This window comes from Pyrus communis, chromosome 10, assembly GCF_041283825.1.
Source record: "Pyrus communis isolate YQ-2024b chromosome 10, ASM4128382v1, whole genome shotgun sequence".
Taxonomy (NCBI): Eukaryota; Viridiplantae; Streptophyta; class Magnoliopsida; order Rosales; family Rosaceae; genus Pyrus; species Pyrus communis.
Window position 1 is genome coordinate 18,665,403 of NC_142574.1, and position 275,063 is coordinate 18,940,465.

The 275,063-nt window shown below is 37.5% G+C and overlaps 9 protein-coding genes, 3 long non-coding RNA genes, 1 other non-coding gene and 6 pseudogenes across 40 annotated transcripts; 12 read left to right on the top strand and 7 right to left on the bottom strand.

Annotated features, from left to right (window-relative positions):
- Positions 1-24,721: 24,721 nt before the first annotated feature.
- LOC148693642 (uncharacterized) lies at positions 24,722-26,467 on the top strand. Its single transcript, XR_015952654.1, has 3 exons — positions 24,722-25,092; positions 25,426-25,491; positions 26,192-26,467. It is a non-coding gene; the product is annotated as an uncharacterized LOC148693642 (long non-coding RNA).
- Positions 26,468-27,448: 981 nt separating this feature from the next.
- LOC148693643 (protein HIGH CHLOROPHYLL FLUORESCENCE PHENOTYPE 244, chloroplastic-like) lies at positions 27,449-29,977 on the bottom strand (annotated as a pseudogene).
- A 2,020-nt stretch (positions 29,978-31,997) lies between these two features.
- LOC137729348 (disease resistance-like protein DSC1) lies at positions 31,998-128,642 on the top strand. 9 transcript variants are annotated; one of them, XM_088677923.1, is made up of 10 exons: positions 31,998-32,502; positions 71,276-71,375; positions 71,733-71,787; positions 120,581-120,642; positions 120,835-120,913; positions 122,783-123,416; positions 124,838-125,948; positions 126,152-126,481; positions 126,582-127,592; positions 127,669-128,642. In XM_088677923.1, exons 1-10 carry the CDS (start codon positions 32,369-32,371, stop codon positions 128,287-128,289), a joined length of 4,137 nt encoding a protein of 1,378 aa, XP_088534049.1. In that variant the 5' UTR covers positions 31,998-32,368; the 3' UTR covers positions 128,290-128,642. The 9 variants fall into 9 exon arrangements, with proteins under 9 accessions (XP_088534049.1, XP_088534047.1, XP_088534048.1 ...); XM_088677921.1 differs by having other exon boundaries at positions 71,295-71,375; XM_088677922.1 differs by having other exon boundaries at positions 71,295-71,375; positions 120,835-120,901.
- Positions 44,487-78,646, top strand: LOC137728282 (TMV resistance protein N-like). Its single transcript, XM_088677930.1, has 5 exons — positions 44,487-44,539; positions 74,396-74,982; positions 76,447-77,548; positions 77,751-78,041; positions 78,139-78,646. The coding sequence occupies exons 1-5, from the start codon at positions 44,531-44,533 to the stop codon at positions 78,442-78,444; spliced, it is 2,295 nt and encodes a 764-aa protein (XP_088534056.1). The 5' UTR covers positions 44,487-44,530; the 3' UTR covers positions 78,445-78,646.
- Positions 44,531-48,752, top strand: LOC137727739 (disease resistance protein Roq1-like). Its single transcript, XM_088677931.1, has 4 exons — positions 44,531-45,063; positions 46,600-47,701; positions 47,904-48,194; positions 48,292-48,752. The coding sequence occupies exons 1-2, from the start codon at positions 44,531-44,533 to the stop codon at positions 47,213-47,215; spliced, it is 1,149 nt and encodes a 382-aa protein (XP_088534057.1). The 3' UTR covers positions 47,216-47,701; positions 47,904-48,194; positions 48,292-48,752.
- Positions 54,462-60,859, top strand: LOC137727741 (uncharacterized). The gene is made up of 5 exons (XR_011067847.2): positions 54,462-54,824; positions 54,966-55,033; positions 55,129-55,231; positions 55,614-55,697; positions 60,211-60,859. It is a non-coding gene; the product is annotated as an uncharacterized LOC137727741 (long non-coding RNA).
- On the bottom strand, positions 55,769-57,207 carry LOC137728305 (uncharacterized; annotated as a pseudogene).
- LOC137730380 (small nucleolar RNA R71) lies at positions 60,858-60,965 on the top strand. Its single transcript, XR_011068140.2, has one exon. It is a non-coding gene; the product is annotated as a small nucleolar RNA R71 (small nucleolar RNA).
- On the bottom strand, positions 74,769-76,202 carry LOC148693644 (uncharacterized). The gene is made up of 2 exons (XR_015952371.1): positions 76,015-76,202; positions 74,769-75,671 (listed from the first exon to the last, which is right to left on the bottom strand). It is a non-coding gene; the product is annotated as an uncharacterized LOC148693644 (long non-coding RNA).
- LOC137727698 (protein HIGH CHLOROPHYLL FLUORESCENCE PHENOTYPE 244, chloroplastic-like) lies at positions 80,091-169,397 on the bottom strand. 4 transcript variants are annotated; one of them, XR_015952369.1, is made up of 5 exons: positions 82,994-83,311; positions 82,431-82,630; positions 81,685-81,975; positions 81,393-81,533; positions 80,091-80,352 (listed from the first exon to the last, which is right to left on the bottom strand). XR_015952369.1 is itself a non-coding variant. In XM_088677932.1 (5 exons), exons 2-5 carry the CDS (start codon positions 82,476-82,478, stop codon positions 80,344-80,346), a joined length of 294 nt encoding a protein of 97 aa, XP_088534058.1. In that variant the 5' UTR covers positions 82,479-82,797; positions 90,572-91,338; the 3' UTR covers positions 80,091-80,343. The 4 variants fall into 4 exon arrangements, 1 of the variants encoding a protein (XP_088534058.1); XM_088677932.1 differs by lacking the exon at positions 82,994-83,311 and adding an exon at positions 90,572-91,338 and having other exon boundaries at positions 81,685-81,780; positions 82,431-82,797; XR_015952370.1 differs by lacking the exons at positions 82,431-82,630; positions 82,994-83,311 and adding an exon at positions 169,256-169,397.
- A 1,790-nt stretch (positions 169,398-171,187) lies between these two features.
- Positions 171,188-172,547, bottom strand: LOC148693645 (protein HIGH CHLOROPHYLL FLUORESCENCE PHENOTYPE 244, chloroplastic-like; annotated as a pseudogene). Its single transcript, XR_015952367.1, has 2 exons — positions 172,143-172,547; positions 171,188-171,497 (listed from the first exon to the last, which is right to left on the bottom strand). The product of XR_015952367.1 is annotated as a protein HIGH CHLOROPHYLL FLUORESCENCE PHENOTYPE 244, chloroplastic-like (transcript).
- Positions 172,548-176,219: 3,672 nt separating this feature from the next.
- On the top strand, positions 176,220-182,850 carry LOC137728808 (disease resistance-like protein DSC1). Of its 5 annotated transcripts, none has more exons than XR_015952352.1 (8): positions 176,246-176,342; positions 176,692-177,194; positions 177,290-178,388; positions 178,575-178,880; positions 178,975-181,113; positions 181,715-181,863; positions 181,960-182,484; positions 182,593-182,850. XR_015952352.1 is itself a non-coding variant. In XM_088677905.1 (5 exons), exons 2-5 carry the CDS (start codon positions 176,695-176,697, stop codon positions 180,964-180,966), a joined length of 3,897 nt encoding a protein of 1,298 aa, XP_088534031.1. In that variant the 5' UTR covers positions 176,220-176,342; positions 176,692-176,694; the 3' UTR covers positions 180,967-181,259. The 5 variants fall into 5 exon arrangements, 2 of the variants coding, with proteins under 2 accessions (XP_088534031.1, XP_088534032.1); XR_015952351.1 differs by having other exon boundaries at positions 181,812-181,863; XR_015952353.1 differs by lacking the exon at positions 181,715-181,863.
- On the top strand, positions 181,985-185,676 carry LOC137728278 (disease resistance protein Roq1-like; annotated as a pseudogene). The gene is made up of 4 exons (XR_015952355.1): positions 181,985-182,484; positions 182,593-183,677; positions 183,825-184,105; positions 184,201-185,676. The product of XR_015952355.1 is annotated as a disease resistance protein Roq1-like (transcript).
- A 29,115-nt stretch (positions 185,677-214,791) lies between these two features.
- On the top strand, positions 214,792-219,658 carry LOC137728291 (disease resistance-like protein DSC1). The gene is made up of 5 exons (XM_088678074.1): positions 214,792-215,505; positions 215,634-216,726; positions 216,819-217,127; positions 217,227-218,714; positions 218,835-219,658. Exons 1-5 carry the CDS (start codon positions 214,907-214,909, stop codon positions 219,504-219,506), a joined length of 4,161 nt encoding a protein of 1,386 aa, XP_088534200.1. The 5' UTR covers positions 214,792-214,906; the 3' UTR covers positions 219,507-219,658.
- A 2,228-nt stretch (positions 219,659-221,886) lies between these two features.
- LOC148693646 (protein SUPPRESSOR OF npr1-1, CONSTITUTIVE 1-like) lies at positions 221,887-224,415 on the top strand (annotated as a pseudogene).
- A 572-nt stretch (positions 224,416-224,987) lies between these two features.
- On the bottom strand, positions 224,988-229,347 carry LOC137729404 (protein ROOT HAIR SPECIFIC 17). The gene is made up of 10 exons (XM_068468350.2): positions 228,507-229,347; positions 228,345-228,407; positions 228,157-228,247; positions 227,870-227,946; positions 227,620-227,708; positions 227,345-227,528; positions 227,015-227,196; positions 226,580-226,682; positions 226,134-226,465; positions 224,988-226,041 (listed from the first exon to the last, which is right to left on the bottom strand). Exons 1-10 carry the CDS (start codon positions 228,756-228,758, stop codon positions 225,573-225,575), a joined length of 1,842 nt encoding a protein of 613 aa, XP_068324451.2. The 5' UTR covers positions 228,759-229,347; the 3' UTR covers positions 224,988-225,572.
- Positions 229,348-245,028: 15,681 nt separating this feature from the next.
- On the top strand, positions 245,029-249,876 carry LOC137728904 (glycerol-3-phosphate acyltransferase 9). The gene is made up of 12 exons (XM_068467700.2): positions 245,029-245,305; positions 245,419-245,476; positions 245,800-245,918; positions 246,123-246,222; positions 247,068-247,163; positions 247,416-247,512; positions 248,082-248,169; positions 248,259-248,355; positions 248,469-248,554; positions 248,948-249,067; positions 249,168-249,266; positions 249,468-249,876. The coding sequence occupies exons 1-12, from the start codon at positions 245,184-245,186 to the stop codon at positions 249,514-249,516; spliced, it is 1,131 nt and encodes a 376-aa protein (XP_068323801.1). The 5' UTR covers positions 245,029-245,183; the 3' UTR covers positions 249,517-249,876.
- Positions 249,877-254,303: 4,427 nt separating this feature from the next.
- LOC137728292 (plant UBX domain-containing protein 1 pseudogene) lies at positions 254,304-255,046 on the bottom strand (annotated as a pseudogene).
- A 2,306-nt stretch (positions 255,047-257,352) lies between these two features.
- Positions 257,353-263,031, top strand: LOC137729417 (protein DETOXIFICATION 45, chloroplastic). 11 transcript variants are annotated; one of them, XM_088677978.1, is made up of 16 exons: positions 257,353-257,658; positions 258,049-258,424; positions 259,025-259,143; positions 259,240-259,383; positions 259,521-259,690; positions 259,969-260,104; positions 260,544-260,640; positions 260,731-260,831; positions 261,089-261,252; positions 261,439-261,510; positions 261,613-261,729; positions 261,825-261,920; positions 262,037-262,158; positions 262,437-262,494; positions 262,577-262,613; positions 262,769-263,031. In XM_088677978.1, exons 3-15 carry the CDS (start codon positions 259,062-259,064, stop codon positions 262,607-262,609), a joined length of 1,392 nt encoding a protein of 463 aa, XP_088534104.1. In that variant the 5' UTR covers positions 257,353-257,658; positions 258,049-258,424; positions 259,025-259,061; the 3' UTR covers positions 262,610-262,613; positions 262,769-263,031. The 11 variants fall into 11 exon arrangements, with proteins under 11 accessions (XP_088534104.1, XP_088534101.1, XP_088534105.1 ...); XM_088677975.1 differs by having other exon boundaries at positions 257,385-257,658; positions 262,577-262,632; XM_088677979.1 differs by having other exon boundaries at positions 257,385-257,658; positions 262,577-262,629.
- Positions 263,032-275,063: the final 12,032 nt, after the last annotated feature.

Below are 275,063 nucleotides of genomic sequence, written 5' to 3' on the forward strand. Positions count from 1 at the left end.
AAAGTTTCCACCAGAATGTTATAATTCTTTACTATAAGCGCATATGCATGCTAGGTATATGCCTTAACAAGGAAAATTTTGGTTGTACCTAATTGGAATTGGGAGGTGAGAAGTTAAGGTGATCTAGTTGAGAATATTATAAAAATTAGTATTAATAATTAATTCCATAATTTATCATTCTGATCCTGCATAAAAAAAAAAAAAGTTGTGTCATAGACTCATAGTGACTACTATAAAAGGCAGGACTGTGGAAGCCAAAACCATAATATTTTATGACAAATAAAATATTGAGGATAGTTCTTGTGCATGACACTTTTTTTCCTTCGATCAGGTTAAAAGCCCTGTCAAAGTTTTTATCGAGGCCCACTTATGCACCCTATCCACCTTTTTGTACATATCTTTGTCATCTTAATGAATATCGTACTCTTTAAAAAATAAAGAAAAAACATATTTTTTGTGTATACATGAGATGTATGTATAATTTTTGGAAAAAAAAAAAAAAAAAAAAGAATCGGCTGGTGGTTTCATCATGGCAATCCACCTCTTTGAGGGTTGAGAAGACTTACAGAAGTATTTCAACCTCCCATTACCATCATCGTGTGATCCACATGTGCTAGAATTTGAACCCAAGACATGTCATCATCTTCAATCACTATTCACTAAGCCACCCGGGATGGTTATCATGTATGTATAATATCAAAGAAAAGATGGGCATTTTGGCCAACTCGGTGAGTCTAACTTGAAGACTTTGAACTAATAAGCAAACGGATTTTGGTCTCTCATAATTCTATAGTTTGAAGGATTATTTAGAAAAATAAATGCCAAAGACTTCAAAAGTCACAATCAAGCATTGACCAGCTCCCTTATTCGTTCAATTAAAATAGTGTTCAAACGGACGTGTTTAATTAGGTCCATATATACACTAGACATCCGTCTTGGCTTCTTCTTCTCCCAAAAACCAGAAGCAACCTCATTTTCTCCAAATGGCTTCACTAGAAAGCACCCCCAATCCATCATTTTCTTTGTCATCCCCAACCTATTTTATATGCTTCAATCTTTAACAAGAATCCAAAAACTAACAAATTGTCCTAAGAAAAAGTTATTGTGTTAATTACGTTATCATATTATCAATTTACAATACCAGTAACATAATATATCATATAATTTGGCATCTACATGATTTAAAGCAGTAATTTTAGTCTATGACATAATATATCAGATAGTTTGATGAGCGATCACATTCCATGAAAAAAACACACCAATATTTTTTTCTTTATTTTCAAAATATAGAAAATTAACTAAACAAATATCTTAATTATCTTTTCTTCTCAAATGCCAAAAGCTCTTTGATTTGGAATATTCAAATTCCAACCCACGAGTGCATGCGCGGGGAGAGTTGGTCGTAGAAGCTATAGAATACTAAAAACTATAAAGTATACAAGGGCATGTCATTTGCCTGAAATGCCCATGCTACCATGCACAATAATCCCAATTTAGTAAAGTTACATTGTGATTATGTATAATTTGAGTGTCATACATCATTATTCATCTTGAAATATGATTCCATGTCAGATTAAGATGAAGAAAAGAAAAAGGCGATTCGATTTTGTACTATTTATAGAATTTTTTTTTTTTTTTTAATTCTGACGAGGCACCATCTGGCTTTTTTTGGGGTATAGTGACCTGTCTCTCCCTTTTTATAAATCAATTTTAAAATATAATCTTGATCTACATATTAAAAAATATGTAAAATATGTCATCTTGAATCTTGATCTGGTATTTTTATCCTGTAGTTTAATGAGATATGGATACTTCCTACCAGCGTGCAATGAACAGGTTAAAGTGGCCAACAAGCTGCGATAATGGACGGTTGCTCAAAACCTAGTGGCCTGGAATTTTTGTTATCAAAGTTCATCAACCAAATGCATGATTGCTCAAAATCTAAATGCATTATTGGATGATCGAGTGTGACCCTTTACTAATAATACAGTCTACCTTTTTCAGATTTATAGTCTACCTTGTCACACTCATCCGTGCATTCACGGGTTAATTACACTAACATTCCTTGAAGTTTATCGAGTTTTCATAAAACCCCTTCACGTATGAGATATTACACTAACACGCCCTCACATTTTAATTCATTTTCACATAATCCATTCAGTCAATATTCTGCTAATAAATTGACAATTTTACCCTTATAACTAATTAATTAAATAAAAAGAAATATATTAGAAAAAGAAAATATTAAAAATAAATAAATTAAACATAAAAAAAAAATAAATAAATTTAAAACTTCAAACTAGAGCTGCTGCATGTACCAATAGAGCAAGCCTTTTGCCTTAGATCGCAGCCATGTCTTCCAAGCAAGGTGGAATAGCAAAGCCCTTGGAGGCACCCGAGGCCGAGAATAAGAAGTACGACGAGTCCGATTTGGCCAATCTTCAGAAGAAAAAAGATGAGGAAAAGGCACTGAAAGAGCCGGGGAGGGTTTAGGGATGAAGGTGGCGATGGTGGGACGGCGGGAGGAAAAACCATGGGTCGTGGAGCTGGGGAGGGTTTAGGGTTTTCTCTCTTTCTCTCAATTTTTTAACTTTTTAACTTTTTCTAATGTTGAATTTATTTATTTTTAATATTTTTTTTCTAGGGAAGTGTTATTGACCTCCAAAAATCTCATTCTACACTCCTTACAATTGTATTTTTTTTCTTCCAAATATAGAAAGTTTGGAGTGTAGAATGAGATTTTTAGAGTGTCAATAACAATTTTTTTTTCTAATAGCCTTTTTATTATTTAATTAATTAGCTATAAGGGTAAAGTTGTCAATTTATTAGCACAATGTTGACTAAAAGGGTTATGTGAAAGTGAATTAAAACGTGAAAGGGTTTTGTGAAAACTCGATAAACTTTAGGAGTGTTAGTGTAATTAACCCGTGCATTGACACACATGAGAGTGCATAAGAAAAGCACTACTTTGTTCCACTTAGGCCTCGTTTGGCAGCTCAGACTGTATTGACTATTTCAGTCAAATATGATAATTTGTGTATCGAATAGTACTAACTAAATTAGTTGGATGTTTAGTGCAGTATCGGACTAATAACTGGATTGTTTGAATAAAAAGACCCATTTTTTGTTCTTGCATAAATTGCAGATTTGCCAAACGCCTCTCTCACTCTTATTCACTGTCTTCTTCTCTCTCAATCTTCACATCTTCTCTTCACCATCTCTTACACTCCCAAAAATTAATTTCAATCAAGCCCAAACAAATTAACACCTCGTCCCCCATTCCAAAGCCTGAGTCCTTCCCCACCCATAAACCAAGAATAAATTTTTTTTGGGTATTTTCCAAACACCCTTATTGTGACAGCCCGTCCTGAGAAATTTAAAAACGTACGCGTGAAAAGATGATTTTGCCCCTAGCGTGATTTTTCGTTGTGTAGTTGTTCTCTTTGGCTTGGTGTGGCTGGTTTTGCACCACACACTCACCCTCACTATTTCTCTCCTTTCCCTGCACCTGTCCCGTGTCCCCTCTCCCTTCCCATTTCCTTTGAAACTTACGGACCACACCCAAATCCCATCAAACCTTCACAGATCGTGGAATCCAAGCACACATTCGAGCTCGTGAGGCTTGTAGGAGTCCAACCATACCCATTTCAGGTAAGAACACCTTCGTTTTCACGTCGAATCCGCGATGCCCGATTTCGGGTACTGTTCATGCACACGTGATTTCTCACGTTTTAGAGAATTTCAAGCTTGTAGGAAGCTTGGTGAGGTCCCTAGGAGGCTCGGGGTGGTTCGTTTGAAGGTTTTGGACGTCGGGATCACGAGTTTCGAGGTTGGCCGGAATTGGGGTGATTTTGCAGGTGAGATTTCGTGGTTTTTGGCACTTGAAAGTGGTATGATTGTGTTCCTCTAGTTCTAAGCTTCATTTTGGTACCAATTTTGTGGAATTTGGTTGAAAAACGAAGAAGATATCGAAGTTTGAAATTTTCCCAGTTTTCCGGCGCCGGAGGCTCACCAGAGAAAACGACGGAATATTCCGTCAAGTCTGACGGAATATTCCTGACGCTGTTAACGGAATCTGTTAAAACTGACGGAATATTCCTAACGGCGTCAACTGACGCCGTCAGCGTGCCAAGCACGTGCCTGCGCGTGGCCGGCGCCTGGGGGTGCGTGCGACGGTGAAAAATTATTTTAAAAATATGGGGATGTTCCTGAGGTTGAGTATGTCACGTTGGTATATTCATATACCCCATTTGAGCATTGTATGAGAAGTTATTTCTAAAGGTTGGTTATGTACTTTAAAATTGACCTTTTTATAGTTGTTTCGCATATAGGTGATACCTATCCCGAGGACGAGCGTGGTCACTCGAGGCAGGGTGGCTACGACCCTTCCACATACCAGTGAGTGGGCTTTTGGTTTTCCGTATATACCTATATACTTATATTTTCCCAGAAAATGATTTGAATTGTTATTTCGTTATATGCCATATATTATATTGCCGATGGTTATGCATGGTTACTGCATTTATATATGTGTATGTATTGGTGCTGCGGACGCACAGGTAAGTGCCAGGTAGGCGTAATTCATGTTTACATTCAGTAGTGATTCGAGATGCTTAGAGAGCTCATAACCTGCACCTTCGGTGTTAGTGCTCCCGCCCAGAGTTGGGCACATTCCTTCACGTGATGTTCACCTCCCGCACCACACCATCAGCTTGGATCCAAGTTAGGTGCACAGTCCTGTCGTACAGACCACTTTAGGTGGTTCCGACTCGTAGGTGACCCGCGATTATTCGCCCAGCCTTCACGTGATCGTAGCACTAGAGCGTATATATGTATTACACCCAGGCCTGTCGTACAGACCACTTTAGGTGGTTCTGACTCGTGTGCAGGTCCAGCTAGTGAGATTGAGATTTAAGCTCTAGATGCAGCCGTACAGGTCACGTTAGGTGACTCCGGCTGCCAGATTATATGTTATTGATATGATTTACACCTTAGCACTTGCATTTCATTTTGAGGTTTTGGCATGGCATATTCTTGAGCATGATTGGCATATATATTATACGTATATCTATTTTCTGGGAAGTATACAGGTTTTACGGTGAGGGGTTAGAACGTATTTGTTAAATGGTTTTTGAAAAGCTTTGTTTTTGCCCACTCACGCTTTTGTTTTGCGCCCCTCCAGGTTCTAGTTGAGTACCAGGTTCGGTGGTTTCCCAGAGGGCTTCCCGGCATTTCTGACAGACCCTCACCAGCGTAGGGCCACCTTCGGGTGTACTGATGTCGCATCATTTTTATTTGGACTGCTTTAGGCTTATGCTCTGAACTAGGCATCGCACTTATTATTATTACTTATTGTAAAATCAGTTTTTATTTATTCGTATTACTATTTCCACCATTATTTTATTAGCTTCCGCACTATGCACATGGCTACGTCACTTTCACGTGACGGCCATCACGTCCTGGTCTCGACCGGGGTGTGTCACTTATAACCCAGAAATTATATTTCCGCACAGCCAAGCCAAGGAAGGAGAGAGAAGAGAAAATTTCCCCTTAAAATTTCAGATTCCGTATTTGACGTGAAACCCATTAAACCCAGGGAAGGCAAAAGGGGAGAAAAATGCTTCAGATCGAAGATCGTCGTTTGGGCTGTCTCGCACAGATCAGCACTCAAACGCATTTGAGGAGCATCTAGCTAAAAAGGACGCCACGAAAATGGCGGCCTCGCTAGTTCAGTGTTGAAAGATGAGAGAGGGAGACATATTTTTTATGTGAAATTGAGATGGTTCCTATAGCTTTTTGATGGAAAAGAAAACTGGAGAAAGTTTCAGAAATTTTTCTTATGTGAATTTGAGAGAAAAAAAAAGAGGAAAGAGAGACTGATTTTGAAGTGAACGATGCGATAAAAATCTGGGATTGCCGATGGCAACGGCAGCGAGCTTGCAAAATGATGAGAGAGAGCGAGAGCGAGAGCGATGAAGCGAGACAGATAGACCGGACTAATAATACAAAGATGCGTCTGTTGTACCGAACTGTCTTGGACTGGTCTAACTTCAGGGACTAAGCTGGAATAACTTAGACTAAACTAAGCTGGACTAGCTTAGTGAAACGTTTGGTGCAGTGTCGAACTAAGAAGCTAGACTAACAATAATTTATTATTATTATTATTATTATTATTATATTTTAATTTATTTTCTATTAAAAATATCAAAATGAATATTTGGAAAAATAAAAGGGCATATGCATAGCCCTCTTCTTCTTCAGGAATTGCAGGTGCTTCTGCAACTTGGAGAATTATCAAACCTTCATCAACTCAAATTGATAGCAAATAGAACCAAATTTGCAGTTTAGAAGATGACGAGCCTTGTATAAGATTTCTCGAACATTGGTTTCACCCTCACCCTCACCGACAGTTCCACTCAATTCGTTGAATTTTTGAAAGACTACCATAAGCCTTAATGTAAAAGGTACTAATTAACTGGGTAAGATCATATGCCTGCAGAAATTAATGAGTTAATAACAAAACATATCAGAATTTACATAGAACAACTTTGTATTTCAATTCATAAAAGGAAAAATAGTAGGTAAATTGAAAACAAATGGGTAGCAATCAAAATCCAGAAACCAATCAAATCTGAGAAATCAATCAAACGCACAAATCGATGAAAAACAAAAATATATCAAAACCCAGTAATAATTTCACGAATCTTCAAAACAAAACTGAAGAAAACTAAGAAGAGAAAGTGGCAAAAAAAGCCGTGATTTACGATGAAGAGGCGGTGGCCCTAGGATGGTCCCGCGAGGTTGTCAAACAGGATGAGGAGTCGAGCAGAGTGAGGAGTTGAGTGGGACAACGCAAGAGAAAAGAAGGGTCTTAGCAATTTGATGGTGGTCGGGGGGTCTCGCTAAGACTATCTAGCGAGCCCCATAGTCGAGGCGAGTGAGGTTTAATCCCACTAAAGCTAGTCCCTTCCTCTAACAAACATGGGACTACACTAACACCTAATACAGTCTTGTCCAGTCCCACTTAGTGAGGGCAAACAAACGCCCCCCAAAGGTTTTTGGAAGGATAAATAAACGGCCATACACCGAATAAATATTTGGGCCCAATATAAGTACAGGTACTATTTAGTACATAATTGCACCAAACATCCAGAATCGTATGAACTATCCTAACGTCTCTTATACGAGCTGCCAAACGAGGCTGATGTGATAGTATCCCTTTGCCTCTCCAGGTTTTGTACATCATTTGATGTGATTGTATCCTTTGCAAATTAGACATTACTGAAGAGTTTTGAAAAACGAAGACTTTTAAACAGTTTGGCTAGTTATTTGCCTCTTACTCGGCTCTCGTTGTATTTTTTTACTTTTGCCCTGTTAATAAAAGTTCAATTCACTTTAAAAAAATAATAATAAATAAATAAATAAAAACTCTTTTCTCAATCCTAGCATAAGGTGTTTTTTGAACTTCATAGTGGTTTGAGGTGGTTCAATTTTTTTTTAAACAACATTTTAAAGATTTTGAGTGTTGTGTTTGATAATGGAAAACAAACCTTTTTTTATTTCAAAATCATAGGTCATTTGCAGTGACTCCAACCTTAATTCTTATATAAAATTAAGATGCATGTTTGATAAGCTGGATCACCGACAATTAATTCACGTAAAATAAGAGTTGCAATACTATTAGATTAGGAATATGATTGTATAAATGCGATCATATCTTAAGATATTTGTGGAGCCTAAAATAATCCCAAAAATCCTAGAGGTGACACGTGGATTTTTTCTCTAGAATGACAAGATTGACCTTATTAAATGTGCAGATCGCTCAAATACTCCCACGCGCAACTCAACACCCCTGAAGTAGTTGAATACGACTACTCACTGCTCGTGGCAAGGAAAAGTTAAGGGCATTAAAGATAATGATTAATTACCAAATTCTATCTTTAATACATTTCTAATTGAAGATTGACTGCATCAAGTAATCCTTATTTCAATCAATTAAGGATACTTCCACCATTATCCCAAGATATATTTCATATTTAATATCTTGGGAATATTCTTTCCTCACACCTTGGTCAATAGGATGCTGCAACGTGTAGGGCAAAACCCTAACACTGTAGCCGGCCTTCTCCTCCTATAATAAATAACTCAATCTCTACCAAATTTCGGTGTGCTTTTGCTACCCCTAAAAACTCTAAACACTCACTCTTTTCAGAGAAACTAATTTAGACATTAGAGATCCATCGGCCTAACCCCCCCACCTTGTGAGCACGTGAGGCTTAGGTCTTTGATCAAAGTTGTTGATTGTTTTGTACGTATATTTTCGTCTAGATTGAAGACGGCAGAAATTCGCTACCACAATATTCTTATGGGATTCTACCATATCTCTTAGATAGATATTATTCTATTAGAGTTGTAATCCCACTGGACTAAGGAATTTACTGTCCCTACTACTATAAATAAAAGCACAATAACATGATATAACAGACACCTCATCATCACATGTCTCTTTTCTCTCCTTCTGCATATTCAATTAAATTGGCCTACAACACATTATTAGTACGCTCTTGCCTGAAGCTAAGGAATTGAAGGTTTATGGAGGAGGTTCTTCAACAAATTTGAAGGCCTAATTGTTTTCTACCAATCAGGTTATACTAAAACACATGTTAGATATTTTTAACAATCATGAAACATGAAAACATACTCCATCATTTATGAAACCCCTACATTAATAAATAAGATGTCTTATAATATGAATAGATTGATAATGCCACCGTTACAACTAAAAAAAAAATATTCATAAATAGGATGTGATATATAAGATAACTTGGTTTTTGATTGTCCAAATAAAGGGATATACATCATGGTATAGCTGTTACCCAATCTTCTTGCATAGTTTGATGAAATTATTAACAAATATAACCGTATCATTTGGCGCAGTATATTTTCAAATGATCGTTAAAGTTGAATAAGAGGAAACATGAAATGGACTTGGAGTGCTTCAATCTTGTCAAGGATAACCCATTTGCTCAACCAAGTGAGGAAAACCTTTGGAACCTGGATTCTCTGCCCTCCCACTTCCCATACATTCTCATCCCCTCCTATTTGTACGGTCACGGTTAAGTCACGTCGATATTTTATATTATTATTATTTTTTGTCTCATTATCTTTATAAAAAAATCAATATAAAATGTTAACTTTGATTAATCGTGATCGCACAAAATAGATAGAGATAAGAGTGTATAAGAAGTTGGAAGGCAGAAAAACCAGGTCCAAACCTTTGTGTTCTTCACTATTTCGCAAACATAGGTTGGCCAACTTGTCTCAACTTTACGTCCGCATCAATCCAATCAAATGAGTGATAAAATGATCCAACCTTAGAACCTGTACAATGTACATATTTTCCAAATTCCATCCAATGTGAGGAATCGGCACTGTTAGCTCACATAATATAATAGAATGTTAGGACCTATTTTTCTTAGTTTGCATGATTATATGTTTAATTTTCACCATTTTTTTGTCCATAGTCATGCGCGTAATAGAGATAAGGAGGAAAAATGCAGAAAGGAAGATCCAGTATGTTCAAAAGTTGTTGAACATAAAGAGTTTTGACAATCAGGGCAATTTATTTGAGCTCGCAAGGCTCGTTACGACTTTTATGGTGGTTTATCTACTGCTTCTAGTTTATTCTTTTTCTTCTTCTTCAAGTTTCCAAAATTTAAAAGTACTGCAACCGAATTGAGACAATGCGTAGGGTAGATGGGATTGGGAGTAGAATATGCAAAACATCATCCATCTGCAACTATTGCATTTGCTTATTAATTAGAAATTGGGAAATAAAGTTAGCTATGTATACCCTTAGTAACGGAAGAGGGACCAAGAAAAATGCATCTCACTTTTTCCTTCTTGAATATTACAATCTTTGTATGAATTTTGACAATTTTAGTATACTATATTGTCAGATTATTGACGTAAATTACTTACAAATAAATTGCTATATTTATTTGATAACTAGTTGATTGAGAATAATCAACTCGAAAACCAAATCTAGACAAAAAAAAATATAAAAAATAAAAAATAATAATAATGAAAAGCTTGGCTTTACCACCAAAGTGCCTATGTGGGGACTATGATATGCAACAGTCTTGCTATGATTCGGTGCAGCGCCTAATATTAATGTAATAATCTTGCTGTTAATGGACCACTAAGTACATACAATAGTTTTGTTATTTAAATGTGTTATAGCTAGCTAGCTAGCTAGGCCATGAAGCAGGATGATGACGACAGAAGATTAACTATATTAATACATTTACCATTGAGTAGTTCTTACATCGACGAATTGTCCAGTCATATGTTGGTGCAGAAAACATGCATACATGCATGTGAAGGATTGTCATAGCTGTGTCATTATCAAATGTTCGCTTCTGGACATTGATGTATGTAAAATTCATAATGAATCAACGATTTTAACTAATATAACATCATTTATAAGATAAGTGAGAGGGACTAGTAGAAATTCACCCGAGGTTATTCTTTCTCATACTTAATTCACCATGTCAATTGGTATGTTTTCAAATGTTCCTTTTGGGATTTAATTTCCTTGGCCCCCAATTACCCTAGTGAGTTAGACCCCACCTCGAATACAAAAAAAAAAACAGAGAGGTGTCAAAGACTCGAAGGCTATGATTGCAGATTTGTACGTGCCAACCAAGAATTAACAACGCCACAGCATTGTAGCATTACCATGTCGTTTTCACTTGCGCTATAATACCATGTCGTTTTCGCTTGCTTACGTAATGCTTCAAAGCATTACGTATCTAGGGTTTGCTTTTATTTCCAGTCCAGTCATCCATGTGACGATCCTTAATGAGATCTGACCGTTTGTAACTTGTAAGCTTTGCCCATTTCCATATCTGAACTTCACTTCACCCAACAAAATGTATCACAAAACTCCAAAATCACTTCACCCCGAAACAAAAACCTTGTGATCAGCCATCACACCAAAACCCACAATCCAGTTTCTAACATCTAACCTTTTCACAACGGGAGTATTTCTTTACTGTCATTGAATATAACTCGCTTAATATATCTGATTTTAAGTTATAACGTGTTAGATTATATACGAGAGAGATAGACATATGTACATTTGCATACAACCAATAAAACCAATAACGTGGTGATCTTTTTGTCTTGAGGGTTATCTTTCGGTTATGGGTTTTGCTTATTAGATTTACTCACTCTTGCTTATTAGATTTACTCACTCACCTTCCCTGCCTTATCACCATGATCATCCTATAATTAGGCTGGTTAAAAAAGGGTCTTAATTTCTATATCTATTGGCTAAATTGCAATGTCTCTTTTGCTTGAATGGTAGCACAGAAATAAAGTTAAAGGTAGTACAAATTTCTTCTTCATGCGCAGTAGAAAACACACACACCGAAATAAGTGGTGAACCTTGAATCGCAAGAAAGAGAGCATGATTGGCCCCCTTCAGGCAAATATTTTTTGCTGGAGGCAGCATTCATTACATACCGTCGTTAATTTGGCTATGTACACAGATAGATATTACTTAAGTTGCATTTGCAAAAACATCCTCAAACTTACCTTGAATAACAATGCAACCAGTAAATTGGAGGGATGACTAAGCTGTCATCTTCTTCGTTATGTGGACAAATCTGGATGCACCACTCTAATATTGGGCACTGACTTAGATTTGTGCCCAATATATGAATTTTAAGACACAAATATTTGTCAGTCAATGAAATAATTATATTGTATGCTAATTAATTTTTTTTTTTTGTCAAAACTGTATGCTAGGAGGATTTGGATCCTCTCCTGAGCCCAACGAGAGGATTCTCATGATCAAGGAGTGTAGGCCGTTGGATGAAAATCATTTCATCTAACGGTTATAATTATTATAACTTTAAAAAATTCCCCTGTTTATAGCCTTTAGATTTTCATCCAACGGTCCACACTCCTTGGTCAGGAAGATCCTCTCCTTGGGCTCAGGAGAGGATCCAAATCCCTAATTAATTAGGTACCAACCCATTTTCATATGCTAGATTAGCTATAGGATGGGCATCGTAGTCTAGATTAGCTAGGATGGGCGCCATAGGCCTCCCCGACTAATTAAGAGTTGATTAGGGATGATTTGGGTGATATCCATTAATCTCACGCCATAATCACGTTTCAGTTATAACTAAATTTTTCTTTATGTGTAAACTAGGGAGTGTCTGTAATAGTGGTGGATCCAGGATTTTAATTTCGGGTGGTCCTAATATAAAAAATTGAAGGATTTTGTAAACGAAAATAGTGCAAAAACAAGAGAAAATTTAAATAGAGGATAGGTCCGCTAATAGCTAGAGACGACATTCATGCAAATGATAGTTCATTTGCATGGGAAAAGAAGAAGGAAAGCGAAGGCAAGCACATAGAGAGAGAAAACAAGGATAGCATCGGTGAAACTCTGGTAGCAATGCGGATCTTCGTTCTACCTTTTGGAATCCAGATAGGGGAATTCCCGTAGAACCCTTACACACACACACACACACACATATATATATATTTACAATTCTTATATTTTACATAGCTTCATATATATGATTTAGTGGCATGTATTATTTGGTTTAATTATATGATTACTTGATCAACATGATTCAAATGTTTATGAGTATAGCTTTGATTTCCGAAGAATTATGGACTCATTGGAAAAGTATCAATAGAAACAAACTGTGAATCTATGATCATTGCCTGATCATTTGATGGAGTCACAAATTGGGAAAGTATAAGATATACGGAAACATAAAAATAAAAGTAGTTGAATCCACTCTGGAGGCACCTAGGATCTACGTTCAGCCCAAAGTGCACGAAAAAAGAGAGTGCAGCTCTTTTGGTTAGATTCCTATAAAATGATCAAATAGAGTTGCAGATTTGGGGACTGAAAGTCAGACAAGATGACTAATGAAAAGAGAAATGTGTTTATCAGTTAACTGGGTTAATAGAATATAGAATGAAGAAACATTACATTCATGTATCATTATAGTTTCTGCTGTATTAAATGTTGGATTGTTGTGCCCTAAGGTACCGTTTGGTGCGTGGGACGGGACGGAACAGAGTGGGACGAGGCGTTCCGTCCCATATTTGGTGTGCCTAAAAATGGTGGAACGAGCTGTTCTACGGGACGAGTTTTGGGTGAATTTTCGTTCCACCTCACCCCCCTAGAACAACTCGTTCCACATCTGTGGAACACAAAATTATAACCTCTCCGTCTCCTTCTTCTTCCTCCTTGTTTCCATCCAAGGGCATCTTTGCTCCTGCTCTGTTCCGTTCCGTCCTGTCCCGTCCTGTCCCGTCCCATTCCGTTCCGTCCTGTCCCGTCTGCATACCAAACGATACCAAGCCAATTTTGTAATGGGAGACTTGGAATGTGGTCCTTAGTTATGAATATTCTTTGATTGAAACCTTGTGGTTTTTAATTTTTGATCTAGGTCCCTGAAATTAATGTGATAATTTATTTCTATGTACCTGACTATATTTTTTAAATTAAAAATTAGAAATTTTAGTTGTTTATATAAATGAGATTTTAAATAAAAAAAAACATAATTTGCGGGATTAAAAATATTAAAATATAAATATACTATTGTGTGTGTGTGTGTAAATAAACATGGGTACATTCTTCAAAATCACAAAAAACAAAGATATTAGGCTTAATAACATTAGTAAATTTATTCGATTAAACTTGATATGGATACATTTTAAAATCAAAGAAAAAAGAATGTACCCATATAAGTTTTAAAAAAGGATTAGATTATATATATATATATATATATATATATATATAAAAGGGTACATTTTAAGATTAAAAAGTTTTACATGAATGTGTACATATAATTAGCATGGGTACATTTAACAAAATAAGAAGTACAAATAAAAAGAAATATATGGGTACAAATACAAATAAACTTTAAAAAATATGGGCACAAAATGAAATTAATATATGGGTACAAATTAAAACTTAAAAGAAAATTGGTACAAGTTAAAAAAGAATTACAAATTAAAAATGGGTACAAAGTAAAACTAAAAATATATGATAAAAAATTTAGTCATAAATATAAATATACCAAATGTAACATTTTTAACATTAAATGAATATATTTAGAAATAAAAAAAATATTTTATTATTGAAATAATTAATAATTTATTAATACCCAAGGACTTTGATCAAAAATTGAAAAGGAATAGGATTTTAATCAATGGAGTAGCAAAAGGAAGGATGAGAACCTAATTTCTCCTTTTGTAATATTGGATATCATGTAACAATTCTATTATTGATTAATTCAATTAAATGCAAGTTTATTCATTCACAAGTTTGGCTTTATATTATAGAGATAATGTACTATGAATGAGTCCACAAGATTTAACGTATGGAAGCAATGTCCTAAACAAAGTTAGGGTAGGGGGACTTGTATGCCATAGTCATTTAGTCCCTAAGTACAGCTCCTAGCCGTTTGAAAAGTCAACTAGACATTGAGTATCTGGAAGGGCCAGTATATATCGCATTAAGGCTAGCACAATCTCGTGCTACACGTGTTGGACACGTGGTGGATATACATATCCTTTTCTGTTGAGCAAGCTCACTAAACATTAATCACCCAAGAAGTTTAAACACATGAATTCTTTTGTCGAAGTACTTGTTGACCAAAAACTATGTTTGTAAGAACATCTTCAATATGAGATGCATCATGGTGATCATAGATGACTACATGTGATTTGACATAAATCAATATCACACAAATCTTGATCGGTATGTGGATGCTAGAAGAACTGAATTGCATTGTAACTACAATCAATGTTTGAAAGAGTACCATGATTAGTTCGCGTATACTTCTACTAATTTGGGTAGCCATAGAGTGTTGCTATGTGTCATTCATGGTTTGTGGAATTAAATTAATTTATTAGTTAAATTTCCCTTCCAACTTTTATGATAATCTAAGAGGTCACACACCTATGGCAGTTCTAGCAACGTTAACCAAGATAATTTTTAGATATAATTAATTGTTAATTATATTAGATTAATTATTTAGGCCTATTGGATATGGGACAAAGCCTCTGAACGTCAAGGCATAGGAAGGTGCAGCTAAGGGGTGCGGCAAGGGGTGTATATATATATATATATATATATATATATATATATATATATATATATCCCTTGTGTTTTCTCTCATTGCTAAGTGCAATCAGTTTTGTCCCTCATAAAAAAGAGAGAAAAACCCTAAGCCAAAAAAACCTTGTGTGCATCTCATCCATGTTGATCCAAGTGACAGATATTGCTAGCACATTTGAATTAGTCACTCCATCATCCGTTACTAACTTATCATTGTGGATACTTTTAAAGGCTCAACACTTAAAAGAGCTTCATATGATCAATTATGAAGAGAAAGATCGTGAGCACAAGGAGGATCCAATCAAGAGGCAAGCAATGACGCATGTGACTAAGGATTCAAGTAAGTTAATCTCTTCGCTATCTTTATTTGGGGCATTCGATAACAACCAACTGGATATATAATTGGTATACCATATTGTATGTTATTTATTATTTTTTGTTGCGTGTTTAATTATTCGAAATAATTAACCCCAATAATATGCTTGGAAACCCAACGTTAAATGCATTGTGATTTTCACCCTATTGAGTTAAAGGCTCACCCCTTATTAAATATTTGACAGGTGTTGAACTAGACACCTAAAAAAGTGTTCAACTTTCACGGGAAGTCTAGAGAAACTTGGTAATGTAAATTATAGTGTGTTTGTGTTGTTGTAAAACATATGATGTAAACTACGAGATGTTTATTTTCTTTTTATTTTTATCTTTATTCGGGCACCAAACGTGATATATATATATATATATATATATATATATATATATGTACACACACATATATATATTTTGCTGAAATGAAATGAGATAGGATAGGACTTTCTTCTTGAAATGAAAGGGAATTGTTATTGGCATTTCAAAATTCTCATTCTACATTCCAAACTCTCTAGCTATATTTAGAAAGAAAATTACACTTGTAAGGAGTGTAGAATGAGATTTTTGGAGTACCGATAACAATTCCCAAATGAAAATGTGGTTTTATATATAGTTGGGTACACATATGATATTAGAATAAGAAAAACATAACCAAACCAAAAGCAAACTTAACATAAATCGAACCGAAACAAAATTGAAAAAAATCGAATCAAACCAAACACTAATATTGATTTGATTTTCGGTTTTGACAAAAAAACCAAACCAAATGAAACCAAACCACCCCTATACTTTGACTTTTCTTCCTACCCTGACTTTTTAAACAATAACAAACATTAAATTTCCTAATTAACCAAAAAGGGGAAATAATCAAGCAATTTACCTCATTAAAATGGGAGCAAACCAATTAATTTCTAGTTGACTACATATTCTTGATCTCCTCGTTCCCCTTCTCCATTTCCATTTGAGTGTCATGGATTGGCCACTATTAATGCTAAAGATGCCCAAAGACAATTGAATTTTCCAGCTTCTTTTTATGCAAATTTTCATCCTCTCCCCCAAAATTTCTATCAAGTTTATCCCTTTGTTTATTTACCTCGTTAATAGGAGTCGATTTATGGTTTTCTTTCTTTATTGTAGGTTTGTGTTTTTTATTTGTTTTTTTTTATTGGATTTTGTTAGCCTACCTACCAAAGAGGCAATGAATTTTTGAATTTGCAAGGGTGTTCTTGTCAACATGTGTAGGTGTATAAATTTGGAAGGCAGATTGTATGCCCTCCTGTTTGGGTACCTTTCTCATCTTCTTCTATTTTGTGCGGTCATGGTTAAGCCACGTCAATATTTTATATTAATTTTTTTATAGAGATAATAAGACAAAAAGTAATAGGAATATAAAATGTTGATGTGGCTTAACCGTGACTGCACAAATAGAAGGGGATGGAAAGGGCATCCAAATATGAGGGCAGACAATCTGCCTCCATAAATTTGTTCTTTCCATATAAACTACCGATCTAATAGGTTTTAGTTTTGTGCCAATCTACCTGACAAAGATTATATGGCTTTGATATTTGTTAGTTTTATTATATTGATGTAATGGACATAAAATTTTAATTCAGATCCGTGCATGTTTTCATTATTTTTACGTTGTATCTATCAAGAAGGTAACATAATCTTACATTTATGCACTCATGCATATTTTCATCATGTCTACTTACGTGTTCATCTTTACCTCTTGGTTAGACAGATTATGTGTCATATATTCATTATAATAATTTAAATTTGTTGAGTGTTTTGTTTTGATTTATGGAATGATTTTATTTTGTTATTAGGCCAACTCCGATGGTTGGGTTAAAACTCAAAAGTTGAGTTTTGAATTCCGCCAAAACTTCTCTAATCATTAGGCTAAAAAAAAATTTTGGGTTAAAACTTATTTTGGGTTAAATATAGTCTAGAAAATGAGTCAAGGATAGTGGCTGAGACCCAGCTATTGACGTTGTCTGCCACTCACGAAAAGACCAATAGATATTTTTTTATTCGACAGCTCATGTGGTTGTACCATCTTGAGCCAATATTCCAGAATCAATTTTTTTTTAAATAATCAAATTTGTAAACATATTAAATCGAATGGTTAAGGTCGAATATAAGCAAATTTAACAGTCTGAGTGGACATTCCGAGTCAGGGTGTATCACTTCAGATCCCCAAACCACTCTTCTTCCTTTTTGTCAAAGCTACAAATCTCACCTCCAAGTCTCTTTTTCCTCCATTGAAGTTTCTCGCCTTCGTCTAGCACACACCCATTCTTTCCTCCAACTTTTCCGACGAGTCTAGCCCAAATCTTTCCCAACCTCTATCCGTCGAAGATATCACACCCCACCCACCATTATTCATTTATATTTTAAATTATTGATCTTGTTTTTTTCCAAAATTTTAGTATTAATTTAATAAGGGCTTAAGAGTCTTCTTTTAAAAGGATAAATATGTTGATAACATTTTCATTAAATGGTGGGTGGGGAAATATGACACAAGGGTGAGAATATCCCCCCCTTAGACCATCTCCAATGTCACATTCTGGCCTGAGTCGGATCACTTCCCAAGCCCGCTCCACCACCGTAGCACGATATTGTCCGCTTTGGGCTTAACATTCCCTTACGGTTTTGTTTTTGGGAACTCACGAGCAACTTCCCAGTGGGTCACCCATCATGGGAATGCTCTAGCCCCCTTCTCGCTTAACTTCGGAGTTCCTACGGAACCCGAAGCCAGTGAGCTCCCAAAAGGCCTCGTGCTAGGTAGGGATGAAAATATACATATAAGGATCACTTCCCTGGGCGATGTGGGATGTTACATCCAACCCATGGGATAAAACTTAAAATATAAGCTTTAAAACCCCCCTCAGAACCATCTCCAACTATGGGCTAAAATAAGCCTTGGGGAGAAAATATATCTCTGGGCTAGATTCCTCCTAATATTTAAGCTTGACTTAAATTATTCTGGACCAACCAAACTGTCATATTTCAAATCTTATTTTGTTTTTACTTATAATCTAATGGCTACGATCAAATGAGATCAAATCTAATAGTAAAATAAAGATTTGACGGCCCAAAATTAAATCTAACGTCTAAAATAATTAAGAAAATTATTTAAATCAAATTTAACTTAAAACTTTATAAATACCTATGTATTTGTATGATTTTTAATTACTTATCGGAATTTAAATATTTTTGGACTAAAATGTTCATAAAAATAAATTAAGACAATCTACATCAATTTTATTTAAAAAAAAAAGTTACCGAGAACAAAAAGTAGGCTAAAATTATTATTTAATTATCACGGGCTAAAATTTTAAGCCATAAGAGTTGGAGGAGAAAAGTAGTTTCTGGCTTATGGCTTAAAATTTTCTGGCTTAAATTTTTAAGCTTTATCCCCAAATATTGGAGATAGTCTTAGTGTAGATAATATCATTTAAAAACAAAAATATAAATCAAAAGGGCAAAATAGTGAAACAGAATAATTAATCTAGTTAGCGGATTGCTTAAGTGGATATTTTTAAGGGTTTTCTTAGAATACAACTTGGCTGGTGTAAATTCAGCAACCGGTCCTGCTTACAACCAATCATGGATGAACATGTGTTCAAGTTTTAATTAAAAAATTAAAACTTGAACACATGTCCATCCTGAATTGGTTGTAAGTAGGACCGGTTGTTGAATTCTTCAGCAGCCAGGTTCTTTCCGTTTTATTAGGGGGTTTTCTCAGAGATTTCACCGTTGACTGGCTTTCTTCCTAGCCTTGAGGTTAAGTGCTCCAGCATGTACACCCATGGTTATGGCTTCGAAAGTTGGTACTGGACATACGACGGTGAGGGGATCAAAAGACCCCTTTATGTAATAATGAGGGCTATATAACTTATCTGCAACGAATTACATATGTACTAATATCTATTTTTTTCTCACATAATGTGGCACAAGATCAGTCATTGACAAGAGAATCGAAGATAATTAATCTTATATATAACTCGATAAATGCAAGTTTTGTCATGTAACTAGTCATATCATCGACACAAGATCACTCATTGACGAGAGAATCGAAGATAATTAAGTTTATATATATAACTCGATATATGCAGGTTTTTCTCATGTAACTAGACATATCATTAGACGAAGAAGACATTTGGCAGAAATAAGGCTTGTGATACTATTGCTTAAATCTCATGCATGTTTTGGTTCCAACTTCTAAGAGCATCTCCAAATGAGATGTCAAAAATAATATATCAAAATTATATTTGATGGATGATGTGGCAAACTGAATACAAGTGTTAAATCATCTTCTTTTTGAATGGATGTATCAAATATGTATTTTGTTATTTTATTGGGCCAGGAGTTACATTAACTAATAATCAAAATTAATTTTAATTTTTATTCTATTGGTTGTTAATGGGACCCATGAATAAAAAAATTAAATTAAAAATATTTGACTCTTCTTTGTTTGCTATAAAAGAAAACAACTAAAAAGTAAGGAGTCAAATGACTCAACTACCACATCATATTTGACATATCCATTGGAGAACACTTGAATATCTTTTAATCCTATTTGACATATTTGACATTTCCTTTAAAGATGGTCTAAGCTTCTAACCATAGCCCTCTCTATATCTCTCTTTGAATTATTAGAGAATCATAAGCACAAAAGAATCAAATGTGTTTCCACACCAAGCACATTGGCATTATTATTGACTCATCACACATTTGCATGTGACAAACATATACGTACTTATTAATACTTACATATGCATTTTGTCCTTTATTTTTTATACAAGCTTAGTTACAAAGTAACAAATCTCATGAGTACACAGTTGATAGGTGATAAAAATTTGTTGATGATTTAGACAATAATCACCTGCCATAATTAATTCTCTAACAATCATGACAATATAAGCATCATGAGCTCCAATTGTTATAATGTTATATAAATATATATGGGAGCGAATTTATGACACAACCTTTTTTACAAAACTCTTTTTGTCAATATTCTAAAAGATAAATGATTCGGATCGTTAAAATATATTATGGAGTGGACCACACAAAAAGTATTTAAAAAATAGGTGACTTTGGATGCGGTCCCTAATTATTAACGTTCTTTGACTAAAACATTGCTGGTTTTCAGTTTTTGATTGCAGTTCTTGAAATTAATGCAATAATGCATTTCTATATTTTAAATTAAAATTTGATATTTGTTACTTATATTAATGAGATTTTAAATAAAGTCCATGTTTTGTGGGATTGAAAATATTAAAAGATAAATTATACTTATATAAAAAAGTATAATTTACAAATTATCTTAAATAAAACCCATGATTTGTCATTACTTATATTAATGAGATTTTACATACAAAAAATTGGTACATTTGTATAATAATGTGGGTACATTTTGTGACATCCCACATCGCCCAGGGGAGTGATCCTTAAATGTATATTCCCATCTCTACCTAGCATGAGGCCTTTTGGGAGCTCACTGGCTTCAGGTTCCGTAGGAACTCTGAAGTTAAGCGAGAAGGGGGCTAGAGCAATCCCATGATGGGTGACCCACTAGGAAGTTGCTCGTGAGTTCCCAAAAACAAAACCGTGAGGGAATGGTAAGCCCAAAGCGGACAATATCGTGCTACGGTGGTGGAGCGGGCCCGGGAAGCGATCCGCCCCGGGCCGGGATGTGACACATTTGACATACAAAAAGTTGGTACATTTTACACAAAAAGGTGGTACATTATATATATATATATATATATATATATATATATATATATATATAAATGGGTACATTTTGTATAAAAAAAACAACGGGTACATTTTATATAAAAAGACAACGTACATTTTAGATTAAAAATTTTAAATTAATTTATCTAAATATATATAAAAAAAAAACAACGGGTACATTCTATATAAAAAAACAACGTACAATTTAGATTAACTAATTTAAATTAATTTATCTAAATATATTAAGATAAATGAAATGAAAATTATAATTATAATGAAATAAAATTAATACATTAAAAATTAGGAAGAAAAAGAGAAATAATTAAAAAAATCAAAATATAATTAATAAATGAGGTTATTAGTGTATTAATGTGACATCCCACATCACCCAGGGGAGTGATCCTTAAATGTATATTCCCATCCCTACCTAGCACGAGGCCTTTTGGGAGCTTACTGACTTCGGGTTCCGTAGGAACTCCGAAGTTAAGCGAGAAGGAGGCTAGAGCAATCCCATGATGGGTGACCCACTGGGAAGTTGCTCGTGAGTTCCCAAAAACAAAACCGTGAGGGAATGGTAAGCCCAAAGCGGACAATATCGTGCTACGGTGGTGGAGCGGGCCCGGGAAGTGATCGTGGGAAGTTGCTCGTGAGTTCCCAAAAACAAAACCGTGAGGGAATGGTAAGCTCAAAGCGGACAATATCGTGCTACGGTGGTGGAGCGGGCCCGGGATGTGACAATTAAGGGACTAAAATTAGATTTGATCTTACTCATGATTTTAATCTAAAAGTCATCTTTACCAAGAATTAAAATGAAGTTTTCTAAAAAGAAATTAATATATGGGTACAAACTAAAACTGAAAAGAATATTGGTACAATTAAAAAAAAAAAAGGGTTGCAAATTAAAAATGGATACAAACTAAAAATAAAAGTATATGATACAAAATTTAGCCATTAATATAAATATATCAAATGTAACGTTTCTAACACTAAATGAATATATTTAGAAATAAAATTTAATTATTTTGACATGTAAAATATATTATTATTGAAATAATTAACGACATTCATTAAAACCTAGGAACCTTAATAAAATATTGAAAATGAATAAGGTATTACTCAATGAAATTGAAAACAGAGGTAAGAAAACCTAATTTCTCTTTAAAAATTATGTAAAAAAAATGATATCACAAATCTCTCTATATATAGTTATGGAGTCATACATTTTATATATCGTTTTATTCGAAAAAGGTTCTGTCTCCAATTCGAGTACTCCAAAGATCCACTAAAATTTTGTGGTGTACTAGTTGTACATACCACGTGCCATGAACGTGGAAAAGTTAGTACTAGCAAAGTAAATTAGGGTTAAATACAATAACATCATGCATGCTAACTGAGCTTAACTAAAACATGAAACAGAAGTGCATGTTCACCACAAGTATAGACCATATACATATATGCTTATACGACAGTTTTACAGAGAGAGTGCACTGCCTTCCATCTGGGTTGTAATTTGTAAGCACATGACAAAGTATTATCCTCATGTCTTCTTTCAAGTTAAAATCAAGTGAAAGCTTATTTGAGGAAAAGTGAATCAGCTGAGAGAGAGAGGGAGAGAGAGGGAGAGAGAGTCAACAATTACTTTCACTTTTCTCTCTGAAAACCTCTGTGAACTTTGAAATCCCTCACATTGAAGTTGGGGAGGGAGGCAAACTGCCATGAATTCTTGTTAAAAAATGAATGTTAGGCCAATTGCCGCTTTTAAGGTCTTCTCTTTTCTTTAATCACCATAAATATACAGTTTTTTACCCAAGCTAAAAAGAGAAACTCTTCCAAGAAGTAAGAACCAAGAGGATTGTGCATGTCACAGACTCAATTACTCACATTTGAATTTTTCTTCAATAGCACGTATTATTAGATGGTATTTAAAATGAACTGTTGAGATTGAAAATAGAAGATTTAACAAAATAGCTATGAAATCAAATTAAATAGTTCCTCCCATATATATGGCTTACTACCCAGCCCAGCATTCTTGGAAAACAATCAAATCGAGGGTATCATAGCGTTGAAGCCGGACTTGTCACATTTATAAAAAAATATGTATCTATATGTCAATTTGTATAATCATATGAAAAATACAGAGTATTTCTACATGAAGAAACTATTCCTTGTTACTAAATTCCCATTTGACATGTGTGCCACAATTATTTTTTGGGTTTTGATGAGTTATTGATGCATTTGTTTAGATTATGATTTACAGATAATGAGGATTTAACAGTGTTGATAAGACATATAATAGTGCGACAATTTGGTATAATGTTCTGAACTAGGGATAAGTGATAAAATTAATAATCTTTTAAAAACACAAAGTCTGAAGTCAAATAAAGCATCAAGTGAGAATATACACAATGCCCTACCAATATTTAAAGCCTGGAGTATTGGTAGGAAAGGGATCATTTTCGGATCCCTTCCACCAAATCTATCAAATTCTCAAATTTAAACCCTTAAAATTTGATCAAACGGCTAAAATTATTATAACTTTTAAATAGCCCCCTATTTGTAGCCGTTTGCCCAAATTCTAAAAGAAAATGACCCAACACTTATTGTGACAGCCCGTTCCGGAATTTTCAAACTGTAAGTGTGAAAGGACGATTTTGCCCCTAGTATGAATTTTCGTTGTGTGGTTGTTTTTGAGCTTGGTTTGGGCTGGTTGTGGACCACACACATTTCCCCACACACACACACTCACCCTTTCCCTGCCCTGCACCCTGTCCCGAGCCATTTCCCTCTCCCATTTCCATTCCCATTGTACGGACACACCCCAAATCTCTCCAAATCTTCACAGATCGAGGAAACAAAGTATATATTCTTGCTCGTGACGGTCAGCATGACCTGATCTCGATCGGGGTGTGTCACTTATCATTGATTGTCCTTTGCTTTATATATACCACTTGAGATTTGAGATTTGATAACCATAGGTAAGATAGAAACGGTAAGAAGCAAAAAAAAAAAAAAAAAAAAAAAAATTAAAATAAAGAAGTGTGTAACAAAAAATGAACATTTACCACAAGAAATTTACCACGAACTTTATGCGTCTTTTATAAAAAGTGAACATTTATCACGGGCTCAGTCAGCACATTGTGGATAATAATATTTTACAATAGACAAGTTGCGACTCGTTATAATAAAAGAATTTAATACCACAGATTTAATTAGCACATTGTAAAAATATTAAACCACCACGAATCTTGATCCGTGGAAATATTTTTTTTAACCACATTTAATGTTCGTGAAAAAAAAAATAAAATTCAATGTGGTGAAATTACACGCATTATTAAAAAAAAATTTAGAAAGCGGGATTAAAAAATTTCCCAAAATTTCAAATTCTTTGAAATTTCACTGTACTCCCGCAATTCTCAAAATTTGAGTGAAATCGTTCATTTCCTCTTACTTTACCTCTCTCACACAAACGTTTCTCTCATTTTTTTTGATCTTCTCTCCACTCATCGACTCTCTCCATCCGTGACTCCTCACCTCACCACCACCACCAATTTCTTCCCCTCATGATACGACCCACTCGAAAACCTCCCACTCTCCTCCTACAATAGCATCAGCAACCCAACAAATCAACCCCAACACAACCTCCATGCGCTCTTCTCCTCAGCCTCACTGCAACGGCGGCGACCATCCCTTCAACTCCACCGTGTCGCTCCGGAAACTGAGGCACTTCAACTGGAACAAACAGATTTGTAGTGGAAGCGAATGCAATAATGGTGCTACACTCTTTGGCGAGGTCGTCCACCTATGGTTCAATTGGCCATGACCAGGTCCTCCATTTTCCCAATCTCTCTAATTATTTTTAATTAATTTTAAAATTATGAATCTCACTCTCGCTACTAACCAATTGTTTAATTTCGAAAATCTGAATTTCTTTTGTTCAATCTCTTATTGGAAATTCAAAATCTAGGTTTTGGTATTTATTCTTTGAAAGTGCTATGCACAACCAATATAAGAAATTTGCCTCCTACGGTTACCGAAGATGAGATTGAGGAGGAGTTTAAAAACTTGGGTCAAATTATGCATGATGAGGGCTGGCATGTTGAGTTTGTCTCTAAAACTATGAACTGGATCGGAGCTAAAGTAGATTTTGGTGCATGCAGGAAATTGGAGTCTGCTACGCTTGTGTTGAATATGAAGACATTGTTGGCGTTCACAATGCACTCAAGGTTTGATTTTTTTGTGATAAGTTGTTTAGTTTTTTGCTTTCGTTTCAAAATGTTCATTGGATTCAGGCAAATTTCGTGTTATTTGTTGAAGGTCCTGTCAGTTCTCATATGTAGTTATGCATCTATTGCGGATTCTCAAGGCATATTGCATTTGTCTTTGGGTATTCAATTGTTAAGAGAGTTCCCATACTTGCGCTATTGTCAACATTCATGAACTATCTGCCTTTGTATTTGCTTTATTTTATATATATATATATATATATATATTTTTTTTTTTTGGGCTTGTGCTTGTAATTTGTACTTCTGTACTTAAATATGTGTGGGGTTCGGTGTCGTGGCGTTTTTAAGGTCATTTGGTTGAAGATGAATGCTTGAATATTTCAATGCTAAGTGTTATTTGAGTATTTTGTTGGCTATGGTCAGTTATTAGACAATCTCTATGGGATTCGGTATCGAGAATTAAAGATCATTCCATTCTTTTTCTGTTAATGTGGATTGATGGCCTGTTGTTTCTTCAATCTTCTTTATTCCAAGATATCATTCAGATGTCAAGGTTTTCATGGAATCAAATCATTTCTGTTCATGAGCTTAATAAGTCTATTGGCATAGCCAGAATTTAGAGTGTTATATACCAAATTGTTAAGCATCTGTTTTCTTAGAAGTAATCGTTTGATCAACTTATTTTTCCTTATGTGTTTAGGAGAAATATTCAACCAGGAGGAAGGGGCAGTGGCAGCGGTGGTTATCAAATTACGAATCTTTGTCATACGATTCAAGGAAAAGTGAAGTCTTTTGGGTGACAATTTGTTTGTAAATGGAGACGTATTTCATACTTGATAGATAGTTTCATATTTTTGAGGATAGCTCATTGATTTTAAATGTTGTTTATGTAATTATTATATTGTAGTAAATGTGCAGTCTTGTATATAAATATTATATTATATTTATTAAATAAAAATAAAAATATTTTTTTTAAGTTTTGGAAATTCTTTTATAATGGGCATCGGTTGTGGTCATTTTATAATCCACAATAGCCATAGTGCATGTGGTGTTAGATTTCAGTCTACCATGAGCACAATTTGTGGTTGTATCACATTTGACAATGGGCATAGCTTGTGATAAAAATTGAGATTTTTTATCAAATCCAGATTATTAACGAACACAATGCTCATGGTGGATTGCAAGCAGTAATTGTGATATATGAGCTTTTTTCTTCTAGCGTCCATACTTGTCTTGATATAAAGGAGAGTTAGTAAGAAATGTAAGTGCGGCCACTTAGATTGTGGTATAATGCAATTCTATTTACTTGTAAATAAGAGTTATTAAATTTGAATCTCGTGAATGATGAGTTCGATACAAATATATTCCTTAATTCGTAATATAAATATACCGTTGTAATGGTTGTCCAACTGAAAAAAGGCTCATATTTCTCTTTATTTAGTTCTTTAACCGGTAGATAGGTTGAGATGAAAAACTCAAAAAAAGCTCAAAAGAACACAAGCACGCACGCTCATATGCATGAGTGAGAACTTCAGCTACAAACACATTGGAATGGGATATTCAAAATGCAGTAGAAAAATATCATTGTCTTCCTTTACCTCAAGGGCTTGAAGTCGAATATTATTTTTGTTGTACTATAAAGTGTCGGTCATAAAATTTAAACTCAGAATCTATTTAAACAAAGTAAAAACTGAATGCCACATGCGATATGTTCATTCATTGTCCTTGAAATTGGAATGTTGCGAGTAGATGGGTAGGGGCAACTAGATCGGGGGAAAGTACATTTGAGTAACCAACTTATTCACCACAGGATGTGTGAGTTCCACACAATGGCCTAGTTTCAACTGCTCCAGCTTCAGTTGGAACTTAGAACTATAAAATCTTGGGCCGTTGTGTGAAAATATGCTTATCTGATAGAACGAAATTGGGCCTTCCATTCATCAGCACAAATACATTTTGTACACTTAACTTGCTAAAAGAAAAGTTACATCTTCAATTTCACTGTATTTTTTCACAAGTAAATGTCAGATTGCTTTGCCTGTGCTTTGATATCTTTCAAGTTCTTCAACATGTTGGTGAAGTAGTCCTGCAAATATTTCCCAAGTGTAACTATATCTTTTAGAAGACCATATGTTTCGTTCATTGCAACAGAGAAAACAGTATCGCTTGAAAGAACCTACAAATGCCAAAATGCAGGGCATTAGCCCTCCCAATTAGAAAAAAAAAAGTGTTTTATAAGAAATTCTATTTCTATTCAGATTTCCAATGCTGCAAAACAACAATTACAATGCAAATTACAAAATTTCAAATAGTAACTTGTTTTATGTAAATGACTGTCAAAACCATATTAACTTACCTCTGAAAATGCCAATCTATCGGCAACATCATTTGTCCACTCAAAAAACCTTGTTAGCTGCGGGTTACTCTCAAGACAGAAACTGGGACTCTTGTTATATTTGCCTCTTGCCCATCAAACCTTTCACACAATGTTATTACCTGAAAGCGAAGGGAACTTTCAAAAACCCTGGACCTTGGTAAAGTTCAGTTGCATAGTATAAAAATTAGAAGACGAAAGAACAATGAAGGGCCTATGGAGGTAAATATTCTCATTCACCTCTTGGGTTGTGAGGGTTGTCCGTGCCGAGGGCCAGCAAACGTGAGAAGCTTCCCATCGACTTTCTCATTTCTTAAAGCTATAAAGGTCAGACGAGCTACATCCTAATACCAAAAAAATAAAAAACTGTTCAGATACCATGACAACAGGTACACAAAAAAATGCATTTCTAAAATCAACCAGAGAAACGGTCAATGTCAATGCATGATTAACCTGGGTGTCCACGTATGCAATTCTTGTGGGGGCGTCTGTTCCCCATACTGATTTCTCTTCTAATAGAGGCATTGCATACTGTCCAATAATCCCTGAGAGTAAAACATAAAGATAAGCTTTTTAACTTAGTAGCTAGTACTAAACACAAGAAACTGTTACGACGGAAGGGTTAAAAATAAGAGGTTGTTGAGGCCGTTTGTGGTGAAGAATCGAGATGTTGAGTTCAAGAATGACAAGAAAAGAGGATGTGTCGCTTGGTTTTTAACCTTGGGCTTGGTGTTAGCAAAAGGGTTAAAGTAGAATATAAATGTACACCAAAATTATATTCGGATTTTGGACAATACTTGGGTACTCACTGGGAGTACCCAATTTACTGACTTCATAATGTGGGCCAATGAGAATAGGCCACCTGTCTTATCTAAAATTGCCCTAAACATTGGTTATCTTGGTAACCAAACATCAATCATCTCCCTCACCCTCAAGCCTTGTTTTCTCCGTGCACCCCAACAACAATCCCATAAAAAAGGACTGGAGTGGGATCGATGTCAAAGAGGTGGGACATTGTCAAATAGATAGTTGACGTTGGACTTGCCGGCGAACAGAGAGGTTGTGGTAGTTGAGGTCGTTGGAGGAAAGATGGGTGAAGTTGGGGTTGCTAGGGAAGTAAAGGATTGGGGCAAGCTCGCCGATGAAGAGAGAGTTTGGGGGTGGCCTCGCCTGAGAAGAGAGGGATTGTGGTGGGTTCACCGGAGAACTGAGGGCTTTAGGGTTGGTCTCGCCATAGAAGATAGGTGTTGTTCTCACCGGGGAATAGAGAGGCGAAATCGCCGGAGAATAAAATGGGTTGTCTGCAAGGCAAGAAGGGAGGAATGAGATGGTGCTTGTTTGGTTACGAAGATAGGAAGAGTACGGGGTGAAATTCATTTAACATTTGTTAAATCTGTATTGGGCCATGTAAGGTAATCAGTTTGTTGAGTACTCTCCAGTGAGTACCCAATTATTGTCCTCGGATTTTTAAGTTATATTTTAAAAATAGGTGGCATGTGTTAGGCGAGTTTGTGAGGACTAACTTTTGATACAAGTTCCGCTAGCAAAGCCCAATAATATACGTATAAGGGAGGTGTTATCCACACATTTATTTTTACTCCACATACTTCTCTTAATTTTTGGTTGTCAGATTGAATGAATTGAAGAAGATCAATAGACAAAAATTAACAAGGTATGTGAGAGATAGAAAAAAGTGTGTAAATAATACTATCCATGTATAAAACATTTTCTTACTAGAATATGACCATTGACTTTGATTGTTGCACAATTTATACCGAACAAGACTTGGCTGCTGAAATTTCAGCAGCCACTCCTACTTACACCCAATTCCGTGTGAACACGTGTCCAAGTTTTGATTTTTTTTAATCAAAACTTGGACACAAACACGGGATTGGTTGTAAGTAGGGATGGCTGCTGAACATTTCAGCAGCCAAGTTAATTCCGTTTATACCTATACCAAAACCCAACACAAAGTTACTGTTCATTAACAGTAAATGGACTAAAATGCCCTAAAGTTAGTCTTGAGTCAATGCTTTGTACCTTTTTGTTTAGTAAGTTACCGTTGTAAGTAGGGATGGCTGCTGAAATGTTCAGCAGCCAAGTTAATTCCATTTATACCTATACCAAAACCCAACACAAAATTACCGTTATTTAACAGTAAACGGACTAATATGACCTAAAGTTAGTCTTGAGTCAATGCTTTGTGCCTTTTTGTTTAGTAAGTTACCGCAAATGCCCTTTATATCCACCCATTCTTCATTTTTGGATCCTTTCTTTTAATATAGGAATTAACTTGGCTGCTGAACATTTCAGCAGCCATTCCTACTTACAACCAATCCCGTGTAGACACGTGTCTAAGTTTTAATTAAAAAAATCAAAACTTGGACACATGTTCACATGGAATTGAGTGTAAGTAGGAGTTCTTTAATTTATTCTTGATTTTTTTAAACCCACCTACATCGTTTGTGGCATAGAAAAAAATAAAATAATAATTAAAAAACTGGTGGTAGGACAAGAAAATAGTTAAAAAATGTAAGTTAAACCAGGTTACATGGTTTGTAGCATAGAAAATAATAAAAAATTATAAAGAAATTGGAGCATGGAAAAAGTTGTAAAGTAAGTTTGTCTACTGTGGTTACAAAGTTAAGAAGAGTTGATTACAATGAAAACGCTCAAGGATACAGGGGCAATAGGGAAGCATATGGAGTGCGATTGATGGGACATGGTGCTGAACAGATCCAATGGCCGAAATTGATGCATGGAAAAAGTTGTAAATTAAGTTTGTCTATTATGGTTACAAAGTCATGATTACAATGAAAACGCTCAAGGATACAGGGTAATAGCGAAGCATATTGAAGATGGAGTGCGATTGATGGGACATGGTGCTGAACAGATCCAATGGCAAATTCATCTGGAACAGACAAGCAGGTGGAAAAAAAATTCAAAAGCAACAAGAAATGAACCCAAATTAGACCAATAAACACTCAAAAGTTTTACAATATTTTTAGTTTTAATTAACCCCAAATTTGAAAACAAATTATGGAAACAACACAGGAAGCAAAACCCAATTCATCATCTCTCTACCAGAAGATGCAGAAACAGGTGTATCAAGCAGGAATTTAACTAATGAAAGCAAGCATATTCTATATTCACAAAATACAAACTAGAGCAAACACATATCAAGCTCAAAAAACTGACTTGATCCAATTGAGTTGACCCAAGTCTCCCAAAACATACAAAAATCCACCTAAAAGTTCAAGGCTCTGGGAAATTTTCAAAATACTCACCTGAGCTAAAATTTCAAAGCTCTATGGATTATCTTTCACCTTATATTTTTTACACAATATTTTATAATGTTAACACGAGAATTGACGTTAAACTGTGATGTGATAGAAAATCATTCGAGAGTATCATTTTTTTAAGTATCCTTAGCATTAATCTTGTAAGAGCATAATGAGTAATTTTTCGTTGTCATCACCACTTTGACATGTGCCCTTATTGATCCACTTATCTTATAACATATCTATCTATTTGTTAGTGTATAACGTTTATCTTTTACCATACAAGATTAACGTCCTTATGACAGTGACACTCTTAGTCATAAATTCTAGTAAATCACAATTGTGCTTAAATTCACTAAATATGAAAAAAAAATACTCATGTAAATTTGTTTAACTCATAACTCAATAACATAACATACTCTCGTATGACCGCCACACCGAAAAATCTGTTTCTACAGATTGAAACTTTTTATAGTTTTATAAAAAATAAAAAAAAAAAAGAAAAAAAAAAGAGTTGTTGAACAAAAGACCGAAGCTTTTCGTAGTGGTAACTATTTATAGACCAATAGAAGGAGGCAGATTGTCTCCTCTCCTTTTTGGATGCCCTTCTTATGTCTTTTTATTTGTGCAGTCACAGTTAAGTTTCGTCAATATTTTATATTCCTATTACTTTTTATCTTATTATCTCTATAAAAAAAATTAATCTAAAATATTAACGTAACTTAACCGTGATCGTACAAAATAGAAAAGCATAGAAAAAACATCTAAAGAGGAGGGCAGACAATTTGCCTCCCCAATAGAAACACTCTTTTAACAGTAAAAAAAAATAAAAAAACTTTCCCATTTCGTGGAAAAAGAAACCAAGAAAAAGCTAGTCAAGCACTCTCTCAAGCTCAAGAGTCTATTGAGCCAAAAGCACTAAATTTCAGTCCTCAAGTCGTCGCTAAGTTGGACAAAAATGGCCGGCCTTCTCTCTTTTCTTCTCCAATCCCATCCAAACGTTTTTTTTCTGCAAAAATCCATCTTCATTCACACACCTTTTTACAATTTTCCCAGAAAAAATTATTGGGCAAGTATTTTTATATAAATCGTATGTTGCACTTGTTTTTTTTGTTGACCAGGAAAGTCTTTGTCTTTGTGGAAAAAAATCCATCTCCATTCACACACCTTTTTACAATTCTCCCGGAAAAAATTATTGGGCAAGTATTTTTATATAAATCGTATGTTGCACTTGTTTTTTTTGTTGACCGGGAAAGTCTGTCTTTGTGGAAAAAGAAGGAAGCTTTGTTGTGGATTCAAGAACCCTTCTCTGGGATCTTTGATTCATCTGTGTTTTCTGCAAGGGAATTATCTCAGGTGAGTAGAAATTTTCCCAGAGGTTTGAACTTTAGCTGGATTTTTGTATGTTTAAGGAGACTCGGGTCAATTCATTTGGATCAAGTCAGCTTTTTGAGCTCGATATGTGTTTGTTCTAGTTTGTATTTTGTGAATATTGAATCTGCTTGTTTTCATTAGTTAAATTGCTGCTTGGTACACCTGTTTCTGCATCTTTTGGTAGAGAGATGATGGATTGGGTTTTGCTTCCTGTGTTGTTTCCATAATTTGTTTTCAAATTCGGGGTTAATTAAAGCTAAAATATTGTAAAACTTTTGAGTGTTTATTGGTCTAATTTGGGTTCATTTCTTGTTGCTTTTGAATTTTGTTTCAGGGCTTGGTGTTTACTGATGCTGGGGTTTTGTGGAATTCAGTATTCTTGAGCTCTGGTAATAAAAAATAGCGAATTTAGGCGATTTTGATGGCATTTTCGATGTATATTTATCAGAACTAGTTTTCCTTAGCTAGGGATACATGTAGCCGTGACTATGAATGCTTAAATTGTGGTTACAAAGTCAGGATGATGTAGATAACAGTATAGGCACTCATTGTTGTAAAGCAAGTTTGTCATTATGGTTACAAAGTCAAGGATGATGTAGATAACGTTTTCTCTTTGTTCCTATTTTTTAATTACATCGTTCAGCTACATTCAGATTATAATTTAAGGTGTATATTTGTGTTGGATCAAAAATGGAGTGTGTTTTATGAATGAAATTTCTGTATAAGAATGCCCAGGTATTTACATATATATATGTGTGTATACTTACGTAAATAGTCATTTAGGTAGCTGAGTGAAGTCCTTGTGATGATTACGATTTGGGATTTATATTTAGTTATATTAAAAAAAATTATTTGGTTAAAAGAAGAGGGAGAAATAAAGGGGAAGATAAATTATGTGCCTGGATAGAGATTTCTTAGTTTAAAGTGTGTGAGCTTTGTAAATTTTTTTTAATCTTTCTTAGAAACAGAGCTTAATAATAAAGAGGAAGAAAAATTACGTGCCTAGATAGTGATTTCTCAGTTATTAGTGCTTTGAATGAAAAAAAAAAATTCATTGTAATATTGGTCCTTTGTGTATCTGATTTGTAACTTTATTTTATATTGCAGATCATTGTCAGGGCAATTTATATAGCTACACAGTGCTCTTGTTGAGATTGAGAAAAAAAAAAAGAAAAGAAAAGAAAAAAAGAGTGAGTCCGGCTACTAAGTACCGTTAAGTTTGGAATTTACAAATTTTTATTAATCATTTTGATAAATGTTTATATATATGTGTGTGTGTTGCCATTGCTTTGAATGAAAAAAAAAAATTGTTATAGTGTTATTGTTTTGTACATCTTATTTATGACTTCGTTTTCTATTGCAGATTAGTGCCACAACAATTTATATAAGCTACAAAGTGCCTTTGCTGAAATTGGAAAGAAAAAAAAAAAAAGGGTGAGCTGACAAGTAATGTCAAATTTAGAATTTACAAATTTTTTTTTAATCTCTGCTAATTAATAAAACACTCATTATCAACCAAAACTTTATGAAATTATTAGTTTAACCCTTTAATTAAAACAGAACATGAATAAGAAATATGGGGCAGAAATTTAATTTCACATAATCAAATTTTGATGTTTTTTTTCAAATCCTCACCTACATGTAATCTTAATATATCCCTAATTAAAAAAAAACCATTCCCACTCCCACATTCTCTATCATTATCTTTCCCTCTTCTTCTATTTCAAAAACAAAACTAAAAAATTTTCTCACACTCTTTGTGTGTGCCCATATGCTAGTTATATTGATGATTGTTTATACAATATAAATGTGTCTTGGTATTTGTATCATTCTTTAAAAAAATTTGGTATATCAAATGTCAAAACATCTTTGGTGGTGGTTAACAATTTTGTTACTTCACAGCTTAATAAATTTATTGTTCAATAATATTTATGTTGTTTTTTCATAGGGTTTGAGAATGTGGCATTATTTAACATCAAGTTAGTTTTGTTTGCGTTGCAAGATTCTCTACACAAAAGGAGTCACATTCCGGCCCGGGGCGGATCACTTTCCGGGCCTGCTCCACCACCGTAGCACGATATTGTCCGCTTTGGGCTTACCATTCCTTCACGGTTTTGTTTTTGGGAACTCACGAGCAACTTCCCAGTGGGTCACCCATCATGGGATTGCTCTAGCCCCCTTCTCGCTTAATTTCGGAGTTCCTACGGAACCCGAAGCCAGTGAGCTCCTAAAAGGCCTCGTGCTAGGTAGAGATGGGAATATACATATAAGGATCACTCCCTTGGGCGATGTGGGATGTTACAATCCACCCCCCTTAGGGGTCCGACGTCCTCGTCGGCACATTTCCGGCCAGGGATAGGCTCTGATACCAAACTGACACACCCCGACCGAGATCAGGGTGTGCTGGCCGTCACAAGAAGGTGACGAAGCCATGTGCACGTGCGGAAGCTAGTAAAGTAGTAATATAAAAAGTGCGAATAATTAAAAACTAGCATACAAGGTACTAAAACAAGTGCTAGCGTAAGTGAAAGACAATTTCAGAGCAGGTCTACAGCAGTCCAAAAGAAGAGTTGCGACATAAGTACACCCAAAGGTGACCCTACGCTGGTGAGTATTTGTCAGAAAAGCCGGGAGAATCCTCTGGGAATACCACCGAAACTGCTAATCAACTAGAACCTGGAGGAGCGCAAAACAAAAGCGTGAGTGGGCAAAAACAAATCTCTTTGAAAACCATTTAGCAAAATACATTCTAACCCTTCGCCGTAAAACCTGTATACTTCCTAGAAATAAACATATATACGTATGTATAGATATGCCAAACATGCTCAAGGGTATGCCAATCATACTCAAGACTATGCCATGTCAGAACCTCATAATGAATGCAAGTGCCCAGGTATAAATCACATCAATAGCATAACATCTGGCAGCCGGAGTCACCTAACGTGACCTGTACGGCTGCATATAGAGCTCAAATCTCAAACTCAATAACTGAACCTGCCCACGAGTCGGAACCACCTAAAGTGGTCTGTACGACAGGCCTGGGTGTAATATATATGTACGCTCTAGTGCTACGATCACGTGAAGGCTGTGCGAATAATCGCGGGTCACCTACGAGTCGGAACCACCTAAAGTGGTCTGTACGACAGGACTGTGCACCTAACTTGGATCCAAGCTGAGCGTGTGGTGCGGGAGGTGAACATCACGTGAAGGACTGTGCCCTACTCTGGGCGGGAGCACTAACACCGGGGGTGCAGGTTATGAGCTCTCTAAGCATTTCAAACTACTACTGAATATAAACACGCATACCACTTACCTGGCACTTACCTGTGCGTCCACGGCACCCAATACGCATATATAAATGTATGTCACTACTAATGCATGTGATGATTCATAAACAATAATAATATGGTGCATGGCATAACATAAATAACCCTTTTTAATCAATTTCTGGGAATATAAATGTATATAGGTATATACGGAAAACAAAAGCCCACTCACTGGTATGTGGAAGGGTCGTAGCCCCCCTGCCTCGAGTGCGAACGCTCGTCCTCGGGGTACGTGTCACCTATATGCGAAATAACTATAAAAACGTTAACTTTAAAGCACATAACCAACTTCTCGTAATAACTTCTCATACATTGCTCAAAATGGACAAATGAATATACCAACGTGCTCTACACAACCTCAGGATCACAACCATATTTTTAGAAAAAATTTCCTCCGCCGCACGCGCCGGCCACGCGCAGGCACGTGCGGCGCACACGGACTGCGTCAACTGACGCCGTTAGGAATATTCCGTCAGTTTTGACAGATTCCGTCAACGGCGTCAGGAATATTCCGTCAGATTTGACGGAATATTCCGTCACCTTCTCCGGCGAGCCTCCGGCGACGTCGCCGGCGCCGGAAAACTGGAAAAATTTCAAACTTTGTTTTCTCACTAGTTTCTCAACCATTTTTCATGATTCTTGAACCAAAATGAAGCTTAGGACTTGTAGAATCACGATAGACTACTTTTAAAGGCTAAAAATCACGCGATCATACCTGTCTCAAAACTCAAAACTCGGCCAACTTCGACCACGGTGATCCCGACGTCCAAAATCGTCCAACGAAGCACTCCGAGGTTCCTTGGGACACCACCAAGCTATCTACGACCTTAAAAATCCCAAAAACATGCTAGATTAAGTTTGCATGAATAGTACTTAAATAGGCCATTGTCGAATCGACGTGAAAACGAAGGATTTCTCACCTGAAAATGGTATGGTTGCACTCGCACGAGCTTCACGAGCTCGAATATGGCCTTAGCTTCTTCGATCTGTGATGCTTTGTGTGAGTTATGTGTGTGTCCGTACGTTTTCAGAAGGAAGAGGAAGGAATGGAGCTCGGGGGGAGAGAGAGACAGGGAAAGGGTAGAGAGACAGTGTCTGTGAGTGTGTGTGTGTGGTCCAACACTTGCCACACCACACAAAACAACCAATAACGTGACGAAAACGCACGAGGGGCAAACTTGTAATTTCACACGTACGTTTCGATATTTCCAGGACGGGATGTCACATATCAGAGCCTAGGTTCGGCAGTCCTGTGTCCTTGTGAGTATTCTAATGGTTTTGGTGTCTTCTGTCAGAATTATGCCGCCTCGTCGGGAACCACGTCGTTCTTCTGAGTCTAGCTTCCCCGATGTTGCTCAGTTGGGGGAAGTTATTGCTACAGCCCTTCAGTCAGTGATGCGCCCTCCCCAGAGGACTCATCTGGAGACTATGTACAATCTGAAGTTGGATAAGTTCAAGGGTAGTGAGGGCCACGAGGGCGCAGAGAGGTGGTTGGAACACATTGAGAAGACCTTCCGTGTGTTGCATAATCAGGGGAACCTTCCTATGGAGAGGTGGGTCGAGACGACCTCATGGTTTCTGGATACGGAGTCTGCAGCTTGGTGGGAGCAGGAGCTTCGTAGGTTGACTCCAGATCAGAGGACTGATTGGAATGTTTTTACGGATTTGTTCAAGAGGAGGTATGTGCCCCATGAGTACATTGATAGAAAAAAGCAGGAGTTCACCGAGCTGAAACAGCGGAAGATGACGGCGAATGAATACTACCGCAAGTTTACTGATCTGTCCCGCTACCATCCTGATGTTGCTGGTAACCCAGCAGAGATGCTCCGTCGTTTCCGTTTGGGCACCAGGAAGAGGTGGCGTTCTATGGCGACTACTACACACTGTGAGTCATACCAGGATTTTTATGAGATTTTGTTGAGGATTGAGGACTCTGAGAACATGTCGAGCGACACTGATGAGGAAAAGGACGGCAATCAGAAGAAGGATGACAAGGGTAAAGGTCAAGCATCGCTCGGGCCTCGCCAGACTCAGAACTTCAAGAGGGGTGGTGCTAGCTCGAGTTCTTCGAGTGGTGGCTTCAATGCCACTGGACAGGGTCGTGGAGGTAGATTTTCTGGTGGCGCTAGAGGCCAGAGGCAGACTCGAATGAAAACTGTTGTTGTAGGCAAATTCCATCAAATCTAATCGCTGGTGCCAAACATCACCAAACTGCAACACCGAAGCTCGCAGCATATCCTCCAAAGTCTGAATAGTTCTCTCTGACTGTCCGTCTTTCTGTGGATGATACGCCGTACTGTAAAGTAATCTCGTGCCCAAAGCTTCCTGAAAAGCCACCCAAAACTTCGATGTGAATCGTGGATCACGATCCGAGACAATACTCACTGGGACACCATGATACTTCACAACATTCGAGATAAACAACTCGGCTAAACGGCTCAAAGAATACTTCTCTCTCACTGGAACAAAATGTGCCGATTTAGTGAGTCGATCAACGATCACCCAAATGCCGTCAAAGCCATTATGTGTACGCGGCAACTTGTACACAAAATCCATAGTGATATTCTCCCATTTCCACTCTGGAACAGGAAGCGGCCGCAACAACCCAAACGACTTCTTCCTTTCCGCTTTAACCTGCTGACAAACAGCACACCTGCTCACATACTCGGCTATCTCCCTCTTCATACCCGGCCAATAATAAAATGGTCGAATGGTATGATACATTTTAGTAGCTCCTAGATGCATAGCATAAGCCGAGATATGTGCTTCATCGAGAATTTCTTTCTTCAACTCCACACTATTAGGCAAGAACATTCTATTCTCTAGCATCAACATGCCATCCGAATCACGAACTCTGAGGTCTCGCCTTGATCTCGAGCTTGGATTAGTTCTTGAGTCTTCTGATCAGCTACCTGAGTTTCAAGCACTCGATCAACTAGGATTGGTCTAACTTGGAAATTAGCAAGTAACGCCACTTCTCGATCTTCTGCTTCTAATCTCACTCCCGTAGCACGTAAGTCCACCAAAAGAGGAACACGACTAGCGTACAACGCATTAATACGGCCCTGTGACTTCCTGCTAAGTGCATCAGCCACTACGTTTGCACGACCAGGATGATAATCAATCGTGCAATCGTAATCGCTGAGCAACTCCAACCACCTCCGTTGACGAAGATTAAGTTCCTTCTGAGTAAAAAGGTACTAAAGACTCTTGTGATCTGTGAAGATCCTACACTTCTCTCCGTAAAGATAGTGTCTCCACAACTTCAACGCAAAGATGATAGCAGCCAACTCCAAATCATGTGTAGGGTAATTCAACTCATGAGGTTTCAACTGCCGCGAAGCATAAGCAATCACCCTACCATGCTGCATCAACACACATCCCAGACCATTCAATGAAGCATCGCTATAAACCTCGAAATCACCACTATCGTCTGGGAGTGCCAAAACAGGTGCATGAGTGAGACAATGCTTCAACTGCTGGAAACTCTGCTCACACCTATCATCCCACTCAAATTTAACATCCTTCCTCGTTAACCTCGTCAATGGCAAGGCAATCACCGAAAAATCCTTAACGAATCTCCGATAATACCCTGCCAAGCCAAGGAAACTTCTCACCTCGGTGACGGTTCGCGGTTGCTCCCAACTCTCCACAGCTGCGACCTTCTGAGGGTCCACCAAAATACCCTGAGCAGAAATGATGTGCCCCAAAAACGTAACTTGATCTAACCAGAACTGGCACTTGCTAAACTTAGCATACAATTGGTGTTCCCTCAACCTCTTCAACACCAAAGTAAGATGTCGAACATGCTCCGCCTTCGACTTAGAATACACCAAAATATCATCAATGAAGACAATAACAAATCTATCCAAGTAAGGCTGGAACACCCGATTCATTAAATCCATGAAGGCGGCTGGTGCATTCGTCAACCCAAATGGCATAACCAGAAACTCGTAATGACCATAACGAGTCCTGAACGCCGTCTTAGGGACGTCATCCCTACTGATCTTTAGCTGATAGTAACCAGACCTCAGGTCAATCTTAGAGAACACACAGGCGCCTCGAAGCTGATCAAACAAATCATCGATACGAGGCAATGGATAACGGTTTTTAATCGTCACCCGATTTAATTGCCTGTAGTCGATACACAGCCTCAAAGTTCCATCATTCTTCCTCACAAACAACACCGGAGCGCCCCAAGGTGAAGTACTAGGCTGAATAAATCCCTTATCCACCAACTCCTGCAACTGCACTTTCAATTCCCTTAACTCTGCGGGAGCCATACGATAAGGACTTAAAGAAATAGAATTAGTACCTGGAAGCAACTCAATAGTGAACTCCACGTCTCGATCTGGGGGTAAACCAGGTAAATCCTCGGGGAATACATCAGGGAAGTGTCTGACCACTCTCACATCCTCAACTCTGTTAGGAACAGCCTCATCTAACACCACATGAGCTAGATACCCCTGACAACCCTTAGATAACAACTTTTTCGCTCGCAACGCTGAAATAACGCCATGTCTCACTCCACTCTGCTCACCCACAAAAGTAACCACAGGTAGTCCAGGTCGGTGAGACGTAACTACTTTCCCGTAACAGTCAATGTTGGCACGATAGAAATGCAACCAATCCGTGCCTCTGGCCTCTAGCGCCACCAGAAAATCTACCTCCACGACTCTGTTCAGTGGCACTGAAGCCACCACTCGAAGAACTCGAGCTCGCACCACCCCTCTTGAAGTTCTGAGTCTGGCGAGGCCCGAGCGATGCTTGACCTTTACCCTTGTCATCCTTCTTCTGATTGCCGTCCTTTTCCTCATCAGTGTCGCTCGACATGTTCTCAGAGTCCTCAATCCTCAACAAAATCTCATAAAAATCCTGGTAGGACTCACAGTGTGTAGTAGTCGCCATAGAACGCCACCTCTTCCTGGTGCCCAAACGGAAACGACGGAGCATCTCTGCTGGGTTACCAGCAACATCAGGATGGTAGCGGGACAAATCAGTAAACTTGCGGTAGTATTCATTCGCCGTCATCTTCCGCTGTTTCAGCTCGGTGAACTCCTGCTTCTTTCTATCAATGTACTCAGGGGGCACATACCTCCTCTTGAACAAATCCGTAAAAACATTCCAATCAGTCCTCTGATCTGGAGTCAACCTACGAAGCTCCTGCTCCCACCAAGCTGCAGACTCCGTATCCAGAAACCATGAGGTCGTCTCGACCCACCTCTCCATAGGAAGGTTCCCCTGATTATGCAACACACGGAAGGTCTTCTCAATGTGTTCCAACCACCTCTCTGCGCCCTCGTGACCCTCACTACCCTTGAACTTATCCAACTTCAGATTGTACATAGTCTCCAGATGAGTCCTCTGGGGAGGGCGCATCACTGACTGAAGGGCTGTAGCAATAACTTCCCTCAACTGAGCAACATCGGGGAAGCTAGACTCAGAAGAACGATGTGGTTCCCGACGAGGTGGCATAATTCTGACAGAAGACACCAAAACCATTAGAATACTCACAAGGACACAGGACTGCCAAACCTAGGCTCTGATATGTGACATCCCGTCCCGGAAATATCGAAACGTACGTGTGAAATTACAAGTTTGCCCCTAGTGCGTTTTCGTCACGTTATTGGTTGTTTTGTGTGGTGTGGCAGGTGTTGGACCACACACACACACTCACAGACACTGTCTCTCTGCCCTTTCCCTGTCTCTCTCTCCCCCCGAGCTCCATTCCTTCCTCTTCCTTCTGAAAACGTACGGACACACACATAACTCACACAAAGCATCACAGATCGAAGAAGCTAAGGCCATATTCGAGCTCGTGAAGCTCGTGCGAGTGCAACCATACCATTTTCAGGTGAGAAATCCTTCGTTTTCACGTCGATTCGACAATGGCCTATTTGAGTACTATTCATGCAAACTTAATCTAGCATGTTTTTGGGATTTTTAAGGTTGTAGATAGCTTGGTGGTGTCCCAAGGAACCTCGGAGTGCTTCGTTGGACGATTTTGGACGTCGGGATCACCGTGGTCGAAGTTGGCCGAGTTTTGAGTTTTGAGACAGGTATGATCGCGTGATTTTTAGCCTTTAAAAGTAGTCTATCGTGATTCTACAAGTCCTAAGCTTCATTTTGGTTCAAGAATCATGAAAAATGGTTGAGAAACAAGTGAGAAAACAAAGTTTGAAATTTTTCCAGTTTTCCGGCGCCGGCGACGTCGCCGGAGGCTCGCCGGAGAAGGTGACGGAATATTCCGTCAAATCTAACGGAATATTCCTGACGCCGTTGACGGAATCTGTCAAAACTGACGGAATATTCCTAAAGGCGTCAGTTGACGCCGTCCGTGTGCGCCGCACGTGCCTGCGCGTGGCCGGCGCGTGCGGCGGAGGAAATTTTTTCTAAAAATATGGTTGTGATCCTGAGGTTGTGTAGAGCACGTTGGTATATTCATTTGTCCATTTTGAGCAATGTATGAGAAGTTATTACGAGAAGTTGGTTATGTGCTTTAAAGTTAACGTTTTTATAGTTATTTCGCATATAGGTGACACATACCCCGAGGACGAGCGTTCGCACTCGAGGCAGGGGGGCTACGACCCTTCCACATACCAGTGAGTGGGCTTTTATTTTCCGTATATACCTATATACATTTATATTCCCAGAAATTGATTAAAAAGGGTTATTTATGTTATGTCATGCACCATATTATTATTGTTTATGAATCATCACATGCATTAGTAGTGACATACATTTATATATGCGTATTGGGTGCCGTGGACGCACAGGTAAGTGCCAGGTAAGTGGTATGCGTGTTTATATTCAGTAGTAGTTTGAGATGCTTAGAGAGCTCATAACCTGCACCCCCGGTGTTAGTGCTCCCGCCCAGAGTTGGGCACAGTCCTTCACGTGATGTTCACCTCCCGCACCACACGCTCAGCTTGGATCCAAGTTAGGTGCACAGTCCTGTCGTACAAACCACTTTAGGTGGTTCCGACTCGTAGGTGACCTGCGATTATTCGCACAGCCTTCACGTGATCGTAGCACTAGAGCGTACATATATATTACACCCAGGCCTGTCGTACAGACCACTTTAGGTGGTTCCGACTCGTGGGCAGGTTCAGTTATTGAGTTTGAGATTTGAGCTCTATATGCAGCCGTACAGGTCACGTTAAGTGACTCCGGCTGCCAGATGTTATGCTATTGATGTGATTTATACCTGGGCACTTGCATTCATTATGAGGTTCTGGCATGGCATATTCTTGAGTATGATTGGCATACCCTTGAGCATGTTTGGCATATCTATACATACGTATATATGTTTATTTCTGGGAAGTATACAGGTTTTACGGCGAGGGGTTAGAATGTATTTTGCTAAATGGTTTTCAAAGAGATTTGTTTTTGCCCACTCACGCTTTTGTTTTGCGCCCCTCCAGGTTCTAGTTGATTAGCAGTTTCGGTGGTATTCCCAGAGGATTCTCCCGGCTTTTCTGACAGATACTCACCAGCGTAGGGTCACCTTTGGGTGTACTCATGTCGCAACTCTTCTTTTGGACTGCTGTAGACCTGCTCTGAAATTGTCTTTCACTTACACTAGCACTTGTTTTAGTACCTTGTATGCTAGTTTTTAATTATTCGCACTTTTTATATTACTACTTTACTAGCTTCCGCACGTGCATATGGCTACGTCATCTTCGTGTGACGGCCAGCACACCCTGATCTCGGTCGGGGTGTGTCAAAAGGTAAGTGATTTAAAATTTCTAAAATTATTGAGTTCAAATTTATACCATCTGGTTTTATTTTGTACAATTAGAAGAAAGTTTCATATTCTGTTTAGGTTTTATTATACTCAAATTGAAATTTTAATTTTAGTAGTTTGTTTGCATTTAATGTTATATGTGTTGTTTTAATATGCGTGTTGCATCTTTGTTAATTTTTTTCCTTTTTTCCCAATTTGTTTGCAGTTGTTTGTTTTTCAATTGGTCATAACAATTTGTTTGCAATATGTCTAAAAGATCTATAAATTTAAAGCTTATGGATTATGATGTTGGATTTCAGAGTTGACCCTTTCACGAAAATTATAAAACTTGTCATTATGAGTGAATGAATTTATTTATTTATTTTTCATTTTTGTTTCTTTTAATTAAGCATATTTAAAAGAAAATTTTTAAGCAGTAGCATTATCAAATATTTTTTGGTTGACTAATCCTTGTCTCTTCAAATTTAATTTTTGTCCTCTCTGGAGTGTTTGTAACTTTGTGCACATGCTCAGTAAGAACTATGAAACTTCCTCGCATCAGGAGGAGGAGGAGGTGGGGGTTCATTCTTAACTTTACACCTCTTTCTTTCACTTTTCTTCTGTTTGAATGCACACAATTTCTACGCCGAATGTGCTGATGAGCAATTTCGTCTTTTTATTTTTTATGGTTTCTTTTTGGTCTAATCTTTTTTGATAATTTCCTCGATCGTCTATATTTTATTGAAAGATGCCTTACAGAGTGCTGCGGACAAAATTTTCTTTTAATAGTTGCATTATCAAAAAAAATTTAGGCGACTAATCCTTGTCTATCTAAATTTTGAATTTTTGTCCTCCCTGGCATTTGTAACTTAGTCCACATAATAAAGTACAATTTTTTATTTCGTTGTACTAAAATCTGATCTAGTTTCATTCTCTTATCTTTCTAAGAGATAGAGAGATGGAGGTGATTGGGACTTCTTCTTCTGGTGCTGCTGATTCTGTTACTGCTGTTGATGATGTTACTATCCCCCCTCTTCGAGAAAAGTATGATGTGTTTATTAGTTTCAGAGGTGAGGACACCCGTCTTACTTTTACCAGCCATCTTCATGCTGCCTTGCGTGGCAAGAAAATCGAAACCTACATGGACTACAGGCTGGAGAGAGGAGACGAAATTCGACCCGCCCTACGAGAAGCAATAGAGAAATCAAGGCTTTCGGTGATCATTTTCTCCAAAAACTATGCGTCTTCCACATGGTGCTTGATTGAACTTGTGCATATACTCAAATGCAAAAAGAAAAATGGCCAGATGGTTGTACCCATTTTTTATGACATCAGTCCATCAGAAGTGCGAAAACAAGAGGGGAGTTATGCAGATGCATTTGCTGAACTTGAAAATCGTTTCAAGGACCGTATGGATAAGGTGATCGAGTGGAAAGCTGCTTTGGTGGAAGCAACCAGTTTATCTGGGTTTGATTATTCAAACAAAAAAGGGTAACTAACTTTGTAACTTGCATCAATTTCTACTTGTGATTATTTCTTTTCAAATTTTATTTTTATTGTTTATAGGAAAGGATATTCATTACATAGACTTCAAATTTTTATTAGGTAAATTGAACCTTATTCATAATCAATACAAATATAACACTGAGAAACACAAATTAACCATATTTGACATAAAATTCTAAACCATGACCAATCCACCAAACTTACACAACATGAAATTTACCCTATTTGTTTCCCTCCAATACTTCACTGTACTAACGTGTGTCTACCTTACCGAAAACCCCATCACAAAAACATCATTTTTCGAAAATGAATCACCACATCACCAAGCAAACTGTTATTCAAATGAAAAAACTACTTAATACCATAACCATAAACCACTCAATATAATCATTAACTAAACCAACACCACATTCAACATTCATAAAATAAAAAATAAAATAAAAAACATAAAAAAAGGGGTCAAATTGAACACCTTTAAACCACAAAATCGAAAACAAGTTACAACAAACCATATAATTAGTGAGTGCAGGCTTTCCGGCATTCGGGACACCAATTATGCCAACAGGCAATGCCTTTTGGTCCTCCGCCTTCACCATTTCCTCCTCAGCCCCTGATTGCTCATCATCAGCATGCTCCAATGCCGCCTCTAGAAGCGCCCTTGCGATAACCAAGCTAATAAGCATAAGTTCAAACTTAATCCACTCTTTAAATTCATCCTTACTAAGTAACGTGAACGCTGATAAGTAACGTGAACGTTGATAAACTTTCAGCACATAATAATAATAATAATAATAATAATAATAATAATAATAATAATAATAATAATAATATTAAAATTAATATTATTAATAAGAATAAGAATTAAGGCCATCGTTGCCTTGTATACTTGTATAAACACAATACACAGCTTATCCCAGCTGAAGCAGAACTTGTAATTCATGCGAACTTTCTCGCTAAGCAAACAAATGGGTGTGCGAATTAGCTCAAATCCAGAACAATTAACAGTGAAATGAACAGTGCCAGAAGCTGAAATGAGCAAAGAATGCGTGAAACTTTGAGATTGAGCAGGGTGGAGTGGGGGGTTTTACCTTGTTCGCATACAGAGGGACTAAATCTCTTTCCTTGATGAACAAATCTTGATCTATAGTTGAAAGTTTCACTGCTTGCGCTGCTGCTACTAAATCGGCTTCTACTCTTTCTAATTCCTTATTCTCCTAATCGCAATCTCGGTTTTGAAATTGCCATAGCACGTAAAGAGGAACAATGATGTCCAAGAGAGGAAGCGACACCTGAGGAAAGCAATCTCAGATGACCAACACGTGGGAAAATTTGATAACAGCTGGGCCAAAGGGCATATTAGTAATTCTACTATGCAAAAATAAAAAAACACAAAGGAAATGAACCAGTGCAAGGCAAAAACATCAACACACTGCGTGAACAGTGTCTTTGAACTGGGTTTACTATACTAGTTAAAGCATTACTTACTATATATCGCTTATCATTTGTAATCCTATTTTGCAGGACGGAGGCTGATTTCATTAAGGAAGTTGTGAAAGATATTTCAACGAAATTGAAACGTGAAACCTTATGTGATTTAAAGGGCATGGTTGGAATTGAAAGCCGCATCGAGCAAGTTGAATCGTTATTAAGCACTAATGATTGGCAAGGTGTTTGCACTGTAGGCATTTGGGGTATGGGTGGCATTGGAAAGACCACCCTTGCTAAGGCTGTGTTCAACAGACTCTCTTCTAAGTTCGAAGCTTCTTGTCTTCTTAACAATGTTAGGGAGAAGGCAGAGCAAACAGACGGAGTCGTTCAATTGCAAAAAACACTTCTTAGAGAGATCTTAAAGGAAGAAGATCTCTCCATAGATGAGAAGAATGTTAAAGAAAGGCTCGGCCGTACAAAGGTTCTCATTGTTTTGGATGATGTTAGTGACTGGAGGCAAATAAAAGATCTAGTTGGAGACTACGAAGATGGAAGTAGAATCATCGTAACAAGTAGAGAACGGAGCGTACTCATGAAAGCTGTTAGTGATGAAAAATATATATATGAGGTTCAGAAAATAAAAACTTATGACGTTCTTCGGCTCTTTCAACTTCATGCTTTCAAGGATAACTCTCCTAGAGAAGAATAGACAGAGTTGTCGGAAAGGGTGGTACAATATGCTGGAGGCATTCCACTGGCTCTTGAAGTTTTGGGTTCCTTATTCTTTGAATGTGAGAGCAAAGAAGACTGGGAAGGTGTATTGAGCACACTGAGAAATTATCCCAATGAAGAAATTCAAAATACGTTGAGAGTAAGCTATAATAGTTTACCAAGAAGTGCGCAGGAGGTATTTCTTGATATAGCATGCTTTTACAAAGGGGATAATATTGAAGATGTAAAAAAGATGGTAGACTTTGGCCAATGGCATGGTGGTTCATGTGCGGCAGATGGAATTAGAGTTCTCCGTGATAGGTCTCTCATATCGATTGCTTCGGAATGGGAAACCATAGATATACATGATTTGGTACAAGAAATGGGTTGGTCAATTGTTCGCGAACAATGTATTGAAGAGCCCGGAAGACGCAGTAGGTTGTTCACTAATGAGGATATCTATCATGTATTGAAAAATAATACGGTAAGAGCTGCAAGTGGATTCACAATTTTTTTAAACAATAAAGAAAAGAAATAGATCGATAAAATACTGTGTACTTGCTATGAGAAGACAGCTAGAGAAAACTCATTTACAAAAAATAAGTCATATTCCTACAGATGTAGTTTTGATTAAATTTTGTTGTGTGTTAGTGTGTTCACATTTGTACTTTGCTGTTGGTTGTCAGGGAACTGTAGAGGTTCAAGCCATATTCTTTGACTGGTCAGGGAATGAAGAGAAAAACTTGGATCGTGCAGACTTCAAAAAGATGTGTAATATGAGATTGCTCAGTGTTACTTCTTGGCAGTGGTGGGAGGGCAAAATAAACCTTAAAACTCTCTTTCTTCCCAATTCTCTTCGTTATCTTTTCTGGAGGCAATATCCTTTGAAATCTTTGCCCCCAGAATTTTCTCTCGAAAAACTTGTTGAGCTTCATATGCCCAACAGCGACGTCACGCAACTTTGGGATGGAGGGCAGGTATATGTGCTTGTTATAGTTTTTTTGTGTAAGATGTAGTGTAGAAACTTATGCAGCCTAAGTTGTTAATTCTTACCTTCTCTTTAATTTGTTACAGAATCCTATCAACTTAAAAGTGCTCAATCTTCGTTCCTGCTTATGTCTGACTGCACTTCCAAATCTCTTGGGGAGTCCAAATATCGAGCACATGGATCTTTCTGGATGTGAAAGTTTGGTTGAAATTCTTGAGTCTTAAAAATCTTGACAAACTTACTTATCTTGATCTTTCATGGTGCAAGCGTCTGGACTATCTTCCAGAGATGCCAGACAATATTGAATTCTTAAGATTACAAGGCAGTGGCATAAAGGAGTTGCCATCATCAGTTTGGTCTCATGAAAAAATTTCTTCCTTGGATATGACATCTTGTAGAAAACTTAAGAAACTTCCAAGCAGCAGTTGCAAGCTGAAAGTCTCTGGTGCTTTTAGTCTAGAGTACTGCTCCTCTCTTGAAAAGTTTTGGGAGCTTCCTAGCTAGGGGTATTGGTGAATTAGATTTGTCTCACACAACATTTAAAGTATGGCTTAACCGTGATCATAGAAATACGAGGGGATAGGAAGGGTATGGGATGGGGAGGGCTGACAATTCAAGTCCTTAATATTGTAAGAAACTTGAGTTATTTTCAAAATGTGAAAAGAAAATACATTCCCACGAGAGAATAATCTTTCTTACAGGAAAAGAATAAATCCTATGTTAGAAAGGTACAAAGCTGGAGTATTTGCCAGACAAAATTGTGGGCATTCTTTTTTTATTCTTCTTTTTATTCATAGAAAATTGTTGCTTATTTAATTTATGGAAATTATTTTTAAAGCCGAGTAAAGAAGAATGGGATACAAAACCTATTGAGCGTGAAAATTTTAAGCATTGAAGAAGCAGAAGAGGAAAGATTTAGACTTAAAAAACTCAAAGGGTTGCAAAATGTGGTGTCTTCCTTTCTCCTCTTTTTCTTTTGCTGTTTGGTACTTTTCTAGGTGATGGGTTGGTTTCGAATTTCTGAGTTTAAAGCAGATCAATTTTTATATCTTGGGTCAATATTAATTTTGAATTTGATTTGAGGTTGTATTTTGGGTCAATGTTGATTTTGAATTTCAGTTTGAAGCTCGATTTTTCTTGGGATAATCTGAATAGGAACGATCAGCCTAGAACTGCATTAGTTTCTTTACTGAATGGAACAATAATTTTAAATATCTAGATAATTGATGTCTTGTTTTTTAATAATTTGCAATTGGGGTATGCTATCCACACATCTCATTTTACTTCTCACACATCCCTTGATTATTTTTATCCGTCGATCTTCTTCAATTTTTAGTAGCAGAAGTTTGATTCTTTTGGTCGTTTTGCAGTTGGATAATTACACTACACAACTTGAGTAGATGAAGAATATGAGCCAGCATGAATATGTTGCACATCTGCGATGGTAGCCATTTTGATTTGTTAAAATAATATAGTTCATAGGAGAATTTGGTATATGAATTAACATATGATTTCTTATCGTTGCATATACTCGGTTGCGAGAGTCTGGTCGGTGACTGGCTCAACGAGTCCAAGAATTATAAATTTGAAAATGCAATTATTTATTAATTTTTGAGTATTTAGTTTACTGGCAAAGCAATGGATGTAGGTTTGTGTTTCTATGAGTTAGATTTTTGAGGGTAAGAATTCAAAAGTGGATACTTTTTTAGTTATTTGGTGAATTGAGTTTTTGTAGTTTGAGGAGAATTTGGAGCAGCAGCCACATCTGAAGGAGCTGGTGCAGTGCTACGCAGCAGACTGGGTGAAGGATGACAAGTATGGTCACTACGAGAGTGTTGGACCACCCTCATTCCAGAACCAGATTTATGAGGGTCCTGACGCAATTGAAACCGGTACTTAACCCCCTTCTTTCGGTCTTCCAGTCTTTTGCTTACTCGAGCATGCAGATATGGTGGTGCATTTGGGTTTATGTACCAGAAGGCTCTTAAGTTTGTAAATTAAGCTATGTTCACTTGGTTTCTCTGCTGGATTGCCATGGATGAAGAGTATGACGTCATAGTTCTGGAGACAGTTCTTAAGGAATACATTTCTCAACAATTTCTTATTCATTTTCAATTTCACCTTTCTTTCTTAAAGTCCTCCACTAGGGGTAATTATAATTTTTTCTTCGCTTTTGAATGCACACAAATTCTACGCCGAAAGTGCTTTAGCAATTTCGCCTTTATATTTTTATGTTTTTTTTTTTTCACTTTGATGATTTTCCTGGATCACCTTTTTCAAAGTCCTCCACTAGTGATAAATTATAACCTTCTCTTTCCGTTTGAATGCACGTAGTTTCCGCACCCAAAGTGCTTTAACAATTTCGTCTTCATATTTTTTGTTTTTCTTTTGGGTCTAATCTCTGCTGATCTTCCTTGGATCCTCGTTTGTGCCTATATTTTATTGAAAGATACCTTACAGGAAGTGCTTTGGACAAATTTTCTTTTTAATTTTCACTTTTTGTCCTCCTGGCGTGTTTGTAACTTTTTGCGCAGATTCGATAAGAAGTAGTACAATTTCAATTTTTCTGCACTAAAATCTGATCTAGTCTCAGGTGCAACTATAGTTCAAATTCGCTCTTTGCTCTCTGTAATCAAATATTCGCTTCGATCGCTTCATTCTCTTCTCAGAGAGATAGAGTTGATTGGGTTCATTCAAGTTTTCAACATCGTCGTCATCGCCATCGGGACTCTATTGTACATGTGCTGCAGATCATTGACATTTTCTTCCTCGACTTTTTCTTCTGGTGCTGCTGATGCTGCTGTTGATGATAACGATGATGATGTTGATATCCCCCCTCTTCGAGAAAAGTATGATGTGTTTATTAGTTTCAGAGGTGAGGACACCTGCAAAACTTTTACCAGCCACCTTCTTGCTGCCTTACTTCGCAAGAAATTCGAAACCTACATAGACTACAAGCTGAAGAAAGGAGACGAAATAGGACCTGCCCTACTAGAAGCAATCGAGAAATCAAGGCTTTCGGTGATCATTTTCTCCAAAAACTATGCGTCTTCAACATGGTGTTTGATTGAGCTTGTGCATATACTCAAATGCAAAAAGAAATATGGTCATATGGTTGTACCTGTTTTTTACGACATCAATCCATCAGATGTGCGAAAACAAAAGGGGAGTTATGCAGATGCATTTGCTGAGCTGGAAAAAGGGGACAGTATGGGCAAGGTGCGCAAGTGGAGGAAAGCTTTGAGGACTGCAGCCAATCTTTCTGGGTTTGATAATTTAAACAAAAAAGGGTAACTAACTTTGAACTTGTATCAATTTCTACTTGTGACTATTTCTTTTCAAATTTTTATTTTTAGTTTTTATAAGAATCATTATATAGACTTCAACTGTCTTTTCAAATTTCTACCTGTGACCATCTTCAATTCTTGGATTAAAACTACTTTCAGAATTGCAACCAATCCTTTTGGATTTGATTCTTCAAACAAAAAAGGTTATCAGTTGAATTGCATACTCTCTGCCGTCAAAAATCCGGAAATCCTTGGCCTTTAGAGTCGAAAACACACAACCTCCTGCCGCTGCCTGGCTAGACCTAAAATTCCTGAAATTCCAACCTCTGAATTCCCCAAAATTCTGACCCCGGAAACTCCGTCACTCCTTCCTCCCCTCTTCCTATCAAGATTATTGCACGCCCTTCATGCAGAAGAAAACCCACAGATATTACCCCCAAATTCTTCAGAATTACACCAATATTTCACCCAACTGTTCAGTTTGGCCAGATCCACATCGGATCATGCCTGCATCTGTTCAATTTTACCAAACACCAACTGCTTTGTTTTACCTTTATTTATTCTTACGGCACAACAGAAGCAGTTTTTTAAAAAAGCCTACCAAGCAGTTTTTTAAAAAAGCCTACCAAACTAGCCTTTAAACAATCCTTATAGATAGTGAAGGCATTACTTATTGTTTCCCATTCATACTAATATATTAATATTTTTCAGGACTGATGCCGATTTCATTGAGGAAGTAGTGGAAGATATTTCAACGAAATTGAAACGTGAAACATCATATGATTTAAAGGGCATGTTTGGAATTGAAAGGCGCATCGAGCTTCCTCCTGGTCCAAGGTCTTAGAATAAAACTAGAAAACCTAAAAACTTGAAATAAAATAGGAAACATAATCCTAAATTAACTTGGTAAATTCGCCTAGAAATCTGTACCGCCACGTTTTGCACCCAAATCAACTCCAAAACTGACCCAAAGTAGCTGGATTTAAAGTTTGAACTATTCTGAACACTTCTCCAGAAGGCCACGAACCCATATGAGGTCATCTTGGGCTCCAAAAAACGCAAGTTAAACCCAGAAACGTCACTTTCCAGTAACGCGCACTGTTTCTTTATTTAAACGCCAGAAAATAACCGCTTGGTAGAAAAATCCCAAATTTTGATACGAATAAGACAAGAGACACGAATGTCCTCGAATTTGAATCACTCTAAAATTCGTCCGTTTGACCATGTTTTTCTCTAAAGGAAGTCGAATATCCTATATTGAAAATATAAATCAGCGTATCAAAATTCTACCAAAATATTACCAAATTAATACTAAGAAAAAGGTAAAATATATAATATAATATTGACTCATCAAAATACCCCCAAACTTAGCTTTTTGCTTGTCCTCAAGCAAAACAAAACTAAAAAAAAAACAAAAATAAAAACTAACAAACTAAAAACTTAACTAAAACTAAATGACAAAATTATTCACCTTCAAAGTTGCAATCCATAGAAAACATTAAAAATCAAAACATCTTTTCAAAAGTTCCAACTAATCCCACTACAGAGTCTAAGCCACTTAGAATCAATTAGAAAAGAATTCATGAACTTCCTTTGATGTAAAGTGAACCAACATGGCTAAGGAGACTCGACTAAAACCCTTACTTCTTGTCCTTTTTATTCCACACGTACTAACTTTACATTTTTTTTTTACTTTTTTCGAATTTTCTTCTCTTTCCTTTTTTTTTTTTTTTTTGTTTGTTTGTTTGTAACAGTAGTGGTCGTGCAATGTCAGTTCACTTAAGCTTTCGATCCAACCCATGTAGCGAGCTTTAGGTCAATGACTCCCAACCCACTAGGGCTTTAGGGCACTAGGTGTAGAACACCCCTAAGGACTTATTAACCCGAGCTGAAAAGGTTACAAAACCAACTAACCACCCTGCCCCATGCCAAGACTCTACCGTTTGACGCGAGAATCACTGCTGATTAGGCATGACTGGCCCGGTTACTAGGCAAAGCCTCAAGTGGAACAATTATTACTTTATTCATAACAAGAACTAGCTCTACTTGAAACAAAAATTAAAAATAAACTTAGACTAAAAGTAAGTGTTTCAATCTCACTCCCCACAAACCATGTTGATGTTAATGTGCAAATTTTCAAAGTATAACCCATGAATTAGTGTCTAAGCAACGATAAATAGAAAAGACTCTACTGTGAGATTAATCTTCACCATGTCCATTTGTTCTAACGTTTAAAATCATATATGGATATTAACTTAAAAACGAAAAAAATTTAACATGACTTAAAAAATAAAAATCTAACAATTCTCTTTCCTACCCCCAAACTTAAATCACACATTGTCCTCAAGGTGTGGAAAATAAATGCAACAAAGAAAAAACCTTACAAAGAAAATTAAATATTAAAACGAAATCTAACTAAACCTAACAATAATTAAAAGATAGTAAAGAAAAATAACAACAAAACGAAAAGAAAAGTGACAAAATAAATAATAAAGAACGAAAAGAAAAGAAAAGAATGCACCTGGTTTGAAAAACAGCCCACGCTGGGCATTTGACAAGGGGCCTGATGCAAACTGCGAAGAAACATAGAGCATGACTGGCAGCCCTAGGAACCAAAAGAAACTGGACCCTGAAATGACCCATGCACAGATTTGAAAAAGCAGCCCACATCGTGCACACATGCACCTCACACGCGCACCAAATCCCCAGCACCGGCTTGTGAAAAGCATTGGATTCCCTACGCCTCGAGCCGAGTTCCAAACGGTTCACCCTCTCTTTAATTCAAAACACTCATGTCAGAACAAACATGGGAAACACCAGCCTTGGACACGTGGCAAACATCAGTGCATTGCATCCTTAGAATTCCAAATGAAAGGTCAGATCTCTCTCTCATTTCTGAAACAACCCTATCACACATTATTTCAAAAACCGAAAGAGGCTCTTCATTTCTCTCATCCATTTGTCTCCAATGGAGAACCGTAACTGCGCCTTTATCCCAATTCAACAACAATGTGGTACTGTGCTCTCTCTCAACCTCGCACAACCTAGCCTTCATCCTTGTGCTTCCTTGCCATGTGCTCCAGTGCTCTCGAGTTCGGTCCTGGAAATTATCACCCTCGCAGGATCTTGGCAGCGAAACCCCAAAACCCAAAGGTAAACAGCTCGCCTCTCGGTAATGTCTTCCATGGTGCATATTTGCATGGGAAAACCACATACTAACACATGCATGAGTTTGTTCTTATGAGAATACTCGAATCGACAACAAGAGACGCACCAACACCCAAAAGTTCACAAAACTATGGCTGAGCATCTTGGATTCATCCACTCCATAGGTAACACACATTCATCCCCAAAGTGCAGTTCTGATGTTAATTACCAAGTTGCACGTCCATCATTTATGTTGGAGACCAAAAGACGACGGAATCGAAAATCCATTCAATCTCTGAGTTAAAATGTGTGTAAACTGCTCACAGATCTGTCGCCTGAAAGGTAGAAATCGGGAGTAGATCATCTCAAACCCTCAAATCTGAGCATAAGAAAGGTAAAAACGCATGTCGTGAAATGCTGAGCTCCATATGGCCTAGCATGGTTCAATGTCAATGTGTAACTCAAATGTTTGTCTCTCTATGCATGTAGGTGGTTCGGATCGAGTGGCAATCCGAGACGAAGAATGCTCAAGCTGCAGAGCGACCGAGTCAAAAAGGAAACATTAACTGTCAAGCTCCTAGAACTGGAACAAGTATAAAACGCATCATTCTGTTCTTATTTTGCTCAACATGTATGCCTTCAACGCATTTTTTTTTTCTGTGATATTCTGGGATACGTGTACAACTGATAATGAGAACTTGTAAATGCTAAAAACAATAAAATGTGGATCTGAATGTTGATGATGACACCGGAATGTAGATACCTTCTCCCTGTGATAGAACTTCATGAAAATCTGAGAACCCCGAAACATATGTATGAACCATGTGGACTCGAACTGTGTTGAGGACAAAGAAAGAACTACCCCCAAACTTAAATAATGGCATCCTTGAATGTAAAAGAGAGATCCCAAAGAGTAATGGTTGATATACGGACTATTTCCACTGGAACTCATACGCTGGAGTGTTCTGCTGCAGGAAAATACCCCAGATCGGTAAAGGAAACTGGATGACAAAACTATTGGCATACACTGAAGAATGGCCACTTAACAAAATTGAGAGGTATAACATTTTGTTTCTGCAATGTAAATCACAGATATGGTTGTTGTTGAGGATCTTGTTTACTGTCTTGTTTGCTGTCTGCAAAAACCAAGCATGAAAATCAGAGATAGAATGTAGAAAATACTATCGATAAACGAAAATAAAACAAATAAAAGAATTTATTTATATATATATAGTTTTTTTTTCTGTAAAGAAATGACAACCTAAGAAATTAAATGCATCGAGAAATTGGAAGTAATAAAGATGAAAGAAGATAAAGAAAAAGTTAGAGAATTGGATTGCCTCCCAATAAGCGCTTTATTCAATATCTGTAGCTAGACAAAACAGAAGCCCAGTGATTAAGTTGCTGGATCCTTCAGAGTCATTGACTCACAGACACTGTCAAAGGGTGACTCCAAGTATGGTTTCAGCCTGTGACCATTCACCTTAAATGTGTTACCATTAAGCTCGTTTGTAATATCAACAGCCCCATGAAGATAAACCTTAGTAACTGAATAAGGCCCATTCCAACGAGATTTTAATTTCCCTGGAAATAACTTTAATCGGGAGCTGAATAACAACACTCTCTGCCCTGGTTGGAAATCTTTTCTAAGAATTTTTTTGTCATGAAAGGCTTTTGTTTTGTCTTTGTATATGCGTGCATTGTCATAAGCATCATTACGAATTTCCTCAAGCTTATTGAGCTGCAGCTTACATTTTTCCCCTGCTAAATCGTAAGCAAAATTCAACTCCTTAATAGCCCAAAATGCCTTATGTTCTAGCTCCATAGGTAAATGACAAGCCTTGCCATACACAAGCCGAAGCGAGGACATCCCAATCGGAGTTTTAAAAGCTGTTCTGTAGGCCCAAAGTGCATCATTTAATTTCAAACTCCAGTCTTTGCGAGTGGAGCCAACTGTTTTCTCCAAAATACGTTTTATTTCCTTGTTTGAAACTTCAACCTACCCTGATGTTTGTGAATGATAAGGAGTGGCAACACGATGAGTTATCCCATATTTTGCAAGCAACGCAGCAAATTGTTTATTAATAAAATGCTTTCCCCCATCACTAAGTATAACTCGCGGGATTCCAAACCGTGGAAAAATAACCCCTTGGAGGAATTTTAGAACCATTAATCCTTGATTAGTTGGTGTTGAAATTGCCTCGACCCACTTAGAAACATACTCAACAGCCACTAAAATATACTGATTGCCATGTGATGATGGGAATGGTCCCATAAAATCAATGCCCCCAAACATCAAATAGTTCAACAACCAAAATACCATGTTGTGGCATTTCATTCCTCTTGGATTGATTGTCCACTCGTTGACACTTATCACAAGCCTTGCACCATTTGTTTGCATCGTTGAAAATGGATGGCCAAAACAAACCACTTTGCAATATTTTTTCGGCTGTCCGCTTGGGCCCAAAATGTCCACCACATGCATAGTGATGGGTGAATTTCAATACACTTTCCTGCTCATTTTCAGGAATACAACGCCTTATAATCTGATCTGGACAATATTTGTATAAATAATGCTCATCCCAAAAATAATGTTTAACATCTGCTAAAAACTTCTTTTTCTACTGAAAAGAAAAATTAGGAAGTAACGCTCTTTATGCCAAATAATTCACCAAACCAGCAAACCATGGAGTATTATTGTGAACAGCGTAAAGTTGTTCATCTAGGAAGCTTTCACTCAGTGGGAGTGAATCTTCTTCAGCAGTAGTTGGAAGAACTAATCTGGATAAATGGTCAGCCACCACATTTTCACTACCCTTTTTATCTTTAATCTCCAAATCAAATTCTTGAAGCAAAAGAACCCGACGAAGTAATCTTGGCTTTGGCATCTTTCTTAGACAACAAATATTTAAAGGTAGCATGATCAGTATAAATAATCACCTTAGCTCCAACCAAATAAGACCAAAACTTCTCTAAAGCAAACATAACTGCCAACAATTCCTTCTCTGTGGTTGCACAGTTGAGTTGTGCATCATTAAGAGTACGGCTGGCATAATAGATGATGGGGAAACTTGCCTTTACGCTGCACTAAAACTGCACCAATGGCATAGTTCGAAGCATCACACATCAACTCAAACGGTAAGCTCCAATCCGGGGTTGCAATAATAGAGACTGAAGTTAAGAGTGTCTTCAACTTGTTGAAAGCCTCTAAACACTCCACATCAAAATTAAAAATTACATCCTTAGCCAATAAATTACACAAAGGACGACTAATCTTGGAGAAATCCTTGATGAATCGTCGATAAAAACCTGCATGCCCAAGAAATGATCACACTCTTAACTGTAGTAGGAGGGGGCAGTTTGGCAATAACATCAATCTTGGCCTTATCAACTTCTATTCCCTTCCTGGAAACTAAGTGGCCAAGAACAATACCTTGCTTAACCATAAAGTGGCATTTTTCCCAATTTAATACCAAATTTGTCTCCTCACACCGTTGTAGGACCAAAGACAAATTTTGCAAGTATTGATCAAACGAATCCCCAAATACTGAAAAATCATCCATAAATACTTCCACAATCTGCTCAACTAAACCAAAGAAAATACTCATCATACAACGTTGAAAAGTAGCTGGTGCATTACATAACCCAAACGGCATCCGTCTGTAAGCAAAAGGGCCAAAAGGGCAAGTAAATGTTGTTTTCTCCTGATCCTCCGGTGCAATTGGAATCTGATTGTAACCGGAATAACCATCTAAGAAACAATAAAATGCCCGACCAACCAATCTCTCCAACATTTGATCAATAAAAGGCAAAGGAAAGTGATCTTTTCTGATAGCTGAATTAAGCTTCCTATAATCAACACATATGCGCCAGCCAGTAGTTAAACGTGTAGGAATCAGCTCATTGTTATCATTCTTGACTACTGTAATTCCAGTACGCTTAAGCACAACCTGTGTAGGACTCACCCATTGACTGTCGGAAATTGGGTTAATCATACCGGCGTCAATAAGTTTCATTACTTCAGTTCGAACCACTTCATTCATGATTGGATTAAGGCGCCTTTGTGCATCAACTGTGGGTTTTATGCCTTCTTCCATCAGAATTCTTTGCATACAAATAGCTGGGCTGATTCCCTTGATATCTGCAATAGTCCACCCTAATGTATCCTGATACTTACGCAACACTCTAAGCAATTTCTCATCTTCAGAATGTGTCAAGTCGGCTGTAATAATAACAGGCAGCATCTGGGCAGCCCCTAAATACACATATTTCAAGTGTTCAGGCAAAGGTTTCAGCTCCAATTTTGGCGGCTGTAATTTGGACGGTTTTAATGGCTGTTTGGCTCCCCCAAACTTTCATAAACATGTCTCCATTTAGGCAAAAATTTAGGCACACTGTCTAGAGCTTGGACAAATTCTAGGATGTCTTCATCATGTGTTTCTACATCAAAGATCCCATATAGAACCTGCTGCAATGGATCTTTTATCGACTGAGTCATATAATTTGCATGAACACACCCATCCAAAACATCAACACGCATACAATCAAGCTTTTATGCTGGCTGTTTAGCTGCGTAAAATAAATTAAAAACCACTGATTGATCTTGGACCCTTAGTGTTAAAGTTCCCGCTTCCACATCAATTAATGTTCTTGCTGTTGCCATAAACGGTCTGCCCAAAATAATTGGAGTTTGTAAATCTTCATCCATGTCCAAAACAACGAAATCCACTGGCAAATAGAGATTGTCAACTTTGATGATCAAATCTTCAATGATTCCCCTTGGATTTGCAATTGACCGGTTAGCTAATTGTAGAATAACTGACGTAGGATTTAGCTCTCCTTGACCCAGCCGCTAAAAAACAGAATAGGGCATTAATTTAATACTTGCACCTAAATCAATTGAAGCACGTTTAAAATTAGAATTTCCAATAGTGCAAGAAATAGTGAAACTCCCTGGATCTTTCTTTTTCGGGGGCAGTTTGTGCAGTAAAACTGCACTGCATTGTCCAGTGAGAATCACTTTTTCATAGTCCACGAGCTTTCTCTCGTGTGTGCCTACATCCTTCAAAAATTTGGCATAAGATGGAATCTTCTGAATAGCATCCAACAATGGTAGATTAATCTGAACATTGGCTAATGTTTGCATGAAATCTCTTAATTGCTGATCTTTGAGTTGTGGTTTTAACCTTTCGGGATAGTGAAGAGGAGAATCATAAACACTCTCCGGTTTCTGTACAGGGGTAGGTTCTGGGCTGTTCAAATTCTGTCCAGAAAGGGATTCAGAAATTGTTTCTGCAGTTGCAGAAACTAGGCTGTTAATTTTTACAGCTTTGTCCTTGTCGTCAATTTTTTCTTTATCACAATTGTCGTAACTTTTTCCACTGCGCAAAGCTCTCACTGCATTGCAATCTGATGTACCTCTTGGATTAGGCACTGCTTGACTAGGAAACTTCCTTTTTTTCCCTTTTTGTAATATTACCCGCTAGCTGCCCAAATTGCCTCTCCAAATTAGTTATGGAGGCTTGCATATTCTGCATGTTTTGATTCATTGTCTGTTGTATCTTTTGCAAGTTCTGGTTGCTTTGCTCAATACTGATGCGAGTGGCATCTGCCAACTTGTCAATTGCAATTTCCCAAGAAGCTTTTGCTGGTGCGGCAGGTTGCTGGATTGGTGGTGGAAATGGAGGTTTAAGTTGCTGCTCACTACCCCATTTTAAATTTGGGTGACCTCGCCAACCCGGATTATAAAAATTTGAATAAACATCATTTCTTTTCCTTGGATAATTGTTGAATGCATTAACTTGTTCTGCAACAAAATCTGGATATGCATCTCTCTGTGGACAGCTCATAAAATCATGTGTGGGTTGGCTGCAAATTGCACAACATACTGCTACAGGTTGCTGGACAGCCACTTGCTGAACTGGTGCTGAAATTTTCTGCAATATCATGTCAAATTGTGCATCAAAATTCTCTATTTTTCTCTCAATCTTTTCAATTTGAGTAGATACATATAGAGACCCCATTGATATTTCAAAAACGCTCCTATTTTGTGTTTGATCCCCTGCCCATTGTTGAGATTTAGATGCCATGTTGTCAAACAATTGATAGGCTTCCTGTGCATTTTTAGTTGAATATGAACCTCCTGATGAGGCATGAACATGATTCTTAGTGTTTGAATTTAATCCTCTAAAGAATATCCCCATCCGTGTGTCTCCATCAATGCCTGCATGTGGACATTATCTGAACAGCTCCTTAAAACGCTCCCATGCCTTGTGAAACTCTTCATTAGGCTTTTGGGCAAAAGATAAAATTTGAGTCCTCATATCAAGAGTTTTTTAGGCTGGATAATATTTGTTAAGAAATTTGTCACTCATCTATGCCTAAGAAGTGATACTGGCAGATGGTAGTGTAAGCATCCATGTTCTTGCCTTATCTTTCAATGAATAAGGAAACAAACGAAGTTTGATTGACTTTGCATTAAACCCCTTCACTATAATATTTTTGCACCCCATTAAAAACTCTGTGATATGCATATTTGGATCCTCATGAGCTAATCCATGAAAAGTAGGCAAAATCTCCAACATGTGATGTTTTATCTCGAACACGTTGCCTTCCTCTTCTGGATAAACAATGCAACTAGGTAATTCATTAGGATGGGCTGCTAATGTATCTCTCAAAGGACGCCCGGCAGCTGGTATGGCAAAAGCCATGGAATCTTTGCTATTCAAAACCCCAGAAAACAGATTTTTCAGAAAAGTGTCCTCCAATGAGGGTTCCCACGCCAAAATCTGCTCCCTGTGCCTTTCTCGTAATATGCATTTCGGTTCTGGATTGAATCTTAACTGCTGCTAATTCTAGGATCTGGTGCAAACCATATACAAAATCTGCCCAATTGTGTGATCTGTAGAAAAAAAAAAACGAAAATTAAATTAATTTTTTTTAAATTTTTTTTATTAATAGCAATAATTTACAAAGAATTATGATTAACATAAATTGTTTATAAAAAATCTCCGGCAACGGCGCCAATTTCTTGATAGGAGTTTTACCACCTGCAAAAGTAGGGATAAAAACACTTAAAAATACTTGCAAGAGAACAAGGTTGTTGTTGTAGTATAAATGGCTCAAGTAAGGTCGTTTTCCTCTGGGATTATTTAAAACAACTTATGAAAAACCCTAATCCTAATTAATTATCTGAAAGTCAAAATTGTAAAATGTTGATTTTGAATTTAAAAGTATTAAAAACGAATTTTAATAAAAGTAATTTAAAGAAAGCAACTAATGACCAATTAAAAAGGAAACAAATCAAAGAGAAGATTTTTAGAAACAACTTTGGAAAAGCACTAGGGTTCCGCAGTCACCCTAACGATCCTACTTAGTTCTTCTAATTCTTTATAAATTACACATGCATATTTTGAAGGTTAGGTTTTCCTAAAGTATGCTCTACTTGGAACCCCCAATATAGAACGTATATCTAACATGCAACCCGTCTGTGGCGTCTAGATCGAATGTGAACATGCAAGACTCATTAAGTTTTGTGAAGACATTTTGAAAAACCATATAACTCCTAAGACGTGTCATCCATCCTAAGTAGTTACACATGTTAACCACAAGAAGCCTTAGTCAATTTTAGGGACAGCCCTCCGCCAAAATTGCATCAAATTACTTTTCTAAATATCCTAATGGTCGTGAATTACTAAGACAAATAGATAGTTTAAAGCACAGTGATTAATAATCCAAAACTTGCATGCATAAATTCATAAGAAAATTAAAAAGAGACTACATATTCTTGCTAAGGATCATGGTCTTACCCTAGCAAAAGGGATTAGTTACGCATATTCATAAATAAAATCAACATAATTGTATTAAATTAGAAAAATGATGAAAACACCTAAAGTGTAAGTCTTGAAATCTCTAAAGCTTTAGCCAAACTATTCTCTCAAAAGTTGCATACGTCCAAAACCCAAACTAGGTTTGCCAAAAGGCTTATTTATACAACTCTCCTTCAAATACTTGAAAACTTGAAATAAAATAAGAAACATAATCCTAAATTAACTTGGTAAATTCGTCTAGAAATCTGCACAGCCACGTTTTGGACCCAAATCAACTCCAAAACTGACCCAAAGTAGCTGGATTTAAAGTTTGAACTATTTTGAACACTTCTCCAGAAGGCCACAAACCCATATGAGATCATCTTGGGCTCTAAAAACGTAAGTCAAACCCAGAAACGTCACTTTCCAGCAACATGCACTGATTCTTTATTTAATCGCCATAAAATAACCGCCTAGTAGAAAAATCCAAAATTTTGATACGAATAAGACAAGAGACGCACGAATATTCTCCAATTTGAATCACTCCAAAATTCGTCCGTTTGATCATGTTTTGCTCTAGAGGAAGTCAAATGTCTTATATTGAAAGTATAAAGCAACGTATCAAAATTCTACCAAAATATTACCAAATTAATACTAAGAAAATGGTAAAATATATAATATAATATTGACTCATCAGTAGGTGTTCCTGTTGAAATGAGGAGGAGACGAACCAATGGCGGTGGAGGTGGAAGAAGATGAGAAAGGAAGAAGATGGTCTGGAGTCAGGCACCATGAGAGTAAAGCTTGGAACGACGGCGTTTTGGAGTCATAGTGATGGTGCCTTACGGGTGTTGTCAGTTGGGTAGGAAGCCTTCAACCCATTGCCATTTTCAAGCGTTCTCTCTGTCAGTCACTGACCTTACACTTTTTCATTTCACATAGGGAGATGGAGAGGGAGAGAAAGAGAGAGATGGAACGATGGAGCTCAGTGTTGCCAAATCGTTCTCCAAAGTGGATTAGTGTTTTCTGCCACTTGTCACAGTTCATTTCTGTCTTTCGACCCGACTCGACCCTGGCAACATTCAAGGTCACTTTGGGCCGACATTCAAGGTCCTTTGCATTGTTAATTGTGCCCTTTTTTGTTTTTCTTTTCTTTTTTTGTTTTCTGATAATAATCTATATATGAAGAGAAGATAAAAATGGTGAAACTTTCATCATATCGAAATTATTAAGATAAATTGCGATGGTGCATGGAGGAAGGTAAAAGGTGGTTTTTGGTGGGTGGCAAGGGACTTTGCCAGAATTTTCCGTGCAATTGGTGGGCTTGGAAATTACCCTTGCACATCTAGTTTGATGGAAAAAGCGGATGCAGTCAAGGCGGCCCTTGTAGCTACCATGGAGAAAGGATTTTTGGATGTATAGGTCAACTCTGACTCAAAAATTCTTATGGGGATGATTAATGGTACTTTGCAATCGGAGGTAATGATTGAAGGTATCCTATTTGATATTGGATGATTACAACAATAATTGAGGTCATTAGAATTTATTTTGTTTCCTGTGTTTGTAATAGGACAACGCATCTAGTGGCATCTTTTGTGCCTGAGGAAGGTGACATTCATAGTTGGAATGAGTTTGATCCGGAGTGGTTGTTGAACCGGAGTGGTTGTTCAACACTCTTAACATCTGATGTAATTGTTTCGATTCAAATTTAATCAAAGTTTATATCGTTTTGAAAAACTCATGTAAGGTAGTTAGTAAGTTCATTATTTTTAGGGAATTGCTATTGGCACTCCAAAAATCTCATTCTACACTCCAAACTTTCTATATTTGGAAAAAAAAAAATGTACTTGTGAGGAGTGTAAAATGAGATTTTTGAAGTACCAGTAACACTTCCCTATTTTTAAACTATTTTAATAAAAAATAATAATATCTTAAATATGTAAAATAAAGAAAAAAATAAAACAATAATATGAGTCAATTGTCATACGTGTGAGCATGTAGTAAGAGTCTACTATATGTATAAAATGTTCTCTTGCTAGAATATGACCATTAAAAATGATTATTGCAAATTAAGTATGTTGAATATTTGCTGTTGGAATAACATGAATGTATAACACTTATTGTTGAATTTAACAATTGAATATAGATATGCATTGAAAATTTTGAGATAATTTAACGTGTGTATGTGATCCGCTTTAAAAAAGCGAGGTATAGTTAACATTGTTTTATAGAGTCGAAGTCGTCGTCCACCAGCATTAGGAACTTCCTCGCCTCCGGAGGATTAGCTGGGATTCATTCTTAATTTCACCTTCTCTTTTTTTAAGTCTCCACTAGGCCGAAAGTGATTGAGCAATTTCGCCTTTACATTTTTTTATGTTTTTTTTGTCTGATCTTTGATGATTTTCTTCGATCACCTTTCTTTCTTAAAGTCCTCCACTAGGATATATTATACTTTTTTTTTTTTTTTTTAGAACAAACGATATCATTTACACTAATAATGAAAGGGATAGGCTTAACCTCATAATAAGCTAGCAATAATGCAATTCAAATTCGTCTTTGGTAAGTATCAAAGCTAAGACCTTTTACTGAAAAATGAAGAAAAATACTATTAGACTGTAATTTTAAGTGCCAATATTTTCTTTCCGTTTGAATGCAACGAAAGTGCTTAGTAATTTCACCTTTATATTTTTTTGGTTTTTTTTTGGGTAATTTGTCTGGATCGTCGGTTGTGCACGTACTTTATTAAAAGATGCTTTATAGAAAGTGCTTTGGACAAATTTTTCTTTTAATTTTCACTTTTTATTGAAAGACGCTTTATAGAAAGATGCTTTATTGAGAGATGCTTTATAGAAAGTGCTTTGGACAGATTTTTCTTTTAATTTTCACTTTTGGTTCCGGGAGCGTTTGTAACTTTGCGCACATAGTCAATAAGTAGTAGTACGATTTCAATTTATCTTTAATAAAATCTGATCCAGTCTCAAGTGCAACTATAGTTCAGATTCTATTTCTCAGGTGCTTTGGACAAATTTTTCTTTTAATTTTCATTTTTGGTTTCATTTCATATTTTTTACACAATATTTTATAATGTTGGCACGAGAATTGACGTTAAACTGTGAAGTGACGGAAAGTTCTTAGAAAATATCATTTTTTAGAGTATTCTTAATATTTCTCTTGTAAGAGTCAAATGGGTAATTTTTCGTTGTCATCACCACTTTGCATTGTTAATTGTGCCCCCTTTTTTTTTTTTTTTTTTTTTTTTTGATAATAATCTATATATAAAGAGAAGATAAAAATGGTGAAACTTTCATCATATCGATATTATTAAGATAAATTGTGATGGTGCATGGAGGAAGGTAAAAGGTGGTTTTGGGTGGGTGGCAAGGGACCTTGCCAGAATTTTCCGTGCAACTGGTGGGATTGGAAATTACCCTTGCGCATCTAGTTTGATGGAAAAAGCGGATGCAGTTAGGGCGGCCCTTGTAGCTTCTGTGGATAAAGGAATTTTGGATGTTTAGGTCAAATCTGACTCAAAAAATCTTATGGGGATGATTAATGGTACTTTGCAATTGGAGGTAATGATTGAAGGTATCCTTTTTGATATTAGATGATTACAACAACAATTGAGGTCATTATAATTTTATTTTGCTTTCCGTGTTTGTAATAGAACAACGTATTTAGTGACATCTTTTGTGCTTCAGGAGGGTGACATTCATAGTTGGAATGGATTTGATCTGGAGTGGCTGTTGAATCGGTATGATTGTTCAACACTCTAACATCTGATGTAAATGTTTTGATTCGAATTTAATCAAAGTTTATATCGTTTTGAAAAACTCATGTAAGGTAGTAGTAAGTTCATTATTTTTAAGGAATTGTTATTGGGTTCATTATTTTTAAGGAATTATTATTAGCACTACAAAAATCTCATTTTATACTTCAAACTTTCTATATTTGGAAAAAAAAAATACACTTGTGAGGAGTGTAGAATAAGATTTTTGAAGTACTAATAACACTTCCCTATTTTTAATCTATTTTAATAAAAAAATATCTTAAATAAGTAAAATAAAGAAAAAAGTAAAACAATAATATGAGTCAATTGTCATACGTGTGAGCATGTAGTAAGAGGTTACTATATGTATAAAATGTTTTCTTGCTAGAATATGACCATTAAATTTGATTATTGCAAATTAACTATGTTGAATATTTTCTGTTGGAATAACATGAATGTATAACACTTATTGTTGAATTTAACAATTGAATATGGATGTGCATTGAAAAATTTGAGATAATTTAACGTGTGTACGTGATCTGCTTTAAAAAAGCGATGTATAATTAACTTTGGTGTATAGAGTGGAAGTCGTTGTCCACCAGCACCAGGAACTTCCTCGCCTCCGGAGGCTTGGCAGGGATTCATTCTTAATTTTACCTTTTTTTTTTCTTTTAAGTCTCCACTAGGCTGAAAGTGATTGAGCAATTTCTCCTTTACATTTTTATGGTTTTTTTTGTCTTATCTTTGATGATTATCTTCGATCACCTTTCTTTCTTAAAGTCCTCCACTAGAATATACATAACCTTTTTTTTTTTTTATCTTTTTTTGAACAAACGATATCATTTACATTAAGGAAGAAATGGTGAGCTTAACCTCATAATAGGCTAGCAATAATGCAGTTCAAATTCACCTTTAGCAAGTTTTGAACCTAAGACCTCTCACTTACAAGTAAATAATAATATCACTAGATCGTAGTACTAAGTGACAATATTTTCTTTCCGTTTGAATGCACAGTTTTTCCACCAAAAGTGCTTAGCAATTTCGTCTTTACATTTTTTGGTTTTTTAGGGTAATTTGTCTGGATCGTCTTTTGTGCTCATACTTTATTGAAAGATGCTTTATACTTTATTGAAAGATGCTTTTATAGAAAGTTCTTTGGACAAATTTTTCTTTTAATTTTCACTTTTTATTGAAAGGTGCTTTATTGAAAGATGCTTTTATAGAAAGTGCTTTGGATAGATTTTTCTTTTAATTTTCACTTTTGGTTCATGGAGCGTTTGTAACTTTGTGCACATAGTCAATAAGAACTAGTACGATTTCAATTTTTCTTTAATAAAATCTGATCTAGTCTCAAGTGCAACTATAGTTCAAATTCTATTTCTCAGGTGCTTTGGACAGATTGTTCTTTTAATTTTCATTTTTGGTTCCACTTCATATTTTTGATACAATATTTTATAATGTTAGCACAAGAATTGATGTTAAACAGTGAGATAACGGAAAGTACTTAGAGAGTATCCAAATGAGTAATTTTTCATTGTCATCACCACTTTGACATGTGCCCTTATTGATCCACTCATCTTATAACACCTCTATTTATTTGTTAATGTATAACATTTGTCTTTTACGATACAAAATTAACGTCCGTATGATAATGACACTTTTAGTCATAAATTCTAGTAAACCACAATTGTGCGTAAATTCACTAAATATGAAGAAAAAAAAAATATTCATGTAAATTTGTTTAACTCATAACTCAATAATATAACATACTGTCGAATGACCGTCATACCAAAAAATCTTTCCATACGGACCAAAGCCGTTTATAGTTTTATCATGGAGTGAAAAAAAAAAAAAAAAAAGGAGTGGTTGAACACAAAAGCACAGAAATGACCAAAGCTTTTCGTAGTGGTAACTATTTATAGACCAATAGAAACACACTTTTAACAGTAAAAATAAAATATAAAACTCTCCCATTTCATGGAAAAAGAAACTAAGAAAAAGCCAGTCAAGCACTCTTTCAAGGTCAAGAGTCTATTGAGCCAATAGCACTAAATTGCAGTCCTCAAGTCATCACTAAGGTCATCTTCAACCGAATGGTTCAGAGGGTTAGAGAGTCGAAAATAGCCGAAAAATCGTCTCCAACTGAGGGCTAGGCTAGAGGGCTTGTGGGCCCCATGACATCTGAAAGGGCCAAAGGGCCAAAGGGTTAACCCAATCCAGCCAACCAGCTAGCCCCAAGCTGGCTAGAAATGTCACATTCCGGCTCGGCCCTCCACCATAACCCGAGCCTGCTCCACCACCGTAGCACGATATTGTCCGATTTGGACCCCGACTACGCCCTCACAGTTTTGTTTCTAGGAACTCAGACGAGAACTTCCCAGTGGGTCACCCATCATGGGAGTGCTCTCGCGCGCTACTCGCTTAACTTCGGAGTTCCCATGGAACCCGAAGCCAGTGAGCTCCCAAAAGGCCTTGTGCTAGGTAAGGATGAGAATATATATATAAGGATCACTCCCCTAGGCGATGTGAGATGTCACAAGAAATTTAAGAATTGATGTCAGATATAACCGATAACATTGTTATTAATCATGTCAGTTATATCCGACATGAATTCTTAAACAAAATTTTGAATCCAACGGATTTTCGAATTTTTGTTTTACAGTTTTATTTTTTTTTATTTACAAATTTTTTTTTTCTTATAACTTCTATTTTTAAATTCTATTTTTTTCTATAACTTCCTATAACTTCTATTTTACAAAATTTGTTTCATGTTTTTTTTTTAAAATTTCATTTTTTTTTCCTATAACTTCTATTTTACAAAATTTGTTTCATATTCTTTAGAAATTTTTTTTTTTTTTCCTATAACTTCCTAAGCCATTATACAACATTAAATTAAATTAAGTAACATGAAACAAATTAAACAATATGAAACAATATTAAATAACATTAACAAACATAAAAATTATACAACATAAAAAAAAAACATTTAACAACATTAAATTTAAACAACATTTTTAAAAACATTTAACAACGTAAAATTTAAACGCCTACTTCATGCTTTTTTTGGCCCAAAGATGTGCAACAAGATCCTGTTGTAGGTACTTGTTTGTGGCACAAGAACACATCATTCTATAACGCCTCATGTACTCATTTATAAAGATATTACTAGTTCTTGGATTGAAAGACAAATTAGGCCTATCATATATTTTTGCATGAGCCCTTCTTGACCTATTTGGATCTTCTTGGTCGTCATCGGACTCTCTATCAATATACTCATCTCGCTCATCCTCCACCATCATATTGTGTAACATGATGCAAGACATCATGAGGTAGTCCAAATTTTCTCGACTCCACCCTCTTCTCAATTTGCTGATGATTTTCCACTGTGCTTGTAGAATACCGAAAGCTCTCTCAACATCTTTCCCGTATGCCTCTTGGTGTGAGGTGAACAACTTTTCAGCATCATTCCTAGGATTTGGAATTATTTGGGCAAGTGTCATCCACTTTGGGTAGATGCCATCTACCAAGTAATACCTCATATTATACTGATGGCAGTTGATGTAGTAGTCAAGTTGAGGTGCTTTACCTCCCGTCAGGCGATTGTAGAGGGGTGGATGTCCAAAAACTGTAATGTCATTTTGGGATCTATGGACTCCAAAGAAAACATGTCAGATCCATGTATCTTATGAGACAACCGCCTCTAACACAACAGTTGGCTTTCTCAACCTTCCGCTAAAGCCTCCTTACCATCTGGTGGGACAGTTCTTCCAATCCTAATGCATGCAGTCTAATGACCTTATCATGCATGGAAACCCATGATCTTCAGCTTTGCGAATGAGCTGATTCATATCTTCTTGATGTGGCTCGCGGAGGTACTCGTCTTTGTAAACCTGAACAATTATGTCACAGAATTATTCAAAAGAATCAAGGCATGTAGACTCAGACATACCATGGGTTTCATCCATCGAATCAGCTAGGGAGCCATAAGCCATCATTTGGAGTGCAACAGTAACCTTATGATGAGGTGAGAAACTAGGGTGGCCTGCTCTGTCACGCTTCTGTCGAAAATATAGATTGACCTGCTGGACATCACAAAGTAAATGCTCGAAGACAGGACGTCTCATCCGGTAGTGACGTCTGAAATCCTTTTCTGTGTACATCGAGTTGGGGTTGAAGTAGTTGTTAATCAGATTGGCATGCGTCATCGCTCTGTGTCGTGGTTTGTAAGAGCAACCAGCAACAAAGCCATCCTATTGAGGTTGTTCTTCAGTTAGTTGACACACCATGGCCGCAGTCATGGCTGCTGCTCTGTTTTGTTTGTTGTGCCTTGCTTGAACTTCTTTATCAGATTGCTCATCTTCTCGTCTCATTTGCGCCTATTTTTCTTTCAATTTGGATTTGGATGAGGACCCCCAGTTGGAATCCGAAGAGGATATAAAGTTAAAATTCATTGCAAACTTGAATTGAAAGAGATTGAATTGAAATAGATTGAATTCAAAGTTGTGTAAATTATAGCCCAATATCCATCCTATTTATAGCAAAAATAAAAAATAAAAAATTCAAATCCAATGGCATGACGTCAGCTACCAACAGCTAGCTGACGTCACTTAGCCGTTGGATTTGAATTTAAGTTGTAGTTTTTAAATAATAAATTATGTTTAGACTTATGACCCTTTGGCCCTCGGTTAGAGACAGTTTTTTGTAATAGAGCTAAAACGAGCCTTATGATTCTTTGGCACTCGGTTGGAGATGGAAGCAAATATGACCATGTATTGTTAATTAAAATATTAATTTTTTGGTGGACCAGAGGGCTAAAACGAGCTCTCTGTCCAGCCTTCCGTTGGAGATGACCTAAGTTGGACAATAATGGCCTGCTTTCTTTGACCCGGTGGCCCTCTCTCCTTTCCTCTCTTTTCTTCTCCAATCACATCCAAACGCTTTTTTCTGGAAAAATCCATCTCCATTCACACACCTTTTCACAATTTTCCCAGAAAAAATTATTGGGCAAGTATTTTTCTATAAATCGCATGTTGCACTTGTTTTTTTGTTGACCGGGAAAGTCTTTGTCTTTGTGGAAAAAGAAGGAAGCTTTGCTGTGGATTCAAGAACCCTTCTCCGGGATCTTTGATTCATCCGTGTTTTCTGCAAGGGAATTATCTCAGGTGAGTATTTTGAAATTTTCCCAGAGCTTTGAACTTTTAGGTGGATTTTTGTATGTTTTGGGAGACTTGGGTCAACTCAATTGGATCAGGTCAGTTTTTTGAGCTTGATATGTGTTTGTTCTAGTTTGTATTTTGTGAATATTGAATATGCTTGTTTTCATTAGTTAAATTGTTGCTTGGTACACCTGTTTCTGCATCTTTTGGTAGAGGGATGATGAATTGGGTTTTGCTTCCTGTGTTGTTTCCATAATTTGTTTTCAAATTTGGGGTTAATTGAAGCTAAAATATTGTAAAACTTTTGAGTGTTTATTGGTCTAATTTGGGTTCATTTCTTGTTGCTTTTGAATTTTGTTTCAGGGCTTGGTGTTTACTAATGCTGGGGTTTTGTGGAATTCAGTATTCTTGAGCTCTGGTAATAAAAAATAGCGAATTTAGGCGATTTTGATGGCTTTTTCGATGTATATTTATCAGAACTAATTTTCCTTAGCTAGGGCTATGATGTAGTCATGACTATGGATGCTTAAATTGTGGCACTCATTGTTGTAAAGCAAGTTTGTCATTATGGTTACAAAGTTAAGGATGATGTAGATAACGTTTTCTCTTTGTTCCTATTTTTTAATTCCATCGTTCAGCTACATTCAGATTATAATTTAAGGTGTATATTTGTGTTGGATCAAAAATGGAGTGTGTTTTATGAATGAAAATTCTGTAAAGAATGCCCAGGTATTTACATATCTATGTGTGTATACTTACGTAAATAGTCATTTAGGTAGCTGAGTGAAGTCCTTATGATGATTACGATTTGGGATTTATATTTAGTTATATTAAAAAAATTTATTTGGTTAAAAGAAGAGGGAAAAATAAAGAGGAAGATAAATTATGTGCCTGGATAGAGATTTCTTAGTTTAAAGTGTGTGAGCTTTGTAAATTTTTTTTAATCTTTCTTAGAAACAAAGCTTAAGAATAAAGAGGAAGAAAAATTACGTGCCTAGATAGTGATTTCTCAGTTATTAGTGCTTTGAATGAAAAAAAAAAAAAATCATTGTAATATTGGTCCTTTGTGTATCTGATTTGTAACTGTATTTTCTATTGCAGATCATATCAGGGCAATTTATATAGCTACAGAGTGCTCTTGCTGAGATTGAAAAAAAAAAAAAAAAAAGGTGGGTCCGGCTACTAAGTACCGTTAAGTTTGGAATTTATAAATTTCTATTAATCATTTTGATAAATGTTTATATATATAGGTGTGTGTGTGTGTTGCCATTGCTTTGAATGAAAAAAAATATTGTTATAGTGTTATGTTTTGTACATCTTATTTATGACTACGTTTTCTATTGCAGATTAGTGCCACAACAATTTATATAAGCTACAAAGTGCCTTTGCTGAAATTGGAAAGAAAAAAAAAGGTGAACTGAATTTACAAATTTTTTTTAATCTCTACTAATTAATAAAACACTCATTGTCAACCAAAATTCTATGAAATTACTAGTTTAACCCTCTAATTAAAACAGAACATGAATAAGAAATATAGGGCAGAAATTTAATTTCACACAACCAAATTTTGGTGTTTTTTTTCAAAACCTCACCTACATGTAATCCTAACATATCCCTAATTTAAAAAATAAAAAAAATAAAAAAACCATTTCCACTCCCACATTCTCTATCATTCTCTTCCTCTCTCATTCTATTTCAAAAACAAAAATAAAAAAAAAAATTCACACTTTGTGTGTGCCCATATGCTAGTTATATTGATGATTGTTTATACAATATAAATGTGTCTTGGTATTTGTATCATTCTTTAAAAAATTTTGGTATATCAAATGTCATTCAATGTTAAATTTGTATTTTCATTTATGTCTTTTGTAGTGCGGTTCAGTTTTTTATTTCTTTTCTTTTATAGGGTAAAACATTTTTGGTGGTGGTTAACAATTTTGTTACTTCACAGTTTAATAAATTTATTGTTCAATAATATTTATGTTGTTTTTACATAGGGTTTGAGAACGTGGCATTATTTAACATCAAGTTAGTTTTGTGTGCGTTGCAAGATTCTCTACACAAAAGGTAAGTGATTTAAAACTTCTAAAATTATTGAGTTCAAATTTATACCATCTGGTTTTTATTTTATACAATTAGAAGAAAGTTTCATATTCTGTTTAGGTTTTATTATACTCAAATTGAAATTTTAATTTTAGTGTTTGTTTGCATTTAATGTTATATGTGTTGTTTTAATATGTGTGTTGCATCTTTGTTAATTTTTTCCTTTTTCCCAATTTGTTTGCAGTTGTTTGTTTTTCAATTGGTCATAACAATTTGTTTGCAATATGTCTAAAAGATCTATAAATTTAAAGCTTATGGATTATGATGTTGGATTTCAGAGTTGACCCTTTCACGAAAATTATAAAACTTGTCATTATGAGTGAATGAATTTTTTTTTTTTTCATTTTTTTTTCTTTTAATTAAGCATATTTAAAAGAAAATTTTTAAGCAGTAGCATTATCAAATATTTTTTGGTTGACTAATCCTTGTCTCTTCAAATTTAATTTTTGTCCTCTCTGGAGTGTTTTTAACTTTGTGCACATGCTCAGTAAGAACTAGGAAACTTCCTCGCATCAGGAGGAGGAGGAGGTGGGGGTTCATTCTTAACTTTACACCTCTTTCTTTCACTTTTCTTCTGTTTGAATGCACACAATTTCTACGCCGAATGTGCTGATGAGCAATTTCGTCTTTTTATTTTTTATGGTTTCTTTTTGGTCTAATCTTTTTTGATAATTTCCTCGATCGTCTATATTTTATTGAAAGATGCCTTACAGAGTGCTGCGGACAAAATTTTCTTTTAATAGTTGCATTATCAAAAAAAATTTAGGTGACTAATCCTTGTCTCTCTAAATTTTGAATTTTTGTCCTCCCTGGCAGTTGTAACTTAGTCCACATAATAAAGTACAATTTTTTATTTCGTTGTACTAAAATCTGATCTAGTTTCAGGTGCAACTATTGTTCAGATTCTCTATCTTCTCTCTGTAATCAAATACTTCCTTGGATCGCTTCATTCTCTTATCTTTCTAAGAGATAGAGAGATGGAGGTGATTGGGACTTCTTCTTCTGGTGCTGCTGATTCTGGTACTGCTGTTGATGATGTCAATATCCCCCCTCTTCGAGAAAAGTCTGATGTGTTTATTAGTTTCAGAGGTGAGGACACCCGTCTTACTTTTACCAGCCATCTTTATGATGCCTTACTTCGCAAGAAAATCGAAACCTACATGGACTACAGGCTGGAGAGAGGAGACGAAATTGGACCCGTCCTACTAGAAGCAATAAAGAAATCAAGGCTTTCGGTGATCATTTTCTCCAAAAACTATGCATCTTCCACATGGTGCTTGATTGAACTTGTGCATATACTCAAATGCAAAAAGAAAAATGGCCAGATGGTTGTACCCATTTTTTACGACATCAGTCCATCAGAAGTGCGAAAACAAGAGGGGAGTTATGCAGATGCATTTGCTGAACTTGAAAATCGTTTCAAGGACCGTATGGATAAGGTGATCGAGTGGAAAGCTGCTTTGGTGGAAGCAACCGGTTTATCTGGGTTTGATTATTCAAACAAAAAAGGGTAACTAACTTTGTAACTTGCATCAATTTCTACTTGTGATTATTTCTTTTCAAATTTTTATTTTTATTGTTTATAGGAAAGGATATTCATTACATAGACTTCAAATTTTTATTAGGTAAATTGAACCTTATTCATAATCAATACAAATATAACACTGAGAAACACAAATTAACCATATTTGACATAAAATTCTAAACCATGACCAATTCACCAAACTTACACAACATGAAACTTTACCCTATTTGTTTCCCTCCAATACTTCACTATACTAACGTGTATGTACCTTACCGAAAGCCCCATCACAAAAACAGCTTTTTTCGAAAATGAATCACCACATCACCAAGCAAACTGTTATTCAAATGAAAAAACTACTTAATACCATAACCATAAACCACTCAATATAATCATTAACTAAACCAACACCACATTCAACATTCATAAAATAAAAAATAAAATAAAAAACATAAAAAAAGGGGTCAAATTGAACACCTTTAAACCACAAAATCGAAAACAAGTTACAACAAACCATATAATTAGTGAGTGCAGGCTTTCCGGCATTCGGGACACCAATTATGCCAACAGACAATGCCTTTTGGTCCTCCGCCTTCACCATTTCCTCCTCAGCCCCTGATTGCTCATCATCAGCATGCTCCAATGCCGCCTCTAGAAGCGCCCTTGCGATAACCAAGCTAATAAGCATAAGTTCAAACTTAATCCACTCTTTAAATTCATCCTTACTAAGTAACGTGAACGCTGATAAGTAACGTGAACGTTGATAAACTTTCAGCACATAATAATAATAATAATAATAATAATAATAATAATAATAATATTATTATTATTATTAATAAGAATAAGAATAAAGGCCATCGTTGCCTTGTATACTTGTATAAACACAATACACAGCTTATCCCAGCTGAAGCAGAACTTGTAATTCATGCGAACTTTCTCGCTAAGCAAACAAATGGGTGTGTGAATTAGCTCAAATCCATGAAACTTTGAGATTGAGCAGGGTGGAGTGGTGGGTTTTACCTTGTTCGCATACAGAGGGACTAAATCTCTTTCCTTGATGAACAAATCTTGATCTATAGTTGAAAGTTTCACTGCTTGCGCTGCTGCTACTAAATCGGCTTCTACTCTTTCTAATTCCTTATTCTCCTAATCGCAATCTCGGTTTTGAAATTGCCATAGCACGTAAAGAGGAACAATGATGTCCAAGAGAGGAAGCGACACCTGAGGAAAGCAATCTCAGATGACCAACACGTGGGAAAATTTGATAACAGCTGGGCCAAAGGGCATATTAGTAATTCTACTATGCAAAAATAAAAAATACAAAGGAAATGAACCAGTGCAAGGCAAAAACATCAACACACTGCGTGAACAGTGTCTTTGAACTGGGTTTACTATACTAGTTAAAGCATTACTTACTATATATCGCTTATCATTTGTAATCCTATTTTGCAGGACGGAGGCTGATTTTATTAAGGAAGTTGTGGAAGATATTTTAACGAAATTGAAACGTGAAACCTTATGTGATTTAAAGGGCATGGTTGGAATTGAAAGCCGCATCGAGCAAGTTGAATCGTTATTAAGCACTAATGATTGGAAAGGTGTTTGCACTGTAGGCATTTGGGGTATGGGTGGTATTGGAAAGACCACCCTTGCTAAGGCTGTGTTCAACAGACTCTCTTCTGAGTTCGAAGCTGCTTGTTTTCTTAAAAATGTTAGGGAGAAATCAGAGCAAACAGACGGAGCTGATCAATTGCAAAATACACTTCTTAGAGAGATCTTAAAGGAAGAATATCTCTCCTTAGATAAGAAGAATGTTAAAGAAAGGCTCGGCCGTACAAAGGTTCTCATTGTTTTTGATGATGTTAGTGACTGGAGGCAAATAAAAGATCTAGTTGGAGACTACGAAGATGGAAGTAGAATCATCGTAACAAGTAGAGAACGGAGCGTACTCAAGAAAGCTGTTAGTGATGAAAAATATATATATGAGGTTCAGAAAATAAAAACTGATGACGCTCTTCGGCTCTTTCAACTTCATGCTTTCAAGGATAACTCTCCTAGAGAAGAATATACAGAGTTGTCAGAAAGGGTGGTACAATATGCTGGAGGCATTCCACTGGCTCTTGAAGTTTTGGGTTCCTTATTCTTTGAACGTGAGAGCAAACACGAGTGGGAAGAAGCATGGAGCACACTGAGAAATTATCCCAATGAAGAAATTCAAAATACGTTGAGAGTAAGCTATAATAGATTACCAAGAAGTGCGCAGGAGGTATTTCTTGATATAGCATGCTTTTACAAAGGGCATCATATTGAAGGTGTAAAAAAGATGGTAGACTTTGGCCAATGGCATGGTGGTTCATGTGCGGCAGATGGAATTACAGTTCTCCGTAATAGGTCTCTCATATCGATTGCTTCGGAACGGGGAACCATAGATATGCATGATTTGGTACAAGAAATGGGTTGGTCAATTGTTCGCGAACAATGTATTGAAGAGCCCGGAAGACGCAGTAGGTTGTTCACTACTGAGGATATCTATCATGTATTGAAAAATAACACGGTAAGAGCTGCAAGTGGATTCACAATTTTTTTAAACAATAAAGAAAAGAAATAGATCGATAAAATACTGTGTACTTGCTATGAGAAGACAGCTAGAGAAAACTCATTTACAAAAAATAAGTCATATTCCTACAGATGTAGTTTTGATTAAATTTTGTTGTGTGTTAGTGTGTTCACATTTGTACTTTGTTGTTGGTTGTCAGGGAACTGAAAAGGTTCAAGCCATATTCTTTGACTGGTCAAGGAATGAAGAGAAAAACTTGGATCGTGCAGACTTCAAAAAGATGTGTAATATGAGATTGCTCAGTGTTACTTCTTGGCAGTGGTGGGAGGGCAAAATAAACCTTAAAACTCTCTTTCTTCCCAATTCTCTTCGTTATCTTTCCTGGATGGCATATCCTTTGAAATCTTTGCCCCCAGAATTTTCTCTTGAAAATCTTGTTGAGCTTCATATGCCCAACAGCGACGTCACGCAACTTTGGGATGGAGGGCAGGTATATGTGCTTGTTATAGTTTTTTTGTGTAAGATGTAGTGTAGAAACTTATTCAGACTAAGTTGTTAATTCTTACCTTCTCTTTAATTTGTTACAGAATCCTATCAACTTAAAAGTGATCAATCTTCGTTCCTCCTTATGTCTGACTGCACTTCCAAATCTCTTGGGGAGTCCAAATATCGAGCACATGGATCTTTCTGGATGTGAAAGTTTGGTTGAAATTCCTCAGTCTTTTAAAAATCTTGACAAACTTACTTATCTTGATCTTTCATGGTGCAAGCGTCTCGAGTATCTTCCAGAGATGCCAGACAATATTGAATTCTTAAGATTACAAGGCAGTGGCATAAAGGAGTTGCCGTCATCAGTTTGGTCTCATGAAAATCTGTTTGGTCTCCTGAAATAATTTCTTCCTTGGATATGACATCTTGTAGAAAACTTAAGAAACTTCCAAGCAGCAGTTGCAAGCTGAAAGTCTCTGGTGCTTTTAGTCTGGAGTACTGCTCCTCTCTTGAAAAGTTTTGGGAGCTTCCCAATGATATGACTAGTTACATGACAAAACTTGCATTTATCGAGTTATATATAAGATTAATTATCTTCGATTCTCTTGTCAATGACTGATCTTGTGCCACATTATGCGAGAAAAAAATAGATATTAGTACATATGTAATTCGTTGCAGATAAGTTATATTGCCCTCATTATTACATAAAGGGGTCTTTTGATCCCCTCACCGTCGTATGTCCAGTACCAACTTTCGAAGCCATAACCATGGGTGTACATGCTGGAGCACTTAACCTCAAGGCTAGGAAGAAAGCCAGTCAACGGTGAAATCTCTGAGAAAACCCCCTAATAAAACGGAAAGAACTTGGCTGCTGAAGAATTCAACAACCGGTCCTGCTTACAACCAATTCAGGATGGACATGCCATACATCATCACATTGCTATTATATGAAGTATATTCCTCAGTGGCAAGTAATATACTCTCCTTAGCATGACCTCTCAATCCCCTCCCTTTATCTCCCTAGAATCGTACAACAACCCATAAATACGGTGCCCCTTTAAAATCCAAGCATACATTAAAAATTCAACAATACAGTTACAAAATCTCTATAAATGAACATACCTCAAAAAGCCAACGGCCCAAGTGACACACTGCACACACTGCATGCACTCACATACATTGCATACACATACACTCACACACACTGAAGAATGAACACATTATATTCAGTTAGCACCATTCAACTTTAAAAGCAATGAGACCTTCCAAGGGCACAACCTAACTGGCCTCGGTTCAAATAACCAAATTGAGAACAGTTGAATTTTAGAAAAGCTGTACAGAGGGAAATAAAAAGGAAAAAAGAAAAAGAAAAAAGAGAGACAAAACAATCCTATAACCACACGAAAATGACATAAAACTAACTAAATTCCCAATATATCTGAGAAATACAACTTTTAAAAGTGTGACAATATATGCAGCACCAGGATGTTGCAGAACTCACTGCCCCAATTTAACAAACATACATATGCATTCAGGACACTATTACATAGGAAGCTTAGAGAAATCCTAACCCTTCCTGGGTCACTTCCAAATATTTAAAATTGGGGAGAAGACAACTTAATATAATATATGCACAACACAATTCACAAAGGTACGCAACGATATATAAAGAATCCAATCATTTTTCCCTGTATCAGAATCAAAGAGAACGAAAATATTTGCATAAGAACAATCCTTCAAAAATCCAATTCCAAAGTAGTAGAAAAATAGATATGCTCCTCATGCCAAAAGCAATCAAAAGAGAAAGAGAAAACATTGACTTTCCAATTTATTCCTTTATATTTCTTGTGCATCGAAAATAAACGAAAGTTGTACATAAGTAGAAGGAAATTGAAGATTTTTCAACACCATATCAAACACTATGATTGGAGTGATCATAAGAAATGAAATTGAGAAAGATTAAACTATCCCGCAATCATTATGGTGTGTGTAGGATATATAATAGATATGTATTTGTTCATAAAAAAGGAAAGAAAATAGAAGAAACGAATTAACAAAATTGAAGGAAACTATGTACTGTAGAAAATATATATGAGAAGAAGACATGGTTCTCTTGACTCTGTGGATTACATTAAGTATATGGAATTTAAAATTAAAAAATAGACAAAAAATAAATAACAAATAGGGAGTAAGAGATCAAACAAACAGTGAGTGGTTCAATTAACTTTTTTCTGTGGGCAGCGTCTGTCAATCCTTTAATCTGCAGAATCAGCTTGAGAACTCTTTCCACTAAACTCCTACCATCAACACTCCTGCATCAAAAGGGAAAGCAACAGTAGTTAAATATTTGAATTGCACCAAACAGATTGATTGGTAAAAAATAAACGAACATGACACAACCAATGGAAAAGTAAAAGAAAAGAACGGAGTGGTGGTGAAACATATGATTGGAATGAATTTCACCAAACGGGAAGTAATAAAATATTGGAAACTGAATGAGTTGGAAAAAAAAAACTCAACTGCATTTTCTTATTATCGTACGTTCATGTGGCTTCTTTTGCATCTTTATCTCTTCTAATTTCAAAGAACACAACAATGAAAACAGCTTCTTTTCCTCCCCATTTCTCACCATCCAAAAACAAAGCACTCATCTTAGTAGTACATTACACAAAATCCCATTTAATTCTTCACCAAAAAAAAAAAAACATCACATTTAATTAACAAAATATAAAAAAATCCAAGAAAGTAAGTTCATAACCGACAACCAATCATCAAGAACAAACCCCATCAAGCCCAAACCCAAATACAAACGCCACTAACATAATCACCCAAAAGTCACTACGGTAAACACAAAACCCACCAAAAAATTACCTTCATAAAAAAATGCCACCAAAAACCTATTAAGCCCAGTCAATAAAGAACCTATTTGACTAATTTCAACTCAGCAGATAGTTAGATTATTGCCCATTAAACAGGTAGATCAAAGTAAGAGCATATCCAGTTAATATTATAGAGAAAACAACTAAAATCATTGACAAATAGATACAACAAAGATAAAATTCATTGGAACTCCTGTTGAGTTGAAGAAAATAATAAGCAACATTTATGGAAAAAAAAATTCAACGATATTGAGAAAATTACTTGACCTTCTCTGTCATTGATAACTATATTGACAAATTTTGATATAGAATCAACGACATTGAGAAAAGAAAAATGTGCAAGGCCTTTGAGCTTGCTTCTAATTTCCTCATAAACATACGAACAAAAAGAAAGTTAAAAATGAGAGCAAATAAAACATTCTGAACTACGATTTTCTTTGATCATATTCACATCTTTCATTTTAAGAACTTACCTCTGAAAATGCCAATCTATCAGCAACATCATTTGTGCACTCAAAAAGCCTTGTTAGCTGACGGGTTACTCTCAAGACAGAAACTGGGACTCTTGTTATATTTGCCTCTTGCCCCGCAAACCTTTCACACAATGTTATTCCCTGAAAGCAAGAGGCACTTTTAAAAACCCTAGACCTTGGTTACAATGAGGGTGAGGCACAGTAGGAGCTAGCCTTAAGTTCAGTTGCAGAGTATAAAAATTAGAGGAAGAAAGAACAACGAAGGGCCTCTGGTGGTAAACATTCTCGTCACCTCTTGGGTTGTCCAAGCGCGAGGGCCAGCAAATGTCAGAAGCTTCCCACTGACTTTCTCATTTCTTAAACCTATAAGGGTCAGAGGAGCTACAACCTAACACCAAAAATAAAAAGTGTTCAGATACCATAACAAGAGGTAAACACGTATTTCTAAAATCAACCAGGGAAACAGTCAATGCATGATTAAACCGGGTGTCCATGTATGCAATTCTTGTGGGGGCATCTGTTCCCCACACTGATTTCTCTTCTAATATAGGCACTGCAGTACTGCATACTGTCCAATAATTCCCTGAGAATAAAACGTAAAGATAAGCCTTTTCACTTAGTAGCTAGTACAAACATCAAAATAGATATTCCATCTCACAACGAAACACAAGAAACTGTAATGACAGAAGGATAACTAGCATATATAATTATTGATTGTTTTATGAAATCATGTCCTTGGAAAGATTCCTTTCCGAACATATGATCATTCTCCACGCATATGCATACCTCTTCAGGGAGTGTGTGCTTACATGCATGTCTGTGTTTTGAATGATTTTAATACATACAACTTCTTATAACTCTGTCTGGTTTAATTGTTGTTTCTGATAAAGAAAGTGAATGGGGGTTGGAGGAGTGCTATATGAGAATAAGAATAATAAGAAGATACGGAAATTAATTTGGAACATCAAGCTGACAGTGAAGCACAAATCTGGATGCCAGTAACAAGATAGCAAGAGAGGAAGTTTAAGTGAAACCTACTTGCATGAATCCACATAAACGAATTATGACGTGATTTAATTTGTGCATGAATCCTAGATAAACTTTTCAGTGCAATACTTGATCTCCATAAGTGGAACTTCTGGATGCTTATCACAGTTGTGGATGGAATAGAAAACAAATTTTTGGATTCCTATTGCTTTTGCACATTGTATAAGAGCAACTTTTCCTTCCCAATCTACCTATATGGAGAAAATGGTTAGATAAGACCAAAAACGCACGCAGGACACGTTAGTAAGTCCGGTAATGTTTACTGCAACATATAAAATAACTTCATGATCTTAGATGGATACACGAATCTCTAAATTGAATCGGAGCATTTTTTTAAAAGGTTGAACAATCCATAGACCTTTTCTAATTTATTCTTATTTTTTATTTGAACAAGGAATAACATACAGCCCGAATACTGTAAAGCAAGCAGGAAACTAAAATTAGACAACGTATGCTTTGATCTACGTTTGTAATGGACGAGCTGATCATTTAACGAATGAACTGCTTGTTCTGCTTATCAATGATAGCTTCAACAGTTGGGCATTAAAAATCACCTTTTTTATGGGCTCTTCTGGACGTCCCATGGGGCAATTAAGACTCAAATCAACAAACAGTAGCACTCCAATCTCTTAGAAAATCGGCAGGGGTTGGTCTCGGCCTAACCAAGCACCTAACATACCCCTCATCAACTGCTCTCCTCACAATCTACCTCCCTAGAGTCTCGGTGGCGCCGACAACCAGGAGGGTCTGACAGGTGTCCCCCGAGCAAGATTCACAGCCCCAGCTCCCGCCCTGGCCGCACATTTCATGAAACACCACTTGTTGGTCCCTGCACACACAAATCAAAAATTGAAAATTCAATTCTTTTCAAATTTGAAAACAAATAATGGGTTCTTTTCAAGTTTGTAAACAAAAATATGGGTTTTTTTTTGCGATTTGTGAATAAAAGTAGAAAAATGAAAGCTTTCCTGTCGAAGGGAGGATACGAATGAGAGGCGGTAGAGGTGGAAGAAGATGACGAAGGAAGGAGATGGTCTGGAGCTATAGTCCAGCACCATGAGAGCAAGGCTTGGAACGATGGCGTTTCGGAATCACTATGGTGGAGGTTTCCTGGTGTTGCCAGCAGGGTAGGAAGCCTCCAAGCCATTGCCATTTTCAAAGCTTTCTCTGTCTGTCACCGTATGGACAAACTCTTTTATTTTACAGAGAGAGAGAGGGATGGAACGATTGAGTGTGTTGCCACGTCATTCTCCAAAGTGGACTGAGATTTTCTGCCACTTGTTGTAGCTCATTTTTGTCATACGACTCGACCCGACCCGACCCAACTCGAATGAGTCTTTGCAAGAGTTGAGTTGATTTGATCAAATTTAAATTCCTTGCATTGTGAATGGTTGTCCATCGAGCAAGTTGAATCGTGATTAAGCATTAATAATTGGAAAGGTGTTTGCACGGATGGTATTGGAAAGACCACCATCCACGACCATATATAATCAAATATAAATCGCATATATGTGGGCATAGGTGATATAATGTTTATAGATTTTATTCAATATTGGAATCCCAAAAGTATGAGTTTTTCCCTTCCAATTTGAGCGCGACTGATCATATCCCGTCCTTGCATCGCTGGTTCCACACACAGCCTCTATACCCAACATCCCAAAAAACAAAAAACAAATTAATACATAGTCCATATACAAATCAACCAAATGAACAAAAAAAAAAAAAAAAAAAAAAAAAAAACCATCTTTTTCAATCATTTTCTCATCAACCAAACAGAGCAGAGACTGGGAAATGTTTAAGCACCTGCATGGGGAACAACTTGCTGATACCCTTCATGACCAAAGCCGGCGCAATCTCCGAGTTCCTCATAATTCATTTTTCTTTTACAATTTACTAGATAAATGCAGAATTTGAATGGATTACTATCATTAGATTATCTCCAAAGAAAATATCAAATTACAAGAGTTAAATTACAATTCATGGTTGATGTGGCAATCTAAAGTCTCATATCAAAATTTGTGCTTCTCTAACTAAATTGTAAAATATTATTTTATTATTTAAATAGAGCTTTAAATGGTTGTAATTATTAAAAAAAATGTTCAAACAAAATTTTTATTGGTAGAAAATGTGGAATAAGGGACTTGCAATTAAAATGAACTAAAAATAAATTTAATATTGATGTCAAATTTGACTCCAAATCACAAAGCCTTCAAATTCAGTAAGCAAATAACACTTCGGTTGGAAAGACTTTTGATGTCAAATATGCATAGTGGCATTGACGCAACATAAACAAATGCAAAATTTGGATGTTGTAACTCCAGTGGAAGATCAAGCTACAAATTCAAAATTCAAAACATAAAAACGCAGATTAAACACAAAATTCAAAATTCACAATGCAAAAATCCAAATTAAACACAAAATTAAATTGCTTTCAGAGACATAAGCTTAGGAACACAAAAAACTGAAACTTTTTGAAAGCGCAAAAAGAGAGAGAAAATACAACTTCGAGTAAAGTTCAGAATTTTACCAAAGGGGTTTGGGAGATGGTGGTTTAGTTTTATAAAAATTTTCAAATATATCCAAAATATCACTTAAATAGACACAAATACCCTTAAACTTTAAAACTAAATAAAATAAAAAACCAAAACCCTATTAGATGAAAATTTATGACGGCAAAACCTAAGAAATGGTGGAGAAGTAATGAAGACATCAACTATTGGTAGAGGCTTCTACAGCCCTAAACGAAGGTGGGTGTAGATGGTTGATTTTTTGCATTTTTTCTTGTCTACGTATTCTTTTAGCTTTTGTAGTATTTTGCTTTGATTGAATATTTATTTAAAAACGAATTGTCAATCTTTGTAACATTATTTATCTCAATCCTTGGGATTATATGTGCTCCATATTTAGTTTTTTGCACTTTTGCATTATTAATGGTGTTGTCTGTGTTCGGATTCTGTTTTGAAAGTTATCATTGATCATGGTAGTGAATCAAGAGATCTACTATTCTTAGAAAGTGCAAAAAACATTTTTTTTTTTTTTTTTTTTTTTGCTCAAACGATAATTGACACACCCCGATCGAGATCAGGGCGTGCTGGCCGTCACGTGGAAGTGACGTAGCCATGTGCACAGTGCGGAAGCTAATAAAATAGTAATATAAATAGTACGAATAATAAAAACTAGCATACAAAAGGTAATTGAAACAAGTGCTAGCGTAAGTGAAACACAAGTTCAGAGCATAAGCCTAAAGCAGTCCAAATGAAAATGAGGCGACAACAGTACACCCGAAGGTGGCCTTACGCTGGTGATCGTCTGTCAGAAATGCCGGGAAGCCCTCTGGGAAAACCACCGAACCTGCTACTCAACTAGAACCTGGAGGGGCGCAAAACAAAAGCGTGAGTGGGCAAAAACAAAGCTTTTCGAAAACCATTTAATAAATACGTTCTAACCCCTCACCGTAAAACTTGTATACTTCCCAGAAAATAGATATACGTATATATATATATATATACACACACACCAAACATGCTCAAGAATATGCCATGCCAAAACCTCAAACTGAAATGCAAGTGCTCAGGTGTAAATCATATCGATAACATGTAATCTGGCAGCCGGAGTCACCTAACGTGACCTGTACGGCTGCATCTAGAGCTCAAATCTCAATCTCACTAGCTGGACCTACACACGAGTCGGAACCACCTAAAGTGGTCTGTACGACAGGCCTGGGTGTAATACATATATACGCTCTAGTGCTACGATCACGTGAAGGCTGGGCGAATAATCGCGGGTCACCTACGAGTCGGAACCACCTAAAGTTGTCTGTACAACAGGACTGTGCACCTAACTTGGATCCAAGCTGAGCGTGTGGTGCGGGAGGTGAACATCACGTGAAGGACTGTGCCCAACTCTGGGCGGGAGCACTAACACCGGGGTGCAGGTTATGAGCTCTCTAAGCATCTCGAATCACTACTGAATATAAACATGAATAACACTTACCTGGCACTTACTTGTGCGTCCGCAGCACCAATACACACATATATATAAATGCAGTAACCATGCATAACCAACAACAATATAATATATGGCATATAACGAATAAACAATTCAAATCATTTTCTGGGAAAATATAAGTATATAGGTATATACGGAAAACCAAAAGCCCACTCACTGGTATGTGGAAGGGTCGTAGCCCCCTGCCTCGAGTGACCAAGCTCGTCCTCGGGATAGGTATCACCTATATGCGAAACAACTACAAAAACGTCAATTTTAAAGCACATAACCAAACCTTTAGAAATAACTTCTCATACAATGCTCAAATGGGGTGTATGAATACACCAACGTGATTTACTCAACCTCAGGAACAACCCCATATTTTTAAAATAATTTTTCACCGTCGCACGCGCCCCCACGCGCCGGCCAAGGCACGGCCACAAGCTCCGGCCATGCGCAGGCACGTGCCTGGCACGCTGACGGCGTCAGTTGACGCCGTTAGGAATATTCCGTCAGTTTTAACAGATTTCGTTAACGGCGTCAGGAATATTTCGTCAGACTTGACGGAATATTCCGTCGTCTTCTTCGACGAGCCTCCGGCGCCGGAAAATCGGGAAAATTTCAAACTTCGATATCTTCTTCGTTTTTCATCCAAATTTCACAAAATTGGTACCAAAATGAAGCTTAGAACTAGAGGAACACATTCATACCACTTTCAAGTGCTAAAAACCACGAAATCTCACCTGCAAAATCACCCCAATTCTGGCCAACCTCGAAACTCGTGATCCCGACGTCCAAAACCTTCAAACGAACCACCGCGAGCCTCCTAGGAACCTCACCAAGCTTCCTACAAGCTTGAAATTCTCTAAAACGTGAGAAATCACGTGTGCATGAACAGTACCCGAAATCAAGCATCGTGGATTCGACGTGAAAACGAAGGTGTTCTTACCTGAAAAAGGTATGGTTGGACTCCTACAAGCCTCACGAGCTCGAATATGTGCTTGGATTCCACGATCTGTGAAGGTTTAATGGATTTGGGTGTGGTCCGTACGTTTCCAAGGGAAATGGGAAGGGAAAGGGGACATGGGACAGTGCAGGAAACAGAAGGAAAGGTGGTGAAGTGTGGGAACATGTGTGTGGCCTACAACATGCCAACCAAACTCAAGAACAACCAATAAACGTAAAGAAATCGAATTAGGGACAAAATCGTCTTTTCACGTGTACGTTGTAATATTTCTGGGACGGGATGTCACAATAATTTTGTTAGATTAGCTACTGACGAGGTTTGAACTCACGCCGTCATGCAAGCTCAAAACCATTTCACCACTGTTGTAAATGGCCACTTGCAAAAAGCATAATTTTAAGGTTTACCGAATAAAAATTCTTATTAGAGAAATTAGGTTCCTTTTGTGAATTGAAGATTGACAAATCTAATAGCAATAATTTGCCAATCAGTTAGAGACAAAGCTAATAAAAATTCTTTTAGTGCATATTAGAAAAATTAGGCTTACGAAATAGAAAGTTTTATTTCTTTGGGTTTTTATTCTTCTTATCTTGGTTTGGAAATTGTCAATTAATTGTACTAATTATCTGGGCAAATTAAATTAATTTTTTTCAATGCGTACGTCACTTTTTCTTTTCTTATTGTTATGCTTTTAATTCAGGAAGATGTCTATTTTGACAATTTTAGTGAACTATGGTGGGAGGTGGGCTGGCTCGCACAAAATTGCAAAACAAGAGATTACTTACTTCAGATAAAATTACATTTGTGGAGCTTTAGAAGAAAGTACATGGTATTGTGAGTGTGGACCCAGATGAGTATGAGATAAGTATGAAAGTCATATATAACACAATGGAAAATGCATGGCATGTATATATAGTTGATGACGATGACGTGAGGGCATTTATCTTTGAAAACCTTTCGAGATCTTGAAAGATTCCATTATGTGTTACATTAAAGCAGAAAGTATTTTCTTCCGAAGATTGTAAAAACTAAGAGACCATGTGGTGAGTCCGAAGGAAGCGGAAGTGATACTTTTGGTTCTTATGAGGAAGAAGATGATTCTTCGTCAAAGAATTCAAAGGAAATCAAAACTGGAGGTGCAAGATCAACTTTGTTCATAGAGAAAAAAAACTTGTGGTAACTGAGTTTCTATGTTTTCTAACAAGGGTTTAGGGTTTAGCCAATGCTCTTGATGGCTTGGGGTCTCTCATGTGGTTGTTTTTCTTATTTTATGCCTGCTGCCTCCCATGTACCTGGAGGTGCAAAATCAACCATGTTTACATATAATAGAAAAAATTTTGGATTCCCATTGCTTTTGCACATTGTATAAGAGCAACTTTTCCTTCCCAATCTACCTAGATGGAAAAAATGGTTAGATAAGACCAAAATTGCACGCATGACACATTAGTCAGTCCGGTAATGTTTACACATATAAAATAAGGTTAAACTCTATTTACTACTCTCATATTTCGTGGGTTTCAACATTTAGTATATCAAGTTTTTTTCATTCCAGAATCATACTTAAAATGTAAATTTTGGAACAGTCTCATACATCCGTTAGTCAAACTGTTAATTTTTCCGTTAAGTGATGACGTTGCACCCATATGGACAATGACTGGGCGTCATGTGTCATGAAGGGTCCACGCGGATTTTTCTTCTTCTTCTTCTTTCTCCTCTTTAGAGGGGTTCACATGGATTTTTTTCTGGGCATCCTGCAACACACCCTTCCCGACCCCCTCCTTCCTCCTCCCTCCCTTCTCTTCCCTGCACCCACCTCCCCGCACACCCACCCATCAATCCCGCTCCCTCCCTTTTGCACCCACCCAACCTCTGCACCCATCTATCCTTCCTTTAAAAAAAAAAAAAAAAAATTAAAAATTAAAAACAAATATGTGTTCTTCTGAAACAAATTAGCTAGAAAAAAATAGCTAGGGTTTTGTCTGCAAGTCGCTCCCCCGTTCCCGAGCTCCCGCGTCCACAACTCCTGCTTTGACCATAGTTGCCAGATCCCAAGCACCCCAGCCTCACCGACTTGTGGTGGCCTGGATCGCACACCTTTGCCATCACATACAGTCCGTACAAGCTGAGGACGCTGATGGTCAGAAACGTCATCGAGGCGGTGAAGATGATGGACATCAGACCCTTTGTCACCCAAAAAACAAACCTAGTTCCGTCAGCGGTCGGAGATCTCGGAAAAGTGTAGACTCGCGGGATGAACCACATCACCGCTTAGAGAGATTTGGATTTGGATTTGGATTTGGCGGGCATAAAGTTCATGGGTTTTGGGTTAGTTTAGGGATATTTTTGCAGAGAGGGATTTAGATTTGGATTTGGATTTGGATTTGCTGGGTTCTGTTTCAAGCCATGGTGTGTGGAATTGTTGGAATTGCTGGGTTCTGTTTCAAGCCAAGGAGGGAGGAAAGTGCGTAGAGAGGGAGGGAGCGGGGTAGATGGGTGGGTGCAGAGGAGAGAAGGGAGGGAGCGGGGTAGATGGGTGGGTGTGCGAGGAGGTGGGTGCAGGGAAGAGTAGGGAGGGAGAAAGAGGGAGGGGGTCGGGAAGGGTGGGGCAGCAACACGGGACTCCAAGGCAGAGTCGCAAGTAGCAGCGGGAAGGAGGAAGATTGAAGGAGCAGAGCTTCAATATTTTTTTTTGTATAGATTTCTTGGTGTAAATTCTAATATGGTAGGAGGCCTTTGTGGGTTCTTGCAGAGGAAAGAAGGGAGGGAGAAGAACGGACGGAGCGAGGAAGAAGAGGGTGCGGGGATGAGGGAGGACGGCTGTTTGTTTTTTATGTTTTTTTTTTTTAATTTTTTAATTATTTTTTTAATATTAAAGTTGGCCTATACTGACATATGGCACTCAGTAATTGTCCATGTGGCGCCTATGTGGACAATGATTGGACGCCACAGTCAACAAAAGTTCTAACGGAAAACTTAACGGATGTATGAGACTATCCCAAAATTAACACTTTAGGTGTGACTCTGAGACAAAAAAACTTGATATACTAAATGTTGAAAACCACAAAACATGAAGGTAATAAATAGAATTTAACCCTATAAAATAATTTCTTGATTTTAGATGGATACACGAATCTCTAAATTGAATCAGAGCATTTTTTAAAAGGTTTAACAATCGATGGACCTTTTCTAATTTATTCCTATTTTTTATTTGAACAAGGAATAACATAAAGCCCGAATACTGTAAAGCAAGCAGGAAACTAAAATTAGACAACGATAAGCTTTGATCTACGTTTGTAATGGACGAACTGATCATTTAACGAATGAACTGCTCGTTCTGCTTATCAATGATAGCTTCAACCGTTGGGCATAAAAAATCACCTTTTTTATGGGCTGTTCTGGACGTCCCATGGCAACAGTAGCACGCCAATCTCTTAGAAAATAGGCAGGGGTTGGTCTCGGCCTAACCAAGCACCTAACATATCCCTCATCAACTGCTCTCCTCACAATCTGCCTCCCCAGAGTCTCGGTGGCGCCGACAACCAGTATGCTGGAGGGTCTGACGGTGTCCCCCGAGCAAGATTCACAGCCCCAGCTCCCGCCCTGGCCGTACATTTCATGAAACGCCACGTATTAGTCCCTGAACACACAAATCAAAAATTGAAAATTCAGTTCTTTTCAAATTTGAAAATAAATAATGGGTTCTTTTCAAGTTTGCAAACAAAAATATGGGTTTTTTTGCGCTTTGTGAATAAAAGTGGAAAAATGAAGGCTTTCCTGTTGAAGGGAGGAGACGAATGAGTGGCGGTAGAGGTGGAAGAAGATGACGAAGGAAGGAGATGGTCTGGAGCTAAAGTCCGGCACCATGAGAGGCTTGGAACGATGGCGTTTCGGAGTCATGGTGATGGAGGTTTCCTGGTGTTGCCAACAGGGTAGGAAGCCTCCAAGCCATTGCCATTTCAGAGGTCTCTCTCTGTCTGTGACCGTATGGACAAACTCTTTCATTTTACAGAGAGAGAGAGAGAGGGAACGATTGAGCTCAGTGTTGCCATCCCATTCTCTAAAGTGGACTAATATTTTCTGCCCCTCGTGGCAGCTCATTTATGTCATACGACCCGACCCGACCCTAGCATATTCATGGTCATTTTGGGCTGACTTCCAGACAAAGTCTAATTAATCGTGACAAATGAAGGGGGTGAAACAGTTGAGGAAAACAAGCCTTTTGCAAGAGTTGAGTTGATTTGATCAAATTTAAATTCCTTGCATTGTGAATGGTTGGAATTAAAAGTTCATCGAGCAAGTTGAATCGTTATTCAGTATTAATGATTGAAACGGTGTTTGCATAGGTGGTATTTGAAAGACTACCATCCACGGCCATATATAATCAAACAGAAATAGCATACATGTGGGCATGGGTAGTGTTGTGTTTATGAATCATGTTCGTTTATCGTACATTGTGTGGTTAGTTTTTGTCAAGTATTGTGTTTAATTTTAAATAAAAATATTTAAAATACTTTTTTACTCCACAGTGTATGATGAATAGGCAAGATTAACGGATCTCTGGAATCAGAATCCGATGAGGATCCGGATTCGAACAATGGAGCTCAGTGTTGCCACGTCATTCTCCAAAGTGGATTAGGATTTTCTGCCACTTGTCACAGCTCATTTCTGTTATCCATATTAACCCGACCTAACCCTGGCAAATATTCAAGGTCACTTTGGGCAGTCTATTTAAACGAAGCCCAATTAGTTGAGACAAAGTAAGGATTTGTTAAAAATGAGGAATACGAGTGTCTGTGCTGGAGTAGAGTTGATCTGATCAAATTCAAATCCCTGAATTGTGCCACTTTTATTTTTTATAATAATATTACTTTAGTCTAAAATGCAGTTCTAATTGGCACTATTCATTTTGCCTATGAAACTGGGCTTCGATTTTGCAATATTTACGGTTGTGCCATTGTGTTTATTTAGGCAGGCTTGGGTTTGTTGTTTTTGGGCTGTCCAACAGCTGCTTGACGGGCTTTAGTCCGTGTTCAGTGAGGCCTGCCCTTTGGGTGGGCAGTCAAATAAAGCCGGCCCTGTTGGCATTAAAATGATGAAAATAACCAGAGAGAGAGAAAGATGTCACCCCATTGATCTTCGATGCGGTAGGTGGGATTGTGACAGTGAGAGAAACAGAGAGGGGGTTGTCGGGATTGCACACAGAGAGAGAGAGAGAGAGAGAGAGAGAGAGAGAGAGAGGTGAAGGTGGTGAACAGAGGCATGTATGGGTAATCTGGATGCCGAAGTCTCTATAACCCATGATGTTACTTACAAGTAAAACTTTTAGAATAAATAAAAGCAATAGTCTTGACCGTTAATATTTAATAGGAACAAGCAAATTATCCTGTAATTTCATACCTTTTCAATAGCATCTTGATTGGATATCGTGTGTACAGGATCGAACTGCGCCATGTTTCGATGGTTTTTGAAGGTGTTATTTGCATAAATGTGCTATACTTTGGTTTCACTAAAAATTTTGATGTCCAGACTCCAGAATCCCCATGATCCATTAACTTTTTCTCGTTTGTGCTTTTTTCATTGTCACAAGACTCTAATCTCTTTCTCTGTTTTTTCTCTCTCTAAATTGGTACAAGTAAATTCCATTTTTGTATTCATTGAACAAAACCAAGAGAGGATTTCTCAAATCAGTGTTCTTTGATTCATTTGGTAAAAACCCTTTTGGATTTAGAGGCAGATTAAGGGTTTTGATTTGGGCAGAAGCCATGGCAGCTCCAAAACCAGAAGAGATAAGCCATCCAGCAATGGACCAACTCCAAGGCTTTGAGTAAGGCATTGACTCAAATCCCTATTGGGGCATGTTTATTTTTCATCTTTTCTCAAACCCAAATCTCGACTTTTTTGTTGGGTTTTAAAATTTCCCCAATTTGGTTCTCATTTTTTGTTTTGAAAACAGGGAAGCAATTGCTTTGGGTTTCCAGCACTACATTTTGGCCTTGGGAACTGCTGTGATGATCCCCACATTCCGTGTTCCTTCGATGGGTGGTGATGATGTGAGTTGATTTTGTATACCACTTTCATTCAATTCTTATTTCGTTGTGGCCTTTGTTTTAATTGGAGACTAAATTCAAGTAAATTTTGTGTATTATTAAATCTTGCTAATTTCTTAAGAAAGAATTAAGTGCCAGTTTCACATAGCAAAAATGGTCAAGATTGATTTTTTTTTTTTTTTTTTTTTTTTAATGTTCGTGTATTTTATACTGATATGGATAATGAATGTGCTCCTTATTTGACTTAATTGATTAGGGTGACAAAGTGAGAGTAGTGCAGACTCTACTTTTTATTCAAGGAATCAGCACATTTCTACAAACATTATTCCGAACCCGATTACCAACCGTAATTGGAGGGTCTTACACATTCGTGGTCTGGATAATATCCATAATTCATGATTCACGGTTGATGAAGATTGAGGACAATCATGCGTTAAGTTCAATTTTTTTTCTCACTTATGCACTTAATTTGGCTTTGTGCAACTTGAAATGTGTTCTTTTGTTGACACTTGATAGAAGCCAGGCGGAGTCCATTCTTTCCCCTGCACGAATGCACCAATAAATGTTTTAGATTTTAATCATCGTGACTGGGAACATGTGCTTCTGTATAGATGATTTATTGATGAATTTCATAGGTTACTATTTAAATCCTTGCCAAAATTTTCATAGGTTACTATTTAAATCCTTGCCAAAATTTCATTCAGCTACCAATTACTTGGTTTGCATTCCTTCATAATATTTTAGACGAAAGTTTCTCAAACAGCTTTAGCAATCTACCTTACTACTAATCTGGTGGTTTCTGAAATATATGTGGGCAATATGCTGATTAGTATCTTCCGTTCTCTCCCTTTGCATCTCAATTTCAATTTTCATTTGATTTTTTTACCCACACCTCATTTCACCTTCAAGTGCTTTCTTCAATTTTTATTTGCACTTTGTTATGAGTAACACAATTATTCATATTCCCATTAGATAAATTGTTGGCTATCACACTGAACAAAAATGCTGGTTTCTTCATTTTTTTCGTTTTGTTTTCTTTCGCTTTGAAACTAGAATTTGCATCGTCACTTGGGATTCGCATTGTTAGTACGCAAAGACACACTGCAAACAATTTTCCTTTTTTGGACCTGGACTCCTCATCCCATATCCTTCCCATCCTTTCATATTTTTGTGATCATGGTTAAGTCACGTCAACATTTTATATTGATTTTTTTTATAGAAATAATAAGACAAAAAAAATGAAAATATAAAATATTGACGTGGCTTAACCGTAACAACAAAAATACGAGGGGATGAGAAGAGTATGAGATGGGGAGGGCAGACAATTCAAGTCCTTAATATTGTAAGAAACTTGAGTTATTTTCAAAATGTGAAAAGAAAATACATTCCCACGAGAGAATAATCTTTCTTACGGGAAAAGAATAAATCCTATGTTAGAAAGGTACATATCTGGAGTATTTGCCAGGCAAAATTGTGGGCATTCTTTTTTTATTCTTTTTTTATCTTTCTTACAGGGATTCTCATAGTTTCTGTCTATGTTGATGATATTGTGTACACTAGAAGTAGTGACACAATGCTTGACAGATTTAAAAATGATATGATGCAACATTATGAGATGACTGATTTGGGATTGCTACATCATTTTCTTAGTATGGGAATTGTTCAAACCATGAAAAGCATTTTCATACATCAGAAGAAATATGCAATGAAGTTGTTGGAGAAATTTGGTCTACAAGGTTGTAAATCTGTGGTAACACCATTTGTAGCAAATGAAAGGTTGTGCAAGAATAATGGAAGTGAAGCTGCAGATGAGTCTGAGTATAGGAAATTGGTGGGAAGTCTTCTGTATCTTACTGCCACTAAACCAGATATAATGTTTGGTACTAGTCTCTTGGCAAGATTCATGCATGGTCCAACTAAGAAGCATATGGGAACAGCAAGAAGAGTATTGAGATACATTCAAGGTACTATGGATTTTGGCATTGAATATGTAAAAGGAAAGTCAGCACTTCTTATTGGATATTGTGACAGTGACTGGGCTGGGAGTATTGATGACATGAAAAGCACATCAGGGTATGCTTTCAATCTTGGCTCAAGTGTGTTCTCTTGGGCATCAGTCAAACAAAACACAGTGGCATTATCCACTGCAGAAGCAGAATATGTAAGTGCTGCTGAAGCAACATCTCAGGCCAAATGGTTAAGATTTGTTTTGGAAGATTTCGGGGAAGAATAGGTTGAACCTACTATGCTAATGTGCGATAACACTTCAGCAATAGCTATTGCCAAGAATCCTGTGTTTCATCAGAAAACAAGACACATCAGCAGAAAATTTCATTTCATCAGGGATGCAATACAAGAGAATGAGATTGAACTTGTTTATTGCAAGGAAGAACAAATGGCAGATATCCTGACAAAGGCACTACCAAAGGAGAAGTTCAATTATTTCAGAGAGATGCTAGGAGTAAAGTCAGCTGCCAGCTTAGAGGAGAGTGTTGATGTTTAAGCTTTGCAGCTGCTTTCTGATTATCTTGTTTTTGTTTCTTTGTAATTCAAAGTTTTTACTCTTAGTTTGAAATGTAAGGCTCAGATTAAATCAAGGCTAATAGGCTAGATGTGTGTGTCTCATGGTATAACATCTCACTTATATGTGAGCATGTGAGGTACACATGAGTGTGTTTGTGATGGGTGTGTGAATGCGCCTTCAAACGGCTATATCTCTCTCCCCACTCTATGTTTTGTAGCTTCATCAATTCAGTCATAGCTGAATAGAATCAGAAAATGCAACATAACTCTTCATCTTCTTTGAACCTTCATTTTTCTTCACGTTTATCTGAGTAGAAATCATAATCTTATTGATTTCTTCTTGATTCGTGCTCTGCTACTTCATAAAACTCTAACATGGGTATTGCTCAAATTATTTTAAAAGTAGGAATGTAAAAAAGCTAGAGTGAAATTTGTGTTTGTTAAGTCTGATTTTGAAGGAAAAAAAGGTCATTCAAAGCGGAAAAGCATATCCTTGGCCTTCGGTGCCCGACTAGACCTGAAATTCTTGAAATTCCAACTCCTAAATTCCTTGCGCGGCCCTGAAATTCAGCCACTCCTTCCTCTCCCTCTTCCTACAAAGATTATTGCACGCCCTTCATGCAAAAGAAACCCACAGATATTTCACCCTAATTCTTCAGAATTACACCGAAATTTCACCACACCTCTTCAATTACCATGCCAGCATCACGCCATGCCTGCACCACTGCTCCTTTCTCTCTTCCTCTCCCTGCGAAGATTGGTGCACGACCCATAAAATTTCTGGCAGAGGTGGAGCACCTTCGACGGCATGTGCGTGTACCTAAACTGCAGCGTACCCGGAGGGCCAAACCGCCAGAGATTGAATTGGCCAAGTTGGGCACTTGAGGTTGGGTAATGCTAGGAAGACTAAATTTTCTTGAAACTAAAATTGTAAACTAAATGACGTGTTATCAATAGAAATGAGCATGTCCATCAATGTTTAGCTAATAAACTAATCATCAACTTTCATGTCCTTTAGTTTCTATAATTTAATCTCCAAATTGAATTTCCTTAGCATTACTCTTTGGGGTTAGGGTTTGGAGAGAGAGAGAGAGAGAGAGAGAGAGAGAGAGAATGGGGTGTTTGGTCCTTGGGAAAGAGTGGAGATTTTTACTATGAAAATTGTGAGAGATAGAAGATAAAAATAATAAATAGTCAGCAATTAAAGATTATAAATAAAAATAAAATAAATTATTATATTAAATTTGCTCTGATACTTTTTTTAGTTATTGAACATAGTTACACTAATTTTATATAAAATTTTAACTAACTCTCCGTCACTGTTTTTTTCTTTTTTTTGTTAAAAGATCTTTAACCAAAAAATTTATCAAACACTCAACTGTTTTATTTTACTTTATTCTAACATAGCAGAAACAACTTTTTTTTTTAAACCTCAACAATACCAAACTAACCTTTAAACAAATCTCATAGACTCATGAAGGCTTTTTTTTTTTTTTTTTTTTTTTTTTTTTTGTCAAACTATAGATTTTGTTAGATTAGATGTTAAATTAGTCATCGACGGAGTTTGAACCCACATCGTTATGCAAAGGTTCAATACCTTTCCACCAAGGCATTACTTACTATATATTGCTTGTCATTCATAATCATATTTTGCAAGACGGAAGCCCATTTCATTGAGGAAATTGTGGACGATATTTCAACGAAATTGAAACGTGAAACCTCATATGATTTAAAGGGCAAGGTGGGAATTCAAAGCCGCATCAAAGAAGTTAAATCGTTATTAAGCAATAATGATTCGCTAGATGTTTGCACTGTAGGCATTTGGGGAATGGGTGGTATTGGAAAGACCACCCTTGCTAAGGCTGTGTTCAAGAGACTCTTCTAACTTTGATGCTTCTTGTCTTCTTAACAATGTTAGGGAGAAATCAGAGCAAAAAGACGGAGTCGATCAATTGCAAAAAACACTTCTTAAAGAGATCTTAAAGGAAGAAAATCTCTCCATAGATTTGACTTCTGTTCGAGAAAGGCTCAGCTGTACAAAGGTTCTCATTGTTTATTATGATGTTAGTGACTCAAGGCAAATAAAAGATGTAGCTGGAGATAATCTTCGCTACGGCGATGGAAGCAGAATCATTGTAACAAGTAGAGAACGGAGCGTACTAATGAAAGCTGTTAGAGAGAGGAAATATATTATATATATATATATATATATATATATATATATATATATATATATATAAAGTTGAGAAATTAAAAACTGATGACGCTCTTCCGCTCTTTCAATTTCATGCTTTCAAGGATAACTCTCCTAGAGAAGAATATACAGAGTTGTTAGCAAAGGCGGTAAAATATGCTGGAGCCATTCCACTGGCTCTTGAAGTTTTGGGTTCGTTATTGTTTCCATGTGAGAGCAAAGACGAGTGGGAAGATGTATTGAGCACACTGAGAGATTATCCCAATGAAAAAAAAATTCAAAATACGTTCAGAGTAAGCTACAATAGATTAGGAAGAAATTCGCAAGAGGTATTTCTTGATATAGCATGCTTTCATAAGGGGAATCATATTGAGGATGCTAAAAAAGATGGTAGACTTTGGCCAATTGTGTGGTGGTTCACGTGCGGCAGATGGAATTAGAGTTCTCTGTGATAGGTCTCTCTTATCGATTGATTCGGAATGGGAAACCATAGATATGCATGATTTGGTACAAGAAATAGGTTGGGTAATTGTTCGCGAACAATGTATTAAAGAGCCTAGAAGATGCAATAGGCTATTTATTGTTGAGGATATCTATCATGTATTGCAAAATATCACGGTAAGAGCTGCAAGTGGATTCACAATTTTTTTACACAAAAAAGAAAAGAAATAGATCGATAAAATACTGTGCTTCCTATGAGAAAACTCATTTACAAAAAATAAGTCATATTCCTACAAATGTAGTTTAGATTAAATTTTGTTGTGTGTTAATGTGTTCACATTTGTACTTTGCTGTTGGTTGTCAGGGAACTGAAAAGGTTCAAGCCATATTCTTTAACTGGTCATTGATTGGAAAGCAAAATTTGGATCGTGAAGACTTCAAAAAGATGTGTAATATGAGATTGCTCAGTGTTAGATCTTGGGGGTGCAAAATATTAAACCTTAAAACTCTCTTTCTTCCCAATTCTCTTCGTTATCTTTTCTGGAAGGAATATCCTTTGAAATATTTGCCCCCAGAATTTTCTTGAAAATCTTGTTGAGCTTCATATGCCCGACAGTAAAGTCACGCAACTTTGGGATGGAGGCCAGGTATATGTGCTTGTTATAGTTTTTTTGTGTAAGATGTAGTGTAGAAACTTATTTAGACTAAGTTGTTAATTCTTATATTTTCTCTTTAATTTGTTACAGAATCCTATGAACTTAAAAGTGATCGAACTTCGTTACTGCAAACGTCTAACTGCACTTCCAAACTTAAACTGAGGTATTGCATGAATCATGCGAGTCTCCCACCCAGCATTTGTAAGTTCAAATCTCTTGAGGAAGTTGATCTCACTAGTTGCTTTGAACTTGAAGTTGTCCCAAGTAGCATCTACAAATTAACAAATATCAAAACGCTCAGCCTTAGTAACTGTCGGAGACTTCAAAATTTTCCTCAGCCGGCTGGCTCAGTTGGTTTTCTCTCTCATGAAGTACTAAACCTCAATTACAGCGGTATATTAGAAATCCCTGAGGGCGTCATTTGTTCAACCTCATTACGGGATCTTAATCTGAGCGGAACCGAAATTCAGAGCATACCCTCAAGCATTAAACAAGCTTCTTAACTGTCTTACCTGTGCTTAAGCAAGTGCAAGAGCCTTTGATCTATACCAGAGGTCCCAATGCTCAGTCGTCTTCAAGCAAATGGCTGCAAGTCACTGAAGACAGTGTCGAGTGTTGGAGTAAAATCCGGTTCTCACAAGATTTTGTGGTCTCACTATCATTGTACATTACTTGAGGATCAAGTTAGGATTAGGGAATTAACTTGGACTTTACCGGTTGCAAAAGGAATGTAATATTAAGTTGTTATTCTTGCTAAAGGGGTTCCTAATCCTGATTCGTTAAGGAGATATAGACATATTCAGTTATCTATTAGGTCTCAATGCTGGGCTAAGCCTATTAGGTTAACATGCCTATATAAGTGAAGGTCCCTGCGTTTGCTGATACACGCAATATTCACAAACTCCCCATACGGTTTGATTGCTGGATAAGTACAACGTAGAAGACTCTTTGCACACCAAGGTCAGGAACATCCCCATATTTTTAAAATAATTTTTCACCGTCGCACGCGCCCCCACGCGCCGGCCAAGGCACGACCACACGCGCAGGCACGTGCCTGGCACGCTGACGGCGTCAACTGACGCCGTAGGGAATATTCCGTCAGTTTTAACAGATTCCGTTAACGGCGTCAGGAGTATTCCGTCAGACTTGACGGAATATTCCGTCGTCTTCTCCGGCTAGCCTCCGGCGCTGTCGCCGGCCCCGGAAAACTGGGAAAAATTCAAACTTCGATATCTTCTTCGTTTTTCATCCAAATTTCACAAAATTGGTACCAAAATGAAGCTTAGAACTAGAGGAACACAATCATACCACTTTTAAGTGCTAAAAACCACGGAATCTCACCTGCAAAATCACCCAATTTCCGGCGAACCTCGAAACTCGTGATCCCGACGTCCAAAACCTTCAAACGAACCACCCCGAGCCTCCTAGGGACCTCACCAAGCTTCCTACAAGCTTGAAATTACCTAAAACGTGAGAAATTACGTGTGCATGAATAGTACCCGAAATCGAGCATCGTGGATTCGACGTGAAAACGAAGGTGTTCTTACCTGAAAATGGTATGGCTGGACTCCTACAAGCCTCACGAGCTCGAATATGTGCTTGGTTTCTTCGATCTGTGGAAGTTTAATGGATTTTGGGTGTGTGCCCGTACGTATATGGTGAATGGGATGGGAGAAGGGACTCGGGACAAATGCAGGGAAACAGGAGGAAAGGTTAGGGGTGTGTGGGAAGGTGTGTGTGGCTCCAAACATGCCAACCAAACTCACAACAACCATTAAACGTAAAGAAATCGAACTAGGGGCAATTTCGTCTTTTCACGCGTACGTTTTTAAATTTCTCTGGACGGGCTGTCACAACCTACCCACCTTACAAGAATTTCATCCCGAAATTCAAAACAACCAAATATCAACCCCTAGTGATCAAAGAACAACCGAGGATACAAATCCCTCATCCGATCTTCTGTCTCCCACGTAGCTTCCTCGACTGAATGATTCCTCCACAAAACTTTTACTAAGTTCACCGTCTTGTTCCTCAGAACCTTTTCTTTCCAATCTAGTATCGTCACTGGCTCCTCATCATAAGTCAAATCTGGGTTAATTTCCAAGGGTTGAGGAGGTATCACATGAGACAGATTGATGCGAGATTTATACGCACACAAACTAAACCCTATTTGTGACAATTGTAGTAATGATGTAAGTAGGGATCGTTCTAGACCGGGGATTAACTAGGGGTGCTAATCTACTTTGAATTGACTCGAAAACACAAAAACTAAATGTAAAGACTCTTAACAAGACTACTATAACTCAAAATAGCTTTGAAACACTCAAACTGCCTAAAACAATCAAATTGACTCAAACAGAAACTAGAACTTGATTTGGACGAATTTGAAAGTGTTTATGACTCCAAATGCTTAAAAACACAAAAATAAAATAAATACGAATGATTACGACTCAACAGAATATGGGGGGATTGTGTTTGGATGAGATTAAATTAAAACAGATTGTAAAATAAATTGTGATGAATTAATGGATGATGGAATAGCCAAGGGGTTCTTCTCCACACATGTTACACTTGCATACAAGATGATTTTCAGTTGGTCTTTCGATAAATTATGAAACTCAACACCCCGGGTTAATTAGGTCCGCTTAAATTAATAGTCAAGTTTTCCTTAAGTTAATGAATTGGATGGGTTAGCGCAACGCAATTCACCACATTCTCCAAAAGTCCTTTACGTGAAAAGCACAATAAAGATACAATCAAAGATCATTAAGCATCATGAAAACTATAAGTGTTGACGAGGCATTTGTTACTATGATGAGCATGAAACTCGTGCCAAGAATTCATTTAACGCGATTGTTTATAAGCAACCTCCACTACTTGTGAATATAAGTTCATAACGATTAGGTGAAACTCACTTATATTCTAGCGTCATATTCATGCATGAAAATTAAGCGTGCACTCTCAATAAACATACATAAATAAGTTATCAATCAAACGGTTAAACAAATTGAATCCACAACTTATGAAATTCCAACCAAAGATAATCAATTCATATCGCAAGCATAAACATGGTTTCGAATCACCCCCTAGCTAAAGGGGGTTTAGTTCCTCATACGTACAAGACAAAGAGAATTGAAATTAAACATTGAAATCAAAGAAACACCTAAACATTCCAACAACTCAAACTTGAATTGTATGAACGTTTAGGTCCTCTTCTCTTCCTCTTCGTTGCGGCACAAGGTCTAAGGAAATGTTTACGGCTTTAGGTGTATGTGGAATGGAGTGGGGAATGGTTGGAGTGGCTGCAATGGAGGAGAAGAAATGCAGAAAATGGAAGTGAAGGCACGGCAAGGGTGTGTGTTTTGTGTTGGTGTGTTGTGTGTTGTGTTGTGGTGAATGGAATGAATTGTATGAATGCATTGCATGGTTTTATAGGGGGAGAAAGGATGGGAGAACATGTTAATGGCACCTAGGATGAATGATTAAAGGGGCTGCTAGGTTGGAAATGATTAAAGAGTGAGGGGATGCATGTGAAAAACAGCTAGGAAAAGTTGGTGGAATGCTGGAATTGCAAGGGAAGCCACGACAAAGGCTTGTTTGGGTGATTATGGGTGCATGTGGCTGAAATATAGAATGGGAATGCATGTGGCTGCAAGCTAGGGTGAATGATTGAAGTGGGAATGGAAGAATGTGGCTGCAATGATGAAGTGTGATGGCTGAAATTGCAAGGGAGAAGTGTACGGCATAGATTTGTTTTGTGGAAATGCAAGGTAGGGTGAATGATGATGAATGCATGTGGATTAAAGAAGAATATGGAAGTGAATAAATCATAATAGGGCTGCCAGGTTAAAGGGCTAGGGTTTAAGTACATAGAATGGGCCTAAAATAGGGTGGTTTGCATGGCAAGGGAAGGGAAATATGGTTAAGCCCATGGCAAGGTTGTGTAATTGGGTTAGGGCCATTGTTTTGTGTCCTCAAGTGCATACAAGGCTTTCACTTTCATCCAACACTTTGGCTCCAAGCATAAGCTATCCATCCTTAGCCCAAAAGTGCTCCAAAAGGCCCCTAAATGCACTTCTTTCCTCCATTAGCCCTTAGAACCTGAAAACATACGAAAATGGCTTAAAAGACTAAAATAACTAAGGAAACACAACGTATATGCACGAGAACAAGCCAATTAGGACGCATAAATATGCTCTTATCACGGATCAGCAACATAATGTCGAAGCATAGACACGTGGAAAACGTTATGTACTCTAGCCAACTCCGGAGGCAACTCCAACCTGTAAGCTACCTCACCAACTCGCTATGTGACCATGTATGGTCCAATGTACCTGGGACTCAACTTACCCTTCTTTCCAAACCGCACAACTCCTCTCCAAGGTGAAAGCTTCAGAAATACCCAATCTCCGACCTCATACACTCTATCCGTAGCATGCCGATCTGCTACACTCTTCTGCCTGTCCTGGGCTGCCTTTAGGTTAGACTTAATCACCTGAACATTCTGAGTAGTCTTCTCAACAATCTCTGGACCCACTAAAACTCTTTCTCCGACCTCTGACCAACACAACGACGTACGACAAGATCTACCATACAATGCCTCAAATGGCGCCATGCCGATACTCGAATGAAAACTGTTGTTGTAGGCAAATTCCATTAAATCTAATCGCTGGTGCCAAGCATCACCAAACTGTAGCACCGAAGCTTGCAATATATCCTCCAAAGTCTGAATAGTTCTCTCTGACTGTCTGTCCGTCTGAGGATGATACGCTGTACTGTAAAGTAGTCTCGTACCTAAAGCTTCCTGAAAAGCCACCCAAAACTTGGATGTAAACCGTGGATCACGATCCGAGACAATACTCACAGGAACACCATGATATTTCACAATCTTCGAGATAAACAATTCCGCTAAATGGCCCAAAGAATACTTCTCCCTCACAGGAATAAAATGTGCTGACTTAGTAAGTCGATCAACGATCACCCAAATGCCATCAAAACCATTATGTGTACGCAGAAGCTTGTACACGAAATCCATAGTGATATTTTCCCATTTTCACTCTGGAATGGGAAGCGGCTGCAATAACCCAAACGGTTTCTTCCTTTCCGCCTTAACTTGCTGACAAACAGCACACCTACTCACATACTCAGCTATCTTCCTCTACATACCCGGCCAAAAATAAAATGGTCGAATGGTATGATACATTTTAGTAGCTCCTGGATGCATAGCGTAAGCCGAGATATGTGCTTCATCGAGAATTTCCTTCTTCAAATCCAAATTATTAGGCACGAACATTCTACCCTCTTGCATTGACATGTCATCCGATTCACAAACTCTGAGGTCTCTCCTCCTTCCTCGGTCTCGAGCTTGGATTAGTTCTTGAGTCTCCCGATCAGCTACTTGAGCTTCACGCACACGATCAACCAAAATTGGCCTAACTTGAAAATTAGCAAGTAAAGCCACATCTCGGTCTTCTGCTTCCAACCTCATTCCTGTAGAACGTAAATCTGCCAGAAGAGGAATACGACTCGCATACAACGCATTAATGCGGCCCTGTGACTTCCTGCTAAGTGCATCAGCAACTACATTTGCACGACCAGGATGATAATCAATCGTGCAATCATAATCACTGAGCAACTCCAGCCACCTCCGTTGACGAAGATTAAGATCTTTCTGCGTAAAGAGATATTGAAGACTCTTGTGATCTGTAAAGATCCTACATTTCTCTCCGTAAAGATAATGTTTTCATATCTTCAACGCAAAAATGATAGCTGCCAACTCCAAATCATGCGTAGGGTAATTCAATTCATGAGGTTTCAACTGCCGTGAAGCATAAGCAATCACCCTACCATGCTGCATCAACACATATCCCAGACCATTCAAGGAAGCATCACTATAAACCTCGAAATCACCACTATCGTCCGGGAGTGCCAAAACAGGTGCATGAGTGAGACAATACTTCAACTGCTGGAAACTCTGCTCACACTTATCATCCCACTCAAATTTAACGTCTTTCCTCGTTAATCTCGTCAGTGGTAAAGCAATCACAGAGAAATCTTTAACAAATCGCTGATAATACCCTGCTAAACCAAGGAAACTCCTCACCTCTGTGACGGTTCGCGGTTGCTCCCAATTCTCCACTGCTGCGACCTTCTGAGGGTCCACCAAAATACCCTGAGCCGAAATGATGTGCCCCAAAAACGTAACTTGGTCTAGCCAAAACTGGCACTTGCTAAACTTAGCATACAGTTGGTGTTCCCTCAACCTTTTCAACACCAAAGTAAGATGTCGAACATGCTCCGCATTCGACTTAGAATACACACGAATGTCGTCGATGAAAACAATAACACACCTATCCAAATAGGGCTGGAACACCCAATTCATCAAATCCATAAATGCAGCTGGTGCATTCGTCAACCCAAATGGCATAACCAGAAACTCGTAACGACCATAACGAGTCCTAAATGCCGTCTTAGGAACATCATCCCTACTAATCTTCAGCTGATAATACCCAGTCCTCAAGTCAATCTTAGAGAATACACAAGCACCTCGAAGCTGATCAAACAAATCATCGATACGTGGCAACGGATAACGGTTTTTAATCGTTACCCGATTCAATTGCCGGTAATCAATACATAGCCTCAAAGTTCCGTCTTTCTTTCTCACAAACAATACTGGAGCACCCCAAGGTGAAGTACTAGGCTGAATGAAACCCTTATCCACTATTTCCTGCAACTGAACTTTCAATTCCCTTAACTCAGCGGGAGCCATACGATAAGGAGTCAAGGAAATAGGATTAGTACCTGGAAGCAACTCAATAGTGAACTCCATGTCTCGGTCCGGTGGTAAACCAGGTAAATCCTCTGGGAAAACATCGGGAAAGTGCCTGACTACTCTCACATCCTCAACTCTACCAGGAGCGGCCTCATCCAACACCACATGAGCTAAATACCCCTGGCAACCTTTAGACAACAACATTTTCGCTCGCAAAGCTGAAATAACGCCATGTCTCACCCCACTCTTCTCGCCCACAAAAGTAACCACAGGTAGTCCAGGACGATGAAACGTAACTATTTTCCCGTAACAATCAATGTTGGCACGATTGAAATGCAACCAATCTGTGCCCAGAATCACATCAAAGTCAACAATATCTAACGGGATAAGATCAGCTGGCATAACCACATCCTCTACTATCACTGGACATCCTGGGTACACACAATCTACAATACATCTCTCCCCTCTAGGTATAGCGAACTCTAAATCATACCCTAGAGGTGTGGGGCGAGGTTGCGTCACTTGAGCAAATGTATGAGAAATCACAGAATGTGTAGCACCACAATCAATTAATACTCTAGCAAAATAACCAAGGATATTTAACGTACCCATAATCAAATCCGGATTGTTTTGAGCATCCTGCAGAGAAATATTATGAATACACCCCTGGGTCTGCGATCGTCCACCTCGACCTCTGCTCGTCTGGCCACCACGACTTTGTGTGCCACGCCCCTGACTGGGCTGACCAGACTACCTCGAAGACCCAGCACTACTCGTAGCAATCTCTCCCTGCTGGAACTGTCCTCCCTGATACCACTGAGAACCACCTACTGATGCTGGAGGATACGGTATATAGCCGCCAGAATACGGAGGATAACCACCCTGGGAATACGGGTTCTGGGGATACTGATACTGTCCCGGGGCATAAGGAACAACATCACCCTAATAGTGGTAGGCACCACCTCGACCTGCCTGTCCATAACTACCCGGACCTTGAATCTGCTGAATTGGCGCAGGTGGCGGCAAGAAGACATGCTGCGGTTTTTGCTGCTGACTCTGGGGACAATTTGCAGCCCGATGTCCCATCTGCCCACAAGTGAAGCAACCACTGCTACCACGCCTGCACTCACCAAAATGCCGATTATTACACCTATGGCAAACTAGGGCCCTGCCTCGACCACCATCACCCTGTCTCTGCCCTCTGACACCACCAGCAAACCTACCTCCTCGTCCCTGACCAGTGGCACTAAAACCACCACTAGAAGAGCTAGAACTAGTGCCACCCCTCTTGAAGTTCTGCGTCCTACGGGGTCCGAGCGACGCCTGACCTTTACCCTTATCATCTTTCTTCTGATTGCCATCATTCTCTTCCTCCTCACTCTCGCTCGGCATGTTCTCTGAATCCTCAATCCTCAACAATATCTCGTAGAAATCCTAGTAGGTATCACAGTGGGTAGTGGTCGCCATCGAACGCCACTTCTTCTTAGTACCTAAGCGAAAACGACGAAGCATCTCCACCGGATTACCCGCAACATCTGAATGGTAGCAAGACAGATCAGTGAACCTCCGATAGTACTCATTCACCGTCATCTTCCCCTGTTTCAGCTCAGTGAACTCCTGCTTCTTACGATCAATGTACTCATGAGGCACAAACTTTCTCCTGAACAACTCCTGAAAAACATCCCAATCAGTCCTCTCAGCTGGAGTCAAACGACGAGATTCCTGCTCCCACCAAGCTGCAGACTCCTTACCCAGAAACCAAGATGTCGTCTCAACCCACCTCTCAACAGGAAGGTTCCCCTGGTTGTGCAACACACGAAAAGTCTTCTCAATATGCTCCAACCATCTCTCTACACCCTCGTGACCCTCACTACCTTCGAACTTATCCAATTTCAAATTGTACATAGTCCCCAGAGGAGTCCTCTGGGGAGGGCGCATCACCGACTGAATAGTTGTAGCAATAACTTCCCCCAGCTGAGCAACATCGGGGAAGCTAGGCTCAGTAGAGCGACGTGGTTCCCGACGAGGCGACATAATTCTGACAGAAGACACCAAAACCATTAAAATACTCACAAAAACACAGGACTACCAAACCTAGGCTCTAATACCAAACTGACACACCCCGATCGAGACCAGGGCGTGCTGGCCGTCACATGAAAGTGACGTAGCCATGTGCACAGTGTGGAAGCTAATAAAATAATAGTGGAAATAGTAATACGAATAAATAAAAACTGATTTTACAATAGTAATAATAAGTGCGACGCCTAGTTCAGAGCATAAGCCTATAGTAGTCCAAATAAAATGATGCGACAACAGTACACCCGAAGATGGCCCTACGCTGGTGAGGGTCTGTCAGAAATGCCAGGAAGCCCTCTGGGAAACCACCGAACCTGGTACTCAACTAGAACCTGGAGGGGCGCAAAACAAAAGCGTGAGTGGGCAAAAACAAAGCTTTTCGAAAACCATTTAACAAATACGTTCTAACCCCTCGCCGTAAAACCTGTATACTTCCCAGAAAATAGTTATACGTGTAATATATATATGCCAATCATGCTCAAGAATATGCCATGCCAAAACCTCGTAATGAAATGCAAGTACTCAGGTGTAAATCATATCAATAACATATAATCTGGCAGCCGGAGTCACCTAACGTGACCTGTACGTCTGCATCTAGAGCTCAAATCTCAATCTCACTAGCTGGACCTGCACACGAGTCGGAACCACCTAAAGTGGTCTGTACGACAGGCCTGGGTGTAATACATATATACGCTCTAGTGCTACGATCACGTGAAGGCTGGGCGAATAATCGCGGGTCACCTACGAGTCGGAACCACCTAAAGTGGTCTGTACGACAGGACTGTGCACCTAACTTGGATCCAAGCTGAGCGTGTGGTGCGGGAGGTGAACATCACGTGAAGGACTGTGCCCTACTCTGGGCGGGAGCACTAACACCAGGGGTGCAGGTTATGAGCTCTATAAACATCTCGAATCACTACTGAATGTAAACATGAATAACACTTACCTGACATTTACCTGTGCGTCCACAGCACCAATACGTACACATATAAATGCAACTAACCAATCATAATCAACGGCAATATAAAATGCATGGCATATAAACTAATAAACAATTCAAATCATTTTCTGGGAAAATATAAGTATATAGGTATATACGGAAAACCAAAAGCCCACTCACTGATATGTGGAAGGGTTGTAGCCCCCCTGCCTCGAGTGACCACGCTCATCCTCGGGATAGGTATCACCTATATGCGAAACAACTACAAAAACGTCAATTTTAAAGTACATAACCAAACCTTTAGAAATAACTTCTCATACAATGCTCAAATGGGGTATATGAATATACCAACGTGACCTACTCAACCTCATAAACATCCCTATATTTTTAAAATATTTTTTCACCGTCGCACGCGCCCCCACGCGCCGGCCAAGGCACGGCCACACGCGCCGGCCACGCGCAGGCACGTGCCTGGCACGCTGACGGCGTCAACTGACACCGTAGGGAATATTCCGTCAGTTTTAACAGATTCTGTTAACGGCGTCAGGAATATTCCGTCAGACTTGATGGAATATTCCGTCATCTTCTCCGGCGCTGGAAAACTGGGAAAAATTCAAACTTCGATATCTTCTTCGTTTTTCATCCAAATTTCACAAAATTGGTACCAAAATGAAGCTTAGAACTAGAGGAACACAATCATACCACTTTCAAGGGCTAAAAACCACGGAATCTCACCTGCAAAATCACCCAATTTTCGGCCAACCTCGAAACTCGTGATCCCGACGTCCAAAACCTTCAAACGAACCACCCCGAGCCTCCTAGGGACTTCACCAAGCTTCCTACAAGCTTGAAATTCCCTAAAACGTGAGAAATCACGTGTGCATGAACAGTACCCGAAATCGGGCATCGTGGATTCGACGTGAAAACGAAGGTGTTCTTACCTGAAAATGGTATGGTTGGACTCCTACAACCCTCACGAGCTCGAATATGTGCTTGGTTTCTTCGATCTGTGGAAGTTTAATGGATTTTGGGTGTGTGTCCGTACGTATATGGTGAATGGGATGGGAGAAGGGACTTGGGACAGATGCAGGGAAACAGGAGGAAAGGTTAGGGGTGTGTGGCTCCAAACATGCCAACCAAACTCACAACAACCATTAAACGTAAAGAAATCGAACTAGGGGCAATTTCGTCTTTTCACGCGTACGTTTTTAAATTTCTCGGGACGGGCTGTCACATTATAGCACAGTGATTAATAATCCAAAACTTGCATGCATAAATTCATAAGAAAATTAAAAAGAGACTACATATTCTTGCTAAGGATCATGACCTTACCCTAGCAAAAGGGATTAGTTACGCATATTCATAAATAAAATCAACATAATTGTATTAAATTAGAAAAATGAGGAAAACACCTGAAGTGTAAGTCTTGAAATCTCTAAAGCTTTAGCCAAATTATTCTCTCAAAAGTTGCATACGTCCAAAAACCAAACTAGATTTGCCAAAAGGCTTATTTATACAACTCTCCTTCAAATCCTCCTAGTCCAAGGTCTTAGAATAAAACTAGGAAACCTAAAAACTTGAAATAAAATAGGAAACATAATCCTAAATTAACTTGGTAAATTCGCCTTGAAATCTGCACAGCCACGTTTTGGACCCAAATCAACTCCAAAACTGACCCCAAAGTAGTTGGATTTAAAGTTTGAACTATTGTAAACACTTCTCCAGAAGGCGACGAACCCATATGAGATCATCTTGGGCTCCAAAAACGCAAGTCAAACCCAGAAACGTCACTTTCCAGCAACACGCACTCCTTCTTTATTTAATCGCCATAAAATAACCGTTTGGTAGAAAAATCCCAAATTCTGATACGAATAAGACAAGAGACACACGAATGTCCTCCAATTTGAATCACTCCAAAATTCGTCCGTTTGATCATGTTTTTCTCCAGAGGAAGTCAAATGTCCTATTTTGAAAGTATAAAGCAACGTATCAAAATTCTACCAAAATATTACCAAATTAATACTAAGAAAAGGGTAAAATATATAATATAATATTGACTCATCAGTAGGTGTTCCTGTTGAAATGAGGAGGAGACGAACCAATGGCGGTGGAGGTGGAAGAAGATGAGAAAGGAAGAAGATGGTCTGGAGTCCGGCACCATGAGAGTAAAGCTTGGAACGACAGTGTTTTGGAGTCATAGTGATGGTGCCTTACGGGTGTTGTCAGTTGGGTAGGAAGCCTTCAAGCCATTGCCATTTTCAAGCTTTCTCTCTAATCTGTCACTGACCTTACACTTTTTCATTTCACAGAGGGAGAGGAAGAGGGAGAGAAAGAGAGAGATGGAACGATGGAGCTCAGTGTTGCCAAATCGTTCTCCAAAGTGGATTATTGTTTTCTGCCACTTGTCACAGTTCATTTTTGTCTTCCGACCCGACTCGACCCTGGCAACATTCAAGGTCACTTTGGGCCGACATTCAAGGTCCTTTGCATTGTTAATTGTGCCCTTTTTTTTTTTTTTTTTGGTTTTCTGATAATAATCTATATATGAAGAGAAGATAAAAATGGTGAAACTTTCATCATATCGAAATTATTAAGATAAATTGCGATGGTGCATGGAGGAAGGTAAAAAGTGGTTTTTGGAGGGTGGCAAGGAACTTTGCCAGAATTTTCCGTGCAATAGGTGGGATTGGAAATTACCCTTGCACATCTAGTTTGATGGAAAAAGCGGATGCAGTCAAGGCGGCCCTTGTAGCTACCGTGGAGAAAGGATTTTTGGATGTATAGGTCAACTCTGACTCAAAAATTCTTATGGGGATGATTAATGGTACTTTGCAATCGGAGGTAATGATTGAAGGTATCCTATTTGATATTAGGTGATTACAACGATAATTGAGGTCATTAGAATTTTATTTTGTTCCTTGTGTTTGTAATAGGACAACGCATCTAGTGACATCTTTTGTGTTTAAGGAAGGTGACATTCATAGTTGGAATGAGTTTGATCCGGAGTGATTGTTGAACTGGAGTGGTTGTTCAACACTCTGACATCTGATGTAATTGTTTCGATTCGAATTTAATCAAAGTCTGTATCGTTTTGAAAAACTCATGTAAGGTAGTTAGTAAGTTCATTATTTTAGGGAATTGCTATTGGCACTCCAAAAATCTCATTCTACACTCCAAAATTTCTATATTTGGAAAAAAAATGCATTTGTGATGAGTGTAAAATGAGATTTTTGAAGTACCAGTAACACTTCCCTATTTTTAATCTATTTTAATAAAAAATAATAATATCTTAAATATGTAAAATAAAGAAAAAAATTAAACAATAATATGAGTCAATTGTCATACGTGTGAGCATGTAGTAAAAGACTACTATATGTATAAAATGTTCTCTTGCTAGAATATGACCATTAAAAATGATTATTGCAAATTAAAAATGATTATTGCAAATTAACTATGTTGAATATTTGCTGTTGGAATAACATGAATGTATAACACTTATTGTTGAATTTAACAATTGAATATAGATATGCATTGAAAATTTTGAGATAATTTAACGTGTGTATGTGATCCCCTTTAAAAAAGCGATGTATAGTTAACATTGTTGTATAGAGTCGAAGTCGTCGTCCACCAGCATTAGGAACTTCCTCGCCTCCGGAGGATTAGCTGGGATTCATTCTTAATTTCTCCTTCTCTTTTTTTAAGTCTCCACTAGGCCGAAAGTGATTGAGCAATTTCGCCTTTACATTTTCTTATGTTTTTTTTGTCTGATTGTCTGATCTTTGATGATTTTCTTCGATCACCTTCCTTTCTTAAAGTCTCCACCAGGATATATTATAACTTCTTCTTTTTTTTTATGAACAAACGATATCATTTACATTAATAATGAAGAGATGGACTTAGCCTCATAATAAACTAGCAATAATGTAGTTCAAATTTGTCTTTGGCAAGTATCAAAGCTAAGACCTCTCACTTACGAGAAAAACTTGTGTGAGGTTTGGCATGCCATTGGATTTTATTGAGTGACTTATAAGTGAAGAATAATACTATTAAACTGTAGTATTAAATGATAATATTTTCTTTCCATTTGAATGCACCGAAAGTGCTTAGCAATTTCACCTTTATATTTTTTTGGTTTTGTTTTGGGTAATTTGTCTGGATCGTCGTTTGTGCACGTACTTTATTAAAAGATGCTTTATAGAAAGTGCTTTGGACAAATTTTTCTTTTAATTTTCACTTTTTATTGAAAGACGCTTTATAGAAAGATGCTTTATAGAAAGTGCTTTGGACAGATTTTTCTTTTAATTTTCACTTTTGGTTCCGGGAGCGTTTGTAAATTTGTGCACATTGTCAATAAGTAGTAGTACGATTTCAATTTTTCTTTAATAAAATCTGATCCAGTCTCAAGTGCAACTATAGTTCAGATTCTATTTCTCAAGTGCTTTGGACAAATTTTTCTTTTAATTTTCATTTTTGGTTTCATCTCATATTTTTTACACAATATTTTATAATGTTGGCACGAGAATTAACGTTAAACTGTGAGGTGACAAAGAGTCTGTAGAGAGTATCATTTTTTAGAGTATTCTTAACATTTCTCTTGTAAGAGCCAAATGAGTAATTTTTTGTTGTCATCACCACTTTGCATTGTTAATTGTGCCCCTTTTTTTTTTTTTTTTTCCTGATAATAATCTATATATAAAGAGAAGATAAAAATGGTGAAACTTTCATCATATCGATATTATTAAGATAAATTGTGATGGTGCATGGAGGAAGGTAAAAGGTGGTTTTGGGTGGGTGGCAAGGGACCTTGCCAGAATTTTCCGTGCAACCGGTGCAATTGGAAATTACCCTTGCGCATCTAGTTTGATGGAAAAAGCGGATGCAGTTAGGGCGGCCCTTGTAGCTTCTGTGGATAAAGGATTTTTGGATGTTTAGGTCAAATCTGACTCAAAAAATGTTATGGGGATGATTAATGGTACTTTGCAATCGGAGGTAATGATTGAAGGTATCCTTTTTGATATTAGATGATTACAACAACAATTGAGGTCATTATAATTTTATTTTGCTCTCTGTGTTTGTAATAGGACAACGTATTTAGTGACATTTTTTGTGTTTAAGGAGCGTGGCATTCATAGTTGGAATGGGTTTGATCTGGAGTGGCTGTTGAATCGAAATGGTTGTTCAACACTCTAACATCTGATGTAAATGTTTTGATTCGAATTTAATCAAAGTTTATATCGTTTTGAAAAACTCATGTAAGGTAGTTAGTAAGTTCATTATTTTTAAGGAATTGTTATTGGGTTCATTATTTTTAAGGAATTGTTATTGGCACTCCAAAAATCTCATTTTACACTTCAAACTTTCTATATTTGGAAAAAAAATACACTTGTGAGGAGTGTAAAATAAGATTTTTGACATGCTAATGACACTTCTCTATTTTTAATCTATTTTAATAAAAAAAATCTTAAATAAATAAAATAAAGAAAAAAGTAAAACAATAATATGAGTCAATTGTTATACGTGTGAGCATGTAGTAAAAGGCTACTATATGTATAAAATGTTCTCTTGCTAGAATATGACCATTAAATTTGATCAGTGCAAATTAATTATGTTGAATATTTTCTGTTGGAATAACATGAATGTATAACACTTATTATTGAATTTAACAATTGAATATAGATGTGCATTGAAAAATTTGAGATAATTTAACGTGTGTACGTGATCTGCTTTAAAAAAGCGATGTATAATTAACGTTGGTGTATAGAGTGGAAGTCGTCGTCCACCAGCACCAGGAACTTCCTCGCCTCCGGAGGATTGGCTGGGATTCATACTTAATTTTCCCTTTTTTTTTTCTTTTAAGTCTCCACTAGGCCGAAAGTGATTGAGCAATTTCTCCTTTACATTTTTATGGTTTTTTTGTCTTATCTTTGATGATTATCTTCGATCACCTTTCTTTCTTAAAGTCCTCCACTAGGATATACATAACCTTTTTTTTTTTTTTTTTTTTTTTTTTTTGAACAAACGATACCATTTACATTAAGGAAAAAATGATGAGTTTAACCTCATAACAGGTTAGCAATAATGCAGTTCAAATTCACCTTTAGCAAGTATCGAACTTAAGACCTCTCACTTACAAGTAAAGAATAATATCACTAGACCGTAGTACTTAGTAACAATATTTTCTTTCCATTTGAATGCACAGTTTTTGCACCAAAAGTGCTTAGCAATTTCGTCTTTACACTTTTTTGGTTTTTTAGGGTAATTTGTCTGGATCGTCTTTTGTGCTGATACTTTATTGAAAGATGCTTTATAGAAAGTTCTTTGGACAAATTTTTCTTTTAATTTTCACTTTTTATTGAAAGGTGCTTTATTGAAAGATGCTTTTATAGAAAGTGCTTTGGACAGATTTTTCTTTTAATTTTCACTTTTGGGTCATGGAGCGTTTGTAACTTTGTGCACATAGTTAATAAGAAGTAGTACAATTTCAATTTTTCTTTAATAAAATCTGATCTAGTCTCAAGTGCAACTATAGTTCAAATTCTATTTCTCAGGTGCTTTGGACAGATTGTTCTTTTAATTTTCATTTTTGGTTCCACTCCATATTTTTGACACAATATTTTATAATGTTAGCACGAGAATTAATGTTAAACAGTGAGGTGACGGAGAGTCCTTAAAGAGTATCCAAATGAGTAATTTTTCGTTGTCATCACCACTTTGACATGTGCCCTTATTGATCCACTCATCTTATAACATCTCTATTTATTTGTTAATGTATAACATTTGTCTTTTACGATACAAGATTAACGTCCGTATGATAATGACACTTTTAGTCATAAATTCTAGTAAATCACAATTGTGCTTAAATTCACTAAATATGAAAAAAAAAAAAATACTCATGTAAATTTGTTTAACTCATAACTCAATAATATAACATACTGTCAAATGATCGTCATACGGAAAAATCTTTCCATACGGACCAAAGCCGTTTATAGTTTTATCATGGAGTAAAAAAATAAAAAATAAAAAAAGGAGTGGTTGAACACAAAAGCACAGAAATGACCGAAGCTTTTCGTAGTGGTAACTATTTATAGACCAATAGAAACACACTTTTAACGGTAAAAATAAAATAAAAAACTGTCCCATTTCATGGAAAAAGAAACAAAGAAAAAGCCAGTCAAGCACTCTTTCAAGGTCAAGAGTCTATTGAGCCAATAGCACTAAATTGCAGTCCTCAAGTCATCACTAAGGTCATCTTCAACCGAATGGTTCAGAGAGTTAGAGGGTCGAAAATAGCCGGAAAATCGTCTCCAACTGAAGAATAGGCTAGAGAGCTTGTGGGCCCCACAGAATCTGAAAGGGCCAAAGGGCCAAAGGGTTAGCCCAATCCAACCAACCAGCTAGCCCCGGGCTGGCTAGAAATGTCACATCCTGGCTCGGGCCTCCACCATAACCCAAGCCCACTCCACCACCGTAGCACGATATTGTTTGCTTTGGGCCCCGACTACGCCCTCACAGTTTTGTTTCTAGGAATTCAGACGAGAACTCGCTTAACTTCGGAGTTCCCATGGAACCCGAAGCCAGTGAGCTCCCAAAAGGCCTTGTGCTAGGTAGGGATGAGAATATACATATAAGGATCACTCTCCTGGACGATGTGGAATGTCACAAGAAATTTAAGCCCTGGGCGATGTGGAATGTCACAAGAAATTTAAGAATTGATGTCGGATATAATCGATAACATTGTTATTAATCATGTCGGTTATATCCGACATCAATTCTTAAACAAAATTTTGAATCCAACGGATTTTTGAATATTTTTTTACAGTTTTATTTTATTTTTTTATTTACAAATTTTTTTTCCTATAACTTCTATTTTTTTTCTATAACTTCCTATAAGTCTATTTTACAAAATTTGTTTCATGTTTTTTTTTAAATTTCATTTTTTTTCCTATAACTTCTATTTTACAAAATTTGTTTCATAATTTTTTTAAATTCTACTTTTTTTTTCCTATAACTTCTATTTTACAAAAAAAAAATTTCATATTTTTTAGAAATTCTTTTTTTTTCTTTCTATAACTTCCTAAGCCATTATACAACATTAAATTAAATTAAGTAACATGAAACAAATTAAACAATATGAAACAATATTAAATAACATTAACGAACATAAAAATTATACAACATAAAAAAAAACATTTAACAACATTAAATTTAAGCAACATTTTTAAAAACATTTAACAACATAAAATTTAAACGACTACTCTATGCTTCTTTTGGCCCAAAGATGTGCAACAAGATCCTGTTGTAGGTACTTGTTTGTGGCACGAGAACGCATCATTTTATAACGCCTCATGTACTCATTTATAAAGATATTACTAGTTCTTGGATTGAAAGACAAATTAGACCCATCATATATTTTTGCATGAGCCCTTCTTGACCTATTTGGATCTTCTTGGTCGTCATCGAACTCTCCATCAATATACTCATCTCACTCATCCTCCACCATTATATTGTGTAATATGATGCAAGACATCATGAGGTAGTCCAAATTTTCTCGACTCCACCCTCTTCTTGGTTCGCTGATGATCTTCCACCGTGCTTGTAGAATACCGAAAGCTCTCTCAACATCTTTCCGGTATGCCTCTTGGTGTAAGGTAAACAACTTTTCCGCATCATTCCTAGGATTTGGAATTATTTGGGCAAGTGTCGCCCACTTTGGGTAGATGCCATCTACCAAGTAATACCTCATATTATACTGATGGCAGTTGATGTAGTAGTCAAGTTGAGGTGCTTTACCTCCCGTCAGGCGATTGTAGAGGGGTGGATGTCCAAAAACTGTAATGTCATTTTGGGATCTATGGACTCCAAAGAAAGCATGTCAGATCCATGTGTCTTATGAGACAACCGCCTCTAACACAACAGTTGGCTTTCTCAACCTTCCGCTAAAGCCTTCTTACCATCCGGTGGCACAGTTCTTCCAATCCTAATGCATACAGTCTAATGACCTTATCATGCTTGGAAACCCATGGTCTTCAGCTTTGCGAATGAGCCGATTCATATCTTCTTGATTTGGCTCGCGGAGGTGCTCGTCTTTGTAAACCTGAACAATTATGTCACAGAATTATTCAAAAGAATCAAGGCATGTAGACTCAGACATACCATGAGTTTCATCCATCGAATCAGCTGGGGAGCCATAAGCCATCATTCAGAGTGCAACAGTAACCTTATGATGAGGTGAGAAACGAGGGTGGCTTGCTCTAACACGCTTCTGTCGAAAATATAGATTGACCTGTTGGACATCACGGAGTAAATGCTCGAAGACATGACGTCTTATCCGGAACCGACGTCTGAAATCCTTTTCTGTGTACATCGAGTTGGGGTTGAAGTAGTTGTTAATCAGATTGGCATGCGTCATCGCTCTGTGCCGTGGTTTGTAAGAGCAACCAGCAACAGAGCCATCCTATTAAAGTTGTTCCTCAGTTAGTTGACACACCATGGCCGCAATCATGGCTGCTGCTTTATTTTGTTTGTTGTGCTTTGCTTGAACTTCTTCATCAGACTGCTCATTTTCTCGTCTCATTTGTGCCTATTTTTCTTCCAATTTAGATTTGGATGAGGATCCCTAGTTGGAATCCGAAGAGGATCCAAAGTTAAAATTCATTGCAAACTTGAATTGAAAAAGATTGAATTGAAATAGATTGAATTCAAAGTTTTGTAAATTATAGCCCAATATCCACCCTATTTATAGCAAAAAAAAAAACAAAAAATTCAAATCTAATGGCATGACATCAGCTACCAACAGCTAGCTGACATCACTTAGCCGTTGGATTTGAATTTAAGTTATAATTTTTAAATAATAAATTATGTTTGGCCTTATGACCTTTTACCCCTCGGTTGGAGATGATTTTTTGTAATAGAGCTAAAACGAGCCCTATGATTCTTTGGCACTTGGTTGGAGATGGAAGCAAATATGACCATGTACTGTTAATTAAAATATTAATTTTTTGGTGAACTAGAGGGTTAAAACGAATCCTCTGTCCAACCTTCGGTTAGAGATGGCCTGAATTGGACAAAAATGGCCTGCTTTCTTGGCCCTCTCTCTTTTCCTGTCTTTTCTTCTCCAATCACATCCAAACGTTTTTTTCTGGAAAAATCCATCTCCATTCACACACCTTTTCACAATTTTCCCAGAAAAAATTATTGGGCAAGTATTTTTATATAAATTGCATGTTGCACTTGTTTTTTGGTTGACCGGGAAAGTCTTTGTCTTTGTGGAAAAAGAAGGAAGCTTTGCTGTGGATTCGAGAACCCTTCTCCGGGATCTGTGATTCATCTGTGTTTTCTGCAAGGGAATTATCTCAGGTGAGTATTTTGAAATTTTCCCAGAGCTTTGAACTTTTAGGTGGATTTTTGTATGTTTTGGGAGACTTGGGTCAACTCAATTGGATCAAGTCAGTTTTTTGAGCTTGCTATGTGTTTGTTCTAGTTTGTATTTTGTGAATATTGAATATGCTTGTTTTCATTAGTTAAATTGCTGCTTGGTACACCTGTTTCTGCATGTTTTGGTAGAGGGATGATGAATTGGGTTTTGCTTCCTGTGTTGTTTCCATAATTAGTTTTCAAATTTGGGGTTAATTAAAGCTAAAATATTGTAAAACTTTTGAGTGTTTATTGGTCTAATTTGGGTTCATTTCTTGTTGCTTTTGAATTTTGTTTCAGGGCTTGGTGTTTACTAATGCTGGGGGTTTGTGGAATTCAGTATTCTTGAGCTCTGGTAATAAAAAATAGCGAATTTAGGCGATTTTGATGGCTTTTTCGATGTATCAGAACTAATTTTCCTTAGATAGTGCTACGATGTAGCCATGACTATGAATGCTTAAATTGTGGTTACAAAGTCAAGGATAATGTCGATAACAGTATGGACACTCATTGTTGTAAAGCAAGTTTGTCTATTATGGTTACAAAGTCAAGGATGATGTAGATAACATTTTCGCTTTGTTCCTATTTTTTAATTACATCATAAGGTTCAACTACATTCAGATTATAATTTAAGGTGTATATTGTGTTGGATTAAAAATGGAGTGTGTTTTATGAATGAAAATTTTGTATAAGAATGCCCAGGTATTTACATGTATATGTGTGTATACTTAGGAAAATAGTCATTTAGGTAGCTGAGTGAAGTCCGTATGATGATTACGATTTGGGATTTATATTTAGGTATATTAAAAACAAAATATTGGTTAAAAGAAGGGGGAAAAATAAAGAGGAAGATAAATTATGTGCCTGGATAGAGATTTCTTAGTTTAAAGTGTGCGTTCTTTGTAATTTTTTTAATCTTTCTTAGAAACAGAGCTTAAGAATAAAGAGGAAGAAAAATTATGTGCCTAGATAGTGATTTCTCATTTTAAAGTGAGTGCGCTTTGTAATTTTTTTTAATGTTTCTTAGAAATAGAGCTTTCTCAGTTATTAGTGCTTTGAATGAAAAACAAAATCATTGTAATATTGGTCCTTTGTGTTTCTGATTTGTAACTGTATTTTCTATTGCAGATCATCGTCAGAGCAATTTATATAGCTACAGAGTGCTCTTGTTGAGATTGAAAAAAAAAAGGGTGAGTCCGGCTACTAAGTAGCGTTAAGTTTGGAATTTACAAATTTCTGTTAATCATTTTGATAAATGTTTATATATGTGTGTGTGTGTGTGTGTGTGTGTGTGTGTGTTGCCACTGTTTTGAATGAAAACAAATATTGTTATAGTGTTATTGTTTTGTACATCTTATTTATGACTACGTTTTATATTGCAGATTAGTGCCACAACAATTTATATAAGCTACAAAGTGCCTTTGCTGAAATTGAAAAGAAAAAAAAAGGGTGAGCTGACAGGTAATGTCAAATTTAGAATTTAGAATTTTTTTTTTTAATTATATTAATAATTGTTTACACACACACACACACACACTTGTATAAATGTGTCTTGGTATTTGTATCATTCTTCAAAATTTTTTGGTATATCAAATGTCATTCCGTGTTAAATTTGTATTTTCGTTTATGTCTTTTATAGTGCGGTTCAATTTTTTTTTTCTTTTCTTTTATAGGTTAAAACACCTTTGGTGGTGGTTAACAATTTTGTTACTTCATAGTTTAATAAATTTATTGTTCAATAATATTTATGTTGGTTTTCCACTGGGTTTGAGAACGTGGCATTATTTAACATCAAGTTGGTTTTGTTTGCGTTGCAAGATTCTCTACACAAAAGGTAAGTGAAACTTCTAAAATTATTGAGTTCAAATTTATACCATTTGGTTTAATTTTATTTTTTACAATTAGAAGAAAGTTTCATATTCTGTTTAGGTTTTATTATACTCAAATTGAAATTTTAATTTTAGTAGTTTGTTTGCATTTAATGTTATATGTGTTATTTTAATATGTGTGTTGCATCTTTGTTAATTTTTTTTCCTTTTTCCCAATTTGTTTGCAGTTGTTGGTTTTTAAATTGGTCATAACAATTTGTTTGCAATATGTCTAAAAGATCCATAAATGCATTAACCAACGATGTTGTAAAGCAGAAACAAAACAATGACAATGAATATAATCTCTTTGTCAATTATGGTCACCAACCAAAAAGAGGGTGTAGAGCCAGTTATATTCAAAATTCTCAAACCGCTGTTCTTATTAAAACGATTGCAATTTATTAATTTCATCTATAGTCACTTTTATTTTAAGATATTATACTATTATTTCAATCATGCAATAACTTTCTTTACATAATCAATTAGTTGCAGATCAATATATTCAATATCTACCTATAATCTGTCTCTAATGCTTTTACATAATTGATTGGAAATTTGACTTTCCTCTTCTACCATTTTTTGCCTTTATCAATCCTAATTTCAAAATCTATTACCTACAATTAAGCACTTTTACAAAGTTATCAATGCATTTATTCGTTCAACTTTAAACACTATTCAAAGGTTCTCCATGCACTCGTTACACTAGATTCAACTTTGATGACTTTTCAAACATAATTATCTACATAATTTTTAATCCTGCAGCAACGCACGAACATTACTATCTAGTATTATGTTAATTATCGGCCAAATTTGATTTGGCACATATTACTGAATTTAACATTTGAATATAAATGTGGACCCTAGGCTTTAAAAAACAATGTACAGATTAGATTTGTTTGTATAGAGTAGAAATTGTCCAGTAGCACCGGGCACTCCCTCGCATAGAGGAGGAGGTGGGACATTCATTCTTAATTTCACCTTTATTTGTTAAAGCCCTCAACTAGGATATATTGTAACGTTTTCTTCCGTTTGAATGCAAACAATTTCAACGCCGAATATGCTTGAGCAATTTCGTCTTTTTATTTTTTATGGTTTTTTTGTTTGATATTTGATGATTTTTTTGGATTGTCGTTTGTACGTATATTTTATTGAAAGATGCCTTACAGAGTGTGTTTTGGACAAATTTTTCTTTCAATTAAGCATATTTGAAAGAAAATTTTAATGTAGTAGCATTATCAAATACTTGTTAGGTGACTAGTTTCTGTCTCTCCAAATTTTTAATTTTTGTCCTCAGCTGGTGTGTTTGTAACTTTATGCACATACTCAACAAGAACTAGTACAATTTCAATTTTTCTGTACTAAAATCTGATATAGTCTCAAATGCAAGAATAGTTCAGATTCTCTTTCTGCTCTCTGTAATCAAATACTCTCGCTTTGATTGCTTCATTCTCTTCTCTAACAGATAGAGGGATGGAGTTGATTGGGTTCTTTCAAGTTTTCAACATCATCGTCATTGCCATTGGGACTCTGTTGTACATGTACTGCAGATCATTGACATTTTCTTCCTCGACTTCTTCTTCTTCTGGTGCTGCTGATGCTGCTGTTGATGATAACGATGATGATGTTGATATGCCCCCTCTTCGAGAAAAGTATGATGTGTTTATTAGTTTCAGAGGCGAGGACACCCGCAAAAATTTTACCAGCCATCTTCATGCTGCCTTACTTCGCAAGAAAATTGAAACCTACATAGACTACAGGCTGAAGAGAGGAGACGAAATTGGACCCACCCTCCTAGAAGCAATAGAGAAATCAAGGCTTTCGGTGATCATTTTCTCCAAAAACTACGCGTCTTCCACATGGTGCTTGATTGAACTTGCGCATATACTCAAATGCAAAAAGAAAAATGGCCAGATGGTTGTACCCATTTTTTACGACATCAGTCCATCAGATGTGCGAAAACAAAAGGGGAGTTATGCAGATGCATTTGCTGAACTTGAAAATCGTTTCAAGGACCGTATGGATAAGGTGATCGAGTGGAAAGCTGCTTTGGTGGAGGCAACCGGTTTATGTGGGTCTGATTATTCAAACAACAAAGGGTAACTTACTTTGCAACTTTGTGTCAATTTCTATTTGTGACTATTTCTTTTCATTTTTTATTTTTTTATTTTTATAGGAATGGATATTGATTAGTTAGACTTTAACTGGCAAGGTACCGCGCGATGTTGTGGGTCACAACAAAAGTTAGTTAAAATATAAAATCCACGAATATGGTAAATATTTTGAAAATATTACTACAACCATTTGTATCCAACAAAGTGCTTAAAAGATTCAAATTTACGAACAAAGTAAATCTTCCAAACCAATACATATCTCAAGTATGTGAGTCTCAAAACCTTTTTCATTTGTTTCCCTCCAAAGAAAGCTTTTGTTAGGACAGAACACATTACTCGTGCTTAACACTCAAAACACCTAACAAAATCTCATCTTTCTCCACCTGAAAAGGAGTTGAGAGACCTGGAAAGCTTCTGCCAAGCAGCTCAAGCAAACAACTATTTTGATATCTATCTGACCAAAGTGCAGTGAACATGAAAATATTGCTTTCAGGGAAATTAGGCAGATTGTACCTTATCCATAGTCAATGCAAATATAATACTATTTGATAAAATTCTGATGTAACTTATCCATAGTCAATACAAATATAATGCTGTTTGATAAAATTCTAAACCATGACCGATTCATCAAATTATCTTATACACCATGAAAAATTTACACTATTTGTTTCCCTCCAATGCTTCATTATACTAATACTATAGACATTGTGTATACCTTACTGAAAACCCCATACAAAATCATCTTTTTTTTGGGAAATGAATCGCCACATCATCAAGCAAACTGTTATTCAAATGAAAAAAAACAATTTACCCTATTTTTTTTTTCCTCCAATGCTTCATTGTACTAATCCTATAGCCCTTGTGTATACCTTATACTAATCCTATAGCAAACAATACCAAAAGTGTCATTAAAACTCTCTTACACTAATCCTATAGTCCTTGTGTATACCTTACTGAATACAAGTGGTACATCATGTGTTTTAATAGAAGTGGTGAGAAATTTTATTTTTGAAGTTATTAACTTTTTAGCACACATATCTCATTATTTGAATAATAAAACGTGGTGTACCATCCTGTATGCCGATTACACTGAAAAATCTCTCATCCAAAGGAGGGAGCGACACTGGAAGAAAGCAATATCAAATGAACAAACGTCGGCTAAATCGATAACAGCGGGGCCAAAGGGCATATTAGTAATTTTCCTGTGCAAAATGAAAAATAAAAAAAAAGTTAAACTATGAAATAGAGGCAAAAACGTCAATACACTGTGCGTGTACATTGTTTTTAAATTGGGTTTTAGTAAAAACTAATTTCTATTTATGACTATCTGATTTAAACAATTCTTATAGACTAGTGAAGGTAATACTTACTATATATTGCTTGTCATTCATATTCATATTTTGCAGGACGGATGCTGATTTCATTGAAGAAGTTGTGGAAGATATTTCAACTAAATTGAAACGTGAAACCGCATATGATTTAAAGGGCTTGGTTGGAATGACAAGCCGCATCGAGCAAGTTGAATCATTATTAAGCATTAATGATTCGCTAGATGTTTGCACTGTAGGCATTTGGGGTATGGGAGGTATTGGAAAAACCACCCTTGCCAAGGCTATGTTCAAGATACTCTCTTCTAACTTCGAAGCTTCTTGTTTTCTTTACAATGTTAGGGAGAAATCAGAGCAAAAAGATGGAATCGATCAATTGCAAAAGACACTTCTTAAAGAGATCTTAAAGGAAGAAAATCTCTCCATAGATTCAACTTCTGTTCAAGAAAGGCTCAGCCGTACAAAGGTTCTCATTGTTTTTGATGATGTTACTGACTCAAGGCAAATAAAAGATGTAGCTGCGGATAATCTTCAGTACGGCGATGGAAGTAGAATCATTGTAACAAGTAGAGAATGGAGCGTACTCTTGAAAGCTGTTAGTGATAAAAAATATATATATGAGGTTGAGAAATTAAAAACTGATGACGCTCTTCGGCTCTTTCAACTTCATGCTTTCAACGATAACCCTCCTACAGCAGAATATATGGAGTTGTCGGAAAGGGTGGTAGAATATGCTGGAGGCATTCCACTGGCTCTTGAAATTTTGGGTTCCTTATTCTTTCCATGTGAGAGCATAGACGAGTGCGAAGATGTATTGAGAAAACTGAGAAATTATCCCAATGAAGAAATTCAAAATACGTTCAGATTAAGCTATAATAGATTAGGAAGACATGAGCAGGAGATATTTCTTGATATAGCATGCTTTTATAAAGGGTATCATGTTGAAGATGTAAAAAAAATGGCAAATTTTGGCCAAATGCATGGTGGTTTATGTGCGGCAGATGGAATTAGAGTTCTCCGTGATCGGTCTCTCATATCGATTAATTCGGAATGGGAAACCATAGATATGCATGATTTGGTACAAGAAACGGGTCGGGCAATTGTTCTCGAACAATGTATTGAAGAGCCTGGACGACGGAGTAGGCTGTTCATTGCTGAGGATGTCTATCATGTATTGAAAAATGACACGGTAAGAGCCACAAGTGCATTCACTTTTCCTTTTAAACAATAAAGAAAAGAAAGAGATGAATATGACACCGTGTACTTCCTATGAGAAGACAACTAGAGAAAACTCAATTACAATAAATAAGTCATATTCCTACAAATGTAGTTTTGATTAAATTTTGTTGCATGTTAATGTGTTCTCATTTATGCTTTGTTGTTTATTGTCAGGGTACGGAAAAGGTTCAAGCCATATTCTTTAACGAGTCCAGCATTGGAGAGCAAAACTTGGATCGTGCAGACTTCGAAAATATGTATAATCTGAGATTGCTCAATGTTGATAATTCTAGCGTGTGCTTGAAAGACTCTATGTGGCAAAATGCTGACAGTTCTAGAGAGTACTGCAAATTAAATCTTTCTCTCTCTCTTCCCAATTCTCTTCGTTATCTTTCCTGGAAGGGATATCCTTTGAAAACTTTGTCCCCAAAATTTTCTCCTGAAAATCTTGTTGAGCTTCATATGCCGGAGAGCCAAGTCACGCAACTTTGGAATAGAGGCCAGGTATATGTGTTTATTATATATTTTGTGAACGATACTAGTAGTGTAGAACTTATTCAGACTAAGTTGTTAATTCTTACCGTTTCTATTTAATTTGTTACAGAATCTTATGAACTTAAAAGTGATCAAACTTCGTTATTCCAAATGTCTAACTGCACTTCCAAACCTCTTGGGGAGTCCAAATATTGAGCACATAGATCTTTGCGGATGTGAAAGTTTGGTTGAAATCCCTTCGTATTTTAAAGATCTTGACAAGCTTACTTATCTTGATCTTTCATGGTGCAAGAGTCTCGAGTATCTTCCAGACATGCCAGGCAACATTGAAATCTTACGTTTAAGCGGCAGTGGCATAAAGGAGTTGCCGTCGAGCATTTGTAAGTTGAAATCTCTTGAGCGACTTGATCTCACAGGTTGCACTAGATTTTACAAATTCCCTGAAATATTGGAGCCAATGGAACACCTGGAGTTTCTTCGTTTAGAAGGGACAGCAGTTGAAGAGCTTCCCCAGTCTGTTGGAAATCTAGTTGGCCTTCAAACATTAGATCTTGGTCGGTGCAAGAAACTTAAAGTTGTCCCAAGTAGCATCTACAACTTAACAAATCTTAAAATTCTCAGCTTTAATGACTGTTGTAAACTTCAAAATTTTCCTCAACCGACTGGCTCAGTTGGTTTGCTTTCTCTTGAAGTACTAGACCTCGGTCATAGCGGAATTTTACAAATCCCTGAGGATCTCATTTGCTCAACCTCATTATTGGCTATTAATCTGAATGGAACCAAAATTCGGAGCGTACCCTCAACCATCAAACAAGCTCCTCAGCTGTCTTTCCTCTTCTTAATCGAGTGCATGAGCCTTGAATCATTACCAGAGCTCCCAGTGCTAAGTCTTCTTCAAGCAGATGGGTGCAAGTCACTGATGGCAGTGTCAAGTTCAATGACTGCAATTACGCAATGTTGGAATAGATATCAATTGCTTCAAGAGCGACTTCACTTTTATAATTGCGGAAGGTTGGGTTATGATGCTGATGCAAGAAGCAGCATAATGGTTGATGCACAGCTTAGAATCATGCGAGTGGCAACTGCGTCTTCAAAGTGCAAAGAAGAACAGGAAGATTACGTATGTCTCTCTCTCTCTCTCTCTCTTTCTCTCTCTCTCTGTATGTTAAGTAACATGATGTCAATTAATGTTGCAGCAAAAGTTTTCTGAGCCCTTAGTTACAATTGTATGTCCGGGATACGAAATTCCAAATTGGTTCGTACATCAAAATGAGGGGGCTTCAATAAATGTCAAGCTTCCTGCAAACTGGTTTCGAAAAGGTTTCTTGGGATTCGCTGTATCTGTTGTGGCATCCGGACACCAAGATCAATCGGGAAAAGGTTTCTTGGGAGTCGCTCCATCTGTTGTCGCATCCGGACGTCAAGATCAATCAGGTATGCAGTTTGAGTGCAAGTATAATTTCAAAACTGAAGAGGGTGAAAGTCATGGAATCGATTGTCCTGTCTTTGTCCCGTGCAAGGGTGGAAATGGTGATGGTTGCACTTTAGATTCAAGGCACGTGTTCGTATTGTATAAAGACCTTGAATATGAAGAGCGAGCAAAATGGTCCTCGGATTTTTACTGCCGTGTCACTGAGGTCTCTGTTCACTTCGAAACGAAACCTTTCCAGTACAACTATACGGTGGAAAATTGTGGAATATGCCTATTGTATGCCGAAGATGCAGAGAAATTAAAATTTGAAGTCATTTCGCGACAAGAACAAGATGAGTCTGCAGCAAGTGGGAGTGTTGATCCTGAAGCCAGTGGAAACAACTAATCTGAGGAAGCAAGTGGAAGAGATGGCTCTTGATGAAGAAAGTGGAAGCGATGAATCCGAGCAAGCAAGTGGAAGCGATGAGTCAGAGGACGAAAGTGGAAGTGATGAGTCGGAGGAAGCAAATGGAAGCTGCTTGGGAGTTGCCCTCTTAATCGTCTATTGAATGAGTTCTTTGTAACCACTTTTCGTTCTGCAATTTATTTGTACTTTATTTTGTTACAAGTTCTTTTTAACCACTTTCCGTTATGTAATTCATTTGTCATTTATGTTGTAATTAATCTACGATGGTTATGAGGACAGTTCATGTATAAATATTGTACTCATGTACATTTGAGTAAGTTTCGATCTTGGAATCCCTAGTGCTTTCCCTCATGGCTGCTTCTTCCTCTTCTTCTCTTCCTCCTACTCCAAATATTGCCACCCTTGTTTCTGTCAAACTAACAGATACCAACTACCTTCTATGGGAAGGTCAAGTCAAACCTTTACTTCGTGCGACTTTTACGGAACCTGTTCTCTCTCAGATTGTTGGTCTTGCCACATCCCAAGCTATTTGGGAATGTCTGGAGCAAAACTTTTCTCCAGACAACGTCGATGTCATTCCCATTTCACTCACTTTCAGATTGACTCGTTGAACAGTAGTCATCCTCATCATCAACGTCCATGTCATTCCCATTTCACTCACTTTCCTCTTCTTAGTAGATCTCCCGAACATTTTGGTACCTATAGTTTAAGGAAATAATTCTAATCCGCACAGAATCGGGTCCCAAAGGCACCCTTAATTATTGTATTAGTTTCTTTCATTAAGAAATAACAACTGAAGTGGAATTATTGGGTTCTGTTTTCACCAAATTCAACATGCAGATATAAGTTCTATTGAAGTTTATACCAAATTCATATGAACATTTCCAAGTAATTCATACATAATTAACTTAAAAATAAACAATTTTTTTAGCAAATTGGGCTAAAACGCCTGCTCTACAAAAAAAATTCTTTAAATACTGATTTCAAGCAATTCAGTAACTAAATGCTTAACTTAGAAAAAGACTCAAATTTCAGCAATTAGATTTCTAACATAACTTAAACATTACAAATTTAACTAATTAGATTCATCCAGAATATAGATTTTCACATAATTTCAAAAGGGTCTCTTTTAATCACACAATTTGAAGAAACAAAACAACCAATACATACACGATCACAAAGCTTAATAACAGAACAGAAATTTTAGACACGATATCAGCCCAACCAATAGACCTTCCCAGAATCTGAAAAGCGTTTCTATAAATCCTGATCTCAAGGCAACCCAAAAGCTGAATTCTTAGCTTAAAAGCCTTAAATAAAGATGCAAAATTTTACTTTTTGGAAATGCCATTACCTGAAAGCTTAAGCAAAACCCATGAATCCAACCATGCAAAAAAATGCAAACTTTCGCATCGGCAGATCATTCATAACCCAAAAATCATATCTTAAGCAAAACTCATGAATCCAACTTAAAAAGGCCCAAATCTAAACCCACCAAGAGAAATAAAATATCAAAAACAGTTCATCGTCTCTCTTTGCATTTTAAATCATATGGTCATGTGTTTACTCGAATGAGAAAAAAAAGTAAACACAGAACTTATGAGAGAAATTCAAATAGTAGGGCTAGAAGCCAGCAAGAGTATGAATTTATATACTGACAAAATAATGACCTTGGTATTTCACAAACTTTGCATAAGCTGATCCTGAAGGCACAATTCGAAGCACCAGTCTTGAAAACTGCAAATTACCAACAACTTGTTAGAGCGGTAAAAACTCTATATATAATGCCTGGTTTCGACACTGTAAAAAATAATATAAAAACAGAGCGATCAATTTTCATCAGTAAACATACCCATAACCGTAATGTCAGCCCCATACTTCTTCAGCAAAGCGTCAACATTAGCTATAGCCTGTAAAAATAAAATAAAAATCAAACTTTTTACCTGGATCATCACACAATGGCAGCCACAAAAAATACCCAGATAAAAACTGAATGAAAAAATTATCTGTCTTGTGCCCTCGGAGTGATAGGGTTCCCATAGGTGATGAGCAACAGAAGCATGATATACAACGACCCAACGCCGAATTATCATCCAATTATATTTTACACAGGTAATAAATATTTTATATCTATACATATAAAAAAATTCAACTGACAACAGCACCAAATCCAATTCGAATCTATAATGCTATGATAAAGAACGAAGTAAGAGTTAGTTACTATAATCCCAGATTCTATTGGTGTCATTACCTCAATCTTGTACTCGATCATATACCAAGGTATTGAAGCTAACATTTTTAATCTAAAAGCCTAGAAATCATAAGAAAAACAAATGTTGAACTCACAGTAATCTCAGCCAGCAATGACCTCTGTATACAAAATTCCCCAAAAAATATAAATTAATACATAGTCCATAGTCCATAGTCCATAGTCCATACTCCATACACAAATCAACCAACAAATAAACGAAAAAAAAATCTTTTTCAATTACTTTCTCATCAACCAAATTGGGAAATGATTAATCACCTGTATGGGGAATTTCATGGCCAAAGCCTGACACGATCTCCCATAATTTCCTCAAAATTCATTTTTCTCACAATTTATTGGAAAAATGCAGAATTTGGATGGATTGTGGTCCTTACATACACAAATGCAAATTTGGATGTTGTAAATCCACTGGAAGATCAGGCTACCAATTCAAATTCAAAACACAACAACCAAAATTAAACACAAAATTCAGAATTCCCAACACAAAAAAAATCCAAATTAAACACAAAATTATGGTGCTTTCAGATATAGCTTACAAAGGCGAAAAACTGAAATCTTCTGAAATGCGGAGAAAGAGAGAGAAAATACAATTGGGGTTGAATTTTACCAGAGGTGTTTCGGAGGAGGTGCAAAGAAGAGGAGATCGGCGAGAGACAACTTGAGAGCAACGGTGGTTTAGCTTTCTAAGAAAGAAAACGGGAGAGGAAACATGCACCAACATACACAAAAAAGGAAACAAAAGTGTTAGACATACCGACCTTTCACTGTGCTAATAACGAAAACTGCAAGGCTAATTCAAACCAGAGATCAGATGCAGTCCACTCCTGAAACCAAAACCATCAATCAATTCCAAAAAAATGAAAATATTGAATTCAACTCACACAAAACGAAAAAAGGAAGACAGACAGATTGCAGACCCTTTCCATTTGGCAAGTAATGCCAATTATAATAGAAGTATGCCTAAATGACAAAAGCCTAAATCCTATAAAAACAGGAGTAGAGGAAATGGGCTCAATACAAAAATTTAATGACCAAATAAGAATAATGAATCCGTTAAAGTACGAAAGTTTAGGCATTCATCAATATTCCGACTTGAACAACGTTGAATTTAGCATTCGTCTTCTGGCGTTGTCTAGATTAATTCGTAGAGAGTGAGTGAGGGCTTAACAATCAAATCCATGTCTTTTACTGCAAATTTATACGTAAAAATCATTAGAAAAAAGGCAAAGTGAAAAATAAAGGAATTGAAGAACTTAACGTAGAAACTCTAAAACAAACCCAATTAACCCACATGCCAATCCAACCAAAATCAAATTGAAAACCTTTCAAGCTTCACATTACAAATCATCAACAAACAAACAAAAGGAAAACCAATTCAACCCACATTCCAATTCAACCAAAATTCAACAACTTTGCCCGAAATTAGACCAACAGAAAGAGAAATTGGGGAAAGGGGGAAAACCCACATGCAATGGGAGAGAAATAGAGAGAGATTTTTAACTAACTTACCACTCTGTTGGAACTTCGAAAACACGAACTCTAGCACCAGATCCTCTTGCGCTATTGACTATGGAGTTGTGGTTCAAAGAATCACAATTAATCAAGCCTCCCTTTAAAGAGAAACAAAATTTAGAAGGCATTTGTTTGAGTAAAGATGCAAACCTTCCCCTTTTTGACTTGAATGATAAGAGTTTGTGACATAACCCATTCCGAACACTATAGCAGCATGTTCCTGTCTGCTTTTCCCTTTTACTGACTTCCATAATTATCCCTGTATGCACCAAAAAAACATAAATGACAACCAATGTGATAGGTTACAATATCTGAACTCACTATTCTATTGCAGGCAAGGCAAGAATGCTTACCAGCTCGGCTTCCTGCACCTTGACAACACGCAGAGAAATCAAATGTTTCCCTCGCGCTGATCTCTGGAATATGCACGTCATGTTGGCTTACATAAGCTGAGGTTTTCTAAGAAACAAACTCTTCTAGTCTTATGACCATTGTAAGTTTGTAAGAGCATTCCCAATGGGGGCTTTATCCTCCTTGAGGCTACCACATTTGTAGCTCTAACGAAAAATTTCATCTCCAATGGGCTGGAAAATGGGGTTACATCCACCACATGGGCTAGCTATAAAGGGCAATATTGTAACTACACCATCTAGAGATATTACTTAGTGGTTAAGAAATCTGTTAGTTTGTTGTATTTGTTTTCCTTAGTAGTTACAAGATACTAGTATATAAATACTAAAAGTGTAACATTATTCCCTTATGAAATGAAATCATATTTTATCAAATATGGTATCACTGGCCTTTTGTTCTCACGACTTCTCTCTCTTCGATCCAAACCTTCTCGTTTCTTTCTACGATCTTCTTCTCTGATTTCTTGATTGATTCTTCGATCGTGTTCGAGTTCTTCGATCTTCAATCATCAATCTTTGCCAATGGCAACCTCTGCATCTCCTTCCTCTGAATTGGCTTCTCCAGTTCATCCTCTTCCAACTGCACCTCCAAACCCTAATTCTTCAATCTCTGCCTCAATCACGATCCAAAACATTGGATCCATGGTGCCAATCAAGCTCACCACCACCAGTTACTTGACCTGGAGTGCTCTCTTTGCTCCAGTTTTTCGTCACTACAATCTTACCAATCTTATTGATGGATCTATGGCAGCACCGCCTCAGTTTCTTCTTGATTCTTCGGGAAATCGCATCCTCAATCCTGCCTATGTCTCTTGGTATGAGAATGATCAAAATATTCTCATATGGATCAACTCCACACTCTTTAAATCCCTAATTCCCTATACAATTGGTGTGAATTTAACTCGTGAACTTTGGGCGAAATTGGAATCAAGACTTGCCACGGCTTCTCAATCTCGCATGCATGAGCTTTGTTCTCAACTTCGTAATGTTAACAAAGGTGATTCCACTGCTGCTCAATATCTTCAACAAAATGAGGCAATTGTTGATGCCCTTGATGGTGCTGGTTCTCTGGTTGAAGATTCAGGTTTGATCTCTGTCAGGTTTTTCCCCTGAATATGATTCATTCGTTGATGCTATACAATTTCGACTCGAATCTACAACAATTGATGAACTACATGGTCTGCTTCTTAGGAAAGAGATCCAGTTGGCTAATCACAAGAAAATCACCTCTGAATCATCATCTTTTCAGGCTCTCAATACTTCTGTTGGTATTCTTCCACTTCTTGCACCAAACTCTAACCCTCAGGCGTTTGTTGCTTAGGCTCCTTCTACCTTCAACAATCAAGGTCGTGGAGCGGATCACACTTACAATCGTGGCAATTTCACTTGTGGAAATTACATATCCTATAATAATCAAAGATCAAACAATTATAATCACCAGAACAACAACAATTAGCGTTATAATCGTGAAAGTCGAAATAATTTTTCTTCATACAACAAGAAAAATTCTTGCCATATATGTCATCAATTTGATCATGAGGCTTGTGATTGCCATCATCACATAAATCCAGCCTATGGTGGAAAACCCTCTCATTCAGCAATGGTTGCCAACGCCTTATCTTCAAATCCTACTTGGATTATGGACTCCGATGCCACCTCACACATGACCAACTCTTATGCAACTTTGCAAAATCCGGAAGCTTAAACTGGTCCGAACAAGTGTACATTGGTGATGGAAAATGTTTGCCCATCACTCACTCTGGCTCTACTGTTTTGAATACTTCTACTAGTGCTTTTAAACTCAATAAAGTCCTATATGAGCATGATTTGAAACATAATTTTCTCTCTGTAAATCAATTTTTGATTGATAATCAATATTATCTGCATCTTTATCTCTCTCACTTCACTGTGAATGATCTTTATTCGGGGATGATGCATTTTAAAAGACCTGTCTAGCACAGTTTTTATCCATTCCTTTTTTCCTCTTCTACAATTGGTCATCATAAAGCACTCACTGCATCAGTGAAAGCTTCAAGAGATGTTTGGCACCAACGATTGGGTCACCCCTCTATCAAGATTATCAATAAGCTTGCCTCTCAATCTTGTATTTCAGTTTTATCTCATATAAATTAGTCATTGTGCATTAGGAAAATGTTCTAGGCTTCCTTTTGTCTTAGAAAATTGTACAACTAGCAAGCATCTAGAACACATTCACACAGACGTTTGGAGACCATCACCTATAGCTTATTCTTAAGGTTTTAAGTACTTTATCATTTTTGTGGATGACTATACTCGATATTGCTGGTTTTATCCTTTGAAATGCAACTCTGATGTACTGTCCACTTTTATGCAATATAAGTCTCTGGTTGAAAACTCTCTGTGCACAAAGATTGTTGCTCTAAGGTCCGATTCTGGTGGAAAGTACTTGAGTACTCCTTTCTCAACTTTCTTGGCTACATATCGTATTCAACATCAACTCACTTGACCCCACACCCCTGAGCAAAATGGGTGTGCAAAACACAAGCATCGCCATTTAGTTGAAACTGTTTACACTCTTTTGGCAGCTTCTAAAGTACCTCACATCTACTGGGTTGAGGCATTTCACATAACAATCTATCTTATTAACAAATTGTCCACTGATAGGAGCATATTCATGCGACTTAAATGGCTTGTTCTCGTGCATTTACGTTATGTTTCTCTAGTTATTTTAGTCCTTTATGCTTCTTTTGTGTGTTTTCAGGTTCTAAGGGCAAGGTATGCAAAAGGATGCCTCTTGGAGCCTTTTGGAGCAAATTAGAGATTGGAATGGATATCATATGCTTGGAGCCAAGAGGATGGACGAAATTAAAGACTTGAAGTAGGAAAGTTAAATCCTAAAAGACCTCATGTTTAAGCATCATTGAAGACTCCTACGCATTTTAGAACACAAAAACAACATTCCTTGCAACCTTAGGACATTGTCGTGTGTTTCCTTGTGTCTACCTTCCTTGTCATGCAAGGAAGGGCTTTGTTCCCTATTTTAAACACTTAAAGCATTCATTTATCATATCATTCACTTATCACTTCCATTCACTTATCACATATCATTCATTTATCACTTAACAAACCATTCACTTATCACTTCCATTCACTTATCACTCACCACATATTATCCATTCACTTATCACATATCATTCATTTATCACTTAACATATCATTCATTTATCACTTAACATATCATACACTTATCATAATCATTCACTTATTCTTTCATCATTCAACCACCAATTCAACACATGCATCTTCAAACATATCAACCCTACAAGCACATGCTCCCCCTAATCCCTTGCCGTGCCTTCCTCAACCATTTCAACCACATTCTTCCACTTTGTCTCTCATCATTTCAGCCACATTTCTAACTCACATGCATCACATTCATTTCCAAATAACAATCACTTCAAATGCCATGCATTCACATGCATTTACACCACCAAAAACCCTTTGCCGTGGGCTTTCAATGCCTTTCCAGCTTTCCCTTTTATTTTCCAGCTTTCATTCTTCACAATTTCAGCCATTACACATGCATTTCAAACCTTTCAACACCCTTTAATCATCTCCCTTTAAGTTATGATTTTATTTCCTAACCCTACATGCATTATTTATTAGCATCTTCACATGCATTCACACACACTTCACACAAACAAACACCCTTGTTGCCGTGAGTTCCCTACCTTTTCAGCATTCCATTTCATCATTTCACCAACAATTCAGCCACATTCCACATGCATAACCAACCTAGTGTCACTCCCATTCATTCCCTTTAATTATTTAGCCATTATCATACATTTATTCTCCCATAAACAACCCAACAATGCCGTGAGTTCCCACTCCCATTTCCAGCTTTCCATAACTTTTCCTAGTTGTTTTATTACATACATTCCCCCTTCATTATTCCAAACACATGCACCCATAATCATTCATCCCCTCCTAGCTGCAATATTCCCTCTTTTGTTCCCCCCATTTCACCTATAAATAAGCATCCAACACTCCTCAAAATTCATTCACTCTTCCATACAAATTTCAGTCACAAACACCAAGCAACAAACCCCTTGTTGCCGTGGGTTCTCTTCATTTCCAGCATCATTTCCTTCTATTTCCACCACTTCCCAACCCTCCAAACCACTCCTCATCCATTTCCATAATCCCCCAAACCTCACCTTAGACCTTGTGCTACAACAACGAGGAAGAAAAGAGTGCCTAAACGTTCATACAATTCAAGTTTGAGTTGTTGGAATGTTTAGGTGTTTCTTTGATTTCAAACTTATGAGGAACTAAACCCCCTTTAGCTAGGGGGTGATTCGAAACTATGTTTATATTTGCAATATGAATTGATTACTTTTGGTTGGAATTTCATAAGTTGTGGATTCAATTCGTTTAACTGTTTGATTGATAACGTATTTATGTATGTTCATTGAGATTGCAAGCTTAATTTTCATGCATGAATATGATGCTTATAAACAATCGCGTTAAACGAATTCTTGGCATAAGTTTCATGCGTATTCCATAGTAACGAATGCCTCGTCAATGTTTATGATTTCCGTTGGACTTAATGATCTTTGTTGAATGTCTCTATCATGCGTATTCCATAGTTAGGGACTTTGATTAAGAATAATTTGGTTGTAATGCGTATTCCATTCAATCCAATGAATCTAGGGAAATCTGAAAGTTAATTTAAGCGAACCTAATTAACTTGGAGCATTGAGTTTCATAATTTATCGAAAGACCAACCGAAAATCAATCTTGTATTGCAAGTGTAACATGTGTGGAGAAGAACCCCTTGGCTATTCCATCATCCATATTTTCATCACATTCATATTTACGTTTATTCGTTTTACAATTTGCTTAGTTTATTAACTTGTTTTGTTATTTCAATTTTCGTCAAATCAAACTTCCCCCCCCTTATTTTGTTAAGTCTTAATCATTTGATTTGTCTTATTTTATGTTTTTAAAGTATTTGGAGTCTTTTGAACTTGTTTTGAGTCTTTTAAGTTTGTCTTAGTGTTTTAAAAGTTAGTTTTATTTATTTAAGTCAAGTGTTTAGCATCCCTAGTTAATCCCCGGTTAGAACGATCCCTACTTACATCATTACTACAATTGTCACAAATAGGGTTTAGTTTGTGTGCGTATAAATGTCGCATCAAATTTTGGCGCCGTTGCCGGGGATTGGCAAAATTGCTAATCCCTTGTCTTGAGTCTTGTTTAAATTGTTTAGTTTCTATTTTTTTTTTAATTTTTGCACCGTGTGTATGTGTTTTGTTTTTGTGCCGTGTGTGGCAACTTGTTTTCTTACTTGTGCCAAGTCTATTAAGTTGGTTATTTGTCTTGTTTACTTTTGTGTGTAGGTACTAGTTTATGACCCGTAGCTCACAACTTGTTCGTGAGCATATCTCCGACTTTGACGGTGATTTCGAGAGGACTTTGAGAAGGAACAAGAAATTGCAAGAGTCTAATCCTCCTAGTCCCGAACCTGAAGTAGAAGAGGAAGCCCCAGATTGGGTTAAAGAAGAAGTACCAAGCATGGCCATGGACAATCGAACCATCAAAGAGATTTCTGCCTCGGGTTTGGCCAATGCAGCCCCTCTTTACATTCAATACCCCGAGGCTGCCCAAGGCAAGACTGATGAATTCGAGTTGAAGTCAAGCTTGTTGCACCACATTCCGAAATACCATGGGCTTTCCATGGAAGATCCCAACAAGCATCTCAAGGAGTTCGAGGTTGTTTGTTCGAGCATGACACCCATAAATGTTGATGGGAACATTCTGATGATAAAGGCTTTTCCATTCTCTCTTGTGGAAAAGGCTAAGGATTGGCTTTATGAATTGGCACCCGGGACCGTTACTTCTTGGGAAAGCATGAAGAGAGCGTTCTTGGAGAAGTTCTTCCCTACTTCAAAAGTCATTCTCTTAAGGAAGAAAATTAGCAGAATCCAACAAAGTCAAGGAGAATCTTTTCCGGCATACTACGAGCGTTTTAAAGCCCTTGTTGCATCATGTCCTCAACATCAAATGAAGGAGGAGCTTCTCCTTCAATACTTCTATGAGGGCCTTCTTCCCATTGAAAGGCAAATGCTCGACGCTTCGGCGGGAGGTGCATTGGTGGACAAAACACCTATGGCAGCCAAGACCCTAATTGCAAACCGTGCTCTAAATGCACAACAATATGAAGGTGTTGGGCAGAGAGACGCCCCACGGCCACATCATGTAAATGAGGTAAGTTCTATTTCCGAATTACAATCCCAAATGGCTAACCTTCAATCTATGTTGTCGCAGTTTGTGGAGGGCCCCAAAGCGCAAGGAGCTACAATCTGTGGTGTATGCTCCATTCAAGGGCATCCATCCTAGACATGCCCTCAATTAATTGAGAACGGAGGGTGGGAATCTGCCAATGCCATGGGCTATGGGAATCAAAACCAACCAAGGAACGACCCATATTCTAACACATATAATCCAGGTTGGAGAGATCACCCAAATTTCAGATGGAGAGATGCACAACAACCTGCCCAACAAAGTGGATTCCGACAACCTCCGGGTTTCTTTCCAAGGCCAATGGCACCACAACCACCTCCTCAAGCACAATCATCCCAAACCAACTCAGGTACGTCTATGAATGATGATAAAACATATCAATTATTAACCACAATGGCGCAGGGAATGCAGACCCAAGCAAAGGAGGTGAATGAACTAAAGAAACAAATGGGACAAATGGCCGAATTTTTGGGACAATTTCGTGAGAATGGTAAGTTACCAAGCACTACGGAGGTCAATCCAAAGGGTGGCTTCGAATCTGCAAAAGCTATCACCCTAAGAAGTGGAAAAGAAGCGGGAAGCAAAGCACATGAATCTGCCCAAAACAAGGAAGATGAGCAATCCGACCCCACGGCGAGTGTAGCACCACCCAAGCCGCAACCATCTAAACCTTCCCATCCGTCCATCTCAGGTAATGTTGTCCCAAATGTTGTGATTTCGAACACTAATCTGCCCAATGTTCCTTTCCCTCGCAGATTTGCACAATCAAAGAAGGAAGAAGCCGAGAAGGACATTCTAGAGACCTTTCGGAAAGTTCAAGTCAATATCCCGCTCCTAGATGCCATAAAGCAAGTGCCCAAATACGCTAAGTTCTTGAAGGAATTATGCACTACAAGGAAGAGGGCGTCACATAAAGAGGTAGTAAGGGTAAGTGAGAACGTTTCCGCTGTTTTACAAAGAAAGTTACCACCAAAGTGCAAAGATCCAGGTAGCTTTACAATCCCTTGTATTATTGGTCAAACTAAGTTCGAACATGCTATGTTAGACTTAGGAGCTTCAATTAACGTCATGCCATACTCTATTTATGCTTCAATGAACCTTGGTGAATTGAAAAATGATGGTGTGATTATTCAGTTGGCCGATAGATCTAATGCCTATCCAAAGGGCGTATTGGAAGATGTCTTAGTGCAGGTGAATGATTTGATCTTCCCGGCGGATTTCTATGTCCTTGAAATGGAGGAAACCACCCATGCTTCATCCTTGCCGATTCTTCTTGGGAGGCCATTCATGAAGACGGCCCGAACTAAGATAGACGTGTTTAAAGGCACTTTAACAATGGAATTCGATGGGGAAGTGATTGATTTTAATATTTCTGAAACTATGAGATATCCCGTTGATGACCATTCTTGTTTTTCCATTGATGTTATCGATTCTTTGGCGCAGGTATACCTTGAAGAATTGAACGATGACGCCCTGGAAACAACCATCACTAAGGCCATAGAGCGCAAAAATGAAGGATTTTGGCCAATGCAAGGCCACGGCAAGGAGGAGGAATTCTTTGCCATGGGTTCTAGTGAAGAAATAATTGAGGTTGTGGCAGCCCTTGAGTCATTGCCACAACAATATGGTAAGGTTCCACTCTCACTTTCAAATTCAGTTTCCACTAAGATGCTACCTTCTGTTGTTCAGGCACCATCGCTTGAACTTAAGCCGTTGCCGGACCATTTGAAGTATGTGTTTTTGGGAGAAGGCGAAACATTGCCCGTCATCATTTCATCAAGTCTCACGGCAATGGAGGAGGAGAAGCTTGTGAGGGTGCTGCGAGAGCACAAAACGGCCATAGGGTGGACTTTGGCCGACATTAAAGGAATAAGCCCTACCACATGCATGCACCGTATACTTCTTGAGGAGGGGACTAAGCCATCCCGAGAGGCTCAACGCCGTCTCAACCCTCCGATGATGGAAGTGGTGAAGAAGGAAATAATCAAGCTTTTGGATTGCGGAGTGATCTACCCTATCTCCGATAGCCGTTGGGTCTCTCCAGTTCAAGTCGTTCCCAAGAAGTCCGGAGTAACTGTTATCAAGAATGATGAGAATGAGCTCGTGCCTACACGCATTCAGACTGGATGACGGGTATGTATCGATTACCGGAAGCTAAATGCCATGACTAGGAAAGATCACTTTCCTTTGCCATTCATCGACCAGATGCTCGAAAGGTTAGCCGGTCATGCTTTTTACTGTTTTCTTGATGGATACTCTGGATATAACCAAATTGTGATAGCCCCGGATGATCAAGAGAAGACCACATTCACATGTCCCTTTGGAACATGTGCTTATCGTCGCATGCCATTTGGCTTATGCAACGCACCGGCCACTTTCCAAAGGTGTATGGTAAGTATATTTTCCGATTTTGTTGAAAAGATCATTGAGGTTTTCATGGATGATTTCAGTGTATTTGGGAGTTCATTTGATAATTGCTTAGATAATCTGACCTTAATTTTGAAACGATGTGTTGAAACTAACCTTGTCTTGAATTGGGAGAAATGTCATTTTATGGTGAAACAAGGTATAGTTTTAGGACATATTGTTTCAGAAAAAGGAATTGAAGTAGATAAATCAAAAATAGACCTTGTACGTCACTTACCCTCTCCTACTTCGGTTAGAGAGGTACGTTCGTTTCTTGGCCATGCAGGGTTCTATAGGCGTTTTATCAAGGACTTCTCCAAGATGTCCAACCCTCTTTGCCGATTGCTTCAAAAAGATGTGGCATTCAAGTTTGATGAAGAGTGTAATTCGGCATTTAACCAACTCAAGGAGAAGCTAGTCTCGGCCCCCATTATTGTACCTCCAGATTGGAGCCTTCCGTTCGAGCTCATGTGCGATGCATCCGACTATGCATTAGGAGCTGTTCTAGGACAAAGAAGAGACAAGCGGCCGCATGTCATATACTATGCCTCTCGGACTCTCAATGATGCCCAATTGAACTACTCCACGACGGAAAAAGAACTTCTAGCTGTGGTTTTTGCTTTAGATAAATTCCGTTCATATTTAATTGGTACTAAAGTAATCGTTTATTCTGATCATGCAGCTTTGAGGTACTTGCTCACGAAAAAGGAAGCAAAGCCGAGGCTTATCCGTTGGATTCTTCTTCTTCAAGAATTTGATATTGAAATCCGGGATAAGAAAGGAAGCGAGAATGTAGTGGCTGACCATTTAAGCCGAATGATCCACGAGGAGCATGAACATGCCGTACCTATCCCTGAAACTTTCCCCGATGAGCAGCTGCTATCCATTGAGGTAAGTGAACCATGGTATGCAGATTTAGTGAATTACTTGGTGGCTAAACAATTTCCAAATGAACTAAACAAGCACCAACGTGATAAGCTTAAAAATGATGCACGTTTCTATGTTTGGGATGACCCTTATTTGTGGAAGTATTGCTCAGATCAAATTGTACGTAGATGTGTGCATGATTCTGAATTTCACTCAATTCTAAGCTTTTGTCACACATATGCATGTGGTGGTCATTTTGGCACACAACGCACTGCCCTCAAGGTTCTAGAGTGTGGTTTTTATTGGCCGACTATATTTAAGGATGCTAGAACCTTTTGTATGTCTTGTGATCGTTGCCAACGAATGGGTAACATAGGTACCAAGGACCAAATGCCGCAAACCCCTGTCTTTAATGTTGAAATTTTTGATGTTTGGGGCATTGATTTCATGGGCCCTTTCCCTCCATCTTATGGTTTCACTTATATCTTGCTAGCCGTTGATTATGTTTCTAAATGGGTGGAAGCAAAAGCCACCCGTACTAACGATTCTAAGGTGGTTGCAGATTTCGTGAAAACTAACATTTTTGCTAGGTTTGGAATGCCGAGGGTAATCATAAGTGATGGAGGGTCTCACTTTTGCAATCGGACCATTGAGGCGTTGCTAAGAAAGTACCATGTCAACCATAAGGTCTCCACACCTTACCATCCTCAAACAAATGGCCAAGCCGAGGTGTCTAACCGAGAAATCAAACAAATTTTGGAGAAGACCGTTGGACCAACAAGGAGGGATTGGAGCTTACGTTTAGATGATGCACTGTGGGCATATCGTACGGCATACAAAACACCCATTGGGATGTCACCTTTTCGGCTCGTCTATGGTAAGCCATGTCATTTGCCCGTAGAGTTAGAACACAAGGCACATTGGGCCGTGAAGACTTTCAACATGGACATAGATGCAGCGGGAGTTCATAGGAAGCTCCAATTGAATGAACTTGAGGAGATTCGGAATGAAGCCTATGAGAATGCCCGGGTGTACAAAGCCAAGACCAAAGCATTCCATGATAAAATGATTCGAACCAAGACCTTCACAGTTGGGCAGAAAGTGTTACTTTTCAACTCTCGCCTACGTTTGTTTCCTGGTAAGTTGCGTTCTAAATGGATTGGCCCGTTTGTTGTTACTAACGTTTTACCTTATGGTGCAGTACAAATCAAAAGTTCAAGGACGCAGCAAGAATTCAAAGTGAATGGGCATCGATTGAAGCCCTATTACGAGACGTTTGAGGAGCATGTCGTGGAGGAGGTACCCCTCCATGCCGTGGAACCTAGTCAAGCTTAAACGGAGGTACCGTCCGGCTGCAAGACGTAAAAGAAAGCGCTACTTGGGAGGCAACCCATGCATTCAACAAAGGAAGACTTAGAAAGCACTCCAATTCCAGATTCCTAAAAACTCTTCTCTTTGTTGATATTTCGTTTCTGCCTTGTTAGGTTGTTTAGTTGTTATTGTTTGTTTGTTTATTAATTGTGTGAGTCTATGATTGTAACATTAAGAAAATGTTTTGTTTATTGATAGGCACTGCTAAACAAAGAAAGATGGAGCCTTCACAAAGGACGTTTACTTGAAGCCCCACTACTGGGAAAAACTCTCGGAACGGAAGGCATCGGAGCGGAAGGCGTCGGAGCGGAAGGCATCGGAGCGGGAGCATTCCAGGCCCCAATACTTGGCCAAACGCTGGACGAGCCAGGAAAAATGTGCCTCTGGAAGTAAGCCGAAAGCCTTTGACGGTCACTTTGACGGTCACTTTGCATTCGAACATTGGATTCTTGCAGCTCATCAAGCTTCCTCTTCATGCCCGTCGAATAGTTGTTTGCAAGCACATGCAAACTTCTATTCTCATACTTCAGCTGCTTGATCTCTTGCTTGAGACTTTCCACCTCAGCCATCAATGATTCCACCTGACGGGAGCGGGCAAGCAGGCGTTGGCCCATATTGGACACAGAGCTCGCACACTGAACACTAAGTGCGAGGGACTCTTGAACGGCCAACTCATCGGACCGTCCTGACAGCAGCCTACTATCTTTTGGAGTGAGGAGGTTCTTAGCTACTATTGTAGCTGTTGTGGCGTCCTGCATCACGGAGTCTTCACCTGTGAGAGGACCGTTAGAAGAAAAGAAAGAAGGGCGCCATACGTTACCTTGACGCGGCGCGCCCGTATCACTGCTAAGGCTCAATTCCAAGCTAAGGTTCGATGAGTTTGCCATTTTCAAAAGTGTTCAAAGAGAAGGGGAGGATGAAGTTAAAATTTCAAAGGGCCGGAGATGATTTTCAAGAATGGGAATTCTTCAGAGTGTGTTTGTTGTGGTGATCGATAGCTCTATAAAAAGCCAAGGCGACGCGTCCACCGATTCAAGAAGCCAGAATTTCCGGCGTAATTTAGGCGACGCTCGGCTTTTCAGAAGGCGCGTTCAACTTTGTCAAAAGATTTCTTCTTTTCAGACAACACGTGGAGGCCATAATCGCAACTACACATCTTTTGCCGACAAGCGCAAAGTTCGGCGACGCTTTCTCTGCTTTTCAGAAAACGCGTGCAGCTTTGTCAAAAGGAGCCGCATCTGCACTACCACGTGTCATTCAGAAAGCGAAGGGGCGTCGTTCAGAAATCGAAGGGGCGCCTGCTCAGAAATCGAAGAGGCGTATTCAAAGATCGAAGAGGCGCCACTATTTCAAAAAGACGGATTTGCGGGATCAAAACGTTTGTCGACAAGGGTAAAAAGTACCACCACTTGCTATTATCTCTATATATGTCGACCTTCATTTTGTTTTTGGCAAGGTAAAACCTGAAGAAAATGCCCAACTCTTCCTCACCTCTGAGGGAGCACTCCCAACAAAGCCTTTCGAAATACTCAATTCTTTCTTCTTCCCCAAAGATGATACCAGATGCCTGGAGTACAGATGACCCAGGAGGAAACGACGGATTGAAATACGCTGATTCATTCACCGCTTCTTCAAAAGCAAAGGTATCTCATATCATCAAGGTCAAAAGCAAAAGTATCTCATATCATGCTTTTTCCCTGTCTTTTTCTTTGTCCTTGTTCTTACTCGCATGGCAAAGTAAAAGAAGCAATCAGCCGGCACTTGGAGTCAGTCTTCCGATCTGGAGCCAACTGCCTGGAACCTATTCCTGATTGCTTACCTAGCGTTGCTCTCGAGTAGTCATCTTCAACGGTTGATACACTTCCAGAGAAGGGACCACTCCTGCACAGATTGAACAAAGAAACAGATAAAAGGGATAAGCTCAGACCTTCGGGGGAGACCAAAAGAACCATCCTGCTGCCCAGTTCAAGAAGTAGCACAAAGGAAAATCAACGATGGGCAGAAACCAGTTCAAGAGGAACCCCTGTGGAATCAACAACATCAAGCCTCAATGAAATCAACAAGGAGAAGATGGAATTTACATTCCACAACCAGATTTGCGTCTCTAAACTCTTCTCTTTGTTATTTACATTCTGCCATGTTTAGTATGTTTAAATGCTTTTTGTGTGTTTACTTATGCTTTGTATGATTTTAAGCTTAAAACATTGGGGACAATGTTTGATTTAAGTATGGGGGGGTAACTAATGTTGTTAATGCAAATTCGTGGGATTTTATCGCCCATAACTTCAAATGTTGTTCCTTACTGTTTTAAGGTGTTTTTAAGTTGTTTTAGAGTGTTTTAGTATGTTTTGTTTTTTATAACTCCGAAAATACCATAAAAATTTGAAAAAAAAAAAAAAAATTGTTTTGAAAAGCCTAAAAAGAGTGTTTTGAGTCGTTTTTGTGTGTTTGTGTCTTAGGGTACCTTCCAACACAATAACGAGGATTTGGTTTGTAATTGCATGACTGTTAAAAAGAGTTATAAACATGGATGAAAGTTTGATTTACTCTTGGTATATGCTTGGTTATGGTTATAATGTATGACTTCACATGCAATCATAAAAGAAAAATTCGTTTTTGTAACATGCTTGAAGGAAGGAACTCAAACAAACGCTACAACCCTGAGAGACTTGAGCCTATAACGTTCTTTGGAGAGTATAATCTGTGATTTCTTGTTTTCTAAAGTCGTTGCATGATCTCATTATTCCTTGCTTGGTTACTACTTAGAATGCAATTGTATCATGATAGAACTAAATGCTAGAACTTATATTCGTTTCATTCAAAGCATGATATTGATTGCATAACATACAATAAGATGAAGTTGTTAGTCAAGCCAAAGCCAAAAAGCCTATCCCTTTTTCACATGTATTGTAGGATTACCCCTTTTGAGCCTTTTCAAGCTTATTTTCTTTGTTAACCCCTTGTTCTTAAAGGATAGTGAAGCATGACTTAGAATGAACTCCTTTTGATCAATATACTGCAGAAAATAAGTGTGGGGGAAGATAATAGGGCACGGCCAAAGAATGAAATAAAGAAAAAATTGTTGAAAAGAAAAAAAAAAAAAAAAAAAAAAAAAAAAAAAAAAAAAAAAAAAGTGAGAATGATCTCACAAGCATTGGTTATTGAAACTAGGGTCCAAAAGAGTGAATTTGACCCTAGTTGTTTCATGAATCTTCCCTTGTGTTTAAAAGTTGATTTCTGCCATTAAAAGTGAGTTTAAGTGTAAATTTCATTACTTCGCTTTCTATTACCTTTGTTTCACTTTACCTTTCTTTGTTAAACCATTACCCTTAGCCCTGTTACAACCCTCAACTTCTATCTTGATGTTATGTATTCAATATGTGGAGTTTGGAATTGATATGAGCTTATGGAATCACTGGTTCTCATTCTAAGTAGTAACATTCCATTCATGAGATCATATACATGTTAATAATTCCAGAAAATGCTTTCCTTGTTATAACATATGTGAGTGTTCGTCTACATGTTTACATCAATCTTCTCACATATACCTAGTGTAGGGAGTGTAGTCAGAAAATCTGTGTGAAAAACGAGTGCATATCTTGTAAAGATTTGAGCAAATTCTCTAAGGCATGTTACTACATTCAAAACATGGTTTTAAATGCTTAATTGTGAAATAATATGTGGTGACTATGAGTAAGAATGTACTTAAGTGTAAAGATGACTAAAATCTGTGGGAATGATGATTTTTAACGTGTCATGTGCATTGGAAATCCCTAAGACGGTTGTTGGAAGGTTTAGGTTGTGTTTTCCTTGTTTTGTTTCGTTTGGTTTTGTTTTGTTTTTCTTTCTGTTTTGCTCGAGGACTAGCAAAAGATAAGTGTGGGGGTATTTGATAGGAGCATATTCATGCGACTTAAATGGCTTGTTCTCATGCATTTACGTTATGTTTCTCTAGTTATTTTAGTCCTTTATGCTTCTTTTGTGTGTTTTCAGGTTCTAAGGGCAAGGTATGCAAAAGGATGCCTCTTGGAGCCTTTTGGAGCAAATTAGAGATTGGAATGGATATCATATGCTTGGAGCCAAGAGGATGGATGAAATTAAAGACTTGAAGTAGGAAAGTTAAATCCTAAAAGACCTCATGTTTAAGCATCATTGAAGACTCCTACGCATTTTAGAACACAAAAACAACATTCCTTGCAACCTTAGGACATTGTCGTGTGTTTCCTTGTGTCTACCTTCCTTGTCATGCAAGGAAGGGCTTTGTTCCCTATTTTAAACACTTAAAGCATTCATTTATCATATCATTCACTTATCACTTCCATTCACTTATCACATATCATTCATTTATCACTTAACAAACCATTCACTTATCACTTCCATTCACTTATCACTCACCACATATTATCCATTCACTTATCACATATCATTCATTTATCACTTAACATATCATTCATTTATCACTTAACATATCATACACTTATCATAATCATTCACTTATTCTTTCATCATTCAACCACCAATTCAACACATGCATCTTCAAACATATCAACCCTACAAGCACATGCTCCCCCTAATCCCTTGCCGTGCCTTCCTCAACCATTTCAACCACATTCTTCCACTTTGTCTCTCATCATTTCAGCCACATTTCTAACTCACATGCATCACATTCATTTCCAAATAACAATCACTTCAAATGCCATGCATTCACATGCATTTACACCACCAAAAACCCTTTGCCGTGGGCTTTCAATGCCTTTCCAGCTTTCCCTTTTATTTTCCAGCTTTCATTCTTCACAATTTCAGCCATTACACATGCATTTCAAACCTTTCAACACCCTTTAATCATCTCCCTTTAAGTTATGATTTTATTTCCTAACCCTACATGCATTATTTATTAGCATCTTCACATGCATTCACACACACTTCACACAAACAAACACCCTTGTTGCCGTGAGTTCCCTACCTTTTCAGCATTCCATTTCATCATTTCACCAACAATTCAGCCACATTCCACATGCATAACCAACCTAGTGTCACTCCCATTCATTCCCTTTAATTATTTAGCCATTATCATACATTTTTTCTCCCATAAACAACCCAACAATGCCGTGAGTTCCCACTCCCATTTCCAGCTTTCCATAACTTTTCCTAGTTGTTTTATTACATACATTCCCCCTTCATTATTCCAAACACATGCACCCATAATCATTCATCCCCTCCTAGCTGCAATATTCCCTCTTTTGTTCCCCCCATTTCACCTATAAATAAGCATCCAACACTCCTCAAAATTCATTCACTCTTCCATACAAATTTCAGTCACAAACACCAAGCAACAAACCCCTTGTTGCCGTGGGTTCTCTTCATTTCCAGCATCATTTCCTTCTATTTCCACCACTTCCCAACCCTCCAAACCACTCCTCATCCATTTCCATAATCCCCCAAACCTCACCTTAGACCTTGTGCTACAACAACGAGGAAGAAAAGAGTGCCTAAACGTTCATACAATTCAAGTTTGAGTTGTTGGAATGTTTAGGTGTTTCTTTGATTTCAAAGTTTAAATTTAATTCTCTTTGTTTTGTACGTATAAGAGTGGAAGAGAAGAGTGCCTAAACGTTCATACAATTCACGTTTGAGTTGTTGGAATGTTTAGGGGTTTCTTTGATTTCAAACTTATGAGGAACTAAACCCCCTTTAGCTAGGGGGTGATTCGAAACTATGTTTATATTTGCAATATGAATTGATTACTTTTGGTTGGAATTTCATAAGTTGTGGATTCAATTCGTTTAACTGTTTGATTGATAACGTATTTATGTATGTTCATTGAGATTGCAAGCTTAATTTTCATGCATGAATATGACGCTTATAAACAATCGCGTTAAACGAATTCTTGGCATAAGTTTCATGCGTATTCCATAGTAACGAATGCCTCGTCAATGTTTATGATTTCCGTTGGACTTAATGATCTTTGTTGAATGTCTCTATCATGCGTATTCCATAGTTAGGGACTTTGATTAAGAATAATTTGGTTGTAATGCGTATTCCATTCAATCCAATGAATCTAGGGAAATCTGAAAGTTAATTTAAGCGAACCTAATTAACTTGGAGCATTGAGTTTCATAATTTATCGAAAGACCAACCGAAAATCAATCTTGTATTGCAAGTGTAACATGTGTGGAGAAGAACCCCTTGGCTATTCCATCATCCATATTTTCATCACATTCATATTTACGTTTATTCGTTTTACAATTTGCTTAGTTTATTAACTTGTTTTGTTATTTCAATTTTCGTCAAATCAAACTTCCCCCCCTTATTTTGTTAAGTCTTAATCATTTGATTTGTCTTATTTTATGTTTTTAAAGTATTTGGAGTCTTTTGAACTTGTTTTGAGTCTTTTAAGTTTGTCTTAGTGTTTTAAAAGTTAGTTTTATTTATTTAAGTCAAGTGTTTAGCATCCCTAGTTAATCCCCGGTTAGAACGATCCCTACTTACATCATTACTACAATTGTCACAAATAGGGTTTAGTTTGTGTGCGTATAAATGTCGCATCATCCACTGCATCAAGATCATCTCCTTGGGAATCTCTGTATCATCGAGCACCAAACTACAATTTTTTTCCTCAAAGTTGGATCCCAAGAGTAAGGCATGTGTATTCCTAGGCTCCAGTTTGAATCATAAAAGTTACAAGTGCCTTAATCCTGCAACCAACAAAATGCATATCTCCAGGCACGTTCTATTCGATGAATCAAGCTTCCCATTTCACCATATATCAACCTCTTCACCTACTTCTCCAAATTTAAAACTAGTTCAAGATCAACCATTTCATCCATCTTTACCTTTACATTTACTTCTTCTCTTGCACCTGTTCATACCAATTTAACCTCACCTCATTCATCTTCCTCTATTCAACCTACCAATTCACCTGTCAATTCCACCAATATAACTTCAAGCTCTTCAATGGCAATCTCACAACCCATCACCACCAACCTTATCCAACCCATTAACACTCATTCAACGCAAACAAGGTCCAAGTCTAGCATTTTCAAGCCTAAAGCCCTTACTACCACTAAACACATCCTACCCTCTCAACTCTCAGTGGATTATATACCTACAACTTACCTTCAAGCTTCAAAGTTCTCTCATTGGAGCCAAGCAATCCAAGAAGAAGTCAATGCCCTTATCAACATTAGCACATGGTCTCTTGTCCCTAAGTCTTGATCACAGAATATTATAGGATGCAAATGGGTTTTCAAATCAAGAGAAAGCCCGATGGAACTACAGACAGGTACAAAGCCCCGCTAGTTGTAAAGGGATTCAATCAACAGGAAGGTCTAAACTACATTGAAACCTTCAATCCCGTAGTCAAACTAGTTACTATTAAGCTTCTACTCACTATTGGAGCTTAATATGATTGGTTTTTAAACCAACTCGATGTCGGCAATGCCTTTTTACATGGTATACTTACTGAACCAGTTTTCATGTAACAGGCTCCTAGTTTTGAAGATTCAACTAAGCCATTTCATGTCTGTCAGTTGCATAAATCCTTGTACGGTTTAAAACAATCTCCAAGAGCTTGGTATGAGAAGCTTTATGGTGCTCTTCACTCTCTTGGCTTTGTAGGCTCTAACAGTAACCGTTCTCTATTTATCAAAAAGGTTCCAGATGTGGTTTTCATCCTATTCTATGTTTATGACATTTTGGTCACATGTCCCAATTCTGCAGCCTGTCAAAAAGTGATTCAGCAACTTAGCTCCACGTTTCCAATCAAAGATCTTGGACCTCTACATTATTTTCTTGGACTTGAAGTTAAAAGATCATCATCAGGCATATTCATATCTCAGACCAATATATCTTGGACCTATTATCCAAAGCCAACATGACTGGGGCCAAACCTTGCGGTACACCACTCAACATCTCTAAACTTGATCATGAATCTCCATTACTTGAAAATATTTCTGAGTATCATTCATTAGTTGGTGTTCTTCAATATCTTACATGGACAAGACCAAATTTCAGTTTTACAATCAACCTTGTATGCCAATTCATGCATAACCCAATAATTTCACACTTTCAGGCAGTTAAGCGAATCCTAAGGTACCTTAAGGGTTCTATTGATCTTGGTTTATGGTTCTCCTCCAAGTGTTCCACCACTCCCACCATCACAGCTTTCTTAGATGCTGATTAGGCCGATTGTGCTCTAGATAGAAGATCAACAGGAGGTTATTGTGTTTTTCTGGGAAATTCATTGATTCGTTGAAGTGCTAAGAAGCAACCAACTATAGCACGATCTTCCACAAAGGCAGAGTACAGATCTCTTGCCAGCACTGCGTTTGAGATTACCTAGATATGCAAACTGTTGGTTGATATTGGCTATTGATTGCCTAGTTCTCCTCAACTTTGGTGTGACAACATTTCTGCCATATCCCTTGCCAAGAACCCTATTTTTCCATGCTCGGAGAAAGCATGTGGAAATAGACTATCATCATATTCGGGAAAAAGTCTTGGCAAAACAGATTTATGTGCATTTTATTTGTACTTAGGATCAGGTGGCTGACATTTGTGCCAAGTCTCTTTCCAAGTCAAGATTCATGTTCCTCCGTGATAAACTTCGACTTCAAGTCCCTCAGTTTAGTTTGAGGGGGGATATAAAGGGCAATATTGTAACTACACCATCTAGAGATATTACTTAATGGTTAAGAAATCTGTTAGTTTGTTGTGTTTGTTTTCCTTAGTAGTTACAAGATACTTGTATATAAATACTAAAAGTGTAACATTATTCCCTTATGAAATGAAATCATATTTTATCAAATACTAGCAATTTCAATTCTTGGGTAGCAAAAAGTTAGGCTACATCTAGCCCCATATAGAGCCCAGAAACTTGTCAACACAAAGTGACTAGTGAAATAATCAGAACGTACACAAATGCGCGTATTCATAAAATTTATCACAAATCACTATCAGCTCATGAACCAATTTCTCGAGGCAGTACATCACCAAGTGGGACTAAATTATCATCATCAAGTACTTTATTTAAAACACAGGTTAGTTTTCTCAGATTTTCTGAAGAATACTAAAGCTTTTCAATTTTGGTTGTGATTCCTTACTAGAATACTGATTCTTAATCACATTGCTACCAATCGATGATTTTACTGAAGAAAGCTCTGACTTGGCTCAGAAAATAGACCCACCAAGTATTACATATGGAGGAAGGAGGATGAGGAGAGAAGCCTTTGATATGGCTGCGACAGAGAAGAAAGACGACGTTGGAGGAGGGGAAATTGGTGGAGTAAGTGGAATTGAAGAGGCAGTCGAGGAAGGGTTTGGAAGATGAGGTGAGGAATGAGAGGTGTGGTAAGGAAGATAGAGAATTTTACTCTATGCATTTTCTCTATGCGTCTTCTCTCTAATGGATCTTCTCAGGGTGCCTTGTCGTTTATTGGTTGATTGGAAAAATTGTTGTATTATTCTCTCTTCCATGCATATTCTATTTTCTCACATTTGTTGAAAAAGAAATCAGCTGGTGGTTTGTTTGGCAAACTATGGTGTTGATCATGTTGGGGTTCAATGGTGAGATTCTTGTCCATTGTGTCCAGTTATGGGTTTTGCTATAATCTTGTAGGACTTCCAAATTTTCATTTCTCTTAGGAGTTGTCTTAATTGTTTTTTGTTTCTAATAGTTTTTTACCTTTTTGTTAGGCTATTATTTCATGTCCCCTTTAGCTTATTGTATATTTATTTTTTTCTTCTTTAATATATTCACAATAATTCTACGATAGCAATATTGTTGTGGAAGTGATATTGTTCTTTTAAATATAAGAAATAGGAGTGATAAGTATGATAGGTTTCTGTTAGAAGTTGAATGGCTTCAATCTAATTATGCTTGTAAAAATTTTGGTGAAAATTATGTTTGTAATTCGCATATTGAACAGCTAATTAGTTTGCAGAGGAAAATTTTCTCCACGGAAAACCAAATACAAAATTTTGAAATTTTGGAGGGAGTAAGAAATGAAGGAGAAGTAAAGGGCAATCGTTTGATGTTCCATGGCTATTGAAAAGCATGGGCAACAATGACAAATACTTATCTCATTAAGTGACATCAGCTGTATGAATCTTAAAACGTCACTGCGCTCGATTTTGCGTCAAGTCTTCTGTTAGCTCCAACTTCTCCATCTCTTTTCTTAAAGTCAATATTCCAAGTTTTCATAAGTCTTCCCCTACTCATTTTGCCCTATGATAAAAGAAAATAAATCAAGGTGTATGGAGGAAGAAATTAGAGAAAATTAAAGACAAATTTGAATTATGTTTTCATTTTGTTGATTTTAAAAAATAAGGGTAAATTACATTTTACCCCCCCCTTAGATTTGACTACAATTGTAACCTCATACAATATCTTTAAAATATTTCAATTTTATACACAAACTTTTATTTTGTTGCAATTTCATATGTCATTTAGTTAAATCGTTAATTTGACTGTTATGTGATGACGTAACAAATATATGACCCACATATTTGATGACGTGGCATAAAAAAATTGATTATCAAACATCAATTTAAACAAAAAATTAGGCCACACGCCAATCTTCCCCCACACCACTGCCCCATTACTCCCTACTACCAACTTAGCCCATACACCACATGCTGCCCTATTACAACCCACAACACCAGATGCCCAATTACAACCCACTCATACCTCTTCCCGTCCCCATGTCCCTCCATCATATTAAGGACTATGTTTGCTTGCAGGTGACTCTGCCACCATATCCATCCTCAACTTCGCAGCCCGATTCAGTAAAAAGTACCTGGTATCCCATTTGTTACTATTTTGTAAAAGGTACATGGTATCCCATTTGTAACTATCTTTCTTACTACTGTTTATCTCACAATCGTCTTTCATATATCTACTCCGTCAGTTGGTGTGTGGAGCCATCTTTCATATATCTACTCTGTTAGTCGGTGTGTTCAACCATTTTTTTTTGCAGAGGCTGTGAGTGATCTTAATTGGCACCGTGTCATGGACAAGGAACTTGGTGCTTTACATGCCAACCGTACTTGGACCTTGACTACAAGCCCCCCTAGGGAAAAGTTCCTATTGCTTGTAAGTGGGTGTACAAACTTAAGCATAATTTTGATGGTTCCATTGAACGCTACAAAGGTCGTTTGGTTGCTAAGGGTTATACGTAGGTTGAAGGTATTGGTTACCATGATACCTTTTCTCTCACTGCTAAGATGATCACTGTGTGTTGTCTCTTCGCCTTTGCCTTTAGTCAATGTTGGTCCCTTCATCAACTAGATGTTAATAATGCTTTCTTGCATGGTGATTTAAATGGGGAAATTTATATGTCTATTCCCCCTGGTCTTCGGCGTTAGGGGAAGAACCTTGTATGTCGCCTCCACAAATCCCTTTATGGTCTCAAGTAGGCTTATCACCAGTGGTTTGCCAAATTTTCTTATGCATTTCTTTTTGCTGGTTTCAAACAATCCAAAGCTAACTATTCACTGTTTACGAAAAAGTCAGGTACCTATTCACAACTTTGCTCATTTATATGGATGATATTGTGATTAGAGGCAATGACATGGCTATAATTGATTCTAAGAAATCTTCTTTCCCCAATCACTTCCAGATTAATGATCTTGGTGATTTGAAATATTTTCCGGGCATTGAGGTTTCTCGATCCAAAAGTGGCATTTACATTTCACAACGTAATATATGCATTAGAGATTCTCAAGGATTATGGGAGCAAGACCCATTGTATTTCCTATGGATGATACAAAATTGTCCGACAAAGGGGAACTCCTCAAAGATCTTGAAAAGTATCAATGTCTAGTAAGACGATTAATTTATCTCACAATAACCCGGCCGGATATTACCTATCCTATACATGTTCTAAGTTGTTTCATGCATGACCCACAAAATTCCTCATATGGATGTTGCGCTTCGTGTTGTTCGTTATTTGAAATCTACTCCAGGTCAAGGCTTATTATTTAGCTCTAACAATCTAATAAAGTTAACAATTATTTGTGATTTCGATTAGGCGGGTTGTCCTATTACTCACTGCTTCACTATTGGCTACTGTGTTTTTTGGGGAGATTCTTTGATTTCAAGGCCAACAAAGCCATAGAAAATTGTTTCACTTAGGACAAGTACCCCATTCCCTTGATAGATAATCTCCTAGATGAATTATATGGGGCACAGTACTTCTCCAAGTTAGATATAAGGTCTAGATATCACCAAATCTTGATGAACTCAGAAGATGTGGAAAAAATAGCTTTTAGAACTCATGAAGGGCATTATGAGTTCCTTGTGATGCCTTTTGGGCTCACCAATGCACCAGCCACTTTTCAAAGTCTTATGAATGATTTGTTCAAGCCATATCTCAGAAAATTTATGTTAGTTTTCTTTGATGATATTCTGATATATAGCAGGACTTGGGAAGACCACTTGACTCACTTGCAGCTTATATTGGGAATTCTTAGAGATAACCAACTCTATCTCAAGAAATCAAAATGTTCATTTGGACAAGCTTCTATAGAGTATTTAGGGAGTATTGTATCCCGTGATGGTGTAGTTGCAGACCCTTCCAAGTTGCAAACAATTTAGGAATAGCCTACCCCCAGAAATGTTAAAGAGTTAAGAGGGTTTTTGGGACTCATTGGTTACTGCAGGAAATTTATGCTAGGATATAGGAAGATATGTCAACCTTTGTACAAACTAACAAGGAAGGATGAGTTTGAGTGGAATTCAGATGCTACATTGGCTTTTGAATAACTCAAGTCTATTATGGTTTCACCACAGGTTCTCACTCTTTTAGATTTCTCTAAAACTTTTGAGTTAGAATGTGATGCATCTGGATGTGGTATTGGTGCTGTGTTACATCAATCACGGAGACCTAGAGCTTTCACTAGCCAATCTATAAGTCCCAGAAATCAAGCTCTCTCTACATATGAGAGAGAGTTGATTGCCATAATACATGCTGTGAAGAGATGGCAAAACTATCTCTAGGGAAGACACTTTATCATCAAGACTGATCATAATAGTCTCAAATATTTCCTAAACCAAAGGGCAAATACTCATTTCCAACAAAAATGGGTGTCAAAACTGTTGGGGTATGACTATGAAATCCAATACAAACAAGGGCATCAAAATGTAGTTTCTGATGCACTCTCTAAAGTTCAAAGGACACCTCAATTACATGAATCTTCTATTTCTGTAGAAGACATGGACACGGAGTGTACTGCTATATCATATCGATACTTTGGATGGATGGATGAGCTTAGAATGAGTAATAAGCAAGATGAGTGGATTGTTGAGAAAAAGAAAGAAGTGATTCAAGCTATCCAAGATGGCTCTGGAAGTTCAACATTAGGCAAGTATTCTATTGACAATGGATTTATGTGCTACAAACAAAGAATGGTTTTAAGTTCTTCCTCTGATTGGAAAACTAAAATCATTGAGGATCATCATTCAACTCCTGCATCTGGGCACCAATGGGTCTTAAAAACTTACTAGAGAATTAAGAAGAGTTTCTATTGGCAGGGAATGCAAAACGACATCAAGAAGTTTGTTGTTGAGTGTCAACTTTGTCAACAAAACAAATTTGAAACTATCTCACCCCCTGGATTGCTTCCTCATAGGGTATGGGTTAACATTAGCATGGACTTTCTAGTAGGCTTGCTTAATTGTAAGGGAACAACTGTGATATTAGTGGTGGTTGACAAGCTCTCAAAATATGCTCATTTTGTACCCTTGTCACACCCCTACACTGCCACTGTAGTAGCACATCTATTTGTAGATCACGTATTCACATTGCATGGGATGCCTAATTCTATTGTCAGTGATAAAGACCACATTTTCATTAATGCATTTTGGAAAGAACTGTTTAAATTGCAAAACTCAAAGTTGTGCATGAGCTCAAGGTATCACCTACAAAGTGATGGCTAGACTAAGGGGATGAATAGATGCCTGGAAACCTATCTCAAATGCTTTGTGAAAGGTCAACCAAAGCAGTGGGTTTAATGGCTCTTTTGGGTTGAATGGTGCTTCAATACTTCTTGTCACACCTCCTCCAAATATACTCCATTTGAGCTAGTCTATGGATACCCACCACCCCACATAATCCCTTATAGATGGGCACTACAAGAGTTGATACAGTAGAGCAAAGGTTACTTGAAAGAGATAGGATCTTATCTGTGCTAGAAACTAACTTGAAGCTGGCTCATAATATGATGAAACAGTACAGTGACAAGAAAAGGACATAGAGACATTTCAGAATTGGTGATTTTGTTTACTTGAAGCTGATACCATACCAGTTGCAAACCTTAGCACCTCACAATTATCACAAGCTACAACCTAGGTACTATCGGCCCTATGAAGTACTTAAGAAGATTGGTGATGTGGCTTACAAGCTTAAAATGCCATTGGGGACTAAGATACATCTGGTGTTTCATGTGAGTTGTCTTAAGAAACAATTGGGTGATCACACTAATGCTCAAACTATTTTGCCTCAGGTTATGAAAGATGGCTTGGCTCAAAATAGTCCCAAAGCTGTGATAACTAGGAGAATTTACTAGAAGGGAGCCTCTGTAGGTGTGCAAATTTTGGTGTAGTGGCAAGATCAAGAGGAGGATAATGTTACTTAGGAGGACTTCGATGCATTCCAGGCCAAGTTTCCTGAATTTTCTCTTTGAACCTTGTGGACAAGGTTTTCTTAAGGAGGGAGTGTTGTTATGAATTTCATATCTGTGATTACTTTGATCACAAGAATAATAATTAGCTATAGTTAAAAGGTTAAATTGTAAGAGATTTGGGACTGAATTGTAATGATCTGGAATCCTTGGTTTAATTGCAATAGGCCAAGTATTGTAGGGAGTTATTTCAATAAGTTTGTTGAAGTTGTACAACTGGCAATCATACACTGGATTGCTAAGGAGTTATTTCAATAAGTTTGTAGAAGTTGTACAGCTGGCAATCACACACTAGATTGCTAGCTAGTGGTATATATATCTCTCAACACTCATTGTAACGTTTAGATTTGAATTAATAGAAAGAATATCCCAACTCCGACTTCTTCTTCTCTATTGCATTGCCGCCATAACTGCTTAGCCTAGGTTGATTTCCAGCTAAGGATTGTGATTCTAATACTTGCACGACCCACAAACTTTCTAGCAAAGGCGAAGCATCTTCGAAGGTGTGTGCGTGTACCGAAACTACAACGTACCCAAGAGGCAGAGATTGGATTGGCCAAGTTGGGGATTGGAGGTGTTTGGTCCTCGAGAAAGAGTGGAGATTTTTAATGTGAAAATTGTGAGAGATATAGAAGATAAAAATATTAAATAGTTAGCAATTAAAGATTATAAATTAAAAAATAAAATAAATTATTATATTAAATTCACTCTCATACATTTTTTAGTCATTTAACATAGTTACAGCAGGATTCAAAGAAGTAAATGCAAGAAGTTTCGAGTCACGTTCAATAAAGCTATGTCTTCCTCACAAAGCCTAGCCGCTCTCTCTATTCTCTCTTGCACATAACCCATCTTTCCCTGCTTTTGCCGCCGATAACTTCCTTTGGTTGGGGTCGCCAAGCACTCTCCCTCTTTTTCTTCTCCTTTTATGTCTTTTTGTCTGTGTCCTTCCCTGCCGCTACCTATGGTTGTCGGTTTGTGAGGTCACATTCTCAGTGTCTTTCGCCGTTATTCGGGCCTTTTTTTCACTGGCTTTAGCTATGATTTTCCCGTTTTGCTGCATTACTTTTCTTCTCATCCTTCCTTCTGCCCATGTTTCACAATCTAAGCCAAGTTTTACAACTTTTTCCTCTCGCATCCATCTCCCCCCTTTTCCTTTATCGACACCTCCATCTGTGACCTCTCCATTACCTCCCTTTTATACTTACCAAAAATCAGATATTTGAGTTTTGGACTCAATTTGAGATGTAGATCTCTACCCCACTACCCTTTGCTTTACCGGCATGATGGAAAATTTGGCCAAAGTGTTATGCGGCCTTTGTCATAGTAAAAGTGTTTTACACATCCCCTTGGCCCTCCCTACCCCTATGTTATGTCAACTTGGTTCTTTTCCTGCAAATGTGGTGGTTAGTAGGACATATCTAGATAGCTTGGTCGGTTCTAGCACTCCGAGATCTGATTTTTGCTGTAGATTTTCCTCCTTTGTTTTGGTTAATTTTGTTGTGCTTGACTCTCTGCGGATCCTCCTTCACTCTAGTTTCTACATGGCTGTCACTCTGGTGGTTACTGGTGAGAGATTGGCAGCGGCAGGCTGCTTCTTCAAGATGGATTTTAGGTTGTTTTGTCTTTGGCATCTATTTTCGATTTTTAGGCCTTTGTCGTTGTGGTTTTGGGCCTCCCATTGTTTATCTTGGGTTGTTGGTTGGCTTTGTATTTTGTGTTAAAATTTTAATGAACTCTAACTTTTCATCCAAAAAAAAAACATAGTTACAACAGTTTTATATAAAATTTTACTAAACAATAACTGCCTTTCTTTTTTTTGTTACATGGGCTTTAACAAAAGAAATTACCAAAATTATCATTGATTGTTGATATTAGCGTATACAAAATTATGGTATCATTTGTTATAATAAATTTGTTATAATAAATTATTATAATAAATTCGCATTTATTATATATTAGCGTATACAAAATTATCATTGATTGTTGATATTTATCCAACATTATGGTATCATTTGCCTTTTGCCTTTCGGCCTCCTCAATCCTTAATGTCTTCACTTCGCATCTCTAATTTCTTGATTGTTTTCAAGGATTTCATCTCAACTGCCATGGCTTCTCCTTCTGATTCATCATCTCAGCATGAATCGCTTCGAAATCAAGTACCAAATTCCTCTTCTCCAAACCCTAATTTCACAAATTCGTCGAATTCGTATGCATCTCTTACGATTCAAAACTGGAAGCATGGTTCCAATCAAGCTCAAATGATCCAATTATCTTCCATCGCATGCACTATTTACACCGATTCTCCATCGTTACAAGCTTCTTGGAACGTTGATGGAACTGAGTTGTATCTACCGCATTTTCTCCCAGATTGCTCCATTAATCCTACTTTTGAAATCTAGTATGAGAAATCAGAATCTTCTGATCTGGTTGAATTATACATTTTATGAAGATGTAATTCCCTTTTCCGTTGGTGTATCTTCTTCTCGAGATCTTTGGATCAAGCTTGAGCAACATTTTCGTGGTGTTTCTGATGCTCATATTCACCAGCTTTGATCTCATCTCTAAGCCATACAGAAAGGCTCTCAATCTATGCCAGATTATCTGGAACAGTTGAAAGAAATCTATGATTCTCTCTTTGCTACTGGAGCATCGATCTCATATCATAATTTAATGATGGCAACACTGCCTGGTCTACCAGATAAGTTCAATTCGTTCGTTGATTCACTTATGATTTGCCTTTCATCCACTTATGTGGATGAACTACATGGACTTATTCTCACCAAAGAACTCTTCATGTCTCGTCGCAAGAAGATCTCATCTAATACTGAACCGTTTCAGGCGTTTTCTGTGGAGTCCTAAGCACCTTTATTTCCCACTCCACCACCTCAAGCATTTGCCACTTAAAATCAATTCTCACATCCAAATTCTTCTCGATTTCACTCTAATCGTGGAAGAAAAAACAATCGAAGATATCAATTCAACAACAACAATCATTTCCATCACAATCGTGGTTCTCGGGGCAATTTTCATGGAAATTCTGCAAATTGAGGTCAGAATCAAGGGTTTCATGGTTCTAGTTTCTCTGGAAATCATATCATCCATCAGATTTTTGGTTCAACAAGTCATGAGTGATGCGAGAATTATACGCGCATAAATTAAACCCTCGTTTGACAATTGTAGTAGAATGGATAAGTGAGGGATCGTTCTAGACCGGGGATTAGGAGGGCTTGCTAAAACCTTCTAAATTGACTTAAAAACATAAAAACTAAATTAAAACAGATTTAAGACACTTGGGAACAAGGAAAAATAAAAAAGGGGGTTCTAGTTTTGACGAAGTTGAAATAAACAAACAAAATGCAAAAATGGACAGATTGTAAACAAGTGTTGTGAAACAAGATGGTTGGTGAATTAGCTAGAGGTTCTTTCTCCACACATGATATTTATGCATATGAATCAATTTCCAGTTATTCCTTCATTGAATTATGAACGACAATGCCCCAAATTAACCGTGACATCACTAGTTAACCCTCAGATTTTCCTTATATTATTGGATTGGATGGCATCATTCGACAACCCAAAACATTCTCAAAAGTTCCCTACATGTCATCATAATAGAGATACAATCGAAGATCATTAAGAATAATGAAAACCATAAGCATTGACAAAGCATTTGCAACTATGACATCATGTTACTCATGCTAAGAATTAAACTTAACGCGATCGTGACAAGCGACCTTCACTACTTTCAAGTATAAGTTAGTAACGATTATGTGAAACCTTCTTAAACTTTAGCCACATATTCATGCATGCTAATTAAGTGTCGACCCTCAATCAACAAACACAAATAAGTTAATCATCAAATAGTTAAGCCAATTGCATTCACGAATCAAGAGTTCATAACCGGAATTCATCAATTCATATCACATAAATAATCATGGTATTGAAATCACCCCTAGCCAAAAAGGGTTTAGTTCCTCATAACTTTGAAATCAAAGAAACACCTAAACATTCCAACAACTCAACTTGAATTGTATGAACGTTTAGGCACTCTTCTCTTCCAATCCTTATACGTACAAAACAAAGAGAATTGAATTTAAACTTTGAAATCAAAGAAACACCCAAACATTCCAACAACTCAACTTGAATTGTATGAACGTTTAGGCCCTCTTATCTTCCTCGTTGTTGTAGCACAAGGTCTAAGGTGAGGTTTGGGGGATTATGGAAATGGATGAGGAGTGGTTTGGAGGGTTGGGAAGTGGTGGAAATAGAAGGGAATGATGCTGGAAATGAAGTGGGACTCACGGCAAAGAAGGAATGGAAGTGTTTGTGGTGTGTTGTGTATGAAAATGAGATGATGACTTGAATGAATGAATGCAAGGGTATTTATAGGAGTAGTGGAGGGAACATATGGCTATGTCATTTGTAGGTGAAGTAGGTGGATGTTGTAGGTGAAGTAGGTGGATGTTTTAGGTGAGTAGGTGGATGTTGTAGGTGAAGTAGGTGGATGTTGTAGGTGAAGTAGGTGGATGTTGTAGGTGAAGTAGGTGGATGTTGTAGGTGATTATGAGTGATAAGTGATAAGTGTATGATATGTTAAGTGATAAGTGAATGATTATGATAAGTGATAAATGAATGTATGATATGATAAGTGGTGAATGATAAGTGATAAGTGGTGATGATATGTGATAAGTAATGAGTGGTGATGATAAGTATGGAGCATGTGAATTAACTAATGAAGGAAATGCATGTGCAATGACAATGTGTTAGAATGGATGTGTGTTATGCATGGCATGATTGGGATTAGGAAAGGTTTTAAATGTCCTAAAACTAAAGAGAACAAGGTTCCAACACTTTGGTCTTCAATTAGGTCTTCAATTTCGTCCAACACTTTGGCTCCAAGCATAAGCTATCCATCCTTAGCCCAAAAGTGCTCCAAAAGTCTCCAAAATGCATCTTTTTGCTCCTTTAGCCCTTTGGACCTATAAACACACGAAAATAGCTTAAAGTACTAAAATAACTAAAGAAACATAACGTAAATGCACGAGAACAAGCCATTTAAGTCGCATGAATATGCTCCTATCAAATACCCCCACACTTAGTTTTTGCTAGTCCTCGAGCAAAACAAAACAAAAGAAACCAAAAACAAAACAAAACGAACAAAACACAACCTACACCTTCCAACAATCGTCTCAGATTTCCAATGCACATGACAAGTTAAAAATCATTAGTCCCATAGATTTTTAGCCATCTTTACAGTTAAGTACATTCTTAATCATAGTCACCACATACTAGTTCACAATTAAGCATTTAAAACACATTTCGAAAGTAGTAACATGCCTTTAGAGAATTTCCTCAATTCCTTACTAGAATGCACTCTATTTTCACACAGATTTTCTGACTACACACCCTACACTAGTTATATGTGAGAGATTGATGTAAACATGTAGACGAACACTCACATATGTTATAATAAGGAAAGCATTTTCTGGAGTTAATAAGCATGTTTAGATATGATCTCATGAATGGAATGCTACTACTTAGACGCGAGAACCAGTGACACCATAAGCTCATACCAAGTTCAAACTCCACAATTGAAATACATAACACTCAAGATAGAAGTCAAGGGTTGTAACGGGGCTAAAGGTGTTTGGCTAACAAAGAAAGGTGAAGGATAAACAAACATTCTTAAAGCAATAGTGAGCAAAGTATTTGAATTAGGCACTTAGAATTCCCTTTAGAACGCAAAAATCAACTTTGAACACCCAAGGGAAAGTCACACAAAACTTAGGGCCATATTCAACTTTTTGGACCCTTTCTTCAACCATCAACGCTCGTGAGTTCATTCTTACTTATTTTCACTCCTTTTTTCTTTTTCTTTTTCTTTTGTTGTTCAATTCAACTAGTTTCTTAATTAGTTAGACATAAGCAATGCCTTTCTTCAAGGGGATTTGAAAGAAAAAGTGTTCATGGTACAACCTCTTGGGTTTCAAGATCCATCTCTTCCTAATCATGTGTGTAAGCTTAAGAAATCTTTATATGGTCTTAAACAAGCCCCTAGTGCCTGGTTTGATAAGTTGTTTCAAGCACTTAAATCTCTTGGCTTTACTCAATCAGCTTCATATGCTTCTTTGTTTGTTCTTAAAGTCCCAACCTTGATCATTGTACTGGTTTATGTTGATGATATTCTCATCAGTGGTCCCAATGATTCTCTCTGCAAACAACTCATTCAACAGTTGAGTACACTATTTCCAGTTAAAGACTTAGGACCCTTATACTAATTTTTGGGTTTGGAAGTTCACAAAACCAAATATAGTCTTTTTCTTCATCAAGGCAAGTATTTGCTTGATCTTTTACAAAAGACCAATATGGATGGAGTTAAACCCTGTTGTACACCCCTCAGTTCTACAAAATTGGATCACAGTGGTGAACTGTTACCTAATCCCACTGAATATCGACCTATAGTTGATGGCCTACAGTACCTTACCTGGACTAGACCTAATATTTCATTTGCTGTAAATCAGGTGTGTCAGTTTATGCATGCACCAACACTTACCCATATGCAAGCAGCAAAGAGAATTTTAAGATTTCTCAAGGGCACTATCTCTTAGGATCTTATGTTTAAACAAAGTTCTTTACATCTTTCTGCCTACTCGGATGCAGATTGGGCTGGTTGCACATTTGATAGAAGATCTACTTGTGGCTTTTGTGTATTTTTGGGTTCTAACTTGATTAGCTGGTGTGCAAAGAAACAAACAACAATGGCTCATTCATCCACTAAGGCAGAATATAGGTCATTGGCTCAAACTGCAGTAGAGATTACTTGGATATGCAAAGTATTGAAAGATTTTGGTTTTCCCATGTCAGCTAAACCCGTTCTCTGGTGTGATAACATTTTAGCCATATCTCTTGCTTAGGTTGAAAAAGATTATCACTATATCCGGGAATTAGTTCTTGCCAATTTAATCAAAGTTCAATATGTGTGTAGCCAAGATCAGAATGCTGATATTCATACGAAGTCCTTGTCCAAAAACAGGTTTCAGTTTCTACAATCCAAGCTCTCACTTCGAACTCTCACTTCTTCCAAGTTTGGCTTGAGGAGGTGTAAAGATGAAGATGCCAAGTCATAACAAATGTTATTATTAGTTTGTTATATGTTTGTTGTAATGTATTCTATTTTGGTTAGTTAGAGTGTAAATAGTCAAATACTATATATTAGTGGTTGTATTCTTCATTTAACAATTCTTAGTGTCTAAGAAAAGCTTCCAGAGAAAGCCTTGAGTTTCAATAACAACAACCAACATATTTCTATAAAATTTCATTTTTTTGGTCTCAGATTTTACCTTTCCTCAATCCCCAGATATTCATTTATTTGATTTCTATTACTGTTCTTTTGATAAATTATTGATATTTCATTGACTTGGATTGATTGAAGCTCTATGTTTGGATGCAGCAATCCTATTACGTTGAATTACAGCCCCAATTGCTCTAGGGGTCTTGGTTTAAGCTTTTCTGAACGAACTCAGGTATCTTTTTATCCAATTTTACTTCTTTTATGGAAACAATCACTAATTTGACTTTGGTGGTTGATTTAAGAGCTTTTTATCTTAATTGCTTGGTGTTAGGGACTTCTTGCGTATTTCAATATATTTGTTATGGTTGTAATTCCTCTATGTTCCTTAATGGGCCTCAGCATTAGGTTTTGAGATTTTACCTTTGGGAATTTTTAGATTCTTATGGCAGCCAGCCCATTTAATCCCTAAAAATGCACTAGTACCCAGCCCATTTAATCCACTTAAATGAATAGTAATTGACCCCAACAGTAATTGACCAAATGCATCTCTACCCCTTAAAAATGCGATGACACAAAGTCTAGTCAATTACTATTAAATATTATTATTTTTTTATAAATAACAAAAAAAATTAGTTTTTATTTCCGATAAGATTTTTAAACAATCTTGTCGTGCCATGTGTCATTATCCGAAAGTACTACTTTGTGGATAGATCCCATAAAATTTTCAACCAATCCTGATGAGCCATGTGTAACTATCTGTTTACAATCATGTAGCCAAGATTACGATAAGATTTTCAACCAATCTTGTCATGCCACGTGTCATTATCCAAAAGTACTATTTTGTGGATAGATTTCCAATAAGATTTTGAACTAATCCTGACGCGTCACATGCCACGTGCCACTATCTGTTTACAATCCTTTAGAAAAGATTTCAATAAGATTTTCAACCAATCACATAGTGCCACGTGGCATTATCTACAACCTCATCCTTTCTTTTTTTTGTCCATATAAACCCAGCATCCATCCTAATTCATACACCAAACTCAAACTAGCTTAGAATCCTTCTTCATCATTTTTAAATCTTGAGTTTCTACAATGTCTTCTTCAAGGAGATTGTATGAAATCGATGAGCAATAGAAAAAATTGTTGGCAAAACAAGAAGAATTGTTCAATCTCGAAGATGATGGAGATGAGGCATTCTTCATGGAAAAGGACGAGGATGATGAACATAAAAGGCAAAGAGCCTCACATTCCCGTCGTGTCATGGAAGTTATGGGTCAAATCTCCAAACCCAGACATGCCACAAACTTGGATAGAAAGAGGGAAAGACGAGGTAAAGATCTCTTGGAAGATTATTTTATCCCCAACAGTTTATTCCTTGATTATATTTTTAGACGTCGTTTTAGAATGCAACAATCTTTGTTCAACAAAATCGTCACTACTATTTGCAACCATGATCCATACTTTGTGCAAAAAAATGATGCTTTTCATGTTCAATGTCTTCTTTCTAGGGTACAACTTGGGTCAGGCCAATCCGAACTCGCACATGTCCAACTTGACTTTAAACCCGAATAAGCAAGTTTTTATTAGTTATAACCCACCCCGAACCCAACCCAATTTCAACTTGTCATTGCTTAGGTTGAATTGGGTTGATCATTTGCCCATCCATCCCCAACCCAACCCGATTAACCAAGCTACTTGACTGTGGAGAAATTCTCAAGGATCTGTCTCAATATAGGCAATTGGTAGGTCGTTTAATCTAACCAGATTGTAACCCATATCAATTAATACTCATACTATACCCATGTGGACCAAGTCCAAAAACCAACGCCCTTTCTAATATTTTTTTAATAAACTATCTTTTATAATAACATAAGCTTTTAGGGAATAAGAGGCTTTGATTAGTCAGCCTATATTCGTAATCTCTAAATCCTAAAGCTTTATAGTAGATTGTTAGTCTCCAAAATCTAAGGGCCTGTTTGGTATCCTATTTGAAATTTTTTATCATTTCTTGAAAACAATTTTCTTTAAGACTCAAAAACTTGATTGGTTTGCAATTTAAAATTTTTAAATCTTACGACTTAAAGTAGAACAAAGAGATCTAAAAAGAGGGGGGTTGCAAGAGAGGTAGAAAGAAAAGAGGAAAGAAAGTAAGAAATGATTGAAGGAAAAAGAAAGAAGAGAGAGGATCGGACGAGATAGAGAGGAAGATCGGTGAGAAAAAGAACCTAAAAAATGAAGAGAGCGGATTGGAGGAGAGACGAAAAAGGTTTAAAAAAAAAAAAAAAAAAAAGAGGAGAGAGAAAGAAGAAAAGAGAGAGATAGATTTGGAATGAGGGAGAGAAAAAAAAGGAGCGAGTTTAAGCTTAAAAACTCTAAAAACTCACTTTTTATGTTTTCAGAAAATAGACTATATTTTTGAGTTAGTCTTGAATTCAATTTTTGAAAATAGTCTTACCAAACAAGTTTTTAAGACCTAAAACTTGAAAATTGTTTTTGAGTTTAAAAAGTTGGATTCAAGTATACTACCAAACAGACCCTAAATTCTTTGTCTCGAAGCAATTGCTCAACAACTTTGATTGATTTTTGAAATTAAAGTTAGCTAGCTTTGATGACTTGGCTTAATTGTTTTAGGAATTCTTGGAAACTAAGGGTCTGTTTGATATCCTATTTGAAATTTTTTATCATTTCTCAAAACATTTCTTGAAAATAATTTTCTTTAAGACTCAAAAACTAGATTGGTTGGCGATTTAAAAATTTTAAATCTTACAACTTAAACTAGACAATGAGATCTAAAAAAAGGAGGTCGCATGAGAAGGAGAAAGAGGAGAGAAGAGGAAAAAAAAGTAAAAGATGATTGAAGGAAAGAAAAATAAGGGAGAGGATCGGATGAGATAGAGAGGAAAAGGAATGAAAGAAAGAATCAAGAGAATGAAAAGAACGGATTAAAAGGGAGACGAAAAAAAAAAAAGAAAAAAAAAAAGGGGAGAGTGAAAGAAGAAAAGAGAGAGATTTGGCGTGAGAGGGGAGGAGGGAGAGAAAAGAAATGAGGGTTTAAGTTTAAAAACTCACTTTTTATGTTTTTAGATAATAGATTATATTTTTTAGTTAGTCTTCAGTTTAATTTTTGAAAATAGTCTTACCAAACAAGTTTTTAATTCCTAAAACTTAAAAATTGTTTTTGAGTTTAAAAAGTTGGATTCAAGTAGAGTACCAAATAGGGCCGTACTTATCTTGATCTTTCATGGTGCGGGAATCTCGAGTATCTTCCAGAGATGCCAGACAATATTGAATTCTTAAGTTTAAGCTGCAGTGGCATAAAGGAGTTGCCATCATCAGTTTGAATTCAGAGCATACCCTCAAGCATTAAACAAGCTTCTCATCTGTCTCGCCTGTGCTTAATCGAGTGCAACAGCCTTCGATCTTTACCAGAAGTCCCAATGCTCAGTCGTCTCCAAGCAAATGGCTGCAAGTCACTGAAGACAGTGTCGAGTTCAAGGAATGCAATTGCTTCGAGAGCAATTGCATTCCCTGAATTGCTTCGAGAGCAACTTAACTTTTCTAATTGCCGAAGGTTGGGTTATGATGCAAGGAGCAGCATAATGGTTGATTCATAGCTTAGAATCATGCGAGTGGCAACTGCATCTTCAAAGTTAAAAGAAGAAAATGAGGATTACGTACGTCTCTCTCTCTCTCTCTCTCTCTGCGTAAATGTTTAGTAACATGATGCGAATTACTGTTGCAGAAAGAGTTTTCTGAACCCTTAGTTACAATGGTATGTCCGGGAGATGAAATTCCAAAATGGTTCGTACATCAAAATAAGGGGGCTTCAATAAATGTCAGGCTTCCTGCAAATTGGTTTCTTGAAGGTTTCTTGGGTTTCGCTCTCACTGTTGTTGCATCCGATCTCTTTGATCCATATGTGAAGTTTGAATGCAAGTACAATTTCAAAACTGGAGAGGGGGAAAGTCATGAAATCAATTGTTATTTCAATTTAGAAATTGACAATGTAGTTAAATATCGTTGCTCAGATCTACAGCATGTGTTCGTATTGTATAAAGACCTTGAATATGAAGAGAGAACAAAATGGTCCCCTGCTTTTTACGACCGCGTCACTGAGGTCTCTGTTCACTTCCGGCAAGAGTGGGTATTCCTTACGGTGGAAAAGTGTGGGATGTGCCTGTTGTATGCTGAAGATGCTGAGAAATTAAAATGTCATGTCATGTCGCGACAAGAACAAGATGAGCATGCAGCAAGTGGGAGTGGTGATCCTGAAGCCAGTGGAAGCAATGAATCTGAGGAAGCAAGTGGAAGCGATGACCTCTGAGGGAGAAAGTGGAAGCAACGAGGAAGCAAAAGAAAACGACAAGTCTGAGGAAGCAAGTGGAAGAGATGAGTCTGAGCAAGCAAGTGGAAGTGACGAGCCAGATGCAAGTCGAAGTGATTAGTCTGTTGTTGGTGTTTAGGGCTCTCCTAAACTTCAATGTAAAAAATAATTTAAAGATAAAAGATTGAGTAGTTCATCCAGTATTCAACCACAATTCTATGTTAAACGTGTGAAATATATTAAAATTGTCTACATCTATCTTAAAATCTATTTACATCCTAATTAAGGGAGAAGTAAGAGATGAGAAATTTCATACCGACAGGTAGTCTTGTTTAAGAAATATAAAGTATTCATTAAATTCTACAAATATAACTAATAACTGCGTCATAATAGACCACCTATCAATTAAGATTGTTATACAAACCAAAGAATTCTGTTGATTCAAAAATCGAAGCCCGTAACAAAATCATTGACAAAAGATACAACAAAGATAAAATTCATTGGAACTCCTGTTGAAGAAAATAATAAGCAACATTTACGGAAAAAAAAAATTCAATGATATTGAGAAAATTACTTGCCTTCGTTGTCATTGATAACTATATTGAAAAAAATTTGATATAGAATTAAAGATATTGAGAAAAGAAAAAAGTGCAAGGCCTTTGAGCTTGTTTCTAATTTCCTCATAAACATACGAACAAAAAGAAAGAAACAAATGAGTGCAAATAAAACATTCTGAAATACGATTTTCTTTGATCAGATTCACATTTTTCATTTTAAGAACTTACCTCTGAAAATGCCAATCTATCAGCAACATCATTTGTGCACTCAAAAAGCCTTGTTAACTGACAGGTTACTCTCAAGACAGAAACTGGGACTCTTGTTATATTTGCCTCTTGCCCCGCAAACCTTTCACACAATGTTATTACCTGAAAGCAAGAAGGCACTTTTAAAAACCCTAGACCTTGGTTACAATGAGGGTGAGGGACAGTAGGAGCTGGCCTTAAGTTCAGTTGCAGAGTATAAAAATTAGAGGAAGAAAGAACAATGAAGGGCCTCTGGTGGTAAACATTCTCGCTCACCTCTTGGGTTATCCAAGTGCGAGGGCCAGCAAATGTGAGAAGCTTCCCATTGACTTTCTCATTTCTTAAACCTATAAAGGTCAGAGAAGCTACATCCAATACCAAAAATCAGATACCATAACGAGAGGTAAACAAAAAGAAAGTATTTCTAAAATCAACCAGGGAAACGGTCAATGCATGATTAAACAAAAAGATTCCTTTCCGATCGTATGATCATTCTCCACGCATATGCGTACCTTTTCAGGGTGTGCGCGCGCTTAGATGCATGCCTGTGTTTTGAATGATTTTTATACATGCAAATTCTTATAACTCTGTCTCGTTTAATTGTTGTTTCTGATAAAGAAAGTGAATGGGGGTTGGAGGAGTGCCATATGAGAATTAAGAATAATAAGAAAATACGGAAATTAATTAGAAACATCAAGCCGACAGTGAAGCACAAGTCCGGATATGCCAGTAACAAGATAGTAAGAGAGGAAGTTTAAGTGAAACCTACTTGCATGAATCCACATAAACGAATTATGATGTGATTTATGCATGTATCCTGGAGAAACTTTTCAGTGCAATACTTGATCTCCATAAGTGGAACTTCAGGATGCTTGTCACAGTTGTGGATGGAATAGAAAACAAATTTTTGGATTCCCATTGCTTTTGCACATTGTATAAGAGCAACTTTTCGATCCCAATCTACCTAAATGGAAAAAATGGTTAGATGAGACCAAAAATGCACGCAGGACACATTAGTAAGGGCTGGTTTGGTATTGCTGTGCTTTGAAAAAAAGCTGCTTCTGCTGTACTGTGAGAATAAGCAGCTGTGAAATAAAGCAGCAGAGTGTTTGGTAAACTTTTTTGTAAAAGTGTTTTTGAAAAAAAAAAAAACAGTATTATAGTGTTTGGTAAACTTTTATGTAAAACAGATGTGAAAAAAAGCTGGTTTTTCAAAGCTGGGTTTTGCAGCTTCTTATTTTTGGCTTTTTTTCATCCAAAACTATAAAAAAAAGCTGAAGCTGAGTGTTTACCAAACACAAAAACAGCTCCCAGCTTTTTTTTATAGCAGCTTTTTTCAGAATCACCTCAGTACCAAACTAAGTCTAAGTCCGGTAATGTTGACTGCAACATATAAAATAACCTCATGACCTTAGATGGATACACGAATCTCTAAATTGAATCGGAGCATTTTTTAAAAGGTTGAACAATCCACAGACCTTTTCTAATATAAAATAGCTTCACGATATGTTTTGATGTACGTTTGTAACGGACGAACTGATCATTTAACGAATGAACTGCTCGTTCTGCTTATCAATGATAGCTTCAACAGTTGGGCATTAAAAATCACCTTTTTTATGGGATCTTCTGGACGTCCCATGGCGCAATTAAGACTCAAATCAACAAACAGCAGCACTCCAATCTCTTAGAAAAAATTTAAGAGTTAGTGAATTGGAATTACATTGACAACAGTAGCACGCCAATCTCTTAGAAAATCGGCAGGGGTTGGTCTCGGCCTAACCAAGCACCTAACATATCCCTTATCAACTGCTCTCCTCACAATCTGCCACCCCAGAGTCTCGGTGGCGCCGACAACCAGTATGCTGGAGGTCAGACGGGTGTCCCCCGAGCAAGATTCACAGCCCCAGCTCCCGCCCTGGCCGCACATTTCATGAAACTCCACGTATTGGTCCCTGCACTCACAAATCAAAAATTGAAAATTCAGTTCTTTTCAAATTTGAAAACAACAAAAATGTGGGTTTTTTTGGGATTTGTGAATAAAAGTGGAAAAATGAAAGCTTTCCTGTTGAAGGGAGGATACGAATGAGTAGCGGTAGAGGTGGGAGAAGATGACGAAGGAAGGAGACGGTCTGGAGCTAAAGTCCGGCATCATGAGAGCGAGGCTTGGAACGATGGCGTTTCGGAGTCATGGTGATGGAGGTTTCCTGGTGTTGCCAGCAGGGTCGGAAGCCTCCAAGCCATTGCCATTTTCAAAGCTTTCACTCTGTCTGTCTCCGTATGGACAGACCCTTTCATTTTACAGAGAGAGAGAGAGAGAGGGATGGAACGATTGGAGAAATTTTCAGTTGGGATGGGAACACGAATGGTACATTATGTGTTTTTATGTAAGTAGAGAAATTTTTTAATTTTTAAGTTATTAATCTTTTAACACACATATTCTACTATTTATATGAAGACATGTGATGTATTATCTCGTGTGACGGTCACACTAAAAAATCTCTCGAACGATTGAGCTCAATGTTGCCACGTCATTCTCCAAAGTGGACTAAGATTTTCTGCCACTTGTCGCAGCTATTTCTATCATACGACCCGACCCGACCCTGGCATATTCAAGGTCACTTTGGGCCAACTTCCAAACGAAGCCCAATTAGCCGAGACAAAGGAAGGACGTGAAAATTTGAGGAAAACGAGTCTTTGTAAGAGTTGAGTTGATTTTATCAAATTTAAATTCCTTGCATTGCAAATGGTTGTCTATCGAGCAAGTTGAATCATTATTAAGCATTAATGATTGGAAAGGTGTTTGCACAGATAGTATTGGAAAGACCACCATCCATGACCATATATAATCAAACATAAATAGCATACATGTGGGCATGGATGACGTTGTGTTTATGAATTTTATTTAATACGGAAATCCTAAAAGCATGAGTTTTCCCCCTTCCAGTTTGAGCGTGATTGATCATATCCTGCCCTTGCATTTTATAGAGAGAGAGGGATGGAACGATTGAGCTCAGTGTTGCCACATCATTCTCCAAAGTGGACTAAGCTTTCTCTGTTTGTCACCTTACTATGTTCCATGTTTGGATGTCGAAATGTGTTGGTCCTATAAGCTTATATTAGATTCTCATCATGTGTTCGTGGTTTAATGCCTTTGAACTTGTAGAGGGAGCTAAATGCTCAATTGTTGATTTACCAAGAAAACAAAGAAAATGCTGCTCTTGTTTTCACAAACTTGTTAGGACGGTTTGGGGTTGTGGTGTTTTTTGAAGAAAAAAAAAAGCTTATTAAAAAATTTAGAACATCAAATGTGTTTGATAAAACAAAATAAGTGTTTTTTTTTTCTTTTTTTTTTTTTAAGAAAATGCTGGTAATGATGGTAAAAAAGCATAGAAATGTAGAAGCAATGTCTACCATGCTTCTAAAAAAGTGTGTTTTTTTTTTAATTTTTTATCAAAGCATAGTGAATAGTGTCAATTTAATGAAATTTTCAAATGACAAGTATATCCTGGCATATTTTATAAAATTACAATCTTTGTTCCTCCATTATTCTCTTTGGTAATTATTACATCGCATTAAATATCATATCTTTTTTAGTCATTTTACATTTACAACAATTTTATATGAAAGTTTACCAAACACTCGGACACTATTATTTTTGTTAAAAGTACTTTGACCAAAAAAATAAAAAATTACCAAACATTCAACAACTTTATTTTATAACTGTTTATTCTCACAATACAATATAATCAATTTAAAGCATTAGTGTTTTCCAAATGGGTGGTGAAAAGTTGTGGGCTCTGCTTGTTGTACTCCCAAGGTGCTGAGGTTATCAAGTTGGAGGGAGGAAGAAAAGAAGTTGGATTCTTTCCTCTCTTTTTTCCCTTTCTGTTCCCTCTCATATTTGAACAGTCATGATTAAGTCATGTTAACATCTTATATTAATTTTTTATAGCAAGAGAAAGACAAAATAAGAGAATGTGAGAGGAGAGGGAGGAGGGGAGAGAATCCTAGTCAGGAAGAAAGAAGTAGAGAAAGTGTCCGATTTTTTTATCTAACTCAACAATCTAACTCAACATATTAAATTGTGGAAAAGGATCATCGCCTGATCCTTTTCCTGGGGATCCGAGAGATCCTGTGATCATGTCCGTTAATTATACATCGTGCGGTCAGAAATCATTTAAAATTTAAATTTTAAAATTAAATATAAATAGTACCTAAGAAAACTGACTACACGATATACGATGAAAGATCATGATCACGGAATTTTCGAATCCCCAAAAAAAGGATCCGTCGGAGGATCCTTTTTCTTAAATTGTTACACCAATTTGGTCATGTACCTCACAAATGATATTCGATTCCCTGTTAGATGTCTAGTATGCATGTATTAAATTGTTACACTATTTTGACAACCAAGGTTCTATTAATAGTAGTTTAGATGTATAGTCTCTCCTTATGACTCGTTTCGTGCATATGATACATTGGAATCTGTTGAATTGCAGAATTCATATAATTCAAGGTATGAGGGAAGACCGAGAGTCCAAGACAAATGATTTCTCATTTGAAGGGGGATTAGAAGGGATTAGCCATGAAGGAAATTAACCTTCCTAATCCTAGCATTTTTCTGGGGATTGAAAAAGATAAACCACAAATCTTGATTTTTTTTCTTCAAACACTCTTTTTTGTGTGTGGGGAAATTATTTAGGGCTCGTTTGACAAATGCTTTTAAACGACTGAAAACGCTTTTAGATAAAATATTTTTGAAACCAAGTTTTAGTAAAAATACAAGTTAATTCTGGAAAAACATAAGTGTTTCCAACAAGAAGCACATTATTGCTAGATATCAATTCTCTGTTAGATATCTAGTATGCATGCTGTCCAAATTTTCATCATTTAAAATGTAAACTCTCCTTATTGCTCGTTTCGTGCGTATGATACATTGGAATCGGTTGAATTGCAAAATTCATATAATTCAAGGTATGAGGGAAGACCAAGAGCCGGAGACAAATAATTTCTCATTTGTAGGGATTACAAGGGATTGGCCATGAAAGGGATTAACCCCTCCTAATCTTAGCATTTTGTGGGGATTGAAAGAGATAAGCAACAAATCGTAATTTTTTTTTCAAAAATTCCCTTTTTTGTTGTGGGTGGATGTTATTTAGGGCTTGTTTGACAAGAGTTTTTAAGCAATTGAAAACGTTTTTAAATAAAATGATTTTGAAACCAAATATTTAATAAAAATACAAGTTAATTCTGGAAAAGCATTTGACGTGCTTCCATAAAAAAACACATAATTAGTGCTTTTAGAATCCAAAAGCATTTTCTTTAAAAATGCTTTCATTTATTTAAAAACACTTGTCAAACGAGCCCTTATACATCACATTTCGAAACTACTTCCAAAATAACAAATATAGGCCAAGAAAACAATTAGAGGGAAAAATAAATTTATAAAGTTGATAAGAAATACTAAATTAGAATTACTCTGACCCCTCAGTATCTGAGAGGGGGGCTTCCAGACTTTTAACGACGACGTAATGAAGTCGTGATGGTGATGCATGATGACGAGGATGGAGTTTGGCTACACGTCACAACTCGTTTCACCATACCACTTAACATTACAGTATTGTGTCTTCCAAAAAAAAAAAAAAAACTTTTCACTATATCATTTAGTTGGGACCCGACCCGACCCATTCAAGTTACGGGTTGTTTGGTGTAGGATGAGTGAGCAAGCCATCCAAACTACAAGACTTCTGGTTCCAAGTCTGGTCAAATCTCTGCATACAATTCCTCTTCCCGGAAAGTGGAAATTAAGGTAATCCCTCTGCAACTTTCAACTTGGTAATAATTTCCTGAGGCTGAGGTGCAGTTCATCCTTCCTTAATTACATTTGTTTCTTACTTAGCATTTAATCTCCCTGCAATTTTTAACTTTTTATTTACACTCCGACAGTTCTCTATGACAACACAATCCTCTTGTTGCATCTTTAATATAGTAAAGAAGATGGCAAATTTCTGGTTTAAGATCCGGAGAGGATCTTCGTTGTAATTTATTTCAGTAATTGAAAAGAAAAGATGGTAAAATCAATATGTATTATGTATGAATTTGGCAAAAATGAGATTGGTTATGGTGAAAGTATGATGCTTTGACTTGTGGGTTTGCAGTTTATGAATAAGATGGCTGATTCTTCTTCTGATTCGGATGTCGCCTGTCAAGAAAAATATGATGTGTTTCTTAGTTTCAGAGGTGTTGACACCCGCGATACTTTCACCAGCCATCTCTATGCCGCTTTAGTTCGGAAGAAAATTGAGACATACATTGATTACAAGCTTGAGAGTGGGGATAAAATTGCACCTAACCTTCTAGAAGCAATCGAAAAATCAAAGCTTTCGGTCGTCATTTTCTCGAAAAACTATGCTTCTTCCACATGGTGTTTGGAGGAACTTGCGCATATACTAGAATGCAAGGATAGATACGGACAGATTGTTGTGCCCATTTTTTACGGCATAGATCCATCCCATGTACGAAAACAGCAGGGGAGTTATGGAGATGCATTTGCTCAACTTGAACAGCGTTTCAAGGACAGTATGGACAAGGTGCTCAAGTGGAGGGCTGCTTTGACGGTTGCAGCCGATATCTCTGGGTTTGATGCCTCAAACAAAACAGGGTAACTAACTTTCTAACTTGTATCAGTTTCTACTACAAGAATTGTTAAGGCATACTAAATACATACTGTTTGTGCTGCACAATCATATTTTCCAGGACAGAGGCCGGTTTTGTTGAGAAAGTTGCCCAAGATGTTTTGAGCAAATTGAATCACAAATCGTCAAGCAACTTAAAGGGCCTGGTCGGAATTGAAATCCAAATTGAGCAAATTGAATCATTATTATGCATTGATTCACCAAATGTTTGCACTGTGGGTATTTGGGGAATGGGTGGTATTGGCAAGACCACCCTTGCTGAAGCTGTTTTTCACCGACTCACTTCTAAATTTGAGGCTTCATGTTTTCTTCCAAATGTGAGGGAGGAGTCAGAAAGACATGGACTAAAGCACTTGCGGAATGTACTTCTTCGTGAGATACTAAACGAAAAAGATCTAAATATTGACACTCCATCTATAGGACGAAGTTTTGTTCGAGAAAGGCTCAGTCGTACAACGGTACTCATTGTTCTTGACGATGTGAATGATTCAAGCCAATTGGAACTTCTAGTTGGTGATGATATTCGGTTTGGTCGAGGAAGTCGAATCATTATAACAACTAGAGACAGACGACTACTTAAGAAAATGGCTGATGCTGACAAGATATTCAAGGTTGAGGGATTAAGCTGTGATGAAGCTCTTCAGCTCTTTCATTTGCACGCTTTTAAAAATGACTCTATGGGGTCATATTATGCAGAGTTGTCAAGAATGGTGGTCGATTATGCCGGAGGCATACCGCTAGCTCTTATAATTTTGGGCTCCTTATTCCTTCACTGCGAGAGCAAACAAGACTGGGAAGATCAATTGAACGAGTTGAAAAAGTTTCCCAACCGTAAAATTCAGAATGTGTTGAGACTAAGTTACGATGGTTTAGAAAAAAATGCAAAGGAGATATTTCTTGATATAGCATGTTTTTACAAAGGGATGGATATATGTCTTGCAAAAGAAATGTTAGATATTCGTGGTTTTTTTGCGGGAGGTATTAAAGTTCTCATTGATAATTCTCTCATTTCAATTTCAGAGATGAACTGCCTAGAAATGCATGATTTACTACAAGAAATGGGACTGGAAATGGTTCGTGAGCAATGTATTGAGGAGCCCGGAAAACGCAGTAGGTTATTCATTGAGGAGGATGTCTCTCATGTACTGAAGAATAATACAGTAAGAGCCAAATGCATTCATTTTCTTTTTCTATATATAAAAAAAAAAAATCTTGAATTCTATGAAAGACACCAAGAAGTAATTCATTTATGATTAAAAATATGTAAGATGTCCACAAGTTTAGTATTCAGAATATTTTGTTGTCTACCGCATCCTCGTTTATACTTCTGGTCTTTTGTTTGTCAGGGAACTGCAATGGTTGAATGCATATTCTTTAATATGTCTAAGATTAAAGAGCTACACTTGAATCCCGCAGCCTTCAAAAAGATGTATAATCTGAGAGTACTGGAGATCTATAATTCTTCTAGCTTGGACAATAAGTGCAGCAAATTGTACCTTCCTGAAGGTCTTCAGTCTCTTCCCGATACGCTTAGTTATCTTCACTGGGAGGGATACCCTTTGAAATATTTTCCATCAAATTTTTCTCCACAAAATCTCGTTAACATTCAAATGGCCCACAGTCAAGTCGAACAGCTTTGGAGTAAAGGCCAGGTACATATTCTTATTTTAGTTCTTGTCAAAAACTTAGTGTGGAAATTATTTGGCTTTGTTATGCATTTTTGTCATTCCTCTTTTCTTTCTACAGAAACTTGCGAATTTAAAAGTGATCAATTTTAGCTTCTCCAAACGCCTGACTGAAATTCCAGATCTCTCTCTGAGTCGAAAAATTGAACATATAAATCTTGGTTGCTGTAAAAGTTTGGTTGAAATTCCTTCGTATTTTCAATATCTTGACAAACTTAGTTTTCTTGGGCTGAGAGGATGCTCAAATCTCAAATATCTTCCGGAGTTGCCAATCAGCCTTAAAACCTTATATTTGTCAGAGACTGCAATAAAGGAATTGCCTTCATCAGTTTGGTCAAACGAAAATCTTTCTCACCTGGATATCGAATTTTGTAAAGACCTTGAGAATCTTCCAAGCTGCAGTTGCAAGCTGACATTCCCCTTTCGGTTTAGTATAGAGGGCAGCTCATCACTTTGCAAGGTTTCGGAGCTTCCTAGGGATATACAAGAGTTATTTTTGAATGGGACAGCAATAGAAACATTGCCTTCATCAATTGAGTGTCTCTTTGGTCTTACTGAAATTGGACTGAAAGATTGCAAAAGTCTCGTCAGTCTCCCTACAAGCATATGTAAGTTGAAATGTCTTGAGGGACTTGATCTCACTGGTTGCTCTAAATTTGAATGCTTCCCAGAAATTTTGGAGCCTATGGAACATCTGAAGTTTCTTTCATTAAAGGGAACAGCAGTTAAAGAGCTACCTTCATCAATCGAATATCTCTCTCGTCTCCTAATCATTGACTTGAAAAATTGCCAAAGGTTGGTGAGTCTCCCGAAGAGCATTTGTAAGTTGAAATCCCTTTGGAAGCTCAACCTGAAAGAGTGCTGTAGATTCAACTATTTCCCTGAAATCTTGGAGCCTATGGAACGTCTAGAGTTTCTTAGTTTAAGAAGGACAGCAGTTAAAGAGCTGCCTTCATCAATTGAAAATCTAATTGGGCTTGAAACATTAGATCTCCGTCTGTGCAAGAAGCTTGAGTTTGTCCCAAGCAGCATCTACAATTTAAACTGTCTTAGAACTCTTAGTTTTGATGGCTGTTCTAAACTTAAAAAATTGCCTTCATCCTCATTTGGCTTGAACAATTTGGAAGAAGCAACTCTCAGTTATTCTGGTATATTAGAAATCCCTGATCGCCTTGTTTGCTTAACGTCATTACGTGGATTAGATCTAAGAGGAACCATGGTTAAGTGGATACCAGCAAGCATCAAACAAGCTTCTCGGCTGTCTTGCCTGTTGTTAAATAATTGCAAAAGCCTTCAATCTTTACCTGAGCTCCCAGGGGTACGTTGGCTGGAAGCACATGGTTGCACTTCTCTGGAGAAAGTGTCAAGTTTAAGGACTCAGCTTGTACAAGGTTGTGATGATTACGAACATGGAGTTGATGGAAGGATCCCCGATAAACTCATATTTTCTGGTTGCTTGAAATTGGATGAGAATGCGTGGAACAGCATAATGGATGACGCACATCTTCGAATTATGCAAATGACGGCATCACACAATGTGGAATCATTGGATGGAAATTCTTTAGTCACCATTGTATGTCCGGGAAATGAAATTCCTAATCAGTTCGGAGCTCAAAATGAGGGATCTTCGATAAATATCAGTCTTCCTCCGAATTGTTTTGGGTCAGACTTCTTGGGTTTCGTTTTCTCTCTTCTTGTTGAATTTGACAACTATAATGTTGAACAAGGATTGGAGTTCGGATGTAAATCCACACTCAAAGGGAATAGTGGTAAAAGCCATGAATATAGCTGTTGTTTGTGTGATCGACTGTGGGGTGAAACCCAAGGTGAAGAAAGCAACGGCTACAATTTCAATTCGGACCATGTGTTTGTGTGGTATAATACATTTGACCTTGTGGGGGGAGCACAATGCTCTACTGCTCTTCACGATGGTGTCACTGAGGCATCTGTTGAGTTCTACCCAATAGATCATCATGACATACCACTTAGCTCATACACAGTGAAGATAAAAAGGTGTGGAGTCCGCCTGTTGTATGCCGATGATACTAAGTAATCTGATGTTGCTTGACGGAGCTAAGAGTAGCAGAAGATACTAAAAGTCTGAGAAGTTGTGATGAGTCTGAAGCAAGCGGAAGTGATACTTTGAGCCCTTACAAGAAACAAGGGGATGACCAGTACCCGAAAGAGAACTAAACTTGAGGTGCAAGATCAACTATGCTCGATCGTAGAGAAAAAACTATTGTAGACTTAGTAGTCTAACTTAAAAACTGTGGTAGTCTTTCTTGTTTTATGCCTTCTGCCCTCCCATGTACCAAAAGAAATAAAACAAATCAATTCCATCTGAAATTCGATTGTAATACGATTTAAGGTACGTATTCTACATCAAACATTTCACGGAATTAGTTGAAATACCAAATAGTGTATTAATTGGATTTTTTGTTAGAAGAAGTTTCACAATTCACACTTCAATTCAATTTTTTTATTCTTTGTTAAAAGAAGATGATCATGGGTCACATCTCCTTTTGAATTTTTTTTACATTCTTTTACATATGATGCCTATGTGGAGATTAAGAGAAAAACATGAGAAAAATGTTTGAAAACCGCATGAAAGTGGCCTCGTTATGTTGTCATGATAATTTTAAATTTGTGCATTTTTGTTGAGTTGCCACCAGATAGTAAAGAGTTGGATGGCTTGAATTCCTTGGAAGTTTCCTTTCTATTTTTTTTAATTTTAGTTTTAAGTTTAATTTTTTTGGTTGTTAACGTCTGGTGATTTTCCTACATTGTTCTTGTGCAAATAGTCAACTACAATTGTTAAAACATAAAGGGATCTCTGCAACTGCTTTCTAGCTCTCATGCTGAATTTCGTCGTGATCAGTTCAACGTCTTCTTAATTAGGTTGTTTTGGTCGTAATATTTTGCAACTTCTATCTTGGTCTGGACTCCGGAGGTAATCCAACTGACTTTTGCTGTTGCATAAATTATCTGTCGAAAAATCACTCATTTCTCATTCATATACAGCCAATTTGCATGTTTTGACTTGTAGGTGTGCTGGTTGTGGATAGGGAGATATGGCTTCATCTTCTTCTTCTCCTCCTTTATCGAGACCCTCTCATCGCGAGAAGTATGATGTGTTTATTAGTTTCAGAGGTGAGGACACCCGCCTTACTTTTACCAGCCATCGTCATGATGCCTTACTTCGCAAGAAAATCGAAACCTACATAGATTACAAACTTGATAGAGGAGACGAAATTGAACCTGCCCTGCCAGAAGCAATTGAGAAGTCCAAGCTTTCAGTGATCATTCTTTCAAAGAAATATACGTCTTCCTCATGGTGTTTGATTGAACTTTGCCATATAATTGAATGCGAGGAAAAATATGGGCAGTTGGTTATACCCATTTTCTACGACATGAATCCCTCTGATGTATGAAAACAAAAGGGAAGTTACGGAGATGCATTTGCTCAACTTGAAAAGCGTTTCAAGGACAGTATGGACAAGGTGAGCAAGTGGAGGAAAGCTTTGATGACTGTAGCCAATCTTTCTGGGTTTGATTATTCAAACGAAAAAGGGTAACTAATTCTGTATAACTTGTATCAATTCTACTTGTGACCATTTGATTCATACAAGTTTCATTTAGGGATCTGACTATTGTATGTCCTTGATGATCATATATGCAGGACTGAGGCCGATCTAGTTAACACAGTTGTCAACGATATTTGGACCAAATTGATTCGCAAATCGTCATTTGGTTTGAACGACCTGGTTGGAATTGAAAGCCATATTGAGGAAGTTGAATTTTTATTATGCCTTAATGATTCACTTGTTGTTTCCACCGTAGGAATTTGGGGTATGGGTGGTGTTGGCAAGACCACCCCTTGCTGAGTCTGTATTTCACGGACTTTCTTCTAATTCGACACTGCTTGTTTACTCAAAAATGTAAGGGAGAGATCAGAACAAGCAGATGGACGAGATCTCTTGGAAAAAAACACTTTTTAGGGACATACTAATGGAAAACGATTTGTCCATTGGATCAACTTTTGTTTGAGAACGGCTCAGCCGCACAAAGGTCCTCATTGTTTTTGATGATGTGAGTGATTCAAGGCAAATAGATCATCTAGCTAGAGGTTAGTAGAATCATTATAAATAGTAGACATCGGAGCGTGCTTAAGAAAACTGTTGAAGATGATAAGATATATAAGGTTGGGGGATTAAAACCAGATGATGCTCTGCAGCTATTTCATTTGCATGCCTTCAAAAACAATTGTCCTAGTTCAGAATATGCAGAGTTGTCAGCAGGAGTAGTAGATTATGCTGGAGGTATTCCTTTAGCTCTTCAAATATTTGGTTCCTTATTCCTTCCATGCGAGAGCAAAGAAGAGTGGGAAGATATGTTCAACAAACTGAAAAAAATTCCTAGCAAGGAAATTCAGAATGCTTTCAGACTAAGCTACAATAGATTAGAAATACATGAGCAGGAGGTATTTCTTGATATAGCATGTTTTAACAAAGGGAAGAGTACAGAGTATGTAAAAAGAATGTTAGGCATCCGTGGTTTCTTTGCGGGAGCCGGAATTAGAGTTCTCATTGACAAATCTCTCATATCAAATGATTCAACCCGGGAAACCATAGAGATGCATGATTTGCTTCAGGAAATGGGTTGGGCAATTGTTCGTGAACAATGCGTTGAAGAGCCAGGAAAACGTAAGACGGTAAGAGGTTGTTCAATGCTAAGGATGTCTATCATGTATTGAAAAATAATACGGTATAAGACAAATGCATTAACATTACAAAATGTCATTAACTTTCTATTAGAAACTCATTTATAATAAGTTAAATTCTTATAAATGTAATTCTGGTTAACTTTTGTTGTGTATTGTATTCAAATTTATAATTTGCTCTTGATTGACAGGGAACTTCAGCTGTTGAAGCTGTATTCTTTAACATATCTGAGATTGAAGAACAACAATTGAATCGTGCAGATTTCAAAAAATGAATCAACTGAAGTTGCTAAATGTTCATAATTCTAGCTTTGGCCTATTAAACCTTTCTCTAGATCTTCCCAATTCTCTTTGTTATCTTTATTGGTGTGGCTTTCCTTTCAAATCTTTGCCGTCAAAATTTTCTCCAGAAAATATTGTTGAGCTTCGAATGCCCCACATCCTAGTTGATCAACTTTGGAAGAAAGGCCAGGTACATATGCTTATTTTACTTCTTATAACATGCAGGGCAGAATGTTGTTCAATCTAAAGTATTAATTCTTACTATTTCTCTTTCATTTGTAACAGAATCTTTTGAGCTTAAAAGTGCTTGATCTTAGTTACTCTAGCAATTTGGCTGAAATTCCAAATCTCTCTCGGTGTTTGAAGATCAAGTATATAAATCTTTTTGGTTGTACAAGTCTGGTTGATATTCCTTCGTATTTTCAATTTCTAGACAAGCTTACCTAAGTTCAACTTGGATGGTGCAAGAGTCTCAATTATCTCCCAGAGATGCCAGGCAATATTGAATTCTTAAGTTTACGAAGCTCTGGTATAAAGGAGTTGCCATTATCAGTTTGGTCTAATGAAAGAATTTCTGAGTTTAATATTGAGGATTGTAAAGAACTTGAGAAACTTCCAAGCAGCACTTGCAATCTGAAAGTCTCCAGTACTTTTAGTCTAGATCACTGCTTATCTCTTGGCGAGTTTTTCGAGCATCCCAAGGATATAAGTGTATTAGATTTGGCTAGGACATCAACAAAATTATTGCATATATCATCAATGGCGCACCTCTTTAGTCTCACTACATTTAAACTAAAGGATTGCCAAAAGCTTGAGAGTCTCCCAATTGGCATTTGCAATTTGAAATCTCTTAAGGAACTCGATCTCACTGGTTGCTCTAGATTTGAATGCTTCCCAGTCATCTTGGATCCAATGGAACATTTGGAGTTTCTTAGTTTAGAAGAAACAGCTATTAAAGAGCTACATTCATCGACCGAGTTTCTCCCTGTTCTCAAAACATTTCAATTAAAAGGTTGCAAGAGGCTTGAAAGTCTCCCAACGAGCATTTGTAAGTTGAAATGTCTTGTGGGACTTGATCTCTCTGGTTGCTCTAGACTCGAATACTTCCCAGAAATATTGGAGCCAATGGAACATCTGGAGTTTCTTTGTTTCAAAGGGACTGCGGTTAAAAAGCTTCCTTGTTCAATTGATAATCTAATTGGGCTTCAAACATTAGATCTCCATCTTTGCGGGAACTTTGAGGTTGTCCCAAGCAGCATCTACAATTTAAAAAATCTTGTAACTCTCAACTTTGATGCTTGTCAGGAACTCAAAGAATTACCTTCCGGCACTGTCAGTTTGATCTCTATGGAAGTACTAAACCTCTGTCGCAGCAGTATATCAGAAATCCCTGATAGTCTCGTTTGCTCAGCTTCATTGAAAGATGTAAATCTGAGTGAAACCCTGATTAGGAGCATACCTGCATGCATCAAAGAAGCACCTCGTCTGTCTCGCCTGTGGTTAACCAATTGCAAGATGCTTCAGTCTTTACCAGAGCTCCCAGTGCTAGTATATCTTGAAGCAGAAGGTTGCACATGACTAAAGACAGTGTCAAGTTCAAGGACAACACTCACACAAGGTTGGGATAAGTTTTGTCTAGAAATAATCAACTTTTTTTATTGCATAAATTTAGAGCACAATGCACGGAGCAACATAATGGCTGATGCACAACTTAGAATCTTGGGAGCCGCAAGTGTGTCACCGAAGTTAAGAGAAGAAAAATATGATGTACGTCTCTCTCTCCACTCTGTTGCTACTTTTCACTGATCTAAAATATACAATGTCTTTTTTCACAGATCTAAAATATATAGTCCAATTGTCCATCAATGTTACAGGAAAACTCTTTTCGGCCTTTGGTTACCATTGTATGTCCGGGGCATGAAATTCCAAATTGGTTCAGCAATCAAAATGACGGATCTTCAATAATAATCAACCTTCCCCCAAACTGGTTTCGCAATGGTTTCTTGGGTTTTGCTCTATCTGTGGTTGTTACTTATAACGACTGCCAGGTTCGACATGGTGTGGAGTTCGGATGCAAGTACAAATTCATAACTAAGAATGGTGAAAGTCATGAAATGATCAGTTGTTCTTTCTATTTAGGATGGTACGACTCCAATTTCAATCCACATCATGTGTTTGTGACCTACAACGCCTTCGAACTTGAAGAAGATGCTAAATACTCCACTGATTTTTGCGGACTTATTACGGAGGCCTCTGTTCATTTCCGGCCAATGAGTCTTTCCTGCCAACCCAGTTCCTATTTGAAGTGGAAAAGTGTGGTATCAGCCTGTTGTATGCCGAAGATGCCAAGAAATTGAAACTGATGTCATGATTATGGAAAGTAAAAGTAGATGAAGATACGGGACATGACGAGTCTGAAGCAAGTGGAAGTCATGAACCTGAAGCCAGTGTGACGAGCCTGTAGCAAGTCGAGTCATTGTTCGATCTAATAACCCGACTGTAGTTTGATTGTTGGGGGGGGGGGTTGGGGGGGTCATCTCCTTGAATTATGTTTGTAGTTTTGTGGTGGAAGTTATGTTTATAATATGCTTGTTGTAGAGCCAATTGTAAATACTGTGAAATCCACAGTACACAATGTTAAGGTCTGTTTCACACAACTACAGGATTTGAAATTAAGAGTTTTAACGAAAAGTTTATGGTACTGTTTATTTTGACGAAAAATCGTATTTTTACGCTAAAAAGTCAATTATGGTACTATTCACTTTATTCTTTATTGTATCTTTATCATTAAAAATTAAAGTTTTCAAACTCTTTCATTAGTTTTCTTTGTGAAATTTTCTGATTTAGTTTCTTGATAAGTTTCTGATTTGAAATTTACTAGCATTGTGTCTATCATGACTTTAATGGAAAAAGTATTCTATTGTCGTTTCCGAAGGTAGTATATTATACAGCATCATGAATACTGTTGTGACGTAAATTCCCGTAGAAACCCTGACCAAATAGTCATTGCCCTAGTTTCCTCGACGGCAACACACCTAGCGTCGCTAGGTGGCCTTAACCCGACTCAAGGCCTTTGGGCCTCACTATACTCAACCTACACTCAATCCCAGCCCTCTGTTTGGGCCTGGAACTTTCCCTTTTGCAGACCTAAAAAACAAAAGCCCAGTTTGGCTTCCTGTTATGTTTTGGGCTTTGAGCTCACTTATTTTCTCCCAATGGACTTGCATTCTAATCCGAGTGTGAGAAAATTATTTATTTTCTTCTGGGCCTATTTCGTTTAGCTCATATGAAATCCGAAACCCTATTTTCCGGGACTCGGCTTTCACTTTTCCTTTTGTAGCCCAACATTTGGGCCTGGGTTTTGTTAACCCATTTAATTTAATTTCTTTATACATATATTACCTTGTATATACGCTTTTGTTTGTAGGAGTTATGAACTCGAAGTTCATACTTTTAATTCAAACCTCAAGTTCCGAATATAGTACCATGAAAACCCAAAATTTTCATTAAACATACACCGATGAAACCCGAAGTATTTCATACTAAATTTAAACCAAACATGTCTATAGAACCCGAATGTTTTACTTGTGACTATAGATGTTTTTATCCATAGTACTGACCATGATTTTACTCTCACCATTGCAGTTACATGTCGAATCTTAACAAACGTGACTTTGCCACTTTGGAAGTATTTGGAAAGAAATTACCTGAAGTAGGTTCAAGATAAAGCTCCACCTCGCTACAAAAAGCTTTAGGGCTACCATTGAAGCTGAGATGGATAACCCGATTCGCACAACTAACAAGGTCACTGCCATGATCTTCATCGGAAGACATATGCATGACGCACTACAGACCGAGTACCTCTCTGAGGAGGGTCCAAGAGCTTTATGGCTTGCTTTGGAAGAGTGATCGTAAAAAGATATCTTCTTGCCTGAAGCAAGACACGACTGGTGACATTTATGCTTCCAAGACTTTAAGTATGTGAATGAATACAATTATGAGGTTTGTTGAATCCGACCACTTGTCAAGTTCTGTAAAAAGGACTTGACTCACATGATCTATTGGAGAATACCTATTCAACCTTCCATGCCACCAATATTGTCCTACACCAACAATATAGAGCATAGAAGTTACAAAATTTTTCGATTTGATCTTTGTCTTACCTATTCAACCTTCTATGTCACATGCTTCGGTCTTGTGAAGTACAAGATCCCATAAGCTCATAATACATTGTCCACGGAACCTTGCTTCAATCACACACTTAGGTTCTCATTCCAGATGACTTTTGTTCGAGCAATGAAGTTAACCAACTTGGAAACCCTAGTATCACATGACTTGAGGGGCAATAAGACATAGTGAACTTAGCAGTTCAACACCCTAGAAAGTCAAAACTCACAACCTAGACACACTTGCTAAAGATGCTTACTTTTATCAAAGCCACGCAAATAGTTCACACTTCTGTGGCTAAAGTTTTGGAAGAAGCTTCAAGCAAACCAAGTTTCAAGAACATTCAAGTCAATTAAATAACAACGATGAAGTAAATAGAAGAAAGTAGTTTATTAAATTTCTAGCAAATTGATAACTAGCATGAAAACCATCGAAATTCAACAACACGCACTTCCATCATTTCATCTTCAGCAGCTTTAGTCTCAGCAACTTCACCAGCTTTAGTCTCAGCAACTTCACCTTCAACTGCTCTATCTATAGCAAGTGAGAAATCAAACTTGAGCAATTTCTTTATTCTTAGTAAGCAGCTCAAACAAGCTAGCAGCAGAAGGAAAGGACTTTAACGCCTCTTAAGCAGCTAAATCCATTTTCCAAAATGACAAACTTTCATTCCCACTTCTCATAGTGGCGAGCCTTTTAGAAGCCGATCCAGACTTAGCCACAAATGGACGGTTCATTCTACCTCCAAACCCAGACGATGGGCCAATAAGGAACTTTTGCGTTGAACGATCTTCTCAGCTAAGACTTTAGCTCTTAATGAACTCTTGTGTTTAACGATCTTCTCAGGTAAGACTTTAGCTCTTTCGAAATGACATATTTAACAAACTCAGCAGTAATTTTTTTTTTTTTTTTTTTTTTTGGTCCTTTCAAGGAGATAGCTCGATAACAAACTTTCTTGAAGTAGCATAACTCCCACAAGTAGCAGAGGAAGTCTTTGATTTCTTCTCAACTAAAGGTCTAGCAAGCAGGATAACCTTCTAGTGAGGCATCACGCATCTCTCGTGGCTCCAACCTGCGCCTCTCCCAGCACTCTTAATCGCGTCGGCTTTCTGATCCTAGGCTCTCAGCCGCGTCGACTTTCGCTTCGCAGCTCCTATTCGTGCCAATTCAACTTTGCAACTCCTAGCTGAGCTCACTCCAACCCCGCAACCTGTTGGTTTTTTCAGTCCATGATGAGTTGCCCTAATTATATTGGGAACTATAGTCTTAGAGGATTAAACTGTTTACCCAATTTGAGTTGTTATCCTAATTGGAGTTGTTTCCCCATTGGAAGTTGTTTACCCAATTGAAGTTGTTTTTCCAATTGGAGTTGTTTTCTCAATTGAAGTTGTTCACCCAATTTAAATTGTTTACCCAATTGAAGTTATTTTCCCAGATAGAGTTGGTTTCTCAATTGGAGAAAGATTCACAACTTAGATTAGTAATTCTTATTGAAGAAGACCTTATTATGCATATATAAAATGAGCTATTGCACTAGTTTTAAATTGGAGAAAAACAATAAATTGTATACCACTAAGGAGTCAAAGTGAGAGAATGGTAAAGCGTGCGGGAGAGAAAAGAAAAGACATAAAAGTGTATTTCTTGTTCTTATTCTTTCAGATTTTTTGTCAAGTCTTAATACTAGAGGCTTGGCAAGATTATTTGTTGTACTCATTATTGATATAGTGAAAGATTATTTTTTCTACTGTGTGAATGTAGGCACAAATAGCTGAACCACATTAATTGTTAATGTTATTTATCTTGATTATTTTATTTTTTGATTTCCAAGTCTGTTTTTCCATTCTTAAATGCGATATTCATAGCACAGCTCCTAGTCGCGCCAATTTAGCTTTGCAGCTCCGAGCTGCGTTGACTCCATCCTCACAGCTCCGCTCGCAGCTCAGCTCCCCACATGTTCGGCCTATGCAGCAAACAACATCAGCTACAGTAGCAGCCCACGCTGATGCCAGCCTTTCTTCCAAACAGGCCCCATAACCCACTCACACACTCAGCATAACGCCCCAGCGCCAAGTTGAATCCACCATCACCTGCCAGGCCGTATCCTAGCTCAGCGCACCAGGCTCACAGGCCCAAAACCATTGGAACCCAACAGGCCCCGTGGTCTGTTCCTCACTCTCGCATAACACTTGGTCCCCGCCAGTCTTTAGTTCACAGTGCCAACCCTTTTAGCCAAGCCGTGCCAATCTCCACCAATAAGCAGCTGTTGCTGCTGTGTCATTCACGCAGGCCTCGGACCACTCATTCCAAGCTACCCCGTGGCAGCAGTATGGAGAAAAAAAGATGAACTTTTTCTAACCTTTCGGTGCGATAATGATCAACCCTTCATGGGGCAAGCAAAGAAGAACATTGGGTAGGGGGGCGCAATTTCCTTTGGTTTTCTTTTTTTTTCTGGTTTGGAAAACAATTGTTCTCTAGCTTATTTAATCCTCTACTTAAGGTGAGTTATATAAATTCTATAAGGCAGTTGGACTTCATCTCCTAAAAGACTTTAACTCCAAGTCAAAGCTCAGAATCCAATGCAATCAAGGAACTAGGGATGGGTAAATACCCATCGGTTATGGGTAACAGCGGTTATTCAACCATTTAAATTTCGCGGTTACAGTTATGATAACCATTTAGATAATTAAATGGTTATGGGTATAACCGTTTACCCGTAAAATTTAAATGGGCGGTTATAACGGTTACCCGTTTACCCATTTATTTTAATAGATATATAAAATTAAAAAAACAAAAAACCTAATCTGTAAGACTGTAACCTGTTCATGTAATGGTGATGTGCATCATAGTAGTTAGGTGATGAATCTGACTGGTATGTTTAATTCACTTTTAAATTGCTGCCATGGGAGCTGGTTGTGGACCTGTGGTATGAATATGATGTATAATCTGAGGTCACATTCACTAGTTATACCTTTTTCATCCTTCATACATATTTCCTCCTATATGCCAACACCTCTAGTTAAAAACATTTCTTTTGGGATACTAATTCAATTTATACATTTCTTTTGTAGGCTTCTTTTGGTGACAACGAGTCAATGAGACTTTGTGATTGAATGTGCTTAAAGTATTAGTGTTCGAAAATGTTTAGTTTTGAAATATTTTGGAGTTTTGAATCATCTAGTATTCAAGATAATGACTACCTTGAGTTTTTAGAAGCTTTACTTTGTAATCATATGGATGTTATAATTGAATACTTGCTTGGGTATAGAAGAAAAATGTGTCGAAAATACATGAATTTTCTTTCCAATATGCTTGCTCAAGTAATGAGAGGTATTTTGTTAGTAAAAAATCAATTATTAGCAAATATATTATATTACCTTGATTGATTAAAACTTCATTCGTCTTTATTATTTCAATTATTAGAGTTGTATACGGTTACGGTTAAAAAAAAAAAAGTAAATAGGTGCAAAAAGGGGTAAATGGGTTAAAAAATGAATTAAACGGGTATGGATAAATGGGTATATGGTTACGGTTAAATGGGTACGCGGTTATGGGTATGGTTAACCGTTTATAAACGGTTATGGGTATGGATATAACCGTTTAGGCAATTACCTAGCGGGTAAACGGTTTTGCGGGTATGAGTATAAACGGTTATGGGTAAATAACTGCAGTTACCCGTTCGCCATAGTCATTGCCCATCCCCACAAGGAACCCATTTTTGGCAAGCCTACTCAACTTGGGATTTTACTATTGCATGAGTCAACCTTGGGGAATAAGGAATGTAGAGTTATTTTGGGTATAGAATTATGTAATTAATATCCTTGTAGATTTGAGATACTTGTTTCCAAGTTTGTAGGAGATTGTATAAGTTTATATATTCCTCTATGTGAGAAGAATAATATCATAACAATATTCACCAAAACCTAAAATTCTATCTTGGTACCAGAGCAGGTTTCGACTTGTCTCTTCTTGAAAAAACCCTAGTCGTCAAAACTCTAGTGTTCATCAAACCTTGAACCCAAAAATCAAAACCTCGTAGCCTTTGGAATCAACAAAGCTACAACAAAACCAAAACAACCTGCAAATTTGTTCGTGCAATGGCAGAGTCTACCAACATCAACACCATTCCATTCGGGTTTCGGTTAAGCGACTCGAACTTCAAGGTTTGGTCGAAGATGATGAAGGTTCACCCTTCAAATCTCGGTAAGCAAGGCTATCTAACGGGAAAAATCCCGACGGTCGATGAAGATGATCCAGGATGTGCGAAGTGATCAACTGAAGATGCCATTGTGAGAGGGTGGTTGCTAAAAACCATGAAACCACACTTACTTGGCCTCTTTATAGACTTGCCCACGGCCAAAGATGTCTAGGAGAGTGTCACCCAAATGTTCTATGATGGTTCTGACGAGTCACAATAATATGAACTTTGGTGCAAGGCTATACAGACAAGACAAGATGGTCGTCCAATTAATTTGTATTTCATCGAACTAAAGGGTGTGTGGTAGGACCTTGACTAGAGATGTCCTCTTCATATGGTGTATGGAGTGGACTTGAAAACTCGTAAAGAGGAACTTGCAAAGGATGGGGTGTATGATTTCCTTGATAGGTCAGATAGTTGTTTCAACCAAGTTCAAAGTGAGATTCTAAGGATGAAGCCTATCCCCAGAATCGAATAATATTTCAATTTGGTATGATGTGAATCCCAAAGGCAGGCCACTATGATGGGAACAAAGACTACAATGGCAAGGCCCTCAATGGCTATGGCAACTAAGGTGCCTAGTTCTCGTCCACTGTATAATGGAAACTCCCAATTATTCCGTACCCAGGAAGATATCGACAAAGACAAACTCCATTGCAATCACTGTAATGGAACGAGACACACTGAGGAGACCTGCTTTGAAATTCATAGCTACCCGTAATGGTACTGGAAGAGGAAGAAGGAGTTAAAGGCACGAGGGAACAAACGGACGGGATAAGCTCAAGTGGCAGTTGCTGGATCAGGAACATCGTCAACTGCAGCAGGGGGCCAAAGTGGGCCCACACGAGAAAGCTAATGGGGGTAGATGGGTTACTACTGTTACAGCGAGGCAGCCCGGGCCCAATCTGCCCAACCAAATAACAGCATCCCAATATACAAAGCAGACCTCAAAGGCAGCATCCAAGGATAATGAGACCGGTCCACTTTTATCCTTAATCAATCAAATTTCAATGGATGACAACTCGAGAGATTTAGGTAAAATCGATATTGTTTTAATCACATCCACCAAAAGAGATACTAGTTGAATAATTGACTCTGGAGCTATAGACCATATGACTTACGATGCATCATTATTTTATCACATGACTCTACCGTCTAAAGATGATGTCATTACAGCCAATGGTGATGTTGCGCTTGTAACGGGAGCGGGTTCTATTTCCCTTACTTCATCTCTGTCTATTCATAACGCACTACTTGTTCCGTCATTATCCAATCATCTACTTTATGTTGGTCAAGTTACTAAGCAATTAGATTGTGTTGTGTTAATGTTTCCCACCTTTTGCCTACTTCAGGATATCCAGACTTGGGCGATAATTGGGTATGATACTAAGAGAAAAGGGTTATATTATGTGGATGATGTGTTGATAAGTAGAGTAAATCAAGTGCGCAGTAGTCACCCAAACAAGAATAAGACAATCTGGTCATGGCATTGTCGATTAGGGCATGTGTCTTTTGGTTATTTGAAAAAATTGTTTACGTCTTTATTTCATGGAATTTCAAACTCTGATTTCTAGTGTAATGATTGCATTCTTGCAAAAAGTCATCGTACTTCTTATCATTTGAGTTTCAATAAAAGAACAGTTCCTTTTTAGTTAGTTCATTCTGATGTGTGAGGGGCTTTCTCCGATAGCTATCAATCACAGGGTTCGTTGGTTTGCTATATTTGTGGATGATTGCACCAAAATGACATGGCTTTATACTATGAAACATAAAAGTGATGTTGGACAAATTTTTCAACAGTTTTGCTGCATGGTTAAAAATCAATACTCTCCTCCCCTTAAGGTTCTCAGGTTAGATAATGGCGAGGAATATCTCAATATCGAACTTTCTCAATTTTTCCAGGAGCACGACACTCTTCATGAGACCGGCGGATGCCTTTAGATACTCCGTTTATCTAATGAACCAAATGCCCATTTCCCCCCCTCCGAGTGCATAATTTTCGCACTCATATGGAAGTTTTTGCTGATCATGTGACGTTATCATCTTCCCTTTATTTGTCACCATGTATCTTTGATTGTGTGGCCTATGTGCACCTTCACAAAAATCAGCCAGTAAGTTGGATCCATGTGCAGTTCGATGTATTTTTCTAGGATTGAATGGTCAACAAAAAGGGTACTGGTGTTATCACCCACAAACCAAGCATATGTACATCACCATGGATGTTACATTTTATGAGCACGAGATTTTTTTCCTCACTGAACAAACCTACTATAATCTTCAGGGGGAGATAAGCACACATAAAGATTATAGTTGGATTGATCTTCCAACTGGGCAGGTGGATGGCCACGTGAGCGTGACACCTACTGTGGTAGCATCTACTAGCCAACCGTGAGTTTTAGCGATCCAGCAGCAGTAGGTTTAAGTGATCGTAAGCCCAACAGCATGGTGAGCCCAATTTGGGTTTGAGTGACCGTGAGCTCAATAGCATGGTTGAGCCTAATTTGGGCTTGCTGAACTTGGAAAGTAGAGAACTAGCAGGTGGGCCTGAGGGAGTCTCTCAGGCCAGCATGCAAAACACCTCACAGCCCAGTAGGCAGTGTAGCAGCGAGCTGCAACCTTTAACTCAAGATTCTGACAGCCCAAACACTTCAAGAAATAACCCTCATCTGGTGGTATCCGTCCATCTGCCCAAGCATATCCATGAGGTAAGTTTATCTCAATCTGATGAAGCTCATAATTTGACTAACATTGAAAGTACTTATGTATTGTCTCCTAGACAAAATCGTGGGAAACCTCCTGACAGGTATTCTCTGGATGAAAAAGTTAGATATGCTATTGCAAAGTATGTCTCTACGCATCAACTATCTCTTAAGTGCCAAGCCTTGGTGAATACAATGGATGGAGTCAAAATTCCAACAAAAGTGGAAGAAGCTTTGTAGGATCCTCGATGGGCAAAAGCAATTGAGGTCGAAATGAAGGCAAAAAAATGGAACTTGGAGAATGGAGTCATTACCATAAGGAAAAAAACCAATGGGATGCAAATGGGTGTTCACTATCAAACACAAAGCAGATGGAATCATTGACAGATACAAGGTAAGGTTGGTTAATAAGGGGTACACACAGAATTTCGGAGTAGATTATCAGGAAAAATTTGCCCCGGTTGCAAAAATGAATATGATAAGAGTTCTTTTGTCTTTAGCCGCTAACTTTGATTAGCCGTTGAAACAATTTGATGTAAAAAATGCTTTTCTACATGGAGACTTGGAAGAAGAAATATACATGGAGCTTCCACATGGGTATGAAGTATAGAATAGAGCAGGCAAAGTATGTAGACTGCGACAGGCTCTTTATGGACTCAAACAATTGCCTAGAGCATGGTTTGGAAGATTCACTGATGCAATGAAGAGATATGGTTACTGACAAGGAAATGCAGATCACACTTTGTTTATCAAACGCAGGGAAGGTAAGGTCACCTTGTTGATAATATATGTGGATGATATGGTGGTCACAGGTGATAATAAAGAAGAGATGGAGAGACTACAGGTGTATCTTTGTTCGGAGTTTGAGATGAAAGATTTAGGAGGTTTGAAGTACTTCTTGGGAATTGAAGTTGCTTGTTCCCATGATGGTATTTACTTATCTCAACGAAATTATATTCTGGATCTGTTGTCTGTGATAGGGATGTTGGCATGTAAACCAACAGAAACACCTATAGTTCAAAATCATCATTTGGTGATCTACCCGGACCAAGTTCTAGCGAACAGGGAAAGATACCAGAGGTTAGTAGGAAGGTTAATTTACTTGTCTCTCACAAGACCAGATATTGCATGTGCTGTTAGTGTAGTAAGTCAATTTATGCACTCTCCGAGTGAGGATTACATGGCTGCAGTAATGTGAATATTGAGTAATTTGAAAGGTGCACCTGGAAAATGATTGATTTTCAAAGGGTACACTGATGCTGATTAGGCTGGGAACATTACTGATATACACTCTACATCAGGGTACTTTACATTTGTTGGAGGAAATCTTGTGACTTGGAGGAGCAAGAAACATAATGTGGTTGCTAGGTCCACAACAGAGGCCGAATACCATGGCATGGCATATGGAATTTGCAAGTTATTATGGCTAAGGATTCTTCCTACATAAATTAGGTTCAAACCATGTGGAGCTATGCTATTATATTGTGATAATCAAGTTGTGAGAGAAATAGCTAATAATCCAGTTCAACATAATAATCCAGTTCAACATGATCGTACAAAACATGTTGAGGTGGATAGACATTTTATCAAAGAGAAGTTGGATTTTAAGTTACTTGATATTCCTTATGGAAAGTTTGAAGACCAGTTAGCTGACGTGTTAACTCATGCAGTGGCGACAAGAGTGCTTCAGGACTTACTTAACAAGTTGGGCCTAGGTGATATATACGCACCAACTTGAGTGGGAATGTTGCATGAGTCAACCTTGGGGAATAAGGAATGTAGAGTTATTTTGGGTATAGAATTATGTAATTGATATCCTTGTAGATTTGAGATACTTGTTTCCTAGTTTGTAGGAGATTGTATAAGTTTATATATTCCTCTATGTGAGAAGAATAATATCATAACAATATTCACTGAAACCTAAAATTCTATCTTTTACACCTCCTGCGAGCAGCAGAGGAAGTGTGGGCTCATTTATGGAGCCAGAAATAATCCAAAAAATCCTAGAACTGACAAGTGGACTTTTACCCATAAAAAAAACCAGGAAAGCCCTCATTAAATTAGAAAGGTTCACATTCGTTCCACGTGCAGTTCAACCCTCGAGAAGGCCTGAGCTGCTGACTACAACTTCGCCAAGCTCCTCTACTCATGGCAAGGAGAAAAGACATAGGAATTAAAGATAGGATTAATAACTAATCCATATCTCTAAGCTTTCCTTATTGAAAACCAACTAAATCAAGCAAGGAATCACAATAAAATCTAATCAAGGATACTACAAGATAATCTCTTAAACAATACCTTCAAGATAATTCTCCTTGGCCAACTGAATGTCTACAGATGGCATGGAAAACTCTACACATGTTCTCAGCCCTATGCTCTATAAATACCTTATTCTATACCAATTTCCAATAAGCTTTTGTTGCGCAACGAAGCCCTAAAATCTCTCTTTTCAGAGAAACAGACTTAGAAATTGGAGATCCATTAGCCAAATTCACCCCCCCCCCCCAAAAAAAAAAAAGAGGCCTCACGTGTGGCTTTGGTCTTTGATCAAAGATGTTTAATTGTTTTGTGGGTACAATTTTACTTAAGTACCACATTTATGACCTTGCCATACAATCTTACTTTCTTAAGCTTCATTTGATGTCTAGGACTCAGTAAGCTCAAACAGCGTTGAATAAAGAAATGAAAGTACACTTGCATATTTTGTCACTAGCTAGTGTTGTTAGTTTACATGTTCTTTTGTGTGCTATGTGGATTTGCAGGTTATGAATTATACATAGATACATCATAGCTATAATATATGCTAAGAGAATTTGCATATTGCGACTTGTCGGTTTTCTTAGGTAATGGATACAGCTGGTTCTTTGCTTTTGCTATTCCCGCTGAGGAAAAGTACGATATGTGTTTCTTAACTATAATCTTCGTGATGCTTTGCACCAGAAGAAAATTGAAACCCACATAGATGACACATTTGCGATGAGTGATATTATCTACATAGATGACACATGCCCTTCTGGATGCCATCAGGGTACACCCTTTGAAATTTGAGGACACCTTGGAGCAGGGAAACATGTTTTCATACCAATTGACGAATCGTAATATAGTAACATGGAAATCGAGTGAAATACCCTAAGCTAGAATTAGCAATATGAGAAAACCTCAAAGTTTATTGATTGAATAATAAGAAAGATTACAAAATTCAACTCTTTAAGTCAGGCTTAAATAGAAAAAAAATCTAATTCGTAATTTTAAAATATTCCTAATTGTTGTAGGCCTATTTGGTTGAACGATCTTAGGGTTTAGAGAGGAAGGGGGCCGGCGACAATTAGAGAGAGGAAAGAGTGATTTAATTGTGAGGTGTGTTTGATTCACCCCATTGTGCCTTTATTTATAGTAGTAGAATAGGTAAAAACTTTTCCCTTTAGGATTACAACATTTAATAGGTAATCTACTCCTAATAGGAATATAAGATACATTCCCCGATTCCCTAGGATTTACACAATCACATTCCTATTCTAAATACGATTGCAACACTCTCCCTTGAGTGTGTAAATACTCAACAAACCATCTCATCATATCTTCAGCAGATAAGGTAGAATAGTTGATGAAGTCATTGGCACAACGGGTGATCGTGAGTCTCAAATTTAAGTGAAGTATGCATTTGTAGTAAAACTCGCAAAACCTCACTATAGTAAAACCCAAGGCATAAGGAAAACCCATAGATTAAGGACAAAAGTGAGAAGTACGTATAATGTCTAAAACAAACGTCAAATAGGACGAAAGTAGTGAACTTAACGGAGTATGATCATCTCAGGATGAGTGCCTCATTAAAACCTCGTTAGGTAGCAAAAACCCAGTGGGAAAAATGCTTATAATCATAGGAAAAAGAGTACATTAAGATAATGTGAGTATGCTTCTAGATACTCCCCCTGAGTTAGACATAACTTCTAAATAAGAGAACTATAAGCGATTCAACTTAGATAATTTACGCATACCGATTCCTTGGACGAGCTTCTGAAATGTAGACTTGGGTAATGACTTGGTGAAGAGATAGGCCAGGCTGTCCTGGGAACGAATTTGCTTGACTTCAATGTTTTAATGCTGCTGCTGCTAGTGTGAGTAAAAGAATTTCGTCGTTAGGTGCTTAGTATTGTCTCCCTTTGTGTATCCCTTCTTCAATTGCTCGATGCATGTTGCATTGTTTTCAAAGGTCGTTGTAGGAAAGTCAACGACTAATGTAAGACCACTAGTGCTTCAAATGTGTTCCATAACTTATCTCAGCCAAAAGCATTCACGCGATGCTTCATGCAGGGCAAGAATCTCAGCATGGTTCGACGAACTCACAACTAGCGTTTGCTTGGTAGACCTCCAAGATATAGCGATGTCTCAAACGGTAAAGACATAGCCCATTTGAGAACGTACCCTATGTGGGTCAGACAGTTATCCGACATATGCGTAACCAACAAGGCAATAATCAATTTGAAAACCCTAGGGGGCGGCAACACTAGGAGATTCGCGGGTATAGAACAAGCCCAAATCTGTAGTACCCTTGAGGTAGCGAAAAATCTCTTTAACATCATTTCAGTGTCTGTGTGTGGGCACGTTGTTGTATCTTGCCAAAAGATTAACATTGAAGGAGATGTCGGGTCTAGTACACTGAGCCAAGTACAATAAACCCCCAATTGCACTTAGGTAAGGAACTTCGGGTTCCAAAATCTCTTCCTCGTCCTCCTTTGGACAGAAGGGGTCTCGTTTAACATCTAAAGTCCAAACGACCATGGGTTTACTCAAAGGCTTCGCTTTATTCTCATTAAAACGTTGCAACACCTATTGGGTGTAGTTCGATTGATGTACTAGGATTTCATCCGAACAATGCTCGATCTCTAGGCCAAGACAGTATCAAGTTTTTCCAAGATCCTTCATCTCAAATTCCGATTTCAAGTGTGTAGCAATTTCCTCAAGCTCTGCAGGAGTCCCGATGAAGTTCATGTCATCGACATAAACTGCAACGATTATAAATCCAGAATGTGACTTCTTTAAGAACACGCATGGGCATAATTTGTAGTTCACATAACCCTGACTTGTCAAATATTCATGTAGACGGTTATACCACATCCGCCCAGATTGTTTCAATCCGTAAAGTGACCTTATTAACCTAATTGAGAAAGTGATCCATGGTCTAGAACTATTTAAATCAGTCAATGGAAGTCCTTCTGGAACTTTCATGTATATTTCTGTATCTAGATCTTCATAGAGATACGTGGTTACCACGTCCATAAACTGCATATTCAGTTTTTCGGAAACTACCAAACTGATAAGGTAGCGAAACATTATAACGTCCATCGACGGAACGTGGTTCAATGTCATCACTAAGCATGATATCAGTAGCTACTAAGTACACAAATGCATCGTTGACAATCATCTAATTCCTATTCCAAACCTCATCTAATACTGCGTAATGGACCGAAATCTTACGATTCTTAGGAGGCCGGCATGTTTCATCTGAAACATCACCGTAATTTAGAATAACCTTATGTGTTAGAATTGATGAGTGAGTGATGGTCAGATTCAAACTAGGGTCACTAGTTGGTGTCATTTTCCTCTTCCGGGGTTGTGAATCCTTTGAACCAAAGGGTCTGCCACGTTTCAAGGTCGGAGCAGATGATTGGCTTACCGCCAATGTACCTTGCCACGTGGAAGGTGTGGCCTCCCCACCTTTGGGGCCGGTCCGACCTTCCCAGGTGGGTTGTTGACATACGTGAGGTACATCTATCCTTGCAGGTGCGTTTGCAGCGGGTATATGTGATCTTGTCACCTTTGCTAGATCATTAAAAGCATCCGACATGCTTTGAGCAATGCTCTTAAGATCTATAATTCATCACACCTCAGTTTCAGATTGGGCAGTGTGGAAATCTAAATGAGACATAGTGGGAGCATACCATGATAATTCGCGGCGTTCTACGGGAACGTTAGCATGTTTATCTCTCCTTAACGACGGGAAGACTGTCTCATCAAAGTGACAATTCGTAAAACGTGCAGTAAAGAGATCTCATGTCAAGGGTTCTAAGTAGCGAACAATTTATGGCGAATCATAACCGACATAGATTCCTATTTTTCTCTAAGGACCCATTTTAGTACGTAGTGGCGGCGCTATTGGCACATAAATGGCACACCCAAACACTCGTAAATGCGAGACGTCAGACTCGTATCTAGTGACCAACTATAACAGTGAATGTGGTTAAGTAGCGGTGGGCCTCAAGTGGACCAACATAGCTGCGTGCAATATTGCATAGCCCCAGGCATATACCCACAGTTTGGTTCTTATAACTAAATTCCAAGCTATCAATTAAAGGCACTTTATGAAAGCTTATGCTAGGCCATTTTGGGTGTGAACATGGTGTACAGGATGTTCCACATCAATCCCTACTAACATGCAATAATTGTCAAAGGTATGTGACGTAAACTCTCCAGCGTTATCTAGTCGAATCGACTTAATCATATAATCATGGTGGTGAACCCGTAGCTTAATGATTTAAGTTAGGAGTTTAGCAAACGCAGCGTTGCATGTGGACAACAAGCAAACATATGACCATCATGTCAATGCATCAACCAACACCATAAAGTATCTAAATGGTACGTAGGTTGGTTGGATAGGTCCACAAATGTCCCCTTGAATCCTCTGAAGAAATTTAGGGGGGTCGTGAATAATCTTTGTATATGAGGGTTGAGTATTTCCTTAAAGAACACGTTTTGCATAGCGGGAGTCCAACATAAAGATGTAACTTATGCCCGTTTGAAAATTTGAGGATACGACGCATCATGTCACGTCTAGGATGTCCCAAATGGTCATGCCAAAGCAACAAAGGGTCCTGGAACTCAGGAATAGGGCCGCCCACATTGTGGGCTTCTATGTTGCAAATGGTTGTGATGTACAACCCACTTGGCAGGCGTTCCAACTTCTCGTGAATATGCTTCTGGCCATATTCGTACGAAGTGATACAAAGAAATTCAGAACTATTATCTTCAGTGGTTTCAATATGATATTGATTACCTCGAATATCTCTAAAATTCAGCAATGTTCTTTCGGAATGTGGAGAATAGAGTGCCTCCTTAATGGTCAAGATTGTACCATTAGACAACATGATATGTGTCATTCCATCTTTCAATCAAGTTGGATAGGCCTGAGAGAGTTGTCAAATGAGCTTTCTTTGGTATTAAGTTAGTAAAATAATGTCGTTCACGCAATATGGTGTGCGTGGTTACACTATCTGCCAAACAACTAACTTCCTCACTAGACATACCTAGAAATAAATTGATTGAATTGGTCACATGCATAAATATAAGTCTATTCTTTCAATTAAGCAATTTGAGAAAATAATATCCATTCAAATAACAATCCATAATTCAAAACAAATCAAAACCAAACAAATTATTCCAAATACTTAGAAAAATTGTTCAAAATTAAACCATAAACCTAGAAAAATAGGGGGGGTAGGGGTCGGCCACTCCTAGTAGGTTCAGCCACTAGGGGTAAACACCCTAAAAACATGTCTAATTTATTCATCCATAGAAGCTGACGCCTCTTGAAAATCCGATATCTTCATTGATGTAGTTGCATCTTCCGGATGATCCACATGTGCAAAGTTAAACTCACAACGTGAATGATACTTGGCAATAGCCTCAGGGGAAACTCGGTGTACGCATAACCATTGATCCATAACGATAGCACATGTCCAGTTTAGTAGAAACGGGCTGAACGGGAGCTTTGCCTTTATTCTTGAAGTTTGGGTCCTTAGGGGCAAGTGGTGGATACTGCTGGGTCACATTTCTTCCCTTAGGTGTGGCACTCTATTAACCTTGGGCCCATGGTGGGGCTTGCCACCCATTACCACGGCCATGACGATTCTTTCGTCGTTTATGGCTTTTAGAATTGGTCGCATACGCTTTAGGCACGTCGTTCAAGCCAATGGGTCGAGCTTGATAATTCTTCATCAAAAGTTGGTTTTGTTTTTCAATGAGAAGTAAAACAAAGATCAAATCCGAAAACTTGGTGAATTTTTGTGCCCTATATTATTGCTGCAAGACAATATTCGTGGCATGGAAGGTCGAATAAGTTTTCTCCAGAAGATCTGATTCAGTTAGTTCCACTTTGCAAAATTTCAACAGTGAACGAATTCTACAAACTTCAGAGTTGTATTCAGTCACGAACTTAAAGTCCTGGAAATGAAGATGATGCTAGTCGTGTCTTAATTCAAACACGTATATGTCTTTCTAGTGATCGAAACGGTCGACTAGAGCAAGCCAGAGGGTGCATGGGTCCTCTTTAGCGAGGTACTCGGTCTGCAGTGCATCATGGATGTGTCTTCGAATGAAGATCATTACAGTAGCCTTCTGAGCTTCGTCAACAGGTTTGTCGGCGATAAATGCCTCGATAGTGGCTCTAATACCCTTTGCAGTTAGATGGAGCTTCACGTCTTGAACCTACTTCATATTGTTTCTTCTAGAGACTTCTAGAGTGGAGAAATCGAGCTTGTTCAAGTTCGACATGTCCCTAAAACAGAGGGAAAAAACGTGATTAGTCATATGGTAAGCCATAAACATATATCGTAGAACATACAGGTTCTATAGACATGTATTTGTTTAATTGATGCATGGAAACTACAGGTTTCATGTGGTATGTTTTGAATGAAAACTTTAGGTTTCAAAGACACTAAATTTGAAACTACAAGTTCAATTTAGTTTTATGAACAATTAGTTCATAATGAGAGGTTCCTGCAAGAAACACATAATGCAATATACTAATTTGAATACAGTGGATTTGAGGTTCTTCAAGAACTTATGTGTGAGAGCTTCGTTACTATGAAAGTATGTTATAGTTCAAAGTATAAAAAAAAAAATATTGAATCGTTAATATCCAAAAGTGATATTCAGGTCAATAATTTTGGATTCATTATCAAATTAATGGACTGCAGGTCACTTTTAATTAATTCAATAAATCGAGCCATACGGGGTCGATTTTAGAAGCTAAATAATATTATCGGGTCAAAAAATATAGCCCCAAAAATATTTAGGTTGGGTGTCATGAGTAGGCAAGGCCTTAAAGGCCTCGGGAGTGGACTGTAGGCCACGAGTCTGGGTAGAAGACAAATAACAATAGCCCAAGCTACTAGTTTGGGCTTCAAGGGTGCAGGTCAAGGCCCAGCGAAAGGTAACCTGTCGGTTGAGGCACGGAAGCCCAGCCATATGGGCTGGCTGAGGGAGGCGCGGGCTATTGCAAGGACTAAGCCCAGCAGCACAGCTGCTGGCGTGGGCCAAGACTATAGGCCTGTGGTCAGAAAACAGACCAGGCACATGACATGGTTATCCACAGAAGTAGTGAAGCCCAAAGGCTTCGGCACAGGTCCAATACATTGTCTCAAGAGGGGGGGTCCCCACACGGTTGTGCCACAGCAGTGTTGCAGCATAATCCCATAATTCCTATCTCTTTTTTTGAATTTTACTAAGGTTTGAGAAACCCTAATTGCTTCTAATTTATTTTATATACATTGACTCACAAATTCCACATAGCAATTTAATTGTGCGATGCATGAAACAAATATATATATTGACAAAAATATAAACATATACAATATATATATATATATATATATATTGTAAGGAAAATATAAACATAGTGTTGGAAATGTGCCCTAAAACCAATCATATGATGATACTTTACGGACATTTCACAATGTTAAACTAATCTAGTTTAATATTAAGGGCAAACATTATTGTTTGAGCCGTCTCATATAAATGTTATATGCTTAAACGATAAGTCCAAGGAATATGTGATTGGGAGAATGCGATCTAAAGAAGTTAGATTGATGAGACCATTCTTTCGTAGACACATCCTAAACGTTCCTGATCATAGGATTGTCAATTGGGCATTAACAGTCCGTTAAGATCAATACGTGCTATGTCTTCTCTCAGGGAGAGTGACTAGTCTCGAGTCATTGGTGTGTGTGACATCAAGACAAGTACGTAGGTGCTCAATAGAGAATGAGTTCACTGAACACGATCAACGAAGAGTTCTCATATTCATGTCACATGAGAACTCATGGTTGGGATAATGCAAATTAGTCTTTTGACCTGAGGCATCACAGTTGTCTTGTGGTTAGGTCCTTAATCTTTGATTATGTCAGAGTCACTCCATCAGGAGGGTGTCCACGGCATCGTTGGGGTTAAGCCACTTAGCCATGAAGGCAAGTGAATGCGCAACAAGGGATCTCTAACCTTCAAACTGTTTGAGGGAGAATACTCTATGATATGATTTAGAATCTCTGGCCAGAGTATGAATGAGATGTTGGAATGTGTTCCAAATCACATTCAAGGTAATCATATAAGCACAAGACTCACATTGGATAGTAGACATGAATAAACTATCAAACCAAACAATGTGGTCAAGAGTATTGTATTAGAGAAAGACCGTATTGCATTTGTAATCCTAAAACTGAATAGGTTCTCCACCTCTTCTGATTAGCTTGGGTAACCATGACATGCTACTAGGCGTCAACCATGGTTTGTGGAAGCCCTAAAAGTGTATTATCACTAACGGGAGAATTGAAAGTAAGTTCCAATTCACAATCGATTTGAAAGAGTTTGAATCGCCCACTGCCTCGCTAAAAGGAACCTAATGGATCGTACACCGTGTAAGGTAAAGATTGAAGATTCAACGGAGATGAGTAAGAATAATTAAATGGTTTAATTATTTTTGGCAAGGATTAATTAATATGTTAATTAATCAAACGAATAAGTTCGTTAAAGACCTCGGGATAGTTTTGGACTTTAAGGCCCAATGGGCTTCGAACGTCAAGTCCATTGACTTAAGTTGTATGACAACTTAATGAATAATGATTCACAAAGGCCCAAATAGCCCAATAAATCCCCTTAAATTCGGCCATTTAAAGGAGGGTAGTGAACTTGGCTTAATTGCAAGTTTGCCACTCCATTGTGAGGTGGTATAAAGACATCTTTATAGCCATTTCATCCTTAGGGTTTTCTTAGGAGTAAAGATGAGAACAAAAACCTCCCTTTGCTCTCAAAGAGGCCGGCCACCCTAGAGGAAAACATCTAGCAATCTTACTTCCTCTAGGTCACTCATTTCTTCTACAATATGCCTTGGTGTGGAGACTTAGAGGTTCTCAATTTTGGGAACTTGGAGAAACCTTTTCATCCATCCAAATCCATGGATCTAAGATGCAAGGAATGAAGGCCCTCTCTTTGGGTGATTAGCCTTTGCTTATGCAAAGAGGAATCTAAAAAGGTATTGATTTCTCAACTCACTTTGTTTTGAGTTGAGTCTTGGTTCACCTATCTACTAGGCTTTGAAGTTCATGGGTTAAGTTTTGTTTTTGAGTGCATATAAATATGATTCCGCCTTTTAATTGTTAATTTCATGTTGTTGATGTTGCTCAAATGAACTTGTTTTTCACAAATCTTCCTTCAAGTGGTATCAGAGCCTAAGTCTAGTAGTTGGTGAATCCTTTTGGGTTTTGTAGTTCATAGTTTGTGATTTGAATGTTGTAATTGTTACAAGCTTTATTCTTGCTTCTTTGAATGTAAATTTTGTTAGAAAATTTGCCATCTCAAATGTTGTAGATGTAGTTCATATGAGCATGAATTTTGGAGCTAAATTTTGGTGCCATGTTTTTGGGGAAATTCGGCCAAATCCAAAGGGTGGATTTTTGGGTTCTTGTTTGACTTGTTAAAAGTGTTTTAAAGTGACTTTTGGAACCCCTAAGTACCCTAGGATATTAACCCTCTTTTGAGTTGTGAAAATTTGAGTTTTTGGTGAAAGAAAACATCCATGGAGCTATTATGAGTTTTCATGTATGTTCTTCATATTTCTTGAAGTTCTTACCAAGAACAAAAAGTTTTGAAGTTTTGATTCAAAAGTTTTATGTTTTTCATAAAGTTTTGTTTTTCAAATGGTGAGTGATAGTTATTGGTGAGATGTGACTAAAAGAATTTTAAAGTTTTATAAAAAACATTTTCTTACAAACCATCAAAGTCACCTTTGTCTCACCTACCAAAAACCACTTACAAAACTTTAGATTTTTTCAATTTTTCAACACTATGGCCGGCCACCTTTGGTAAAAGGTGATGGAGGGACTTTTGTGCAATTAAATAAAGTTTTGATACTTTTGTGTATTTGCATTTTGACCCCAAAAGTTTTTGTTTTAACAAAGTGACCCAAATTGTTGTGGTCATTGTTTTTGGCCCAAATTAGGTAGAGAACAAAATTGTTTTGTCTCTTTAAATGAGAATTGGATTTTCATTTCATTTAGCTCCATTTAAATCAATTCTATGGATACAAAAACCAAATGAAAATGTTGCATTCATGTTTAATTAGTTAAAGCGTTAATTAATTAAAGAAAGGGTGATTATGAACCTTAGCCTACGATAATTGAGCTATGTGAAAGGCCGTTTCAAATTTGTTTGAACCATGGGAATGTGTAGATTAAATTTTGGTTGTAATTTGATATGATCAATTGTTGTAAAAGAGCATAAGCTCTTCTTTACTTTAAAGTAATTTGATTTGATCAATTGTTGTAAAAGAGCATAAGCTCTTATTTACTTTGAAGTACTCCTTGTTTTATTCGATATGCATGAAATTGGAGTAGTTGGGTCCAACGCCCAATAAGACAACACGCCTTAATGTGATTAAACGCGTAACTAAAATCAATCACCATCCCTAGACCGAGATTCAACACTAGGCTCGTGTTGAATCGAATCAAAGGTTCATAGTCATCCTAAGGCCCTAAGGCAACTATATAGTCCATCAATGAATGCAAATCTTATGTTAGTAGTACCATATAGTCTTGCTTTAAAAACCGTTTTAAAAGCATAGTGGGAGTATTATATACTACTAAATCAATCATATGGACCAATAGTTGTAATAAGACCAAAATGTTTTAATTGGATTAAAATGTATATTTATGTGATGAGACCTAAAACCCTCAACAAACGAATATTAAGTTGATAAACGAGAGATGTTTTGAACATTTCTTCGTAGGCCTTCCACCGTGGTGGGCTCCAATCGTTTGTGACTCATGCACCGGCTTCACCCTATAATGGGGAAGTACAAAGTATGTGCTTACATCCAGGAGGAGTCCATAAACATATGATGAGGTGAGTGTAGACAACGAGTATGACCAACATGATATAATTCTGAGGTTGTGCTTGAACCTCTACATAAACTAAGCATGGTGGGAATAACTTAACTAAGTGCAATGGTGCCAACATGATATAATTCTGAGGCATTCATTCTCTAGAGGCCAAACTAGATGGGTAATTACAAGAGTTGTAAATGACTAAAGTGTTATTCTCTCATCATTATTTTTGTTAACCAACATGATATAATTCTGAGGTGGGCTTGGTAATGGTGAGTCTCCCATGCCCCGCTAAGAGTTCAACAAAACTCTCGAATTCCGATGAGGGATATGGAATTTTCCAAAAATAGTGGGTGGTGCTATTTGATTTAAAGACCCAAATCAGATGGTTTAAAATCAATCAATTTATATTCGTTATGTATTTGTTTACCAATATATTTGCAAACGCTATCCAAAACTTGACAAAGAAAAACCGAACGCTTTAGTTTCCGAACTTGGTACCACAATCCCATAGATTGTCTTGAATGGATTGTAAAAGTACCTAAGTAGTCTCATCCTCACAATCTTCCTATTGATAATGTATCAATGGAAGAACATGTTAGATAAGTCTACCATGAAGAGGACAGTGCAAACTCTAGTGCTTGTCTCTTTGTTACACGAACAAGGAACTTGAGAAGTAAGCACAAGGGCATGGACACTTTATGTGCCATGATTCTTCACTTACAAATTGTTGTATGAAGAAATGAGAGTTGCCTTGAACAACTCTTGAAAGTTTGTAATTATGTTGAGAACATAATGGTTGGTTGACAAAAATAGTCCATCAACATGGACTTATGATGATTTTGAATCATTGAGTGTTGAAGTGTTAAACCAATTAACGAGACGGAAATTAGGCAAGGACTTCACCTTTGTGTCCCTATCCTAATGGTTCACTAAGTTTATTGTAAACTATATAGTGAACAATAACCGCACGCTCTCCAAATCGTTTGATGTGTATAACACATTTGAAATAAGTTTCAAGATAGATAGTGGGAGTTTAGGGACCATGACTATTGTAGTCAAAAGGGAAGTCAAATGAAGAAAGCAAAAATAACTCCAAGGGAACAAACTTTCTTTATGAAAGGATGGACATTGGAAGGGGTATTTGTAAGAAATGTCTTGCAAGTGTCAAGAACGCACCTTTCGAAGGTATTGTAAAATGTTCTTGAATAGTTCAAAACAGTTGGTTCTTCTACTTGAATGTTTGATTCTGTATTAGTAACTATGTTTTACAATTGTTGTAAAAGTGTGCTAATAAAAAGTAGAAGATTAATGAGAGAAGAGAAAGTACTTCACATTCGGAAAGTGAATAAAATATAGATCTCTGCGAAAGCGGATTGTACTTACTTCCTCATATGAACTACCAAAGAAATTGGAAAATACTAAAGATTGTCTTTACATTCCAATTTTAAGGAACTTAAATCCGTCACTATAGTAGAGATGGATGAATGCTTTGTTTGACAAAACATTGTTCTTTATTAATCAATAATTAGATTATTGTAATCTAATTAATTGTCTCTATAGTAGAGATGATGTGGTAGTTTAACTGTTTAGAATATAACGATGCTTAAAACCCAAAAGGTTGCAAGGTAGTGACTAATCCCAACTGAGTTGTGATACCTCTAAAACATAAATTACGAGTTGGTAATAGATGGATGCATTGGATCGTTAGACCCGGATCCAATACCTTCTTGTTATATTGTATAGAGGCGAAATGTTCGAATCTTTATTCTTTTGGAAAGAAGAAAGAATCACAAAGTTGTTAAGGATAATTCACTTAGATGTTAGTGGCACTTGTCCACAACATAATACTACTCATGTTGTATGACATTCACCGAAGATCGCTCTCGGTTGGACTATAGTTTACTTTGAATAAACACAAGTCCGAATACTTTGCAAAAGGTTTCAAAGAATTCAAGAAATGTAAGTTGATGAGTAAGACGTCTAAAGAATTTACCTCCTTAGATTTGATCCAAGGAAAAGTAACACTTTAGATGAGTTTCCTTGAAAGATATCAAGGAAAATAGCATCATAAGATAATGTATTTCTCCATTAGGAGAAGAACGAACTTGAATAAGATTTAGTTCGTTGGATGTTATCTATTACCCATATATAGGATATATATACTTCTAAAACAATATGATTGTCAATTAGAAGATTTTCCAAAATTTTCATAACTCCATAAGATGTAGTTGGAAAGAAAGACAAAATCTTAAACATGTTAAGATTTGGGGTTGTGTGCTAATAAGCAATATTTGTTTGATATGATCAACAAATATAACAACCTAGTTCCTACACCACAAGCTCCAAGCTAGTCGAGAAGGATTTATAAATCGTCTCAGTTGAATGGTTTGAACTTTATGACTATGTCATAGAGTTACACCTCTTAATTCGAAAGAAATAAGAATGAAAATCCTTATGACTACACTTAGTGGGAGCTATAAGCATCTTATGAGAAAAAGGATCAAATCGTTTGATTTCTCATAAAGATGTAAATGAATCTTTTGTTTACTAGGTTTACAAAAGATTAGTGGGAGTTAATCATATTCCTAAAATTGAATATATATATATATACATGATATATATTAATTTTGAAAATGAAAGGAATTCTTCATCGTTAAAGTTATGACTTTAAACATTCTATAAACGATAGAATATATATGGGAGATATAGTCTATGGGATGGAAATCTATAATGATAGATTTCAAGATATAATTGGATTATATCAATCCCTAAAATAGACAAGAGATGCTAGGAAGTTTCTCATATGATGATAAACTTCAATAAGAATGACAATTCTAGTGAGACTAGGAAGTTGTTCTTCTCAAAGGGAATGTACCCTTTGACTCCCAAAGAAATAATGCGTAAATAGAATCCTTTATGCATACGCAGAAAGGTGATTTATGTATTTCATATTGTATGAAAACATTGATATAAGTTGTACCTAGAACGGTACAAGATGATATCAGTGCAAGCCCAAGATCAGAACCATGGCAACTGTCAAGTGAATCCTTAGGTAATTAAGAAATACTAAGGATGGATTCCTCAAAAATGAGGAAGAATTAGAGTAACGTAATGGAAGCGTAAATGTATTAGATTATGAATCTAATCCATCATAGAATATCTCTTCATTATGAATGAAGTGATAATGAGATATCTCTTTATTATGACTAAAGAGATATTTGGGTGGAAACGTTAAAAGTAATGACTTTAATGTGTTCCATCATGTATGCAAAATATATTGCCATATAGAAGCTTACAGCATTGTTGTTTGGATGGGAAAGTTCATTTATGAACTCTCCATTCGGTTCCAACCAGAAAGTGTATGACACTAATGGGGCGATAGCTCAAGCCAGGGAATCAAGGTCTCATCAAGGTCCGAACTCAAATGAGAGACTGAACCACATGATTGAGAATCATGTATAATGGTGACGTCGTTATTCTCAAGGTTGCTTCTATGGATAACATATAGATATCCATTGTTTAGGCCTACTACTCAGCCATTTATGAAATGAATTACAGAAGAGGTATCATCACTGATGACTAAGCTTATTGTCTCTAGTGCAAGTGGGAGATTGTTAGAAATGTGCCCTAAAACCAATCATATGATGATACTTTACGGACATTTCACAATGTTAAACTAATCTAGTTTAATATTAAGGGCAAACATTATTGTTTGAGCCGTCTCATATAAATGTTATATGCTTAAACGATAAGTCCAAGGAATATGTGATTGGGAGAATGCGATCTAAAGAAGTTAGATTCATGAGACCATTCTTTCGTAGACACATCCTAAACGTTCATGATCATAGGATTGTCAATTGGGCATTAACAGTCCGTTAAGATCAGTACGTGCTATGTCTTCTCTCAGGGAGAGTGACTAGTCTCGAGTCATTGGTGTGTGTGACATCAAGACAAGTACGTAGGTGCTCAATAGAGAATGAGTTCACTGAACACGATCAACGAAGAGTTCTCATATTCATGTCACATGAGAACTCATGGTTGGGATAATGCAAATTAGTCTTTTGACCTGAGGCATCACAGTTGTCTTGTGGTTAGGTCATTAATCTTTGATTATGTCAGAGTCACTCCATCAGGAGGGTGTCCACGGCATCGTTGGGGTTAAGCCACTTAGCCATGGAGGCAAGTGAATGCGCAACAAAGGATCTCTAACCTTCAAACTGTTTGAGGGAGAATACTCTATGATATGATTTAGAATCTCTGGCCAGAGTATGAATGAGATGTTGGAATGTGTTCCAAATCATATTCAAGGTAATCATATAAGCACAAGACTCACATTGGATAGTAGACATGAATAAACTATCAAACCAAACAATGTGGTCAAGAGTATTGTATTAGAGAAAGACCGTATTGCATTTGTAATCCTAAAACTGAATAGGTTCTCCACCTCTTCTGATTAGCTTGGGTAACCATGACATGCTGCTAGGCGTCAACCATGGTTTGTGGAAGCCCTAAAAGTGTATTATCACTAACGGGAGAATTGAAAGTAAGTTCCAATTCACAATCGATTTGAAAGAGTTTGAATCGCCCACTGCCTCGCTAAAAGGAACCTAATGGATCGTACACCGTGTAAGGTAAAGATTGAAGATTCAACGGAGATGAGTAAGAATAATTAAATGGTTTAATTATTTATGGCAAGGATTAATTAATATGTTAATTAATCAAACGAATAAGTTCGTTAAAGACCTCGGGATAGTTTTGGACTTTAAGGCCCAATGGGCTTCGAACGTCAAGTCCATTGACTTAAGTTGTATGACAACTTAATGAATAATGATTCACAAAGGCCCAAATAGCCCAATAAATCCCCTTAAATTCGGCCATTTAGAGGAGGGTAGTGAACTTGGCTTAATTGCAAGTTTGCCACTCCATTGTGAGGTGGTATAAAGACATCTTTATAGCCATTTCATCCTTAGGGTTTTCTTAGGAGTAAAGATGAGAACAAAAACCTCCCTTTGCTCTCAAAGAGGCCGGCCACCCTAGAGGAAAACATCTAGCAATCTTACTTCCTCTAGGTCACTCATTTCTTCTACAATATGCCTTGGTGTGGAGACTTAGAGGTTCTCAATTTTGGGAACTTGGAGAAACCTTTTCATCCATCCAAATCCATGGATCTAAGATGCAAGGAATGAAGGCCCTCTCTTTGGGTGATTAGCCTTTGCTTATGCAAAGAGGAATCTACAAAGGTATTGATTTCTCAACTCACTTTGTTTTGAGTTGAGTCTTGGTTCACCTATCTACTAGGCTTTGAAGTTCATGGGTTAAGTTTTGTTTTTGAGTGCATATAAATATGATTTCGCCTTTTAATTGTTAATTGCATGTTGTTGATGTTGCTCAAATGAACTTGTTTTTCACAAATCTTCCTTCACATAGAAGGGTTCATGCCTCATGGGGAATGTTTTCGTGCTTCGTGGACGTTTCAAATATCTTCTTTTATTTTAAGCGGACCTGATTAACAGAAAACAAATATAAGCCTTTGAATTTTTTGGATGATAGCCTTCTCCTACAATCCGTCAGTTCCTCAGCTTCTGGCAAGAGCGTGCTGATAACGTGTTGTAGGCCTATTTGATTGAACGATCTTAGAGTTTAGAGAGGAAGGGGGCTGTCGGCAATTAGAAAGAGGAGAGAATGATTTAATTGTGATGTATGTTTGATTCACCTCATTGTGCCTTTATTTATAGTAGTAGGATAGGTAAAAACCTTTCTCCATAGGATTAAAACATTTAATAGGTAATCTACTCCTAATAGGAATATAAGATACATTCCCAGATTCCCTAGGATTTACCCAATCACATTCCTACTCTAAATATGACCGCAACACTAATAACTAGTTTTGTTGGAAGTTTTGTGTGAAAACCTCTTTTGTAGTGGGTTATGAAGTGATTCGGAAAGGGATCCTCTCCGGATCCCTTCCACCGAAGCCTCCAAACCCACAAATCCGGGCCGTTGAAATTTGATCCAACGGCAACAAATAGGGGACCCCTTAAAAAGTTATAATAACTCTAACTGTTGGATCAAATTTTATCAGCCCAGATTAGTGGGTTTGGACGCTTTGGTGGAAGGGGTCCGGAGAGGATCCCTTTCCAAGTGATTCCAAACTTAAAAGTTCTTTTGTCTTTGGAGTGATGCTGCTAGTTGCATTCCTTTGTTGTGTCACGTGCTTGTCATGCCCGCATATCCACCAATCTGGTGGCTACTTAATTCAGACAGTTTGCCTTTTAGCTTGTCCTTTTATTTTGAGGACCCCTTGATAGTAGGTACACTATTTTTTTTTTTTAACAAACAATAATATCTACACTAAGAGATTGGGAGAGTAGGCTAAGCCTCCCAATGGGCTAGCAATAATATGGTTCAAATTCTCCTTTGGCAATAATCAAACCTAAGACCTCTCATTTACAAGTGAAGAAGAATATCACTAGACCGTAATACTAAGTGGCAGTAGGTACACTATTATTCATGATAAAACAAAAAACAAAAATGTTATTTTTACCATATATTTGTATCATCTCTCTGATAGAGATGGGAGCCACGTGCGTTGGCAGACCCTACCTTTATTAGAGAAATGACACAATCAATGGTACAAGTAGATGGTAAGTATAGCACTACTCAAAAAAAAAAAAAAAAAAAAAAAAAAAAAAAAAAAAAAAAAAAAAAAAAGTTTGATAGACTTACTAAAGAGATTCTGCCGTCAACTGCTGAGGCCCTTCTGTCGTTTATGTACAATGTGCTTTGTTCTTATCATAGACTTACCCATTCGATATGCATGTTGCCAAAGTCTCTGGCAAGAACAACGCTACAATCTCCAAGGTACATTTTTGCAGGCTATGAGTATGGCTGCTTCTTCTTCTGCTGCTAACAACCATCTTCATGAAAAGTATGACGTGTTTCTTAGTTTCCGAGGCGAAGACACCCGCAATACCTTTACCAGCCATCTTCATGCTGCTTTATGTAGGAAGAAAATCAAAACCTACATCGATGACAATCTTGAGAGAGGAGATGAAATTGCACCTGCGCTTATGGAAGCAATCACGAAATCAAATCTTTCGGTGATCATATTCTCGGAAAACTATGCTTTTTCCACATGGTGTTTGGGTGAGCTTGTGCATATATTGCGATGCAAGGAGGAATATGGACAGTATGTTATTCCCATTTTTTACAGCATCGACCCATCACATGTACGAAATCAGCAGGGGACATATGGGGCTGCATTTTCTCAACTTGAAGAACGTTTCCAGGACAATATTGACAAGGTGCACAAGTGGAGGGAGGCTTTGACGAAAGCAGCCAATCTATCTGGGTTCGATAATTCAAACAAAACTTGGTAAGTAACTATGTATATGTTTGTATTTACTCTCTACTTGTGATGATTTGACGACTAATATTGCAAATAAGATTAGTTAAGCCATACTTACTATCTATTGTCTGTCCAAATTGAATCATATGTGACAGGACGGAGGCTGATTTAGTTGATAATGTTGTGGAAGATATTTTGACCAAATTGAGCGAAACATTGTCAGATGATTTAAAGGGTCTGGTTGGAATTGAAAGCCGCATTAATGATATCAAGTGGTTATTATGCAATCATTCACTAGATGTTTTAACTGTAGGTATTTGGGGGATGGGTGGTATTGGTAAGACCACTCTTGCTGATGCTGTATTTAACCAACTCTCTCGTAAATTTGAAGCTTCATGTTTTCTTGCAAACATGAGGAAGGAATCAGAAAAGCATGAACCAAATCACTTGCGAAATAAACTTCTTCGAAAGATATTAAATGATGACAAACTAAATATCGACACACCATCTATAGGATCAGAACTTGTTAAAAGAAGGCTTCTGAATACAAGGGTCCTCATTGTTCTTGATGATGTGAATGATTCAGGCCAATTAGAACTTCTAGTTGGAGATCAGGTTCAGTTTGGCCCCGGAAGTAGAATCATTATTACAACTAGAGACAGGCGCATACTTAAGGAAAAAGTCGATAAAATTTATGAGGTCAAGGGATTGACACGTGAAGAAGCTCTTCAGCTCTTTCATCTGAAGGCTTTCAAAAATAATTCTCCTGGGACAGATTATGCTGAGTTGTTAGGGATGGTGGTAGATTATGCAGAGGGAATGCCATTAGCTCTTAAAATTTTGGGTTCATCATTCCTTCACTGCAAGAGCAAAAAAGACTGGGAAGCTGAATTGAACAAATTGAAAAAGTTTCCCAGCCAAAAAATTCACAATGTGTTGAGACTAAGTTACGATGGATTAGAAGAAAATGAGAAAGAGATATTTCTTGATATAGCTTGCTTTTATAGAGGATCAAATATAGATTTTGTAAAAAGAATGTCAGATTCTCGTGGTCTCTTTGCTGCTGGAATTGGAGTTCTGGTTGATATGTCTCTCATAAAAATTTCAAGTCGAAACTGCCTAGAGATGCATGATTTGCTACAAGACATGGGTCGGTCAATTGTTCGTGAACAACGTATTGAAGAGCCTGGAAAACGCAATAGGTTGTGCATTGCTGAGGATGCGTACCATGTACTGAAAAATAATACAGTAAGATCCAACTGCATTCACATTCTTATTTAATAAATGTAGTTTTGCTAAATTTTGAGTTATTCACATTTATTTATCTTTCTGATTGCCAGGGAACTGCAAAAGTTCAAGGCATATCCTTTAACACTCTTGAAGCTAGAGAACTAGACATGAGTCCTTCAGCCTTCGAAAAGATGTACAATTTAAGAGTATTGCAGATTTATGATACAAAATATATCTATGATGATAAGTACTGCAAATTATACCTTTCTCAAGGTCTTGAGTTTCTTCCCAGTACTCTTAGTTTGCTTCGCTGGGATGGATATCCTTTGAAATCTTTGCCATCTAAGTTTTCTCCAGAAAATCTTGTTGAGCTTCGAATGCCGTACAGCAAGGTTGAGCAACTTTGGACTAAAGAGCAGGTATATATGGTTATTTTAATACTTGAATGAAATACAGTGCAGAAAGTATAATTCCAGCTTGGTTATTGATTCATGTCTTTTTTCTTTAATTTGTTACAGAATCTTGGGAACTTAAAAGTTATTGATCTTAGTTATTCCACTCATCTGACTGAACTTCCAGATCTCTCGAAGAGTCAAAATCTGGAGTCTATGAATCTCTATGGCTGTACAAGTTTGGTTTTAATTCCTTCAGTTTTTCGATATCTTGGCAAGCTTACTTATCTTAACCTTGGCTCCTGCTGGAGTCTCAATATTTCGCCAGGCAATATTGAATTCTTAAGTTTAGTTAGCAGTGCAATGGAGGAATTGCCTTTATCATTTGGGTCCAACGAAAGCTCTCCTTGCTTGATCCTTTCCCTTTCGAAAAAGCTTAAGAAATGTGCAAGCAGCAACTGTCAGCTGAAATTCTCCTGCGGTGGTTTTTGTCCAATGATCAGCTCATCTCTTGGAAATTTTTCGAAGATTCCCAATAATATAACTGTGTTAGATATGACTGGAACAACAATAGAAGTTTTTCCCTCATCAATCGAACGCTTTTTTGGTCTCACAAAACTTGAGCTAAAAGATTGCCAGAGGCTGGTAAGTCTCCCAACGAGCATTTGTAAGTTGAAATCCCTTGAGCGACTTGATCTGAGTGGATGCTCTAAATTTGAACACTTCCCAGAAATCTTGGAGGCCATGGGATGTCTGACTTTTCTTGGTTTAGAAGGGACAGCGATTAAAGAGCTGCCCTCTTCAATTGGGTGTCTTATTAGTCTCATTAAAATTGAACTGGAAAATTGCAAAAGGCTTGCAAGTCTCCCAACGAGCATTTGTAAATTGAAATCAATTTACCGCCTTAGTCTCAATGGTTGTTTCGAATTTGAGTACTTCCCAGAAATCTTGGAGCCTATTGAACATCTGAAGTATCTTAGTTTAGAAGGAACAGCTGTTAAAAAACTACCATTGTCGATTGGAAGTTTAGTGGGGCTAGAAACATTATATCTCGGTCACTGCAAGAACCTTGAGTTTGTTCCAAATGGCATCTACAATTTGAACTGTCTGAAATATCTCAGCTTTGATGGCTGTTTGAAACTGCAAAAATTGCCTCCCTTCTCAGTCGGTTTGTGCTCTTTAGTAGAACTAAACCTCAGTTACTGCAGTACATTAGACATCACTGGTTCCATCTTTTGCTTAGCCTCATTACGGTCTCTATATCTATGCGGAACCATGATTGACAGCATCCCTGCAAGCATCAAACAAGCCCTTCAACTGCGTCACCTGTACTTAATCAATTGCAGTCGCATTCATTCATTACCTGAGCTCCCAATACTTAGTTGTCTTCATGCACATGGCTGCATATCACTGAAGACAATCTCAAGTTCAAAGACTGCACTCTCCCAAGGTTGGGATGAATATGAATATTTTCCAGGGATTTGCGAGGAATTTAAATTTTCTAATTGCCCAAATTTAAGTCAGAATTCATGGAGCAACCTAATGGATGATGCGCTGATTAGAATTATGCGAATGGCAACTGCGACATCTAACTTTATAGAAGAAGAAGATTCTGTACGTATCTCTCTCTCTCTCTCTCTCTCTCTCTCTCTCTCTCTCTCTCTCTCTCTCTCTCTCACAGACACACATTTTTGTTGGTCAATCAATTAACTAGGTTTGTCGTCCATGGTACAGGAATATTCGGAAGAAGAAGATTGTGTGGTACAGAATTATGGGGAGGAAGGATGTTCTGTTATCATTGTATGTCCTGGGAATGAGATTCCAAATTGGTTCAGCTATCAAAATGAAGGATGTTCAATAAATATCAAGCTTCCTCCAATTTGGTTTGGTACTGATTTCTTGGGTTTTGCTCTATCTCTAGTTGTTACTTTCGACAACTACAATATTGAAAAGTTGAGGTTTGGGTGTAAATCCATTTTCAAAACCAATAATGGTGAAAGCCATGAATTCAACTGTAGGGTGTCTGGCTCAGATTGGGATGGAGGCAACTACAATTTTCATTCCGATCATGTGTTTGTGTGGTATAATGCCCTCGAGCTTGTAGAGGGAGCAAAATGCTCCGCTACTCTTTACAATGTCACTGAGGCCTCTGTTCACTTCTACCAACAGGATCATTCTGGTAGACCCGTTAACTATTCCAATCTGATGGTGAAAAAGTGTGGGATCTGCCTGTTGTATACCCGAGTTGCTGAGAAAATAATAGTAGGAGAAGATACTATAAGCAAGAGGCGTCGTGATGAACCTGAAGCTTGGGGAAGTGATAGTTTTAGCTCTTTTGAGGACCAAAAAGATGAACTACTTCCTCAAATAACTAGAAAGAGAAAAAATGGAGGTGCAGATTGTTAGATACACTGCATATTCAGGTTGCACGATTGCATGGATGATATGGAATTCGCCAGTCACCTTTGTTGGATTGATTACCATAGATCAATTACATTCAGTTAAGATTATAATACCTGCAGGATTTATTTATTAATTAAATAAATCATTCATTTAATCCACCCAGCATATAGTTCTCTACTCACATGCATATAGTTCATTTTTATTGTTAGTTCTATAGAGTGTAGAATCTTTTGTGCCATCAATCTTGTCTTCTTCTATAGATAAATTATTTATTTTAGTTTATTGTATTGTGATCCAAATCTCTTGTTTTTGAGAGATTGGTTTCAATTAGGCGGTTCAGCTTGCAAACTCAGTTTATATACTGAGGTCATTGTACAGATCTGAATGTTGAATGAGTTGATTGTGATTTGGTTCTTGTAGTGAAAAATCAAAGTACGCGACGAAGAAGCAGATTATAAATTACGAATAATATTTTATTAATTGAACAAAGTGAAGGAAAATATTTGAGAAACTAAGTTTATTAAGCAACATATTATATGCATTTAATAATTAAATGGCAGAAGCATGCTTGTATACACTTTAAAACAAAACTAAAACCATGAAATTCAAACCCTACTAGTGGTGATGAACCAAGACTCAACTCTAAACACAAAGAGAGTTGAGAAACTATTATACCTTTAAAGCAGCTCTTTGCTTAGCAAAGGTTAATCACCCATGAGAGGGCCTTCATTCGTTTGTCTCCATGCTTTTTGGTTCCATGAATGTGGAAGGAGGAACTTTACTTCTTGGCTCCATGTCATCTTGGATTTGGATGGATGAATGGATTCTCCAAAAGCCCCCAAAGTAGAGGGCCTCTAAGTTCTGACACCAAGGAAAGATTGAGGGAAGATGAGTGATGTAGAATGAGGAAGATACTAGTATACCCCTCCTACATGGCCGGCCTCCTAAAGGGAAAGTGAGAACTTGTATTCTTTCATCTTTCTTCAAAGAAACTCTAATGAAGCAAAGGTTATAAAGTTGCTTTTATACCTCCCTTCATTTGAGTGGCAAATTAGTAATAAGTCTAAAACCACTCATTCTCTTAGCAAGTCTAGCCTCCCTTATTTTAGTGGGTTAATTGCCCATTTATTTTATTTGTAACACAACTTAAACTTAATGAGCCTTGTGGACCAAAACCATTTTGGGCCCCGAAACCCAAACTAACTTAAGGCCCGTTACAAACCTTTTGTATGATTAATTAACATATTAATTAGTCATTTTCATATACAATTAAGCTATTTAATTGTCCTAACTCATCTTTGTTATTTTCTTCAATTATTACTTTACACGGTATGGGATCCATTAGGTTCCTTTTATCGAAGCAATGGGGCGATTAAAACTCTTTCTAATCAATTGTGAATTAAAACAAACTTTTAATTCTCCCTTTAGTGATTACACACTTTCAGGGCTTCCACAAGTCATGAGTGACACCTAACAGTAAGTCATTACTGCACAAGCTAATCAGAAAAGGTTGGAGAACCTATTCAATTTGGCCTTTCTCTAACACAATACTTTTGATCACATTGTTTGGTTTGATAGTTTATTCATGTCTTCTATTCAAAGTGATTATCTTGAATGTGATTTGGAATGACTTCCTGAATCTCATGCATACTTTGGCTATAGATTCTTAATTATCATAGAGTATTATCCCTCAATGGTTTGAAAGTTGGAGACCCCCATGATTAAGTGGCTTAGCCCCAACTATATCGTGGACACTCTCAAATGGAATGCCTTTAACATGGTCAAAGACTAATTATGGACCTAACCACAAGACAACTATGATGTCTCAGGTCAAATGACTACTTCGCATTATCCCAACCACGAGTTCTCATGTGACATGAGTATGAGAACTCCTCTTTAATCGTGTTCAGTGGACTCATTTTTTATTGAGTACCTACATACCTGTCTTGATGTCAATCATACTAATGATGCGAGACCAGCCACTCTCCTAGGAGAGAAGACATAGCATGTACTGATCTGTGCTGATCGTTAATGCCCAATTGGCAATCTTAATTATGATCAAGAATGTTTAGGATATGTGTACGAGAAAATGGTCTCATTAATCTAACTTCTTTAGATCACGTTCTTCTAATTACATATTCCTTGGACTAATCATATAAGTGTATAACATTTAATGAGACGGCTTTAAACAATAATCTTTGTCCTTATATTAAACTAGTTTAGTTTAACATGTGAAATGTTTGTAAAGTATCATCTTATCGTTGGCTTTTGGGCATATTTCCAACAGAAAGAATGCTATAAATTACCAAGAAGGCTACAAAATATAGAGACTACATCTTAACTAAATTGTTAAATTAATGAATGCAGACACTCCTATATATATATGTGTTACATATATGTGTTACAGAATCTTGTGAACTTAAAGGTGATCAGTCTTAGCTTCTCCAAACATCTAACTGAAGTTCCAAATCTCTCTCGGAGTCTGAAAATTGAGCATATAGATCTTGATGGCTGTGAAAGTTTGTTTGAAATTCCTTCGTATTTCAATATCTTGACATGCTCATTTATCTTGATCTTCAAATGTGCACGAGTCTCGATTATATTTCGGAGATGTCAGGCAATATGGAGTTTTTATGTTTACGTAACACTGCAATAAAGGAATTGCCTTCATCGGTTTAGTCTCAGCAAACAATTTCTCACTTTGATATTGCCTGTTGTAGGTACCTTCAAAATCTTCCGAGCAGCAGCTGTAAGTTGGAAGTCTCTGGTACTTGTAGTCTACATAAATGCTCCTCTCTTGGCAAGTTTTTGGAGCTTTCCAGGGGCATAAGTGTATTAGATTTATCTTGCACAGCAATAGAAGTATTGCCCATATCCTTCTGGAGTGTCTCTTTAGTCTCACTACACTTAAACTGAATGATTGCAAAAGTCTGTCAAGTCTCCCAACCAGCATTTGTAAGTTGGAATCTCTCGAGAAACTTGATCTCACTGGTTGCTCTAAATTCACACACTTCCCAGAAATCTTGGAACCTATGGAACATCTGGAGTTTCTTAGCTTGAAATGGAAAGTACAGCGATTGAAGAGCTACACTCGTCAATAGAGTTTCTCTCTGTTCTCAAAAAAACTAGAACTGAGTTGTTGTCAAATGCTTACAAGTCTCCCACTCAACATCGGTAGGTTGAAATTTCTCAAGGATTTGATCTCACCGCTTGCTCACATTTGGAGCCAATGGAACATGTGGAGTTTCTTGGTTTACAAGGGACAGCCGTTAAAAGGCTTCCCCGCTCGATTGGAAATCTAATTGGGCTTCAAAGACTAAATCTTGATTTGTGCAAGAATCTTGAGTTTATCCTAGACAGCATCTACGATTTAAATAATCTTAAAACTCTCACCTTTTTTGCCTATCCGGAGCTTAAAGAATTTCCTCCAATCTCTGTCGAATTGCTCGCTTTGGAAGTACTAAACCGCTGCTTCAGCGGTATATCCGAAATCTCTGATGGCCTTGTTTGCTTAACCTCATTACGGGATTTAGATCTGAGAGCAACCAAAATTAATAGCATACCTACAATAATTAAACAAGCTTCCCAGCTTTCTCGCCTGTGTTTAATCAAATGCAGGTGGCTTCAATCTTTACCAGGCTCCCAGCGGTGCAAAAACAATATAAAAGATGGATCACTTTGCGACAAGAAAAACAGTATGAAAGAGAAGAATATGGTGTGTGGTTTGAGATATAGAGGAGGGTGGTGGTGGTGGTGGTGGTGGTGGGTGTGTTTCATGTGTTTTATTTTATGTGTTTATATGTCTATAATGTGTTTCATGACTTTGTTGTACAACTCTCCCTTGTGTTTCATGTGTAGAAAGGGTTTTCCATGTTGTTCTATTAGTTACATGAAAATATGTTTCATGGGTCGGTTTAATAATTTTTTATTATTTATCTTGAATGTAAATATTTTTGGATTAAAATATTCATAAAAATAAATTAGAATAATCTACATATTTCATAATTTTTTTAATTAAATTTATCAAAAAATTATTTAGCTTAAATTCATTCTTTAATAATATCGATCTAAATTTTTAAGTCAAAACCATTAGAGAAAAAAAATTAAAAAAAATAAAAAAAAACTATTTTTGAATTAAAACCTAACCATTGGAGTTGGAGTTGGTCCAAGAACCGAGTGATACAGGTGAAAAACAGAACTTTGTACGTAAAGATAAAGGGGGCCGATTGTGTTTGCCACCACCAATTGTCTCTCTCACTTGTGTTGCTTAATTGAATAAATACTTGTATTTCTTCACCTATTAAATAATATGATCTCCATAACGTTACAGGAAAATTATAATCAGTCTTTGCATACCATTGTTTGTCCGGGATCTGAAATTCCAAATTGGTTCAACGATCACAACGAGGGATCTTCCATAGATATCAAGCTTCCTCCAAAATGGTTTCGTAAAGGTTTCTTGGGTTTCGCTCTATCTGTTGTTGCATTCGCCGATTGTCTGGTTCAGTGGGCTGGTGTAGTTTGGATGCAGGTACAATTTCGAAACGAACAATGGCGGAGGCCTTGAATTCAATTTTCCTTTCCGAGTTCCATGTTTGGTTGGAAAATATTATTCCTGCAGATTGGATTCAGATCACGTATTCGTGTTGTATGAAGTTTTTGAACTTGATGAGAAAAAAAAAAAAAAAACGCTCTCCTGATTTTTACAAACTTGTCACAGAGGCCTCTCCATTCACTTCTACCGGCTGGATATGTTCAGCAGACTTCATTGCAATCCGTCGGTGAAATTAGAATTGATGCCATGTCGGAGGATCCCCAAGTAGAAGGAGATAAGGGAGGAAATGAAACTGAGGCAAATGGAAGTGATGAGCCTGAAGCCCGTGGAAGTGACGAGTCTGAAGCCGATAAATAGCTGTTAATACAGGGCAAGATGAAGAACAACAACCAAATGTGGTAGCCGGCGTTGCAAGTCTTGTGGCGGAGGATGATTTTGGTTTTGTTGCTTTGAACGTCTCTGGTGTTGCGGTGTAAATGTAGAGCTACCATAACTTGGATCATTCTTTTTCACTGTTCTTTTGTAATATGAACTGGTGCCACATACACTTTTTGGACTAGTCACGGTGAACGTGAGATGTTTAACAAAGTTTGGTTGCATACAGATTTCTTGGTTTCTCTCCATCTTTTGTTGCGCGCATTCAGCGATTACTATAATGGTACGAGGGTCTGGGTTTTGAATCGCGTTTTTGCGAGTTTGCGTGGTATAATGCTCCGCTGCTTTCTACTATGTTCAGGCAAAATAGTGTGGAAACAATAACTACTTCATTAGCCTTCCTCAAATAGTTCTCTTTATAGCACGAAAACAACTTCCAAATTGGAAAGGTTATATTGAAAGACTCATTGATTATTGTTAAACTTGGAAAAACACGACGGATAATCAGACTCGCTGATTAGGATTGTGTGTGTAATTGCGAGTTGTAGAACCAATTTAAGAAGGCAAATACGTTGTCATTCCTTCATCTTGCCTTCCTCAAATACATTGAAGAGTTTTCTTTCCAAGTTCCAACAACCACAACCAAACAAGAGACTGAAAATTTGGAGTGAAGGAGAGAGATTTGAAGAATTCCATGCATACAACAGATGACGATGCATCAGAAACTGAAGAAAGTTTTAAGAGAAAGTAAAACCTGAATTCCGCGCCTATAATAACCACACCCTAAACCCTAAACCCTTGTATCTCCATCATATATACGTTCCTGCCTTACGGAAAGAATCATCAAAGAAGAAAACACAATGTTTTCCGGAGCATGAACCACTGTACAGGGTTCAAAATCTGAATAGTCCTGTATAGTCTGCCATCACTTACTGTGATTTCAAGCCAAATATGATGAACTGCTGAAGCCTGAATGTACAATGTGGTTTTCTGTTACGGCCACTTCAATTGTATAAATCACTCTCATCCATGTAAGTAACCTATCAAAACGGGCGACAGAAAGACCCAAATAATTTGTTGAAGAGCTTGTTAAGACAAAACTGCTAACTTGCCAAAAATTGAAATCCTGTCATCAAACTTCAGTCTGAAAAGAATTCTTCGATTTCTGGTTGGTCGGACTTATGTAGAAGACTTGGATCCGAAACTCTTACACTAGGCAGCACTTTCCCTAGAGACCTATTTGTAATTTCATCATAATCAGCCTCAGACCAATCTTGCTCGTCCTCAGTTACTTGCTCATCTGTCGCATAACCACTGTCCTTGTTTGTATAATCCTCCTTATCTATTTTAAGGATATCAGGACTTTCATTTTGAGGAATTGGAACTTCCTTAGCCTTTGTGTTGGATGCACTACAAATGCAGGCTACTGGGTTTTCGTGGAACTCACCCCTGCCTGGCTTTATCTCATTTGGCTCTCCCATGAATCCAATTTGACTCGTTCGAAGCCTCGATGCAAATTCTTCCCATGTCATGTTATTACGATTTATGAACAACAGAGACAGTTTCTTAGCATTTGGACGGATTGTTGGTTTGTGACCAAAGTATCTCCTGCGTGAGTAGACAAACTTGTTACAGCTAAAACATGAATCAAATCAGAACAAGTGAAAAAATAAATGTATTGGTAACTCGAGTTTTAATACCTTCGACCAGCTAACATTTTAGCCATATTGCCATTGTTGTTGGTGATGAAAACATCACTTTCATCACAAACAATGAAGTCCAGTGCAGCCATTCGAGAAGAGAAGGATGAAAATGGTGCCAACTCCTCCTTACTTAATAAAGTCTCTTTTGTGTGGAAGTTTGGGAAAAGTACTTTCAGTGGTGCCATTGTCTCTTCACCTCCATATACTTCACCGGATGCCACATACAAGTGAATATCATTTCCGAAACCCAATGCTCTAAGCATGAGACCAACTTCCTCTGGAGTTAGCGGGCATCTGCCATGTCTTCGTACCTTGTCAGGGTTGCTTGCCTGCACGCAATGTAGCCCCATAAAATAATGTAACTGTGAGGCAGAGACAAATTATATAGACAGGTAATTACTGGACGGCATTATCCAAGTCATTACTCATTAGTGAAGCCTTACATGTAAAGTTTTCCACCTTTTCCGAAGTTTGCCAAGTTCTTTCCTTTCCTTTTCTCCCCCACCATAATCGCATCCAGAAAACGCCAGCATATCAGGCTCAAACCTATAACGTAACCAACCAATGTAACAAACTTTTTTCTACATACTAACATTTTTACGGACAACACTAACAACCATCAAAATAACCTAAACCAAGGTTTTCGTACATTACAACCCACCCAAGTATATTATTCTGAGAAAACAGAAAGTTCGACTTTTTTTCAGGAACAAACACACGTTAATACTCAAAGTATCAATTTCAGTAAATTAGGAAAATAAAAACAATTAACATCTGCACAAGCAATTATTCTGTACAACGCATAGCTTACTCATAGTATACCAGCATGTATACTGGGGAAATATTACACAAGCAGTTAAAAATAATTTGCAGTTTACCTCAGATGCAGGGCAATGAAATGCTTGCTTTTCATTCTCATTCTCTCAACCAACTTTTTACCCATTTCGCTAATCGTGTTGGTAAATTTCAAGGCTTGATAATTGGCTCTACATCTCAGCTTTTGTAAATCTGAATTCAACCTATTTGAAAGTCTGTAATCAAATTTTGTGAGCTGAACAGCCTGCACATTAGAAAACATAACCTACAATTGTCAATTCTATGCAACCTGAAAAGCACAACCAATATAAATTTCATACACCCTACACGGTCCCAAAGCATATTATAATTCTTTAAAGAGAATGTGCTACATTCTTCAGCGAGACACTTACATGCTTTTTATTAAGAACAGGCACCAAGCGGTTCTGGTAACATTTTTCGTTACACTTCCTTGGGACTCGAGTGGTATGCACACTCATTGGTTTCCCTCCCTTCGTTGGAAGCTCTTTAATGATTTTAACATCTTTCGAGAGAGATGATATAAACCAGTCTACATCAAAGATTTCATCGAAGTTGCTGCAACAAATACCCCAATTTGCATTATAAATATGCTGACTATATCCCTTACATTGACAGTGTTCCTTAACTGTAAAATGATGAAACTGACCTGGAATCCTTCCAATACGATTTCTGGTCCAACTTGGGAACAACAAGAGTAGCGTTCAAGATATAAGCTGCAACGACAGCATCTGTTATCTGCAATACAACGAGTAAAGGAAGCATCAAGCACTGAACCAACAGCGAAAACACGCATAGTTACAGTGTACAAGTCCAATCAATTAGACCTAAACAATAGCTACTTATAACCAGATGCCCAAAAGAAACAAAAAAACCCCAATTGCGAATAAGAAACTCACCCCTGTTCTTTGTTGGTTCAAGCCTCCACTAGTAGCAATCAACAAGTAGCGATTCAAATGAGTTTTCGCATCAGCAGCTGCAACATTTAAAGCATTGCTTTGGTAAGATAAATTAAACCAGAGCTCCAACAATAAAAAATTCAAACTTTACCATAAATTCATCACACGGCATAGAATCGATTCGATTACAACACCATGAAATGAACAAAACAAGACTTCAATCAATCAGATTAAGCAAAACCATCAATTAATATTGAATTTCAATCTGAATATCCAATATACTTTACTTGCAAAGTTATCGGCGGCATTGCTGCAGCCATAGAAAAGCTCCGATTTCCTTGTACTCCATAAATATCGACCTGAACTTCCCCCACTCTCCTAAAAACAGAACAAAAATTCAAAACAAAAATCAGAGCAAAAGCCAATAATTAAATTAAATTCTGCAAAATCAGCTCCAAAAATATAAATATCGCACCGGCACGCGAAACTTCGTTGTCTCCTCCGAATTCGGCCAGACCTCAACGTCGCCATTGTCATCCTGAACGCAAAAACCACAAGAAAGTTTTCATATAAAAAGAAAATCATAGCAAACCGAGAAAATCGGAGCTGAGAGGTGATTCGGTATGTGCTTGAGTACCGAGGTGAGGTGACGCAAGAGCGAGAGGTGATCGTGAGGATGCAGAACCGGCGACGGAGCGAGCACAGAGAAGGCGGCGAGGAAGAGGAGCAGGCAACCGGAAACGGCGGAGATTAGCGGGAACACGTGGTGGCGGATACGGCGGAAGTGTCGCCGGAGAACAGAGGTTTTGAAAACGACGCCGCCGATGGCGGTGGCGGTGATGTTGATGCAGCTGTGGCCGTTGATTGCGTCTCTCTTCTTCTTCTTCATCGTTGGCGGCGTTGTTGCAGAGCAGAAAGGGGAGGAAATAGAGTCGTTGTATTTGAAGCTGGAAAGCTTCTGCGGCGACGGCAGAGACTACCAGAACGACGGCGTTTTTGTGCCTCTTCGTTTCCCTCCCCCGCAAGAAAACAAACAAGCTTCACCAAAAGGTCCCTTCCCTAAAACCCATCGCGCGCGTAATTCTTAATGGGTTGGTTCCCGTGTGACGCGCTCAGACAGTACTATTGTCAAAGTGCCGACGATGATGCGTTTCTGATCGTCCAACTGCAGTTTACGATGATCGTTGTTCTTTTGAGTGGGCCTATTGCTTTGGGAGGGGAATTTGAAGGAGCCAATGGGATTTTTGCTAGCGAAAATTTTGAATGTTTTCACTAAAATAAATTCTCAATGAACTCCTTGCATAAAAAAGTGTAATTAGTCTTTAAATTTAAAGATCTAATTCACAAGTTAGAAAGATTTAAAATTTTGTTGGCAAAGGGGAATTTTGCAGCTAATTTAGGGGGGAGGAGGAGAAAAATCAGCTCCCATTGCCTCCATTTTTAATCTTTTAATTTTGGATAAGTGGTTTTTTGCTCCCTAAATATGTGGGCGAAGAGTGGGTAATAGGGAGGCTCCTTATCCCATTGTTTTAGACTTTCTCAAGCCTTTTTAGGAAAATAAATGATTAAGATGAGATATCTAATCCTAAAACAAAGTCCTTAAACATATTTTAAATTGAGCTGTTATTAGCACTTCAAATTTTCAAGGGATGTGATATCCACATACCCCATTTTGCTTCTCACACACCTTTTTAATTTTCGGTTGTCGGATCGGATAAATTGAAGAAGATCAACGGACAGAAGTTATCATGGGGTGTGTGGATAGCACACCCCAATTTCAAATAACCCTTGAACCGTTAGTGTAAAATATAAAGGATGAGGAGTGTAAAATGGTTGTCCTCGCACCGTTTTTGTAAAATATAAAGAAATGAGGAGGGCAAAATGGTTCATTTTCAAAGTGAGGATAACAACCTTCATTTTAAATAATATTATGAGTCAATTTCTGAACTATGAAACGAAAATGTTATTTGCATTCTAAGAAAATCATGATTCATGATTCAACATAAAATAATTAAACTAAATTTATCTATATTATAGGGAGACATGTGCGAATTTGAGTGCAAAGAATGACACTTGCGAACAATAATTTTGTTAGACTATCATTAGCAATTTCAGTTTTATGAATTAAAAAGGAAAAATAAATGAATTAAGATGAGCTATTGAAATAATTGAGTGCACCTCGAGGGAGTGCAATCGTGTTGCTCATACGATGGTGGCATATGCGTTCAAGCATGATGGCTCCTACTTGTGCTGACCTTTAGATCTAGATTTTCTATTTAATGTTATGGCGGAAGATGTAAACGTTTCAGTCCGACTTTAATGAAATTCTTATCTTGGAAGATTTTTTTTTTTTTTTTTTTTTTTTTTGAGTTTATGGAGGAATTATCTAATGATTAGGTGAGATTAGTGGGTTGGGATGAGTTAAAGGATTCCTAAAACTTTTGGTATGAGCGCTATACACACCCGAATTCCCAGATTCTTTATTTATGTCCGGCAAGATCTTTGTTTCCCCGTCACTTCTCACGTGCTCAGCGCCCTTCCCTCTTTTTTTTTTTTTTTTTTTTTTTTTTTTTTTTTTTAATCCAAGGACAGACGGCGACAACAAATCCCAACAAAAAAGCGCGGGGCGGAGCTGATCAAGCACCGAAAAGTGAAAGCCGGCCTTTCCGTCAGTGACACTCACACAGGGACTGACGTGCGCGGTGCCCGCTTTCGCCCTCGCGCTAATTGTCGTTTTGGGCTTGTTAATAACGCTTTACGATGTGATTTAAGTGAGTGCCTTCGTCGTTTTGCGTTTTGACGTTACAAAAATCTGGTGGTTTCCGTTTGCCAAGAAATCAAAACACGAAACGGACAATTATCTTAACAAGAGAAATGCGAGTTCGTTCAAATTATCATTCTTTTTTAACTTTCTGCCATCTTAACTTCTATTTAACATCATATAATATTGTGTTTAAAATATGGATTGGCAAACAGTTCATGGAGAGTTTAATTTTTTGGCACCTCATGGTTTTGGCATCTTAAATTTTTTGGCATCTCATATTTTTTTGCATAATGTTTTATAATATTAACATTGAAATTGATATTAAATTGTAAGGTGGTAGAAAATTATACTTTAAGAGAGTCTCATTAACATTACTCTAACGATATTTGACCAAACTTTAAAAGAAAAGTGGGTATAAAATTAGGGAAATACATTTTTGCAAATTAGGGGAATATTTTTGCTTGTCACCCTAAAGTGATGGAGATGCCCATCACCCTATTGATTACTATTGGATGAATTTGATTTAATTTATCTATTACACAAATTTTAAAATTTAAACTAATCTAATAGTAATTAATAGGAGCCACTTAGCCCTAGTTTGGTACTGAGGTGATTTTGAAAAAAGTGGCTATCAAAAAAAGCTGGGAGCTTTTTTATGTTTGGTAAACATTCAGCTTCAGTTTTTTTCCACAGTTTTGGGTAAAAAAAAAGCCAAAAACACAAAGCTACAAAACCCAGCTTTGAAAAACCAGCTTTTTTCACATTTATTTTACATAAAAGTTTATCAAACATTATAATACTGTTTTTTTTTTTTTTTTCAAAAGCACTTTTATAAAAAAAGTTTATTAAACATTATGCTGCTTTATTTCACAGCTGCTTATTCTTATAGCTCAGCAGAAGCAGTTTTTTTTCAAAGCACAACAATACCAAATCAGCCCTTAGTACTATAGTCTAGTGGTATTCCTTTTCACTTGTAAATGAGATGTCTCATGTTCGATTCTCAACAAAGACGAATTTGAACCACATTATTGCCAACATATTGTGAGGCTTAATCCACCCCCTCTCCCTTAGTGTAGATAATATCGTTTGTTCAAAAAAAATAAAAAAAAAAAGTAATTAATAGGATGGTAAGCATCACCACCACTTTAGGATGGTGAGCAAAAATGCATTCATAAAATTAGAGGAAAACCAAGTTTTGAATTATACGCTTTATGCTATTATAATACCGTCAAGAGATGTTATTTATTCACAAATTATAGTACAGATAGATAAAAAGTTGATATTTCATAGATATAGTTATTTGTTAAAACAAGAATTTTGATAACATGGAATAACGATGTGGTTGTCACATTGAAAAATATGTGATAAGAAACACAATTTTTTTTCTTAAATACATATGAATGGGGGTAATTGACTGGTTAGTTAAGAGAATTTAATTATAATAATTGGGAATGCATGATGCACCTAACGCTTGGCTAAAATATTGGGTAGGTTGTGTACTTCCATGATTAAGAAAATGAAAAAATGTCAAGAGGTAGAGATAGTGATTGGTAATTTTAGGTCATTGAAATGGAAAGCAAGTTGAAAAAAAAGGAAAGCAAGTTAATTACTAATTAGGGAACAGTTTTTCAGCATTTAAATTACTTAACAAATAAAATTACTTTTTTTTTTAACAAACGATCTTATATAGAGAGGGGGAGGGGAGAGAGCTTAGCCTTACAATGGGCTAACAATAATGTGGTTCAAATTCGCCTTTGATGAGAATCGAACATAAGATCTCTCACTTACAAGTGCAGAAGAATACCACTGAACCGTAATACTAAGTGGCAAAAAAAAAATTACTTAACAAAGAATACATTTTTGACAGTTTTGGGAAGAGCATGAAAAAGCAAGGGGAAGTCCAACAAAGCTCCTTTGAATCTGCTTCAACTCATATGTAAAGGGCTCAGCTTATATGAAACGGGTTCGTCGTTATTATGGTGTTTTGGTCCAAAGTACTTTATCATATGGAAAAAAATATTATACATGACAATGTATTACTAGATTAAAATATTACGTAGAGATGAACATGTTTCATGTAGGTCTTTGTCCTATGAAAGAGAACTGTCTCCTAATAGGAAGGAGTTCGTCAAGCAAAATTCAGTAGCTGAGGTGGTGAGTGCTACAGGTTTACATAACTTAATTTCTTTTCTTGTTGTCTCTTTGTACAAATTTATTGTAAAAGGTGATTGACATTTGACACCTTCCTTTGCAGTTAAGGTGAGCAAAATCAGACTGTTTGTCATGGGAATAATGCTTGATAAATAGCTTTATCATTGGAAAAAGAACTAAAGAATGGGCCATTTAGTTCTTTTGTAAGAAACACGATCAAACTCCAAACACAAAATTTCAAGGGAAAGAGGTTTTCTTTGTGCAAAATCATCATTGTCTTTGCTCAAAAAAAAAAAATCATCACTGTTTGTTATTATGAGGAGAATTTGTCGGTTTCTAATTAATTTACATGTTGTGATATGAGTGGACAAATAAAATCATAAGTAAAACGTGTTATAACATGTGGAGAATTGTATATAATATTATTTGGAAGAAATTGTTTGTTAAACTCTAAGCCCTAATATACTCACATACGTTTTAGCATGAGTGATTTGGTGACACGTCACTATATAGTTATAGTGAATACAAAACAAAAGGAAAACTAATTCACTAGATAAAGTGATGTAGAATTTTAATAGCTCTTTACACTAGGATTCCATATCCAATGTGTGATACACTTGACACGCTTCCTTCTCGTGTATGATGTCTTTTTGTGCTGAAAACACGTCCAATTTTTATTGCGTGAAGTAAGAGCAAGTGACCCTTAACACTCAATATTATGATAAAATATAAGCATTCAATCCAAAACCAATTTAGCAGAATATAAGTCATTCGATGTATCATTTCACGTATTATAATAAGAGTGCACGACAAGTTCCTTGAAAAATTTGCACTCCATCTCCAAGCTCCCAATGTATACCACATATAGACATAGTCCCAAACTCGAAGTCAAGTGGAGGGACACACAACATCACTCTATATTTTTCACACAATTTCTTTTTCTGTTCTTTCTTTTACGTGTGTGCATTGTTTTGCTTGATAAGACTCTTTAACTCCCGCAACGCACATGCCTTAAGAAATTAAATTGACATTCCCTTTGATTCTTAACGTTGTTTGATTGGATTTGTATATACTTTTGGCTAATCTTTGCTTGCGTTTGCAAGTTTAGAATATAAAGGCATCGTCGTGTATGCATGCTGTGTTGTTTTTGTCGTACTCCATTGTTTTTGTATGCCAAAAGGACATTCTCGGCCGAAACCTAAACCTCCATTGTCTTATATTGTCAACCAAGTTGCGCCCTACCCATCTGAATTATTCAACCATCCAATGCAATGCTTCACGTGATTGGTAGATAGTTGGTATACCGTATACCCCATGCTCAAGACAGATGTAAGGATGCTAGTGAAGCCTAACATTAACGGTATGGCTATAATATTTCGTGATTTTAAGTGCATCTGGATATTACTAGGGTAGATGAAGGTGACAAACATATGATATGTATAACTTAGTATTACAATCTAATGATATTCTTTTGCATTTATAAGTGGGAGGTCTCAACTCCCATGAATGGTGAATGATACTAAATTATAATGGTTGGCTCATTCTTATGGCTTCTTAGCGTTCCCCACCTTTTAGTGTAAATATGGTTGTATTAAAGAAAATATAGGAATTTTCCTTGAAAATGTCATACTTTCATTTTATGGTACATTGAATATAACGTGATATTGTGAATTTTCTCAATATTAAGATAAAAAATAAAAGGGGATGGCTTTGTTACTGCAGTGACGAAATTTAATTATGTCAAACTATACACTATGATGTGAGGTTGATCTCCACTGATTGTCCTCCCCAGAAAATTAATTATTATTTAATTTATTAACGCTAATATCACTCTACTAAAAAAATAAAAATAAACAAATAAAGAATAGAATAATATTGAGGAGAGTGGATTAAGTATTTAGGCCCATGAAGTAAAACACTCTTCTTCCTTGCCAACCCAAAAGCTGGCCTCACACTACGTTTTTGGGCTAATAGCTTGGGCTTTCACCACAATTGCATGACATCCAATATTCATAAACCTGTTGTCATTGCAAAGCACAAGTCCGGGGTTTTGGGATGCTTTTAAAAGTGCCAATATACCTTCTGAGTTTATGACAACAAAAAATGTTTGACTACGTATTTGCATAAAGGCGCTTATGAGTCGATGTCATTCTGGAGGATTTTGATAAGAAAATGTCTACATAATTATCTTTAACGCACTTCTACTAGAAACATTATGAGTCGAAGTCATTTTGGAGAATTTTGATAAAAAAAATGTCTACATATTTATCTTTAACGCACTTCTAGTAGAAAAACCTACGAACAAAATTGTTTTCAACGTAAACATCCCCAAAACGAGCTTGTTGGATTAACCTAAGTGACTAAGATATGTGATAAATTTAGTTTGGGATCCTGAAATAAACATATATAATTTCACTCAAATCCATCTGCTCTTTCCTTTGCCATAGGCATGAAGTTTGAAGCATAAATGGACGTTGGCTGGCTGATTGGCTCATCCACAAAGCCAGAAGTCGGCTTGGCCTAATATTTTGGTGGTTGGTTTGGTTCTTGTTGGGACCAACTTAACCATTGCAATTCCAATCCTATATCTTTTAGGTGACCACACCAATCTCTTATAGCATCTCTAATGGTGTAGGAAAATTGACTAGGCAAATCTATTTTGATGAGCTACGTACATAAGAACTAGCTCTAATGATATAGACGATTGAGTTTTCAAATTTTGCCTATTCTCCCAAAGTAGACAATGTTGCCTACAATACCATGAGTAGACAAATCGACCCCACATCTCTTTTTATAATAAAATACTAGATGGAGCCTACACACTATGTGTGTGTCAATATAAAAATAAATAAATAAAACAAAGGAAAACTTGAAACGATTCTAATTTTTTGAGTCAATATTAGGAATAGTTCAATTTATTAAAATAAGTCTAATTGACACACCCCGACCGAAATCAAGGTGTGCTAGCCATCACGTGAGGGTGACATAGTCATGTGCACAGTGCGGAAGCAAAAGATAAAAATAAAAGTACGAATAAATAAAAACCAAACTACATACAAAGCAATGTAGTTAACGTACAAGTGCAAGTGTAAGTGAGATAAGCAATAATCAGAGCACAGAAAGCCTAGTGCAGTCCAAAGGAACAAACACTAACTAAACACATCCAGAGGTGGTCCTACATTGGTGATAATTTGTCAGATATGCCATGGATTCCTCGTAAGCCACCAAAAAAACAATCCAAACTAGAACCTGGAGGGGCGCAAAACAGAAAGTGTGAGTGGGCAAAAACAAAGCTTTTCAAAATCATTTCATTATCAAAAGTTCTAACCCCTCACCGTAAAACCTATGCAGTTTCCCAGAAATAGAATATACACATATATTGAAAACATGTTCAAAAGTATGCCATGTCGAATGCCTTCACTTGAACTGTAAGTAACCCAGGTAATGTCAATCAATGCAATGTAACATGTCAGCCGGAGTCACCTAACGTGACCTATACGGCTGAATCTAGAGCTCAAATCCCTAACTCACTAACTATACCTGGCACACGTGTGGTAACCTTAACGGCGTTAGGGAATATTCCGTCCAATACCTGACGCCGTTAGTATATTCCGTCAAAGTTGACGGAGTATTCCTTGTCTTCTTCGGTGAGTCTTGCCGGCCGTCGCCGTCTGCAACTCGAATTCTCGCTAGAAACTGAGAAATTTTCAAAACTTCATATCTTCTTCATTTCTCAACTAAAATCCATGAAATTGGTACCAAAATGAAGCTTACAACAAGTAGAACAAAACCTTACCACTTTGAAGCCCCAAAACCAACGGAATCTCGCCGAAATAATCCGACCAAACCTGCAACTCACTGAAACTGGGCTTCCCAACATCCAAAACACTGTAACATTTTTCCCCAAGCTTCGTGAGAGTGTTATAAAGCTTCCTATGACCTTAGAACATTCTAAAACCCCCCACGATCATGTGTGCATGAACAGTGCACGAAATCGGGATACCCTGGTTCTCAGTTTTCGAGGGTTTCACGTCTAAAAACTGGTATAGATGAGTTCGTGATGACAAGATGAAGGTGATGGTACTAAACACGAGCTCTCTAGACAAAAATGGGTTGGTTTGGTGTTGTCCGTACACTTGCAAAGGAAATGGAAGAAAATCCGAGAGAAGGAAGAGAGAGAAGGGTCACGAGAGTGTATGATATGGGTGTGTATGTGTGTGTCATGTAAAGTCAACCACCAAAAACAACAAAACAACCACCCAAAATGACAAATACCCACCAAGGGCAAAATCGTCATTTCACACCTATGGTACAAATAATCCGGGACCGGCTGTCGCACTAATCCCTTATGTTTACGATTATTTTATTATCTATTTTATCTCTTTAATGATAATTTCTTCTTCCTACTCTAAACCTCGTTTATAGGTTTTATTTTTTATTTTTATAATCAACTTATAGAACTGGTTAATTGTATTTATCTTATCCCCCAATCTTCTTGCCCCTCTTTTCTATGTCACAACCTTAATAATTTTTTGAATTGAAAGTTTTATATCTTATATGTTTTATTTCTTATTGATTTGCATTTTTTTTTGGTAGATTTAAATTTAAACAAAGAAAAAAGGTAATATATGGTTCTCTTAATTGCAGTCTGTTTCTCGATTACATAGTCGAAGATGAGGTGGTTGGGGTTAATTGTCTTGAAGCTAAGATGATGGAAGTTGCGGGATGGCAGGTGGGCTTAAGGCGGATCTAGAAACAAGTTCGTCGAACTGCATGTGTGTGGCTAAGGTTGGGGTTTAAGTCAAGGACAAGACGGGCGTGGTAGGGTGGGTGGGTTGTTTAAGTTTTTTTTTTTTTTTTTTCCCTTTTCATTTTGAAATTATATTTCCTCTTATTTTAATTAAAAATAATAATAGATTATAATATTTTTATGAAATTTTTAGTAGAGATTGGATGAAATGTCCTTAATTGGCTAACAATGATAAACATGATGATTAAATTAGCCAAATTAAAAACACGGGGATTAAATTGGCCAAATGACTATAGCACAAGGATCATTTTTGTGACATCCCACATCGCCCAGGGGAGTGATCCTTATATGTATATTCCCATCCTTACCTAGCACGAGGCCTTTTGGGAGCTCCCTGGCTTCGGGTTCCATGGGAACTCCAAAGTTAAGCGAGAAGAGGGCTAGAGCAATCTCATGATGGGTGACCCACTGGGAAGTTGTTCGTCAGTTCCCATAAACAAAACCGTGAGGGAATGGTAAGCCCAAAGCGGACAATATCGTGGTGGTGGAGTCGGGCTCAGGAAGTGATCCGTCCCGGGTCGGGATGTGACAATATGGTATCAAAGCCTAACCCTGGTCGCGTGTGTGCCGACGAGGACGTCGAGCCCCTAAGTGGGGTGGATTGTGACATCCCACATCGCCCACGGGAGTGATCCTTATATGTATATTCCCATCCTTACCTAGCACGAGGCCTTTTGGGAGCTCACTGGCTTCGGGTTCCATGGGAACTCCGAAGTTAAGTGAGAAGAGGGCTAGAGCAATCCCATGATGGGTGACCCACTGAGAAGTTGCTCGTCAGTTCCCAAAAACAAAACCGTGAGGGAATGGTAAGCTCAAATCGGACAATATCGTGCTACGGTGGTGGAGTCGGGCTCAAGAAGTGATCCGTCCCAGGTCGGGATGTGACAATTTTGACGTTTAAGCCTTTTAAAAAAAATATAAAACGAGTATAAAAGAAATAAAAGTGGAGAAAAGATAATACACGACTTAACCTAATAACTACTAGCATATGGGCACACACAAAGTGTGTGAGAAGCTTTTTTATTTTTGTTTTTGAAATAGAAGGAGAGAGGAAGAGAGTGATAGAGCACATGGGAGTGAAAACTTTTTTTTTTTATTATTATTTTTTTATTTTTATAATTAGAGATATGTTATGATTATATGTAGGTGAGAGTTTGAAAATAAACAGCAAAATTTAGTTGTGTGAAATTACATTTCTGCCCTATATTTCTTATTCATGTTTTGTTTTAATTAGAGAGTTAAACTGGTAATTTCATAGGGTTTTGGTAGACAATAAGTATTTTATTAATTAGTAGAGATGTTGATTCTTGGGTTGTGATATCTACACACCCCTTTTTACTTCTTACACACATTTTTTAAAATTTTGTCAATTGATATTTTTCAATTTATTCGATCTGACAACAGAAAATTAAGAGGGTGTGTGTGACACACCCCGACCGAGATCAGGGCATGTTGGCCGTCATGCGAAAGTGACGTAACCATGTGCACAGTGCGGAAGCTAATAAAATAATAAAAAAAAATAGTACGAATAAATAAAAACCGGCTTTACACAAGGTAATAACAAACATGTGCAAGCGTAAGTGTGAACACAAAGTTCAGAGCACGAAGACCTAATGCAATCCGGGAGAAAACGACACTACAAAAGCACACCCGAAGGTGGTCCTACACTGCTATCAATCTGTCACATATGCCGGGAAAATCCTCAGGGAAGCCACCAAACGTGCTAGCCAACTAGAACCTGGAGGGGCGCAAAACAAAAAGTGTGAGTGGGCAAAAACAAAGCTTTGCAAAAACCATTTCAAAAACAAGTTCTAAACCCTCGCCGTAAAACCTGTATACTTCCCAGAAAAATAGAATATACATATATAAAAATCATGCTCAGAAATATGCCATGCCAGAACCTCGAAGTAAAATGCAAGTGCTCAGGTAAAATCACATCAATGCCATATAATCTGTCAGCCGGAGTCACCTAACGTGACCTGTACAGCTGAATCTAGAGCTCAACTCTCTATCTCACTAACTATACCCGCACACGAGTCGGAACCACCTAAAGTGGTCTGTACGACATGCCTGGGTGTAATATAAGTACGCTCAAGTGCTACGATCACGTGAAGGCTGGGCGAATAATCGCGGGTCACCTATGAGTCGGAACCACCTAAAGTGGTCTGTACGACATGACTGTGCACCTAACTTGGATCCAAGATGAGCGTGTGGTGCAGGAGGTGAACATCACGTGAAGGACTGTGCCCTACTCTGGGCGGGAGCACTAACACCGGGGGTGCAGGTTATTAGCTCTCTATGCTTCTCAATCACTACTGAACATAAATATAAATCATAATTCACCTGGCACTTACCTGTGCGTCCGCAGCACCAAACATATATATATATATATGAAACTAACAATGCATAAACAAACGGCAATATAATGCATGGCATATAAACGAATAAACGTTTCATATCACTTTTCTGGGAAAAGTATAAGTATATAGGTATATACGGAAAACCAAAAGCTCACTCACTGGTATGTAGAAGGGTCGTAACCTCCTTACCTCGAGTGACCACGCTCGTCCTCAGGATATGTATCACCTATATGCGAAACAACTACAAAAACGTTAATTTTAAAGCACATAACCAACCTTAAGAAATAATTTCTCATACAATGCTTAAATAGGGTGTATGAATACACCAACGTGATCTACTTAACCTCAGGAACATCCCCATATTTTAAGAAAAAATTTTCACCGCCGCACGCACCCCCACTCGCCGACCACGCGAAGGCACGTGCTTGGCATGCTGACGGCGTCAGTTAACGACGTCAGGAATATTCCGTTAACTTTAACGGATTCTGTTAACGCCATTAGGAATATTCCGTCCAAACTGACGGAATATTCCGTCGTCTTCTATGGCGAGGCTCCGGCGCCAGAAAATCGTGAAATCTTTAAAACTTCGTATCTCCTTCGTTTTTCAACCAAATTTCACAAAATTGGTACCAAATTGAAGCTTACAATGAGAGGAACAAGTTCATACCACTTTCAAGTGCTAAAACACATGGACTCTCGCCGTAAAAACACCACCAACTCTGGCCAACCTCGAAACTCACGATCCCGACGTCCAAAACCTTCAAACGAACCACCCCGAGCCTCCTAAGGACCTCACCAAGCTTCCTACAAGCTTGAAATTCCCAAAAACATAAGAATTTACGTGTGCATGAACAGTGACAAAAATCGGGTATCCCGAATTCGACGTGAAAAACGAAGGTATCCGTACCTGAAATGGGTATGGTTGAACTTCTACGGACCTCACGAGCATGAATATGTACTTTGTTTCTTCGATCTGTGAAGATTACAAGGGTTTTGGGGTATGTCCGTACAATGGGATAGGAAATGGGGAAGGGAAATGGCACAGGACAGGGTGCAGGTTGTGGGAAAGGTGAGGGTGTGTGTGTGTGGAAAAGTGTGGTCCACAACCAGCCACACCAAGCTCAAAATAACCACACAACGTAAAAATCACACTAGGGGCAAAATCGTCCTTTCACACATAGGTTTTAAAAATTCCGGGACGAGCTGTCACAGCGGAAGCTAAGTAAAATGATAAAAAAAAAGTACGAATAAATGAAAACCAACTTTACACAAAGTAATAACATACATGTGCAAGCGAAAGTGTGAAAACAAAGTTCAGAGCACGAAGACCTAGTGCAGTCCAGGAGAAACGATACTACATAAACACACCCAAAGGTGGTCCTACACTGGTGATAATCTGTCAGATAAGCCGGGGAAATCCTCTGGGAAGCCACCAAGAATGCTAGCCAACTACAACCTGGAAGGGCGCAAAACAAAAGCGTGAGTGGGCAAAAACAAAGCTTTTCAAAAATCGTTTCAAAAAAAGATTCTAACCCCTCGCTGTAAAGCCTGTATACTTCCCAGAAACATAATATACATATATATAATCATGCTCGGAAAATATGCCATGCCAAATGTCTCTAAATAGAATGTAAGTGCTCAGGAATGTCAAATTAATGTGATATAAGCTGTCAGCTGGAGTCACCTAACGTGGCCTGTACGGCTGAATCTAGAGCTCAAATCTCTATTTCACAAACTATACCTGCACACGAGTCGGAACCACCTAGAGTGGTCTGTACAATAAGACTTGGTGTAATATATATACGCTCAAGTGCTACGATCACGTGAAGGCTGGGCGACGAATCGCGGGTCACCTACGAGTCGGAATCACCTAGAGTGGTCTATACGACAGGACTGTGCACCTAACTTAGATCCAAGATGAACGTGTGGTGCGGGAGGTGAACATCACGTGAAGGATTGTGCCCAACTTTGGGCGGGAGCACTAACACCGGGGGTGCAGGTTATGAGCTCTCTATGCATCTCCAATCACTACTGAACGTAAACATAAATCATAACTCACCTGACACTTACCTGTGCGTCTGCAACACCAAACATATATAAACATATGCGACTAATAATGCGTAAATAAATGGCAAACAATAAGCATGGCATATAAACATATAATGTTTCAAATCAATTTCTGGGAAAAACATAAGTATATAGGTATATACGGAAAACCAAAAGCCCACTCACTGGTCTGTAGAAGGGTCGTAATCCCCTTGCCTCGAGTAACCGCGCTCGTCCTCGGGATAGGTCTCACCTATAAGCGAAACAACTATAAAAACGTAAATTTTAAAGCACATAACCAACCTTATGAAATAACTTTTCATACAATGCTCAAATGGGGTGTATGAATACACCAACGTGATCTACTCAACCTCAGGAACATCCCCATATATTTAGAAAAATTTTCCACCGCCGCACGCGCCCCCACGTGCCGGCCACGCGCAGGCACGTGCCTGGCACACTGACGGTGTCAATTAACGCCATCAGGAATATTCCGTTAACTTTAACAGATTCCGTTAACGCCGTTAGAAATATTCCGTCGCCTTTTCCAGCGAGGCTCCGGCGCCGGAAATCAGGAAAACTTTAAAACCTTGTAACTTCTTCGTTTTTCAACCAAATTTCACAAAATTGGTACCAAAATGAAACTTACAACGAGAGGAACAAATCCATACCACTTTCAAGCACTAAAATCCACGGAATCCCACCGGGAAAACACCACCAACTCTGGCCAAGCTTGAAACTCACGATCCCGACGTCCAAAACCTTCAAACGAACCACCCCGAGCCTCCTAAGGACCTCACCAAGCTTCCTACAAGCTTGAAATTCCCAAAAACACAAGAATTAACGTGTGCATGAACAGTGACAAAATCGGGGTATCCCGAGTTCGACGTGAAAACGAAGGTATGCTTACCTGAAATGGGTATGGTTGAACTTCTACGGACCTCACGAGCATGAATATGTACTTTGTTTCCTCGATCTGTGAAGATTTGGAGGGTTTTGGGGTGTGTTCGTACAAATGGGGATGGAAATGGGAGAGAGAAAGGCTCGGGATAGGGGTGCAGGGCAGGGAAAGGGTGAGGGAGGTGTGGGTGAGTGTGTGGCCCAGAACCTGCCAACAAAAATCCCTAAAACAACCACACAACAAAACAACCATGCTAGGGGCAAAATCGTCATTTCATCCCTACGGTTCGAAAATCTGGAACGGGCTGTCACAGTGTGAGACACACCCCTAATTCTTTTGACCCAAATCAAAACTCCCCTAACCACCTAGTACTATGGTCTAGTGATATTCTTCTTCACTTGTAAGTGAGAGGTCTTAGGTTCCATTCGATTCTCGACAGAGGCGAGTTTGAACCACTTGATTGCTAGTTTATTGTGAGGCTAAGCCTATCCTCTTCTCCTTAGTATAGATAATATCGTTTGTTCAAAAACAAAAAAAATCTAAATGCCCCTAAAAATATATATGAGAGAGAGAGAGAGAGAGAGAGAGAGAGAGAGAGAGAGCATGGGTTATTTTTATTTTTTCTTTAATTAGAGACATGCTTTGATGATATGTTCATGAAGGATAAGAAAACAACAAAACAAATTGTGCAAAATTTATTTAATGCCCATGATTTTTCTTTTCTTATGTGTTCTTTCAATTATGCATGAAATGGTATAATAGTATTTTCGTTGGTTTTTTTTTTTTTTGTTGACAAATTGTATTCTATTATAGTCAACAAAAACCTCGAATCAACCACCCTTATTATCCCAACCATAACCCTAATTCTCTTATCAAACCTACCCTTACCATCCCTAGTTTCATCAGCAACACATCTAATTACCAAACCATACCCAACTATATTAGCCCCGCAATTAGCACCCACGATTAGCCAAAACGCAATCCAATGAACAACCCTAATTATCTCGATCCATGTGCGACCTAGGAGCTAGGCGGGTGAGCCTAGACAACCTAGACATGTCTAAGCATTTATTTTTAATTTTCAAACAACTATAGATTAATCGAGACGGTGGCTTAAATGACGCTAGGCGGAAATTCTAGAATAGTAATTCGTATATGTCTAATTGTCTTCCAAAAGGTTTTAGCATATGTATCAATTAACTAGGATTGGATTCAGTTTCATTTGGTTTAGTTTTTTTGTCAAAATCGAAATCCAAAGTGAAATTACTATTCGGTTTGATTTAGTTTGATTTTTGCAATTTGATTTTTACTTCGGTTCGATTTTCTTAGTTTCGATATATTTAACCCAACAAAAACTATAATTTTCATGATCCAATTCTGTAATATAGATTAGGAGAAAGAAATTTTGGTAATGTGTTTTGTTCATATTTTAGTTTTGATCTTTGTGCTTTTCAAATTGACAAATTAATCCATCTCCTCGAGTAGTAGCTGAGTCCTCTCGACTCGACCAGTGTCGAAACCCATTCAAGAATTCTCGAGCTACGCCTGAACCTTCTCTACTGAAGCTCGAATGAAAATTCTTTTGAAGTTGCAAAAACAAAGGAATCAAAATTTTCGAACTGTCTACATTTTTTGTTTTGAACAAAATATATTATTTACACTAAAATGGTGAGATAGTGGATTAAGACTCACAATGAGTTAGTAATAATGTAGTTTAAATTTATCTTTGGTGAGAATCGAAACTAAAACCTATTACTTACAAGTATACTACTAGATCGTAGTACTAAGTAGTCAACTGTCTACAATTTTTTGTAATAATTTTCCAAAATCTTTAAGAAGAATTTGCGTTAAGAAATTTCAAAATCCTTAAAATTAGTGGTATTCCTCTTTATTGTTAAATAAGAGATTTTATATTCGATTCTCGTCAAAAACGAATTTGAATCACGTTATTTCTAGACTTAGCTCACTTCCCCATGGGTTGATAATTTCGTTTGTCCAAAAAAAAAAAAAAAAAAAAAAAGTTGTGATAAGAGAAGTGAAATTATTTTAGCAAAATTTGGTTTTTTTTCAGAAATAAAAAAAATGCCTCCAGAAATTAACAAAAAGTCAAAAATAGGGTTTTCAATAACAACATCAACAAACAACCACAATAAAGAATAAAAAAAAAAAAAAAAATCAACAAAAACACAAAATCGAAAAACAAAAACCACCGAATCGAATCCAATCTCAGTAGAAGAAGAGGAAGAAGAGAGTGAGTAGGAGCTAAGAAGCAACAGAGAAGCATGAGCAACTCCGGGAAGCTCAACTCCTCAAGCTCTGAATTGGACCTCGATCGCCCCAACCTCGAAGATTACCTCCCTTCCGGCACCTCCATCCAGCAGGAACCCCACGGCAAGCTTCGCCTGTATGTTTTAATCCCCTCCCCCTCTTTCTCCTCTTATTGTTCTTATTCTCTGTTTGGTTCCCGAGAAACTGTGGGAAATTTGAGAGAATTTTCTCATCTTATTTGTTTCTCAGGCGTGATTTGCTCGACATATCTCCCACCCTAACCGAGGCTGCTGGTGCCATTATCGATGTAAGTCCTCGCTCTCAAAAATCTTTTGCTCCTCTCATTTGATTGGAGATTAAATCGTCTGATTAGATTTTGGGAGAAAGTAAAGTATAGTATTCAACTTTCTAACTGGAAGCTAGCTAAAGTTTAAAATTTTATGGAATTTTACTCAATTATTGTGTAAATTATGGATTTTTTTAACTGTAAGCTAGATGGTTGAGTAATTAATTGGCTCTTGATTGCTTTATTTTCACCGATTTCAGTTGAGTTTGAAAGTTGAGAGATTTTTATCGGATTTTGCGCACTCATTGTATAAATTTTCGTGATGATCATGATTGAATGAACAGGACTCGTTTACAAGGTGCTTTAAGTCCAATCCTCCGGAGCCGTGGAACTGGAATGTGTATCTGTTCCCTTTGTGGTGTTTCGGAGTGGTGGTTCGATACTTCATTCTGTTTCCTGCGAGGTTAGAATTTTCTATCTTTGGTCAAAAAATTGAAATGTTTCATGCATTCATGCCATAACGCAATAGCTTTACATGTTCTAGTTTGAGGGTACTGGAATTGCAAGACATACGTTGACTGGATGATTGTGCTTTCCATGGATCATGGTTACGGGTTCTTATATTATTTGTTGTTTAGTCTCTTAAACAGCTCAATTAATTCTGCAGGGTTCTTGTTTTGACGATCGGATGGATAATTTTCCTCTCATCCTTCATTCCAGTGCATTTCCTGCTGAAAGGCCATGATAAATTGAGAAAAAATTTAGAGGTGCACTTTCTTATCTATTACTTCATATCCTTTGGCTGAGTTCTATTCAAAATATTTTATTTCAGTTTTTATTAATCAGCGTTGTATGTTTTCTATCTTCTGATAACAAGATTGGATCCCTTTACCTGCTTTATAGGCATCAGGTCAAATGACGTTTTAATGCATAATTTACCGAAGACTGCTCTAATCGTATAGTTGTGCTTATGTATATAGAATCTGTTTAAGCATGCCTAAAAATAGTTGAAATATATTTTTGCAAATAACTGCATTCTTCTTTCACACTTGTTAGAACAATGATGTATGGCATGCCACATGAAAAATGATCTGTATTGACTGGACAATTTATGAGTAATCCATCCAATTACAAAAATGGAACCAATGGCCTGTATTTCTTCTGTCTATTATTACTTATGAATGATGCCATAAGAGTCCAGCTGCCAACAAAGCTTTGACTGGTAACTCAATCATCTTAAATCTGCCCCAACTAACTCACCTTAGAAAATAAACCACAAAATACCAAATACGAGATTGTCCACTGTCACAATTAATGGATGCTTTATCTATCAGATAACTGACCACAAAGAATTTGGAGTAACAAGGAAAAATAGAAGATGGTCATTTGTTCTCTTTATTAGGTATTGTTTTGTTCTCTCCATTAGGTATTGTCCCATACGATTTGTCCGGTAAGTGTTAGATATGCATAAATTCTCAGGGGTGCATAGATCTAGTATAGTATAATAGTTAATAAATTACACTTGTGTTTCAATGCTCCTTCATTTGACAGTTTTGCTTTCTGTAATGGCCTTCATGTAGTTATTAAGCTGTTATGTTTGTTTTCCTTTCAGAGGCTCTTGGTAGAGTTAATTTGTAGCTTCTTCGTTGCATCTTGGACTGGGGTTGTGAAGTACCATGGGCCACGGCCCAGCATGCGGCCAAAGCAGGTACATTTTTTAACCCAATCCTTCCTTTTTAAAATTTCATCCATTATTTTTGCATCTTTTTGGGAGCTGTTATTGGCTCTCCAAAATGTCATCATGTACCCCTCCACTTATATTTTCTCGCTTATGTTTTTATAAATAAGGAGTGCAAGATGACCCTTTTGAGTACCAATAAAAGCTCTCATCTTTTTACAAAATCAATTTCATTTGTTTCTTAAATGTCTGTGTTGAGATTTTCTTTCATGGTTTGAGCAGGTCTTTGTGGCCAATCATACTTCCATGATTGATTTCATCATCTTAGAACAAATGACCGCATTTGCTGTAATTATGCAAAAGCATCCTGGATGGGTTGGTAAGTGTAAATGGTGCTTTACATTATTAATTATCAGAGTTGTGTAAGTTTCCATGGATATTCAGAATTGAATTATTGAAACATTTATTGGAAGTGTGGTTTCCAAAAGTAAAAAACATTTCAAGCACAGTTTTATGTGTATCCATGAAATTTAACCATTAGCATGCGTTTATCATTTTAGATTTGTCCAATTGATGCAGTGCTTGTACAATAATGATCCATTATATATATGTCAGTTGTTAAGACTATGGAATAGAAGTTTTTTGACTTTGCGTGCAATTTTATCATTTTTTGGGGTTAGCATATCAATATAATAGTGTTACAATTTCTTTGAATGAGAATCTATGTTATCGATAATCTTTCTTGTTGTGCATTGATCGTTGATGACTCTTTTATATGTTCTGAAAAAAGGGTGCTTGGTTCTTTTGGTTGTCAGCACTTTTCTATTGTTGCTTATCACAAAGAGTGAATCTTGAATATAGTCAAGAATGACAAAAATCTGAATTTTCTTTTCTGTGATAAGAAGTGGAATCAAATGAGAATTCTCTTCGTTTATGCTTCTTGTGAAGGATTGTTGCAAAGCACTATTTTGGAGAGTGTAGGGTGCATTTGGTTCAATCGTTCAGAGGCAAAGGATCGGGAAATTGTAGCAAAGAAGTAAGTATAAACAGAAAGTGCATAGTAGCATTTTTTAACACCATTGTCCATGTCATTGTTATACGAACTAGTACAGTTCCTTTTTTCAGATTAAGGGAACATGTGCTTGGGGCAGACAATAATCCTCTCCTTATATTTCCTGAAGGAACGTGTGTAAACAATCACTACACTGTTATGTTTAAGAAGGTAACCGTATCCTACTTTAAATTTTTCTCATTTTAAGTTTAATATTCACGACTAGTTTATATTTATTGCTTGGTATTTTTTATTTACTAACTTTCAATTTCTATACTGCTTAGGGTGCATTTGAGCTTGGCTGCTCAGTTTGCCCCGTTGCAATCAAGTACAACAAAATTTTCGTTGATGCTTTTTGGAATAGCAAAAAGTAAGGAGCGTATTCTATCGTTGGACATTATAAATATTGAGTTCCTTATTTGACTTGTGGGTTTGCTTGAAAGTTTGCCTACTTCACCTTGCACGCTATTTGAATGCTTAAAATGTTGGGGTGTGATATCCACGCACCCTTCTAATTTTTGGCCGTTGGATCGGGATGAATTGAAGAAGATCAACGGACAGAAATTAACAAAGGGTGTGTGGATAGCACACCCCAAAATGTTCTATGATGCTTAAGCATAGTCATTATACTCTAGATTCCATTCCATGGGACTTGGCCATTGTTTAAGCTTAGATCCGTAATTTAGGGAACATTAAGCAAGGTGTTGGGGCCTTGGGGATGTTGTGATACCAGAAGGATTTATATGATATGTTTGTGTTGCAGGCAGTCCTTCACAATGCATCTGCTACAACTTATGACGTCATGGGCTGTTGTTTGCGATGTGTGGTATTTGGAGCCCCAAAACATTAGGCCTGGGGAGACCCCCATTGAATTTGCCGAGAGGTAAATGGTCTTTCTTGGACTTGTAATCTGGAACAATATGCTTCCCCGCCCTTATTATGGTCTTGTTTATCTCCACTATTTTTGGATGCTTTTTATGCAGGGTCAGGGAAATAATTTCTGTTCGAGCAGGACTGAAGATGGTTCCGTGGGATGGGTATCTGAAATACTCTCGGCCCAGCCCAAAGCACAGAGAGCGAAAGTAAATCAAACTTAAAATTTCCTCTTTTTTTTTTTTTTTTTTTTTTTTTTTTTAATTTTTCCTTCGTCTTCATTGATTCTTCTAAATTGTTTTACTGTTTTTGTATATATAAGGCAAGATCATACAAATGTGAAAAGAAAAAGAAGATTATACGCATGCAGTTCACAATCTTGTGGCTTATTGGTCGTTATTTGTTTGCAGGCAACAATGCTTTGCTGAGTCTATGCTCCGACGCCTAGAGGAAAAGTGAAATAAGTTTTTCTTAGTCGATTTATTTTAAACACGCAATGCACCCAATTTCCTCTTCATAAGCGGAACTGGTTATGATGCCCGAGAGGAAGCTGCCTTCTCTATCAAACAAGTAAATGAATTACTATCTCAATGCCAAGTTGTTTTCTTGAATACAAATGATGTATCAAGCTTGATTTCCCTGGTGTTTGCTCGAAGTTTTGTAGAAATTTGTCATTAGTTGAAAACGTCGCTCCTTACTTTTCGTTTGTCAGTAATTGAATACACATCTTAACATGAATGTACCTGTATGTGAATGATGAAAAGATGCCTTGATCTTTGATCTTAACATGAATGTACATTTTCATCTATTTATTCCCAAGTGCTGTGTTGCAAAATTGGATCTCCACTTCGGCTGTTGAATCCAAGGCAAAGGGTTTATGGTGCGGGTTGTAGAACTCGTTGCATTACTGAAAACTATTTCTGGTTCTCCGTTGAGGGCTTGTTCCCGGTTTCAAGCTGAGGTCGAAATGAAAACCAACTTGTGAACCATGACCGAGATGGTCCAACATGCCAGGAAGCATGGATAATTTGGTGGCAAACAGATGAAACCCACGGATAAGTTATCGTTATTGTCCACGTTTTCCTGTCCACGTTTTCCTGTTATCAAAAAAGGAGAAATTAAAATTCGGCTTTAGCCACCAATGTTTCTTGACTGAAACCTATTTGTTTTTAAGGGATGAAAGCCTCAAAGGTTTCAAAAATGAAATGAGGAAACGAAATAAAGTAGACGATCCAAAGAAGACGGAATATTCTTATAAAACAAAACAAATATCCTCATTTGTCACGGAATGAGAGACCCATGACTTGCATTTGATGACGTCCAATTCACATGTGACAAAGAAAGCATTCTAAAAAGGGCATTAGAAAGATTTTAGAGCTCTCACGAGTCATAAACTTCATGTACATTGTGTTCCTTGTTATTGAAAGTGAAATGATTTCCATTTTCCGATCATCCTTTCTCTTCATGCACACCTCTAATCAAGAGCATTTGGAAGATAAAAAAAAGGTGTGCGCAAATTATTTCTGGTGGAAAACCTACAAAGCAAACAACGGAAAACAAGTCAAAATGAAAGTTTTCTTTCTTGTTCATTGGTCCGCCGTGAATAAAACGGTGTTTCGTATTTGATGGAGAATTTGGTCTTCCTTATCAAATGAATCACTCAACGCCCCCTTACTGGTTTCTAATAACACCCACGTCTTTACTGCCACCAATTGCGTGAAGTGCCAAAGCAGTTCTGCAAACAATTGGACGTAAGTGCATTTCTCGCTAGTTTGTTGTATTAGTTTTCCTTTCCCATTGGTGGACTCTCAGTCTATATGTAAATTTTCATATCTGCACTGCTTACAATGCGAGCCATCCACCATTAACTCAACGGCATGCCCTGCGATGCAATGCGAGGCTTCGAGTCTGACCAGTCAGCTATTCCTTGGCAACAGCACATCTTCCGGTTGCAATCAAACAACTGTGCCTATGCTGGTTATACTAACCAGACCAAGATTCTTACAACCTTTGTCACGCAGTCCAGTTGTACAGGTAAGCTCGCTTTACACTTGTACACATGGAGCAAGTGTGTGGGACAACCTGTTTTGATACCATGAAGAAAGTTGATGTTTCATCATAAAATCAATTGGCAATATAGGGAGTAACTCAACCTCTTATAAGCTCATGCAATGTGAGACTTACTCTTAACATGCTTCCTTTCTTCATGGTATCAAAGCCAGAAAGCATGCCGGTAATGTCACATAATGGGTGGGTCTCCTTGGCTTTACGCGATGATAGTGGGTCCCCTGGCCTCGCATGTAGGGTGAGTCTCATTGACTTCACATGGTTGTCGATGTGTGGAACTACCACATGTGGCCCACTAATTGGGTCCCACGTGAGGGGGCATATTGGAATATCCCACATTGATCACTGAGAAAAGAAAATTTTAAATATCTTAATCCTACTCTAACTAATACCGAAATCTTTTGTGTTAAAACCCCACACCTTACCAAATTAAGAACAATATCTGTGAGATTGGAAGTGAGTTTTGGTTGTCCCTATATATAATTCTACACAACTAAACAAGCTATTAATAGTAAAGAAACCCTTCATTTCTTTCTCTTGGAGTTAGGACCAGATTAAGATCCAATTTCATCTCTATCGAATTTTAATATCAGAATAATGGATATAATTATGATGCAATAGGTTAGGTCCACTTACTTTTTATTTTGTTGAAACATAGTAATTGAAGTTTCATTCTGTTGACTCTAAAAATTACAAAACCTACGTGGCGCGCAGGCCGAGTAACTAATAAGCTAACTACGTCCTTCGGTTGAATGCGGGGCGTGCCAACTCGTCGGCCGAGCTTGGCCGAGGAGTAAAATTTGTTGATGTCGCGTTGAGCGCGTTGTTGACTTCTCTATCTTGCGATTGCGACCGAGGAAGGAACACTCTCGGTCTCTGGGTTCCACAGCCTGAAGACAAGGCTACTAATTCTGCGGAGTTCACAAATCGTCGGAGCCCGATTCGGTCACTGTGATTATATTTGTAAGAGTATAAGCACGTCGAATCGAGACCAAACTATATGGGCACAGGTACTCAAACGTGATGTATGTCTTGATGGTAAACGTAGTTCGGCCGTCGGAATGCCGAACCCTGAAACTTACTTGCGAGTATCCAATCATAAAATAACTCGGCGTCCAGTACGCCGAGCAATGCAATTCGTAACACCCGACTATGCCGAGAAGGCTAGCAAGGTGACCTCTTCCAACAAAGGTTCGAAAACCCTTCTCGGCCGAGACTTAGATAGATAACCGGTCGACCTCGACGCAGTGCTGTTTATCCAAACTGAAGGTGTTTCTCGGTCGGCTGATTCTGCGGCAGCAGTGCTGTTTATCCAAACTGAAGATGCTCGCCGGGTGCTTCCACAGTGCTATTTATCCAAACTAAAGGTGTGTCGGCAGGAAAAGAAAAGGAAAAATCTCAAGGTGTTTGAGAGGTTTTGCGCAGGGCAATTGTATGCTGATTTTGAAGGGGCTTTTCTGTTGCATGATTTCTTGTATTTATAGCACCCCATTCCTTGAGACCAATTCTGATTTGGATTGGGAGTCCTCGTCCCATTTCGACTCTAACTCGAACAAACCTATTCCCACTGGGATTATGAATTTTCCTTCTTTTCGAGGCTTTATTCCTTGCCGGTCGAGAATCCTGGTCGTACCAGGACTTCCTCGACCTTTTCTATTTATCCGGACTACTTAGGATAGGATTTGGCCGACCCTGCCAACTGGCCCGGGATTTATTATTCGGCCCATAGTATTTGTCATCACCTTGGGCCGAGCACATCCTGCTGCTCGGCCCAACAATAATATTTTGGGCCCAAACACATTCACATATTATTATTATTTTTAGTTATTGGGTGACAAATACCAGATGACTAGAAGAAAAAACACTAGTCATACACAGCACCGACATCTGCGTTGTGTAATTTTGTTAGCAATTACGTGTTTAGCGGTTTGAAATTGCCTATGATGATTTAGTTGGACATCCAACTAAACAGTGGTTATTATCGATGTTTAAAATATTAGTATCGGTGAAAATATCCATATGCAAATTTGTGAAAATATCAACGGATATATCAAATATCAATATCGATTGCTTTCGAAGGAAATGGTGAGAATTTAAAATGGAACTTTAGGGATTGTCAAACATTGGTTTGGACGAAATACAAAAGTTTCTCCGATATTTAACAGATGTGTCATAAATATCTACAATATATGTTGATTTTAGCCTAAAATTTAGACTTCATCCCTGTTTCTATATATTTCTTTGATTTTTTGAATATTTCTATAAAAATATCGACATTATCGAAAAAAATTTAAACACTGGTTATCATCCACTCAAACTGACATCTTTTACTTTGTTGGCAAACAGCTCTCGATAATAAAAACAACGCTTCAGAGATGAGTTTGCAAGGCTCGAGTAATCATATGTTGTTAAGTCTCTACAATGTCGCCCAATTTTTGCTTGTTCTAAGAGGATGAGGGAACCAAATTATAATGTAATTCTTCTGTACATCTCCTAACGCGAGTAACTATCAAATTTTTTGGCCAAGCCGTGATCATGCCTTTTGTAAAGTGCATTTCTACGTTTTACTGTAGTTAGGAATCAAAGACGTTCAACTTAACTTATTTCTCTTCTGTTTTGGTCACTTGGGATCATATAATTATACTCAGAAATTGCTAGTTTGGAAGTTGGTTGTTTTTCTATCTTTTTTTTTTATTTTTTTTTATTAAAAGGTTAGGGAGAACGGAGGTTAACCCATCGTAGGGCCAGGGCATACCACACGTTTATACCTATGTCTTGGTCTAGCGAAAAGAACGATCCTTACCAACTCATTCAATTCTCGTTGGAGATTGTTCTATCTTATCTTATTAGGTTTGTTGAATTTTGGAGAATAATTCAACAATATGTTTACATTTCAAATACTGCTTAATTAGAGCAGCTAAATAGCTAAATATTAATCTCATTGAGAAAAAAGTAACTTATATAAAAATGAATTCACCGTCACGTGACATCTTTTTCAATAATATAATATCATGTGTTGATAAACTTACCTATATTATTGTTTTATTAGAGAGGAATAGCACTGTAACGGTGAACATGTCCCATATAAGTCATTTTCCGTTAAAAGACACTTCAAAAATCAAACTACCAAAATAAAAAAATAAAAAAAATAAAAAAACTATCGAGATTAAATTAGTTCATAAATCAAGAAAATTTATTTCCATTAAATATTATTAGCTACAAAATAAAATTCCCGACTAGCACAATGGTGACCACAAGTGGGGCGTTGTACAGTTGGTTTCACATTAGTTCGGTGCACCGTACGAAAGATGCACAACTGCACCGGGAACAAATCCAGCAGAGTAAAAATCCTGCGACATGTCTCTCAACACCTGCTTCGGCGGAGCGGTAAATAGGTAAAACGGTAACTCCGGTCGAGCACCAACTTTCATCAGGTAATCGACCAAGCTCTGAATTTTATCCGACGGGTGAAAAGTTGCGTCCACAGTGCGATTATCCGGAAACCGAACCCTAATCACGGCCTTTGTGATCTTCGACCTGCGTTTTGCGTCCTCTGCCTCTCTAATCTTCTGCGTTTTGAGGAACTTGTCTTGTTTCTGCCGCGTGCGTTGAATGCGGTAGTAGTCCTCTGGGGTGAAGTCGTAGAATTCGTCTGCGCTCTCCTCGATATTGGCCGTGCAATCGATGCTGGCGATATGATCGACGGCGCCGATGAGCCGCCTTCGTCTGAAGGATCCCGCGGAGGAAACGTCAACCGTCATCCTGAGAATTCTGGGGTTCGCGACGGCGATCAAATTGGAGAAGAAGAAGATGAAAACTTATCGGAGGGAATTTTGCGACTCTGTGACTTGTATTAAACACTATTGAGTTTGCTATCCATTTAAATTTGGGAAAAGTTTTTCCAGTTTTACTTTCGTATTCCGCTTGGAATAGGAATCCCCTTTTCTTTTTTAATTGTTTAATTGACACCCCACAATTTCTTGAAAATTCCCACTTTATCCTTCGTTCTCCTGAAGTCACCCCACCGCCGAAAACAGAAGAACGCCGTCACAACCCCAATTCGACGACCAACCATCTCTTGTTGCCTCCGTCACGGACATCAGCATGGCGAAAGTTAGAGTCTCTTGCATCAGTCATCACTCTGAGAAAAGAAAAGTTACAAGAAAAACTGAAGCATAATCCATCAGTTCAAAATTAGAGCCCCTCACTACCATGTACTATATCGATTTTGTGACAATTTTTGTGTGTCAAACAGTAATGATATGGTAATTGTACCCAACCTATGATATTTAGTATAGTATTGGTATTCAAAATCTATGGCAGCAGTATTACCGTACCATAGCAAATATATATAAGTATTAAATACTTATATATAAATAGTTGAAGACGGATCTGTGACATAACTTTTTACATAATTTTTGACACACGTTTTTGTAGGGTTTACTCCGTAATGTTTTTTAACGATCCAAAGTTACAAAAAGAATTGTAAAAAAAAGTGATGACATGGATCTGCCCCAAATTAATAATACTAATTACTAACTTTAATCTTTATATATTTGATTTAGTTTGCAACTTGAAGTATTTAAGTTCAATTTGATTCGGTTTGTAATCCTAACTTTTGTATGTTATGCTTAATGCATGTTTTGACTTACTAAATATGTCTAAATAATGATGAATGATGAATCTTGGTTGTAGGATATAGGTATATTAGATTATTTGGAAAATTAAAGATTGTTGCCGAATATATATTTATGTCTGTTCATTAATTGGTGTAATTGTTGTAACCGTTAGGTCATTGATTCCTCAAATGAACAGGTCATTCATTCTTCAATTGATTAGGCAATTGATTCTCCTTATTGAATTACGGGTGATTTGTGTAATTTGTCAGGATAGCCACACCATTATTTAAAGGTGATTATGCCTCACATTGTAACACACTAAGAAATTTTCCAATAAAATTCTCTCATTCTCGGCTACTTGCATGCAAAAAGAAGAAGAAAAAAAAAAAAAAAAAAAAAAAGCAAAAAACATTTTGGACCCAAAAAAAAAAAAACTCAATTGGTACAATACCATTCCATGTCATGCCAACTGAATTTTATGGCATATAGAAATTTGGTATATCGAAAATTTGGAATGATAATAGTACTAGATTTTGTCATATCAAAAGTTTGGTATGATAATAGAAACAAGAATTTTAATACAATAAATGTACTGAACCCACCCATTTATTAAGCATTTCTTGGATTGAGTGGGCAACTAATTAAGTATTTTTCAATTATTTACACGTGAAGTGGTTTATTGATGTGGCCATGAACAATTGATAGGCGATGAGTTGTTCATAAATTTAAGGAATATAATATATATATATATATATATATATATCTATATATATAAAGGGAGAGACTCAGTTTGGTGAAGCTTTCCAAAATGCCACAAATGGCCATTTCTTTCCTTCACAATCAAAACCCAAAAATTTCAAAAAATAAGGACAAACTGGTAAAAAACCATATCTCAACAAAAAACTGTATTGGAAAACAAAATAAATATTAATTAAAAAACATGTTTACTTATAAGAATGAAAAAAATAAATGAATCTAATAACTCAAGAATATGAAAAAGTAAGGAATTGGTATGGGCAAAAGAAACATTCTCATTAATCTGTTTACTGATCATATAACAACTAAATATTAATGGAGTTGAATCTCGCCATTATTGTTCACTAATTCTAATAAATCAAAACATAAACCAACCTTTTTTTACTTAACATGATTACTAATTGCTATATTCAACGGTGGAATCGTGACATGTTCTTCTCAATGGGTAAATGTCTACTCAGAAGAAGTCATGAATTTTAAATCATTCATTTTCTTCTCATTCCCGTTCCTTATAAGTAAATGTTTAGTACCGTTTTCTCGATTGAGCCATATAATTCTATTTTTTTGTTTTGTTTCTTCTAACTGTATTTTTACACCAAACAATAATCATTTGCGTTAAGAAGAAAACACTAAAAGTACTAGTAACATACAAACTCCACTTTTAAACCTTTCATGAAGTGGTGGTTACGTGGCGGGACAAAAGAAGAGAAATGATTTTCTGCATCCGTTTATCATTAGAGAAAGAATAATACACTTGAGTGCGTGATGGTTAGGATAAAAATTAACAATAAATGCGTGATGGTTAGTAACACTTGAGTGCGGTCATTGCATAACGTGGCACAAAAAAGGTGTCATTTCAGAGCGCGGCACGTGGTTTAACATCCTGAGAGCGATGATTGCAAAAGTGAAAGCCAAAGCCTCGTGACCACCCTCCCTTCCCCTCTATCATTTGCAGTGGCGTACGGAATCAGCCGTGTAAATGTACACCCAGCCACTGACCACTCTTGGACCCGCCCGCCCCACCTCTCTCTCTCACTTAATTCTCAACCGACATTCCAACCCCCTCTCTCTTTCCTCCACTTCTTCTTCCTCACTTCAAGACCCCCAATAATCTCAATCCCTCTCTCTCTCTCTCTCTCTCCCCCCCCACTGCACAAAGGTGACTTCTCCTTCTTGTTTCTTCTCTACTTTCTGTTTTTCTTTTCCCCTGTTTTGTAGAATTTCCCGGGAACCAAACAGATTGTTCTCCCAACTCCCTTTTCACTTCCCAATTGCCGCCGCCTTATTCCGTTTAGTTGCGTGGGGTGCACGTTTTTATACAATTGTTATGCAGTTTTATTTTCTGTATTCAAATGTGATGTAATTTCTTTTCCCGAAGCGGAGTTTGGCTTTCACAAATTTGAATTTTTGTTTCGGGGAAGTGGGAAATGATTGTTTGGTTGTGTAAATTTCGTTCCTTTTTGCATAATTGAAGTTTATTTATTGTTGTTAAGACCCTAGTGCTCGGAAATTCTGACGAAAATTTTGGATTTTCCGTTTGATTTTGAAGGAATTACACGAACGGGTGAAAATGGCGGCTACCCAATTCAGAAGTGGCGCCCTCGCTAACGGATTAACCGCCGGATCCAGTGACGGTAACCCGATAACTCGAAAGTCCAGGTTTTTTAATCCATTGCACACAAGGGAAGATAGTAAGCAAGAAGTGGTAGGAAGGATTTGAGCAATGCCAATGCTGTGGGGGGATGTAATCTGTCTGCCACACGCAGACCACTGTGCTTGCCGCTAGTGACACGCCGCAGAAGACCTTGTTTTCCGGGGGTGGCGAATCAGTTGAGTTCGGATTTGGGTGTGGGATCCTTTGAGGTTGAAGGGAAGTTGGCTTTACAAGAAGAGGAAGCTCCCATAAGTGGGGGGACTGGTGACCTGTAAGACCTTATAGCCTACAGGATCTTGTTATGTGTAAATTTTTTGTTGCTTTAGCTTCTTGAAATGTTGCTTTTATTGTTCTTGTACTTGTTTTTTTTCATGATTGATGCTCTTGTTTTATTATTTTTATATCATTTTTTTTTTTAAATTGAACATGAAATAGGCGCGTTAATGGAGTTGCATGTTGCTTTTTCTGTAAAATACTTGGTACTGATCTGTCTAAGTTGAACTGCGCCTTTTACTTGCAAAGAGATTCATACGTTTGTTTTCAAATTTGATAGAGTGGGTGGTAACTGAGCATGATAGCTTTAGATAAATTTTTCTACTTTTGTTGGAAGCCTCCCAATCCCTTAGTCCCTCCCTTCGTATGTGGTTATTGATTTATAAGTGCAAGCAAGCTAATTTTGTTTATATTCACTTGATCTTGATGTATGAAGCTTATATGAGAAGTAATACTATCAATAGCTTTTGGGAATTGTCCATTTCAGCGATTCTCTAAAAATGTTATTATTATTCTTAGTTTTTAGGTGTTGGGGAGTTATCTTAAACATTGTTTTATGTTTGTTTTGGGTTAACGAGTTGAATAACATTCCTAGCAGTGAAACATATTCTCCAGATATCAAACGCGAGCTATTGATGCTTTCTTTACCTGCAATTCTGGGTCAGGCCATTGATCCATTAGCACAACTAATGGAGACTGCGTACATTGGCAATTTGGGTTTGTTTCACTCCTTTAAACGTCCTCAATGACTAAGCACTGTACAATTGATTTAAATTTGGAGCTGTTACCTAATTTTCTTTTGTTTTTCCGTAGGTTCTGTGGAATTGGCTTCAGCTGGTATTTCAATGAACATCTTTAATTATATCTCAAAGATATTTAACATCCCCCTCCTCAGTGTTGCTACATCATTTGTTGCTGAAGACCTTGCTAAGAGTGAAAGTAAAGGTTCTATTTCAGGTGAAGTTAAATTTTTGTTTTACTTCCCAGGTCATCTTTGTTTTACACATATTTGGTCGGTCTTTATGTCTAAATTAGAGCAGAGATTACTTAACATTATTTTTTTCGCTATCTGATTTCGGCTAATTCTCGTACAGAAAATGGTTATCTAGACGGTAAACCCAAACCTGTTAATGGAGTCGTTGAGAGAAAGCAGCTATCTTCAGTGTCTACAGCTTTATTGTTAGCAGTTGGGATTGGAATTTTTGAGGCCGTGGCCCTGTCTATGGGATCTGGGTTGTTTCTAAATACGATGGGCATATCATCAGTAGGTTACCTGATCTAAAATTACATCTCATACTGATTTGTTTGTCTGCTTTTTCTTATATTTTTTACATAATTATACAAACTTTCTATTTTTTGTATACATAAATGTAATTATATATATGTGAACAATTACTGTACAAGTTTCTAGGTCTTGTGCTGCAATTTACTTAATTTGGTTTTTTATTTTTGGTTGTGGGAGGAGCTCTTACATTTTCTGATTTCCCCTCTCATCTTTGACTGTTTATTTAAGGAAGATTCATATTTCCCCGAATGTCACAGGACTCACCTATGCGCATTCAAGCACAACTATTTCTTCAACTAAGAGCACTTGGTGCTCCCGCAGTTGTAGCGTCTTTGGCTCTTCAAGGAGTTTTCCGTGGATTTAAGGATACAAAAACTCCAGTACTATGTCTAGGCAAGTTTTTGGCTATATATACTTTAAATGTTCAAGTGAAAACATCCCCTTATAGATAGCAGTATGAATTTATCATGTGTGACTGCAGAAATGCCTGGTTAATCTATTGTCATCAGCATCTTGCTGAGGGGAGAGCACTGGGGAAGTGGTGTAACATTTTTTTATCCACTACAATGCTATATATTTGTGATATGTGTCCAATGGCCCTTGGCATCTTTTGATTGAATATGAAATAATCTGATGGAAAGTCTAGTTTTCTATAACGTGTAGACACACACACACGCCCCACCCGTACTATACATATAACACACAAACAAGATTGGTCTGTTATTCTTGCACAGTGTATCTACAGTCTTGTCTCCAACTTGTTGATTTCCATTTGTTTTTAATCAAGCTTGAGTGCTCCTTCCAGTTAATTAATGTATTGTTATTTGTGCAGGTATTGGTAATTTGTTAGCCGTGTTTTTGTTACCGCTCCTTATATATTATTTTCGTTTGGGTGCAACTGGTACAGCTATTTCCACTGTTATATCTCAGTATGTGATTTTCAATACATTTTCTGTAAATATTAACTTTTGTTTTCTCCGTAATTAGAAAATGAATATTATGGAATTTCTGTTTTTCAGATACACTGTCACCTTTTTAATGATCTGGTTTCTAAATAAGAGAGCTGTACTTTTGCCTCCGAAGGTTGGATCACTGCAATTTGGTGGATACATTAAATCCGGTAAGTTTTATTTCCTTTTATTTAACGTTTTACGCTCTCATCCATCTGAAAATATACAGCTTTTTTCCAGCCTTCTGATTCATTGATTTTCTTGACTATCATAGTAGTTCACTTTACTTCCGATTCAGTGCACATGTATCAGGGCAGTGTATATTAACTTTTCTTTTGTCTTTGTGTTGGTTGTTAAACTTTTTTCATTACCCCAGATATAATTCTCTCATCTACCCATTCAAAATTTGTTACCTAATATGATGTAGGTGGCTTTCTTCTTGGAAGAACTGTTGCTTGTCTTACAACCCTGACATTGGGAACATCAATGGCGGCTCGTCAAGGTCCAGTAGCTATGGCTGCTCATCAGATATGTATTCAAGTATGGTTGGCTGTATCCCTTCTAACTGATGCAATGGCTGCATCTGGTCAGGTACTGACTCTGCTGTTTTGATCATCGTAGTCTGTATCTATTGGTTTCCATATTGGTAACTCAATCAGTATGTGAAGACTAAGTATTAGTTTCACAAAAATTCACTGATATTTGTCATCTCGAATTGGGGTTTGTAAGAATTGTGTGTCTTTGTATATGGCATAGCTAAAATGTCTCATTTTGCAGGCCCTGATTGCAAGTTACTTATCAAAAGGTGAATACAAAATTGTGAAAGAAGTTGCTGACTCCGTGTTAAAGGTATTTTTTTTTTTTTTGACTTATTTGTGTTGTAGTTTTGTTATGTTGCATATGTAGTTTCTTGATTTCAAATACGATAAATTTACGTGAACGTTTTTTCAGATAGGATTGTTCACAGGTATTTCCTTGTCTGTAATTTTGGGAGTATCTTTTGGTTCTTTAGCTGCGTTGTTCACCAACGATCCTGAAGTATTAGCAATTGTTAGATCTGGTATATTGGTACGTATTCAAATTTATGCTTGTTGGCATATTAATCTAGATTTATGCAAGTGCAGATGTCTTTAACAGAGGTAATGATGTTTAATTTTCCACAGTTTGTCAGTGCTAGTCAGCCTTTGAATGCTCTAGCTTATGTTTTTGATGGCCTCCATTATGGTGTTTCAGATTTTGCATACGCAGCTCGCTCCATGGTAAGCTGCTCTCTTCGAAGAGCCGAAGTTATTCAGTCATGTCTTTATTATTACTTTGACCATGGAAGTGTGCATATTTCATTTTTTTTGTTGACAAAATTTCTATTGATCACTAGATGGTAGTGGGGGCAATATCTTCCGCATTTTTGCTATACGCTCCTTCTGTCTTTGGCCTTCATGGAGTTTGGCTGGGTTTGACTCTCTTCATGGGCTTGCGTGCAGTCGCAGGCTATGCCAGGTAATAACTTACCATGTCAAGTTTTGGTTATCATCATTAGTTGCGAATATATACTCTTTTCGATAACCAATCCAACTTTAAGTAAGTCGCTGGTTTATAACTCCCGATGATAATAAATCTAAGGCTTCAATTGCTGCTGAAATATGAATACGGCATTTGCTTATTTTAGTAGGAAAGGCAAAATGATTATTCAGATTTGTTTTTTACGTTTATCAGCATCATCACTATCTTTGTTGCTGCTTATTCGTATCTTTGTTTTTCTTCTGTTTTCCCTTCAGATATCTGTCAAAATCAGGTCCGTGGTGGTTCGTGCACAGGGATATTCAGACAGCTCAGGTTAGTCGACATTCAAAATTCTTCTCATGCTGTATTTTTCCGTTTTTATTTTTTTCGTAAACTGCAAAATATTTTCACTCAGGCTCTTGAAGGACTAGTTGGGATATGCCGATGAAGCTGTATGAAAAGTTAAATGTTGTCAGTGTCACTGTCTCATGTTTTCTTCCCTCGAAAATCTTATTTAAATTTAGAGATGCGATTATATATGAAACTATGAACATGTTTCCAGCTTTTAGAATGTGCCTAAAACCGTATAGTCCACTTCTTTTTTCAGCTGGCCACTTGAGATTGGCAAAATCAATTCGATTGAATCACATCAAAGACCGAGTATTTCCCACAAGCCGAAGAGACGTTTCAGCTGCGAATTGCACATTTGGATCAGTATTTGTATTAGTTGATTACACGATTTTATTATATTCATTGATAATTTTGGGGTACGAAAAAAGAACCTGAACATTACTTTGTATATATTCTTGTGAATTCCAGTTTACCATACCTTTAATGTGATCCTCGTGGTGAAAACGAATTCAATTGAAATCTACGCGCTCGTTTGTCTAAGCAACCTAAAATAAAACAAAAAAGACTTCGAAAACCCCTTAATACTTCAGTTTCTTCAAACTAAAGGTGACATAATTTAACCCCATTGCCTGCTCTCGTTTTGGTCGGAATATAAAATGCAAATCAGGAACAAAACTGTCATCTTAGTTAAAAGATACGCTGCCTAAATACGAACAGAAGGAAAACTAATCTTTTATTGTGTCCCTGTTGACCATTTGAAGAGGAAGCATAATCTATGGGGCCATAAAGCTCAATCAATTCAGCAAAGAGTCCCTTCTTTCTTTTGGGATTCCATCCCATGTCCTTGTACAGCTGGTCATTGTACCACAGATGAAGGGCGCCGATGCATGATTTCCGGTAGTATTGGCTGGAAGCGTATCGCTTCGCATATGCGTCCCATTTTTCCACATCTTTCTCCATCTCTTTTATGCATGGTAGCTTAAATGTGCCTCCAAGAAGCTCAGCTAGCCATCTGCATCTCATCTTGGAGCTGTATAAGTTGGAAATACTCTCGGAGAGTCCAATTACAGCTAGCTGTGGAATTCTTCCATGGAAAATCTGAGAGCTGGTAAAATTCTTTACGGGTTTGCATCTTGGTAGACTCGGTAGTTTTGTTCCACACTCCTCCAATGTTGCCCGAAGATTCAAACACAATGGGCTAAAATCCCTTTGGAAGTGTGTACTTGGAGGCAAGGAGGCCACTAATTCCAGGCAAGGAAGCCTTTTCTTCTTGAAATGTAAACATTGGCTGTAACGAAAAGGAAACAGGAATTGAACATGCTCTCTTGACACCCCAAACACCTAAAGGCAAATCAAACATACATATATATCCCAACAGTGTGTGGTGGCACCGTTGTCCACAGCAGAATGCGAGCACGGGCGTGTTTGATCTGTCAGGCTTATGACATGTGTGGCCTAATCCACAAAGATATGGCAACCCTGAAAACTTATCAATAGTGAAAAGTAGAAATCCTTATCCTGTCTTGGACCGTTGTCTTAAGACGAACACATAATTAACTTTGACGTGATAATACTTGCATTTTAAGCTCTTAAGCACTATGATTCAAACTCTTCATTTTTTTCTTTATTGAAAAATCATTCATGTGAAAATTCACTTAAAATTCCGATAATTGCAAATTCACTTGTTTCGAGAAGATGTGTGAAATTTGAAAATGACAGATTATAAATTTTAATGTTTGGCCAACTCATCTAATTTGTTGGAAAGTTTTTTGTTGCAAAGTTTTCTCAATCATATCTGATGGAACTTTTTAATCGTCAATCCAATTGTATGACATACTAGGAAGACTAAATTTAGAGACTAATTTTGCTAAGAAGACTAAATTTGGAGAATAATAATGTGTCATTAATAGAAATAAACAATTTATCAACGTTTAAGTAATAAACCAATCATCAACTTCCATGTCCTTTAATTTTCAAAACTGTCTCCAAATTTAGTTTTCCTACCATTACCCTACGAGCTATTAATGGATTATGTTATAGGATTGGTTTCCCACCAGACAAGGAAACACGTCAGTTTCCTATGGATTTTAATAGAAAATTCTTATTGGTTTTAACAAGGATTGTATGTCTATAATTCTATATGTAGTGGTCTCTGCTCTCATAGATATTACGCTCATTGTTGGACTGGAACCTATTGCGAGTCGAGCATTCTGTTTTCTGGAAGAGAGGATAAGGTTCACTAAGAGTTTTGGTGCTATGGCTTCGAGTGCTGGAGCTTTTGCAAGTGAGTTTTTCTTCTGTGTTCTTCATACATGGAAAATGGTTTTGTATCTTGTTGATTTGTGATTCATGTGTCTTGATCTTTTTTGTATATTTAGTCTAACATAGGTAATGAAAGAAACTAAACTAGGATATGAAGATCTGAATTGCATAAGCTCAACTCAGTTAATTATGAGTGAGTCAAATGACTTCATATTTATAGAGATTACATGAATATGTTTGTTACAGATTACAAGTATTTCAGATTTGCAAAACAACTAAACAGATTACAAAGAGATGTAGATAAGCTAGGACTAAACAGATTACAAAGAGATCTAGATAAGCTAGGATTGTTTAGATATCCTTTGACTGATATTTAACTACGGCAATCTGTTTGAATAGCGGGAGCTGGGATTTCAAACATAGATGACCTGGATTGCTGACTTGGCACACTTTTCGACTTGTACGGCTGATATGGTTTATCACCCCCCCCCCCCCCCCCCCGCAAGCTTAACAGGCGCTGATGAACGGGAAGCTTGGAGAGAAGATATGAGAAACGAGACGTTGAAAGGCCTTTGGTTAACAAGTTAGCAAGTTGATCTGCAGTAGCCACATATCCCACGTCAACTTCCTTCCGAACAACCTTTTCACGAACATAATGATAATCGACTTCAATACGTCTCATGCGTGCTTGATAGACTGGATTGGAAGCAACTGCTAGGGCACTTATGTTATCACACCATAGACGTGGAGGTGCAACAGATAAGTGAAGGTTGCGAAAAAGTTGTCTAAACCATGATAAAGTGGCTATTGTGTATGCTAATTGACAATATTCGACCTCTGTGCTGGACTTAGAGACACCCCGTTACTTCTTGGAACTCCATGAAATAAGATTACCCCCCAAAAAAAATACAATAGCCACCTGTGGATCGGCGATCATCAGGATCACCCGTATAGTCAGCATCGACAAAAGCTATAAGCGCCAAGGAACTGGGTGTGTAGACTAGAGCATGATCATGAGTGCCTTTTAAATATCGAAGAATTCGCTTCACTGTTGCCCAGTGACTGGTAGTGGGAGAATGCATGTATTGGCATACCTGATTTACGGCAAAGGCGATGTCTGGACGTGTGAAAAATAAGTACTGTAAAGCACCTACCACACTTCGGAATGTAGTGCCATCAGAAATAGGTTCACCCTCATATAAGCTGAGTTTACGTCCAGAAGCAGCGGGAGTGGTTAGTGGCTTTGCATCAGCCATATTTGTCCTCGTGAGAAGATCAAGAATATATTTGGACTGAGATAAGTACATGGCTTGAGAAGTACGCTTTATTTCCATCCCCAGAAAATAACTTAAAGGACCTAGATCCTTCATAAAGAACATATTGCCGAGTTGTGCAATTAGACTGGAAATTTGTGAAGTATCATTTCCTGTAATAAGAATATCATCCACGTAAATTAATAAGTAGACCACAGTTTTCCCGTTGAAGAATGTGAAAAGGGAAGAGTGGGCAACGGAAGCAATGAATCCCAAGTCTTCAAGATGATGGGAAAAACATTGAAACCAGGCACGAGGTGCTTGTTTCAAGCCGTATAATGACTTGCGTAAATGGCAAACATGAGAAGGAAATTGAGGATCAACAAAACCTGAAGGTTGACACATGTAAACTTCCTTAGCTAGTGTTCCATAAAGGAATGCATTGTGGACATCAAGTTGTCGAATGGGCCATTGATAGTGTAAAGCAATGGACAATATCATACGAATGGTGGCATGAGTCACAACAGGACTAAATGTTTCACTGTAATAAATACCTTCTTGTTGATGAAATCCATTGGCAACAAGACGAGCTTTATATCGCTCAATGGAACCATCAGATTTTCTTTTAATGCGATAGACCCATTTATTCGGTAGTATATTCATTGATGGTTGAACGGGAACGAGAGTCCATGTTCCGGTACGTTGCAAGGCATTGAACTCGTCCGCCATAGCTATTCTCCATTCAAGAGACTTATTGGCCTGGGAAAAACAAGTCGGCTCAATAATATCGTTAGCTAAAACAGTGTGAAAGCTATATTTAGGATTGGGTTTCCTTATGCCATCCTTTGCTCGAGTGATCATTTGATGACCAATAGAAGTAGTTGGTAAACTTGCATTCACAGGTAAGAGTTCTAGGATAGGTGCTACGGCAAGGGTAGGAGAGGGTGTTGGGGTGTGCATTTGAGGTAATGGTTGAGTTGGTGTTGTAGTTGGTGAGTTTATGGAGAGAGATGATGGCTGAGGTGGGGTTTGTTGAGATGGGACAGGTGGGGTGGTTTGAGGAGTGTTAATATGAGTAGGATTGGAGTGAGGCGGTGGAGTCAGTGGAGGATAAGGTTGAAGAGATAAAGGGTATGAATCAATATGTAGGATAGGGGAAACTGTTGATGAATTCGTAGCCATAGTAGGAGTGGTTTCTTTAAATGGAAAACACTTCTCATAAAAAATAACATGGCGAGAAAGAAAAATGCGACCTGTGGACAAATCTAAACACCGATATCCTTGTTGGTTTAAGGAATAACCTAAGAAAACACATTTTTTTTGGATCGAAATTCAAGTTTGTTTGTGTTAAAAGTTCGAAGATATGGAAAACAAACACAACCAAAAACTTTTAAAAAATCATATTGAGGAGGTTTTGAAAACAATTTTTGAAAAGGACTCTCATCACCTAAAACTTTGGTTTGTAGCCTATTAATTAGATAAGTGGCAGTATGAAACGCCTCATCCCAAAAAGAGGTGGGACAGAGGCATGATCAAGTAATGTTAACCCGGTTTCAACTAAATGACAATGTTTTCTTTCAGAAATTTCGTTTTGCTCAGGGTGATGAGGACATGTAAGACGAGGATTAATCCCATGATTAGCGAAGAATTGTTTGAAATGATTGTTTACAAATTCTCCTCCTCCGTCAGATTGAAACAATTTGATGGTTGTGGTAAACATATTTTCAACAAGCTTTTTAAATTACACAAATGTAGCAAACACATCCGATTTTAATTTAAAAGGAAATAGCCAAGAGTAACGAGAAAAATCATCAACAAACACAACATAATACTTAAAACCATTCATTGAATAAGTGGGAGAAGTCCATACATCAGAGTGAATAATTTCTAATGGAAAAGAGGAAACAGAAGTAGACAAACTAAATGGTAACTTATGGCTTTTACCTAGGGGACATGAGTGGCAAAAGTCAGGAGTTACATTACCGCTAAGTGTTAATTTATTTCTATTAATTAAAAACTTCAAAACATTTGATGATGGATGCCCTAATCGAGAATGCCACATAGTATTTGACACTCTACTTCCTACAAATGCATGGACACCACTGTTATTTGATGAGACATTTGAAAAAGGGTAGAAACCATTCCTACTCCAGTCGTGGAAAAAGGGTCTTCCCCGTGTGAAGATCCTGGACATGATAAGAGGTAGGGTAAAGTGTTAGGGAGCAGTTGTTATCATTGGTAAATTGATGGATTAAAATGACATTAGTATAAGCATTAAGGCAAAGTAAGGTATTGGGAAGGTTAAATGTATGGTGTGGTGTGTGAATGCAAGAGGAACCAATATGAATGATATCCAAACCTGTTCCACCCACGACTCCGTTGACATGATCTGTGTCGGTGTAAGGACGTGGATTATTAACTTGTCCAGGGTCATTGGTGATGTGCGCATTTACGCCGGAGTCAAATAGCCAATTTTGAACTGCAGGAGCTGAGGCAGAAGACAATGGTGCCGCAGCAGCAAAGGCTTAGAGTTTGGGTGCTGGAACACGGCCTTCATAAGCCATGTTTAAGCGATTGTAGCAATCAATCGCAGAATGACCAGGACGGCGAAAAATTTAGCAGTGTATGTGTCCAGAAGAATTACCAAAAGGAGGAGGAGCACCAAGAACTCCATCATTGACAGCACGGAACTGAGCTCCAAGATGATGATTTGGATTGGCAGGCATGTACTGATTTCTCATATTTGGTGATGAGCCACGTCTTTCAAAAGAAGATGAAGAGAACGTTCCACGACCACGATAGCCGTGGCTGCCACCATGACCACCTCGAGTGGCAGCGAGAGCTGTGGGTCTAGTTTCTACAACAAATGAGCAGTGCATCTTCTGCCTGCGTTCAACGCCTAGGAGAAGGGCTTCAAGTGCACTGTAGCTGATGGCTTCCTCACAAGCTTGAGCGGAGGAAACTGTACTTTCATATGCTAGGCCAACATTGTTAAGTATAACAGCAACTAAATCCTAATCGAATATAGGAGCACCAGAGAGTGACAATGTATCGGCAAGACAATTTATTTTATCCAAAAAATCAGATATGGAAGAATCACCTCTATGAGTATTCATTAACTCACTACGAAGCTGGAGAAGACGATCGGTGGATTGAGAGGCATATCTCTCACAAAGAGTGGTCCAAGAAGAATGGGAACTAGTCTTCTCAATCAAGGTTGCTAGTACAGTAGGATGAACGGACGAGTTGATCCATGACATGACCATGGCATCTTGTTGTAACCAGGTGTCAAAATCAGGATTCACCAAGTCGGTGACGTTGCCAACATCATCTTTCAGGAATGCAGGCGGGCATTTGCTTGTTCCATCCACAAAGGAAACAAGATTTCGGCTTCGAAGCAAGGGTAACATCTGGGCATGCCAAAGGGGATAGTTCGTACGATCTAATTTGATCGTAAGAAAATTGGAAGCATTGGGTAGAACAGGGAGAGGAGATTGGGTTGCCATTTGAGTGAGGAGAGAAAAAAAAAACTTCACCAAAACTTCAACACAAAAGCTTCAATACCAAAGCTTCAACGCAAAAGCTTTAACACCAAAACTTCACCCACAAAGGTTCAACTCTCAACTACAAAGCTTGAACACCAAAACTTCACCTACAAAGGTTCAACTCTCAACTATAAAGCTTCAACATCAAACAAAGCTTCATCAATGGAGAGCAACTACAATTCTCAAAAGCTTCACACACTCTTAATCAAGATAGTGTGAAGCAAAATCAGTTTATGGTGCCCAACAAAGCTTTAACACAAAAGCTTCACCTACAAAGCTTCAACACAAAAGCTTCACCTACAAAACTTCAACATCAAAGCTTCATCCAATAAAAAAAAATAAAAAAAAAACATTTTCGAAAATTCAAAAAATCGAAAATTAAAAAAAATAAAAAAGGAAAGAAAGAAAGAAAGAAATGAGCCTAGGCCTCCCTTTCTTTGGGCCTAACAACTTTCATACCAAATATATATGAAGGAGGAGTTTTGGGCAACCACTTAGAAAGGAAAATGGTGAAGTTTTGTTTGGAAAATTGCTTACTAGCAAGACACCTCCCTCGACTGGAGACTTGGGGGACTCCTACCATATACCACTACACCTTGGTACTCAGAAATTTCACGACTACTCAGTGCCTTGGATTTTTCAAGTCCCCAACCGAAAAGTTTTCCTCACTCAAGAAATTAAGGGAGCACTACTTCAACCTACAGGGTCCACCCACGAAGTTTCAACAAGCAAACTTCAACAAAATAAAAAATCCAAGCTCGACATCATTGCTCTAATTGAAGAGATCGAGAAGCCTTAACAGCCTTTTGCTAACACCGTTGTCGAAGAACAAAGCTTAGCCATACCACATCTACTACTTTGTCAAACAGCAAAAGTATCCCATATCATCAGGATCGAACATACTCCAGGTTTGACGGACTTGTTTTAATCCTCAAATTCTGGAGTCGGCTCGCTCCTTTGGAGGAAGCCAGAAAACCCTCCAGCCCAATTCAAGAATACACCTGTGGAAAGTTAAGTACAACAAAGCATGTGTTGATTCGTCCGTCTTCTCCAAAAACAAGAGTACCACATATCATCTCTTCTCCCTGTTTCTTCTCTTTATCCTTGTTGCTGAATGAGAGACAGGGAGAATGAGTACAATCAGCTAGAACCCAAGATCAACCTACCGATCTGAGATTGATTGCTTGGAACCTTGATTGCTTACCTTGTCTGTCACCTCCTTCGGCAGATCTCCTCGCTTAGAGACTTGGGGGACTTCTACTATATGGTTTGTATCGCACTTGACCAAACCCGAAACTACAAGTAAGCTTCAAATGAAAATGATACATTACCTTGTGTGTCAACGCCAACTAAAGATACCATTCCTGGATGAAGGAAAAGTACTTACAAGAAAAGATGCCACATCTACTTACAGGATAGAGAAGGCAAGTGAATGCGACACCACACTTCGGTACTTGGAAGTTTCGTGATTACTTAATGGCTTGGATCTTGCAATTCCCAACCGAGGAGCTTTCCTCACTCGGGAACTTAGGGGAGCACTGTTTGTACCATACTTGACCAATCCCGAAACTACTAAGCACCGGTCAACAGTATACCGTCAAGGACCTACAGGACTTTTCCTCCAACCAGAAGGCCAATCACAACGCGACACATGTCGGTATCAGAGGCCAATCATAGGGCAACACGTGTCGATATCAGAGGCCAATCACAACACGACACGTGTCAATGTCAGAACAAAGCTAGAAACTCTCTTCTATAAAAGGGGATCATTCTCCCACAATAACCCCTAATGTCATTTATACTAAACTATTCACTAGAACTCACTAAAAGAAAGCTTGAACCTATGTATTTGTGTAAACCATTCACAATTAATGAGAACTCCTCTACTCCGTGGACGTAGCCAATCTGGGTGAATCACGTACATCTTGTGTTGTTTGCTTCCCTATCTCTATTCATTTACATACTTATCCACACTAATGACCAGAGCAATCTAGCGAAGGTCACAAACTTGACACTTTCTGTTATACCAAAGTCCTCACCGATTTTGTGCATCAACAACTTTATTAATTCTATTTAATAAAATCTTTATAAATTTTTTTTGTTTTCTTTATTGAACAAATAATATTATCTACACTAAGGTAAAAAGGTGAGTTTAGCCTCACAATGGATATAATCGATAACTGGAGGGCCGGCCTTTTAGCTAGTGAACATCACCCACCTGCTTAGGGCCAGCCCTTAATTATTCCAACTCTATACTTTAGATTTTACGCCTTTTCGGCTTTATTCATACTTCATCTATAACAACATATATATTGCACATCATGTTTTAATCATAAATAGGTACATCAAGACAAGTGTTTGACCATTTTCGACAAACTGAATTAGAAAAATATCTCAGTTTTTCTTCTCCGAGAACTTAATGTGAGCTCCATCCCCGAATGCCAACATAGGCCTTCGAGAAATGTGTACGCCCTTGATTGTTGTCCACCTATGTACATCAGAAATTGAAAAGATGATTTAGCTCTGCCAAAAACCATGTAGGCATAAACTAGAATTGCTACTTCTGGTGAGATGCTGAGATTAAAATAAGAGGGGAGTGGTGATATATACCCATATCTGGTGACCAAAACATGGAGAAAGGTGGACAAGTATGCTCTGCTGAACTCGGCCCCTGCACATTGCCTTAATCCGCCACCAAACGGCATGAAGTACTTAGATATTACAAGGGAGTCAAGGTCCTAATGCCATACAAAACATAAACATGCATAAACAAAGTTAGCTGTGAGAGTGTTTTGTGATTGCAATCAGATTCTACCAAAAATTGAAGTTATTGTTGAGAATTAAGTTGCATACTAGCTTAATATTGAGCTGCAGATGACAATCCTGCAGAAAGAAGCTGAAGAGAATACTGAGATCGAAGAGATGAAGAACTTGTCATTTTTAGTAGTAGCCGTTAGACTTAAATATGTAACAGCTAGTTTAATTTCTATTTTTAAAAACCTGCACAGCTGTTATTCTTATCTGTCTAGGATTGTATTGTGTTATTTGATCCTCTCCAAGTGGAAGGATCGTAGCCTTCGATGGCCTAAATCGCTGGAGATCAGTCTTTGCTCCCTAAAAAATAGGATTTGAGCATTTGACTGATTTAGGGATATAGGCTTGTATATTCTCTCTTGGATTTTTATTGAAGCATACTGAACATTCTCTATCCTCTGCGTTCATTCTCTTCTCTACAATATTTTGTCATAAAGTTTCAATCTTTGTGTTTTTAATCAACCTAACATGATATCACAGCTTTAGGTCTGATTCCAAAAGAGGGGCGTAAACTGTGAGTGAGGATCTTCCTTGAAAATTCCCAGAAGGGATAAATGTGGTTCCTTTATTGGTTGGTTTATTGATACTCACTGAGAAATGGTGGGTTCAAGTTCTTCTAGTGGAGATTCAAGAAGTCCACTGTTCGATGGTGCAAATTACGATTTTTGGGCTGTCAAAATGGAGATTGTCCTCATAGTGCATGATCTATGGGATGTGGTAGAACTTGGAGTACAACCGTAGCCAATTCTCAAAGAAGAAGAAGGCTCTAGAGATGAAGAAATTGAGGTTGAGCACGTTCCAATCGAAGCACCCATCATCTCCAGAGAAGACAGTGAGCTGAGTCTTATTCAAGGAGCAATAACAAATGAGCTTTTTCCTCGCATCAGAAATGAGAAGACTGCGAAAAGGGCTTGGGACATTTTGAGAAGAGAGTTCAGAGCAAATAAAAAGGTAAAAGTTGTAAAACTTTAAGCAGTTAGGGCTGGTTTTGAGTATATGAGAATGACAGAAGGTGAAACCCTAGATGATTATTTGGCTACTTGGTGAATTGTGAATAATCTGAAGTCACTTGGTGAAGATGTGCCTGAAAAAAGGATTGCGCAAAAACTATTGATGAGTCTAAGTAGGAGGTATAAGTCCATTGTGTCAATCATAAAGGAAACTCGAGATCTAGATGCCATTAGAACTGAAGAAGTCATTGCATCTGTCAAGGTCTATGATAAAAAATAAGACTTGCATGATGAAAGGGATAAGTTAACAGGAACTGAAAGAGCTTTTAGCAGTCTCAGAGTTGGCAACAACCAAGTTACTGGAACTTACAAAGGTTCACAGAATAGGCAAACTCAGAAGTGGCTATAAGAAGGGAACAAATTGGTCTTAAGGTGGAAATTGGAACAATAACAATGGTTCAAGCTGGAACAACAACCCTAGAGGAAATTGGAACAATAAAATCAATTCACAGTACAAGCAAGGGAGTAGTAGTCAAAGTGGTGTGAAACCACAGTGCTAAGTCTGTGGGAAATACCATTTTGGTGTGCATATACAAAGGAAAAGCCAAGTGTGGAAAGTGCAACCGGTTTGGTCATATTGCAAAGGACTGTGATAGTACAAGCAAGTAGCCAACTGCACAAAGGAAGAAGAAGTAACCACATGAACCATGTTCTGTGCTTGTCACTCAACTTTAATTGCACAAGATAGAGCTGCATGGTTTGTGGACAGTGCCTGTAGCAATCATATGACCTCTAAAGAGTTTGTGTTGATAAACATTGATAGATTTGTGACATTTAAGGTTAAAATGGGCACTGGAGATCTTGTACAAGCTACTGGAAAAGGCACTCTTGTATTTGAAACTAAGCATGGAAAAAGATACATAAATGAGGTGTTGTTGGTTCTAGGTTTGGATGAGAACTTACTGAGTGTAGGCCAGATGATGGAGCATGGATACTATATTTTATTTGGGGGTAATATGGCAGTGATCTTTTATGATTGTAGCCTTAACAATGTTGTAGCAAAAGTGATCATGGCAGGAAATCGATATTTTCCCCTTTTACTAGAATCAATGACTCCTGCAGCAAGGAAGGCATATGTGATTGAAGACTCTTGGGTGTGGTATAGAAGGCTTGGACACTTGAACTTTGCTAGCATGAAAAAGATGCAGCAGAAGGAAATGGTACTTGGATTACTTGTTTTGACAGAAATGAAAGATGTGTGTGAAGGCTGTGTATAAGGGAAACATCACAGAGAATCATTTGACAAGGAGAAGGTGTGGAGAGCAAGTCATCCACTTGAGTTGGTATGCACAGATGTGTGTGGACCAATACAAAATGAGTCCATTGGAGGGAATAGATACTTTATCACATTTATTGATGATTTCTCAAGAATGTGTTGGGAATACTTTCTCATAAATAAATCTGATACCTTCAATGTATTTAAAAATTTCAAAGCTTTTTGTTGAATTGCAAAGTGGGTTCAGTTTGAAGAAGCTAAGGAGTGACAGAGGTGGTGAATACAGCTCATATGAGTTTCTAGACTACTGTGCAAGCATGGGAATGGAGAGGCAATTGACTATTGCCTACTCTCCTTAGAAAAAATGGAGTTGTTGAGAGAAGAAATAGAACAATTGGTGAAATGGCAAGATCCATGATGATTGAGAAAGGAATCCCTGTGATCTTTTGGG

Excerpts from the sequence above, each read along its gene's own strand:
- LOC137729348 (XM_088677921.1), top strand. The coding sequence starts at position 32,239 with ATGTTGCACTTGTTTTTTTTGTTGACCAGGAAAGTCTTTGTCTTTGTG. Across the intron at positions 123,417-124,837 it reads GATTATTCAAACAACAAAGG|GACGGATGCTGATTTCATTG; the intron begins GTAACTTACTTT and ends CATATTTTGCAG. Across the intron at positions 125,949-126,151 it reads ATGTATTGAAAAATGACACG|GGTACGGAAAAGGTTCAAGC; the intron begins GTAAGAGCCACA and ends GTTTATTGTCAG.
- LOC137727739 (XM_088677931.1), top strand. The coding sequence starts at position 44,531 with ATGGAGGTGATTGGGACTTCTTCTTCTGGTGCTGCTGATTCTGTTACT. Across the intron at positions 45,064-46,599 it reads GATTATTCAAACAAAAAAGG|GACGGAGGCTGATTTCATTA; the intron begins GTAACTAACTTT and ends CCTATTTTGCAG.
- LOC137728282 (XM_088677930.1), top strand. Across the intron at positions 74,983-76,446 it reads GATTATTCAAACAAAAAAGG|GACGGAGGCTGATTTTATTA; the intron begins GTAACTAACTTT and ends CCTATTTTGCAG. Across the intron at positions 78,042-78,138 it reads AACTTTGGGATGGAGGGCAG|AATCCTATCAACTTAAAAGT; the intron begins GTATATGTGCTT and ends AATTTGTTACAG.
- LOC137727698 (XM_088677932.1), bottom strand. The coding sequence starts at position 82,478 with ATGCACAAATTAAATCACGTCATAATTCGTTTATGTGGATTCATGCAA. Across the intron at positions 81,781-82,430 it reads GTTTATGTGGATTCATGCAA|GTTGTAGCTCCTCTGACCCT; the intron begins GTAGGTTTCACT and ends TTTTGGTGTTAG. Across the intron at positions 81,534-81,684 it reads GCGCTTGGACAACCCAAGAG|GGAATAACATTGTGTGAAAG; the intron begins GTGACGAGAATG and ends TCTTGCTTTCAG.
- LOC137728808 (XM_088677905.1), top strand. The coding sequence starts at position 176,695 with ATGAATAAGATGGCTGATTCTTCTTCTGATTCGGATGTCGCCTGTCAA. Across the intron at positions 177,195-177,289 it reads GATGCCTCAAACAAAACAGG|GACAGAGGCCGGTTTTGTTG; the intron begins GTAACTAACTTT and ends CATATTTTCCAG. Across the intron at positions 178,881-178,974 it reads AGCTTTGGAGTAAAGGCCAG|AAACTTGCGAATTTAAAAGT; the intron begins GTACATATTCTT and ends TTCTTTCTACAG.
- LOC137728291 (XM_088678074.1), top strand. The coding sequence starts at position 214,907 with ATGTGCTTTGTTCTTATCATAGACTTACCCATTCGATATGCATGTTGC. Across the intron at positions 217,128-217,226 it reads AACTTTGGACTAAAGAGCAG|AATCTTGGGAACTTAAAAGT; the intron begins GTATATATGGTT and ends AATTTGTTACAG. Across the intron at positions 218,715-218,834 it reads TTATAGAAGAAGAAGATTCT|GAATATTCGGAAGAAGAAGA; the intron begins GTACGTATCTCT and ends TCCATGGTACAG.
- LOC137729404 (XM_068468350.2), bottom strand. The coding sequence starts at position 228,758 with ATGAAGAAGAAGAAGAGAGACGCAATCAACGGCCACAGCTGCATCAAC. Across the intron at positions 228,408-228,506 it reads TCTTGCGTCACCTCACCTCG|GATGACAATGGCGACGTTGA; the intron begins GTACTCAAGCAC and ends TTTTGCGTTCAG. Across the intron at positions 227,197-227,344 it reads CTGTTCTTAATAAAAAGCAT|GCTGTTCAGCTCACAAAATT; the intron begins GTAAGTGTCTCG and ends TCTAATGTGCAG.
- LOC137728904 (XM_068467700.2), top strand. The coding sequence starts at position 245,184 with ATGAGCAACTCCGGGAAGCTCAACTCCTCAAGCTCTGAATTGGACCTC. Across the intron at positions 245,477-245,799 it reads CTGCTGGTGCCATTATCGAT|GACTCGTTTACAAGGTGCTT; the intron begins GTAAGTCCTCGC and ends TTGAATGAACAG. Across the intron at positions 245,919-246,122 it reads TTCATTCTGTTTCCTGCGAG|GGTTCTTGTTTTGACGATCG; the intron begins GTTAGAATTTTC and ends TTAATTCTGCAG.
- LOC137729417 (XM_088677978.1), top strand. The coding sequence starts at position 259,062 with ATGCTTTCTTTACCTGCAATTCTGGGTCAGGCCATTGATCCATTAGCA. Across the intron at positions 259,144-259,239 it reads TGCGTACATTGGCAATTTGG|GTTCTGTGGAATTGGCTTCA; the intron begins GTTTGTTTCACT and ends GTTTTTCCGTAG. Across the intron at positions 259,384-259,520 it reads AAGTAAAGGTTCTATTTCAG|AAAATGGTTATCTAGACGGT; the intron begins GTGAAGTTAAAT and ends ATTCTCGTACAG.